This window comes from Strongylocentrotus purpuratus, unplaced genomic scaffold (genome assembly GCF_000002235.5).
Source record: "Strongylocentrotus purpuratus isolate Spur 01 unplaced genomic scaffold, Spur_5.0 spur5_scaffold_3, whole genome shotgun sequence".
Lineage (NCBI taxonomy): Eukaryota > Metazoa > Echinodermata > Echinoidea > Camarodonta > Strongylocentrotidae > Strongylocentrotus > Strongylocentrotus purpuratus.
In genome coordinates this window covers 20,406,780-20,695,137 of record NW_022145609.1, presented here as the reverse complement: position 1 = coordinate 20,695,137, position 288,358 = coordinate 20,406,780, and the positions used below count along the sequence as shown (strand labels likewise).

At 37.4% G+C, this 288,358-nt stretch overlaps 12 protein-coding genes across 23 annotated transcripts; 9 read left to right on the top strand and 3 right to left on the bottom strand.

Annotated features, from left to right (window-relative positions):
• Positions 1-2,940: 2,940 nt before the first annotated feature.
• Positions 2,941-8,019, top strand: LOC586684 (gamma-interferon-inducible lysosomal thiol reductase). Its single transcript, XM_786456.5, has 5 exons — positions 2,941-3,216; positions 4,480-4,668; positions 5,257-5,421; positions 5,839-5,991; positions 7,675-8,019. Exons 1-5 carry the CDS (start codon positions 3,091-3,093, stop codon positions 7,798-7,800), a joined length of 759 nt encoding a protein of 252 aa, XP_791549.3. The 5' UTR covers positions 2,941-3,090; the 3' UTR covers positions 7,801-8,019.
• A 3,451-nt stretch (positions 8,020-11,470) lies between these two features.
• Positions 11,471-31,937, top strand: LOC585876 (protein KRI1 homolog). Its single transcript, XM_030996344.1, has 16 exons — positions 11,471-11,649; positions 14,218-14,288; positions 15,049-15,154; positions 16,764-16,992; positions 18,026-18,125; positions 18,979-19,062; positions 20,685-20,791; positions 21,284-21,452; positions 22,682-22,777; positions 23,602-23,772; positions 24,582-24,660; positions 25,349-25,476; positions 26,427-26,577; positions 27,334-27,529; positions 28,368-28,466; positions 30,376-31,937. The coding sequence occupies exons 1-16, from the start codon at positions 11,544-11,546 to the stop codon at positions 30,965-30,967; spliced, it is 2,484 nt and encodes an 827-aa protein (XP_030852204.1). The 5' UTR covers positions 11,471-11,543; the 3' UTR covers positions 30,968-31,937.
• A 3,416-nt stretch (positions 31,938-35,353) lies between these two features.
• On the top strand, positions 35,354-65,564 carry LOC100889933 (choline transporter-like protein 1). Of its 5 annotated transcripts, none has more exons than XM_030995649.1 (20): positions 35,354-35,437; positions 36,677-36,800; positions 42,157-42,249; positions 42,800-42,942; positions 43,598-43,810; positions 45,131-45,297; positions 46,322-46,411; positions 47,238-47,377; positions 48,638-48,824; positions 49,282-49,450; positions 50,657-50,797; positions 51,493-51,608; positions 52,103-52,140; positions 53,092-53,220; positions 56,472-56,564; positions 57,230-57,325; positions 58,408-58,512; positions 59,389-59,436; positions 61,053-61,117; positions 61,674-65,564. In XM_030995649.1, the coding sequence occupies exons 2-20, from the start codon at positions 36,768-36,770 to the stop codon at positions 61,714-61,716; spliced, it is 2,109 nt and encodes a 702-aa protein (XP_030851509.1). In that variant the 5' UTR covers positions 35,354-35,437; positions 36,677-36,767; the 3' UTR covers positions 61,717-65,564. The 5 variants fall into 5 exon arrangements, with proteins under 5 accessions (XP_030851509.1, XP_030851506.1, XP_030851510.1 ...); XM_030995646.1 differs by lacking the exon at positions 56,472-56,564 and adding an exon at positions 55,652-55,744; XM_030995648.1 differs by lacking the exon at positions 56,472-56,564 and adding an exon at positions 55,652-55,744 and having other exon boundaries at positions 35,358-35,437; positions 36,694-36,800.
• LOC115928456 lies at positions 37,431-41,244 on the top strand. Its single transcript, XM_030995652.1, has 2 exons — positions 37,431-39,053; positions 41,010-41,244. The coding sequence occupies exon 1, from the start codon at positions 37,699-37,701 to the stop codon at positions 39,025-39,027; it is 1,329 nt and encodes a 442-aa protein (XP_030851512.1). The 5' UTR covers positions 37,431-37,698; the 3' UTR covers positions 39,028-39,053; positions 41,010-41,244.
• An 856-nt stretch (positions 65,565-66,420) lies between the features above and the next one.
• On the top strand, positions 66,421-78,373 carry LOC578885 (elongation of very long chain fatty acids protein 7). The gene is made up of 8 exons (XM_030996288.1): positions 66,421-66,564; positions 70,123-70,183; positions 70,520-70,707; positions 71,146-71,226; positions 72,238-72,294; positions 75,488-75,593; positions 76,640-76,776; positions 77,787-78,373. The coding sequence occupies exons 1-8, from the start codon at positions 66,562-66,564 to the stop codon at positions 78,135-78,137; spliced, it is 984 nt and encodes a 327-aa protein (XP_030852148.1). The 5' UTR covers positions 66,421-66,561; the 3' UTR covers positions 78,138-78,373.
• A 7,213-nt stretch (positions 78,374-85,586) lies between these two features.
• LOC578949 (NADH dehydrogenase [ubiquinone] 1 beta subcomplex subunit 7) lies at positions 85,587-90,906 on the bottom strand. The gene is made up of 3 exons (XM_779085.5): positions 90,728-90,906; positions 87,829-87,997; positions 85,587-86,649 (listed from the first exon to the last, which is right to left on the bottom strand). Exons 1-3 carry the CDS (start codon positions 90,837-90,839, stop codon positions 86,550-86,552), a joined length of 381 nt encoding a protein of 126 aa, XP_784178.1. The 5' UTR covers positions 90,840-90,906; the 3' UTR covers positions 85,587-86,549.
• Positions 90,907-96,232: 5,326 nt separating this feature from the next.
• Positions 96,233-146,459, bottom strand: LOC763515 (AP-3 complex subunit delta-1). Of its 5 annotated transcripts, none has more exons than XM_030995658.1 (31): positions 146,147-146,459; positions 137,926-138,021; positions 137,242-137,403; positions 132,091-132,198; positions 131,298-131,363; positions 129,737-129,800; positions 127,809-127,948; positions 127,340-127,413; positions 126,267-126,316; positions 125,380-125,429; positions 121,925-121,973; positions 121,220-121,365; positions 120,284-120,432; positions 119,442-119,568; positions 118,456-118,638; positions 117,802-117,957; positions 115,356-115,501; positions 113,962-114,054; positions 112,604-112,830; positions 106,355-106,500; positions 105,422-105,501; positions 104,795-104,957; positions 104,130-104,312; positions 101,740-101,853; positions 100,913-101,053; positions 100,030-100,077; positions 99,169-99,306; positions 98,878-99,015; positions 98,170-98,255; positions 97,328-97,535; positions 96,233-96,678 (listed from the first exon to the last, which is right to left on the bottom strand). In XM_030995658.1, exons 1-31 carry the CDS (start codon positions 146,246-146,248, stop codon positions 96,583-96,585), a joined length of 3,729 nt encoding a protein of 1,242 aa, XP_030851518.1. In that variant the 5' UTR covers positions 146,249-146,459; the 3' UTR covers positions 96,233-96,582. The 5 variants fall into 5 exon arrangements, with proteins under 5 accessions (XP_030851518.1, XP_030851516.1, XP_030851519.1 ...); XM_030995656.1 differs by having other exon boundaries at positions 106,355-106,515; positions 146,147-146,458; XM_030995659.1 differs by having other exon boundaries at positions 106,355-106,515; positions 125,380-125,408; positions 146,147-146,458.
• Positions 146,460-148,443: 1,984 nt separating this feature from the next.
• LOC579081 (uroporphyrinogen decarboxylase) lies at positions 148,444-159,018 on the top strand. Its single transcript, XM_779215.5, has 9 exons — positions 148,444-148,501; positions 150,566-150,671; positions 152,013-152,092; positions 152,780-152,878; positions 153,743-153,904; positions 154,686-154,847; positions 155,497-155,634; positions 156,433-156,533; positions 156,917-159,018. The coding sequence occupies exons 1-9, from the start codon at positions 148,481-148,483 to the stop codon at positions 157,152-157,154; spliced, it is 1,107 nt and encodes a 368-aa protein (XP_784308.3). The 5' UTR covers positions 148,444-148,480; the 3' UTR covers positions 157,155-159,018.
• A 740-nt stretch (positions 159,019-159,758) lies between these two features.
• Positions 159,759-224,579, bottom strand: LOC763527 (disabled homolog 1). Of its 4 annotated transcripts, XM_030996036.1 has the most exons (11): positions 224,519-224,579; positions 205,371-205,464; positions 200,135-200,265; positions 198,712-198,801; positions 197,585-197,716; positions 196,724-196,879; positions 192,219-192,377; positions 168,393-168,569; positions 167,058-167,694; positions 165,655-165,776; positions 159,759-163,594 (listed from the first exon to the last, which is right to left on the bottom strand). In XM_030996036.1, the coding sequence occupies exons 2-10, from the start codon at positions 205,390-205,392 to the stop codon at positions 165,682-165,684; spliced, it is 1,599 nt and encodes a 532-aa protein (XP_030851896.1). In that variant the 5' UTR covers positions 205,393-205,464; positions 224,519-224,579; the 3' UTR covers positions 159,759-163,594; positions 165,655-165,681. The 4 variants fall into 4 exon arrangements, with proteins under 4 accessions (XP_030851896.1, XP_030851894.1, XP_030851897.1 ...); XM_030996034.1 differs by having other exon boundaries at positions 165,655-167,694; XM_030996037.1 differs by lacking the exon at positions 165,655-165,776.
• A 2,824-nt stretch (positions 224,580-227,403) lies between these two features.
• On the top strand, positions 227,404-243,556 carry LOC581192 (major facilitator superfamily domain-containing protein 1). The gene is made up of 13 exons (XM_030996487.1): positions 227,404-227,615; positions 228,682-228,782; positions 230,491-230,600; positions 231,832-231,887; positions 232,829-232,972; positions 233,988-234,073; positions 235,438-235,593; positions 236,378-236,511; positions 237,358-237,472; positions 238,654-238,791; positions 241,290-241,429; positions 242,186-242,300; positions 243,124-243,556. Exons 1-13 carry the CDS (start codon positions 227,591-227,593, stop codon positions 243,286-243,288), a joined length of 1,485 nt encoding a protein of 494 aa, XP_030852347.1. The 5' UTR covers positions 227,404-227,590; the 3' UTR covers positions 243,289-243,556.
• Positions 243,557-255,726: 12,170 nt separating this feature from the next.
• Positions 255,727-262,067, top strand: LOC105444188. The gene is made up of 4 exons (XM_030995804.1): positions 255,727-256,154; positions 256,730-257,019; positions 258,551-260,292; positions 261,870-262,067. The coding sequence occupies exons 1-4, from the start codon at positions 256,063-256,065 to the stop codon at positions 262,065-262,067; spliced, it is 2,322 nt and encodes a 773-aa protein (XP_030851664.1). The 5' UTR covers positions 255,727-256,062.
• A 12,980-nt stretch (positions 262,068-275,047) lies between these two features.
• Positions 275,048-287,880, top strand: LOC115928909. The gene is made up of 3 exons (XM_030996981.1): positions 275,048-275,308; positions 286,797-286,964; positions 287,647-287,880. Exons 1-3 carry the CDS (start codon positions 275,135-275,137, stop codon positions 287,827-287,829), a joined length of 525 nt encoding a protein of 174 aa, XP_030852841.1. The 5' UTR covers positions 275,048-275,134; the 3' UTR covers positions 287,830-287,880.
• The last annotated feature ends 478 nt before the right edge of the window (positions 287,881-288,358 follow it).

The window sequence follows — 288,358 nt, the reverse complement described above, 5'->3', positions numbered from 1 at the left end:
TATTGGGCTTAGGGATTTTCTAGAATGCATAATTTCAGCATTCAACATTGCAAAATCTCGCTTGGCCGCTATACTCCCCGGCCCTCGCCCGATAACACAAAACTATGATCTGACGCTCCCGGGCGTGATTTATCCATTGTTGGTGTAATAGATCTTTCTTTTTTTCCCCGTTCATTTCTAATGACCTAATTGTGTGCTATTACAATCATGATTGTTTCATTTTCCCTTTAAAGCAGGCGCGTAGCCAAGGGTGGTAGGGGCAGTAAGAGGACATAGGACGAAAAAGGAGCAGACAAGGAAACATTTTTGAAAATTCTGACAAGTCGAGAACGGTACAACAAATCGTCTTCTTTCTCTAATAATAATGTCAAAGCTTCCGCGCTTCGCTTGGGAGGGGGGCCGATACTGAATTCAGACAAGGATTAAGAGTCGAGAATGGTACAACCAATCTTCTTCTTTTTCTAATAATTTAATGAAACGCCCAAGCTTCTGCGCTTCGCGCGAGAGGGGGGGGGAGGAGGAACTCAATTCAGATAAGGACAAAGAGTCAAAAACGGTACAACGAATCGTCTTCTTTCTCTAATAATTTATGAAAGGTCAAAGCTTCAGCGCTTCGCGCGGGCGATAGGAAACTGACTTCAGACAAGGATTAAGAGTTGAGAATGGAACAACGAACCTTCTTCTTTCTATAATAATTTAATGAAACATCAAAGCTTCCACGCGCTTCGCGCGGGAGGGGGGAAACTGCATTTAAACAAGGATTAAGAGTTGGGAACGGTACAACGGAACGTCTTCTTGCTCTAATAATTTCAAAGGGGGGGGGGGAACTGAATTCAGACAAGGAATAAGAGTCGAGAATGTTACCAAAGAAAATCGTCTTCTTTCTCTAATAATTAATGAAAGGTCAAAGCTTCCGCGCTTCGCTTGGGAGGGGGCCGATACTGAATTCAGACAAGGATTAAGAGTCGAGAATGGTACAACCAATCTTCTTCTTTTTCTAATAATTTAATGAAACGCCCAAGCTTTTGCGCTTCGCGCGAGAGGGGGGGGGGGGGAGGAACTCAATTCAGACAAGGACAAAGAGTCAAAAACGGTACAACGAATCGTCTTCTTTCTCTAATAATTTATGAAAGGTCAAAGCTTCAGCGCTTCGCGCGGGCGATAGGAAACTGACTTCAGACAAGGATTAAGAGTTGAGAATGGAACAACGAACCTTCTTCTTTCTATAATAATTTAATGAAACATCAAAGCTTCCACGCGCTTCGCGCGGGAGGGGGGAAACTGCATTTAAACAAGGATTAAGAGTTGGGAACGGTACAACGGAGGGTCTTCTTGCTCTAATAATTTCAAAGGGGGGGGGGGAACTGAATTCAGACAAGGAATAAGAGTCGAGAATGTTACCAAAGAAAATCGTCTTCTTTCTCTAATAATTAATGAAAAGTCAAAGCTTCCGCGCTTCGCGCGGGAGGGGGGGGGGGAGGGGGGGACTGAATTCAGACTATAGGAATCAGAGTCGAGAATGGTACAACGAATCTTCTTCTTTTTCTAATAATTTGATGAATCGTCAAAGCTTCCGCGCTTCGCTCGAGAGGGGGGGGGGGGGGACTTAATAATTCAGACAAGGACAAAGAGTCAAAAACGGTACGACGAATCGTCTTCTTTCTCTAATAATTTAATGAAACATCAAAGCTTCCACGCGCTTTGCGCGGGAGGGAGGAAACTGCATTTAAACAAGGATTAAGAGTTGGGAACGGTACAGCGGAACGTCTTCTTTCTCTAATATTTTCATTAAACTATGAAAGGTCAAAGTTTCCGCGCTTCGCGCGGGAGGGGGGGGGGGGGAACTGAGTTTAGACAAGGAATAAGAGTCGAGAATGGTACCCAAAAAAAAATCGTCTTCTTTCTCTAATAATTAATGAAAGTTCAAAGCTTCCGCGCTTCGCGCGGGAGGGGGGGGGGGGGGGAACTGAATTCAAACAAGGAGTAAGAGTCGAGAATGGTACAACGAATCCTCTTCTTTCTCTAATAATTGCATGAAACATCAGAGCTTCTGCGCTTCGCGCGTAATGGGGGGGGGGGGGGGGACAGCGAGCTGCCCGAATATGAATTTTCGATATATTTTCTCGTTTTTTTTTTGTAATAAATAACGCTTTCACAGAATACATATGCTCAAAATTTTGCTCGAATTGTGAAACCAGAAAATTACTTTTCGGGCAAGAGGCTATAGCCCCCCCCCCCCCCCCCCCCTCCCCTCTAGATGAACATGTCAAAAAAATTGTACCGGTATGTTGCTTCTAATATGACCTTGTCAGTATTGTTATGTTGAGTTGAAAAAACGGTATGCGCAATTTTCAAATTTCCGGCCCCCCCCCCCCCCATTCGAAAATCCTGGATCCGCGCCTGGTAACACGCATGGTATCCCTCCGTTCACGGGGTGGGGGGGGGGGGGGGGAGGGGCTCCCCGAGTAACTTTCAAATATTTCAAATTTTGAATTGGAGCTGCGACCATGAAAATATCAGAATATGCAGAATTCCCAAACGGGAATAGCAAATCAGTCGATTGTAGTCAATAAACATTGTTTTAAAGCTAATGTAATATCAGTCTTGAGAGGGAGCTACAACACAAAGAGTTTGTTGATGTTTTAGTTTTGATTGGCGTCTATCATTCATTTACAATTTCATCACTTTTAGACTCGATTTCAACCGCTCCTATTAGAGTCTATAATCGTTTTTGTTTATTTTTTTCCTGTTTGTTGCTGTTTTTTTTAGTATTCGGGACAAAATTGTGAACTATTGAGCCGTGAATCGTTGAAGGGCACAATAATGATAAGGTCTGGGTTGTACAGAAATTGCACTGTTTGCGAGGTGGGTTCTAGACGGATTTAGTGAGTGAGACTAGGTTGCACGGCCGGTCGGTCACATGATTGTGATTGTAATCATGTGATATATGTTTACAACCGCACCGGCGATCAACTAACTGTCAGCTGCCTCGCTCTCAGAAACATATTGCATTGATGAACGCCGACCTAAACAGTTCAACGCCTCTACTTCCACAAATTTTCTTAGTTTTTTGTGTAAAGACTTGTCAAAATGCCAGGCAGGATTTGTATCATCACTAGCATTGCAGTGTTATTGATAATACCTTCAGTGGTCCTTGGTTGCGGGTTTCACCCCAATCTCTGGTGCAGCTCACCAGAAATTTCAGAACAATGTGGGGTAAGTTCACACATAGGAGCATCACCGGCCTGGGCTGGGTGTGTAGTAAAACTGCTTTTGATTCTCAACACTTCAAACACCATTGTACAAAACTCAACTGATTTCACTCAACATCGGTTCTTTAGGGACAATTGATGACACCTAAATAGCAGTAAAATACTTTTTTTTTTTAACTTACTGATGTTAAATTAAAGAATAATTTAAAAATTCAAATTCTATGTTTTGCTGGAGTGGGGTAAGTTAATGAGTAGATCTAGGCTCTAGGTCTAGTCAAGCCAGGCTTCAGCTTCACGAAGTTAAAGAGAAGGTTGAGTTCTGGGAAGAGGTGAAAAATAATTTGTGAGCGTTATCATTCTTATTATGCAAGTGTGGAAGAAAATTAGATAAGACATGTTCCCTGAAAAGCATGGCTCTTCAAATGCCTTCATATTCTAAATAGACATGTAACATCGTAAAACTCCGGGGTTGGACTTTTATGCCACGTGTTCGTGTAGTCCCATATACATCTTTCTGTGTACGGTGTTTGTAACTTTACCAAGACTTGGCCAAATTTCTTATCATTTTGATGATTCCAGAACCTTGCAATACACACAAATTCTTATATGCTAGACGATCAACCTTTTCTGGTCGATTCCATACCGTTTCTTTCACAATGCAATCGCATGACCAGAACTCAACTTCATCTTTAAGTCTGACTCGAAATTCTCGAAATATCCACATATTGTTTCCTTTTACTTACTTACTTTACGTTTTATAAATTCATCTTTATGTATTGTCTTTGTCTGGTTATATTTCAATCTGCTGATCTCTTGTCTTGAGGAGAAATAAATTTAACTGAAAACTGAAACTATTTTGTGACTTGTGTGAATCTCATGTAACATCTAGATCTACTCATCTTGTCAAAATTTAGGCACGTGTTGGTGAAGTATTTTCTTGTCATCTAAGCCAGGCCAGTCTAGGGTCTTTTAGTTTTACATTACTTATTTTTACTAGTTTTAATTACCCTGATTTCTAAAGTTATGGTTATGGTAAAACTAATACTTTTTTTAAAGAAAGTTTAGTCAAGTTCGTGAAGTTGGAATATCATTTCACACTAAATTACAGCTGTGATGCATCTAGATTATTGAAATTTATCAATGTTTTTTCCACAAAACATGTACCCTTAAGCCTTTAAGGCTTAAGCAAAAGTTGGCAGTTTTACTACAATATTTCAACTGCTTATTTTCTGACTCTTACTCTTTAATGCATGTTCTAATTTTACAGGTTCAGAAGCAATGTTTGTTATGGCAGTCTGAACAGAAGGCCGCTGACGCTCCCCTCGTGCGTTACGAGCTTTATTTTGAGTCCCTTTGCCCTGGCTGCCGTCAACTCCTCACCACCGAGCTTTACCCAGCATGGCAGAAAGTTAAAAGCATCGTCAATGTCACTTTGGTACCCTATGGAAATGCCATAGTACGTTAACATTTTTAGTTTATTTTGATAGAGACTAAAGTGACTAATTTCATGTACCGTAGACAGATTTCAAAACAAATTATGTTGTATGTTTATTATTTTTGTTCAAATTATTATTTTTTTCCTGTTTTTTACATTAATTCTTCCCCAAATTCTTTGTTTGATGAGTGCGATATTTTCAATTCAACTGCCAACCATATACATGTAGGTACTAATCTATCAGGGGACAACTTAATTTGAATATTCATTGATAAGTATATGTTATCAAATATAACCCCAAGAATATACTGTGCCAACTTACGGAGTTGAAAGATATGTAATATTGCATGATAAATACTGTGCACCTTATAACATTAGGTCAAGTAAAATGCTGTAAAATGGGATTCTAGTTGCAATGACAAGACTATGCGCACGTATTGTAAACAGACTTTGATGGTGGGAGTGGCCAGCCATATACATGTATAATACGCATCTCAGTGCACAGATTAAAGTCCTTGCCATTTGACATTGCGTGGATTAATTTCAATTAGGTTGGCTACATTCTAGAACCCATTTTCATAAATTCTTTTACTTTCATTCTCGTCATAGGAGCTTGAAGTTGCAGGTAAATGGCAGTACACATGCCAGCACGGACCTCAGGAATGTGTCGGAAACCTCGTCGAGACCTGTGCTCTGTCGATTCTGCCCTTTGACAAGGCGTTCCCTTTCATCTACTGCCTGGAAACTAACAATCCTGCAACTGCCGGAAGCCAGGTTTGTCAATCCTCAACATGACTTGCTAATAGTTAAAAACAGACAAAAAACACAAATCAAAACAACTAAACTACAACAAAAGCGCCAAAGGGTGAGAAGTAAATTATGGATTGTGTTTATTGCCCTTTTTCTCCAAATGGACATAATAAACAGAGACAGAGAGAGACAGAGAGAAGAGTCAGTCATGAAAGAAAGTATATTTCTGAAGAAGAGGAAATGCAAAACATGTAGACTTTTAATAAATGGAAGAAACAATTATGAAAAAAAGAATTAGATTAAGATTCAAGACCTATCATAAGGCTTTTCTATATATTTAAGAAATTGATTAGTTAGCTAGCTTTGCTTTATATTTAAGAACTTGTGTGTTTTGGAAAGTCTTACAGCCACTAAGTTCATGTATGTCTCTTCACTTTCCAGTGTGCCAAAGAATTGGGCCTCCTCTCTGAATATCCATCCATTCAGAACTGCAGTGAAGGATCTATGGGAAACGCCCTAGAGCATTCCATGGCCCTTAAGACAGAGGCCTTGAATCCCCCACACGAGTATGTACCATGGGTTGTACTCAATGGAGTAAGTATTCCATAAGTAATGTCTTTCAATCATAGATGTACACCCCTAATACTTGCTAGAGCACCTTTTATTTCAACCTGGCACCCTGGAGTGCCACAAGACATCTCTACAGACCTGCCAACCAGTACGATTTGGTCGTATTTCGTACAAAGCAAAAAAGACTTTCCTCAATAAAATACGATTTAAAAAAAAGTATCCTACAAGCATCTCCCATCAGCAATTTGGGGGTGTTCATTGGTTCATCGAACACAACAGTCTTGACGAAATCATGCATATTCATATTCAGCAAATGATCCATTAAAAAATTCTTCCTGTATGTAGGAACTGTAAGAGGCAATGATCCGCGTAACAGTCCGTGTTTATTTTTAAGAATACAACTTTGGGGATTAAAGAATACAGTTTTTGAACTCCAGAGGTTGGCTGAGTGAGAAATTTAGTTGTATTAAAGCCCTACTGTACTACTTGTAGCTACTTGCTCCCTCTATATAGAAAACAATGCCTAATCGGTGAACATTGGTCCCCCATGATCCTCTTTTCTTATGTTAAGTAAAAGCTGAGTTGATGAGATAGCCACCTGTCAGTGACCACCCTGGATGGTCTAATCCCCGGCCCCACCCTCTCATCCGTGAACGGATGGATAATTTGCGTGTTACCAAAATGTCCGGTAAAGGGGTACTTTTCACCCACCAAAGTCTGGCTCGTAGTACACAAAAATCCGGCTTGTATTGACTTTACACACCGGACTTAGGGGGGTGTTTTCAAAAGGAGGGAACATGCATATGCGTACCCTAAATAACACTGAGTGGGGGGGGGGGCGGGGTCTAATCCCTCCTAGCCAAACTAGTACAGATGGGCTTTAAAAAGTTATTTTTGAATATCATGAATTCATGAAAACAACATTTTTTATGAGGAAGGAACATTTTTACAGATAATAAGGTGTCTTTCTTCCTCGCTCGCAACATTTAGAAACAGGATGATTTCAGGCAGCGAAGTGCCTGCATGAATATCTCCATATGTGGGCAACAGCATGCCCAATTATCCTTCTATTTGACAGGGAGAGAGGTGCCAGAAATCCAGAATATTGTTTGATTCGGGCATCAAGTGCCAAAACTTATATTAGATTTAAAAAAATTATTTCGAAATTGCATTATGATAAGAACTTGATAAATGAACTAGAAGCAAAAAACGAAATAAAATATGTACAAACAAACAAAACAAATCTAAAATGTTGTTATCCCATCACTCGTAAAGTCCTTAATTTTCTTATAGTATATGTGTTTTATACGTGTTATACTAGTATATACTCATGTATACCATGCTTAAAGCCAGAGTAATATCTAAGAAGCCTATAGGGATTGTAACATACTCAAATAAACACAAGTGATAGTTTTTATGTCAAATGTGTAGCATGCCTTTATTGTGCGTTTGAATTGCAAAGTGTTACAGTCTTTAGATACAGGATTCCAATACCGGTACATAAAAAAGACGTTGTATCATCATAAGCAGAATGTGCAACGCTATGCTTTACTAGACCAAATGATTACTGGACTATGTAGATAGTAGACAGCCTGGGTGTAGACGATATGGGAATAGGCCAATTTGGGTATTGTAGATGAACTGGTTTTAGACCAAATGGCAATAAACCATTCTAACCCACTGTAAATCTTCCACCCTTGCTACCAGGCTCACACCAATGCAATCCAAAACCAAGCAGAAACGGATTCACTTGGACTCATCTGCCAGGCATATACAGGCGTGAAACCAGCCGGTTGCACCCAGGAGGGCCGAATGAGAAGTCCTCGAGACTAGATCATGATCTTCCATAGCTCATTTCTGCACATCCTCAGGCTTCAGAGAGAATTTCAATGTCATTCATGGAAATCATGAAAATGGCTCCAATCCTGCATGAATTTTGTGTGTTAATTAGGCCGATAACTTGCTGTGACATCTGTGTCCTGTGGGCTTGTGCACCAATCAAGCTATTTTTGTTTAATATAGTTTCAGCCAGTGGCGGATCCAGCAGGCGGGGGGGGGGTAATGAGCAATAAACTTTAGTTTTATCGTGAGAAAATATTTTGCGGCGAATAAGCGGGGAGGGGGAGGGTGAGGGTGTAACATCCCCCCCCCCCCCCCCCCCCCCCTCCCCCCCCCCCCCCCCCCCCCCCCCCCCCCCCCCCCCCTTGAAGCAAAACAAAAATGAAAAGGTATATTGTGGTTACCATCTTCTTTTTTTGGCCTGGGGTGGGGGCCCCTCTTTTTTTTTTACCAGGGGGGGGGGGGGGGGGGGAGGGTTGAGTGACCATGATATGCATGCTGGGTTGCTTTGTGCACACAAGTTTCATGCAGGATTGATGCTACATGTATCCCCCAATTGAACTGCCAATATAGCTTTAATCTAGTCTGCGCTTGCAGACTCTCATTTGACTTGTTATCCAAATATACCGTGTCTTGTGTGGCGCTTCCCAATGGCTATATCTGTGGGTTGCAGTCTAGTCTTGCAGTTCAGACCATGTGTTATTTGCTATGAGTGACAAGGGTTTGAAGCTGTAGACTAGCTCAGGTCAGCAGCCGCCCCTTGGGAGTTGGGAAAGTATTCCACGGAAACCAAATTGTTTTTTCATAGGCAGAGAAATCAACATAGCCTCAAATCACAGTAGATTTGAAGAAGAACAACTCAACTCGTACTGTACGATGTGTACAAATAGTATCACAAATTATTCTAAGTTGTAATATTCATATCATATTTGAGAGATTACATAATATATTCTCGTATATTGAGGTCCAGATTTGTGTGTGAGTTTATGTTTCAAGTTAGAAATGCGGCATTAGAAAAATGCATTAGTTTACATCTTTAATTTTCTGGATGGGTTATGCAAAGTATGCAACCTAGAATAATCTTATGATGTTGTAGTTGAAAATTATATTCAGAACATGATGAACTAATTTTAAATAATTTCTGGTGATAATGTTATGGAAACTAAACACATGTCATTTAATTATAAATGAGCATAGCTCTGTAACACATGTATTCCTATAGCAAACTTTATGCAGACGATGATATAGGTTATGTAATTTTTTTGTGTGTATCAGAATGTTATATGGGCTTTCTATCTTCTTCATTTATATACATACGCACACATGTGTGCACTCACCCTCACATATGGCCGCAATTCCAGCCCACCCACACACATATATATGGATATGCATATTTACATAAACGGTATACATAAATCTAAAAAAGGGGATTACCTCCATAACAAAAGAACGAGTTGCATTTCGAAAATTCATCAATTGGCAATAGTGCATTACACAGTTATCTGTTTTATGTTTCCTTTAACATGGACATTGTAATTGATAATGTACTTGAATCTTTATAAATTCATTAATGACTTTGTTAATGTGATAAATGTTCATCAGCCATTCCACCATTGATATCTGTGTAGAGTATATGTATACCATTATTAATAAGCCAAAACATTGACTGTTTTGCGATATATATTATTTGTTCCACTGGTCATGTAGCATTATTACTGTATTCACCATGTATTGTGTGAACCTCTTCTATTAGTTTTATATCTTTATATATTTGATATCTCTATATATTTCATATTCATTGAAAACGAGTGCTTTATATAAATAGGCCATTTTCGTAATGTAACCTAACTTGTAATTAAGTACCTGGAATATGAATCATTTAATTCACCTAGCTGTTATGAACAATTGAATTTTTTCAATAGAATGCAAATTGCATACACTACATGTTGTTAGGTAAAGCAAGCCATAATGCATGTCTTACCTAGCAACAACTAATGTACATGCCCTTATGATTCTGACTATGGAAATACAATTGTTCATAACAGGTGAATCAAATAATTTGTAATTTTGTATTGAGCCGCTTCACAAAGGCATAAATTTGGTTACATTACGGAAATAGCCTATTACTTTTGATATGTCTTCATCACTAGCCCATCCTATTCTTGTTATGTTGATTTGTTCATACTTCTTATAAGCAAATTATAATATCTTATGTGAAGTTTTTGCTTGAAATAAAGTGGACACCATAATACCAAGTCACACCGAATTCTATGGAATGATCGATACATGCAGTCACGCATGACACAGAGTGAGAGTGTCTACTACATCTTGAAGCAATACTGTAGTGCATTGAAGAATGGTAGGTTAAATACTATTTTTTAGAAAGCATTGCAAGTACGCAAAATTATCATGATCTTCATGTTGAAATTGCAACTGATGTTTACATTTCACAATATTCAAAATGTTATAAGTTGACAAAATAAAGAAATAGCAATGAAAATGAACATCTTATGTCAAAATTGAATCATCACAAGTGTTTGATAAGAGTTGTATATGATGGGCATAGGTAAGGCAGTGAGAGGCAAAGGTAGAAAAGAAGGGGAAATCTGGAAAGACGGGAGAGAATGAGAGTGTTACGGTGTGGAGAATAGAAATGTATTACAAGAAGACAAACAAAAACAATATGAGATAAAGTTGGATTGAAAGAGAGGGGGGAAAAGGGTGGGGTACCATTCTCGGTACTGAATTGGTATTTATTTCATTTCCAACAGAAAAATAAACAAAGGCATTACAGATATTATTACAGAAAGTATGACAAAAATGTATGTACATATTAATTTTTTATCTTGATAAGTATACAAATACACTGTACACATAATAACATTATTACAAGAAATTCTTAATTTCTGAGGAAATGGGGGGGGGGGGGGGGTGGGGGTGGGGATCCAATGAAAATCAAGAGAAAAAAAAGTCTTCAGTAATTATAAAGATAAGAACTAAAGTTTTAGAAGGCACAAGAGCTTTAACCTTTCACCTAAGAATAAGATGCAAGGAAAAGAGAAATTCATTTGTGGAGAGAAGTTAAGGCTGAAAGAGATTGTCAATTACATAACTGTTGATAGAAAGAAAGATAGAGATAGAAAGGGGGCAATAACTATATCTACCTATATATATATATATATATATATATATATATATATATATATATATATATATATATCTTTATCTCTGTATGTCTGTCTATTGCTCTCTGCCCTACCTAATAACTTAATTATAGATTTAATTATTATATAGAAGAGCAAGAACAAATCCTATTAACATAGAATGCTCATTTTGAGCTGAGCGAAGACCCTTTACACAAGCGCTAAATTGATACAAAGCAGAATATATTCGGGGGTATATATATTATGTTGCTACCTAAAGTTAAAACAGTAAGATCCCTAATACCATTGAATCGCGACGTGTTTCTTAAGTCTTTAAAAATTGAATCATTTAGGATATATTTATCAAGTACCAAATGTACCAAATACAGGATCTAGGTCAGAAATAATTTCCTTTTTCGATTGGACGTTTCGGCGACACCCATTTGGTCGCTGAACTTTGGTAGTGTTTCACAAAACCGTCATAAGTACAATTTCGCCGACAACCATTAATGCACGCACATTGTCGATGGTGTATCGGCAAACTTAGGACTCTGTTTAGGACGGTGTCGTGAAACAGTACATTAAAAGCAAAGCATGGGTGACGAAACTGCTGAAGTTGGTGTGGAATTCGGCATTAATAAAAGTTATGCACAGAATTACAATACATGGAGGAGAAAAGAAGAACTGCAGAAATATAAATGTAAGTGTTGTGAGTAGATACTGACTCTTAGTAGACAATGAAGATATTTAAAAGCCTTGCAAATATGGAGTCATTCTTCATTTCAGTCCCACCCCTTGATTGTTTTGTATGGCTATTGAGACTTTGAGTATGGGTTCTGACATGACATTAGTTATGTACGTGAATAAAAAATATAATTCATTGAATCTCCTAGAAAATAGTACCATTCGAAAGAGCATGTAAAATAATACCAAGATTCTTCTTCGGGAGTACTCCTCAACGTTCCGTAAGGAACCAAGCGAGGAGGAATGAGGGGGTGCGCACTGTGCTTGTTTAGTTCTTATTGCTTGAGTCTTGGTTGCGGAAAAAGTTGGTTGCTTGGAGTTTGAAGGTGTCAATGTTCGTGGTCCTTTGGATGTCGGAGGGTAGTGAGTTCCAGTCCTTGATGGTACGTGGAATGTAGGAGTGTTTAAAACAATTGGTGCGGGTGGAGTATTGGATGAAGGAGTTTCCTGAGGTACGTCTGGTGGCTCGTGTAGCTGGACGCAGGTAGTCCGACACCGGCAGGGCCAAGTGCCCCCCCAAGGCTTTGTGCAATATACAGACCCTCGAAACTTTCCTTCGAATAGAAAGCAAGTCCCATCCTAACCCCACCATTAGTTTTGTCGCGCTGGTAGTTTGCCTGTAGTCATTGCATACCATTCTGGCTGCCCTTCTTTGGACCTTGCCAATTTCCTGTGTATGTTCTTTGGTATATGGGTCCCAGACACTAGAACTATATTCTACAAGATCATCACCCTAGGTCAACAAATGCAAATAAAATAGCGAAATAACGATACCAAAGGTAGTTTAATGTTTGAAAAAAACAACAATTTTTCATCCCCTCCCCCCCCCCCCCTTAACCAAACAAGTCAAAGGAGGGTTGTGTGGCAACTTGCGACTTTTTTAACCCGCATTGGCAAGCATCAAGATGCACAGCTGCGGCGGCGACGCCAGCGCAGCCCCGTGAAAAATTGCCACTAGATCTATGCGCGAAAGTGATGTGGATCGTGGAGTTTCGTAAGTAAGTAGGCCTAGACTCTAGACATCTAAGTAAGTTTCGGAGCTAAAAACCATTGATTTTTTCGGTAATCAAATCACCTAGATATTTCATATGCAGGTGAATAAAAAGATATTCTATCAAGAGATATAAACATTTCAAAAGCGATCCTCATTCTCGTACCAGCGCCCCTACTGTTAATGTGAAAGAGGATGTCTTATTGCCTTGTTGGCTTGTAAGACACATATGAGCAAGGATTTTCAAAACAAATGTGTTTTAAGTCGAATGTTGATGAAAGAATGCAAAATTTAGGTCTTCTGCCTACAACAGAAACCCAAATTATGTACTCTAATTTTTTTTTATCAATATTTGTTTTCAAAAGTTCAAATACACTTTTGGTGCAATTGACGGCTAGTCCACTCCAAAAATAACTTACTTTCGATAGAGGCAGAAAAATAAAAAACCAATCAAAAAAGGTTTGAGCAAAATCAGATAACTAATATTAAGAAAGTTATGAATTTTTAATGACGTGAAGAACTTTGAAAATCACAAATTGGCAACTAACTCACTGTCATTGCCTCACTATAAAGTTCAACTAATTGTTTTCTTTGTATTGATAATATAAATGTTCAATTTTCCCCCTGAAAATCTTATTTCCTCACACGGTCACATGTGTTTGGATTTTGATAAACTATTTATATAAAAATCAATGATTATGACACAAAGTAGGGCTGCGACGTGTAGTTGAATGCTCGAGTACCTGCATGGTTGACAACTACTCGGGTACGATTTCTCGTACCCGAATATTCGGCTGCAAAAAAAAAAAAAATCTGTCCAGGCTGACGCTTACCCGTGCCTGGGTGAGCGGCGGCTGCTGGCAGGGTGCCGTCGGTAAAAGTGTTTTACCAACTCAAGCACTGTCAAACTCACCACTCAGAAACTGGGACCAAATGTCTGGATTTCTGTTTGGACTTGGAGGAAAATGGATTATTCTGCCATCTTTGGTTTTTAAAACAGCATTGTTTACTGTTATTATTATTATTTAATCGGCGCCTTTAACTGCAACTCGAAGTAAAATTGCATGCGTTTTCGGCAACAGAACTGGGATACTGTTCCAGTGGTATGGTGGTGGCAAAAAAATAAAAAATAAAAAAATAAAAAATTAATTTTTTTTTTTAAAAATTCAAAAAAAAATTAAAAAAAACATGCCGTCCGAATATTTGAGTATTCGCTTGTAAGCCTGGGAGTGTACTCAGGTACCTCATTGCACTGTTGTGCACAGCCTTAATACAAAGTGATAACCAAATTGGCAATTGGCATTCCTACCTGTACCATTTTTTTTTGAGTTCTAACTATCACCCCTGGATCATTGAATATTGTAAAATCGCATATGCTTCCAATATGTTCATTTGAACCAAATTCATGACCCCATACCAAAACTTTGAATTTCCTTTAAGAGAGGGGATACTAATACAGCATGCAATAGGGTAATTTCTACTCTAGAAATGATTCATTACTGGAAATGAATGATGTCTGACTTGCTCTTTCAGTCATAGATAAATATGATGTTTACGATGAGGGAGATGACTCCAACTCTGAGACTGAGGATGAAGATGCAGAGGTAAGCTACATGTAGATAAGAATTGTACTATTGTAGTCCATGTATAATAAATGTTTAATTTTCAATTCAAATCTTTGTTTCTGTATACCTAATTTACTCTGGTTTTTGCTACTGTTTGATTCTTTAACATATTTCTTTATGAGTTCTCGGGAGTCTTTTCACAAAGGCTAAGATCGACTTTAAGTCAGACTTAACTATTGCAGGTCGTTCATGCCATTTTTGGCTCTCACCATTTACTGGCATTGGTCTCTCAAGGGACATACAAATCATGGTCACAAATCTACAGAATTTACTATTTTTGATAGCTCATTATTGAAGGAAAATATATTATCTAAAGATAATAATGGTGAGAGCATGCAACCAGTGGTATGAATGGCCTGCCATTGTTAAGTCCAACTTAAAGTCGATCTTAGTCTTTGTGAACCCCCCCCCCCCCCCCCCTGGGCTCAACATGAGACAATGACAGGAGAGAGATTGTGTTGTACGTTATAAATTTAATTCCACATACCCTACTATTTATTATATTTTGAAAAAGTCTCTGGGGGGGGGGGGGAATAACATGATGGATATACATGTATGTGAAGTAAGCAAGATTTTGCATACAGTACCGGTAGTTGTATGCTGTATTTAGCATTATGTTGTCTGCAATTATTCTTCCCCCTCCCTGATTTGTTCCCCTTTTTTAAAAACAAATTGAATGTCACAGCTGTAAAAAAAGAAATTGATTATATTTTATTTCTTAATTATTTTTTTATACCAGGGCCTCACCCCACAGATTGAGAAAGACTTCCTCAAGACTCTGTCCATCATCAAAAGTAGAGACCCCAAGATGTACACCAAAGATGCCAAGTTTTACGAGAGTGAAGGTAAGCTGACATAAACTGTTTTCACACTGGCAAAATTGTGCTTAACCCGGACTGTAGGTGGGGGTAAGTTGGGGCTCTGATCGGATCGGAAGATCGGAGCGACACCCTCGCACCTTTGATCGGTATCGGATCGGAAGAGCGACAAAAAAAATCGGCCGATTTTTTTTTTTTTTTTTTTTTTTTTTTTTTTTAAATGACGAAATTTTTCAAGTTTTTGGCTATCAAATGCTCAAAAAAAGTTCATGGCTGGGATTATTTTGTCATTTGGAGTTGTTGTAGACCATGTTTGTTGATATTTTGTGCCTTTCATGACTTTGAAATTAAAAATATTGGTCTAAGAGCAGAGGCAAAACATGCAGGCCGCCATCTTGAATTATAATGTAGGTAGACCTCTATGCATTATAATCCAAGATGGCGGTCCGCATGTTTTGCCTCTGCTCTTAGACCAATATTATTAATTTCAAAGTCATGAAAAGGCACTAAATATCAACAAACATGGTCTACAACAACTCCAAATGACAAAATAATCCCAGCCATGAACTTTTTTTGAGCATTTGATAGCCAAAAACTTGAAAATTTTCGTCATTAAAAAAAAACAAAAAAACCTACATTATAATCCAAGATGGCGGCCCGCATGTTTTGCCTCTGCTCTTAGACCAATATTATTAATTTCAAAGTCATGAAAAGGCACTATATATCAACAATCATTGTCTACAACAACTCCAAATGACAAAATAATCCCAGCCATGAACTTTTTTGAGCATTTGACAGCCAAAAACTTGAAAATTTTCGTCATAAAAAAAAAAAAAAAAAAAAAAAAAAAAAAAAAAAAATTGCCGATTTTTTTTCCGATCATTTTAATTGATCGGCGATCGGAAATTTTTCGCCGATCACCCCTGATCGGATCGGTATCGGCGGCCGATCCGATGATCGTTTACAGGGTTAGACTTTTAGCCCCACCTATAGTCCGGGATGAAGCCTATTCCACTTTCTGTTCAGACACTTATGTACCAAAGAGGGCTAACGCCGCAATTGGGGTGCCAAGTAAATAAAAAATAGACCGGTACTATGCAATGGAGCGAATTAATAAATATATACGCTATACAGGAAGTACGGGGCTAACAAATTGCATTGAGAACCGCAGCAATTTTCTTATTCCGGGATAGGCACTAAGTACAGGACTAGAAAAGAGTGTGAAAAGCAAAAACAGTTAGTTCGGGGTTAAGGATAGTACGGGGTTAAGCAAAACAAGTGTAAAAAGAGTAATAGAGTTGTCTGTTGTTTTTGGCTATTCATCTGTGCATGGAATACCATCTACCATTCTGGTAGGAAATAATTGGATTGCCACAGCTTGTGGTGGTGATAGAGGTCAAAATTCAAATGCAATGTATGAATGTATGGTATTAATAATCAAAATACTTGCTGTGGTTAGTGTAATTCTTTTTCATTTATCACTTTTTAAAAGACAGAATCATGAAATATTCAAGGTGAGAATAGTTTACTATTATTATTTACCTGTGCCTGGTAGTGCAGAGGTTGGTTGTATGACCTTGCTGTAGACTTTGGTTTACTAAGATTAACATTTCAGAATAATTTACCTCTAAAATAGATTCCAATTCAGAAGATGACCAGCCAGGTTCATCACGCAGACCTAAGGAATCATCAAGGAAAGAGAAGCCAATGTACCTGAAGGACTACGAGAGAAAGATCATCGTCGAGAAGGAAGGAAAGTTCACCGATGATGTAGAAGATGAGGATGAGATAGAGGACGATGCAGAGGAACGTGAGAGGGCCATGTCTCCTACTTACGCCGAGGAGCAACAACGTCTCAAAGATAGGTAGGTTATGGATCCTTCACGTCATCTTCTCCCAGCTTGGAGGTTGATTGCAAAAATTTTCCACAATCTCTGTTCTTTGCACTAGACCATTTCCGTAATGTAAACAAATTTAATGCATAAATCTTTGTTAAAGCTAATCTTGAGCTCTGGTACAGGAATCGTATTTTGAGAAAAACTTGCTATGATTTATTCTGGATTGTTTATCCTGCAGTAGATTTGGTTTTTAACAAGTGTAATAAAAACAAACACATCATCTTCAATAAAAACCCAAACTCCAATTTGCACATAGTGACTAGTGTTAAGCACATTGTGTCGGGCCTACTTACCCGGATTTCCTTATCTTTCTATGTTCAATACTCAGCCACTATAAATTTTCTACTAAAATTGTTTGGCGCATGTCATTCATTTGTAATCTTGAACATTCAGTGTAAGTTTTGTTGGAATCTGTGAGAATTTTTTTTAAATATTTGCCAGAACTCAAGTTTAATCTTTAAGTGCCATGTTACAAATTATTTCATTCACCTGTTACAAATAATTGCATTTCAATAGTCAAAATGTCATACATTAATTGTTGCTAGGTAGGACAAACATTATGATCGTCCTACCTACCGGAATGAATGCAATTCGCATTCTGACTACTGAAATAGAATTATTTGTATCAAAGGGAGTCACTCGTCAGTTTCCATGTGCAGAAGGCCATAATTTGCCGACACCAGACTTGGTGGATACAAATCAATAACGTGTGTACAGGTACTAGGTCTGCACATAGCAAACTTGTAGCCAATAAAAAAATACCCACTCGTCTCTCGGAGAGAGTCTTCGGGTGACTGGGTGAGGGAAAAGTGAGATAATGACTTTACCTTATGGGGGAATGGGTGAAAACCGCAGTACATTACATAAGGCCTGCTGGTCATAAAATTGAAGGCTAATCCTGGTGATTGACAGCACCTCTCATAGGGTAAATACCTGAACGGTGTTCAGTTCCCCATGAGAGCTAACTACTGAGTGTCTTTAATTTTCATTTCCATTTCAGCTTCTTCTCAGCTGTCCATGATGATGCTGACGATGATGATGACGATGAGGAGGATGATGGTGACATCCTAACCATGAAGAAAAAATCAAAGGCCGATGAGGTGTATTATCTTCTAGAATATCTTGAATATTGCAAATCAATAATCATCCCGATTCATCAAATAATATTTTGTTAATAACAAATGTCAGTTGAAAAGAAGGCTTTATGACATATGGCTCTTTTGACCCGCGGTTACTGAGCAGTTGAACAATATGGTTTAAATACATGGAACTTGCATGTACTATGTACGATTCCTCCAATATTGAATTTACCTCAGAGATACTTGATTGGTTGAACAACACTTGGTCCTGTGACAATTGCTCAGTTGTGATTTCCTACACTAACCGATTTCCAAACTATAACCCTGTACCCAACACTGTACCTAATCCTAATCCTAACCTAAACCTATCCTATAATCTAATTTCAACCCTAAGCTTAACCCTTCAGCTTTTAACGAAATAGAGCAAGGAGCAATTGTCACTGGAGCAATGTTGGAGCATCAATTTATCATTGAATATAAGCATTGTACACTGTGTGTACTTTTAATGCCCTGCATTTTCCAGTAAAATGGAATTGTCCTGGGCTATTGTATCTTCTCCTTTGTTGTGCAAGTTTGAACGATAAAGTGATGTTTAAAAAAAATATACGGTTTGGGCTAATATGTGGCATGAAATGGAAGTCTAAATAGCCTTTTAGCAATACCAACATTTCATTTATATTTTCTACTAATCCATCACAAATAAGAACATTACCTTATTTTATACTGAAAGGATAGCTCAAAAGACTTTGAAAACTATCTTGCAAGATCAATGCTTTTAACTATTTTAAATGATTACGGTAGTTGTAAGGATTTAATCGTTGTTACTGAATATACTGAGCTATCATCACCATCACCATTTTGTTTTGTTTGGTAGGAAGAGGAGGAGAAGAAGTACATTGAATGGTTGAAAGGAGCGAAGGATTCCTTGGGGCAAGATGGTACTGATGCTGCACAGCTGGTAAGGAATCAACACCACCACCACCAACAACAACAGCAGTAACAACAATAGCAACAGTAGCAACAGTAGCACCACCACCACCAACAACAACATTAACAGTAGCAACAACACTCACCACCACCGACAACAACATAAACAATAGCAACAACACTCACCACCACCACCACCGACAACATCAACAATAGCACCACCACCACCAATAACAACATAAAAATAGCAACAGCACATACCACCACCACCACCGACACCAGCAACAATAGCAACAACACTCAAACCACCACCACCACCGACAACAACAACATCACCAATAGCAACAACACTCACCACCACCACCGACAACAACAACATCAACAATACCACCACCACCACCAACCACAACATAAAAAATAGCAACAACACATACCACCACCACCTACAACGTCAACATCAACAATAGCACCACCACCACCCGCAACAATATTAACAATAGCAACAAGAACACTATCACCCGCACCGACAACAACAACATCAACAATAGCACCACCACCACCCGCAACAATATTAACAATAGCAACAAGAACACTATCACCCACACCGACAACAACATCAACAATAGCACCACCACCACCCGCAACAACATTTACAATAGCAACAAGAACACTACCACCTGCAACATCATCGACAACAACAACAGCAATGAAAATAACTTGTGTGTATATATATACCAGCCAAAGTGCTTACAGTTTTATTAACCCTGTCACTGGATGCAATCACAATTCTGCACTCTACAGCATACACAACCCATATGGGGAGCATTGCAGCGAGTCGCCCTTTTTTACGGGCGCACACACACACACTAATCCTATCATACTGGCCTTCACATCCTACCTTGGCACCTGGGTGGAGAGAAGCAATGTACCTAAAGTGCCTTGTTCAAGATCCTAAGTGCATTATGTATTATGATGGCTTTTCATAGTACAATTTGCTCATGTTTTATTAGGAATTCTTGTTCACATCATGAACTTACGGTATTACAAGGTTTTGGTAATATCTCAATTGGATTGGATTATGAAATTTAAAACTGGCATTACCATTGTGAAACCTAGTGTTAGAATAAGCAACATCGAAAAAATTGGGCTCTAAAACGCTAAGGATTTCGAGAAATCAAAATATCCAATTTATCAGTGCTCTCGATACATTTCAAATAGCGCCTACGGCCATGCAATGGTAGCTGCAACCATTAAAATCTCAGAATATGCAGTTCTGATATATAATTTCCAAACGGGAATAGAACATTGGTTGATTTCATTCAAGAAACATTGTTTTGAAGCTGAAGTAATATCAATCTTGAGAGGGAGCTATACAACATAAAGAGTTTATTATTCACAATTTCATCACTTTAGACTCGATTTCAACTGCGACAACGATCATTGAATTTTTTAGGATCGCATATATGCTTCCAATGACATAAATACAATAAAACAAAATTTTAAAAAAGGGTTATCACAATTTGACTCTTAAAAGAAGGGATAATACACATGCTACTTAATGTATTGTTATTCTAGTTTTAATTGAATATCATTTGTTCATGTCATTTTAAGATCAACTGTGTCAGCCAATGGTTTTATTGTTTGCCTTCATAGGACCCACTGAGGAAGTTTTGGACCAATCCTGCTCTCGACGATGGAGAGAAATTCCTGAGGGATTTTATTCTCAATAAAGGTTACATTGATAAACACACAACCGGCAGGTGAGTCTGTAGGCCTATGTGGATAAACAGACAAATCAAAACAAGCAACAACAAAAGCAAAGCAATGCATTGATAAAAAATTATGGAAATGAGTGCTTTTTAACACATTTCATTTGATTAAAATTGTGAAAATCAAACATTAGATCTGTATGAGATTACAAGAAACTGGGAATTGTCTATCTTAATAGGAGAGACTTTGACAACAAATTGCGTAATTATATAAACAGCATTCAGGGAGCTATGGAATGCTTGTGAACTATATGTGATATGACTATGTTGTAAATAGCATGTAGAACAGAAGTGAAATTCAACAAGGCAAAATGATGGTCAGTAAAACAAAAATACAGATATATATATATTCCTTATAGACAACTTGACTTTAGTGACAATTATCCAGCAAGACTTCCCCAACCATTTGTGTACTAATCTAATGGGGACTGACAAATCTTAAGTTTATGGCACATGCTCATTATTCGCTTCTTTTCTTCTTAGGGATGGCTTCCATATGGAAGATGATGAGGATGATGATGAGGATGATGATGAGGAGGATAAGATGGAAGGGGAAGAGGAAGATTTCTCAGAAGAAGAACGACAGTTGGAAGAACAGGAAGATTTTGAGAGGAAGTACAATTTTAGATACGAGGAGCCTGATTCAGACTTTGTAAGTATAGAACATCAAAGTAGAAGTGTCCGAAAATGCTTTTTGACATAGTCTTGTTATATGACTTAATAACACATATTTTATGAAGCAGGAGAGGAAACCCATTTAATAGGTTTGTTAAAGGAAATCTTTAAGCAAGTAGCCAAGTAGCATACCTGTCTTTTGACTTTCACTACCTGTAGATGGTTTGTTGAGCTATAATTATATTAGATGCTGCTTATAAGTATCAGCTTGCATGGTGATGTAGATATACAGTAGGCTTGCGGTTGCACCATGTGAGAGAGAGGGAGGATTGGAAAGATAACCAACAGTCTTTTTCAAGACTACACCAACAGTCCTTTTCAGGACTACACACCCTCAAGAAATATTACTGAGAGTCCTTTATAGGACTCCTCAATCCTCTCTCTCTCTCACATGGTGCAACCGCAAGCCTATTGTATATTATTTTGTATTTCAAGGAATTTTTAAGGAGTTCATTAGAGTAGCAAGTACTCTATGATTATGTTCTCTTTTGTTTGAGGGGGGGGGGGGGAGGGAATGTGATGATTGTTCTTCCGCGGAAAGTTTGTTTTTGATTTTGTTTGGGATTCCTCAAAGAACTGGAATCAAAACCAAAGCATCCCTCTCTTTACAAATAGGTAATGATGACTTGATGCCTAGTAATCTTTGGAACTGCAGGATACTGTTAATAAGATAGGAAAGACTTTGTCTGCAAATTGAGGGATTTTAGTCTATATGATTCTAGTTTGTTAAAGTACAATACACTTTATACCAAAATAGACCTTTTTCGTAATGTAATCCAATTTAATGCATAGATCTTTGATAAGTGCCATGTTACAAATTATTTCATTTACCTGTTATGAATAATTGCATTGTCAATAGTCAGAATGCAAATTGCATACATTAATTGTTGCTAGGTAGGAAAAACATTATGACTTGTCCTACCTCACAACATGGAAAATAAGCAATCGCATTCTGACTATTAAAATACAATTATTCGTAACCGGTTAATGAAATAATTTGTAGCAAGGCACTTGAAGATTTGATTAAATTACATAAATGGTCTATTGACATGGTGGTCCTTTTGATAAAGTACAGTACTTTGCTGTTTATCAAGCATGTACCATTTATGATGGCATCATATCTATGTAATAAAGATAAATCAACCTTTTATGATGTGATACTTCATTCTATTTCGGTGTCTTTGTTACTATTTGCTATAAAAACAGATCAAGCGTTATCCCAGGACGGTGGCCGAGTCAGTGAGGAGGAAAGACACCGGCAGAGCTGAGAAAAGACAGGACAAGAAATCAAGACAAGAACAGGTACATTGGGGTGCATCCGGAAGACTCACCCTTGATTATCACACCCTCCCCCTCCCCCTCCCAATCCCCATCCCTACCTTGGAGACCGCTTTCCAGTTCTCTCTCCCCCCCCCCCTTGTGATGTCTACCCCCCTCCCCCTCCCCCACCCTACCTGTGGACAAGTACCCCCTAAGATATTAACCCAGACTACGTATGTGGGAGTTACTTTAGGTTGTAGTGAGGGGGGGGGGGGTATTTTTCAGGAAGTAATTTTTCTAGGGTAGTTTCAGTTGGTGTTAGACCAAAGGGGTTCTAGTTCAGTTCTTGAATCCTGTTAACTGTGACCAACAGATTCAGGAGTTTGGGTACATTGGTTTAAAACTGAGAAGCTTAAAATGAAAACTTATGAAAAGGAAAGAAAAAAATAGTTTCAATACTTCTGTAATTTTGCTTCCCATTTTCATGTGACTTTACAGAACACGGCTTTTCTTGTCATTCTTGCAATGAGCTCTGACGATTGCATGACGAAGGCCGACAGTTTATTGTTGTTCAGACCTATTCATTGAGTTTCTATTACAGTCAGACCTGTCTATAGCAACCGCTCAAGGGAGACACAAAAACTGGTCTTTGTAGACAGGCTCCTTAAGTACATGTTTCAATGAGAAACCATTAAGGGAAACAAAAAATGTGATCTTTGTAGACCGGTTCCTTTAGTACATGTTTCAATAATAAGAAACCACCTTCTGGGAAACAAAAAATGTGGTCTTTGTAGACAGGTGGTCACTAAAGCAAGTTAGACTGTTTAATGAAACACCTTTGTGCGTTTGGGAATGTATTATAACAGGAAAAGCAGAAGAAAAAAGAGGATCTCAAACACCTTAAGAACTTGAAGAAACAGGAGATTATGGAGCGCATTGATAAACTGAAGGAAGTGACGGGCAACGACACCATCGGATTCGACCCCGATGACCTGGAAGGAGACTTTGACCCCACGGAACATGACCGTCTTATGCAGGTATGAGAAGCAATGTGAAGACGTTGTGGTGACAGTAGTGGTATTGGTAGTGCTAGAGGTAGTGGTAGAGGTAGTGGTGATTGTGGATGTGAACAGGTAGTGGTAATGTCAATGGTTGTGGTAGTGGTGGTGGTTGTTCTTGTTATAGATGTGGTGATGGTAGTGGTGGTGATGGTAGTGGTGGTGATGGTTGTGATAGTGGTACTTAATAAGAATATTGGTAGTATTATTGATAGTGGTGCTGGAGGTAATGGCAGTGGTGGTATTAGCAATGTTGATAGTGGTAGTAGTATTATTGATTGTGGAAGTGGTAGTAATATTGTTAGTGGTATTGGTGATACAGTTTAGTACAGTGTTTTTTTTTTAATTGGCAGTGATAGTGAAGGTAATAGTTGTGGTAGTGATGGTTATAGTTAGGTAATATAGGGTAATGATCTCCCTCTGCACCTCAGAATAGTTTACTAGATCGATGGTGCATTACAAATGCTGTAGTATTATTAATAGTTGTAGTGGTAAATCCAGTGAAATAACCACACCGGATGTTTCTCTTAAGGCAAGAGAGAGAGAGAGAAAAGTAGAGAAATAACACAACACAGACCCTTCCAGCCCCTGGTCTCTCTGCTCCTTCACATTTCATCAATCAAGTTGAACAAATTTACCTCCACCACCACCACCACCACCACCCTCCCCTATATAATTGTTGCTAATTAGGAGAACACTTTGTGATCAATTTAGCCCTAAGTATAAATCCTGTTCTGAAAAGGGATTCATGGAATCTTCTCTCTTTTTTTTTCTTAAATCAATTGTAGAAAGTTTTTAGCGGTGAATACGAAGGTCAGGATGAACATGTCAAACCTCAGTTTGCTAATGAGGAGGAATTTAAAGAAGGTAAGGAAACTGCCATATTTGATATTTTTTTCTGTAGTTTTCATTTTGTTTGTCTGTAGTGTCAGTCTTTTTGTTACGGATGTACCACACACTTTTGTTTCCATATACTATCAAACAGAAATATATCGGGCATGAAACTTTTGTGAATTGTTAAGAACGGCTATTTTCACTGCAGGCAACTTTTATAACTTGCAAAAATGTAGAGTTGTGTCGATTGCGATTCCACTTCTTTATTTCGCGGAAGGAATCTTTCGCAAATCTGAACCACTTGCAAAATTCACAAACCATTCATACATATTAAAGTTTCTGGTATTAATAGTGTATTTTCTCATCTCACTCTCTCTCTCTCTCTCTGTCTCTGTCTTTCTCCCTCTCTCTTACATTGTAGAAATCATAGTAAGATTATTGAAAATAGAAGATATAAGGTATAATTGAGTTGTGTTTTATTTTATTGTGAAGAAAGAAAGAAGTAAGGTCGGTCTCAATGAGGAGGATGTTAGAGACAGGAAAAGGTGAAGTAGGTAGTGTCCGCAGGCCTGTATTAGGGAAAAGGCTGACTTACATGTAGATCAATGATGGTAATGATAATGTAAAGTAATCCATCAGTTTATAGAGTAATGTAAATTCTCACAAAATCCTACCAATGTTATACTTTGTGCCATTTCCTTTTGAACCTTTCATCCAACAGAGGATTGGGACGAGTGGACAAGAACAAACCAGGGCGGTGGTGAAGCACACGAAGAGGACCAGGAGTATTACGATGAGGAGTACGATGAGGAGAATGGCGAGCCACATTGTGACGATCCAGATTTCAATGTAGGTGGTTGGTACGAGGTTCATATGTTACCCAGCATGCTGGGGGGGGGGGGGGGAGGTGTTTCACAAAGATCCTAAGTTGAACTTATCTATAAGTTGGACTTAATAATTGGAAAGCCGTTAGCACCTTTGAAAATATTTTGTAAAAGTTATTTTAAAAGGCATAAAATGTTGTTTCAAATCATTCATATTTTCAATTATGAGGGGAGATTTCATGTATTTGATGTGGAATTTATAAAAAAGCTAAAATACTTGAATATTTGCTTTTGAATATATTTTATTTTAAAGCTACAAATAGCTCTCTCTCCATAATTTTCGAGTCCAATGTAGAGTTAAGTTCGACTTGGAATCTTTGTGAAACACCCCCCTGGTGGGCTAGAATATCTTCAATCTGTGGTACGTAATATGAGAAGGGAAATTTGATTTGACATGTTTAATATTCATGATATATATATATATATATATATATATATATATATATACCAAATAGTGGAATAATTTATGTTGACCTGGGCCCTGTCTTACAAAGAGTTAAAGATAAAGGTGAGTTCTGGTAATGCGATTGCATTGTGAAAGAATAGGTGTGGAATGGATCAGAAAAAGTTGATCATGTAGCATGTAAGTATTAGTGTGTAATGTAAGGTTCTGGAGTCATCAATATCATAATAAATTTGGCCCAGTCTTGGTAAAGTAACAAGCACTGTACACAGAAAGATGTATATGGGACTACACAAATGGTGTCTGGCCTACTTACCTTGATTTCCTTATCTTTCTATGCTCATTCCTCAGCTAGTATACATTTTCTACCAAAATTGTTTGGCAAATAACATTTATTTGTAATCTTGAACATTCAATGTAAGTTTTGTTCGATTCTGTGAGAATTCATTTTCTTTTTTTACCAGAACTCAAGTTTATCTTTAATAGTTAATATTGGTTACTCACGTCAACAGATGGATGCAGACTGCATGGATCCCAGTCAGAGGCGAGAGCAGGCAAGATGGAATCTGGCCGACGAGATGCTCGGGGCGAGCCGCAAGAAACGCAAGAAGATGTCCATGTTCGCCAAGTCACTGGTCAAGAAGAAGCCTGTATTCAATCCAGGTGAGATTTACTTCCCTCTCTTACAGATGCTTGTTTTTAGATTGAGCATTAATTACCTTTTATTTCCATCCATACCAAGATATATCTTTAACTTTCAATTTCAATCTCGATTTAGTTATGTTTCCAACAAAACATTACAAATCAATTAATAACTTCATCTCTTTTGTTTACTATTTATCAACACATCGTAGATAGCATGAAGTATAAAATTACATACCCTGTTAAAAAAGAAAAAGAAGAAATGATTACCGATTCCTGTAATGAATTTGATGAAAATGACTGAATGCACATGTTTACAAGATATTAACGCATCTTAGAAAGCTTAAAGTATACTGAAATTACATACCGTGTTTAACTGTTGACAAACAAGGAGAGAAGAAATGTTTGCCAGAAATGCTTGAGATGAAAATGACTGAATGCACATGTAAATCAGACCCTTATCTTTTCCATGCATTATTTGAGAGCTTAAACTTAGAAGTTTGTCTATTTGGGTCTACCTGCTTTTTTTTCCTCGGTATATTAAAAGTATCTTCTTTGGGAAGTTTACACTACTGTATGCTCTCTTTCTTTCTCTCTCTTTCTCTTTTTCTCTTTTCTCTTTCTCTTTTTCTCTCTTTCTCTTTTTCTCTTTCTCTTTTTCTCTCTTTTTCTCTCCTCTTCTCTCTCTTTCTTTCTTTCTTCTCTCTCTCTTCCCTAAATACTCTTTCTCATTTTGTATCTCTATTCATCTGACCCATCCATCATTCGTTCACACAGAGGACAAATCATTTGAGGATTACATCGAGGAGTACTATCGCCTAGACTACGAAGACATGATCGGGGATCTGCCCTGCCGCTTCAAGTACCGCAACGTCCCCGCCAACAACTTTGGCCTGACGACAAACGAGATCCTCCACTCTCGAGAGAAGGAGTTGAACCAGTGGGCCTCATTGAAGAAGACTTGTCAATACAGGTCAGTTCAGTTCACACTTCTTTGGCCTGCGAGTTAGGCTGCAACGGCTATGTATTCCTCAATTTGGAAGTAACGGCCATCTTATTGGCAGCCAAGGACTTACTTGACCTGGGGGGTGTTTCACATAGATCCTAAGTTGAACTTAACAATTTTGGAAAGCCATTAGCATCCTTGAAAATATTTTGTAAAAGTTATTTTAAAAGGCATAACATGTTGATACAAATCATTCATATTTTCTATTATCATAGGAGATTTCATGGTCCTGATGTGGAATTTATGAAAGTCTAAAATACTTAAATTTTTGCTTTTGAATATATTTCAAAATAAGGCTACAAATGGCTCTCCATAATTTTTTTAAGTCCAACTTAGAGTTAAGTTCGACTTTGAATCTTTGTAAAACACCCCTCTGTACTTACAGTGGCACCTGTTCATAAAGAAAACTGTTTTAACAAACTCTCATTACAACAAGTTTCAATTTTGCAAGAGTCATTTTTTTTTTTGGGGGGGGTGGATGTTCTTACAGTGAAACATGTATATAAAGACTGCTCAGGGGAGTCAAGAAAAGTGGTCTTTATAGGCAGGTGTTCTTTATAGACAGGTTGCTTTAGTACAAGTTTCAATAGTACATATTTCTTTCAAGGAAACAAGTATAAGGTCTGTCAGATGTCAATGATCACAAGGTCATTGATTAATTGAACATGGGCAATGGCCTATTGAAGATGAGTTCAACCAGTTTTTATAACCTCTTTATATGATTATGTTTGGTATATAATCTTTATGCAGTTGTAGTTTCTGCAGTTTCCCTGAATAATTAATATTGTTTTTTTTCTCCTCTCAGATCTGAAGAGGAGGAAAAGCGAGACATTGCATTATTCCAGAAAATTGGTCAGAATGAGGGCAAAAAGAAGAGAATATTTCTCAGCTTGCAAGAGGAAAGGTAAATATATTTCATTTTAATTAGAATACATAAATTAATAACACAAAAAATACAAAGGAAAATTAAAGTTAAACTGCAATTGACGCTGTGATGTACTCACGTTTTCCACAGATCGACTCAAGCCTGAGTTATCATGGACATAGTATTCGGGGGGCCGTTACTCGAAACCATCATGAGCCTAAGTTCGTGGACATCCCATTGAAACACCTGCTAATTCTATAACACACGTTTCAATAGGATGTCCAAGAAGTTAAACTTATGACGGTTTCAAGTAACGGCCCCATGTATGATAAATTTTTTGGTTTTTATGCCTCCGTTACGAAGTAGCCGGAGGCATTATGTTTTCGGGTTGTCCGTCCGTCCGTCCGTCCGTCCGTACGTCTGTACGTACGTCCCGTTCTCGTGATCACGTTATCTGAAGAACGAATCAATGGATTCCTACCAAACTTTGGTCATATATGTATCTAGCAAAGTTGATGAACTGATTAGATTTTGGGGTCACGAGGTCAAAGGTCAAAGGTCACAGGGCTCATTATGTATGCAAAAACAGCTCGTGATCGCGTTATCTGAAGAACCGATGGATGGATTCCTGCCAAACTTTGGTCATGTATGTATCTTGTAGAGTCGATGAACTGATTAGATTTTGGGGTCACGAGGTCAAAGGTCAAAGGTCACAGGGCTCATTATGTATGCAAAACGGCTCGTGATCGCGTTATCTGAAGAACCGATAGATGGATTCCTGCCAAACTTTGGTCATGTATGTATCTTGCAGAGCCAATGAACTGATTAGATTTTGGGGTCACGAGGTCAAAGGTCAAAGGTCACAGGGCTCATTATGTATGCAAAAACAGCTTGTGATCGCGTTATCTCAAGAACCGATTGATGGATTCCTGCCAAACTTAGGTCATGTATGTTACTTGCAGAGCCGATGGACTTATTAGATTTTGGGTAACGAGGTCAAAGGTCAAAGGTCACAGCGCCCATTATGTATGCAAAAACAGCTTGTGATCGCGTTATCATTAGAACAGATTGATGGATTCCTGCCAAACTTAGATCATTTATGTATCTTGCAGAGCCAATGAACTGTGTAGATTCTTGGTTCATAAGGTCCAAGGTCATGGGCTCATTATGTATGCAAAAATAGCTTGTGAACGCATTCTCATTAGAACTGACAGATGGATTACTATTTAACTCTGGATATCTTGCAGAGCCAATGAGCTGAGTAGATATTAGGATCATGAGGTCAAAGTTCAAAGGGTCATATATGTATATGAGAAATTGTTTGTAATCACGATATTCTGAGAACCTGTTAATGGATTACAATTGAACTTGAATTTGAAAAATTTCTTCTGTTTTGGTTTGTAAAATTGCTCTATGACGGAGGCATCATTTTCGACTGCGCGCAGTCGAATTCCATCTAGTTGCATCTATTATGTTAATTAACGGTTTATCATTTTAATGTACAAAGATTAATCTTTCCCGATATTTGGACCTTTGTATTAGTGTATAGTCTGTTAGGGTTTCATTTTCAAACTGGGCTGTAAAATAGCCCCAAAAAACAGTTTTGGGCACAGCCTGGATCCTCCACTTCATGCTTACTCCTCCCATGTATATGTATTTCATTGCTTGACTCCAAATATTAATAAGTAAGAACTGAAATTGAATTTTAGGACTAGTTCATTGTCAAGATAACTGACCAAAGTGCTTACAGTATTATTACCCTGGACATTGTTTTCTCTATAGAGGGAGCAAGTAGCTTCTGCACTGTACAGTGCAGACTTGAGTGCCGTCCTTGGATTGAACCCATAACCTTTTCATTCCCAGTAGAGTGATGAAACCACTAATCTAAGACACCTGTCCGTGATTTTGACATTGTCTGTATTTACCACTCTTTTTGTTTTCCTTCCAGTGACACTGAGGAAACAGAAGATGCTGATAGCGCCCAAACAAGAACGAAGCCAGAATCCAGGCGGAAAGATGGCAAAGAGCGCAAGGGTGGTCACAAACCATCGGAAAGCAGAAGCAATTCATCCTCGAGGAAACAGTCTGCAGGAGCAGGAAAGACAAAGAAAGTGGCCAAAAGCGATGATGGAGAAAGCCTGTCCGATACTGCGAAGGGAAGCAGAGTTCAGGCAGCGGAGTCATCCAATGGAACGAACACTCCCAGCCTCCTTAGCATCAAGACAGCGGACAATCAAAGACTGGAGACGGAAGTAGGAAGTGGAGAACATTCTATGTCGCAAGAAGTCAAAGCTGAATCATCATCAAATGTGCTATCGTCGAGAGAGAAGAAGAAGCAGAGAAAAAAAGAGATGATTGCGAAACTGAAAGGATTGAAGGCTCGGAAGAACGTGAAGCGTCTTCAGGGGATGAGAGGGAGGGTGAAAGTCGGTGCAGGGACCGTCTCAGAAGCCCGGCTACGGGCGTACGGGATCAACCCCAAGAAGCATAGATATCACATGAATGAAGCTGCAAAGAAAAATAGATGTTTTAAAAAATAAATGCATGTATTTTAAATTATATGAGTATGAGAAGGACAAGATTTTAATTGGTAACTTATCAAATTATGACATCCTATATGTGCCTGATAATTTTTTTTTAAAGCCCCACTGTCCTACTTGTAGCTACTTGCTCCCTCTATATAGAAAACTTCCCCAATCGGTGCCTGTTGGTCCTCCATGATCCTCTTTTTCTTATGTTAGTTGAGAGCTGAGTTAATGAGATAGCCACCTGTCAGTGACCTCGCTGTGTGGTCTAATACCTTCTGGCCCAGTAGTATTGATGGTCTTTAAAGTTGGGTGTGTTGGAGAAGTGAGGGTTATAAATTGGTAAACGTGTAAACCATGCGACCACATGTGACCGAATTTACATGATCATGAGAGGAGAATATCTCAGGAAATAAACTGCTTCAGACATTGTGAATGGATGTTCTGTTGACGTGGGGCAGTTCTCTAAATACATAACTTTTAGAGATTCTCTAGAGAAAGTTTTATCCAATCCAATCCAGTCTAACACATGGGAGATCTCACCCTACTTACTTTTTGTTGAATAACTATTTACCCAATTCAATATTTAATCACATATAGGTTTGGTAATGTCTCATTTAAGATATTCATAATATTCTTATTGTTCTCCCAGATTTCTTTCGGATTTTCACCGACCTGATTCCCGTTTTTATAAAAAATTTGTTATCAATAACAAATTACAATCATTTCTATGAGCCTCTGAAATTAATTGGCTTATGAGCAGATTCGTGATAGAATTGTAGCAGTTTTTATTGATAACAAGTTTTATGAAACAGGCCCCTGATTTATCGGTTTTCCCACAAGTCAACCGCTTGCAATGATCGGACTGCTGTTTACTCTGCAAATATACACATCAGAAGGTTAAATGGACATTTCGGCAACCTGAATTCTGTGTGTAATTTGTAGTTATTAAATGAAATTTTTAATAAATAATTTTATCATCAAATTGGTAGTATTGTGATTTTGTCCGTGTTTTTGGTCACCGAAAAGAAGATTACACTTCAGAAACACCCATTCAAGCATGACATAGAAAACTATATAGAGCATCCAAGAAATAACGAAACCTAGAAACAAACTGATATTGTGAACAAACTATGAACTGTATGAATATATTTCCTTGTTTTTCATAAATTAGAATTAGTATACTTTCCAATGAAACGTTGATGACATAAATCCCTACATGCTACACTGAGCAACATTGTTTTGAAAATGGCACGTCAAAATCCATTTGTGCCAGATTCGGATGAGACAGTGAACATGGTTGAAAACTTCACTTTCACACGCAAACATGGCTGAAAATGACCCAAAGAAAACATAAACTTTAAAACTGAATGAGAAGATTCTTTTTCATGTTCTTTTAATAACGAGGACAAGATTATTGCCATCATCATGAAATAGAGGATAGTGGAGATGCGAGACTGTGAATGCAGAGAATATTTGGTAAATTTATTTTATTTGTTAAACGTGAAAGAGAAATATTATACACCTATTATATTAATCGTATGGATATGTGCAAATTATGTTGTTATTATAGGGGGCGCCATCACTTCGTGTTCTGAAAGCATGACAAACAAGTAAACAAATAAATATCAAAACCTCTAAATTTAAATTATAAACAAACAAAAAATAAAAAAAGTTCTCATGTTACGGAATTAAAAAAATGGGTGATAAGTAAGTACTTGATTAAAACTCAGTTTACAAAAATCATTGCTACACATGAGATAAATTAAATTAAATTCAATAAACACAGGTGTAATCCACTCATACAGAATGTCCGCATATGCCTCATCAATAACCAAAAGAGGGTGCATCACGTTTTTTCCTCCAGGAACTTGATCAGGTGTTTCCAAGATCTAGAGTTCTTTGTTATTTGTTGGAAGATGTTATAGACATACCTGTATGATGCTAATTTATCTTTTAAAGGTACATTGGCACAGTGCCCCCCCCCCTCCCTTCCCACTTTTTCTAGTAGCCCAAAAGTGCCCCCCCCCCTTTTTTTTTTCTTTACTTCAGATTAAGTCACCTTTTTCTTTCTAATTAGAGCCCCTTCCCCCTTTACTTAAATGTCCCTTTTCACCTCTGATGACTGCCCCTTTATACATATAAAAAGTTACCCCTTTTTACTTTGGATAAGTGCTCCTTTTTCTTTTCAATATCCCTTCCCCCTTTTTGTAAGTTCCCATTTTCACCACTGATAAGTTCATATTTTCTAGTCTGATAGGTGCCCCTTTACTTTGACAAGTGCCCTTTTCCTTCTTATAAATGCCCCTTTTCAGATGGGAGAAGTGCCCCTTTATACCTCTGATATGTGTCCCATTTACTATGACACCTGCCCCTTTTCATCTGTGGTTAGTGGCTTATTTAGGTATGAGAGATACTCCTCTTCATCTCTGATAAGTGCCCCTTTTACTTTAACAGGTTCCATTTTTTTAAGTGAGTGCCTTTCCCTTCTTATAACTTTTTATCTCTGATGAGTGCCCCTTTTAACAAATGCCCCATTTTCTATTTTAATAAGTTTCCCTTTTCCCTTCTCATATGTACCCAGTTTTAATTTCTGTTAAATGCCCATTCCCCTTTGTTATAACTGCCCCTTTTCACATCAGATAGTGCGTGAATCTGATAAGTGCCCCTTTTACATTGACAGGTGCCCATTTCCCTTCCTAATAATTGCATTTCCCCCTTGTAATAAGTGCCCCTTTCCACCTCTGATGAGTGCCTCGTTTTGGGTATGAGAGATATCCCTTTTCAACTCTAAAAAGTGCCGCTTTTAAACTCATTGCGCCCCTAAATACGAAAGACCATCTGATACAATCAAAATCACAAACATTTCTCAAAATTTTACTCGTGCATCCCAAATCTTTAGTAATATCTCTGCGGACCAAGAAATTAAGAACACAAGTTGATGATACTTTTCAGAGAGGATCATGTATAAGAAAGTTCCTGAAAAAAGGTGTTTAAGAGATTTCCACTTTTCTCTAAAATACCATTGATGGTCGTATAATATATCATAATGAGAGCCGGGAATTCCGGGACGAAATGATTTATGTTTAGAATGTATAAATCTGATTTTGGCATGTAAGTGGTTTAAAAGTAATCTCTGCTTCAGTGCTTCTATATCTGTGTATATCGCAGCCTGTCAATGCTAGAGGCCGCATGTTATTATGTCAAGCGGGTACTACAAATCTTCATACCGCTTTGCCTTTTTGGATCCGAACAAAAGTGTCTAGACAGTAGACATCCTTGTTGATTGAGTGAAAGCCATATATAGATCAAAGCGATGTCAGATATATAGGCCTGATACTTTGAAGACTTCTTCGTCTTCTTCTTCTTCTTTTTTCTTGATTCTTCTCCTCCTTAATTGTTGCTGTTCTTCTTCTTTGTTCTCCTCCTCCTTAATCTTAATTCTTCTTTCTCCTTCCTTTTTACTTATTTTATTTATTTTCTTCTTCTAGCTTTCTTGTTCTTAATTCTTCTTTCTTCTTGTTCGTAATTCTTCTTTCTTCTTGTTTTTAATTCTCCTTCTCCTTCTTACTCTTTTATTCTTCTTGTTGTTCTTTTTCTCCTCGGCTTCTTCGATCCTGTCCCCTTTTCTTCTTCTCCTTCTTCTTTTTCTTCTTAATTGGTCTTCTTCTTAACTATTCTCTCGATCTTCTTCAGTTTTTCTTCTTTTTGTAATTCCTAATTCTTCCTTCTCCTCTTCTTCTTCTTCTTCTTCTTCTTCTTCTTCTTCTTCTTCTTCTTCTTCTTCTTCTTCTTCTTCTTCTTCTTCTTCTTCTTCTTCTTCTTCTTCTTCTTCTTCTTCTTCTTCTTCTTCTTCTTCTTCTTCTTCTTCTTCTTCTTCTTCTTCTTCTTCTTCTTCTTCTTCTTCTTCTTCAGTTTTTCTTCTTCTTTTTGTAATTCCTAATTCTCGTGAGTTTATGAATCTTAATGCTTATATTCTCAATTGTTCTTCATTTAAATCTCTGAATCATTAATTCTCCTTTATGTTCTCCCTTTCTCCGTGCTGAAAAAAATTCTTCCATTCTTTATTATAACCTTATTCATGAAACTCTGTTATTCCTTTCGTTGAATGCTTTCCACATGATAAAGCCTACTGACCTCGATATGTTTGTTGTGATCACAAGGTCAATTATATGCCCATTTCACACAAAATATTCGTGCTAGCCGCTTTCCAGTTAAAATTATTTAATGGCTATTCGCTTATCTTGTATTTTCTCATTTATGTTCAATATTGGTTGACATAGTTGTACCACTTATATAAATTATATTTTTGTTGATAAAGCAAAATTTAAAAAAATGAAAATTTGACGGTAAATCATCAGAAATATACCTGCTAGATTATAAAATTAATATGCCTTATTCTGAAGAAAGCCTAATTAACAAACAGTTGCGAGAACGGACGCGCCCATCGATTGGAAGTAGACGGCTGTGTTGCAATACTTACAGGTAATTTTGACGAATTTGATATAATATTGATGTTTTGACGAACAAATTTATGATAAATTTCATCTCTGTTTAATGTTAATTTCATATTTGAAACTTGATAATTGCTATTCTCGTCGCTTTCGTAATGGAATATCCCGAGCTTTCGATCAAAATTAATATGAAGCTCCACCCAGTCCCGTGCATGCAATGTAATGTGATATGAGAGGGGTTGGAATGGGGGGGGGGGGGGGGGGGAGAACAATGATATGTGCTACTACTAATATTCATAATTATAATACAGACCCATTCATGCATTTCTGGTAAATTTGATTTGAAAGATGCTTGTACGTTTATACATGGTGCATGTAGTCTAGACAAATTAAGACAAGATGAGACAAGAAAGGAACAGATAATTCTAGAACAAGAATTTTCCTTGCATTTTTCCAGAATACACAAATTTCTGGAATGGGGTTTGCTTGGGTACACTTTAGGGAATGGTGGACATACCTTCTTTTGCCCTTCGATCCACACTCAAGGCAGTGTATATAATGGTAAATGGTTTAGCATAGAATTAGAAAAGTCATGCCTTCTTGAATGATTTCAGCAAGTTACAATAGACCTCTAGAATGTTTTCATGACACCAGGTAGTCTACATGTAAATCACCCTCATTTAGAGATAATCATATGAGTCATGTATTTAAAACATGGTAGGCCTACTGTTTCTCTGTTTCCACACTTTACAATTTGCTTAAATATATACTTTTTCCCCACTGAGAAAGGTTAGCATTCAAAGTCATCTGAGAGCGAATTCATTCAAAATTTACAGTTTTTTAAATCAAGGGACATAACGTGACTCAAAACGCTAGATTGTAAGATTGTGCTAAAAAAACAGGATCGTAGACAAGGGGGTGGTGGATCGAGGCAGTCACCCCTCCAAAACACAAAAGAAGAAGAAGAAGAAGAGAGGGAAAGGGAAAGGAAAAAAGTGAGAAAGAACGAGAAAGGGGAGAAAGAAGGAGAAAAAGGATAGGGAAGGAGAAAAGAATGAGAAAAGGGAGAAAGAAGGAGAAAAGGGAGAAAGAAAGAAGAAATCGATAGAGAAGGAGAAAAGGGAGAAAGAAGGAGGAAAGGGAGACAGAAAAAGAAAAGAAAGAAACAATTAGAAAAGAGACCTTCCATATCCACATACATGGCTATATTTCGTTTGCATCCTGTATTATTGTGTATTAATGATCACTTCATTTTCGATCTCACCCCCAGCACTCAACAGGTTTCTGGTGTGATATCCTACCTTTGCATTGTGACACATCCTGTCAGGTGTTGCCAATTTGTCAGTAGAGATTAAGCCATCATGGGATGTGCCTGCCTTGGATCACCTACAGATGTGAGTCACAGGAAATGGATCTTTTTTTTAAATAGAAAATTCTTACTCATTATTTGGTGTTGTACAAATATACCTTCTATATATTTGTCAGGCCTGATAATTACCCAAATAAATTCAGTTTCCCAATTTTTTTTTTTTTTTTTTGCTGACATCTCCATTGCAGACATACAATATTCATATACAGTAGGCTTGCGGGTGCACCATGTGAGAGAGGGAGAGAGAGGGTTGAGGAGCCCTTAAAAGGACTCTGACTCGGTAATCTTTCTTGGGGTGTGTAATCCTTAAAAGGACTGTTTGTTATCTTTCTTAGCTTATAGTTCTAAGGAGAACTATATAGCGCTTGGAGAGGATGAGTGGCTCGACGTTTCAAACAGGTTGACTATCCGTCGTCAGGAGACATATTCATGTATTTATGTATATTCATGTGAGAAATTTTTAGCACCTGATTACCATCATACCACCCCCCCCCCCCTCCCACTCCTCGGAACAGATTTATCCCGCAGGCTTCATTATGTTATCATTAAAAGTGGTTTGTGCCTGCAAAGTCGCAAACTATAGCTTTTATCCGACACTCTCTCTTACATTCCCACTAGCTTTATTGTGTTAATTAATTATAATGTTACTCTATTAATTATACTACGTAATACCAATTTCGGGATTACGTTAAATGAGACCCCGTTAGTGCGCATGCGCTAATCAGCAATTCGTTAGTCGCGTGTTATTTGAGCGAAAGGACCCCTTTCTGGCTCAAGAAATCAGATTTATTATCCACGCAATCCCCGAAATTCAAAGGTAAAAAACGTTATTAGTTTCACCCTTGACATTTACTGATAACTTTGAGACGCTTATTTTTATAAATCACGCCCTTCTGAAGTGATATTTTATCGATAGAATTGTAATGTCTCAAATGGATAGCAGCACTGCTGCGTTTCCTCCGTCCGCGCTTTCACCCCAGGCACCGCCTGGTAGCGCAGGAGCCACGGGCTCCGACGGAAAGAAAAAATTACCCAACTCCAGTGGCAAAGTCACGGCTGGCAAAGTCAGCAAGAGTGGGCCGGGGAAAGCTAAAAGTAAAACAAAGTCGGACTCGGAGCCAAAGGCAATGAGCGAGAAAAATCAGGAAGTGGAATCAACGGTTCCATTTTCTACTTTTAATAACAGACTTGATAAAATGGAAGGGCTTCTTGCGCGAGTGGTTGAGGCATTGCCCGCTACTAATGCTACGGCTGTCACCGGCAGCTCACACCCGTCTTCGTCTCGCGGCCCCACCGGGGCTACCGGCGGGGAAGACTATGTGCAACGGCCTCCGTTCGACCACTGGAATGACATACCGCCCACCGGGCTCATGGATTTTTACGGTCTACCCGCGGATGCAACCGAAGCGGGCGCCGTCTCGGAGGAAGAGAATTTTGACTCAGACATGCCTCAACCTGATAACTTTGTCATTCCCTCGATCGCTGCAAAATTCGCAATGGCGTCGGATATCGGAGATCCTATTGAGGAGGAGATAGCCCAATCTACTTCATATCTCATGACACACCAATTGGAGGGGAAAGTTCTTGATGAAGTTACTGCGAAATACCCAGCTCCAAGCAATTGTCAGATTATAGAGGCACCAAAGGTGAACCCTGTGATATGGGACAATCTACCTCCGATGACAAAAAGCCGTGACTTGAAGTTACAGCGAGTTCAGAAATCACTCACTCATGGCATCAATGCATTTGCCCGCTCCGTTTCTATGGGCGGTATAACTGATACACAGCAAGATGCTTTGGCGTTGATTTGTAACGCTAACTTCGAACTGAACTGCCTGCGAAAAGAGCTCATAAAACCTGACTTGAATGCAAGGTTTACGCATCTGTGCAAACCTACTCTGCCAGCTACTAGACTTTTGTTTGGTGATGATCTTGGAAAGCAGGTGAAGGATCTCAAAGATCAGCAACTGGCAGCGGCCGGTGTAATGAGGGACAAATTCAAAAACCGCTTTGCTTCGCATCCCTATCGGGGACGTGGCTACAATGCACCGGGGCACCGCTGGGGCTCACAGAGCCAATCCCGCGGGTATAGCAGGCCAATGTCAGGATCGCAGGGTGGCCCTTTTTTAGGGTACAGACAGAACAGGAGGGGCAGACAGCCTCCGTACACTCAGTCTCAGGCTCCGAACCAGCCTCAAATGCAAGCGCCAGGTGCCCAGAGGGGTCCCATGGGCCAGCAGAGGAGGAAGTAGAACTCCCAAGACCAAGTCACGACAAGGTATGTGATTCACACTTTGATCTCATTTTTAGCGAAAATGATATGACTAATGCTAGTACTAGTACTAGTAGTGTTCCCCCAGTGGGCGGTCGACTGAGGTATTTTAGGAAAAATTGGCAAGAGCTAACAACAGACCCTATTGTTATTAGGGCTGTCACGGGATACAAGATCGAGTTTGATGTAGAAAAAATTAAAGACTTGCCTGAATTAAAGGCTAAACGCTATAAACGGAGTGTCCAGGATGCTAAGCGCATTCAAGAAGAAATTACTAGCCTCCATCGTAAAAATGTTATTGAGCCCTGTGTACACGAAGAGGGTGAATTCATTTCTAATATTTTTACTACGCCTAAAAGAACTGGAGGTGTACGTCTAATCCTCGATCTTTCAGAATTGAATAAATGCATGATGTATAAGCATTTTAAGATGGATAATATCCACACTGTGCTGGATCTTGTATCCCCTGACAATTTTCTAGCCTCTGTCGACCTCAGAGATGCATATTATACAGTACCGATCCACCAAGAGGATAGGAAATACCTCAAATTCATTGTCAATGGTCAATGTTGGCAATTCAAAGCACTGCCCAATGGTCTCAGTACAGCACCAAGGCTATTCACAAAATTACTAAAGCCAGTTTTTTCTAAGCTCAGACAAGCTGGTCACATTGTGGTAGGATATTTGGATGACACAATCCTCATTGCAGAAAATGAGGAAAAGCTCAAAGCAGCTGTTAAGGCTACCACTGACATCCTTGCACAACTCGGGTTCATTATTCACCCTGAAAAATCGGTACTTACCCCCACCAAAGAGATAACGTTCCTTGGCTTTGTTCTGAATACAAATACTATGCAAATTAGGCTTCCAGAAAGCAAGGCGCTTGAAGTCGAACGCCTCTGTCAAGAGCTTATTGACACTAAGGAGCCCTCAATAAGGCATGTTGCCAGGGTTATTGGGAAGATCGTTTCAACTTTCCCAGCAGTCCAATATGGCCCTCTCTTCTATCGTACTTTAGAGAGAGACAAAATTGCAGCACTAAAAGCAAACAGAGGTCATTTCGATAGAAAAATGACACTTTCAAATGAAGCCAAGGGTGAGCTTCAATGGTGGGTCGAGCATGTAACGTCTTCATTTGCACCAATAAGAAGACCGAAACCAGACCTTGAGTTGCGCACGGACGCCAGTGGGGCTGGCTGGGGTGCTACTAACCTCCAATCATGCACAGGTACGTGGTAGATGGAATGAAAAAGAATTGCACAAAGCTAGGCATTATGGCATTAACTACCTTGAAACAGTTGCTGCGGGGTTTGGCGTTCAATCCTTCTGTGCTGATATGGAAAATGTGCATGTACTACTCCGTGTTGATAATGTAACCGCAGTATCATACATTAACAATATGGGGGGCTGCAAGTCCGCAGATTGCAATGAGGCAGCCAAACACATTTGGGAATGGTGCATGAGTAGGAACATATGGCTATCAGCTGCCCATTTACCAGGGAAACTAAACACAGAGGCAGACCACATGTCTAGACACTTTAACCACAAGACAGAGTGGATGCTAAATACAGATGCATTCAAAGAAATTGCTCAGCAATTTGGTTCCCCAGAAATAGACCTATTTGCATCAAGATTAAACAAGCAAGTTGACAGATACATCTCATGGCTGCCTGACCCTGGAGCTGAAACAGTTGATGCTTTCACAATCGACTGGAAACCATTAAGTTTCTATGCTTTCCCTCCCTTCTGCCTCATCGCGAAATGCTTACAAAAGATTAAATGCGATGATGCAACAGGCCTACTAGTAATTCCAAACTGGCCTACCCAACCATGGTTCCCTCTTTTGAAGAGTATGATTATTGGGGAGCCAATGTTCATAGCTAGAAGGCCAAACTTACTAGCACAGCCTATTACAAATGAGCCACACCCGCTTAATAATCAGCTTGATTTGCTTTGTTGCAGGTGCTGCGCCAGCCACTAGAAAGTAAAGGTTTGAGTGCAAGAGCTATCAATGTAATAGCAGCATCGTGGCGAGCATCAACGACAAAAAACTATGCCGTTTACATAAGGAAATGGAAGACATACTGCCATAAAAAAGGCTTGAACTATCTCCAGGCGAGATCCAATGATGTAATTGATTTTTTGTCAGAACTCTTTGAAAGTGAAAGAGCTAGTTATAGTGTTATAAATTCTGCACGCAGACAAAACCGGGGAATGTGAACTTCAACTTGAAAATGAAGGCATATCCACCAGACAGGAGGTTATGTGTACTTAACTACTTGCGGCAATACTTGCACAGAACGGAGAGCGTCAGGGGACAGGAACGCTATCTGTTCATCAGCTTCAAGAAACCGCACAAACGCGTTACTACGCAGACCATTGCCAGATGGGTGAAGGAAACGTTGACCTCAGCAGGGATCGACACAGACATCTACAAAGCTCATTCTACTAGAGCTGCATCAACTTCAGCAGCAAACAGTTCAAATCTGCCTATCAAGCATATACTAGCCCAGGCGGGCTGGTCTTCTGAACGGACGTTTCGAAACTATTACATGAAACCAGTAGAGAACAGGAACGTCAATTTCACAGGTGCAATCATGGCGTCCTAAAGGATGTCCTAGAATTGGCATCGCCTTTTTAAGGTCAGCTGGTTTACCTTCTTAGCAGCATGCTTTAGCTTGCTATTCTATCAATAATGTATACTTTTGTGTTGAGCACTGGATCGGATGGCCTACTGAGCTTCGAAATCTCATTTAACGTAATCCCGAAATTGGTATTACGTAGTATAATTGAAAGATTAAACGAGAACTCGTTTGAGATTTAATCTCAATTATATAAGTAATATAAAATGAGGGTTTACGTCCCTCCCTTACCCTCCCTAGTGCTGGGTATTGTTATTAATTACAGTTCTCGTTATCTTTCTGCTTGGTTCAGTAGGCACATCCTCGGCTATCTACGAATATTGCTGATTAGCGCATGCGCACTAACGGGGTCTCATTTAACGTAAACCCTCATTTTATATTACTTATATAATTGAGATTAAATCTCAAACGAGTTCTCGTTTAATCTTTCAATTCACATGATATCAAATTTATTTATTGTCTTGTAGGAGCCCGATTCGGGCCGTCTGAACTCTAAGAAGGATCGGCACTGCACAGACTGCCTCTGTACGATCATTTTCATCTTATTCTGGATTGGCATGGTGAGTATTATTCAGCTACAACGTACAAGTATGAATCTAACGAAATAAAAAGGAAGATAGGTAGATAGAGAGAAAAATAGATAGAGAGATAGAAAGATTAACAGACAGACAGGCAGACAAACAGACAGACAGACAGACAGTCAGTCAGTCAGTCAGTCAGACAGACAGACAGTCAGTCAGTCAGTCAGTCAGACAGTCAGACAGTCAGTCAGTCAGTCAGTCAGACAGACAGTCAGTCAGACAGACAGTCAGACAGACAGACAGTCAGTCAGTCAGTCAGTCAGTCAGACAGACAGTCAGTCAGTCAGTCAGTCAGTCAGACAGACAGACAGTCAGTCAGTCAGTCAGTCAGACAGACAGATAGATAGATAGATAGAGATAGAGGTCTATATAGATAGAGAGATAGATCTATAGATAAACATAGATAGGTAGGTATTAAATATTATCCGCACCACTTCTGTAAAAAAAAGTCAATACTCCTGACGCCACTGTGAAAATAGATTCAAATGAATGATGTTCCTTGTAATGATTGCATTTCCTCTGCGTACAGTTTCTGATTGCAGGCTATGCTGTGGTTTTCGGTAACGTGCTGAGGGTTGTTTTCGGCTATGACAGCTATGGCAACATCTGTGGGCAGAAGAACGATCCGTTAGAGAATGTGACTCTGTCTGGAATGGATATGACAGGCAGACCGTAAGTCCTTCCCTTTCACGTTCCTCCTCCTCTCCCTCCACTCCTTCCCCTCCCTCTCCCCTCCCTTCCCTTCCTCCTTCAGTTCCCTCCCAATCTCACAATATATATCTTATTTTTTTCATAGTTGGTTGTAAAGCCAGAATTTTTTTACTAATTCTAAATTACTGCTGTTTTGTAAGCAAGAATTCAACGTGAATTCATGACACAAAGCTTCGGATCACTTGGGTTACTTCTGTTGTAAGAGAAAGTTTCTGGTATGAAGCGTATGTTTATTTACTTGCACAGGTATCCAAGACAAATCATGAAGCCTTTTTAAATTACTCTTTTAGAAACAGATGAGTGGCAGTTGATTCATGTGATGATTTAATAGGGCTAAGATGTGATATGAAAAAATGGAAAGGATGAATCGCCATCGTAGAGGTGTCGTGGTCATCGGACAGTAGATCACAAGGTACACGGTTCGAGTCCCACCACTGCACCAATGTGATGTAAATGGGTACCTGTCAGGAATTAATAACTTGAAATGCTAGAGCGCCGTAATGGTCGCCTTGCTAAAGCCAGGGTAATAATCGGCGCAGCGCCAGGAGTGTCACAACGTGATGGACATGTGCGTTATATAAGAAGCCACCATTATTAATATTATCCTTTATCACAGATATGTCTTCTTCATGGACGTGCGCTATCCCACGGACTCACTGGAGGTCTGCGTGAGCCAGTGTCCCGATAAGATGCTCAATTCTTCGGCAGACTACAAGAGTTTTGCGGAGGAGACCGATTCCAAGATCTGCAACTATCCCGTGGAGGTTGCTGACTATGGCACTGCTGCAACTGGCGTCAATGGACCGTGCCCAGAGATTGTCTACGCTAGGTTTGTGCCTCTCACTTCATTAACATTAGGCCTTTAAAAAAAAGGTGTTGTATTGCCCTTCAGGTGGCAAAACATGGGTCGGTCGGTCAGAAATCTTTTTTTTCTTTCTTAAACTCCCTCTTTGGGCTGATATTTCTCAGTTTTGATTGCTTTAATATTTTTTTCTCTAAAAAACGGTTAAAAAAATAGCTTTTTTAAAAAACCGACCGTAGATTTCAAGATTTTGGGGTCAGTCGCAAAGGGCAATACAACATTTTTTTTTTTTTTTAGGCCTTAGGAGATGCATGTGGTTCATAGATTGTTGTGATCTATGTAATTGCATTATATCTAGTGGGCATTGGAGATGTGCACCATTATCTAAACCAATGCATGCCTATCTTTACAGTAGGCATGTAAAGGTTAAAGGTGAAGTTGGCTTCTGGTCATGTCATCACAATTCAATCCAATTTGTTTGGACCCTATTTGTTTGGATTTTATTCAATAACATTTGAATTCAATTGATTTGAATTTGATTGAATTGAATTGTAATCACATAGTTAAAGGGACTGTCTAGAAGTGATTGGGAAAGATTGATTATGTGGTGTATAAGAAAATTAGTGTACACTGTGAGATTCTTTTAATCATCAAAGTGACATGTGCTTTACCTGGTCATGCTGGAGGTCACGTGCACTGCACACAAATAGTTATATGGAACTACACACGCATGTGGCATATGAATGTTTGGTCCCCACTTTTACAGCTACTTTCTCATCATATTTAGAACATGGGAGCGTTTGGAGAGCTGTTATTTTCAGGGGAACCTTTTCTACAATCTGTTTCAAACTGACATGAAAAAGAATGAGAAAGCTCAGAAATTTTTTGTCACCTTTCCCATGCAAATCTCCACCTTCTCCTCATGCAAACTTTGTTCCCATGGCACAAAAGGGATTAAAGCCCCTCTAAAGTGTTGGGAACCCCAAATTCCCCAAAAATCTGTTGGCAAAATTTTACTTAAATTGTATCGTAATGTGAAAGAGGATATAATTTAAAACACACTTCTGCAAAGATTTTTCCTCAAAAATGTGTTTGATGACAAATATCGATAAAAGAACTCAAAATTGGGGTTTTCTGTTGTTCAGAAAAGCTAAATTTTGTATTCTTTCATCAATAATCGACTAAAAACACATTTTTCTTGAAAAACCTTGCAGAAATGTGTCTTAAATGATATCCTCTTTCAGATTATGATACAATTCAAGTGAAATTTTGTAATCAAATTTGTTGGGCTCCCAACACTTCAGAGAAGCTTTAATGCCTATTATTTGTGATTCTTTCTTAATACAGTGAGCCCATCATCAATCGGTGCGTCCCTCAGGATCTGTTTGTGATTGCCAAGGAGTACATAGAGAACATCATCTCCTTCCTGAACGCCTCGGAGCTCCTCTCTAAGGCCCTAGTCGACCTCTACATGGCCCGGTGGATCATACTAGGTCTCTGTGGCCTATCACTCGGTGAGTAGAGTAAGACTTTAGTGATCACCTGTCTACAAATTACCATTTTTTTTAACTCAACACCCCCCCCCCCCCTGGAGCAAAACAAAAAGGTAAAATTGTAGTTACCATCTTTTAAAAAAATACTTTTTTTTTTACAGGGGTTGACAGGGGTGGGGGGCCCATGCCCCCATGCCCCCAGCCGGATCTGCCACTGGCAGTCAAACTCATCCTAATCTTAATACACTTTCAGTGCCCGTTGATTTTCATGGATTCCACTAGTGATGATGATAATAATAATTAGATCAATTTATATAGCGCAGCCACTATATAAATATACTCTCTTGCGCTGTGATGAAAACAAAACTCATAACAGTGTTACTTTACAGGCACATAATAAATACCATCTAAAAGCTCCTGAATCGAGTGCATCTTTGCCAAATCGTTGAAGCTAGCAACAGATAAGGCTTTTCCTATGTCTAGTGGTAGGTTATTCCAAAGCTTTTGAGCGGCGCAACTGAAAGCTCAATCTTCAATAGTTAATTTTGTTTTTGGTAGCTTTTAAAGCAGCTTGTTCTGTGTGAACTGTATGTGGCCAGATGAACTATCCTAGGTCTACATGTGCACATCACTGGGTTGGTGGTATATATGCATAATTGGAGGACTTTCCCATGATGCACCATACGTATACAATGACCTCAATGATTAATACTAACTACCCTGTTAATGAATTCATGTAAAAATACATTTCATAGAAATCATCAGGTTTGTCGTTTTGTGCAAGTGTTACATATTCCTCTGAATGCTGAATGCGTGCTGAGGCAAAAATGTCATAAATGTTACGGTACCCTATTAAAGAATTTTCTTCTTTAAAGATATATCACACTTTGTTTTCTCTCTCTCAGTCATCTTGCTATCCATAAAACTGTGGATTGACTTTGTAAATGTATTGTAGCCAAAAATGAATTTGATAGCACTGCTGTTATAACTGAATTGAAAGGAAAATGACAATAGATATCTTCTTTTTCTTGTTTTTCATTGTCAGTCCTGTCCTTTATCATGGTGGTGTTGATTCATCTGGTAGCTCAGGTCATCGTCTGGGTCATCTACTTTGTGTCCGTCATCGGCTCCATCGGTAAGCTATTCTCAGATATACCATTGAAGGCTTGTTCAGATATGGCTGGGAAAATTGCCGCCAGAAAGCCGCCAGAAAGCCGCCATTTTAATTTTTGTTGAGAATTGAATAAATGACAACTGCACGCAAAAAAGGACCTGCCATTCACTGGGTTCTGTGTTATATGATACAGAAATGGGAAGCGTAGTACACTTTAAGTCATCATTAAAAAAAAGACTCCAAATTTATGTTATGCTTTATAAATATAATGTCCAAGTAATCCCGGTAAAAGAAATGCATATTAATTTATATATATATATATCAATTGCAAAACAATCTTCAACATAGTTCTCATCCCAACGTTACATGGACATCGTCATATTTTGTGCCCCAACCACATGGAATGACCCATATTAAAGTTACCGGACTGTGGATCACAAGGTACAGGGGTAAAATCCCTACCACGGTACTAACATCCTTTAGCAAGACATTAATCTACATTTGCCACACTCGACCCAGGTGAAGTAAATGGGCACTGGTATGAATTAGTTCCTTGAAGCTTCAGCACCTTCATGAGGGCAGCTGTGCCGAGGAGGGGTAATAATCTCTAGCTATTTAGGAGCGCATGGAGACGTTGATAAATATGTGATATGTCCTATACAAGATCTGGGGCCTGTAACACAAAGCTTAACAATTGATCAAATGATTAATTTTTTCTACTGATTGCATCGATCACTATGTGCAATCAATCAAAAAATCAATTGTACTTTCAATTGCTTAGCTTTGGGTTACGGGGCCCTGAAACTTAATATTATTATTTTCAAACAATTTTCTTGATGTGACACAGCTGGTACAGCTGTACTGTGGTGGACCTGGGTGATGAAGAAGAAAGCTCTGGATGCCATAGAGCCAGCCATGCAGCTAGAAGCAGACCAGCGGAACGTGACGGCTTTCCTTGGTTTCTCTATCGCTGCTACCGTCTTCACTGTAAGTCACATGACATGTTCTAATACTGATTAAAGGAAAATCCAACCATGATAAGAAACTTCTCCAAAGGAAAGCAGGAAAATCAGAGAAGCACACTGGTGAAGTTGTGAATGAAATCTGGATGAAAAAAAGAAAGTTATGAATTTTTAAAAGTTGTAATCACTATACGTATGGGCACTTCATATTGGCTGAAGCAGTAATGTCAATGTGATGTAGTGCCTGACTACTTCTGTTCAAGATATTAAAAGACTAAAATTTAGATTTGTCAAAAACTCATTGCTCGGGAGGGTCTATTCTTTTTAGAGGACCTAATATAATATGCTATCTATAATATATTTTGAGTAGTGGCTCAAGGGAGAAGGGACTTAAAGAAAAACAGAAATGTATGATATTTTTGTACATGGTTAAGCATATTTTGGCCAATTCATATTGATAAGTGTTTCTAACTCTGTTTTTTCCACTTTTAATACTTCTTTTTCTGCCTGCTTTTTCATTTCATGTGCTCTTTTCTGTCCTCATTTTATCGTTCTGTTTTTTGAATATGTATTAGTCATAGAGAGATTATGTCAGAAGTATAATGAAAAATCGTGTTAATCGTTTGATCGTGTTGATTATACCAATATATTGTGCAACTCACTCCTTGTATATTAATTATTTGGTGCATTTCATTTAGCTAAGCCTACATGGGTAACTTGTTCATTCAATTGAATTTAAAAATATATTTCTGTGGTTTATTCATTTTCATCATTCAATTTTTCTTTGTATCAAAGTGATTACTTACTCTGGTATCCTCTTCTTTTGACTTTGTTCAAAATTCTGCAGTTCGGCCAGTTGGCTGCAACTGAATTTTCCCATAAAAGATCACTACTACGATCACATTTCCCTTAGAAGAGAGAATCCCAAATATATATCAGAATGCACTATGTTGCTCTTGTATCTTATTAATGCTCAATGTCACTTGTGGACAAACTACAATACAGAACTGTGTAAACAGGGGTGCAATTTTGAAAAATTCCATAATAAAGGGAGCACATATTGGGCTGTATATTTGCTTGGTGTGTTTTACTCATTGTAGGTATTGTTGTGCACTGTTACCTTATGTGTTTTCACCCCTACAACATTGTCTCTGCTATTCATTTGCTCGTAATGTTTGCAGTGGCACTTTCATTAGTAGTCGCTTTACCGCCTCATATGTGAACAGCCTTTAAAAAAAACCCCATGCATCTTGTTTCCATGCATCTGCTTTTCCATTCACATCAGGTCATCTTGTTCCTCATCATCCTGGTCATGCGGAAACGTGTAGCTTTCACCGTCGAGCTGTTTGGGCAGGCGGGCAAGGCCATCCGAGCCATGCCCCTTCTGCTCATCCAACCTTTCTGGACGTTCATCATCCTCATCGTGTTCTTTGTCTACATCACCATCGTCTTCATCGCCATCTCTGCAACAGGTGACATCATCCAACTTGTATTTTTGAAACAAACACATGTGTACATTGCTTTGAAATGTTTTTAGTTTCTAAAGACATGCCCATAACTACAAAGTTGTGTAAATTGTCGTTCTTCTGAAAAATTTAAGATTTTCCCAAAATTTACACTAAAATCAAATATGTTTAGAGTTTTTGTATCAGTTATTAGGTAAAAAGTGAAAAACGGACCATTATAAAATCATTCATTTCAGAAGAAAAAAAAATCATTTAAAATAGGTGTGGTACATGTTTACGACCTTGATTGCATGATTAGGTACAGTGTCCATTTAAATGGAGGAAAAATTAAGTTATGATGAGAAATGTTAAGTAGGGAGGGGGCCGGTGCAGTTTGTGATAACCTCTCTTCGTAAATCTAGGCCTGTTGTTGTTAAAAGCAGTTATCAGCATCACTTCACGACTGTCTCAACATCTTCAACAGGCTACCCCATTGTGACCGAACCTCATGGATACATCTCCTACAACCCCCCACAGCCTGTACGCTACATGTGGTGGTACCACGCCATCGGGTTCATCTGGGGAGCTGAGTTCATCCTGGCCTGTCATCAGTTTGTCATTGCTGCATGCGTGGTAGACTGGTATTTCACTAGGTAAGGGAATGAGGAAGGGCGGAAGGGAGGGGATTAGGAGAAGAAGGGAGGGGGATGAGTAGGAGGAGGAGGGTACAATGATTTAGGATGCTTTAGAACTGCAGAGTTTATCCCAGTCTGTCATCAGTTTGACATTGCTGCATGCGTGGTAGACTGGTGTTTCACTAGGTAAGGCAGGCCTGATAATTTCCAGATTTTTTTTTTTTTATACCAATTATTTTTCTTCCCGATTTTACCTCTATTTTCCCAATTTTCCCCAAATTTTCTTACCCAAAAGGGGGGGGGGATTCTGTTAGATGCCATTTTTTCCCCCTGAATCCTTTTTTTTTTTTTTTTTTTACTCAAGGGGTGGGGGGGGGGGGTTGAGGAAAAAAAGAGAGAGGAGGGGTGAGGAGAGGCTTGAAGGGAGGTGGAGGAGTGGGGTGGTTAGAAGGATGGGGAGGTAACAGTGATTTGGGATGCTTTAGGACTGCAGAGTTTATTCCAGCCTGTCATCAGGTTGTCATTGCTGCTTGTTTTGTAGATTGGTATTTAACCAGGTGAGAGAAGGTATAGGGGAGGTGATCTGATGATACTCTGGCAATAGGGATCGCGAATTGGACTCTGTATTAGGTTAGGGTTTGATTGGGCACAGTGTTTGTTCCTTGGTTGAATTTGACCTTAGAGCTTTTGTTGACTGAGCAAGGTATGCACACCTGAAGGGGAAGGTTGGAGGAAGAGGATGGGATGGGTATGAGGAGATGGAGGGTGTCATACTTATGGCTTTACCTAGACCCCAAGTTCATTGTTGCCTTCCATCAGGTTGTCTTAGAGAGAGGATGGGTATGGAGGGAGGTGGGGATGAGGAGAGGAGGGGGAGGAAGGAAGGAAGAGGAGAGGAGAAGGGGTGGCAAAGTGTCAAATGGGAGAAGGGGATTGGACGGCATTAAGGAGAAGGATGAGGAGAGGGAACGTGCCAAAGGTTTCATCTGGACAGCTGAGTTCATTCTGGCTTGCCATCGGTTTGTCATTGCTGCATATGTTGTAGATTGGTATTTCTCTAGGTATAAGATATGAGGACAGAGAGGGAGGGAGGGAATGAGTAGTAGGAGAAGAGGGGAGGGGTAAGAGAAGGGAGGAGGTACCATGCCATATCATTCATTCCAGTAAATACCTTTAAACTCTGTATGACTCTCTCTTCTGTGTGTGTGTGTGTGTCATTTGCAGGGACAAGGATAACTTCAGCTCTCCCATCCTGCGCTCCACAGGTCGACTGCTCAGGTATCACATCGGCTCCATGGTGTTTGGATCTTTCATCATTGTCCTTGTCAAGGTACCCAGGGCTATCCTCATGTACACCCAGTACAAGTGAGTCCCTAAGTAAAGCAACTGTAACATTATTGCATCATAGACTACATTTATGTATTTTTCAAATAAAACAAACAGATTAATACACAGAATGGATAGAGCCACTGTGTTCTTGCAAGCTAAAATAGAGGTGTTGTGGTTGAGTGGATACGTCACCGGACTGTCGATCCCAAGGTCCGCGGTTTGAGTCCCGCAGCGGCACTGATGTCCTTTGGCAAGACGTTAATCTACATTTGCCACTCTCAACTCAAGTGAGGTAAATGGGTACCTGGTAGGATTATTCCTTGAAATGCACTGTGCGCTGATAACGGCTGCTGGAGCTAAAGCTAGGGTGATAATTTCCAAAGCTCTTTGGAAGCACAGAGAGATGTAATTACTATTATTATTATTATTAAAATGTTTGCTCTGATTTAAAAAAAAAATGGAAATACCTTTTAAGAACTTAGAGAAAATCAAATTTTACGATCTTAAAGAGCTCTCTTGAGCAAGATAGCATCCTCTACATATACTGTTTTTTTTTCTCCAATCATAGGATTTTCTTCTGAGAATTAAGAGCAGCAAGTTATTCAGTTCACCTGACGAAGCAAGAAAATTTGTTTCAATAGACAAATGATGTTTATACACCCATATCCTTTTTATATGGCTCCAGTGAGAAATAGTGTTGTCAAAATCTAAGACATATCCTCTTTTCTCAGATTGAAAGACAGTCAGAACCCTGTTGCTCAGTGTGTACTCAAGTGCCTCATATGCTGTCTCTGGTGCCTGGAGAAGTTCCTCAAGTTCTTGAATGAACATGCCTACATCGTGATTGGTGAGTGGTCAAGTAACAACAACGAAGCTACTTTTTTCGATGAATGAAATGAAGAAAGGTTATGGAAAACACGATCTCCATCATGTACCTGTTTTTGTTCCAAACAGTCACAAAAACTATTACTCAAGAAGAAAATGGAAAGGAATTGTATTGAATTAAGCACTGACTTTAATCATTCAATCTGTTGGACATGTTTTTAGAGCAAGTGCTATGTATATACCCAGCTGTACTGGATACTGTCACTATACAAGAGCCATTCATCAGTAAGGATTAGAGAAGTTGAATTTTACCCGTGTGGGTATATGTATCCATTGAACATCTACTCATCTAGTAGATTTCAACAATTAGATAGCACTCTATGCACTCATGAAATTTCTGTTTATAGTAGAAAAGTGCTAGTGTTTAGATATTTTATTTGTTGAATACCTGTACTTATATGCATTAAGGAATAGTGCATTTCATGTTTTTGTGTTACTGTTGTTGTTTTTATACAGCTATTGAAGGTGACGGTTTCTGCAGTTCTGCTGCAAAGGTAAGAATGCTTTTGACACACAAGTTTCATCTAGCAATCCTGCAAATATTTGATAAGAAAAAATTAATGAAATGAGTAAATTTTGCATGAAACTTGCTTGGTTATGTTCAATCATTATTGGCTTAAATATGGGTGAATTTGACCATCCAAAATTAAACTGAGGTTTCTTTTTTTTTCTCTCTCTCTCTCTCTCTCTCTCTCTCTCTCTCTCTCTCTTTCTACTCTCATGATTTTCCCTTTAATAATGATGATAGGAATATGACAGAAGCTGTAAATGCTATCTTTCCTCTCTGGCTAGTAGGCGGATATTTCTCCCTTGTATTTTTTTATATTTTCTAATTATGTAAAAACTGATGAATTTTTACTTGAGAGGATATACCAAGGAATGGTCTTGACTACTTGACTGAACATTTCGAAAGCCTTGACAGTCCAATTTTGCATATAATTTTGTGAAAAAAATACAATGTATGTCTCAGGTTGTTAAGGATTGGTAACAGGAATGGAGACAGGTCCTCAACTTTTGAAATTTGCTAATGACTTGCTGGTGGCAATTAGGGATTAAAAACTCAATAAAAATTAATGGAGGATGGCAGACCCTTTCCATCTTCAGTTAGATACATTGAAACCTGTCTATAAAGACCACCCAAGGGAGACAAAAAAAGTGGTCTTTACAGATAGATGGTCTTTATGTATGGGTTCTTTTAGTGTATGTTTCAATGAGAACCATTTTCAAGGGAAACAATAATTGTGGTCTTTGTAGACAGGTGGTCTTTGAAGACAGGTGCCTATGGTACATGTTTCAATGAGAAACATTTTTCAAGGGAAACAAAAAATGTGGTCTTTGTAGACAGGTGGTCACTAAAGCAGGTATGACTGTACAATGAAAGTGTCAATAGAGTATTGATGATTTTCATTTAGCGATGTATGAGCTTTACATTTTGTTTGTCGCAGGCCTTCACAGTGCTGCTGTCCAATGCCTTGCGTGTGGCGGCCATCAACTGTGTGGGTGACTTTGTGCTGTTCTTGGGTAAGCTGATGGTCGTAGCCATCACAGCAGCCATCGGTGTCGCTATCATGGGGGTGAGTACACTGGAGAGTGCTTGCAGGGTGTTGGGTGTTGACAATGGTGTGTTATTTAATATGGGGAGGGGTATGCATAAGGGTGCTTGCAGGGTGTTAACAGTAATGTGATATTTGGCATGGGGAGGAGTGTATAGGTATGCATAAGGGTGCTTGTATGGTGTTAGTAGTTGTGTGTTTATAGGTATGCATACGGATGCTTGTGTAGTGTTAATTAGTAGTTGTGTGTTTATAGGGATGCCTGTAAGGGGGGGGGGGGAGGGGGTTGAGTTTTTGCAGCTGTGCGATATTGAGCATGGGAAGGAGTACACTGAAAAGTGCCTGAAGGATCTTGGGTATTCCCCATATTGTGTTGTTTGATATAGGAAGGATGTGCATCATGGTGCTTGGAGGGTGTTTAACAGCTATGTGATTTTTGGCATGGGGAGGAGTGTGTATGGGAAAGCTTGTAGGGGCTGAGTGCTTGCAGCCGTGTGATATTTAGCATAGGAACACTGGAGAGTGCTTACAGGGTATCGGGCTTCTACAATAGTATTTTTTTCAATATGGGGAGATCGAGGTAGGCATAAGGGTTTTGTTTGGTGAAGTAGTACACTGAAGAGTCTATATGTCTAGAGGGAGAGAGAGGGGGGGGGGTAGAGATAGAGAGAGGAAAAACAACTTCTGGAATTGAATGTACCCAAAACAAGAAAAACAATTAGTGAATTGTAAGTGAAAGTGGTGTGATTTAGATTATTTTTCAAGAGACGTGAGCATGAATCCATTTCATTTAATATATTGTGATTTTATTTTATGTGAAATATGTTTTATGCTTTTGACTCATGTTGGAATTATTTTAAGACAGATTTCTTTTACACAAGTTCAAAATTGTTAAGTTTTCATGATTCATGATTTCTTTAGAATTTCATATAAGTTTGATTTATATGAAATTATAAATGTACATATTGTTTACAGTTATTCTCCCTTATGTCTAAATTTGAAAAAAATACAGATTATATTTTGTTTTATCATGATGCAATGTTTCATGGGAACTGGATACAAACTTGATCATTTGCAGAAATTTGACACTTTTTTTTTTTCATTTCACTCATCTGAATTTAAAGTAAAAGCATTTAGTTTGCTAAAGTTGAGATCCCCTTTGAAGTTTGAGATATGCCCAGAAATTGTAATGTACCAAAAAGGTACTGAGAAGCTTCCATGTCAGATGGATGTCATGATGAAGTTTTGAAAATATATTGTAGTGTAGAAAAAACAAAAATATGATGAGTGAAATATAAAAACTTTATCAGTTTAAAATGAAGAGCATTTCAGTAAAAAATGACCAAATGGTAAAATTAACAGAACTGTTGGAATGTTATGACATGTATATAAAATGTCTTTCCCATGATCCATTGCAAGACAACGCATCATATTTTTGAATACTTTCATGTGATATGTTGATTACCAACTTTCTACATGTACAATTTATCTGATTTCACCTTTCGATATATTGCATGCATTAGATTTGTTTTAGTTTGTGTATTAATGTTTTATAACTGATTTGCTTTTGCATGAAAATTGTGCTTGTTGCATGCTGTTTTCATATCGATCATTTTTGATGTAAGTTTTTCCATTTGCATGTTGCATGAAGCTTGTTTTTAATTTTGAAATTGATTATAGTTTATAAGAGAAGCATCTTGAAAACTGTACCTGAACTATAATGATGACTGAAATCATACATATATGAAATCCCTTGAAATCTTCAAAATAAGTCGTGAACGGCTGCGCTAGCTGTACAAAAATTAAAGCTTTTGTGTGTTGCAGAGCTACATGAAATGTTCAAATTTATCATTTCAAAAGCAATTTCAGTGTAAAAGTTTACATTTTGAATTTTATTAAGCACATCGCATGAAATACAAGTACATTTCTGCAGGATGAAATAAATGTTTTGAATCAACCATTCGACCCTGCCTTCATAATCTCAAAATCTGAGGTTTGAATCTTTTACATCTTATGAAAAACATCTAATTGTCAGCTAGGTTAATCTTCATTTTTGAAATTTGTCATGAATATGATCATGCACTGCTAAACAGAAAAAAAGAGGAAAAAAATGAACAAATGTTGTGAAATCCTTATTTCTGATTACCATATTATTTAATAAAAACTCTAAACATAAACTTTAGGAATCTTAATTGTTCCAACATGATTGACCCAGAGTCCTATAGACCAGAAGTGACCGGGAAATATCAAGCTTTTGGCTTGTTAACTGTGTTAGACTAGAAATAATCATCTTTTAGAGCTAATTAGACTATCTCTCTATTTGTTTAGCAGTGCTTGGTCCCAAGTGTTTAAATATGTGTCTTGTCTTTCTGTCTATATCTGTTATCTCTCAAAAATGCACTCTTCATCTGCATTGCACGCTGCATCTTCACTCCTTGGGGGTTGTGAGCAGACCATGCAACAGCTCATGTTCTATGCAGTACCTGTGGTAGTTGCCTGCATCTTTGCCTACATCATTGCTGGCACTATGTTGAGTGTGTATGAGGTAAAAAGTGAAGCTATTGCGCACCCTCCCTCTGTCTCTCAACTGCTTCTAAACAGATGAACAAACAAAAAATCAGCCAAACAGACCAAACGCTTTAAACACGCTGTTCGTGTAGTCCAACAATAAAGACTAGTTTTTGCAATAGATTTCCATTTTCAATTTTTATTGTATGCTGGCAGGGTTTCAGAGGTGATATATTGCCTGATTATATGATCAAAAATAGAAGAGAATATAGAAAGAGAAAGACAGGAATTGAAGGTAAAACAAAAAAGAATGATGGAACATTTTGTAGTTTCTGTGAAGGTAATTAGATGTTTTATAGTTGTTTGTTTGTTTATTTGTTTGTCTGTTTAGCTGTGGTTAGAGACAGAAGGTAGTAGAGTGTGTAGCGCTGTCGCACAAAAATGATTTTATGCAGCTTGGAAAAAGGTTACCTCGTTCTCCAGAGCTTGCCCCAGATCAAGACGTCACAAACACACATCTGTGACATTGTCCAAGCTCGTCTATCGAGGGCCTTACTCCAAGTTGCATAAAGTCAAGCAAACCGTCTGACCGTAAATGCCCCAAACTTTTCCCAAAACAAACTTCCTGCATGCTGGAGTCACTGGCCATGGCATTGTGCCTGCATATGCACAAGATGACCTTAAAGGGAGAACATTCATATCATTGATATTTGATCGACAAAATTTCTTCTACTCCCCTTCCTTTCCCCCCACATATATCATAGACGAACGAGACTCTCCTCTTCTATGCCATTGCGGCATTGATAGTTGGAATTTTTACATACTTTATAGCGAGCAGCTTTTTTCTGGTGTACGAGGTAAGTCTGTATAAGTCTTTGCAATCGACATGGAAGGCTGAAGAATACATGAGTGCTGGAAGTTGTTTTTTAAAGCTACAATCAGAAAATATTTACTGGAACAATATAGGAATCAATTATATACATGTAACTTAGCGCTCCCTTTTATGATAGTAACATAAGAAATGCAATGTTTATAGGAACATATTTTTTTTCTTACAATAAAGAATGATATCAGTATATATAACATTAAAATGAATAAACATACTTTGTTGCATTGCCAAAATTACAAAAACTATTTTTGAGATGCTGTTTTCCATTGGCACTCAAGATTTTGGTAGATTTGTGTAAATCAGCCTTTTTAAAAATATCATTTTAAAGATGTAATAGAGATTGTAAACATTCTCTCCAAGGAAACATGAAAATTGTCTTAATATATACCAATTTACACCTGAAATTTATCAGTTTTAATATGTTATAAGATTAGTAGTTTTTATGTTGAATTTAATTAATAGTATTTGTATTGAATTGAATTCAATCTAATTCAATGGAAAGAGGAGAGAGAGGGAATAAATAATACCAAGGGGATTAGAGGAAAGAGAATGTGAGGGAGAAAAAAAGCAAAGACCAAGGAAATGAAAATGGTAGTGCATGTGGTAAAATATACATTTGTTGTTCGTCTATAGATGGCAGTAGACACCCTTCTGCTCTGTTTCTGTGAGGATGCCCGCGTCAATGACGGCTCTCCTGAGAAGCCTTACTTCATGGATAGGGATCTCATGGTGAGTATATAATAATGGATTCTTTTGAAATTATGATAGAAGATACTGTGTTCTTGCTTTATACTAGCGAATATCACATTATATGTCTCAATAACTTTGGATATGGGGCCTATAATGCACAACAAGTAGCAATAGACCATTTTTAGTAATTTAATCAAATTTAGTGCATAAATTGGCTTTGTTAAGTGCTCTGTTACAAATTATTTCATTCACAAATTATTTTATTCACATGTTTACAAATATTTGTATTTCAATAGTCAAAATGAGAATTGCATACATTAAAGATAAACTTTAGTACTGGTAATGCGATTGCATTGTGAAAAAAAAGATGTGGAGGATCAGAAACAGTTGATCGTATAGCATGTAAGTATTGGTGTGCACTGCAAGGTTCTGAGTCATCAAAATCATAATAAATTTGACCGAGTCTTGGTAAAGTAACAAGCACTCACATAGAAAGCTATATATGGGACAACACACATGGTGTCGGGGCTAGTACTACCTTGATTTCCTTGTCTTTCTATGCTCATTACTCAGCCAGTATACATTTTCTTCCAAAATTGTTTGGCACATGCCATTTATTTGTAATCTTGAACATTCAGTGTAAGTTTCGTTTGATTCTGTGAGAATTTTTTTTTTTTTTTTTTTACCAGTACTGGAGTTTATCTTTAATTGTTGCTCGGAAGGACAACCACTATGGCTTGTGCTACCTAACAACATGGAATGTATGCAATTCCCATTCTTACTATTGAAAAACAATTATTTGTAACATGTTTATATGTAATCATTTTTCACGAGAAACATTTATGCATTAAATTTGATTACATTACGAAAATGATTTTGCACTTTCCATCTCCTACGTACCCATTCACCCCTACTCCTCATCCCCGCCCCCTTTATTTTGTAAATCCTGACCACGCCACTATTCTATCCTATTACAAATCTAATTTTCAAATATAAGATCATGATCTTAATGGCATGATGAGGGGTAAAGCTTACCTTGTCTGCTGAAATTTGTAAGCTTCTTCAGATACTTGTACTTCTTTTTTATAATGCCAATTTTGTTTTCCTCTTGTGTAATGCAGGAATTTGTGAGTAACAGCACTGATGCTATCGATGGCTTAGAGAACAAGAAACGAACAAGGGTGCCAACTGAAGAACCAGTCGAGACCAACACTAAACCACCACCGGTAAGTTTAAACCGGTTCAAACTGGTTTAAACAAGAAGAAAAAAAATCAAGCACCAATTTTGTCTTCAAAATCCATCAAACCATTGCTGTGATACTTATTCCTCTAATATTATAATCACCCATTTATTTCTGAAAACAAAGCACTATTTTTTCCTATTTCTTAAATGGCAGTCTTATCACCTTAAGATTGTAATGCACAGTGTTGGTACAGGGGGTCAAAATTGATTTCCTTCATTTTCTTAGTATTGGATACACCTATAAAAACTATTTATTCATGTGAATATATATCTCTGATGAAATCATTTTTGAACTACCTGAGTGTATTGTCCTATTTAATACAAGCACTGTATATAACTTTTCATTTTGAATACACACTAAAAAAAAATGCACTGCTTTTCATGTACATGTATATATGTACTTTTATTGTTTTGAACCGTGATATGGTTCTCATAATGAATGATCAAAAGAAACTCAGTGAATGATGTGAAAATGAGAAATTGATATCATGGGGACCTGGCAGGATGACGATTGACATTTTGTTTATAATTGCCATATAAATGCCCTCACGTTGACCAGAGAGTGGAGATGGTGCACATTGTGCGTAAATGAATCTAATGAACGTGGTAAAAATATCTGTAAAGTACGCCAAAATTGTATTTCATATTAAGCGCTACATGTATATAAATCCAGATTATTATCACTTTTATTATTATTATTTTTATTGACATGATTTGTATTTATTCATTGAGTCACAAAATGGTTTTTATTTATTGGATATCATAAGGAGGTTCACACTTGGCTAAAAAAAATCACTGTAGTTTAGAAATTAGTACACTTAGGTTCACTTACAATTCATCTCATAATTCTCCATCCTAGTCTGTTCCTTCTGATGCAGAGGACCAACCTGACTCTGCTAAACCTGCTGTAAGTTTCTCTCTCTCTCTCTCTCTCTCTCTCTCTCTCTCTCTCTTCCTTGTTCTTTTGCTTCTCATATGCTCTATCTTTCCCTCCGTCTCCCCCTCTCTCTCTCTCTCTTTACTTCCTTCTTGCTTTCCTTCTTGGTTTCTCTTCCTTTCTCTCTCTCTCTCTCTTTCTCTCTTTCTCTCTCTTCCTTTCTCTTTGTCTCTTCCTTTCTTTCTATCTCTCTCTTTTTCTCTTTCTTTGTTTCTTTCTCTCTCTTCCTTTCTCTTTGTATTTTCCTTTCTCTCTCTTCCTTTCTGTCTCTCTTTTTCTCTTTCTTTGTCTCTTTCTCTTCCTTTCTCTCTTTCTCTCTCTTCCTTTCTCTTTGTCTCTTCCTATCTCTTCCTTTCATTCTCTCTCTTTTTCTCTTTCTTTCTATCCTTCTCCCTTTCTCTTTCTTTCTCTCTGTCTCTTTCTCTTCCTTTCTCTTTTGCTTCCCACACACTCTATCTCTTCCTCTGTTTCTTTCTATTTATTTCCTTTTTGCTTTCTCTTTCTTTCTATTACCCTCTGTCTTTCTTCTTGTTGTCTCTCCCACTCTTTCCTTCTATCACTCTCTTCCTATATGAACACATATTTCTTATTTTCTTTGTGTCTGCCTTTTTTATGCTCTTCTATATATATATCTCACTTAATACTCTTTGTTTGCTCACCCTCTTTCCTCTCCTTCTTCTACCACTCTCTTCCTTTATTTCTTTTTATAAAAATATTCTTATCTGTGTCTGTCTCTCTTTCACTCTCTGCTTTAGCATGTACAGTGTATCTTTATCTCTCTCATATCACTCTTTACCCCCCCCCCCCTTTTTTTCCCCCAACCCTCTCTCTCCTTCCGACTCTCTCTCTATTTCTACCTCTTCTCTTTTCTATTTCTCCGATTCTCTCTTTCCCTTTCTCTTCAGTGCATGGATAATGCAACATCCTCTATGAAACTTGCATGTCCAAGTCATTTATTTTGATGATTAATATATTAGAAAAAATTATATAATATGTCACACAGTTTTGTGGAAGAACTAATTCTAACAACTTCTAGACATGATGATGAGTGGTAGCAACCTGTCACAACATCCAACTTTCTTGAAGTTACATCATTATCATCATCATTACCATATAACCCATTGCATTTAGAAGGTCATTTATAAAGTTGTGTTTAAATCATATGTTCCCTTTATTAGCTCATGGTAACTTTGTCAAAGAGCTAATTCTCTTCACAGTATTGATAAAGAATATGAAAATTAAACAAAATATTCATGCATGCATAATGTATATATGAAAGAAAATCATGATCATGTATTCCATTTGAAAACAGTTTTGTTTCTCCAAATTAATAGCACAGTTCGGTTTATATTTACTTGTATAACACAACATTCCCTTTTCTCAATATTTACTGACCTATCACACTTCATTTTAGTATTTAATATAGATTTATTTTTATCCAGGGTCTTCATTCTTACTGGTATTCATTTCTGCCATTCATTTTCAAATAATTATCTGTCTTAACCCACACATTCTTCATTTTGTTTGCTTTCATTTGAACTTACATTGGTATACTAACTCATCCTTTCATGCATGCACTACTCCAGACTGAACTACTTTCTTCAGAGGAGCCTGCACAGCCCACACAGGCAGAAAATGTAGAAATCGAGGTGTAAGTCTTACATGTCAGTGCACAGTTCTAATATGCGTGGCTTTAATTACCTGTGACTTTGCGTCTAATTGTGTTATACAATGTCTGTAATATATGTCAAAAACAGGAAACACAGTGCTTTGAAATTCACTTTCTAAAAAAGCACTGTGTAGAACTGTAGACATTACAAAATCAATATCTTCCTGTCTACTGGCCCGATCATAAGATTTCTTTTTTATACTCTAGAAGAGAGAGAAATTTATTTGTACAATTCTTACATGTTTATATTTTGTATACAGCTCTCACAAGGCTAATTATTGGAAGTAGTAAACAGTTAATGTGCATGAGCATGTGATTTTTTTTTTATATCACGCTTGAAATTTGGAGAAATAACAAACAAAAAATCTAGTTTATTACATATATATAACTCATGAGCTCAGGGGTAAAATGACAAGAAAATTATTGAGGCATGTTGTTGATGATTGTATGATTATAATATTTACATGTATATGGAAAATGCGCTATATAAACACATTATAATAATTATCATTACTATTACTTTGTCCTTTAATTGCAGTCCTGAAGCAGATAAGGAAGGAGCCTCCCCTGTGAGCGTATAATACCAGCCATTTCTACTGGACGCAAACCGCCCTCTATCAGCTCGACTGAAGCAGGGGGAGCTTTTATGCCTCTGTTAGGAAGTAGCCGGAGGCATTATTTTCTTTTAGTTTTCTTCGCCCAAGCCTCCTTGCACAACCAAATCAATGGATTTGCATCAATTTATCTTAATTATTCAAACCATTTGGTCACCATTTGGTCACAAATCACAAGAAATTGTGACAAGTCCAAGGTATTTTTTCGCTTAGCTTAGGTTACTGATCACTTCCAGGATTTTAGTTTATCTGGTGATCTTATTGAATTAAGCAGTTGACTCCTGAATTCTCTCACACCCATAGGCTTTTATACAGGAGCCACTAGGTTCCAGTAGGCAATGGGTTCCTAGCTGTACTACAACTTTGATCGGAGTCAGATCAATTATGAAGATGAAGATGATCATTTAATGTCAATTTAGTTTGTTACCCCGTAATATTTGGTAACGTATGTCACACAAAACAAGTTATGAACATCATGGATATTAATTTCCTGGCATTGTATGCATTTTTCTGTGAAATATATATTTTTCAATCAAATCTATGACCATGAGCCATGATTAGTATGGTATACCACACCCAATAAGGCTTTCAAATGACAATAAACCTGATGGAAATAGTTGAAATCACTCTGTTGTTGAGATATTTGAGTATGAGTATATCAATTCACAGGGTATATTTTAGAAGTGTCTTGCCCTCCCCCTATTTCAATTACCCCAATAGTGTGGATTTATATGTTAATTAATCTAGATTCTGAAGTGTGAAATTTACATCATGTATGTGTAATTCTCTGCGTAGTGAGGCTTTATATTTTTATGTGCGGTAGATGACACATTAAGAGGCTATATAAACTGTAGTTAACAAGGGTATTATAACCATGTTATATTTACATTTAGATTGATTTCAATGTATTTAAGTCGTGTAGTGCGGTTTCCCGAATTAGATCCAGTATTCAGGATAGAAAAGATTGTAGTTGTGTGAATGTGTTAAATGCACCAATGTTTACTTTACTAGTTCTTATGTTTTTTAAGTATTTCTTGGGTTTGGGTTTAAATTTTAATCATTTTGATTATACCAAGGATACAACATCAAATGAAATTTGAAATCTTTGCATCTGATAAACTAACTATACTAGCCTAGGTATCTTTTCTGTTTTCTTTTTGTTTGTAGTGCAATTTATATAAAAGAAAGGGGGAACAAATCTGCCATTTTTTTAAAGAGAATGTAAACTTATTGCACCACCTATTATTCCATGTTTTTAACTGCCTATACTGCAAATTGACATAAAGATTTACATATTCAGAAAATATTCATTTTTACATTCATATAGTGTGTGTTTGGAGCGAAAAGGGCATTTACTCCACTTAAAATAATAATAGTTAGTACTGTGGCGTAAAACAGACGATATATGATACATGTATATGTAATGATCAGAGAGGCTTTTTTCTAAATTTTTCCTATTTTATTATTGTCATTATTATTATTTATTTGGGAATTTCATACAAGTCATACATGCAACGTACATAAAGTAAAAATGTAATTATAATTTTGAGCTCCTCACCGACATGCGTTCAATTTTTCCAGTTATAGTAATCCGGAGCATGACATAATAACTTTTTCTTAAGGTCCCCTTATAGTTTTCATCCTTCTCGTGTTTCTTGTTGATAGAGGCTTATCAATTGCTGAACTTTTCTCACACAAGCTCATAGATGTGTAGTTTGCAATCTTACGATGAAGTCTATAGCAAATATTTCGTATATTATGTTCTCCGCCATTATATTTTGTTGCTACGTTTGTTGATATGTGTGTATTTTTGTACTTACCGCGTATACAATCCAGATGTTTGCTTCATTTTGTGTGTGATTATTTTTTTAATTTTGTGAATACTTATGGTTTAATATAACCAAGATAAAATTACCTTTCATTTGTTTTTCTTTTGTGAATACTTCTAGTTAAATTAAACCAAAATAATGCTACCTTTCAGTTGATACTACGCATAAATGTGTACAGAGGGGTTGGAGCTCAATTTCACCTGTTGTCTGGAGTGAATTTGTATACATGTGATCTCTGGAAGCATACAATTTCGAATTTAAGTATAGATGAATAGCCCTTTTGGACCTTTCTATAGTGGTCGGCTTACCGGTAGTAGGTTTTGTGGGGTATTTCATCCTCAAAGAAGGGCTCTGTTAAACAAAGTGTAGCAGTCGATAATCGTGATAATAGCTACAAGTTTACATTGCGCTTATATCCATCCCAGGGGATGCTCAAGGCACCAGAGAGTACCATATTTACCCTGGATTTTTAGTACAGCTGCCCTAAGGCAGTCGGTGCTGAATTCCTACTGGGTACCCATTTTCTATCCCTGGGTGAAGAGTGGCAAATGTAAATTAATGTCTTGCCAAAGAAATGGACTGATTAAACACATGATCAATTGATTATACTGAGTGCGATCAATTGCACATATCTGCTATTTCTAAAAGCAGAAAGAAATACATATACTTTATAAGTCTTGCCTGTGATGGGGGAATCATTGATTACTCCCCCCCCCCCCCCCCCCCCCCCCCCCTCCTCGCCCTTTGCTTTCCATCTTGTATCTCCAAACATTTATTTTTTGTCATAGACAATACAGAAGTGACAATTTTTGATGGACATAATAGAGTCAGATAGAATGATCTTATTTTGAGTCATAATAACCACAATTTGTGTTGAATTTGTTATATGTCTTTTTGTAATGTAATCTAGTTATATATATATTTGTATGTTTGGTACAATATGTTTGACTTGCATTTTGCAATAATTATTAATAGAATAGTTGAATTAGCTTAGAAAGAATGTATACTTATAGCTTTATTAAAACTTTAAAAGTGATAATATATTCCTATAAACTGTATCCTATTATTTGTATAACCATAATACTGAGCCTGCTAGATGTGGGAAATCATTATGAGAATGTAATATATAATCCTAGTACTTACACATGTATAACAAAAGTAGTAATGATCTCATTTAAATTGCATACTATTTAGCCATTATAATCATACAACTGGGTAGAAAAGTATATATTATAATGAGAACAGTGAGACATTGGTTTATGGTATAAGGCTATTTTTATGAGGATAGAGTTTTTCTGACAACTTCATTTAGGTGGTAGAAAATTGTATATTGTATTTAAGGAAAACAGTCAAATGTTGATCTACAATATCTATACAAGGTTGCCTTTTTATTAGGGTGGAATAGTAGTAGTTGCTTTGTTCTCTTTAGCCTGTACTTTGATAGAAGTGATGATTATAAAAAAATTAGGCATAATAATGATGAATAACATTGCAAGTTAACAACATCGATAGTACATTCATAAGATTTTTCTTCTCATGAAACTTATTCATTCTCAATGATTGCCTTTCCAATTTTTTGTTCATATTCTCTGTGCATTTTGGTGAATTTAACTCTGGTGCTTTGTTTTTACACATTAATCTCAATTTTATTGTTTTTGAAGTGTGTTTTCAATTCAGGAAGATGAAAAAATTATCATCGGGATATGCTTGTGCTTTCAATAGCAAATTTTTGCAATTTCCATTCTTCCTTATTTGAAATTGTTTGATAAAAGGGAATTTTCGATCAAACTTGTTTAATCACTTCCTTTTCATGTATTACATTATCTGTCGGTTAATGTTTTTTATACATCGACATGGTTTCCTACTTCTTTTGTATATACTTGCATGCATTTTTTGTGATACATACATGTATATGACTGGAATTAATTGTAAGTAAATGTGTAAATCAGGATACTCACTGGAATAAAGGAGAAAAATAAACTTGCTGATGCAGGTGTGATCAATTTTATTGTATGTGAAAGTATGACTGAGAAACAATATCATCAGGTAGGGGGGGGGGGGGGGTAATGGGATGAGAGGGAAATAAAGGATGAGAGAGGAGCGATATACTAAAGGGGATTGATTGAAAGAGCTATATAGGGTGAGAGATGTGGATGATTGACTGGAGGAAAGAGAGAGAGAATCGAGGATGGTGGGAGAGAGAATTAAGACAGTGTGGAGTGGAGGACCGTATGAGAGTGAGAGAGAGAGAGAATGATGATCGATGGAAGGAAGAAAGAGACAATTTAAAAATGGAGATATTAACATACTGAGGGAGAGAGAGAGATCAAGACATCAAAAAATGAGGACCTAAATAGAGAAGTTGGGATGCAAGGGAGACAACGGGAGATTGGAACTTAAAATAGTCATTTGGAAGTGCTATAGGTTGTCGAGGTTGATGATCTATTGAAATAATTTGTCACATTTCGGATTGCAATTATGCATACATAATTGTCAACAACTTTATGGTATATATCGTACTTAAAAGTGCTCAATTAGGCCGGGTAACAATTTTACAAAACTATGATCGAGTACATTGTGAAATACCCGAATTGGGTGTGAATTCGAGGGAAAAACCATGCGAAATCCCGATTTAGGGTGTATTTTGGCTTCAGAAGCAATCCTCGTTTAGGGGGTTGTCTGGAAAACCTGCATTTCGACTGAGACCCCATGGTTACAGGCGCGCGACAACTAGGCCATATATGTACTTGAAAAATGGGCCATGCTCACAGAACTGCACCACATAAAGCACATGTCTACCAGGCCTAAAGCTCGCTAGCGGAGCATGACGACGACCCAGCTGTACATATACGTTGTAGCATAGCATGGCACTCCCTGGATGGATCATGGAGAGCACATTGATTGGACCGCCCTTTTTAGTTTTATAAAAATAATTTCTCACAGTGACAGACGGTACTAGGTACATCTATCCAAATTAAATTACATGGTACGTATTGTGGCATCTTAATTTCGATCTTGAGAGGAATTTGTAACCCAAGTTAATGTGCTGGCAAAGCACGAAGTAAATATATTTTGTTGTAATGTGAGCGCCGACTCGACTGGGAGTGAGGCCGAGAGTGCTGTACTAGCATGCCGACGCCACGGGCTAGGCATGCGCTATGCGTGTCCGGCGGCTCGATAGCGTCAATCTCAAGCTGCGCTTCCGTAGTCAAGCGGAGCTGATAAGTGATAGAGATTGGAAGTGTACAACCTTCTATTTTTTCAAAGTCAAAACACAAAACATTTTGCGTCAACCCAATCCAGGCCAGCCAGGGGTGGTATTCTGAAAATTGTTGTAAGTTTTTTAATTTTCTTATAATCTTTCGGACAGAACAAAGTGAGGCGCTAGTTCAGAAGTCTACCGGTATCCAAAAAATATGACCCGTAACTCCGGTGTTGTTGTTGCGATTAATGGCGTTTCCATCGTCATTCGATGATTTCCGCCAGGCATTGTGAGAGGGCGTAGTTACTGGTCCTCTCTTAATACTTTTACTGTTGGATCGACAATAGCCTAGTGGCGTTGTGTTGTGCAATTAACAATGTCAGTAAATTGTTAGTAGAGTAGAGTCTCCGGTTTGCGGCATCGCCCGGTTTGCGGCCAGGGGTATTTGTTTTAAAAATAAAATGAATATGACTCGATAATAATCATTGAAACCTACCGTGGATTCCACAGTAAGTTCTGCTTTGCCGAAAATGTCCGTAGCAGGTGCTCCTGTCGGTACGGAGTATCCGTCAGCGATGTCGGAAATCTACGGCACCAGTCGCCGATGAAAATTCCAGCAGGTGCTAACTTTTAAGTTAAGAGATCGAGGCATGACTAGATCAATATTGTAGCTCTATTTGTCCGATATTTGTCCGATTGGAGGTGAAATTTGATGTTTTTGTGGAAGTATGATGGCTGTGGTCTGTCTCCTATCGCAGATATTTTGATTGTGCCACCGCATGGCCAGTTGCATGGGGTGGCCGCAAACCGGCACGTAATTACGTGTTTTTTCTGGTTTGCGGCGGGGGGTGTTAATACACACATAACATGCGGGATCGTGTATGATGGTATGTGTGCTGATGTGTGTACCCGCTATGACCCGATAGTTTCTAGTAGTACTTACCCCCGGATGGGATGATCCATTCGAGAAAAAGGTGAAATTGTTTAAAACTTGACAAATTTACCGTAGCAACAGATAAACATGAGAATTTGGGTTACCCGTAGTAATTTGGTACATGCTTTCATCGTGACGTAGCGCATAAAGCTTTGTGACGTACGCGTGCCGCAAACCGGTAATGCGTGCCCGCAAACCGGGGAACTCGAAGCATTTCGAAACGTGGTCAATGCTGACCACGCTGTGGGTCAGTTAGGTTATTTGTGACTTCTATTTAATAAGTAAGTATATGGACTCTTTATTGAGGGTATTGAAGTATTCTGTGAGTATTCCAATAAAAATAGAATCGGCAGTTCCCGCCGATCGGCCGCAGACCAGAGCCACTACTCTAGTTATTTTCTGTAGACTATTGTTATTCGGCTTGTTTTTTTCAAGAATTCATTAGGAAAGAAAGGATGAAGTGGTTGAATATTAGTTGCGATCAGTTCATTACATTAGGACGTTATTTTAAAACCTCTCTCCGTATAATGAAGCAATTTGTACAATTTATACAATGAAGCAATTTATACCGAGGATAGTACCACTGTCACCAATAGATAACATAGCAAAACGTAGACAGAAATAACCGTCTGATTGGGTCATTTCTTTAATAAAATTGACATTTGTTGACATTCCCCAATACAGACGGCAACCCAGAGATCTCGTACCGTGGGGGTAATTTAGAGCCACAGCGGAACAAAGTTTCGTTCCCGACATTTCTCCCCCGATTTTCTTTATTTAGATTTAATTTTCTGATTTCTAAATCAGATGTAAATTAGGTCGGTATATATACCTCCTAATTAGTTTTCAAAATTTGCTAACCTATTATAGAATGTGAAATTTACGGACTTACTTATTATGAGTTATCCAATTTTATCTCAGAACCGCGAAGCAGTACGTTCATGCATTCGAACTATTACCCGGCGGCCGATATATTTCCGGTTCAACCTACCAAAACATAGACCGAATTTTCTGTCTCTTTCGTTTGTTAGCCTCTTATTGGGGTAGGGTCGGCCGGCTCTCTCTTTAGAGACGGAAACCGTCTATATATACACATTCCCTTGATAACGCCACGGCCATTTCAGGTCGTAGCGTTTTGCCCCCAAAATCCCCCAAAATGTCATTTTACCTCGTGTATATCCAAATGTAAATTAGGCCTAGGCTATAATACATCGGTTCCACTTACTAACTTGATTGAAATAATCCGTTTAATGGTCCCTTTTAAGGAAATTATGGGTCAAAATCGACGTCCATGTTGAAAATCTTGCAAGCCGTGTTAAACTCTCGCTGGCGGGAGTCATCTAAATCAATCTCATCCCTTCTAGTCTACGCCGAAGGCAAAAATGATTATGAAGGAAAAACTGTGATAACGCCATTACGAACGTGTAGATGGCGCACGGGGGCTCTTTTTTTTTGGAAGAGCCCCCGTGGACAAAAAATTAATTTGAGCCCTGTACAGTCCCGATAGGCCATACTTCAGTCTCTATAATCTGAGGTCTAGTGGAGCGAGACGTAGTCTCAGTGGAACAACCGACGATTAGAGAGACTGAAGTTTTCGGTCTAAGCAAAACGCAACTAATACTCGATAAATACCGGTGTGGATATACCTTACTAAAACATACCCAAAATGAAGTAAATATTCATCAAATGTCCAAATAAAGGTCATGATTTAAAAGTCCATATGTTTGCTACCTGTTTCGTGTCAATTTTCGTATCTTTTTCAGAGTATTTTTCCTACATGTATTTCCTTATTTTTGCGAACGTATCTGTCCGCGTGTACGAAGATGATCCTCGTTTATGCTGACGATCCTGATTAATGCCACGCCTATATAAATGCTATGGCCTATTCGATGTTTGGCAGATTGTACATAGACAGGATGTGCAGAAGGTTGTTCCACATTCCGATTACCGGTAATGTAAACGGCATAAGGCAGCTATGGTGAAGCGTAAGAAGTTGTCCAAGGGGGAAAAGTTTGTTGACATGGAATTGAACACTGATCGGTTGAAGATTAGTAGTAAGGAGGTACACAACTTCATTGGCTACACTTCTGGGAATCTCTTTTGAAAAGGTGGAGTTAAGCTGTATTAAGTTTAACTAGCATATATACTTCGTGAAAGTAATCACACCAGTCCCTAAATTCTAAGAATGCAGAACAAATTTCCAGAGTCTAGTAGACAAAGGAGATGTCTCGCGGCACCCTGGTTGAAAAACGGAGGTGTACACACTCGCAGTACATGCAATGGTGCATGGCTGGCCTCTCTGGTGTAATTCAAGTCTTACGCAAAGTACTCCTGCAGGTTAATGCGTTGTTGGAGGACTTATATGTTTATATTTTTGTTTGTTTTTGTTTTTACACATCTTTCTGCAGATGGCTCAAATTATTATGGAATACATTCAAAGATGGGATCAATTAGTTGAAGAATATAAAGGTGAGTGGTATTTAAAAAAATTAATATATATATATATTTTAATTGTTTAGGACTAGTTGGAGAAGGTCTATTCTCTCTTCACCTACCCTATGTTAAAATATCTTAAATCAGTCAAATATTGTTTTCATGAATATTGTATTTATTAGTTTTGTAAATTCCAAAGCATCAAGTACAAATTATTTAAAAGGCAAAATAGACTTTTTTATATTTTGATCAGGTTGTACTGAGGAATTATTAGATTCTTATTTGCAATGCATGATAGTTGGACTAAGTTGGTGAATTTAAGTATTGTATGCATTTTGAACATTTTAATAGTTAATATTTGAATCTGTTCAGATCCACGGGCCGATGGCTGGTTATTGATGGACAGCGCCTGGCCCGGTTCCTTCATGGTCCTGGCCTATCTCGTCATCGTATGGGTAGGACCCAAGCTGATGGAGAAACGACAACCCTTCCAACTCCGAGAGGTCCTTATTGTTTACAACTTTGCAATGGTGCTACTATCTCTGTACATGGTGGTTCAGGTATGTTTGCATTTGATTTGATTTGATTTGTTTTAATCAGATCACATTTGTTAAAGAAATTAAGTGTCCACAAAGACTAAGATCGAATTTAATTTGGACTTAAAGTAGCTGTGCGAAGATTTTAAAGACTAACTTTATTTTCATTATTGCAAAGGTGAAACTTTGATTGGAAAATTTTATCGAAATGCAATGCTCGGTAACATTCAAAGTAATGATTATTTTCAATTACAAAACGCTTAAATACAGCCCCAGCATAGCACCTGAAGAGCTCTTCGAACACTGCTGAGATGTGTGACATTTACAATGCATTGACTTAGTAACTGAGAACTGCCTTTTCCAGGGACACTGGATCACTTTGAAACGGTGATATCTAGTTTTCAAGACCATTGTGCCTTACCCTTTCCAACAATTGACTATCTTACTTGTATTATCATGCAGTTTGGTCGTGGTGGCTGGCTGAACGGCTACACATTAGGCTGTCAACTCGTGGATTACAGCAACAGTCCAAAGGCAATGATAGTAAGTACACTAATTCTATGTAGAAAACAAGGGGACTGGTTCCCGGAACTCTTAACATCTCATACAAAGTGACGTTCCAGAATCAAAAGTCCCTCACTTTGCTGAAAAATTAGGAGTATTTAATAACAATTTTTATAAAGTATATCAATACGGCTGCTATCAAACTCAGGTTGCATGCAAATATTATTGGGGGGGGGGGGGGTGTCATCAGAATATTGTATTGTGGATCCTCTGTACCATAGAATGACTCTTTATGGAGCATCTTGGCATTATCAGTTAAAATTAAATTTAGCTAACTCTTTATAGTGGTATGTATTTTATGAATTGGTATTTTTCTTGTAAGTTGTGATCAAAATTGCCCAGACTCCTTTTTTTCTTCTTCAATGGCTTCGTCACCGGACTGTCTCCTCCCTCTCCTTTCCCCAACCCTTCCTGTCTCCCTTTCCTTTCACTTTTCCATCTCTTTTGCCTCTCTCTCCCCCTTCCCCCCTCTCCCCTCTCCCCCTCCCCCCCTCTCCCCTCTCCCCCCTCTCCCCCCTCTCCCCCTCTCCCCCTCTCCCCCTCTCCCCCTCTCCCCCTCTCCCCCTCTCCCCCATCATCCTCTTTCTCTTCTCCCAGTCTTTTCATATCATTTCCTCCATCTTCCCCTATTCCTCTTTCCTCTACTCCTGGTCTTTTCTCCTCTTTACTCCCCTCTCTTTCTCTTGACCCCTCTTTTTCCTCTCTTCCTCCATCTCTCTCTCTCTCTCTCTCTCTCTCTCTCTCTCTCTCTCTCTCATTGTGATTATTAATTTAATCTAGTTGGCTGTAACTGTAAAAGGCCTCTTGATCCTATTTGTTCTTATAATTTAGTCTTGTCTGCAAACTATTGTTTTCAACACAACTATTTGTTTGGTGCAGCTAAGATAGTAGCATGTCTTCAGTGCATGTGTCTGTAAAATGACAAACTACCCCTGAAGATAAAGATAGTGATAATCAACTTGAAATACTCTTCTTTGTTTCTATCTTTAGATGTTGAAAGTCTGTTGGTGGTTTTACTTCTCCAAATTCATTGAGATGTGGGACACGGTAAGTCAATATTGATATTAGGAATGTCCATGTTTGATTGAATGGAAACTTTGAACTCTAGATACTTGACCATGGTCATTTGTCATTCACATACTTGACATATACTGGTATACTTCTGTTGTACAAGCAGAGTTTGAAATAGCAGTGTCATAGTCATGCATTAAGGTTTCTCCTTTGATTTTGCATGTACTAGTTATAGATTAATGCTCGCACACACTGTATACATGTACATGTAGAACAGATGTTATAATATCTATTCATGAAGGTCAACAGAAAGTGAAAAGACAGAAGGTGTGTGTGTGGGTGTGTGTGTGAGAGAGAGAGAGGGGGGGGGGGATAGATGGAAGGACTGACGAACATACAGCTAATCACATTCATACACATATGTGTGATGAATTTCATTAAGAGCATACCTCAATTGGTTTCATACGCACAGTTTGATGATTCAAGTTTTTACCAATTTGTTTTCTTTTTCTGCATACCTGTACTTGTTCCAGAGACATATCTCATGTGAAGGTGTATTTCTTCGTTATACACTCTTTAATAAGGGATACTTTTTGCTAGTCTTTTAAAATTGAAGTAAACGAAGAGCTGCTTGCAAAGGAAATTGTAAATAGTGAGAAGCCTGGTTTGCTTTTTATTAATCACTTTGACACTTGCTAACTCTTTTATCTCCTCCATCAGATTTTTCTAATTTTTTTAATTTTCTGCCTTTATGAAAACAAACTTATTTTGCAGGGTGGGTTTCTTATTGACAATATGACATGGTGCATGTATAATGTGGCCACAATGCATTTCACTGATTCCAGTCAAGGTCATAAGGTCAAGGTCATAAGGTCTAGGTAATAAGGGGATACTTTTTGCTAGTCTTTTAAAATTGAAGTAAACAAAGAGCTGCTTGCAAAGGAAATTGTAAATAGTGAGAAGCCTGGTTTGCTTTTTATTAATCACTTTGACCCTTGCTAACTCTTTTATCTCCTCCATCAGATTTTTCTACAATTTTTAATTCTCTGCCTTTATGAAAACAAAATTATTTTGCAGGGTGGGTTTCCTATTGACAAAAAGACATGGTGCATGTATAATGTGACCACAATGCATTTCACTGATTCCAGTCAAGGTCATAAGGTCAAGGTCATAAGGTCTAGGAAATGTGTTTGTCTCTGTGCATCCAGTCGGTCAGAGATCAAACCTATCATCCATTTTTGTCTTGAACGCATAGCTGGAGCTAGACATGTCATCTCTCCCCATTTGTATTTCGAAACTCCCAAAAGGGATCATTTTCACCCCCCTTTGTACAGTACAAGAAATAGCTTATTGCTTGTGATGGAAACATTGTAGACGTTCCCAATTTGTTTGATTGTTTCATGAAAACCAACTTGACTTTCTCTTGAGGGAATTAGATGGGGCATGTACAGGTGTACATGTATAATGCTATTACAGTCAAACCTGTCTGCAGCGACCGCCCAAGGGAAACACAAAAAGTGGTCTTTGTAGACAGGTGGTCTTTGTAGACAGGTTCCTTTAGTACATGTTTCAATGAGAAACCATTTTCAAGGGAAACAATAAATGTGCTTGTTGTAGACAGGTGGTTACTAAAGCAGGTTTGACTGTACAATGCATGATGTCTAACAATGCAATGCTTTATTGATTTCCTATGCATTCAGTGGGTCAAAGACGATCAATAATGCGTTGTGTCTCACCTTCGTAGCTGGAGTGATACTTGCCCCCCCCCCCCCCCCCCCACACTCTCCAAGACACAATGCACTAGTACTGCAATCACACTTTGCATGATTGGTGTTGATCTGGGCCCTGTTTCATAAAACATGTTATCGATAACAAATTACAAAAACTGTTATAAGCTACTGAAACTGTGGCATCTCATTGGCTAAGAGCAAATTTGTCTTGGAAATTTAGCATGTGTTATTGATAACAATTGGTATGAAACAGGGCCCAGTTCTGTCGGCAAACATGAGTTGTTGTTTTGTCATTCAAGGTCAAGCGTTCGTGCATGAAAAAAATTATAGAAACTTACATATGGAAGGTTGCACATTACACACAAGTTTGCTGTAGTATGTAATTTTAAAATGTGGTAGAAAAGACAATCACCATTATGCCCTCGCCCTTATTGATTTATTATTTCTTTCATTTTCTTTATATCTTATTCTTTGGGATGCTATGCTGTTATTCTTCATTTAAAAAATTGAAACTTACATGTACCTACGGAAGATTGCACATTACATACAAGTCTGCTGTAGTATGTGTAATTTTAAAATGTGGAAGATAAAGAACACCAATTACCATTATGTCCTTGCCCATATTAATTTACTCTTTCTGTCATTGTATTATTTTATACTTAAGAGATTGGCAATAAAAAAAGCATAAGTTACTATGAATCCAAGGATTTCATGAATTTTAGTTTAGAATTGGTTTAGCAGTATGAAGTGGGTATAAAGTAAGGAAACTTTTTGTATTACATGATGTAAGCTTGATAGCAGAATAGTCCGCTATAGTCATTATGCATACTAGCATAACGTTGGGAGGATAGTTTAAAGACCATTTCCATATTTTGTAATCCAATTTATGGAATATATTTCTTTGCTATTAGGTGCCTTGTTACAAGTTATTTCATTCACCAGGTAGAATAATCATATTTCAATAGTTGGAATGCAAATTGCATTGCATATTGCATGTTGTCTGTTAGGACAAGCCATACTATTTGTCCTGCCTAGCAACAACTAATAGATGCAATTCATATGCCGCCTATTGAAATACAATCAAGACTAAAAACCAGGTCTGGCTTGTTTGATTAAGAAACTACGATCAGTAGTACGATGAAGGTTATGGAGAAAAAAGCTTAACTATAATCATGCATGATTACCCGTAGACATTTTATACTTCTTGATTAGAGAGTTATTTTAAAAAAAAATCATATTTGCTGTGTAAAAAAAAAAAAAAAAAAAATTGTTTTTTTCAATATTTTTTTATTCTGATTGCAATTTTTTTTCTGGTAGAGGGAATGGGCAGGATACTCGATCCCCATTCAATACTGAGACAATCATTGCTTTAAATAACTGTTTTTGTTTTATTAGTACCGGTGCCTGTTTACTGTGAGTTCAATAAATTTGTTAAATGTTTCATCTAAAGTCTATTAATGTGATGTACATGTATATATTTTGTTTTCCTTTCATTCCAGTTCTTCTTTATACTTCGGAAGAAGAAGTCCCAGATCTCGTTTCTGCATGTCTTTCATCACTCCATCATGCCTTTCACCTGGTGGGTCGGAGTCCGATTCAGTGGAGGTAAGATCTGGGCCCTGTTTCGTAAAGACTAAGATTGGCTTTAAATTGGACAGGCCGTTGATGCCACTGACTGCTCTCATCATTGGTCTCTCAATTATGATCTTTAAATAATATTGTTTCCTTTAATAATGGACTATCAAAAAAGCTAAAAATTCAGTAGATTTGTGACCACAATTTACACATCCCTTTAAAAACCAATGCCAGGAATGGTTAGAGCAACTAGTGGCATGAACGGCTTGCCATAGTTAAGTCAAGCTTATAGTCAATCTTAGTCTTTGTGAACCTGTTTCATGAAACTTGATATCAATAACAAGATACAAGCTACTGTTATGAGCTACTGAAATCATGGCATTTGATTGGCTGAGAGCAAATTTATAGAAATTTAGCAGTTGTTATAGATGACAAGTTTTATGAAACGAGCCCCTGGACCCTGTTTCTTAAAAGGGGTTATAATAATGATTTGCTAAATAGTTTTAGAGGGCTTACCAAAACTGTACATGAACTTTAACAATATTGGTCCCTCCAAAGAATGCAATCACATATATGTACAATATTTTTGTAATGTCAGATTTGATACATACAATGTACATGTACATCTTTGTGAAGTGCCTTGTGAAGGATTATTTTCATTCACCTTGTACTCTTAATTTTATTTTTATAGTCAGACTATCAAACGCAATAAATTTGTTTTGTTTCTAGATAAATGGAGAGATGTGCAACTGATGTAACAATGTTTATTTTACTGATATGTCAAAAAATGTACTTTGTTTGAATCTATTGTTTTAATATTGCTCAAGAATGATTGAATTTTTAAAAAAATCAATGAAAAGAAGACAAAAAAGAATGCAATTTGCATACATTATGTGTTGTCAGGCAAGCACAATGTTTGTCTGACCTAGCAACAACTAATTTATGCAATTTGCATACTAACTATTGAGGTACAAGAATTACTAACAGGTGAATATAATAGCTTATTGCATTGTATATTAAGATTTTAAAAACATTTTGATAATGGTCTCTCGATTTTCCATTTAATTCCTCTCTAGGCGGACTTGGAACGTTCCACGCTTTCTTGAACAGTTTCATCCACTTCTTGATGTACACCTACTACGGCCTTGCAGCGTTTGGCCCTAAGATGCAGAAGTACCTCTGGTGGAAGAAATACATGACCAAGATGCAGCTGGTAAGAGGAAGGAGATATTCTTAACCCGTAGCAGTTAGGAGTTTTCTCATTTTCTAAGTTAATCAGTTGTCCTTCCTCAAATTGGCAACTATTAATCTTATCTCCCCCCTCCTCCCTCCGATTAAAAAAAATAATTAAATACAATATTTTTTAGATGAACAAATGTCAAAGAAAGTTACAGAGTTTTACCTAAAAATTGCCAATTTGTACATGAAAGTAATGGTTTTATATTTAACACTGCGTTGCCGATTTAGTTACAATTAAATTGCTTTTATTTGAAAATTGCACAGCTTACTGCATTGGAAGTAGACTTAAATTTTCTGTGACCTTTGCTCTTTCTGCTTGTGTATAATGTGTAGTTCCTAGCAATCTGGATCCAAAGATAATGCCAAAACATCACTTACAGGAGACACTGGGCTATACACTTGTACCATGCATTCATATAAAGTTTAGAACTAACAGATGGTGAATACACATTGATATACTTAGCCTTACGGGCTTGGTGATTCATCAACTGTGATATTGATATCACCAAGCCTTACTTGGCATGCGTCCACCTGTGTGGAGAGCCATATAAACTAAAACACAAATGTTACGTAATCACCTATTCCCACGTTATGAACCTAAGTACCGGAGGAGTTCGCTTAAAAAAATCTTCTTTTTAGTCATGCAACACAATTTGAAATTGGTGAACAAACCATCTCGAGTGGAATAAAATTTGTCCAGTTCATGTTTTTATGAACTCAAAGCGCACAGCAAACAGTGTACCCATACCGGTATCTATATGTATTAACGTTAAAATTAGCCACTATGAAAACCCTTTTAAGACTGGTATTGGGCTGTGGTATTAATAAACCTTGCACTGTAAGTGGTTAAAATCATCTTGAATCCTTTGGTATGTGTATTCCACGATACACACGATCTGGCACCGGAAGATTATTTATGTGACTTAATATACATGTAACAATTTTAATAATTCAATTGCTTTTTTTAATATCCTTGCACCACAGATCCAATTTACAGTGGTGTTAATACACTTAAGCCAGCTACTGTTCATTGACTGCGCGTACCCCAGCATCTTTGTGTGGATCGTAGGGAGCTACGGATTCGCCTTCCTCGTCCTCTTCCTCAACTTCTACATGCAAGCCTACATCCGCAAGGGCCAAATGGCAGCATCCCAACCCCCAAGGGCAAGGTCTCCCAGAATGGTGAATCCAAGGTCGCGTCCAACGGTGCGACCAACGGTGCGTCCAATGGCGATGCCAGAAACGGCACCAAGACGGATTCCAACAGCAACGGCTATCATAAATTGGATTGATGTTTGCTTTGAGTTAGTTTTAGGGGTGCAGGACATTAGTTGACTTGTAGGCCAAGAGATCAGGAGACTGATGGATATGGGCCCAGTCTTATAAAGATTTGTGATTGATTCTTATCAACTAGGTGTCGTGGCGTGCGCCTGTAATCCAGCTAGCAATTGAAGGTACAAACTGATTCAGCAAAGGACGCAGGTTCGAAATTGAGTCACGTCTTTCGTATGGTGATGTTTAAAGGTTGGTCCCCAGACGGAAATAATCATATCTGATTGATACACGTCTGTTAAAACCCAATACACCCACACACACCCTAATCAATTGCAAGTTTGCATTCTCCTATCTCGTTTGTAGTTACATAGTTGCGTTTGATATCAACTCTTTAAAAGACAGGGGGCCTTGGTCTCGTGAGCTCATAGGACTTCAGTCAAGTATATCTATTAAGCCCATCTGAGGAAAGCATGAAAATCATGCCAATGTCTTTCTAGACAGGTTCCACAGCACAAAATTTCTCTTAGAGAGAAGCAGTAAATTTGAACACTGTAGACAGTTGGCCTTTATAGGGATATGGTCATGAAGTCTCTTCAACCATTTAAAAAGGTGTTTGGTTTTTGTTGGGGGTGGGGTACTCTTGATCTTCTAGACCCCCTGTAACACAAAGCTTAGCAATCAATCATACGATTGATTTTTTGCTATTGATTGCGTTGATCACTATGAGTGTAATATCTATCGCAAAAATCAATTGTACCATCAATTGTACCGTCAATTGCTAAGCTTTTTGTTACGGGGCTATGGACGTTTGATCTTGAGAACTTATGGTCAACTGGGGAATTATCATTGTTTTGGGGTTTTTTTTAATAACCTTTTTAAATGACTGCACATATATCTTACCTTTTGACTAGTTATTTATGTATCCTCACTTGAACCATGTCTTGAAAATACTTCACTTGAACTTGAAGCCTTTTTAAATTTTTATTGATGTGTCACAGTGTGTGAGGTTGAGATGAAAATTCATTTTTATATTTGTAGTGATAATCTTTTTCTTCAAGATTGTTGAACAATTAGTTTATGGCGGGATATATTTTTTTCATGATGCTGCACTCTTTTTGTACAGTGAATAACATTTTCTTAGTGTTAAATTTCACACAGCATACACAATGTATTAAAGAGAAGGTTGAGTTCTGGGGAGAGGTGGAAAATAGTTTGTGAGCGTTATCATTGTTATTATGCAAGTGTGGAAGAACGTCAGAGAAAAAATATTTCCTCAAAGAACATGGCTCTTCAAATGCCTTTATATTCTAAATATGAAAATTAACAGCTCAAAAATGTGGCCCGATTTCCAGCCACATGTTTGTGTACTCCCTTATACATCTTTATGTGTACAGCGCTTGGTACTTTACCAAGACTTGGCCTAATTTTCTAATCATTTTGACGACTCCAGAATCTTGCAGTACACAATGATACTTATATGCTAGATGATCAACCTTTCCTGACCGATTCCACACCATTTCTTTCACAATGCAATCGCATAACCAGAACTCAACTTTATCTTTACGTGTTCAGTCCAGAGTATTGTCACTTGTTATATGAGAACACACCCATCACTGCAAAAAAGTGATAATATATATTTTTTCAACTTTTCAGTGAATTCCCATTCAGATGTGTATTGTATTGCTATATTCATAGTTTATTTTGTGCAAACACAAAATCAAATCCTGTATTCCTAACTCCTTATCAACAGAAAAATTACTGATGGTACTCGCCACTTTTCATCTTTTATTTAGATTTTTGAAAAAATTCATCTCATATGATATAGAATATAGACAACAGTGATATCGATGATAAATTAATGAAATAGTCAATTATTTATGAACTGATATATTGTTTAAGATTTGAATCTCGTCATGAATACATCTCGGTCAATGCGTAACAGCTCCAGAATTTAAGAAACATGAACAAGAAATTACGCAATTATTAATCATCTATTGATGTTAATTTTTATGAAAATCTATTTTGATACTGATCTAGATTTTGTAAATTATAATGCATCTCAGTCAAAGAGATGCAAATGTTTGAATATAAATTATTAAAAATGTATGGTTTGGATAGAATTATTTTCATAGATGCAGTTCTTTTGTTCTAATAGAGCTAATAGAAATACATGTACCAGTATAGGTAATTAAAAAAATATATAGATTTGCAAGATGCAGCAATTGGGAGCAAAACAAAAGTATTATAATGAATATAATTCATTTCATGGATGCTCTAGCATTTTAAAAAACAAATTCATGAAGGAACTTAAGATTCTTCCAAGGTACCATAGAATTTTTTTTTTTTTTTTAAATTGAGAAGCATTGATGCAAATTGATTTTATTGAATCAATATTGTATGAATCCTACCTCGTGTGTATATCTTATGAAAAGAGTTGACCTTTTCACATAATTCATTTTAGGTATAAAATTGGAATGGCAAGTATTAGGTCAGATTGTGAATGTGACATGACGCTAAATTTTATACGGTAGAGTTATAGTAGATATTGGGAATTGCTTTTACATGTGCAATGCATGTTTGATATATCGTGAGAAGAGCAAGGAAGAGAGATATACTAACAGCTTTCCATCTTGCCATTTTCTGATTGAATAGCAAAAATATAACAAAAGCCATTAGCGGAGAAAATAAATAGAAACGGGTGGAACAAAGCACAACATCATCGTCACAATCATCATCATTTATTAAACTCATCATTTTCACTCTTGTGAGGGGTTACTGACTTTCGTTTTGCACCATGATGACCTCCTTTTCTTGTCTCGAGCATCCTCCTCATTTAGACCATCCTTACTGCTTTCTTTCTTCGCCATATCTTTCCATGAAATCTTCCATCTTCCTTTCCCTCTTATGCCACCCACTTCCAGATCCCACGCTCTTTTCACTGGTTCATCATCTTCCCTTCTCAACACATGACCTATCCATCTCAATCCACTTCTCTTTACCACTTCCACCATTTTTTTGAAGACCTATCTTTTCCAATTTGGGAGGTGAAATCACAACCTCTGGTTGGCTTGCGAGAAATAGCGGGAAGCTTGGTAGTTTATTCTGCAACTTTCACTCACTATTGATTACGAGACAAAAAGCATTGGTATATCTCTCTTCAATGCTATTCGTTGATTTTGTAGTACTAGCCATTTCTTTATTATGACAAACATCACAGTCTGTTCTAGATTGTGTACATTTATCCTTTCTGTATATTTATTGGAAAACAGGCTATTCTTTAATTTAGGCCTTAACAAAAAAATGTTGTGTTGCCCTTGAGATGCCAGAACCTTTTTTTTTCTTCCCTCAAAACAGTGACCATCGCCCAAAAAACTAAAAACCGGGAACATCGCCCAAATTTTGCAGGTTTCTAGCTAGTGCAGTGCATGGTATACACATGTACACGAGGCTGGGGTCTACCTGTTTACCCTAGCAGGATTTTGAAACTAGGGCAGAAGACGAGTGAGAATTTGGGAATAATTTGATGATTTTATGCATTTATATCCCATATAAACAAACAAAATACATATTTTGTATCCATTAAACATTTTTTCTCTCAAATTTTTTTAAAACTAAAAAGCAGACCGTATTTTTAAAGATTTTTGGGTCGAAGAGCAATACAATATCTTTTTTTTCATGCCTAACTTTAAACTTTTATTTCTGATTTTTTTTTTGCTGCGATGGGGGATAATCTACCTCTTCCTGTTCATGTACATCTGTTCTGTTTGAGCATCTGCTTGCATAATGTCATCATGAAAGTCTTTATGGTTGGATTAGCATGTGTGTGCATTTAGAGTGGTGACTGGCTCGGAGGCTCCAAGTGAAGCGAACGATGTGCATTGTAATTGAACAAGCCACTTCGTATACAACACTTGTACAAATGACCCCCAAATATCCACAGATATTTTACGCAAAGGAGACGGCCCACTTTGTCCATCTTGGAATAATCACTGCGAAAGTGATGGAGGCCGGTATCTCATGAATACCTTTTGTTTTCTCCTCTTGAAAAGAATACTTCCACCTGAGTATCATTAAATGTAAGGACAGTGCATAAATGAATTATGATTATGTGCTGAACATGTGTCCAGTAGTCGGCTTGTTGGGTTTTACAGTTTTGTATAAATGACCTTTATCTGCCCATCCGCAGCTGGTATCGCCAAGGTGGCTTGTTACGTGGGAGAGTAAATGCAGTATTCATAGAGCCCAGTCGATTAATTTAAAACTATTCTGTGTTACAAAGGGATATTGAAATGTATTTATTTTACGAAATTAAGCATTTTGATCGGTTGATGTATCTGGAGAAAAAAAAAGTTATTATATAATGTATATCTAGTAAATTAACTTTGAGTATATTATATAGGTAGTGAACACAATGCCTTCTAATGCCCTAGTGTCCTTTGAAAAGACCTTAATCTACATTTGCCTCCCTCCACTCGGTAGAGCTTGAACTTGAGATAGGTGTGGGTATTGATAGGAAGGAATCCTTGAATGCCTTGAGTACCAAAATTGGTAGCCTAACTAGATGCGGGAGTATTATTGGAGCACCTTGAGTAGTGGACGTGGGCCGGCACTATTAAAATATCCAGTATTACCATATTATTACATGTATTGGAATATCTCATTTTTTATAACATTTATAACATTTTCTGAGAGGAAGGAAAATGGGCCTTTAGTGTATGTAGGATTGGGATTGCCATTTGTAACTGTTGGTATAGAACTTGAAACAAATTGGATTGTTGAAACCTGCGTGACCGAAGTTCAAATTCTGCATGATTTGAATAGCTCTAGTTGTTTATTGTGTTCTTTTGATCTACACGGAACAATATTGGAAAAAGATTGAGGTCTTATATTTTAAAAAATGTTGATGATGTCTATGACTCTCTATGTATTCCTGGATGCCTTTCGATACTATAATATTTGGTATTGTGTAATCCTGATTCAACGGTGTAATTTCTGTTGGTTCGTTACCAGATGAGTGGAGTTTCAATTTTGTGAATCCAAAGGGAACTCCACTTTACTCTGCAAAATTAATTCACATATTTTCCCTGAATGTGATTCAAAGATTATATTACTTACAGTGTAGGTGCTAAAATATGATGTATTTTTATGATTCTTTCATAATTGATTTGTAAATTGTCCATATTCAAATTGTGATGTTAAAAATTTGTATATTTGATATACTCTTTAGCATTTTTTGCTGCAAGCAATTTTATAGAGATACATATAGACCTTCCCAACTTGTATAAGTTTTAATATATTTCTTTTTGATTCCTTGGATTTTACAAAGTCAGACTTACACCTGCATGTATCATGTATTTTAGTTTCATTTTATTTTATTTATTATTATTATTGTTTTGACTCGGATGTGTTCAAAAGAACAAATCAGTCTTTTTTTACTCAATTTGAAAAATGATTGTGACGTCCTTTTAAAGCACTAATAGTGCCTTAAAAGGACGTCACATTGTAGCAGTCCACTACATGTATGTCGACGTGCAAATTCAAAAGTCACTAATGTAAGCTTGCTGCCTTTTTAGTTTTTAAGGCTGATTCTGAAACCAATTTTGTTTTTCTTGAGATTCAAAGTACTTGCACATTTAGTAGATATGTCATAATGGTGCAATATACATTGCAATGTGTACTTCTCACTAGAATATAAATACATGTATGATGGTCGACTCCTGCATGTGCATGGCATGTTATACAAAACATGTACATGTATGCCATGCATGAATTGAGCAAAAATAGATGTTAAGTATCGTATTTTGAATGTGATTATAAGATATTGAAATTGAATATACAAATGAATCATAGTGCCGCTATTTTTATATGGAAGTAAAAAAATGCTACAACCCATATCGACATTAGAAAATCTGCTGCGCATGTATGTTTTTTGAATGTTGGAATGGAATGTTTCCATAATGTGCAACAAATTCTTTATCAGCGTACATGTAAATCATGCAGATATTTAAAAAGAAAATCACATTCGTTTTCTGAACTGTTTTTTATGCAACTTGTTTAGGGCGTGCAGTGATTTTGATAAAATAGGAATCCTTTTTTTTCCTGTAACTCTCCTATTCTGATTACAGTACGAGATGAGAAAATGACACTTTCAAATTTCAACAGCATCCAGGGCATAGTTTCACAAAACCATTGTAAGTACAAGTTCACGGACGTCCCATTGAAACACGTGTTAAAATGAATACACGCATATCAGTGGGTCGTCTGCGAACTTGTACTAATGATGGGTTTTGTGAAAGGCTACCCTGCTTTTTGATGAGGTAGCAAAGGTTACCATATGGCTAAGGGTATGCCACAATTTATCCAAGTGTGTGAAAGAAAGAAATTGTACATGTTTTTATAAGGAAATCTCTTCCTAGGATTTTAGAGAAGGGGGGGGGGGGGGAGGAATCCTGGAAAAAAAAATTTACACAATTTTTTTCTCCCACTGAAAACTTTCACCGATAGATTGGGGATGATACATGATTGCTTGTAATTGTTATCAGTTAAATTGAACAGCCCTTTGCAGCTATGTTAGCCAAAATATGTTTATCTGTTAAACCTTGAATACATCATGATCGTGTCTTTGATATTCATCCATGTTGCCTTGTGCCTTTTTATGTAGACTTGTGGCAAACACCGCCAGATACTATCATTTGCACCTCTTATGCATGGTGATTTAGTACATGTATCAATCACTTGAATAAATTATAAAAAATCATTGCCTCATACACCATTTTCTTCTGGTTTCAGTTTGTTTGTCTTGAGAGAATTGAAAAGGGAAACATGCTGTATTGCATTCAGGCAAAGAAAATGGTATTGCAAGAAAAAGAAAAAAATGCCCTTAAGTGAATTCATCATGCAGAAGTAGAAAATGTCCTGTAAAAAAAATGTTGGGACTGGTAAGCATTTAACATGAGCTCATTTAATTCCCATTTTACTGTTATACCAAATTATTAGTGTTGGAACTTTCGGTGTAAGTGTGATCACGTGATGTCAATAAGAATTTCTTTCGGTCTTTACCTGAGCTTGATAGTACTGGTAAAGATAACTTGTATGTTTATGTCTTTCTTAGATGTTCTCTGTACGTTTCCATGGCAAGTATTTCACAAATCGAGGCTTTCTGTAAATTCCATGAGGTAGCCTTACTGAAAAGGCTGTTGATATATTCTTCCATCAAAAGAATTCACCCCGATTGGGGATGATAGATGATTATAATTGTTATCAGTTAAAAAGGACAGCCTTTTTTTTACAGCTTAGTTAGCTTTTCATCATTAAACAGTGTAAACGGCAGAATGAACTGCCTAGCTTCCATCTGAATGCCTCATAAGCAGGTTCTTTTGATGAAAGAATATATCAACAGCCTCTTCAGTACAGCTACAACATTGTGTTACCAAAAGCCTCAATTTGTGAATATGTATTTATATGAAATACAGCTTATCCTATAATAAAGAAACATTAATACCATTGCGATTATCCTGTAATCTTCAAAGATTTTATTCATTCCAAACTTCAGAGCATTCATCCACTGTAAACTAAGAGCATAATGTGTCTTAGAATATGACTCTGACAAGTTTACTAATTTTAAGCTTCTTGGAGTAACCAGGGCAGGGGTTCTGGAGGGAAACGTGCATACATTTAAACAACTGGTAAATGGGTCAATTGCTTGCAGGAATTATAAAGGACCACTACTGAAGAATGATTAATTTTCCAAGGTATCACTCTCAGCATTCCATTGTCAATATGACAAATGTACAATCTATGCAAGCAAGCTCATTAACAAAATCTGTGAACAGAATTGAAAACTAATCCAATGTTAAAAGTGGGAAGCTCTCAAGTTATGACTGTTAAGCAGGAAAGTTACTGAAATGCCTCCCTAAAAAGATACAACACACAGATCAATAGTTAAAAGATCAGTTGAATCACCATACCATATCAATAATCATCTCTTTATCCCGATCTTGCAATAACAAACAATTGCTTATCATTATCAATTCTTTGTTCTACTCAAATGGTCAATTTCATTTATGAGTCTTGCACACTGTGCATGGGCCCTTGGAGGTAACATATGAGAAAACAGGATATAAACACATGTCACTGTTTACTCATTACTCTGCTTTCTAATAACAGAATGGGTCCATACAGTGAGAAAACAATAACACTGTAAAACCCAAAACTCTCTCCAACACGAAACTTTCACAAATTACCAATATTACAAACATCCTTTGTTGCAATGTAATGTAGTTATTTATCAACAAACTTGCACAATTTGTGAAAGTTTTGGGTAGGCGTTGTGAGAATTCCAGGTTTCACATCAAATTTTTACAAAGCTACACACTGTGACACACCACATGTGAATAGTATGAAGTTTCAAATAGAGACTCTGTTGTATAAATTGCATTTCAAACACATTTCCAGTAGCCTAGGTAGGCTTTTTCAATCTTCTAATGCCTCTCTCTCCGCTACCAGCCTCTTCCTCTTGCCCCTCTCGAGCAGCCTCCTTTCCCTCTCGTATTCCTTCATCCTGATGACAAAGCTGTGAAGGAAGGATCAAAGAGAAAAGGAACAGACAAAATAAAAGAAACTTCATTTTATTTACTTCATTGAGTATCTTCACTGGTTTGCATTACATTCAGAAGAATGCAAAATGTTGTGACCCCCCCCCCCTTTTTTTTTGGGGGGGGGGTTGGGTAAGGTGAGGAATTATGTAATTGTAATCTTGGTGTGCAAGAAAATATTTAAATATTTATATTCTTACTGACTCAGCCCCCTCAAAATTTGTAGCTCATCACCCCACTGACATCATTAAATGTAATCATCAAAATGGTAATTCGCCCCGCTTGTCCCTTTATACACACTAAAGAGGCTTATATAAGTACAACCCCTTCCTCTTCAAACTTCAACCCCCGAATACTTCCTTGTGATGCGAGTGCATTATACAAATAAAAATCATCTTGTAATAATTACTGGATTTATCTAGCACGTAATAGGAAATACTGTCTCTCGGCACTTTGCAGATATTATTACCCTGGTCATCAGATTCAGATGTACACCATCTCCACTCCCCTAAGGAGTATTCTTACCATATGGTCATTACTAACACAAAGGTTTTTATCATCGCACCAGGTCCCCATTTCTCTCCTGGGTATGGAGTAGCAAATAATGCCTTGCCAAAGGACACTGGTGCCAGGCTTCTTTTCAGCAAAAAAGAATATGTTTAGAGATATGTTTAACACTGCCTTGCCACAATTGTATACTAATACAACTGTAGCTCATTTACAGATAATTCAGCTGTCTAGGTGCCCTTGACCCAGACCTGCCAACCTCTGGAGTTCAAAAACTGTATTCTTTAATCCCAAAAGTTGTATTTTACTGACAAAAATTGTATTTTTAAAAAACACACGGATCAATGCCTCTTACAGTTCCTACATACATGTACAGGAAGAATTTTGTTTAATGGATCATTGATAGAATATGCATGATTTCGCTATAACTCACTGGTGTGTCTGATGATCGGGAACCAATGAACAACCCAAAATTGCAGATTTTTTCATTTTTCATTTTTTTGTGTGGAAAATTGAATTTTATGGAGGAAAATCTCACTGTCGTATTTACTTCTAAAACTTGTACGAAATATGATTAAAATCATACTGGTTGGCAGCTCTGTTGACCCATATTTTTGCTTGTTAAGAGCTGTGCATCACATAAAACTCACTCTTCATATTCGCAATGATCATATTCATGTTTGGCGTGTCGGCAGTTGAGGAGATTGGGGAAGTTGTCCCGGCGGCATTTCAAGAAAGCTATGTAGAAGTGAGCGCAGAAATCCCGCTTGTCCATGGGTACTCTGGCCATGTTCATCTCCTCCTGGCTAGCGACCATTTCTGGAAGAAGACAATGCACACACAGATTGTAAAATAAATTCACAACGTAATGAATACATGCTCTGGTGGTTCCAAATATTGGTTGCCAATATTCATGTTTAGGTCATATCATTTATAAGCCTACAAATTAAATCTTAAATGTAAACAAATTGTTTCGATTTTTCACAGATTTTGATGCAGTCCATGATTGTGTCTGTGCATGTAATAAGTTGATTTACATGTTTTCCCGTCTAAGCAATTTAAAGATAAACTTGAGTTCTTGTAAAAAAAAGAGGGTGAATTCTCAAAGAATCAAACAAAACTTCCACCGAATGTTCAAGATTACAAATAAATGTCATTTGCCAAACAATTTTGGTAGAAAATGTATACTGGCTGAGTAATGAGCATAGAAAGTTAAGGAAATCACGGTAAGTACTCACGGCACCATTTGTGTACCGTACAGTCCCATATATATCTTTCTGTATACAGTGCTTGTTACTTTACCACGGCTGGGCCAAATTTATCATGATTTTGATGAACCTTGCAGTACACACCAATAATTACTTACATGCTACATGATCAACTTTTTCTGATCCATTCCACACCTTTTCTTTCACAATGCAATCACATCAACTTTATCTTTAATTTTGAAGATCTTTATTTTCTTTTTTTGTACAAATGGGGCTGTAGTACCATACACAAATCGTGGGTGGTTTACTTTCATTTGAAAAATCTGTTTATCACATTTTCAAGCAGAGCCAAGTTACTCCTTTTGCAGAAAATTTAAACATAGAAAAACTGGTAAAGTATACAAAAAAAACCCTTCTTGAATACCGGTAGACTGTCTGACTGTCTCCCAAATAGGCTACCGCAAATCTGGACAAAAAGCTTTGGAGACAGCCTCCAACCAAGCACATTATTAATTCTGCTAGAGGGGAAGTCCATGCTGATATTAAGTTGGTTTTTAAAAAAGCAGAAAAATGAGAGAAATAAATGAGTGAAAATTACATTACAGTAAGTATCAAATTGGCAACTCGTAAACAGCTTTTTTCATGTACACCACATGTATTTCTGCAAACTCTTGTTGTGAGAGGTCATCATTTTTGTAATGTAAATCACGTGTTCGCTCAGACATCAGGGGGCCGTTTCTCGAAACCAACTCCATGACAGTCATATATCTTTGTCGGCGACCTACGGAGATGTCATGAAGTGGATAAACCGTTTCACGAAGCCATGACAGACATGATATCGATATATCGCGATACTAGCAGCTCAAGAACATAGTCTTTGTCACGATCCATTTGATTTATCACGAATAACCCAAAACAAGTTTTGGGGCTAGAATTGTTCAAAAAGAAACATAGACTATACATATAAATTCTCCTAAAATAAATAACAAATAGTGTTATTATCAAATGTAGATCATCAAACGATTTGCATATTTCTGTAAAGATTCTTAGATTGAAGAAAAACCGGTGAGTGTTTTTTTCTCGACAATCCAATCAAAAGGTAGTTGAAGGATACCGTAATGTGATAGTTTATCAATACATACTTTTTTTGTTTATTGTGACAAGGAATTTTAGGCAAAATACCTTTTCTCAGCCAGTTTTTATTCTAGAGTCTCATAAATACTCGTTATATAATTGATTTGATATTAAAAATATAATTTGGAAGAAGTTATTAGAGAGGGAATGATAATGCAAACAGGCCCCAAAGGTATATGGTATCTAAGAAAAGACTATGGATCGACTATGGACAACGGTGTGTAACATTCTTATCCCTTTTATGTATATGTTATAGTTTAATGATTTGTGATTTAATGTTTATATTCAGCTTTTTAAAATTTCTGTATAATTTGTATTATCACTTCTTTACATTTGCATTTCGTATGCCCGAGAATTAATTACCGAACTCGTCTATATTTTTCTCAAAATGATAGCGTAACTAATCATACATTTCGCGGCCCATGGAATGGCAACAAACTGACTTTACAGCAATTAAAAAGATATGACGGGTTCGGAGCAGTGACAACTCGCTTGTCGCGGTAGTTGTCGCTCATCTTGGCAAAGACGGCTTCGTGAAACACTTTGCTGACAAGTTGCGTGACAGTGGCGAGATGTCGTTGATCTTGTAGTTATGACGGTTTTGAGAAACGGCCCCCAGGAACACATGGAAGGAGAGCAAATGACGAAATGTACATCACTAAGGTATCAAATTTTAACATTTTCGTTAAATTTTGACCAATTTCAAAGTTATGTACGAGTAGAAAGAAGAGTTTACAAGTTTTATCAGGTGCATGGCCATGGGTGATTACAATTACAAACAAATTTGATTGGGGTCTAGCCTACACGATTTATTTTTTATAGGCCTAAAAGTTAGATCTAACAGTTAGATCTAAATCTTCCGACATGGAATTTTGTTTGGATGTTTTTTTTTTATACAATGAATCACTCTTCATGGCTCATGCAGGGGTATGATTGCCGAATGCCAATTAAAGCTAGATGACATCAATATCATATTTCATTTCATCACCGAGCACTTAAAGCTAATTAAATACAGATTCATTATTAAACAAAGAGTCAAAGAGTCAAAATGCGGAGAGGGTCTCCAGCTTCAGCTCACAACGTGAACGTTGCGCGCTGCCGCTCCGCTGGCGTGGCGCTGGCCCGATCCCTGTAACAACTCCACGGAGTTAGCCATCTCAAACCCCAAGTCAAACCACATTTAAAAGCTCAATTTAAGATGCATTACCCCTCTCTGGCCTTCCGTCTGGGAATCCATATTCCGGATCAAATGTAGGGAGATTGTTTAGATCAGGTGCTGTGTCAGGATTTGTAACATAAGCCGTCCACATTTGCCCCATTTTCGGTCTCTTTTTCGACTTCGACCACTCCAAGAAAGATGACCGAAAATTGCAACTCTTTACAAGGGCGCCCTCAATGATCCTAGGAAAAATTTCCACTGAACTCGTGCAGTGTATAGCTAGCTCAATGACTAGTGGCTAGCCCGGGGTGGCTAGAAATAAAAATATATTCTAATAAATTGTAATTGTAGAGATCATTCAGTAAAACTATCCAACATTGTAAATGAAAAATAGTAGCTCTGATGTAAAATGAATAAACGGAATTGTGGGATGGCCTAGTCTATCTGTGATGGATGTTTACATTTAACAAAGTAACTTGAATATTTAGGCAGGAAAAGAAAAGAAAAACTATTTGGGTACCGGTACATTTCATATCGAATTTCCCATAGCATTGTGGAAAGGGTTTTCCAACCATGATAGCTAGTGGTCTAAGTTGTCCTGTGAAGTAACAGTGCAACTATGCAGAGAAAGTGCATGATTATTTGTGAAAATGTTGAAAGAGTGCAACAAATGAGAGTTGATTTTGTTTATAAAGTTTTCATTTGGTAATTATCTATATTTAATTATGGGGGGGGGTCTATTTCATAATAACCATCTCGTTTTTGGGATGTTTAAAAAAAAAAGTGAAACACTTTAAAGTTACTTCCTAGGTTTTCATGAGATTTGTTATCTTTATCACATAAACTCAGTCTTGAAGTGTCAAAAAGTAGAACTTACCATATTTTCATGAAAAAAGAAACATTGAACGACTTAATTGCAACTTTGAATTTTGCATCTTGAATTGTTTTTGAAATAACATATAGAAATGAAATTATTTCAGAAGTATGAAAACTGTCTGATTTTCTTAAAACCTCCCAGGTCTGTAAAGGAATGAATATTGGTGCATATTTATTCATTTATTATAAATTTGATGCATTTTTTAAAATTGATTATGACATTGTTTTTTTAATCTGAATCACATTACCTTTTTTAAAGCCCGTCTGTACTAGTTTGGCTAGAGGGGATCAATCCCTGCAAGGTCACTGACAGGTGGTTATCTCATCAAATCAGCTCTCAATTAACATAAGAAAAAGAGGATCATGGGGGACAAACAGGTACCGATTAGGCATTGTTTGCTATATAGAGGGCGCAAGTAGTGCAGTGGGGCTTTAATAATTTGTATGGTAATTTTCTTTTCATTTTTATCGCTCTGATCTCACAAAAGGATAATAACACAAGACATCACTGAAAACACTTAAAGCTTCATTTTAATGTATATGCAGTCTGATACTTTATTTTTTCACATTTATAATCTCTTTCTCCTCCATCTGTCCATCTAAATCACATTTATTCATTCACATCCATTCACAGCATGTTGCTCAATACACATAACTAGACCTACACAGAAAATATCAATATATATATAGTTTTTTTCATAGTAATTTATCTCTTTTGGACAATACATTCCTATTTTTTGATGTACAAATGCTATAATTGTTCAGATCAACATATACTATCAAAGTCTACAAATATAACCATTTAAGATTCACCTGACCACAAGTACTTTATGACTATTACATAGTTGAATACCAAAAGGGCATTGTGTGTCTATAGCCTTTATTTATGCACAATGAACACCCTCCTTGCGTTCACCTAAAAATAACATTCGTTCATTCACAATTACTTCTTAATGTTGCCCTCTTCTTTATAAACATGACGGTTGATCAACGTCAACAATAAGAACAACAGTTTCACATGTATAAGCACATGTATAGATATAGATATGTATTCAAAGGCAGGGTACTCTACTGACGCTACTTAAAATTTATGTATACCATCATCTGCTGCTCACAATATCTTGATGTGTTGACAGTCGTGGCCCACAATGCATCACCAACTGATGACGCTTGGGTACAGGAACCAGAAACCGCTCTATGTACGCCTTAACCAAAAGATGGCGCAATCAAAAATATAATTCAGTAGTGGTAGCGATGTCAGTAAAATACCCTGCCTTTAAGGATAGATTCATTTCTAAGATCTCAAATGTATAATGAAATCCCACACTTGAGCCATCCAATTTGGGTTTCAATACACAATACAAAATGAAATACGCATTTGTCGACTTGCTCAGAGCCGTTCATCAATGTGCTTTGCATCTTGGCTACACAAATGTAACAGTCGTCTGATACCGGTAGTCAGAAATACACGATCTACAACAAAACAAAATTCCCTGTGGCATACACAATGAAGTTATACATATTCTGATGCATAAACTGACAGATGCTATAAAAGGGGTAGGGTCTTAATGCAAACAATGCTACCGGGGGATACATTTCTACCACATACAAGGGAATGTATCTAATAAAAGTGTGACGTGATAAAACAACTTGGCCTAAGTCAACTTCATTTGATTCCTAACTCTGTAAATAGGGAGGGCACAAAGAAGTACTGCATTTATAATAAATTGAGCTTAGTATACAAAAACTTTCCTCCTCTATATGTACTATGGTATTTTTGTAGTCACATGAAATGTACAACTATATTTTTAGGGTGTGACTACAATATAAAGCTAAAAGCATAACCTAACAAACGGATATGTTTGCCACGACATTCATACAAAAGGATAAAATCTAAAATAACTGACAGGTTTTTTTTTTTCCACAGGATGAACAAGTACATCGATGAGAAGTATAACACATACACATGTATCTCCTTGTTATAGTTAGTTCTATATCATATCGTGTCACGAGATGGAATGTGGTGAAATTGGTCAGAGAGTGAAGTAGCAGGCTCTTTTGAAATATATAACAAAAAATAATACTAATATACCGGTAGATGGTGTTTTCTACCTCAATCAATCAAATCATCTGTCTCCTACATTTCTTTGCACATTCTCAACAGCACACTACATTTTATCAAGTTAGTGGCTAACAATTAAGGTCAAAGTAACGCGGTGTAATAAGGAAGACTCATGCTAAGGGGGAAAGGAATTGATCTCTCCTGTGTAACTACATGTATGACAAATTATAATTAAAGAACTTTCAGGAGCCAAGCTTGGGATTTCAAATTCTAGGGTTCAAATTCTTGTTTTATTGTGAAATCTGGCTTGAAATATCCTTCCAAAATGAAAAGAAAATCTTAAAACTGTAACTTGCGTTTCAGAGAGATGAAATGGGAATCATCACTTCTAGTACATACTTGTAAAAGGTAAACAGTACTAGGTCATATTTGCTGCCAATAGCATGAAGGGGTACATAGAGATTGATACGAAATCTTGCTTAATTAAGCCTCAAATCTGAAGACTTTTTCATGGAGGGACAGCTAAATGAATTGTATTACATCTGTTCAGAGACAGATAATAACAATGTGTTAAATATACGAGTGCATGCCCCGGCTCGAAACAATGTGTCTTTTATTAATTGTCAATATTAATTGTCAATGTATAACTACAACAAATTTGCATGGTACATTTAAAATCATCACCACATGTTTCCAGTAAATTTCTTCAAACAAATAAAGCAGCTTTTTGGCAATGTCAAAATAATTGCTAAAAATAATAGTTTTTTTGACATTAAAAAAAAATGATAAAGGCAGGCAGCGTCCAATACTGTTAAAATTTATCTGAAGTGTGATCTATATGAAATGATACAAATGAAATACAAGTTCTGTTACCATCTCTGAAACAAAACTCTAAAATATGATGAGCATAAGCATGAAATGACCGTAATCTTGGCACAAACGTCACCATTTTAAATCAATTCTACAATGTGCAATGAAAATGCTCTGTATTGCACGATTTAGCAGTTTAAACATCACACCAAATAATACCATATGTTAAGACATGATAAAATAATGCAGTAAATCTTAATTAATACATAATCATCCGTAGATGAGTAATTTTAAAGCTGAACACATCGTCATATGTGTACCAACACGTGTCAGATCACTACATCTATCTCTGACAAAAATTAAAATGCATTCAATAGTTAAAAAGAAAAGAAAACAGACCAGCACTTTCACATACAATGCTATCAACATTAAACCAAACCAGAAAACCCTTGCCTATATATGGGATACATATAGTTGTCCACGGTCAAACTATAGGAGTTTGTATTTTGATAGCGTCCTTCCCTTTTCTATATGCACAAAATAATTAATTTTATAAAAAAAATATTCCCCCAAAATTAAAGAGTTAATGAATTTACTCAGTGTTTACATGCATGTACCTACCACTGATGATGTTTTTTTGTTTTTTTTAATAATAATAATAATAATAGCTCACATTTATAATGCGCCTAATACTTTGTTTCTAGGTGCGGAACATATTATTACCCCGGTCATCGGATTCAGACTTACCCGCAACACAATGTTTGCACATTTTCCACTCCCTGGGGAGCATTCCAGCCAGTCGCCATTTTACAAGCGCCATTGCTAATCGAACCACATTAGCTTTCGCATTCTACCGGGTACCCATTTTAACACCTGGGTGGAGAGTGGCAAATGTAGATCAATGTCTTGCCAAAGGACATCAAGAAAATGAAAATGGTTTTAAATTATCACCTGAGCGCTATCTTTAGTAAACCATTTTTGGGGGGACAAAATGTAGACTATATTCTATGTCATTTGTACAGATCATGAACAATTTCCAATTAGAAAGAACAAATTCAGGTTACACTTTAGGTATGCTTTTTTAAACTAAGCAACCAACAAAATGTTATCTGGCAGTCACAATGAAAAGCTTATACAAGATGTAATATTCTACTACCGGTAGTCAATAACATTATGGGATATTAGGAGAAAAAATTCATTCATTCATTTATTAATTTCTCCTCTTAAAGGGATCGTTTAACAATGTTAAATCTGAGATACACGGCACTACGTGTTATCAGTGTCTGTGATATGTTGTAATATTGAAGCCCTAAAAAAAATTGCGCTTCAAAATAATCAAGAAGTGCCTCAAAAAAGTAAAAATCTTTGAGTGACCGGTTTTACCGTACTCGTTTTCCCCAATAGACTGTAGTGTTATGAAAACCGTCAGGCGAACGGTTTTCAAAATTTGTAATTCCAATCATATATATCTTGATAATCAGACAGGCGATCGGCTTGTAAAAGTCATGGGTTTCCTGACTGACCTAAAGGTTTATAATCATCATTGCATCATGAGCTAATTCCAGAATTTTGTTTCAGAATCTGAGACAAAGTTACCGGATCCCTTTAAAGGGTGGAACACACTAACAGCTATTAAAAGCTGATTTTGAAGGGGTCCACATGTAAACAGAGGGTTACCTCAGATATTACAGTTGAATGTAAACCACAAATTCTTTGTGAAACACAAAGATCTTATACAAGCAGCAGCAAAGTTTGACCAATGGACAAGCTTCAATTTGAACATGTGACCAGCAAATAGCATTCAGCAATAGCTATGAAAATGCCCATATACTTGAATACTGGCAGATGGATCCCTCATCGATCTGCTTGTTAGCAGTAAGTACATGAACAATACATCCTCAAAATGATTCACAGCGATACATTTACTGCTCTTTCTAAAAAGCATTAAACAATTCAAATATAGATTCTACTATCGTACATTCAGGGCGGGTGACATACATTTTCAATTCTTAGTGTATTGAATTTTCAACAAAACAAGGTTCATAATAAATGCTGCTATCCTGGCTCAGTACTGGAAATATAGTGATAGTATCATCGCTAAAAAGTGAGACTTGTTAGTGTATATATTAGATTTCTCGGCAATGCTGTCTCTCTCCTACGATTCCAAGACGGTCGCCTTGATTTCATCTAGATAGTTGGACAGTAAACTGGAATCGTTGGATTTGCCGTCGACTGAAACACCTCCACCATCCTGCAGGAAAAAAATGAATGGTTTACCAAATTGGCAATGAATCAGGAGTTCTAACCCTGGGAAAACAATGGAAGTATCTTTGTGTCTGTGTTAAGGGTACTATCAAACCATCAAAGAAATAATTATTTCTTTATCTGAGGTCGAAAGAGGGATGTCCATGATGAAAATAAAGGAAAATCTGTTATGAATGCACTCAATGCTGGTCGAAATGCTACAAAACGCTCACTATTCCCCCCCCCCCCCCCCCCCCCCCAAGGGAAATGGTCTTCAATTTCCATGTGCAGTAGGTCATAATTCGCCAACACCAGACTTGAAAATACCATTAATGGGTGTACAAGTCTCGCACACAGCCAACCTGTAGTGAGTAGTCCCATCAAGAAATACCCCCTAGTCTCTCAGAAGGCCTGTCTTCATCAGACCGAAGTTGCAAAATAACCCGATACTTTACCAAGCCCGATCTCTAATTAGCCAGCTACAGTAATTTGCGTCTTCAGCAGCCTGCAGTGGCAGCAATAAGTGGGCTATTTGGATGAGAAAATATCCCAAGAAATTTTGGTCTTGTTTCCAAAATAGCCCGCTATTTGGGAAATGACAGCCCATGAAAGCCCTCTACTATGCCAATGAAAGGTAATTCATCCTTCCGGCTTACCATTGTCTTGAGTAGCACACAGACTTGATGTCCCTTCATGGAGCAGCTGAAGAGTGATGCAGTCCGCTCCACCCTCTCCACCACCGCCATGTGGGAGTGGAAGCACACCCGGGCCAGGGTGATGGCAAAGTCGACGCCCCCTGGGGGTGTGGTAAAGGAGTTCTTGGCCGAGAGCTCACCATTGGCTAGTAGCTCTGAGTAATGCTCTCTGTATTACAGATGGAATCAGGTTGAAGGGGTCAAAATTCAGGCATCGTTTAACAATGTTAAATCTGAGATGCATGGCCTAACGTGTGATCAGTGTCTGTGATATGGTGTAATATTTAAAGCCCTAAAAAAATGTGCTTTAAAATGATCATGAAGTGCCTCAAAAAAGTAAAAAATCTTTGAGTGACCGGTTTTACCAAACTCATTTCCCCCAATAAACTGTAGTGTTATAAAAGCCGTTAGGAAAACAATTTCTGAAATTTCTAATTCCAATCATAGATATCCTGATAATCAGACAGGCGATCGGCTTGTAACATGTATGATCTAAAGGTTCATAATTATGATTGCAGCATGAGCTAAATCCTGAATTTTTTTTAGAATCTGAGGCAAAGTTACCTAATCCCTTAAACAAATGTATAAGTTTGCTGCAATTTGCCTCTGAGTTTATATCTACTGATAAGACCTTCCAATGAAATCTCCCTCTTTTCAGGCATATCCAGAAAAATTCGAATTGGTAAGAGAGGGCTGGGAAGGCCCTAACCTAGTACAGTGTTGGTTAAAGGTGAAAACTGGAATCAGAACAATTTAAACATGAACTACATTTATTTACTGAAAGTATCGATTAGTTATTTTACCTGCTGCATGGTGTGGCCAGCATGTAAGAAGAAACTGGAAGATTAACCTTGAAATCTATCTTCTCACTTGTTGAACCTTTATCATCCTGCAATTTACAAAAAAACAAAAAAAAGGAGAGGATCAACAAAAAATCATATGCAGGTTAGGGGAAATAATAAAAGTTGAAGACCATTCCAACATCAATGTTTCAATCAAAGAGAACGCGAGATCAATGAAAAGTTGAAAAAATCAGTAAATTTATAAAATTTGAAAACTATGAAAATTAAATACATTTGGCAACTCTATCATTCCTTCAACAGGCTACTCCCTACATTGCATTCATTTTTTACACCAAATAAACGGCACATCTCTAAATCATGGAAAGGAATATTTGGCTTATACAAAAGATTGCTATGTCACAATAAATTATGCCTCGATCAAGCGCATTGCCATTGTAGAGAGTGTGCAACTGTAGTGATGTATCACTTTGAATTGAATTTATTTTCTTCTGCAACATACAAATTAAAATACATTTCAGCAATATATCATATACAAAATATAACAAGTTTTTTTTAATGTGTATACAATATAATAATAACAAATGTGGACATTGAATCAATTTTTTTTTTTTTACTGATAACACAATGTCAATAATTGTTCATTAAGAAAGTTGCAGAAGTATCACAAGCACCAAAATTATTTGTGAAAAATGAAACATAATTGTTTACCTTGACCATGTAAGTGAGTGTGCCTTTGAGTTTCTGTGGCATGGTGATAGCATGGATGGTGAACGCAAACTGGCCCTCGTTGGAAGCCTCTGGGGGAAGCTGGAACGGTACTTTCACACCATCATGCTGCGATCCCGCCTGTGAGGTCAAAGGTCAAAGGTCATTACAAAAATTATTCTCTGAAATCTATTCAAATATGTAACAGACTAATGCTTTACAATTGAGAAGTCAAAACTTGATGTCTTGAAAGATCTAAAAACAGTACAGCTTTCGCCTCCATATAAAACTCACGTCTCGTATTAGTTTGGTGTTGAGGGAATCAAGGACTTGGAACTCCAGAGCTTTGAGGTGTGAAGATGTAAGATTGGTGAAGATGACAGAGATGACCACTTGGGAGTTCTGCTTGGGGTCCACCCTCGTCTCATATGTCTGTCAACAACAATAAAAGTTCGTAAGTTTATTTGGTTTCCAAAACAAAAAAGGTACACAAGTTTACAAATGACTAAAAGAGCATTTTATTTATAGTAATGATCAAATGGTTGTTGACTTACAAGCTTTCACTTTGCTTTCTTAGCAGTCGGGTAAAATAACCAACCAACCAACTGAGTCTAAAAACATCAAGAGTTCTTGCTAGAGTTTGGTTTATTTTACTGCTGCCAAAGTTAATGAACTGAGATTGCAGTCCACAGTGAGAAAAGTGTGGGTGGGCCAAACATATTTTGTTTCATCAGGGAGATTTAAAGTGTACAAATCACAAAAATTTGTTGTGCTTCAGATATTTCTTCCATGAAGAGATATTGCATGTTCAAATACACTCTCAATAAGCGAAGAGCGACTCCATAGTAAACTAGCCATTCGTATTCACACATGCTTGCAGTAGAATAGGTTGAGCTGGAACCCCAATTGGATTCTGTGCACGCCCTATATACATTATTCTTTTTTTATTCTTAACTGTGAACCTGTAGAATACCAGGTTAATTTCTTTTACAGGTGATTTTATACATTCTAGCTGTACACAAGACGTTGTAATGTGATTGGTATACATTCATGTACACTGTATCATTAACTCAACACATATCTGAAATGGGGATGGGCTACAAGCTCTACCACTATGATACAACGTCTTGTCTTATCTCTCTTTTTTTCACTTACCAGCTTTAGGGACTCGTTCTCGGCAAGAAGCCTATAACTTGACATGGCCTGAAATAAAACAAGGGAAAAATGATTGTATTATCAAGTGATGTTCCTGCATGAACTTGTGCAATAGTAAAATATTTTTTATATTAACAGGCAAATAAGTTGCCCAATCAATATTCACACAGCAGCAGTTTTTGCAGAATGTGAAATTGAAATGGGAAAAACTTTAACGAGGACATTGCACAAGTGTATACAGATCATATTTAATCTTGTTTTATGAAGGGTTATGAGCTGACCAGAACAATTGGTATATTTCATGGTATGTGCAAGAGTAATCACATGACCATGCCATACAGTTGTGAAAGTTACCAATTTGGGAACTTCTTCAAAAATGGGATTGTAGTCTGATCATATCCATATCTTGTGAGAAGAGCTACATGTACACGTATAGGAAGGTACATGTACAACCAGTTTTTCTATTCCCTTATTACCTGCTACTATCCACATGGTCTAAAAATCATTTCGTCTTCTAATCATTTAGTCTAATGACCATTTAGGCTAATAGTCATTTGGTCTAATTTCCATATGGTCTAATCTCCAATTAGACTACTATCCATTTGGTCTCTTGTTCATTAGTCTAGTAACCAGTTAGTATAATTCCCACTTTGTCTAATACCCATTTTGTATACCATCCACAAGGCCTAATAATCACTTGATGATTAATATCATTTATGATTAGATTATTTGAGCATATGGCTAGTAGTCAAAATGAGCAATAGACCAAATGGATACCGTAGTACACTTATTGGAGATTAGACCAAATGGAAATTAGACCAAATGATAGGTAAACAGGCTGGGTTGTAGACCAAACGGCAATAAACCTGTTTACAGTACTTACAGGAATGACTGGATCTGGTGTTTGTTCTTCTGAGATGTCTTCTATCTCTCCTACTGCTTCATAGTTCTCCTTGCTCGCTGATTTCTTCTTCTTCTTGTCCTTTTTCACCTTCTTGTCCTTGCGATGTTTCTTGGACGACTTCTGTTAATACGGATGGTTAGTGAGAATAGGCATTTTTGTAACGTTACCAAATTTGTACATACATGTAGGTGCCTTGATACAAATTATTTGATTCACCCGATACAAATAATTGTATTTCAATAGTCAGAATGCAAATTTCATGTTACGTGTTGCTAGGTAGGACAAGCCAGAATGTTTGTCCTATCTAGCAAACACTTACATATGCACCATTCTGACTATTGAGGTACAACTATATGTTTCAGGTGAATGATAAAATTTGTATCAAGGTGCTTCACAAAGGCATATGCATAAATTTGGTGACATTAAGAAAATATGGAAAACAAAAAAAATTGTGAACAGTAACCAACTCCATCTATTAAGAAGATCTGATAATTATATCCCTTTTCAATTATTTAAATCCCTCATGTTCGAAGCTCTTAGAAAAACTATAAACTAAATTGTAATTCACTTTCTGAACAGCACATAATTGATAGAAACTTTCTTTTCAATGCAAATAAAAATAACTGAAGGTGGATGGAGAAAAAAATATTTCAACAATTCATAATCAAAATCAACAACCAGGAAAAAACAATATAAGCATACACAATCAAATAAAAGTATTGAAAAATTTAAAACATGCAAAAATATCAATAACTTCTACTGAAAGAAGGCTTTTGAGAAGGGTCAAACATGGATGAGAAACAAACCTCTTCTACATTGCCGTTGGTGGTAGGGGCGGGGTTAGGGGTTTGGGCAACAGGTGCGGGTTTGCCTTGGGGTGTGGGCGTGTCTTGGGATAACCAGAAGTTTAAATCATCCACCTGGTATACAAGAAAGAGAGACATAGAAAGACAAAGATCTCACAGAGTCATGCAATACTACAGGGTATACCAAAATAAAATGCACAGGGTAGAAGTGAGCATGCAAAAATATACAAGGTGTAAAAGAAAAGAGGTACATACTACTGTATAAGCTGATATTTTTACAGATATTTACGCGAATGACAGATTAAGAGACATTTTCGCGAGTTGCTGCTTTCGTGAATAGCAGACAGCATAATTAATGGGTGGGCATGATGTATTCACAAACTTTCTTGATCTCCGCCAACACATACACACACAGACTCAGTACACATAAGTAAACAAGCAAGTTTGTTCGATACGAGGATTACATGTATGTGCGTGCGTGCATGTGTCATGCAATCTGGGCAATCTACGCGCAGGGAGAGAAGGAATGCGATGGGCGGGAGGCGACAGCATTATGAACATTTAACTAGGCGAATGGGGCTGGCGATCAAGATTCAAGAGGGCACAAGCACATAATTTTATGCTGATATTTTTGCGCTCCAGAATGATGAGGTGGCAATATTTTGGGGTGTTGATAAAATAGCAGCTTATACAGTGTTTGAATGTAAAGATTCATTTCTGAGAAATATTCTCATTGAATTGTACATGCAGCACTATACGGTGCATCATAAAAAGTGGTAAATACTATTTGATTTCATGTGTTTCTTTCTGTAAAAAGCATAAACATTTCTTGTGTACATGCTACTATTACAATAACATATTTTCAGAAATTGGTAAGGAAATTGCTAAGGAAATTCATTCAATAGAAAACATTAAAAGCAATTGTACATGCTCTATGCAGAACCTAATTTCTGTTCTTCACAGATGCAATATGAACAACCACCTTAAATCAGTCTGTCATTAAATATCAATGAATGACAGAATTCACAATAAATGCCACACATATCCAAATATTAAGGAGAAAGTGATTGGTCGAGAATGTGACTAAAAGATGAATTAGTATCCGAAGGAATTTCACATTTACAAGATTTTGGTGGTCTAATGAGCAACCAGTCAAATATCAAACATGCTGTACATCAGATCCTTATGTAGGTCATGCATGCATTTCTGGACAAGATGGAACACCTTACCTGACACTATGCCCTGTTTATACCTTAAATACCAACACTGTTACAGAGCACTATTTACATCAAACACCTGTTTACACTTAAAGGGATAGTTGAGTTCTGTTGCAGAGGGCGCTACACAAAATAATTTGTTTGTGAGATAATGAAAAACTGAGTGTCAAATTTGAAAGAATATAATATTTAAATGACAAAAATCATCTTTGTTTGATCAAAATCGGTTCAGAGACGGCTGAAATATAACGATTTCTAATACTTGTGTACCACCACAAATATTAGATATTTTGAAAAATTTGAAAAAACCGTTGAAAACCGTTGAAAAAAAAGAAATAACGCCTTTTACGTCGTATTTCAGCCAATGCCAATGTTGGCTTTTTGGTTGGCATTTTTGTGTTGCTTATGTTATCCACAATCAGCCGGCTCATGTATTGTTATTTTTAATAAAATAATTCATTAACGGTCACCATGTTTTTTTGAAAGTGGAGTTGAATTGGTATGATCGTATTGGCTAAATTTCACACATTTTGGGGTCTAAACTTACCTTCATAGCAATTTTAGGTTCTAAAAGGGCACTATAAATGTCATAAATAAGAATAAGAGCAATAACCATGCACTTTGAAGGCATTTGCGGTCTGAAAACAGAAATCAACTATCCCTTTAATTTGACACCAAGCTCTGTTTACACCAAACACTATGACATCTTTTAAACTTCACATCCAGCAAAGTTTGCACCTAATACAACACAACTTTGTAACATCATGCACAGTTTCCATCCAATACACCAAATAATATTTACATACAATGAAATCAGCTTGACATCAAGAACAGACTTTCAAAACCGTTAGTGTGGAGGCGTGATAGCTTAGTGGTAGACCTGGGACCCGTTTCACAAAGCCTTTTTTCAATGACAAATATCAGTGACAAATCTGCTGATAGCCAATCAGAAGCAAGGATTTCAGTGGCTTATAACAACAACTGTCATTTGTCACTGATGATGACAAGCTTTGTGAAACACACGCCCGGAGGTCCCGGGTTCGAACCCAAGCTAGTGTATAAGGCATCAATTCTCATTACCAAGTCACCTGGTTGCTTTAATTACAAACATACACATGCTTTCTCAGCAGTCAGTTAAAACAAACAAACAAACAATCAAACAAACAAACTTACCGCTGGAGCAGGTGCAGGAGCAGCAGGAGCCGTCACAGGCTCCACCTCCTTGGGCGCAGCAGGGGCTGGTTCAGGAGCCTCTTCTGCGTTCCCATTGATTGCAGGCTCCTTGGTTTCTCCTTCCATCAGATCCAGGCCTGCCGAAGCTCCACTTTCTTCTACTTTAGCGGACTTGGTTTTCTTCTGCAACAGCAAGATTTGATTATTCAAATGCTAGCAATTATCAAAGAGGTATAAAAACAGACTTACCGTATTTGCCGGCGATAAGGCCGCAGCGCCGTATAGGCTGCACCCCCGGTTTTGACAACAAAAAAAAAGATTTAAAAAAAAAAAAACTTCTGTCGAAGACGGGATTTGATCTCTTGCGTACAAAGTTCATGTGACTAAAATCACCGCCTTAGACCCCTCGGCCATCCCGCACAGATACTATCATCTGTAGTTTTCTCTGATCTATACACTATTGTGTATTGCGCCATAGCTCTTGTGTATATTGAAATGGATTCTAAATGGCGACTTCGCAGCAGCTCCGTTAAACGGGCCCTTCTTTTACTTTTGCAATGCACTGGCACGAACTTAGATCAAGATCTACCGGCTGTTGCTGATGTTGTTTTTGGAAGTTTATACATCTATACTTTTTTTGTTATCAATCAGAAGTCTGAAAGTACCTTCTTCTTGTCCTTGGAAGTTTTCTTAGTTTCCTTTTCCTTTGACCTCTTCTTCTTTGGTTTATCTTGGAGTTTGCTGACCTCTGCCTCCTCCTGTGTGGTGGTCAGCTCAGGGGCGTTCCGATGCTTCCTCACTGGTAGATGGTCCCTCTCATCCAGTGGCCTGTCAAACGGTCAAGCAATGCAAATGGAATGGTTATTTTACTGTGGCAGTTTGGAAAGTTTGGAATATTTTCACAAGGTAAATGTTAGGATATGAAAATTTCTCTGTTAATTATAATAAATTTCAAACATCAACATCAAAATCAAAATAAATGTAATCTTCGCATTATCCTGCTAGCGTAAACAAGTAGACCCAATCCTTGTGTACGTGTATATACCATGCACTGCACCTGCTAGAAACCAGCGAGATTTGGGCGACGTTCCTGCTCTAGCCTTTTTTTGGCAATGGTCGCTGTTTTGAGGGGGGCAAAAATCTGACCAACCGACCCAGGTTCTGGCACCTAAAGGGCAATACAACATCTTTTTTATTAGGTCTAATCATAATTACAACCATCACCATCAACATCATCATCGCAACCATCATCATCACCACCACCACTTGTCATAATAATATTTCAAACCTACCTCTCTAAATCAATGTCCAATGCTCTATGTGGGTCATCCATAGCTCTATCGTCTTCTTCATGATCGGATAGCACAGCACCCTGTCAAAAGACAATAAAAACAAAAACATGTAGAAGTTTTGAATTTCACAACCACACTTTTTATGTGTATAATTACCATTGTATTATTTCTTTGTCTCTCTTTTTGTTGTTGTGTGTGTTAGTTTTTGCATTTAGTGTAGGATCATCTACTTATGTAACTTTTAGATGATCCAACCACTTCATAATTTCCTTTTAATAGTTTCCATTTTATTGTCTTATCACTATATGTGAGAAATATTTTTTTAGTTTTCTTTGACTTTACATGTTTTTATGAAATTGATTAATGAATTCACTGCAATGTACTGTACATGTACATTCTATCTTCAAAGCTGTCAGTTTATGACCAAGATACATTACATGGATGTAAGAGAAGAGGGGCAGAGCAAGAAAGGGAGGGATAGATTGAGCTGTGAATGGACCTGTGTACCATAGATTATACCAGTGAATGGAAAGGTAGTGATAGGTAGTGATAGAAGCACAAGTTGAGAAAAGTTAAGTTACCAAGAATAAGACTATTCCATTCAAAACCTTCATGTATATAAAATTATATTTTGAAGTCCATGAAGATTGCCTGAAGCTAAAGAAACTTAGCATCATGTAATATAAATTCTGAACATAACTAATTGGTCAGTTCATATTTGGCCAAGCAAATAAATTTAAAAAAAAATCAAATATGTCATTAAAAGTGTTTCATTTAATTAAAAAAATTGTTCTTACAATCAATATTTTTAGCTACTGAAATCATGGCATTTGATTGGCTGGGAGCAACTTTGTCAGAGAATTCTAGCATTTGTTATTGCTAACAAGTTTTACGAAACAAGGCCTAGATATCATTTCAAATTATAAACAGTACCTCTGGCATCTCTTCTCCAACAATGTCGACTTGGTGAGTGACGGGAATGTCATCGCTGGAGACGGATGTATGGCGCCCTCTCTTGCCCCGTTTGTGCTTCCTGTGTTTCTTCTTGCTACTGGGCTTAGATTGCTCCATGTACTGGTCTGTGACATTAACCCCTAAATACAGAGATGGGGGATGGAGGGTTGGTAGGAGGGAGAGAGGGTGAGAGGGAGAGAGGGGAGAAAGGGAGAGGGAGAGAGAGAGAGAGAGAAAGAGAGAGAGAGAGAGAACGAGAGAGAGAAAGAATGGGAGAGAAAGAGGGAGAGAGAGGGAGAGAAAAAGAGAGAGAGAGAGGGGGAAGTAAAAGGAGAACGAGAAAGAGAGAGAGAGAGAGAGAGAGCGAGAAAGACACAGACAGAGAGAAGGGGATATTTGGAGATAAGTAAAAATGAGAAAGTGACAGAAAGAAAAACAAAAAGAGATACAGGGAGAGAGAAACAGAGACAGACACAGAGAACGGGAGAGAGAGAGAGATATATAAAGAAAAACAAAGAGAGCAAAATGGAGAGAAGGAGAAAGAGAGACAGATAAAGGAAAGAATGGGATAGAAAGTGTCAGGAAAGGGAAAGGAAAATAGACAACGGAATCAAAGAAGGAAATTGAGAGATGTGGGGAGAGAAAAAAGAAAAGAGAGACGTATTGGTAATGGCACATCTTATAAATAATAATTACCAGGAAATAATATAAAGTTTTTGACCATCTTATGCAGCTACAGGGTGTATAGAAGAAAATGGACAAAGTGCTATAAAAAAAGAGAAGAAATATATTGCTTGTGGCAGGCAAGATAACAAAATGCATTGTATCCTGATCTATATTTTGACATGATGAACAAATTTCTAAATTCTACAAATTGGAGTTTATTTGAAGACACCATAAAGCAGCAAAGATAAATTGAGTAAAAGCATGTAGATATCTTTAAAATATTTGACACAGATTACATTTTACTGGAAAGCTAATACATTGTACATACATACAAACATACAGTATTTTTTTTTAAAGGCAATGAGCAAATCGATTATCGAAGCACACAAATTTCCACAAATTCAACTTTGGATTTGGCAAAAACAAACCCACACAAACTGGACCAAAACATGAAAACAAATTGCATACAAGACGTGCAGGTTCGAAAATGTTTATACAGTATATCTATACTTCATTTTTAGTACTGGAACGCACATTTGCAATCCTCTGTCACCAACATGCACACATCTCGTCTGAAATGCAATTAGGGGCTAATTTGACCAACGTGAACATGGACAAGTTTTACTAGGCATTATCAAATCCTGCTACATAATTTATGTACATGATCATATCTGGGGCCTGTCCTATAAAGAATTGCGATTGAGTTTGCAGTCTCCTATCTATGTACATAGTTGTAAATGATATCAATAGCAACTCTTTATAAGAAAGACCCCTAACCTTTATATAATTATAAGTGCAGGAATATTCTGTTTACAAAGAGAGCAGTCTTTGTGATTATTCATAGCACAAAGAAGCATGATGGAGCTTGATGAAATCTTTCAGAATGCTGGTCAGTGGTCACAAATTCACGACATCTCTTCAATATGCAATAACCCAGAAGGCATGAGTGCATAATCATGAATACAGGTACATTATTGTATGTTCCATGGCATAACCAATGTTTTATATTACTAAGCAGTCAAAAAAAATGCATCGTTGAAAATGATTGTTTGCTTCCTATTTCTTAAAACTGCAATTAATTATTTGCTAGAATGAAGAAGCCAGAATAACCAAGAACCCAAGAAAAAAAGAAGAAAAAAATATGCTGGAAAAGGGGTTGCTAAAGACATTCTAAAGGATTCTATTTACTATGCATTGAAATGTAGCAAGGCCGTTGATAAAACTATTAATGAATGCAGCCTGATGACAGCAATAAATCATTTCCAATAATTCAATCCCATTCTTTTATTCATTTTTAAACATTTTCTTCCATCTTGTATGGAACAAAACTCTGAACAGTGGCACCATTTACATCTGCAGATATATTTCAGAATGTAATGCATGAGTTGTAGGTCTGCAAGAAAATAGAACTTTCATAGAGTCAGAGAAAATATAAATGTGATTTGTAATGTAATGTTTTTTTTTTTTGTATCAAATATTAATTATAGCAAATCTCCAGACACAACGTTGCTGGAGTAACCTTTACTAACTAAACTACAAGATAGATATGAAACTGTAGGCAGAAATAGCTATACCAGAAAAATGATGGCAATAGAAAGATTTATGACTCTTTAAAAGAAATACATGTAGATAGTGCCATGCAGGACTCTAAATTCATTTATCCTCATGCCCCTTTGCACTAATCCCCTAAAAAAAAAAAATCAATTTGTTTTTTCTTCAGAAGGAATTAAGCGGAATACATACAAGAGGGCAAGCCAGGAACAGACGGTTTATAGTCTCTACTAGCTCCACCTAAGAGGTGGCAAGTCTGTTCAAAGCCATCTTCCATATCTTGAAAGCATTATCCAGATATTAAACAAGGAAGGAATGAGATTAGGATGGATGGAGTCAGTAAGGTGTCTTTAATACAACAAATGTGGATTCTAAATCTTTGTCTCTGCTGGAGGGCTATGACAAACAATCTCCTGAATCTCATGTCAGAACCGTGACTGCTGCAAAACTGCACATTTCAGTGACCTTTGTAAGTGGTCAAGGGCCCTAGCTGATAGCAGTTTGATACCTGAAGAGGCAATCCCTGATTAAATAAAACTGGAATTGAAAAAAAATAATCATCTACTTCAGTTGAGGTCACATACACACTAAGTTTCAGTTTTATAACTGCTTCTAACATCAGACTAATTTCAGCCAAGTCCATCAGCCTTCTGATGCTAAGGAGTACAAAATTGCTGAAACACATACAGGTAAGAACTTACAGATATATACATTTACTACTCTTTAAAAAAAAAAGCATTTTTACAATGTCAAATCAGCACAGGTAACAGTTGTTCAAATGATCTAACCAACAAACATTGATACATGTACAACTCAACGAGGGAAAAAACTTCAAATGAAACAATGTAGAATCAGCATTACACGTACGTTGAAGGGGCTAGATCTTTCAAGCAACAAAAGCAGCGTAGCAGCACAACACACATACAATCAAATACTTCAAAAAAAGAGGAAGGAAAAGCAGGTTAAAATTCAAAAATAAAATGTTCACTGCATACATGGAGATTTAGCACAATGCTTCAACAGGGTAGAGTCATATTCAACTAGGGATTTAAAGGGACAAGGTGCTAGGGTAGAACAGAAAAGCTGTGGAGGAACAGGGCCCTAAATTAAACCTGCAAGTGATATAATTGCAACTATATACATAAGAGATAGGGGGACTGCAGACTTGCGATTGATTAGAGAACTTGTGATTGATTTGGATCAATCGCAAATCTTTTAGGACAGGGCCCAGGTCTGCAGAATGATAGAGTTACAGAAATGCAACATTTTTTTTTATCTCAAATCCATAGAAAGTGCCCCAAATCCTTTGCAGATCGAGCAGGACATGCTTAATGTTCATGTTGAGTTTGTTGTACTGAAAAATTTATATTAAGAATTTGATAATCTTGTAGTCTAATTATGAACATTTGACTACGGTTACAATCTGGCAATATCTTTGGTTTTAGGATGAAAGGCACACATGCGTACAACTATGTTCAATCTTCATATTGGGCTAACAGTCCCTGTTTCAGAAAACATTGCAAAATCCAATTTGCAAAGATTGAGATAAGCATAATATCTGTATAGCGCTTAGAGATGGTATTTGGTATTTAGCGTTCTGTAAATCCAGATTATTATTATCATTATATTCTGAAGACATTGCATTTGATTGACTATGATCAACTTTGTTAATGGCAGTTGTCATTGAAAGCAAGTTTTTAATATTTTTAAAGGCTAATGTCAATTGAAAAAAAAAGGGGAATACAGTGGCAAAGACATCAAATATAGTGACAGAGGATATGTGTATAACATTGAGGCATTTTGGGGCAAGAAGAAAATGGAAATATTATATTTTAGTCTTACATTAACCCAGCTATACCGCATATATGCACATGAAGGTCCAAAACTCTTTTTGTAGGATCCCAATAAATGCATAGTACACGGTTTTAGAGGCGCAGATGTTGGGATAAACAGGAAAAAGGGATGATTTGGGAGAGCGCATTGGAATTATTGAATTTCAAAAAACCAAAATCAAGTCTGATAGTTACTTTGTTGATGAGTATGCATCATTAGAACTAAATCAATTTGGTTTTATTAAAAGGCTAAAAAAAAAAAAAAACATTTAGAACAAAATTCTACGAAGCTTTGCAAGGTCACTCTCCGGAAATGATATTAATGACTTGATGTGAGCAGTGACATCCAAACAATTATTTTTAAATAAAAGTCTTTCATAAAGTCTTTTGGGCCAAGGTTTATGGGCGGCTATTTATGTGGCACCCTTTATTTCGAAAGACAGGCATTTATGAAAGGAAGAGAGGGAGGAGGAGAAGAAGAAGTAGCAGGGAGAGCTTTGGCAAGAGCAGCATGCTATTATGAACCATACTTAGTCACCTGGAATATCGTCGTATGCTGGGGGCTTAGGCCGGCCCTTTTTCACGCCTACACATCGTGTAAGTGTGTTAGTGGAATCGAGTAAAGTTTGAAAGAAAGGGGACCGTGATTATGCGAGAAAATGAAAGAGGGGGGGATCTGACGCCCGTAGCAACGTCCACTGCACAGTCTTAAGGGTTAGTGCCAAACTGGCTTTGCTTTTTGCCTGTTCGGTTAATATGTTATGTTGCTTTGCAAAGACAGAGACAAAATGAAATGCTAGGCAGTGTGTGTTTTCAAGGCATTTCATTCTCAAGCCTCTTTTCTATTTCTAAAAGCGTTCATTGCATAATTAGTGTGAAGCAAAACAGCTTAACTGAAATTTACGGTAAATCCTTTGCAGGACACACTTTCCAGGGTCTTTGAAAATAATATAAAAATCAAAGTTTCAAACTGTCAAACTTTAACAAATAATTGGTGACCTTCCTCCTAATTAATCTTGGTGCTCCATCGCTATTAAAGAGCAGACTCACAAAAAAAAAATCAAAATATATATACGCCATATTCCATTCCATAGGGTAACAATGAAGGAGTGCAAAGGACATTACTACGGAACTGAATAAAAACAGAGTTGGTGGGACAGGAAGATTAAAAGCAAGATACTGGGTAGATTACATATGAAATAAATACAAAGAGAGGACAATATTGAACACGATACACAAGATGGCAAAATACATTTGATAATAAGTCCAATGGAAGGTTGCGATTGTGCAAGTATGGTTGAATATGGATAAAGTGAGAATAGTCCATCCAGTTTTAAATAGAAAGTAGAAGGTACCAATCATACAATACCACGAGTCATGTGCAACCATTGAAAATGTAAAACAATATCCGTATATTTTGCCCTCATTACTTGATGAGTGATGTCATCCCTACAGTTCTGGATCCACATGTTATTTTTTTTTTTAAATACCTATTTCATTAGGTAATAATTAGGTTTTCACGCCATAAGCAACAAATAAAGCGATATAATAATAATAATAATAGGCATTTCTATAGCGCCATCTATCTAGATAATTCTATTCCGAGGCATATTATTACCCTGGCTCTAGCCTAGCAGCCGTTTATACAGCGCTCCAGCATTTCAAGGAATTAATTCCTGCCAGGTACCCATTTACATCACCTGGGTTGAGTGTGGCAAATGTAGATCAATGTCTTGCCAAAGGACATAAGTGCCGCGGCGGGACTCGAACCGCAGACCTTGCGATCGACAGTCCGGCGACGTATCCACTCGACCACGACACCTCTATAACGTTGCGTCTGTTTGGAGCCAGAAGGGCGTTAACCCTGCGGAAATGATATGCATCACTGCCCATCTGGCTCTAAACAGATAATTGATCTTTATCCAACTACGTTACGTTTAAAAATGGTATTATTCTTTCACCCGCTAGAGGTAGTTTGACTTTTGTTTCCATCGCATTTCAAGCAGGTTAATTCCAAGAATCTTAGTATTCAACAAGATTCTGGAATCATCAAAATGATATCAAATTTGGCCCTAGTCTTGGTAAAGTAACAAGCACTGTACGCAGAAAAAACACCTCTTCCCAGAACTCAACCTTCGTTTTAATACTACCAGAGAAGGAAAGAAAAGAAGCTTCATACCTGGGACGTGTAGAGGCACGGTGAGGTCGATCTGAGCCACCGGGATACTGTTAGTACCGTCGTTCTCTGCGGCGAGGTCCTTGAGCTTTTTCTTCTTGGAGCTGCTGCTGCGATCATCCTTGAGGTAATGGGGGTTGCTGGCCTGCTCCACCCGCCTCGCTTCCCGCCTCTTCTCAAGCTCCTCCTCATCCAGGACCTCGTACACCACCTCCTTCTGGTGCTTGACCCTGGCGTGGAAAGGGGACAAGATGAGGTATGGTCATTGTTACAATCATAATCTCTGTCATCGTCGTCGTCGTCGTCGTCGTCGTCGTCTTCATCATCATCATCATCATCATCATCATCAGTATCATCATTACCTTCATCATGATAATTATTACGATACAACTCTGGGTGTCAAGTTGGTACCTGTGAACGAGCATGATGATGATCACCACTACAATCTTGATGTGACATTGTCACGAAAATCATCACCTTAAAGTGACCTGGATTTAGCTCATGCTGCAATCATGATTATAAACCTTAAGTCAGTCAGGAATCCCATGACTTTTACAAGCCGATCGCCTGTTTGATTATCAAGATATCTATGATTGGAAATCGAAATTTCATTTTTTGTTTTCCTAACGATTTTCATAACACTGCAGTCTATTAGGGAAAATGAGTATGGTAAAACCGGTCACTCAAAGATTTTTACTTTTTTGAGGGCTTAAAGATACTATGTCCCTTTTGCAGCCAAACTCAAATTCTGTAGAACTTTGCAGGAATCATGAATATGTCATGTATGTCCTATCTGTGAAATTTAAACGTTAACAGTGTCCTAATATTCAAATTATGCAAGGAAATCCGTTTACTTGCTAGACTTCACTGTCAGACACTATTGAGTGACTGACTGGCTTTTTTTCTTCTTTGGTAATAACATACATAAAATGAGCTGTAAAGGATTTGTCTACATCAATAACCCACTTCTTGTAATGGCCAAAATTAAACTGATTGAATCTTTGCGCAGCATAAAACGTACGAACATGCGGTACAATGGTCTAAAAATCAAGACTGTTACTTATTGGCTCTATAGCTCCTAAGTCGATTTGACAACCAATAGTCGTTATTTTCCCACTTTTTAAGCCCTCTTTTTTAAGGGGAGTTCTAAATTAGAATTATCTTTCAAATGCCATTGGAATTTAACCTTTTCATTTTTTTGCCTGCAAATGGGACATTGTACCTTTAAATATTAGACCATATCACAGACACTGATAACATGTAGGGCCATGCATCTCAGATTTAACATTGTTAAACGATACCTTTATTAACAAGATCATCCTTATCACCATACATTGGCTGTGTGCAAATCCCATTCTTACCTGTGCGCATCATGGATGAACATGGTGTCTATGGTGACCTCCTCATCAGAGCTGTCGGATGGAGGCGCGTTGATCCACTTGTCCAGGTCCAGTCTTTAACAGAATAGTAGATAGAAACATGCATCCAAATAATCAAATTTGAGGTAGTGACCACCTGTCTACAAAGGCGGTAGCTTTAGACAGGTTTGACTGTATCTGTATTCCCAAGAACATTGTCCATATTTTCAACAGCACAGACCTGCCAACCTCTGGAGTTCAAAAACTGTATTCTTTAGTCCCAAAAGTTGTATTTTACTGACAAAAGTTGTATTCTTGAAAATAAACACGGATTGTTAAGCGGATCAATGCCTCTTACAGTTTCTACCTACAGGAAGAATTTTTTTTATTGATCACTGGTTGAATATGCATGATTTTGTCATGACTGGTGTGTTCGATGAACCAATGATCATCCCCAAATTGCCGATGTGAGATACTTGTAGGATACTTTACAGGACAGAATGGACATTTTGCCATTGAAAATGGCGGACGCACACACAAAATATTAATTTTTAAAAAAAAAATTAAAAAAAAAAATTGTTTTGAAAATCGTATTTTATTAAGGAAAATCGTACTGTCGTATTTGCTTCTAAAAATCGTACTAAATACAACTAAATCGTACTGGTTGGCAGGTCTGACAGCACAAACATAGTTATTTGGTCTGCATCTTCAACCACAGAAAAATGCTAATTTTTAATTTTTACATGAATGTAGAGTCCTTCTGCACTCTTTCCTCTGTCGCTGCACAGATATGGAGTTTCCCGAATACATTTGACACACTCAAGAAATGCTTATCCTCGCCTCCCTCGATAGGAAGGTTCCTATACAACAGGTTAGCCATAAAAACATAAATCCATGGGGAGGGGCGATGGCTCAGTGATAGAGAAGTGGTCTCTTGACCGGATTGTCCTGGGTTCAAAACCAAGTCGATACACTTGTGCCCTTTGGTAAGGCATTAATTCTCATGACCCAGTCCCTCGGACCTTAAAGCCGTCAGTCCCCTGGTTGCTTACTTACAAGCAACCAGATGCTTTCTGAACAGTCAGGCAAAACAAACAAACAAACAAAAATCTCTTCCTTGTACATATCTGAAGTAATCAATATGGTAGATTTTATAGTAGTAGTAGTGGTGGTTATTTTACCAGACTGCTAAGAAAACATAAATGCTTGTTAGTAAGCAACCAGAGAACCGACGGCTTTAGGTCCTCCCCGAGAATGAGGATTAATGCCTTACTAAAGGGCAATAGCGCATAGCCTCGGTTTTGAACCCGGTTCATCGGATTACAAGACCACTGCTCTACCAACTGAGCTATCGCACCTCCTCATTCATATTTAGAGACCAACAAGGTCAAACTCACCCTTCTGGTACGGGGACCTTCTTCTGCGCTTTGGGCGCCACAGGGTTAAGTTCCCCTACAAAGAGATCAGCAAGCTCTGTGGCCACACACTCATCTTTCTCCAGGAGCTTGTTGACGTATTTCAACAGCTGCAGGATGCAGCATGCCTGGACAGGAGATAAGGGATCAAATAGCATGATAAGGATGAAACTAGATGGAACTTCGACTGCGCGCAGTCGAAATGATGCCTCCGTCATAGAGCAATTTTACAAACCAAAACAGAAGAAATTGTTCAAATTCAAGTTCAATTGTAATCCATTAACAGGTTCTCAGAATATCGTGATTACAAGCAATTTCTCATATACATATATGACCCTTTGATCTTTGACCACATGACCCTAACATCTACTCAGTTCATTGGCTCTGCAAGATGTCCCGAGTTAAATAGTAATCCATCTGTCAGTTCTAATGAGAATGCGTTCACAAGCTATTTTTGCATACATAATGAGCCCATGACCTTTGACCTTTGACCTCATGACCCAAGAATCTACTCGGTTCATTGGCTCTGCAAGATAAATACATGATCTAAGTTTGGGAGGAATCCATCAATCTGTTCTAATGATAATGCGATCACAAGCTATTTTTTGCATGCATAATGAGCCGCATGACCTTTGACCTTGACCTCATGACCCCAAAATTTAATCAGTTCATCGGCTCTGCAAGTAACATACATGACCTAAGTTTGGCAGGAATCCATCAATCGGTTCTTGAGATAACGCGATCATGAGCTGTTTCAGCATACATAATGAGCCCTGTGACCTTTGACCTTTGACCTCGTGACCCCAAAATATAATCAGTTCATTGTCTCTGCAAGATACATACATGACCTAAGTTTGGCAGGAATCCATCAATCGGTTCTTCAGATAACGCGATCACGAGCTGTTTTTGCATACATAATGAGCCCTGTGACCTTTGACCTTGTGACCCCAAAATCTAATCAGTTCATCGTCTCTGCAAGATACATACATGACCAAAGTTTGGCAGGAATCCATCAATCGGTTCTTCAGATAACGCGATCACGAGAACGGGACGTACGGACGGACGTACGGACGGACGGACAGACAACCCGAAAACATAATGCCTCCGGATACTTCGTAACGGAGGCATAAAAAGAACATGATATTGAAAGTGGATTAAACCACAAATGAAGTGCATGGAAATACTGCTTAATAGATACTGTACTTCCAAAGACCAAGGAGGTGTTTCCCAAAGACTAAGATTGACTTTAAGTTGGACTTAACTCATAGCCTGCCATAAGGCTGCATGCACGCTATCGCTATAGTGCTTTGTACATGCGAGAGATCCAACGCTTGAGTGCCATGTGCGTGCAATGCAGCATTCGTAATAGCAGTTATTGTTCATGCTCATTGGACCGTGCTGTGTGTTTTGCCCTCGCCATTCATAGAACCATCGCGTTAATCAGATTATCTCCAAAACAACCTGGCACGGGGGGATTTGGGGCTTGGCACAATAGGGATTAGCCCTGTGGCATGATAAGAGCTATGGCAGGCCGTTCATGCCACTGTTTGCTCTCACCATTTACTGGCATTGGTATTTCAAGGGGCGTACAAATCGTGGTCACAAATCTACAGAATTTACATTATTTGATGATGCATTATTAAAGGAAAAAGTATTTTCTAAAGATCATAACGGTGAGAGCAACCAGTGGCACAAATGGCCTTCCATAGTAAAGTCCAATTTAACGTCAATCTTACTCTTTGTGAAACACTCCCATGGAAGGGTTTAACACCAAGGCCAGACCTTGCATCCTGCCCTGAATGAGTCTTGTACATTAACTTGAGAAGAGGCAGCAGCAGCTTGTAAAAATACAGGGGCATAATAATTATTATCCGTTTTTGTGTAGCGCTTGACAAATTATGTTACAACATCCCTATGCGCTTCCAAAGAGATTTAGAAATTATAACCCTGGCTTTAGCTCCAGCAGCCTAATTAGCGAGCAGTGCGTTTCAAGGAATAATCCCACCAGGTACCCATTTACCTCACCTGGGTGGAGTGTGGCAAACGTAGATTAAGGTCTTGCCAAAGGAAATTAGTGTTGTGGCAGGGATTTGAACCCCCGTACCTTGCGGTGCACAGTTCAGAGATTTATCCACTTGATGGACCACAACACCTCTACGATGTTCACCAACAAAAAGTCACCAAACTGCAGATCACAAGGTACAGGGTTCAAGTCCCGCCACAGCACTAATGTCCTTTGGCAAGACATTAATCTACATTTGCCACTCTCAACCCAGGTGTAAAAGGGTACCTGATATGCTTGAGCGCTAGTTACTTTGGCAGCTTGGCTATAATCAGGGTAATATGTGTAAAGGGTCATGAGCGTCAGAGCCTGGCGGATACCGGCGCTATATAAATATCCATATTATTATTATTAATGCTGTCTTACCCTTTCTTGGACCTCCAGGTCTGCACTCTCTGCAAAAGATGGAAGCTTCTCGATGAGGAGCTGGGTTACTCTGACCACGTCCTCCTTGCTATCGTCCTCTTCCATCTTCACCAGGATGTTGCTGTAGAGCTTCAGGATGTTCTGCACATAGATGCCCTGTGAAGAAGGAGAGCAAGTCGGCATTTCAATATTGCTGGTCAGTAACACCTGGCTGGAATACTCCCCAGGGAGTGGAGATTGTGCACACAATGTGTACGGGCAAGCATTCAATCCAATAACCGAGGTAATAGTGTATCTGTGCAGCACTTAGAGACATCGTAGATGTATTAAGTTCTATATAAAAGCGGAAAATTATTATTATTATTGCTGAAGAAGCAATGTAACTAGGAGTGAGTGAGGCGCGATGGCTCAGTGGTAGAGAAGATATTAGTAACAAGCTTAGGTTCATAGAAGTCCACTTCCATAAATTGAGTCGGAGACCTAAATCTCATGATTTTCATAAACACAGTACATTCTGATGTTTATGAATCTACAAACGGTGACAATCCTAAGGATAGACTCACTTGTATATGGCCTGGTAGGACCGTCACCCTGTGCTTGAGCATATTGATGATTCTAAATCTACGAACAGAGAAAATTGTAAGGATAACTCACTTGTATATGGCCCGGTAGGACCGTGACCCTATGCTTGAGCATATTCTCCAGGGTGACTTGCGGCTGGGCCAGGTATTCGGGGAACTCCCCTACTATCCATGCTGCGGCGTAGAGCACCTCGCATATGCCGTTCCTCTGCGCCGCAGTGCCGATGAGCAGGTGGGTGTTCTCCAGTAAGGTGGCCTGTCGTGAACGAATGTAATCATTATTGCGTGGATGTCGACCAGGGTTCCGGCAAGAACTAAAATGTTCCCATCACACACTCTACTTTCTGATTTCAATCTCTCTATTTATTCAGTGTTTCATACCATATTATGAGAAAGGAGTTCAGGGGGGTGTTTCACAAAGACCAAGATTGACTTTAAGTTGGATTTTAACGTTGGTTGGCCGTTCATGCCAGTGTTTGCTGTCACCATTTATTGGCGATGGTCTCTCAAGGGACGTACAAATCATTGTCACACATCTGTAGAATTTAGGATTTTTTAAAACTTCATTATTGAAGGAAAAAATATCATCTAAAGATCATAATTGAGAGACCAATGGTGAGAGCAACCAGTGGCATGAATGGCTTGTCATATTTAAGTCTAACTTAAATTTGATTTTAGTCTTTGTGAAACACTCCCCAGTTCTATTCAATATAGCCTCATATACCTGCTGGTAATCAAGGCTAGCTTCCTATCATTTGTGTAGGTCAATCAGACCTTGTTATCTCTTCTGCATGCATTGTTTCACCTTCTGTTCCTTTTTTGCATTTTACTCTGATAAAGAAAAGCTTCAAACGTTTGTAAATGTCTGTATTTAAAGCTATTCTTCAATTGTAGTCCAATCCCATAATCATGTTAATGTTTTTACTCAACAACATTATTTGTCATCTACCAAAACCTAGATAACTCAAATTTTACCACTTTGAAACACATATTAAATAATAATTGTTTTTTAAATTAAAGATTATCACAAATGGGTTAAAAAATTAACAGCCATCTTACCATCTGTCTGGCAGCGAAGGGTCTGATAGCTTTGACCCTGATAGCTACATCCAGCATCTGAGACGCAATCAGGTGACCGTGTTTGGTGCCCTCTATCTTCGTCAACTCTACTAAGATGCTCACGTACCTAAACAAGAATCAAGAAAGAAAAATGATTACACTGCCTACCCACAGGAGAATACAGAATAATAAACTGAAGACAACATTTTGGACAATATGTATATAAACATAACCAGTAATACATGTATGTAACTTCTATCCTTGTCAACTTTACCAAGATACTCACATACCTAAACACGAATTATAAGATAAAAAATGTTTACACTGCCTACTTACAAGAGAATATAATGTAATAGATTGAAGAGAATATATGGACAATATTCATATAAACATGTAATATGATTTGATACTCCAGTATTCAAAATGTACCATTTGTGTGGTGTTCTTAAAGCTACATAAAAGTGGTCATTATTATGTGATAGAAAAGAAATTAAATTAGACATTTTCATTTAGGCTACAGTGACAGCAATAGTACAGTATAGAAATATGACTAAAACAAACAGATATAAATTGACCCCCAACCCCCCCCCCCCCTCCCCCACCATCAACAATCTATGATTGCATGATTATATTTTGAAATGTACCACAGAATAGGAGAAGATGAAAAGGGGTTCTTATTTATGGTGTTAAATAGACAGGGAACAGTTCCTAAGCCCAAATATATTACCTTATTATATGATTACAGAATGATAAGAAACACAAAGTGAGATAAGAAAAGGTGTACCATGAAATGAAAGAGAAGTATGTACAATGAAAAATAACTTATCCAAAATGTATCTTACCACTCAAAGTTGATGATGTACTGGTAGTTATTCTGGCTACAGATCTCGAGTATCTTAGCTAGAAGCTCATCCCTGTACACCGATCCCTCTGCCTTGTCCACGTGAACCATCAGCTTCTTCACAATCTCCATCAGATTCTTCTTTGATACCTAGGGTCAAGATTTAAAGACACATAGAAGTGGGCTCTCATGAGGAATGTGACACTGTTCGGGTGTTTACCCAATAACAGGTGTTATCAATTAGCAGGATTAGCCTTCAGTTTTATGACCAACAGGCTTTATGTAATGCTCTGCCTTTTCCCCCATAAGATAAAGTCATTATCTGACATTTGCATCACCCAAAGAAGACTCTCCTAGAGACAAGATTGTATTTCTTGATTGGCCTAAGAGTTTGCTGTGTGCAGACTTTTACACCTATAAATGGTATTTCCACCAAGTCAGGTGTCAGTGAATTTATGACCTTCTGCACGAGGAAACTGATGACCATCTCCCTTTAAATCAAGTTTTACATTACCCAGAGTGAGAATGTACACTAGATATAGGCTGTGCACTTCAAAGTTTTAAAATGGGGTAACACGGTCGATAAAGGCGTATCCCTGAACACCGATCCCTCTGCCTTGTTTATGTGAATCATCAGATTCTTCGCTATGTCCACGACTCCCATCAGATTCTTCTTCGACACCTTTTAACAGCAGTTTGAACCCCCAACCCCTCCCACACCACCACCACCACACAAACACACACTCAATCAAGAACATTTCAAGTTGTTTCCATCATGTCAGAGAGGGGCTTTTAGCTTTGAACTAATTTCTTTTACTCACAGGCAACAGACCTACTTATTTATATTTTTTATTATTCTTGCACGCAGAAGGTCCCACCCCACTTTACTTTTAAACACTTAATTTTTCCAATGAAGAGGTTTTCACCCTGTTCCTACCATGCCGTAGAGTAGATCAAGTGCTCTTAGTCTGATGGACTCATCCCTATCATCCAGGCAGTCTAAGATGAGATCCTTGTGGCTTTGGACCGACTTGGGGTGGGTCTTCAAAATCTTGCTCATGGCCAACAGACCAAGGTACTTCACTGCAAAACATAACAAAAACAATATCATCATTCTGTAAGACATGTCATTATTATCCAGGCAGTCTAAGAAACAATCTTTTCGGCTTTGGACCGACTTGGGGTGTGTCTTCAAGATCTTGCTCATGGCCAACAGACCAAGGTACTTCACTGCAAAACAAAATGCAAACAATATCATCATTCTGTAAGACATGTACATGTAGGTGTACAATACTTCAAAAAATGTCACTGAGTCACTGCCTCTGTATCTAATTGAAGTCAAACCAACAAAAGATGATTACCATATATATCAAGGTATGCATGGTGTTCATAAAGAGCAGGACTTTTCTACCAAATTGTCTATGGTGTGCATTTTACCAAATCAAAGACCGATAAGCATACCATATTTAGTACAATGACTTGTCTTTACTTTTTACAAATACAGAATTATTTGATCAAAGATTCTCAAATGAATTAATACTTCATAATCCTATTATTTCATAGAGAAATTAAATAAACTAGTGAGATAGACATCAAAATTAATTACTCGTAGTACTAAAGGATGAAGAAAATGAATACTCACAATTCTGATCTGAATCTTCAATGAGAATCCTCAGTTTCTGCACACATAGCTAGATAAAGAACATATATACATAAAAACATACCACGATATTAAATAGAACAGCCATTGATAAAGAAATAACATTACAAAGTCATAGTATGAACTGAATACGTACCAGTCTCATAGTTAGGCAGGATAAAAAGAATTTTAGACATGTATTTTTGAAAAATTTGTTGTTGTTTTTTACTTTACATTCAAGCTTTAGTAATACAACTCCAATAAATTTAGATTTCATGTAAAAACAACTTGTTGTTAAAATCATAATTTCTTTCAGCATCGTCCAGAATTTCCTTCACAGGGTTAATAACATTATTTTTCTATATTTTTAATAATTATGCCTATGTATTGTTTAAAAAATATATTTAAGTACTGTGTGAATGAAGTTTTCTAATAAATAAAAGCACATGCCTAAGAAATTTTCTTAATCTGGATTTACAAGACAATTAGTTAACTAGTTACATAAAATATCATAGTCTAAATGATACCAAACTTAATGCAGCTCTAATGGAAGGACAGTATAGAGATACATTTACTACAACATAGAAATAAGATGTTAAGAAAAATTAGAGCATTTTTTGTACATGTATATACTGCACAATTACAACATGAGCTAATTCAAAGTTATAGAGAGAGTATGTGCACATTTTTCATTTGTTTCACTTAATAATACAAGTTTTGAATCATTAGTTTGGGTAAATCATATTTGTTTCACTCAAAAAGATTGCATCATTAATTAGGTGTAAATACAGAATATTTTTTTCACTCAATAATAAAAGTTATGCATCATTAGTTGGGTGCAGTATAATTATTCTTTTCGTTTAGCAATAAAGTGTGCATTAATAGTTTTGTGTCACGTAAACACCAGATTAATTGCAGTTATTTACAATCTGCAAACATACAAAAACAATTACAATATTTATGAGACCTGTCACTGATAGGAGAATAATGACGATAAAACTGAGCATTTGATGGCACGACCTCAGTCACCGCTGACCCACTTTTCATTACACCATGTAACTCTCTACCTAACACAGTGTGACAGACTCCATGGTTAGATGAGTTTCCATATGGTGCACAATTATGGTTGTCTAAACTGTAATCAATGCCAATGAGTGCGCTACCATTGAAACACTACATTACTGATGACCTTCATGAACACTCATAGCTAGTTGAGAGACATAGTTGCATCACTGGAAGTTGCTTCTGATTGGCCATTCATTCATGGAGCTCCAAAAATGTTCCCCTCCCATAGAGATTGTATGCGGGAGGGAACTACAATTCGGAGCTCCATGATTTTAACATATGACCCACTAGGGTACACATGTCACAACTATTGCTATGCTATATGCTATCGTCTATTCGTAACCCTCTACGTGGAGCATAACAAATTACATTTGATAAAACCTACACAGTTGTCCCACTTCGGTCCTTGAAATCAAACTATATCATTTGCAATGTCCTTTTACAGGGAATAATATATTTTTCACAAATGAAATGCCTATAAGTGCCTTGAGCATTTAATTAAAATGGATAATGGCGCTATATGAATCTCATGTATTATTATTATTATTATAATAACTTGGTGTACTGCCTCAGAAAGTTGTAAGTCATACAGAATAAGGAATAATTTCAGGCCTTCTACAGGTTACATATATTTCATTATTGCCAATCATCAAGAAAACAGCCCTTCCATCAGGGTCTCAAACAAAATTCTGAACGGTACAAACGTTCTGAAATTCAAACTGTAAACTCTGGACTGTCATACATGTAAATGTACATGCATGTTGATTGTTCACAAAAAGTAAAAGCTCTTTGTTTTTTCTTATTTCCCTTTCTCAAAGTGGAATAAATGCAAGAGAGGGCATGCATACATCGTGAAATCATCCATAACTTATCTGTCGAACAAACAACAATGTTTGAAATTGGTGAACGCACCCCATGCTCTGAGAGGGACAATGACGAAAGGAACATCAGAAATGATGAGGGCTTAAGAGTTTCTTCCATGCATGCAATGCAAGCTCCCACATGCCCCGATGATACCCCTTCAATTAATTCCACCTCTAATTGTACCATCACCATGTGAATGAAGTCAAGTACTCTTTTGCCTTGTGCAAAAGTGATATATCTTAAAGTACTAATAATCTTGGGACCTTCCTGTATATATGACATGCCATATATGTATTGGTTAAGTTTGAATCTTTGCCATGTGACTAAAATTAGTTCTTTTTGACTTGTTTGGAGTACCTACCAGTAGTCTTGGAATAATTTATATAATGTCTTTACCTAAACTCCACTGGCACCCATTTACTAACAGTAAAAGTTCCAATTCCATATAAGCCTACTGTACGCCCTGTATTTTCACCAACTTGTCATCCGCTCTATACTAAAACCTATACCTAAGGAGCCACAAAGAAGACCCTCCCTCTCCTCCCCACCACCTAAACAAAAAATATTTGATATCATATATCCATTTACAGATATATGAATACACACTTGTAGATAATAAATTATACATACAATATGAAAGGCTATGCAATACATAATAACATATTATATTTCATAGGGGAGAGGAAGTAAGAAGAATATTAGGGCAGTTAGCTTTTTAATACAAAGCTTTGTGCAAGTAATTATTTGCTCTTTTTTTAAAATATAATTATGCCGTTAGTAGCACTTCAAAAAATTTAGGGTATTACTTGTAATAATAAAGGACATCAATGTTGGGGAAATTGGAGAGGTAGAAGAGAGTTTCAGCTACAGAGATGTATTGTAAATGTAGCATGCACTAATGTGTGTGCTATAAATGAATAGAGTCATCTTATAAAAGAGCATGAATATTTCTAACTTTTATTTTAAAGTAAAAATTGGATTCTACATGCCCCATTGATGAGAGAGAAATGAGAGTAGGAGAGAACTTTGTTATCATTTTTTTTTCTTCTTCAAAATAGATTTGAAAAGCTTATCGCAAATGATTCCAGTGAAAAATGATAACTTCCTTCATTTTCTAGTTTCAATGTTGTAAAACGTATTCTTAATTGCGCCAGCATGCCAGTAGTACTTTATGCATGCAATACATGACCTTTCTTTCTTAGTTTGGTTTGTTTTTGTTTCAATTTTAATCACTGGCTATCAGCTGTTCACTTGAGCGGTGTGTCACATCTTTTATTTTAAACTTTTCTGCTACTGAAATTGCAATGGCAAAAAAATTGCATACATATCATATTATGATATCTAATATGTTGCACAACTTGCATATCTAGCACTTTTCAAGAATATAGATGAAGTCTGTAAACAAAGTTCTCCCTCTCTCTCTTAACTAATGATAAGTGTTCAAGCATGAGTTGTAGCATTGTTTCACACACCAAGAACTAATTCTTACAGCACCCCATTCTCAATAACAAGGAATGTTGCCAATTTACCTGAATCGACGCAGAGTGATCTGGCATTCCTGAAGACAACGAAATCAAAACTGCAGGTTATCAGAAGATAGTTTTAAAAAATGAAAATAGGATAAAACCAAGGAGGAAAGGATGGAAGAAAAGATGAGGGGTAAGGAGAAGGGAGAGAGAGAGAGAAAAAGGTGGAAGAACAAAATTGCAAACCTTCAATCACTTCCCATAGGCCTGATGTAAACAAAATAATAACCCTGTATAAAAGAATATATTTCATTAGTATAATTAAACTGAAGTGAAAATAATGAAATGGAAATGAAATAAAAATTCAAACAGAATGAAAAACATTACATGACAAACATGAGTGACAGTATTGGCCTAAAGTGACAAAAGAGAAAATATAAATTTCTCTTCTTTTTCCTAATAACTAGTAGGAATTTCATATTACCGGTACTTATTCTCCAAAACGGTGCTCATTCATTTGTAGATCAGTGAAAATATCTCTTTAGCTCTATCCCAACATTTGTTACACCACCTTTCCTTTTTATTTATTTAAGATACACAGTTTATGAATTTAACAAATATAGATGACATAACAGAATGTGTCAATTAAAATAGATCACTTCCAGGAACTTCCACAATTAACAAGACTAGCATAATATTTGCTTCTATTTACATATTTAATATTTAGTAATTCAATTCTTTCTTTCATAAAAAAGTTATAAATTCAGGCGTTCCAGACAAAAAAAGATAGCTGTTTTGCTGTTGCCAGGTATTTTATGGTGAATCGCATAACAGGATATTAAAGTTGATTTGATCGATCAATGAACTTAATCAAGGAAATGGTGTGGGGGGGGGGCAGATTCTTAAAAATGAGATTGAAATTTTAATTTCATGAGCTTAGCTGTTCTTACCAGATATAACTGTGTTGATGCACTCATACAGCAGGGACATAGCTGAAGTACTGCAGTGTGGGAAAATAGAGAGATATGAGAGAGATTAATGTCTGTGTTTGAGATCAAATAAACGCATGCAAATTATTAGCTGAAAAGTAAAGGCATACGTGACCCAAAACATGAAACAGAATCAACCATGAATAGTACAAAAGTGGACCCAAAATATGATATTTCAAAGCAAATATGAAAGAAAGGTATTACAATTACGAGCCCAAATTTCCTAGTAATTATTACACTATTCGTATATTTAGACTGCTTGAAGTTATCACAAAATGTAGATCAAAATCCAGCACAATTTTTGACCTACATGTACAATATATATCAAGTAATGAACCTTTGCAGTAGGGGTTCATGTTTGATCAGAAGTATTGTCAATCAAGCTCTTTCTATTTACAGTTTCAAATAAATGTCCGCAGTAATTGTAAGTCTTACATGTATTTTCTAAGCAAATCATGAGTTTATCACAATCGACACTACAATTAGCTTCTAATTCGATACTAAATACAAGGGTAAACTATCAAGGGATGACCAAAATAGTGTAAAAGTTCAATAGGTAGTGAATGGTTTCAGGGATTGGTGCGTTCAGATCACAACAGTTTTCTCCCTGCACACAGGATTTCTGCTAAGGATGTTATGTACTGATCTAGAACCGGTTTCATAAAACTTGTCATCAATAACAAATACTGAAATTCTATGACAGATATGCTTTCAGCCAATCAAATGCCACGATTTTAGTAGCTTATGACAGTTATTGGAACTTGTTATTGATAACACGTTTTATAAAAACATGCGGGCCCAGATCCCAGGGCCCATCTTACAAAGAGCTGCGATTGATCCAAATCAATCGCAAGTCCTCCAAATCAATCGCAAGTTTGCAGTCTCCTATCTCTTATGTACATACTTGCGATTGATATGAATCGCAAATATCTTGGGATTGATATCAACTCTTTGTAATAAGTGGCCCTGGTCATAACAATGATTAGGGTCTGCTCTAATACTTGTGTGTATTATAAGAATGCTTGAGTACCTACCTGTGGATGAGGTTGGTGAGGGGCTCTAATAACTTCTTTCCGAGTCTAGGCTCTAATGGTGTGAGGGCACCAAACTGCCAAAGAAGAATAAAACAAAGCATGTACATAAAATCAATTAGTAAATCAACAACCATCGCAAATCCACAGAAAGTTTCTGGGTGAATTTTAAAAAAAATCATAATTTTCATATTCATGTCACTAAGTCCATATTTACTAAAAAACATGATTTGTTTAAGACCTTGAAACTGTTCAACATACTTGGCACACACTTTAAAGAAAAAGGGATGAAAAAATGGTGATGAGTTAGTTGCGACGAAACCCAGACAACATTCAGAGATGACTTCATTACATAACTATGAAAATATTGGCTTTTACAAATATGTTGCGATTGCTCAATGACTTCTAAGCCACTGCCATCAAACGGGACAGCTGAGAGATGTTTCAACACATACATAATTCCATTTCCTACCAGTTTAATGATCTTGATGAGCATCCAGTTGTTGGTAGAGGATGTCATTAGCTTGAAGAATAGTGGTGCGAGTGATAAGTAGTTCCTTGGGTTCTTCCTGGCCAGCTCACAGATTACGTTCACCGCTGCAGACTGGACACCTGCAATGAGGCCAGGAAAAGAATTGGATGAAGATTGACTACTTTGTTGCATCAAAATGTTATGTAAATCTTCTAGACCAAAGAATTGAAATGGATTTTTTTATTTTTCATTTTGTGGAGTAAAAACAGACGATGCCAAGTATTAAGTCAGCCCCCCCCCTCAAAAAATCCACCATTCTCTCCATGGTAACATTAATACCTGATGATACAAAGCGGACTCATGAAAAGAATACCCATCGTAGAAGTGTCGTGGTCGAGTGGTTTCGGCACTTGACTTGCAATTCAAAGGTCGTGGTTCGATCCCCGATACGGCACTAATGTCCTTTGGCAAGGCATTAATCTCAATTTGCCACACTCGACCCATGTGAGATAAATGGGTACCTGGCAGGAATTCTATTCCTTAAAACGCTAGAGCGCTGTAATGGCAGCTAGGCTAAAGCCGGAGTAATAATTAATGCTCCATGGAATAGCATTTCTAGATAGACGGCGCTATAGAAATGCCTATACTTATTATTATGAGCAAGTTTCTGCGTTTCCTATGTCGACAGAGTAAAGGCTTGTTCAGATATGGTGCAGTGTTTTGTAACATGTGAATGAATTTGAACTGCGTGCAACAGAGCACTTGCTTTGTGTTATAAGATACGGAAATGTGAAGCGTATTAGACCCCGTTCTCATTCACTTCGTTGGAGCGGTCTAACTAAGACCCGTTCCTCAGGAGCGGTTCTTAGGTGAGTGAGAATGGTCAAAGTGGTCCAGCAAGTGGACTTCTGGACCGCTCCAGAAGACAACCTCCGGAGATGGTCTTGAGGAACGGGTCTTATTAAGAGCAGTTTGGACCGCTCTAACGTGCAATGTGAATGGAAGCGTACTTTGAGCGGAAGTGAGCTAGTGACGTTCCGTGCGAAACATGTAGTACGGTACATATGGTTTGTATTCCGCGCGCGAAAAAATTGACCTGCTGACCTGAGCTGCCATAGCAACAAGACCACTTTGACTCGTGGAGCGGTTTGAGCCATAAAAAAACTGCTCGGAGTGTGAACGCTCGCAAACCGTTCCTCAAGACCTGTTCCTCTGGAGCGGTCTAACTAAGACCACTTTCAAAGTGAGTGAGAACGGGGTCTTACACTTTATGTCATCATAAATATTTTAAAAAAACATTGCATATCTGTAGGACCCTTTAGTGTCCAATGCTTAGGTTAGAAACCCGACTATTCTGAGCATATCACCAGGATAAATCCCCTTTGGAAGAAAGTTAAGGGGACATGCCCTACATTGTGCAGTTGCCTTTCTATATAGGAAGCAACAAGTTAAGGTCTGAATTCAGTGATTTCTAATTCACGTTAAACAGGAAGGAAACAAGTGGCTACTATATACAGTTACATGTATATGTTATAGGCAGCTGCTATACTGGACTTGCTATAAAAAGTAGTCACTCTAACATTCATTTGGTTTGGTTTTGTTTCACCTGACTGCTAAGAAAGCATGTGTAATAATAATAATAATAATAATATTGGATTCTTATATAGCGCACGTATCGACCTTGCAAAGGTCCTCAAGGCGCTCCAACATTACCCGGCTATGCTAGTCTGTAAGTAAGCAACCAGAAGACCAAGGGCTTTGAGTCTTCTCCGAGGGACTTGGTAATGAGGATTAATGCCTCACCAAAGGACACAATGGCATCGACTTGGTTTTGAACCCGGAACTTCCCGGTTACGAGACCACTGCTCTACCACTGAGCCATCGCATCTCCACAATTATTGATTCAGTGAGTCCTTATGTTACATTACCTGGATCTGGATCCTCAAGCTTTTCTTTCAGCCTTGGGAAGGCCGGTCTCAGTGCATCAGGGAACTGCAAAAGGCAAATGAAAAATAAACACATGTTTATAACTCAATTTAAATCCATCAGCAACAATGTTTACCTGTACAGAATATCACAATGATATTGATATTGTTGACAGCAATTTCCCACAAACAAAAAAACAAGAAGGACTTGTCACTAATGCACTTGAAGGATGTTATACCGTAATTAACGTTGTATAAACCGCCCTTGTGTATTAACCGCACCCCTCTTTTTCGCCCTAAAATATTTATTTTTTTAAATAAATAAAAAAATAAAAAAATTCTTTTTTTGGCCGACTTAAAAAACAGTAGAGGACCTAGGATAGAACCTTGTGGTACGCTGTGTAATAGAAGAAAAATTGGAGGAATTATTATAAACTACATATTGAAATCTATCAGAAAGATTACCTTCAAACCAAGATGACAGACAAATTTGAGTGTTGTTCTAGTTTCCAAGTGGTGAGTCAACACACCGATTACTGAGCTGAGCATAGCGCCAGGTGGAGGAGAATAAATCAATAAACCGCACCCCGACTTTTTTTGGCAGCAAAAAGGTGCGGTTAATACACCGTAAATTACAGTAGTTTAAACTCAATGGTCAGTATTCTTGATATTAAACAGTTAACATTAAGTTTTATCTTAATAGTCATTGAGCTAGTCATTATATTATGTGCCATCTCTCTCTTTTTTCTTCTAAATCATCATTTGCTAACAAGAAATGCATAATTGTTAACGCAACAAAAATAACAATGCAGATAGCCACCCAATTTAGATGAAATGGAATGTATATGTACAGTACAAGTAAAATATTTAGCTGAAGTAGGGCTGTGCACAACAGTGTAATGAGGTACCCGAGTACACTCCCAGGCTCACAGGCGAATACTCGAATATTCGGACGCCATGTTTTTTTATAATTTTTTTGAATTTTTTGAATTTTTTTGAATTTTTTTGATTTTTTTTTAATTTTTTAATTTTTTAATTTTTGGATTTTTTTTTCTTTTTTTGCCACTACCATACCACTCGGCAGTTTCTCAGGTCCCTCGCTGAAAACGCATACTTTACTTTGAGTTGCAGTTGAAGGCGCCTATTTAATAAGAATAATAACAGTAAACAATGCTGTTTTAAAAACCAAAGATGGCAGAATAATCCATTTTCCTCCAAGTCCAAACAGAAATCTGGACATTTGGTCCCAGTTTCTGAAAGGTGAGTTTGACAGTGCTTGAGTTGGGAAACATTTTTACCCACGGTACCATGCCAGCGGACGCCGCTCTCCCTGGCACGGGTAAGCGTGGGCCGGGACATTTTTTTTTTTTTAAATTTTTTTTTTATTGCGGCCGAATATTCGGGTACAAGAAATCGTACCCGAGTAGTTGTCAACCGTGCGGGTACTCGAGCATTCGACTACCCGTCGCAGCCTTAAGCTGAAGACATACAATTAAGGCAAAACTTTCTCAATAATATCACCAGGTAAGTCGGGTAGTAAATCAAGTATTATAAATCCACCAACCTTGAGGAAAATCTTGTACATGAGGAGCACTGCCTTCTTCCTGATATAAGGCCTTGTAGATGCCATCTTCAGTCAAAGAATACAAGGACACAAGCACATTTAGAAGAATGACAAATATTTTTGCAATAAATGAAAGGAATAAGGTATTATATTTCCATACATTTTACTAATGTAAAGCGCTTTAAGCATGTTATGTAAAGACGCTATATAAATATCAATATGTATGTATATATGTTATTTTTTTCTTCAGAAGAACTTGTTTAACTCATTTGATGCACTCCAAGCTACATTACTTTTGAAGACAAAATTAAATTGGTTCCTTTACTTCCAACACATTTGTTAGTCCAAAAGTGTCAATGGAAATAAACATGACCAGTTCAAATATAACATTTTAAAACAATTTGAAACATGGCTTTTACAGTAAAACTTAATACTGTACATGTTCCACTTAGATTTGTTTTGTATCACCTTGTACTCCAAATATCATAAAAGCATTTTTAATTCATCTTAAGTTCAATTATAAATAAATATATATCAGAATACTAATACTTTGCAGAACAAGTACTAACTAGTAACACTACAATGCACATGAGTATATATGAACAAATTTGAATATATAGGAATATATAAATCTACACGTATGAATATATTGCAAATGTCTAGGACATTACTATTAACAAAACATTAAAAAACAAATAGCACAAATTGTATACCATATATAGCTCCTTGACAAGAAAGACAGTGGGAGGTCAGCGGTAATTCATGTAGGATTCAAGGGGTCAAATCAACTCACCAGACTCATGAGGTCATTGGCCAGATCTCTGGCAATATCAGGGGAGGTGAAACATGCAAGCCCTGCCATGGCGACGCCCGCTTCATACTGGCTGACACTGTTAATGTCCTACAAGGGGTACGTTGGAGAGGAGCCAGGAGGGTGGTAGATAGGGGTGAAAGGGGTATCAGAGGAGTACAGAGGGGTACCAGAAGGGGTATATGGGGATGCAGGAGTGGTGTAGAAGGGTGGGGTAATAGAGAGATAGAGGGGTTGATATGAGAGGGGTGCATGGGGGTAGAAAGGTGGTAGTCAGAGACAGGTTGATTATGGATTGCATGCATGAGTTGGGAGAGAGGAACCATGGGGTGCAAGGTGATGCAGGGAAGATGCAGGTGGGAGGAGTACGACAGACATGATGAATGGAGGGGGGAGGGGCATTAGTTTCAGGATAGATGATGTTATATAATAATGGGGGCAGACGTAAGATGGATTGTGGCATTTTACGACAGGAAATATGAAAAATTTGGTAGGTAGAGTTGGCAGAGCGGTGGATCGTGAGGGGGTACATTGAGGAGCAAAGTTGATTCAAGGAATTAAGGGTGATATGAAAGTTGGTGGAGAGGTCGAATGGGATGCATGTAGACAGGTAAATTGGGAAGAGGGATGTTATTGTTAAGACATGTAGGGGAAATTTGGGATATGCAGATTGATTAGAATTATGGAATGATAAAGGAAAATTGTGAGGAACGCAACAATCATTTTGAGATTAGTTTTCGGAGAGACGGTGAGTTTATTGAAAGCAAAAATTGAAAGAATAAGGGTCAACAGAGAATTTGCACAACAAAACAGTACTTGAAGTAATAGCATTGGGGATTACAAAAGAATGGACAAGAAGACCATGAAACAGAATGAAAATATACAAAAATTAATCCATCAAAATTATCAAAAGTATAAACAGGAAATGTGAGGAACAATGAGAAAACATGAGATCAATGAGAGGGGGGGGGGGGTGCATGGAAGCAAGGATGGTTTTGGATTCATGGAGTTTTGGGAGGATGAGTGGGAATTTGGAATCGGAATAAGAAAAATTGGGAAGAGAAAGGTAAACAAAAGACAATATCAACACTGTTCACTGGTTACTCAAATGTGGTCATTTCAGTAGGTCTTAAAACCAGTTGAAAGATAACCGCAAAGGCCTGTCCTCATCAGCTTGAGTTTGCCAATAACCCGCTATTTTCAGACGCTGGATATTATCCCGAGGCTCAAAATTGCGCCTTCACCAGACCGATATGCTCATCACAAACTAGCTATTGGCCCGCTATTTCCCAAATAATGGGATATTTTGGATACAAGACCAAGATTTCTCTGGATATTTTCTCAACCAAATATCTCGCTAATTGGAACTGCGGACTGATGAAAACGCAAATTAACTGGCTAATTTGCGATCGGGATACTTGAAATAGCGGGTTATTTGGTAAACTCGAGCTGATGAAGACAGGCCTCAAGAGAGTTCATACTTTCAGTCTCTTCCAACTGGTTTTAAGATTTGACAAATGTACTTCATACAGGTAGAAGGGTAAGAGAGTAGTTTATACACACAGTTTACCACCACCTTTACCATCAAGAACATCCCACAAAGGCACTATCGGGATAACTGGTTCACAATGTCCAACTACGCTCTCAGCTTCTTTTGTACGTGATCTGCTACCATGACACTCACAGAAAATCATCTAATGCTTTGTTGATTAATAGGTCTTTAGTGTACAAAACATGTACATGTTCACCAGTATGTAATAGCTAGGGCTTGAGCCTACAGTGTATACGCAAATGACTCCTTTAAATTAAGACTGACTTGTTAATTTGAACAATTATGCCATTATGGGATAACGGATAATCCCTTTGTTTTCACATTATTATGAATAAATAAAGGTAATAGGCGTGAAGCCATAAAAAATGCAGCAATTGAATAGTCTGTTCATAATCATCATATGATAGACTGGTTGATGAAACTGAAAGTGCGTCACCGTGTCTGTGTCTGTCCACTTTATTAATATCAAGTTATGTATTGCAACATTTTTGAAGAGAATTAGCAGTGGAGTTGTCTTTTTTAATGACACTTTATATGAAAAGGATTGTTCTTAACAAAGAAATTTTGCCTCTTGATCACAAGGTATATGTGATTTCTTTTCAACTCAAAAGTTTATCACATGCCAGGTACAGAATTGTAATGCATTAGATTCACTTTCACGGTCATGTTGGCAGAACTCATACAAATGCCACAAATGTATACTGATAAAAAAAAAAACACTGGTTGGGCTAGATAACAGTCACTGGTCCACTAGCTGACAGAGGCAAGGGCTGACATGGATGGCACAGACCAGACTTACCAGTGCCATGATATCATTGGCCAGGTCATGGGCAAGGTCAGAGGTCAAGATACATGCCAAGCCTGTGATAGCGATGCCCGTCTCATACTGGTTGTGGCTATTCAGATCCTGTTTTTGTTTTCATTGTTACAATACAAGTCATCATACATGTACAAGTATTTACAAAAACAAAAGGTGTTTCGTTCCTACCGGGCACTCTCCACTTGATACGTTCAGAAACTTAGGTAAATACTTGCCCCCCCCAAAAAAAAAAAAAAAAAAAAAAAAAATAATAATAATAATAAAATAAATAAATGAATACATAAACAAAATTAAAATAATTATAATAATAATACAAATAAAAGTAATTTTAATAATCGTATCTAAAAAAATTTAAAAAATGTACCAGAGGTAGGGTTATTGTCACAAGTTACACAATTCTATATTTGTAGGCCTGCATAATATTTTGCACCAACAGAAATCACAGTTTTATGTCAAATTTTTTAAAAAGTCTTTCAATCCAAACCAATTGCTCTAAATAGTCAAAATAGTGATGTTAGAACATAGAAATTCCAAAGACTTTATCAAATACAAAGTGAAAAATCTGTACACAAACAGGCCCCAAAAATATACAGAAAGAAAAATGGAAAAATGTTTGTAAACACACACACTTGTGCAATGTAAGAGCACTATCATATAAAAATTGCAGTTCACTTTCATTTGTAAAAATAGAACTTAATTCAAAGGTAGTAGGATGATGAGTGAGATCAAAACCTATGTGTGTGTGTTTGCATTTCCTGAGAGGCAGAGATCGACTCACGTGGACAAATCATACACGCGATCTTCATGCATGTACAATAGCAGATTTAAGTACAGGTACAACTGTACATGTACATGTACATTGTACATTGTACAAGGTGCAGATGTACAGGTATGCGCAATTACCAGCATTTCTATTTATTAAAGTAACAAATACTTCTTACTAGTTTATAGTTTCCCTCTTGCTACACAGTTTATGGTTTCGCTTTACGCATGTACTAGTAAAATAGTGCACAAAGGGTCTATCGCCCTCTCAGAGCCGCAAATTGTATTGAGTACATATAATGTAAATACTGATGGACAATTTGAGAGGTTGAAAATATGTGGGGTCTGCCAAATTTACTTCTAAAGATTGAATCTTGGCGCAGCACTAAACATACGACCGTTCAGCACAAGGGTCTGAAAATCAGACTTTTACTAAAATGATTGCAACCACTAAATTTAATTCGACAACTAATGCTCATTATTTTCCCACTAAAAGACATTTTCAAGCCCTTTTGTTTTGAGGGAAGTTCTAAATTAATATTATATTTCAAATGCCGTTAGAATTCAACCTTTTCATTTTTTGGGGCCTGCAAATGGGACATAAGTACCTTTAAAGTTTGCAATTTTTGGTTTATTTACATGTAATATACATTTTTTTTTCCCAAAAAAACTATGAAGGAGTGGAAAGAAGAATAATTGCTGCCAATTTGAGGAGGAAAACTTCATAAAATAAGCAAACTCTAAACTACAGTACTATGGGTTAACAGCATCAAATGATTTAAAAGTTTCTGAAAATTAAAGATAAACTTTAGTACTGGTAATGCGATTGTATTGTGAAAGAAAAGGTGTGGAAAGGATCAGAATCAGTTGATCATGTAGCATGTAACTATTAGTGTGCACTGCAAGGTTCTGGAGTTATCAAAATCGTAATAAATTTGACCGAGTCTTGGTAAAGTAACACAGAAAGCTATATATGGGACAACACACATGGTGTCGGGGCTAGTACTACCTTGCTTTCCTTGTCTTTCTATGCTCATTACTCAGCCAGGATACATTTTCTTCCAAAATTGTTTGGCACATGTCATTTATTTGTAATCTTGAACATTAAGTGTAAGTTTCATTTGATTCTGTGAGAATTAATTTTTTTTTTTTTTACCAGAACTCAAGTTTATCTTTAACTGATTGTCAAAGGGAACAGAGTGGTTCATACATGTACATTAAGCCTATGGGAATGAGAGAATTCAGGATATTAAATGCAATTATGGAAATGAAAACTCATTTTCTTCAGTACTACATGCTGAGAAATTATCAGTCCGATGTTTTCATATGCTGCTTAGGTAGTCAGTCTTTAATACATGTACATGTTCTAACTTGTTTTACATTGTACATTTAATCATTTGAATAAACAAAGATCTATTTACATACTCTTGTTTACTTTTAAAAGCAAAGTTCTTAGAAGTTTAATCTTTAAAAGTTTGAGCAAATATCATATTTCCATTACCAAATCCATGAATTTACCTAGATTTACAGGTACATGTAGGTACAAAAATACTACTTTGATGAATAAAAGCTCCTTATAAGAGCCTCTGATTACAGAGCAGCTCTATCATTTAATAGATTGAATCTATTAAGACAGAGGGTCACTGTAATATGAAGCATTACATGAAACGTTGAATAAAACCTTGAATGAAACGTCATCGTAACTTTCTGAGCATGTTCGTAGTAAGCATGAGGACTTTTGTTCCTTCAGCTCTATCATTTAATAGATTGAATTTATGAGACAGAGGGTCACTAAAATATGAAGCATTACATGAAATGTTGAATAAAACCTTGAATGAAACGTCATCATACCTTTCTGATCATGTTCGTAGTAAGCATGAGGACTTTTGTTCCTTCAGCTCTATCATCTTTTAGATTGAATTTATGAGACAGAGGGTCACTAAAATATGAAGCATTACATGAAACGTTGAATAAAACCTTGAATGAAACATCATCATACCTTTCTGATCATGTTCGTGGTAAGCATGAGGACATCCGTTCCTTCGTGGAAGCTCTGGGCAGCGGCCATGTACCCGATACGTTTGAAGGTGAACTTGGGTGAGCTCATCACTTCGATGATGTTGAAGGCTGCCCAGCTGATGTCGTAACCAAGCATGTTTAGCTATGAAACCAAAATGAAGATGATGAAATGAATGAATATATGTATGTTTAATTGTACATGTATCACATTCACAAAGATTTTCAAATTAACCTACAGCATTTACAAAAAAGCCTTGTCTGTTTCCTATTGAAACGTATAAACATTACAATGACGCAATGCCTACTGTAATCTGAACATGATTTATCTGAGATACAATAGGGTAAATTGCCCTGGAGTTGGTTTTAAGACAGTCATTGCAATCGTGTTATGTAACAAACCAGGCGCGGAGCCTGGGGGGTGGGAGGGGCTGTGGTCGCCCCCCAAAAAAACGATGACCAAAAAAAGAGAGAGAGAGAGAGAGAGAGAAGAGAAAAAAGTAAGGGACATTGAAAGAAAAAGGAGCAGACAAAGAAACATTTTGGAAAATTCAGACAAGGATTAAGAGTCGAGCCAACAAATCGTCTTGTATCTCTAATAATTTATTGAAATATCAAAGCATTCGCGCTTTGCAACAGGAATTCAATGGATGGATGGGTTACTCACATAAATCAGCTTCGCTACTGCATTGGCCTTGACTGCTGAGTTCTCCTGCCTCAACTCCTGCTTGATCTCCTCCATACATGATGAGATGTATTTAGCCTGGGGATAAGTAAGAAACAACAGTACATGTTCAGCTGAGGTTAATGGAAACATACAATGTGCAATTTGTTTTCCTGAATATCATAGCCTCTATTATCTTAAAGATATAGACCGGTAGTGGTAAAAATTGTGGTTCAAGGGTTTCGGGTGCAAAATATCCATTCAATATTGTTTAAATATTGCCTTCAGAGGTTTAGATGGCAATACTTCAACCTAAATTTGCAAAAAAGCAGAAATATATGCCCAAATGTTAAATGTTGAAGTGCATTCGTGATATCTATCCAGGCCAGATCCATACGATAATTTATCACTTACGTGTAGTAGGGGGTTTTAATAGTCAAAACATATTCTTTCATGTGATTGGTAATAAGAGCTTCCATTTCATTTTTTGAGAGAGAGTCATTTCCAAAACTGGTCTATACCTTTAAAGGTGGTACTTCATACTTTGACAGAGGTTAAACTATCAATCTGTGTTTCAATCTAAACTCTCACTTGATCTCGCGCCCATACATGAGATGCATTTAGCCTAGAGGTAAAAGAAGAAACAGTGCATGCACAGCATAATGAAAGCATACATGTATATGTACATGTACATGCATATAAATAATACAGGGGTGATAGTGAGCACTAAACAAAAACAAAATAAATAATACTCAATGTTTCCTCTCGAGTTAAAAAAAAAAAAAAAAAGGGATTCAGGAAAAAACTAGATGGAATTCGACTGCGCGCAGTCGAAAATGATGCCTCCGTCATAGAGCAATTTTACAAACCGAAACGGAAGAAATTTTTCAAATTCAAGTTCAATTGTAATCCATTAACATGTTCTCAGAATATCGTGATTACAAGCAATTTCTCATATACATATATGACCCTTTGATCTTTGACCTCATGACCCTAAAATCTACTCAGTTCATTGGCTCTGCAAGATTTCCTGAGTTAAATAGTAATCCATCTGTCAGTTCTAATGAGAATGCGTCCACAAGCTATTTTTGAATACATAATGAGCCCATGACCTTTGATCTTATGAACCATTCATTGGCTCTGCAAGATACATAAATGATCTAAGTTTGGCAGGAATCCATCAATCTGTTCTAATGATAATACGATCACAAGCTATTTTTGTATACATAATGAGCCGCATGACCTTGACCTTTACCTCATGACCCCAAAATCTAATCAGTTCATCAGCTCTGCAAGTAACATACATGACCTAATTTTGGCAGGAATCCATCAATCGGTTCTTGAGATAAGGCGATCACGAGCTGTTTTTGCATACACAATGTGCGCTGTGACCTTTGACCTCGTGACCCCAAAATCTAATCAGTTGATTGGCTTTGCAAGATACATACATGACCAAAGTTTGGCAGGAATCCATCAATCGGTTCTTCAGATAACGCGATCACAAGCTGTTTTTGCATACATAATGAGCCCTGTGACCTTTGACCTTTGACCTCGTGACCCCAAAATCTAATCAGTTCATCAGCTCTGCAAGATACACACATGACCAAAGTTTGGCAGGAATCCATCAATCGGTTGTTCAGATAACGCGATCACAAGCTGTTTTTGCATACATAATGAGCCCTGTGACCTTTGACCTTTGACCTCGTGACCCAAAATGTAATCAGATTGTTTTCCTATAGTGATACACACTATCACTAAGTTTGAAGTTTAAATCTCCAGTGGTTCTTGAGATATCATGATAACAATCTCAATGTATGGAATTTCATAAGTTGACCTCTGTGACCCTTGACCTTTGACATACGTGCTCCAAAATCTAATCAGATCGTCTTCCTATGGTGATACATACTATCCTTAAGTTTGAAGTTTAAATCTCAAATGGTTCTTGAGATATCGCGCTAACAAACTCAATACAAGGAATTTCATAAGTTGACCTCTGTGACCTGTGACCTTTGACCTACGTACTCCAAAATCTAATCAGATCATCTTCCTATGGTGATAAATACTATTCCCGAGTCTGAAGTTTAAATCTTAAATGGTTCTTGAGATATTGTGATAACGGTCAAACGGGACGGACGTACGGACGGACGGACGGACGGACGTACGGACGGACGGACGTACGGACGGACAACCCGAAAACATGATGCCTCCGGCACCACCTTCGGTGGCGGAGGCATAAAAATGGCATCTACATGTAACAACATTCCCCACCTTTTGAATAAGGAAATTTTGAAAAAATTGGGAGAAAATTGGGAGAAAATAGAGAAAAATAGGGAAAATAAGGGAAAAATCAGGAAAATCGGGGTAAAATTGGGAAGAAAAAAAAATCAGAAAAAAAAAATCAGGAAAAAAAAAAAATCTGATTATTTTTTTTTATTTTTTTATAAATCGGGAAACAGATTTAAATCAGGTAATTAAATGTTTTCCTTACGCACTTCACAGACCGTTAGGTATCTCAGATGCACTACAGTTGTGGTTGTAGGGCAATCAAACCATTTTAATAAATTCATGTATGAAGTAAGGCTGGTGTTAGTGTTTAATAAACACTAACACCAGCCTAAACACTGAAATGGAAATCAGCTGGTGTTAAGGCTTTGACCTCTGAATATCGTCAACTTCCGGTAGCTAGTGTTATCGATTTTGATAAATTGTCGTCTGCTGAACCGACCTTTGTGGCTGGTGTTAATATTTTACGTACAAATGTCCTATTCACTAACACTAGCCCCTAGGGATTAAGCAAATGTTGATTTCCAGTTCGGTGTTAGTGTTGTACCCGCACACAGTCAACGCACGAACGACGCCAATTTATTGTCTGACGATCAAATAAAAATATGTGAAACAGGTAACTCACATATTCTTTTGTGTAAAATTAGTTATTTTATAAGACCAGAAAAATAGGTGTAAATTCATTCTGTACTTTTCATGATATCTTTAGTTTTTATGTCGTGAAATCAAGTATGTGGTGACGTCAGCTATCGATTTTGATATCGGTATCGGGCTCTTAATTTCATCAGCAAATTTTCCGCTCGATTTAAGAGCACTTGACTGCTCTAAACACTAACACTAACACTAACACCAAACTTGAAATCACTCACTGTGTGTGGGGACCATGAATGTGTGGAGCAAGCCTCAGAACTCAACTCTTTGAAGACCTTATCCGATGAAAACACAACTTTGTACCAATGGAAAGTTGAACGAAAGTAGTACATGTACATGTATATCGATTAATACAGTCAAACCTGTCTATATCAACCGCCTGAGGGGAAACTCAAAAAGTGGTCTTTGTAGACAGGTGGTCAATAGAGCAGGTTTGACTGTATTAGGGAATACAAATATTTTCCCTATCAGTATTGCACAAAAGAAAATAAAAACCTAATTTTTCATACCCCTCTGAATTACGGGTCAACAAGGGACAAATTTGCAGCGGTGACGACATAATATGTGGAGCTGATCAGCTTGCCTCTATTGCTGAGGCAATGAGCCATGCATACTCCACATAAGATGTCATCAAGTCAATACCGTAATTAAAAGTGTATAAACCGCACCTTTTTGCCGCCGAAAAAAATTCAAAGTCGGGGGTGCGGTTTATACACGGTACACAAAAAAAAAAAAAAAAAAAAAACTTTTTTTTTTTAAAGTTTCGATTTATGGCGCTATGCCTGGCAATGTCTCCCAGCTCAGTAATCGGTATGTAGACTCACCACTTGGAAACTAAAACAACACTCAAATTTGTCTGTCATCTTGGTTTGAAATCAATCTTTCTGATAGATCTCAATATGTAGTTTATAATAATAATTCCTCCAATTTTTCTTCTATTACATGGTGTACCACAAGGTCCTATCCTAGGTCCTCTACTGTTTTTTTAATTTACATTAATAATCTTACACATTCAGCTGCACCTCGCAGTTAAATGAAGGCCTTCCCGCGTGGGTTTTTTAACACGGACCCGGCAAAAAAAGTCGGCAAAAAAAAAAAAAAAAAAAAAAATTTTAAGGGCAAAAAAGAGGGGTGCGGTTAATACACAAGGGCGGTTTATACAACGTTAATTACGGTAGCTAGTTTTTAGGTCTACAACTTCTGATTTTCAAGGCTTTAAATTTTGAGTTTTCATAGAGCTGTTTCCCCTCTGACAGACACTAAAATAGCATACATAATGTACATGTACAATTGATTTTATTATAATCTGTACTTTGTAAAGCTTGATGTAATTCATATATTTCATTTTCACTTCCGACAGTGTCTTTAAACTTTGAAATGCTTAACTCTTTCCAGGGCACTTAAGAGCTTTCCGGAGCTCGTAAAATGTACAAGTGTCTCTCTTCTCTCTCATTCATTTTCACTACCGGTAAATCTCATTCAATTTGCCAAATCCATATTTTGGTGTATGATTGCAATTTTTCTAGATTTCATCTCGAGGTGGGAAAACTAAAACTGGTGTAAGCAGGGCTGTCCACTTTGGGAAACTGCTTGGAGGTAGATTTTTTCATGAACCGGGAGATTCTACATCGCTGGCGGGAGAGCGGGAGGAAGGCGTGGTGGCGGGAGTCTCCCGCTACAAGCTTCTGGGGTGGCGGGAGAATGAGCGTGGTGGCGTGAGACTACCGCCAAACGCGGGAGGGTTGACAGCCCTGGTAAAAGTAATAAAAAGGTGACCTACAGTATACAGTATGTTCTGTATATATTATCAACGACACAATGTACATGTACATAGAATGCCTAGCATCTCATCAAATTAAAAACAAGTTATAAAATACATAAACTAGCCTTAAAATATGACTACCGGTATCATATTTCATACTTCTAATGTACTTTAATAATAATAGCCCTTAGAGCTATTTCAAACACTACAGTAGATCTATTTTAGAAAGGCCAAGTCTATAGATCTAAATTCTATTGACAGTTTACTCGGCACTTGACAAAACAGCACTGTGAGCTACATGTAGTCCAGGTACGATTAATACACCATGGAATATGGAATGGCCGTCTGCACTCTACAGTCTATAATGTATACCCTGATAATGTGTGTCTGAACTAGAGGTTATGTGTCTAAACTAGAGGTTATGTGTCTAAACTAGAGGTTATGTTCAACAGTTGGTTTGAAACAGGAGTTTGAAGAACTTTACATTACAAGCAATATATCTTAAATCTTCTAAGACTTATGCTGGACAATATTATAAATGAAAAATATCCATGATGGTTAGTCCAATGTGATGAATACTTTCCATTAAATCTAAAGGCAAAAGAGACACCCACCTACCCAGCCCTCCCACTCATATCATACACGGATAATGCTCATGAAACATCATCCTCCTCATCATCGTGATATTATGAGGAGAGGTTGATCCTGTAATCCTTGGTCACTTCTGCAGGGTTCTATAGTCTACGATCGATGGGGAATCAATGCCTTAATTTTGCACATACATGTATGATGTATACATGCGCAGGGCACTCCAGCAAAGCATAGAGAGTCAATGCTAATGCGTATTGACCTCTAGCACTGCATACGTGCTGTGAGGCAGGTATTATTAGACCCATACACAAATATACACACCACACAATATTGCATAGACTGTATACAATCATGCCGATGCGGCTGTAAGCAAAGTTTAACAGTAGACTTACAATTTGAATTTTTAAATTATTCTTTTTAACATCAGTAAGTTGAAAAAATGTATGTACTGTAGCAGAGCTGCCAACATTTGATTTGGGTAATCAGGGAGATTTCTGAGAGAGCAGCATCGAACGACTTCATTGTTGGCGGGAACCAAGAATGGCCTTTTAGTGCCCCTGGTGGGGGGGGGGGGCAGGGGGCAGGCCCCCAAAAGCTCTTGGTTTTAAGCCTCTTTGAAACCCTTTTAGAACACATTTTTTCAATGATTTCTCAAAATGGAAGGCTTTGATATGGCACATTTTATTTGCATACAATTGATAACATATGAACTTCACATCATATTTCAGACTATGAACTCCTGTTACCTCTATTGTGAAATGGGGGATGTACTTGTGGAAGGCAAGGACTGGGGTGTGCTTGAGGGTTTTCCTTGAAGTGACTGGTAGGTTGCTTGCTTGAGTTTGCTAAGGAGGTCCTTGCTATACTCCCTTTGGTAGCATGGGACATCTGTGTTGGCAATTTTCTCTGTTAGGAGTGCTTGAAGTGTTTTCAAATTCATTGATCCCCTGAAATCAGTTTTGTTCTTCCTAACAATGCTAAAAACTCTTTCACATGAAGCATTGGAATGTGGTATCACAAGCAAAGATTTCATCACTTTGCTCAGAAGTGTGTATTTCTTTGAGCCATTGCCATCCTCCATCTTTGAAATTGCAGACCATTTCTTGTCTATTCTCAAGTTTTTGTTCAGGATCTCTGGTTCCCCTGAAAAGTCTTCAACCTGGTATTGTGCAAATTCCAGCTCAAGCTTGTCCAGGTCTCCATTCTCTGATTTCGACTTCGACATTGTCCTGGATGATATTTTAATACTCAAACAGAGAGCAAAATACAGCCTTGTTTTGGACAAAGTTGACTTACGCCTTCGGAAGATGCAAGTTATATCGATGCGTTCCCAACGGCAAAGGAGATCAGAAAAAAAAAGTCGGCTTCAAAATCCACTCTGCAGTAACACTGCCATGTTGGTATCAAATGATAATCCACTTAAAAATCACATCGCAAAAGTCCCCAAATCAATCCAAAAACTGATGTTGAAATGTGCAGTTTTTTGGGCCGATCGCAGCAGACAAAGTCTGCTTGTTGTATCAGTGCAACTTCTGGCTGCTCTGACGCGACCGATCGGAAACCGGCACCAACGTACCGGGACGCTACGGGGGCCGGCGAGGAAGCCGCCCGGCAGAGCAAGCAGGCGAATTGCTATCACACAAACACCACTCACATTATCACATGTTCCCAATGGTTTGTTAGATTAGCCCGCCAGTCGTTCGGCGTAACTCTCATTTATTACGCTGTTAAATAAAGTACGATATCACGGTAAATTTATATTCGACGACTGGATAACAGGAAAATTCATATTACAGAATTGCCGTGTGTTTGTATACGTACGTACGAACTCAACATGCTAGTCTTGTGAAACAGTCGTTTATGAAAATAATACAACTTAAAATCTGGAAATCCGGGAGATTTTTGCATGGGGTCGGGAAAACGGGATATTGGGTCAAAATCCGGGAGTCTCCCGCAGGATCCGGGAGACTTGGCAGCTCTGCTGTAGGTGTCATCAATTTTCACTAAAGTACCGAGTTTTAGTGAAATCAGTTGAGTTTTGTACAGTGGTGTTTGAAATGTTAAGAATCAAAAGCACAGCTTTTACTACACAGCCAGGATAGTGATGCTCCTGGCGCAGGGTAGAGATGGTTTTCACATTTGATTAAATTATTCAGACCACCAGTGTTGATCCAATCTTGCTTTGAAGGTATCGATGGAGTTCGACTTCCAGTCAATTGAATTATTGTACATTTTTAAGAGAGACTGTTCCAGTCAGAGACAATTACATCATAGATCTACATGTACATCATTGGATCAGTGGACATGGTGGATTTGTAAACAGGCTACAGGCATCACGCGCATTGATTCCGCATCCAGCAGGTGAGCAGCCTGGTGCTGGCCCAGGCAGGCTTGGCCGTAGACCGAAATTTCTGTCCCTTTCGTTCGTTAGCCTCTGATTTGGGTAGGGTCAGCTCCTCTCTTTAAAAAAAAGAGAGAAGACCCTACCCAAATCAGACTCAGAGGCTAACGAATGAAAGAGACAGAAATTTCAGAGAGAGGAGCTGACCCTACCCAAATCAGCCCAGAGGCTAACGAATGAAAGAGACAGAAATTTTGGTCTAAGGCAGACCGGGCAGCGCCAGCCAGGCGTAAATCTGTAAATCCTTGTACTGTAACATGTAAACTCTTTCTGTTTCTGTTTCTGTTGCATCAGTATAGATCTCGATCTAGATCTACTCAGGGTTATAACTGTACTTCACTCTTGATTGTGCCTTGGATAGTTAGATTTATTTCATATGCATTAACAGTTAAACACACTACTCATTAACATATCCTGAGCTTACATGTGAACATAAACATCTATTCTTGAATCTTGCAACATGTAGATCTAGTTGTTATATTGCTAAAAATGCATCCACTTTGAGTCAGACAGATTCACAGAATCTATTTTCTTACTTCATTATCCTTGTTGCTGCGAATACCACGGACCAAATCCTGCAGATTCTTCTCAAACACCCTCTCCAAGCTCCCCTTCACCTTCTTCAGTGTCACAGACATGTTGGTGCTTCTACTGGCCCGTGTTAATCATCAAAATATAGAAACAAATACGGCGATTACAGGGTTTCGTTCACCATATTCCAGTGTCGTCTTTTCAGCTAGCTCATCGCCATTGACGTGACCTGGCATATGTGCATGATTTACATTATCATCAATGCATGCAGTGTTACAGTACAGTACAGTAGTGTGCATGTGTGTATCGCAATTTTCCCATACAAAGCAGCTGAGTATAGTAGCAGCGGTCGATCGGCGACTGCTAGCGATCGCTACCAGAGCCACCTGTCACGTGACTGAGCAGACGGGACACGTCACACCCCTCTCGCTCTTTTGGTTATCATTATTCCAGAAAGAAAAAAATATGATGCACTCTCCTCAATACTGTCGAAAGAGTATGTATCTTTTCAATGTCAAGTCTACCGTGCCTTAATGTCAAACGTTCATCGAACGGTGGATCACCAAATTCTATAGATTGGAGGATTTCATTGAAACATCATGGAGTCATTGCTGAGCTAGTACATCATTAGGCAACCGCGCTTTATAATTCGATTGATGTTCATGATTAATTAACCGCTAACAACCAATTAAGCTTTCTTTACATAATGGCCGGATTAGAAACTCAATCATTCTTTATAGGCCTACGTAAAATGCATTCAGAGCGCAGTGGGGAAGTTTCTTTTAATCCAACATTTATTACTTTAGTTATTCCTGGAGCTTGGAAGGTGTTCATAAAATAACCTCCTCTAGCTCCTCCTCCTCCTCCTCCTCCTCCTCTTCCTCAACCTTTCCCCCTTCTTCTTCTTCAATTCTTCTTCTTCTTCTTCTTCTTCTTCTTCTTCTTCTTCTTCTTCTTCTTCTTCTCTTCTTCTTCTTCAAAGAGAGATATTAAAACAATAAGGGGACTAGCCTTTGACCCCCTCTTTGAAAAAGTAAGGAAGGGAAACGATCCCTATCTTTTTTTTTTTTTTTTTTTTTAGGTTACCATACTTACCTCTTTTTTTAATAATTTCAAAGATTTAAAGACATTATTTAAGGCCTATAGTATGGCTTTTGAATAGTGTGTAGTGTTTTTGTTACTCCTTTTTTCGGGGGGGGGGGGCTATGCCAACTTTAAACAATAAATAAGGTCCCTGTACCCAGGAAAGGTAACTTGGAATGAAATCTTTTTGATAAGATCATATTACAAATCAGGCGCGGATCCAGGATTTCTTAGGGGAGGGGCCCAACTTTTTTTTTTTTGCTCCCAAAAATTTGAAAATCGCGCCGGCCGAAAAGTCGCTCCGTGGGGGGGGGGGGGGGGGGGGGGGGAGGGGGGGGGGGGTAGGGAGCATTTTTTTTTTTTTTTTTGTCCAACCCCCCAAAAAGGTAAAAATCACGTGATTTTACATGATGTTTTTTTAAAGGGGGGGGGGGGGGCCGGGCCCCTCCCCCTGGATCCGCCACTGTTACAAATTATAAACATGTACATGGCTTAATTTTTGTTATGATTTCCCAGCCTATATCTAGGTCTACATTATTTTTAGAACAATGAAACAAATATTTGTTTGATCACGATTTGCATATAAGGTATAGGAGGGGTTATTGATCCCATTGTAATTTATAAAAAAATGTTTTCATTCATTGGTAACGTAAAAAGATGAAGTAAATGAAACCCAACCTTCCCTATCAAGAATATATAAAAGTGGGGTTAGAAGGGGGGGGGTGGTGCCTTAAAAGAATATTAAAATTGCAAGAACGAAAAATTATATACAATATAAAAATGCATATGATGGCAAGTTTGCCTGATTGCTAACTTGCCTTGCAGAATGAAATGAAGAAAAAAAAAAAAAAAATATATATATATATATATATATATATATATATATATATATATATATATAATAAAAAATAGAGACAAAAAATAAGGTAAAAGCGTAAACAAGAACAACAGCAACAACAAAAATATGGTTCACACTCCCTTTGCAGTAACTGGTAACACCCTTCCTGCCCTCCCCCCCCCCCTTCCTTTCTGTATGAATCCAATCCAATCAATTTGTTGAAATAGAGGTCATAAGTAATTACGAATGAACAATAAAAAGATATTCCAAATGAGTAGTTGAACATTCATCAATAGTTATACAAATGATAAATATAGAATCACAAAATGAGAAAACCGACCGCTGCATCAAACAAGGTGGGCGTGGCAGTTTCTCTGTTCGCTCAAAATTTAACCGGACTCGAGGTTGTAAAATCAAAATGGCAGCTTCCATGGATCATGTGAGTAGACTCTATGAAAACTTGTAGGATTGTGATGTAAAGTGAGCGTTATTCTAGTTATCAAGGTTATTCATATACTCTATAGTTTGATGAATAGGTTGGAATAAGATAATTACGATGCCAAAATTTCACATTTGGTTTGATTTACCTGTGACAGTCGACAGCTAAAATTGGCAAACATTATGCAAGAGTTGACTACAGTCCCGTACGTGTGTATTTGTGTTGGAAACAAAATGATGTAATCAACTAGTCTATAATCTACATAAAATTGTTGCACTTGTCTTGTTCTTTATATATCATTCATTTTAAACATAGCCATCCGTCAGAAGTAGTTTTTTTTTATTTCATACTGTCTTGGTCTGCTGAATTAAGTTTTTGTCAACAAAAATTTGAATGTGACAAAGTCGAGCGCTCGTGATTGTGTGAATTATAATTATATTAATCATGGGGAAAATATTGTAAACATTATTTAATATACTTTTAAAAGTAAAAGAAATTAATTTTACATGTAGCAATATTTATTTCCAATTTCTCAAATTTCATTTTGGTTACATAGATAGGCACATTCATGGGGCACTAGAGGGCGCTTTGCGCGCGTACGAAAATCCGAATGGCCTTGCTGCGGTGGGTCGGCAATAATCAGCCCAAAACTTGGATATGGGAGGGTGGAAGGATATATCTTTTTTATAATGTTATCTGGTCTTACCCTTAACCATCCTATGTTTAATCTATGTAGAAATAACATGCGAGTACAATAAGAGAAACATCGGGCCCATTACTGATGCAACTTTTAAAATATTAGCCTAGAAATGACCACCAAACGGAAAAAATTGACATTTTTTCCCGACAAATCTTCATAAAATCTGATTTATAAACAAGTCACATCTAGGTACACTAATACAAATACGATTTTCTGAAAATTCAGGTATTATTTTTTAAGTTTCTTTTAAGTATATTTCTGCGCATCGCAGCGCCAATGTTCTTCACTGCTTCAAAATCACCCTTGAAATTATTTTTTTGCAACGAATTTGTTACGGGTCCGTGAGTGTTCCCCGTTCCTTGCGTGTTGAAAGTTTGGTAATACATAGTTTACATTGACTCGCGCACGAAAAAATGGTCGAAAACAAAATGTCAAATGAAGAAATAAACAAGCTTTTGTATAGTTATAAGAGTTCTACCGAGGTTTCTTTGTCGATTTAATTTATTATATAGTCTCAATTAGAATTCAGAATTATCTCACTGAAAAGTTAAGAAACCGACGATGTTCTCGATCGTAGTTATTTTCATTTTGCCAGCAGCCGATCTAGCGTTCAAGCGTTGTTTGGGCAAAAAGCTAGGCCGCTGCCTTCCCATCGCAAACCTTTCCGAGTCCCGCTAAAATGGCGCGCTGCAGAGCTTTGAAGCTGCGTTGGTATCGCTGCAAACTCTCAGCCGGCTAGCTCCCCACGACGGACCATTCGCGGTATGGCGAGAGTGTGTGTGTGAGGTATGATTTTGGATTCGAGAACGCACGTAACGCAACCGTGCGCGTCATTTTCAGCTGTCGAATGTGTACGACCAATTTTACATGTACGATTTTTAGTACAGATACTTGGTCAGTTTTCTTCTTAAATCTTTGGTTTTACAACATTTAAAAATATAATTTCTTCAAATTTGCTCCTGACTCGGTTCAGACCAATTGTGTGATGTGTTTTCAAGTCAATTTTTTTAATATATTTTTTTGCATGAATTTGCCTAACATAGACTCTAGATCTAGATCTAATCAAGATTAAGGGAGGGAGAGAAGTGGAGTAAGAAGAATTGGGACTTGAGAAACAAAAGGATATATGTTAAAGAAGGATAATTGATAAAGAAAAGGAAGAAAGATAAATCAAAGTAACTGCACTCAAAATAAATTGGTATGAAATTCAGCAGCCGTAATGCCATAGCTAGCCAATTTAGTAGGATAGTATGAAAGTTTTGCTGCTTTAACCCCTCCCCCTAAATTTAAAAAAAAAATGAAATAAATGAATAAAAGTAAAGTTATAAGAGATGAATATATTCTATGTCTGTTTTCTCCTGCAGCAATTTCCTGCTTTGAAGAATGATCTGATTCTTCGAGCAGCGAGAGGGGAGAAGACGGAGAGAGTTCCTGTTTGGTTGATGAGGCAAGCAGGAAGATATCTCCCAGGTAAAGAAAGGTCACTAAAGAAAGATAAACGCCCCACTGCACTACTTATAGCTGCTTGAGCCCTCTATATAGCAAACCATGCCTAATCGGTGACCATTGGTCCCCCATAATCCTCTTTTTCTTATGTTAAGTCAGGGCTGATTTGATGAGATAACCACCTGTCAGTGACCTTGTTGTATGGTGGTCTAATCCCTCTTGTAAACTAGTACAAATGGGCTTTAAAGTAATACCACCTAAGCATGCAGAGTTGAATGTTCACCAGTTTAAGAAATGTCAAATATCAACGTTTTCTGGAACCTGTTCATCATTATTATGAATCTAAATGAACATACCAAACATTATCAAATTGATTTATCGTTTTCATTTCATGGCTGAAATTATTTAGTTTAATTAGGGGTTGACACTTGCCCTTTTGTGAATTAGTGGACTAGTTTGAGCTAAGTGGAACTGCAGCTACTTTCAAAATTAGAGACCTAAAATATTACTTTTATTTAGTTACAAAGTGACTATTTAAGAAAAATAGAGTCCGTTTGAATATTTATATAGTTTTAGGAAAACATAAATCGAAAGAAACGAAATGGAAGCCATAACGGATTATTGCAGGAGTTTCAGTGAAACAAACCAAAGAATAGTATAACATTGCAGAAATCATGTATATATTTTCATACAGCCCAAATTTTCAAATGGAAATAGCTGGTTAGTGTAAATTAAGTATTCCATCCTATTCCAAGTGGGTGAATTCTATTTTATTTTAGGGTTCCAAGACTCATGTTCGGGCAAAAATTGCTCTGTGTCCATTAATCTACACTTACAGAATTCCTAACTTCAAACATGGATCTATAACACTATACGTAATCCTAACCCTTAAAGATAAACTTGAGTTCTGGTAAAAAAAAATAAAAATGAATTCTCACAGAATCTAACAAAACTTTCACTGAATGTTCAAGATTACAAATAAATGTCATGTGCCAAACAATTTTGGAAGAAAATGTATACTGGCTGAGTAATGAGCATAGAAAGATAAGGAAATCAGGGTAGTACTAGCCCCGACACCATGTGTGTTGTCCCATATACATCTTTCTGTGTAAGTGATTGTAACTTTACCAAGACTCTGCCAAATTTATGATGATTTTGATGACTCCCGAACCTTGCATTACACACCATTACTTACATGCTATATGATCAACTTTTCTGATCCATTCCACACCTTTTCTTTCACAATGCAATCACATTACCAGAACTCAAGTTTATCTATAACCTACTAGCTTAAAAGCCTATTTAAACGCTTACCCAAGAAGAAACAAAACCTGAAGCAAATTCTGTCTTGTTTTCCTTGTGCAGAATTCCGTGAAATGAGAGCTGAACACAACTTTTTCAAAGTCTGCCAGACACCTGCCTTGGCATGTGAGGTCACATTGCAGGTAGATCATCTTCATTATTTTTCTTACAGAGGATTGTATAAAAATCCTACTTATTTTTTGTTATTATGTCCCGAACCTTAAATATGAGAGTTAAGTCAAATAATTTACTCCCCCATATTCCCGCTACAGCTTTTATACTTGTATTTATGAATGCTGATTGAGTCAATATTACTTTACATCTCCAAGTTATGAATTCAGAGCTGCAAGTAGAAATAATGCTTACTCCATTTCTCTGGATTTCTTTTGATAAATTGTGATGTCGCAAAACTAATATTCAGATGAGAAATAGAAAATGTAATTTTGATTTTAAAGTAAAAGCAGTCTTTGGTATTAAATTTGCATTCTTTGAAAGAGAAGTTTCATTTTTAAGATAAATGTTTCCTTACTATGGATAAAATGTAGCAGTGCAAAAATAGTATTCTGATGGGAAATGTAAAAATCTAATTTTAATTTTAAAGAAAAAGCAGTCTTTGGTAATGTGCATTCTCTAAAAAAAGAAGTTCCATTTCTAACAAATATGTTTGCCGTAGTTTACCTATGTTATAGCACTGTTAATAAACAATTCTGTATACTAGTATACCAAGGATTCTAATTCGATAAATTCATTCTCTTAGTTTGATAAAAATAATCTTTTGTCTGTAACTACAGAGTCTCTGTTTATATCTAATAACTCCATTTTGATCCCAGCCGATCCGTCGCTTTGATCTTGACGCTGCCATCATCTTCTGTGATATTCTGGTCATCCCTCAAGCACTTGGATTGACTGTTGAGATGATTCCTGGCACGGTAAGCTTCAGTGTGTCATCAAGTACTAAAAGTAATGAGATGGCAGCTACCCATATGTGAGGTGGCAGCTGCCTGACTATTGGTACATCTCATCATCATCAGCATTTAGAGTCCATTTGTCCCACTTTGTGGGGCTGCTTTGCAAGCTTTTCTGTCTGTGGGATTCATATGGTGATCAGAATGATACCAGATGTTTTGGCATCTTCTTCTATGGTATCCCATGTATTTTAAAACTTTTAGGGGGCGTTGTCCCCCCCCCCCCCCCCCCCATCTCATAGGCCTATGCATGGTTAAGGTAATAAGCTTGTCAGTGCTTAACTCAAGTCAGAACGCATTAGTTCAAGCCTCCACAGAAATTATTTGCCTTCAGACATGTACTGTTTTAAAGGGAATATAGTAAGAAGCCATTATTTCCTTGGTTTGTGTATTGATGTAAAGTGCTGTGAGATATACTGTTCTACTGAGTGAAATCATGAAACAAAGCCTGTTATTATTTTAAGAATATACTTCAATATTTTTACCTCCAATTCCACTTGTTATATTTCTTCGGTAAAAGATAATGTACTGTACAATCTTGCATCCTTTCATGCATATATTTTATCATGATTTTCATTTGCAGTTTCTTGTTTCATTACTTTGAGATATTTCTGTAGATGGACAAATTCACGGGAGACTACAGAAATTATCAGCTATTTAAAACCTTTGCACATATTGACCAGTTCATTTCTCAGTGAATAAGTTCTGTTTAAAAGAAAACGTATTTTTCTTACGTTCGATAAAACTATTTTTGGGGTAAAATTAACATACAGATCACAAATTTAATCATTTCTCCCATTTCTTCTCATCTAACTTTTCACCTGTCAGGGTCCTTCATTCCCCGAACCTTTGACCTCGCCCGATGACCTCTCTCGGCTCAATGCCGAGGTCGATATCAACCAGGCCCTGAGCTATGTCTTTGAGGCCCTCACACTCACTCGTAAAGAACTGGATGGGAAAGTCCCTCTTATTGGATTCTCAGGAGCACCCGTAAGTCACCTTCTGTGGTATTCAATCCTGCATTATTACAGTGAAACTTGCTTTAAAGCCCAGCTGCACTACTTAAAAAGATTATTATTATTATACAGCCAACAATGCATAAGCGGTACTCGTTGATCCCCCATGATGCCCTTTTTCTTATGTTTACTGAGAGCTGAGTTGATGAGATAACCACCTGCCAGTGCCCTTGCAGTGAGGTCTAATCCCTCCCTGCCAAACTAGTACAGAGGGGCTTTAAGGACCACCTGTATAGAAAGACCACCTGTCTATAAAGACCATATTTTTTTCCCTTGAAAAAAAAATCCCATTTAAACCTGTATTTAATCCCTCCCTGCCAAACTAGTACAGAGGGGCTTTAAGGACCACCTGTATAGAAAGACCACCTGTCTATAAAGACCATATTTTTTTCCCTTGAAAAAAAAAAATCCCATTTAAACCTGTATGAAAGCAACCTGTCTAGAAAGACCACCTGCCTATAAAGACCATTTTCCTTGTCTCCCTTGAGCATCACCAATGTTCTTTGAACTTAATCTACATGTGCCACTCTCCACTCAGGTGTTAAATGGGTACTGGAATGAAGGAATTCCTTGAAAGCTTTTACCAACAAATTTGATAGCCTAGCAAGAGTCAGGGTATTATTGAAGCACCTTGAGCACCTTGCAGGGTGCATATGTGAGCTGTAAGAATGTCCAATATTATTATTGTGAACAACGAAGTGAGCAATTCTTTTCTTTTCTTCCTATTTCTATTTCCATTTTGTTTTCTATTTCAGTGGACACTCATGGTTTACTGCATAGAAGGAGGCGGATCCAAAACCTTCTCGAAGGCTAAAAAATGGTTGTACACCCAGCCAGAGGCCAGCCATAAACTCTTGAAGATTCTTACTAGGACCATTGTGGACTATCTTGTTGGCCAGGTCCTTGCCGGAGCACAGGTAAGTCCAAGCGTTTCATCTTTAGCTCCTTACTGCACCACCTACTGAACCCTTCGTCAACAGGAACCAGGGCACTGTTTCATAAAACTTGTTATCAATGACAAGATAAAATAACTGTTGAAAGCCACTGAAAGCATGGCATCTGATTGGCTGAGATCAAATTTGCCATAGAACATTAGCATTTGTTATTAACTTTCAAGTGCCAAGCTTAAGTTTTCATAATTCGATTCATAGTTTAATTACCTGTAGGCATTAAAATATCTTTTAAGGGGAGAAAACTTTACGATACATGCAGGGTTTCTATATTAGGAAGATGAACTAGCCAATACTTGCCAAAACACACGGTAGACCATTCAAAATTGGGGATGGGAATTGTAGTAACCGAGTGTTTATACCTTGGGAGTAACTTAAATATGGAACATGGCAATAACGATTCCAGTCTGTGTTTTCTTGGTGTTAGTCATCTTTGTTCTCAACTGCTTTCTCATTCCACCGTAGCTGGCGCTAGACAACTACAAACAATTGTTCAAATACCACAGGAATTGCTGGTCATGGCATGAAAAGACTTAACAATTTACAATATTTTAGATAGGGTGTCACCATAAGTATTCAATTTCAATTTTTTTTTTCTTTCTTTTCTTTCTGACAGCTTCTGCAGGTGTTTGACTCCCATGCCGGTGCCCTGGGGTATGACAAGTTCTGTCAGTTCTGTCTACCGTACCTTCAACAGATAGCTAAAGAAGTCAAGGAAAAGCTCAGGGCCAAGTCAGTAGAGCCTGTACCCATGGTAAGACTAAGAGACAATAAACTGAGACTGAATTTAGATATGATATTAAAAATGAAATAGTGAAATCATTGATATGGATTGATATGGATTGTGTTGATTTGCCTCAAAAATGATAGGAACAGCCCCAGTTTTAAAGGGAAGATGGTTACTGGTTTCAATGTGCAGTAGGTCATAATTCGCCGGTCGACACCAGACTTGGTGGAAATACCATGAATGAGTGTAAAAGTCTCAAACATAGCAAACCTGTAGTCCCATCAAGGAATACACGCTAGTCTCTCAGAAAATCTTCAGGTGAGGGAAATGTAAAATAATGTCTTTTCCATATGGGGCGATCGGTGAAAAAGGCAAAGCATTACATAAGGCCTGTTGGTCATAAAACTGAAGGCGAATCCTGGTGATTGACAACATCTATTATTGGGTTAGCACCCAAATGTTTTCGAATTCCCCATGAGAGCCCACTACTATTCGTATTTAAACACAACAATTCATGCACTTATAAATAGTGATATGTCAGTTGTTTATAATGTGTAATTGAAAGTTGTGGGCAAGGGCAGTATGGCATAAAATGAAAATGAAAGTAAATAAAAGAAATTGAAATCATAATGTAATGTATCAATTCTGTATCTGCCAATTATTTTCTTTAATAAGTAAATTAGATCTCTTTTAATTTTGTATTTTTTAGTTGGTTTATTTTCTTGATTCACACATATTTTTTACAGGATGCCGCTGTGTTATTTGTAAGATGAACGATTGAGAGGTTTTTTTAAAATCATCTTTCCTTTCGATTTGATTTTTCAGATTGTATTTGCTAAAGGAGCCAACTATGCCATCAGCGAGCTATCACAGAGTGACTATGATGTCATGAGTTTAGATTGGGACGTACAGCCACAGATAGCAAGGTATTCCACAACCCAACATTATACAAATACAGTCAAACCTGTCTATATCGACTGCTATAAACCAATGTTTTAAAACAGACAAGGGACCTAACTGAGCAAGCAAGCTAAAAGTCTCATTTTTTATTACATTTTCTTCTTTTTTTTGGGGGGGGGGGGGGGAAGGAGGATTAGTGAGATCTACTCTGCATTCGTGGCAGCTAGTCAATACTCTTTGTGAGTTTGTGTTCAAATTCTCTGAAAAGAGATGTTCACACTTGAACTGTCCGACTCTTTATTATCTTTAGTGATAGGAGATGTTCACACTTTCACTATCTCTCTATCTTTTGTGTGAGAGGGAATATTCACACTTTAACTGTCTCTTTATCTCTGTTTCCTGTCTCTAGAGCTCAAGCCGGACCCAACTTTCCACTTCAGGGTAACCTCGATCCTTGTGCCATCTACAGTTCAAAAGAAGACATCAGTTCGTACGTGGCCCAGATGCTGGAACGTTTCGGGACACAGAGTTACATCGCCAACCTCGGACACGGCATCTATCCGGACTTTGACCCAGAACACGTCAGAGCCTTCATAGATTCAGTACATCAACATTCAGAGAGAATGAACAAGACTGAAAAGGCATAATAAAATAAAGATTTTGTTTTATCAACTCAGTGTACAATCAACACTATCTGGACAAGTGTCTTTTAGTAAAGAAATACCGGTAGATCGGTTTAGGATTGTACTGTATTCACATAATTGGATTTTTTTTCTTCCAAGAACCCCTAGCGTAAATGCTCAGGTATTGTACATTGGTAGCAGTTCTGTAGTACAAACTTCAGTGAAAATTGCTCAATGATCAATTTATTATCCCTTAAATACTGAATTCATAACTTCAATCTTGGACCAAACACTAAACCAAACCCTAACCCTAAATTGAGAACTAAAACCCACTTGCTATCCTAACGCTAAATACATATCTACATCAACAGTCAGTGGCAAGTGCAAATTTTCGTCCTAGCAAATGTTAGGTCATTACAGTACATGTATCTAGTCCGAATTTCTTTCTTAAAATATTTTGTGTATTGATTAGATCAATTGTGTGATAATGATGATGATGATGGTGGTGGTGGTGATCGACAATGACAATTATGATGTCTTGATGACATACAAGTAATGCCTCTATTTTACAATGTCGATTATGCTGACGTCGGTCATAATGATGATGGTGAAATGATGTGTAATAAACTTAGTATCATGGACGGGCAACTTTGATTCTATTCTGCTCTTGCCATTCCGCATTTCCTTCTGGTAGATGAATTTAACCGGGTATGTCTACGTGAAGGGTATGTCCCCCATTTCATAGAGGTGTCTTGGTCTAGTGGCTACATCACCGGACCGTGGATCACATGGTTTGCCGTTCCGAGTCCCGCTGCAGTTCTGATGTCCTTTGGCAAGACATTAATCTACATTTGCCACCCTCCACCCAGATGTGGTAAATGGGTACCCCGTAGGAAGAAATTCATTCAATGCTTTAGCACCTTATAACAGCTACAGCCGGGGAAATGATACGATACTTCTTTTAAAGCGCAGTAGAGTATATCCATACAGTAGCTGCGATATTGTACAGTGTGCAGTGGTAACTCATTATAAAGAGATGAACAATAATTTTTATGGTCCCATTGTCCTCATTTTGATGAGTTTCTATTGTACAGTATATGGATAATTCTGATAATGTGCCAGTGTATAAGCTTGATAATAGTAAAGGCTGAAGGAATGAGAATTTCCTGTTTACTTTGGGAATTACTGAAGTTGTATAAAGAAAATGCAGTTTTAAGATTTTTCTCTTATTTTCCATTTCTTAGTAGAGGTCACATGATTTGTAATGAATACAATGCTTGCATGATTTTTTTTCTTCAATAAGTTGATTTCTTTTTATTAAAGAAAGGTTTCATTTTGGGAGTTTAGGTTTATAGTTCAGTTTATCATTAGCAATACGGGAAATTTGAATTTGTACAATAACAATATAGTTTAAATGCATTCAACTACATTTATACCAGGAACACTGCAGATATCATGAATTGTTCTATATGAGCAAGTTAAACTGATATTACTGTACATGTACATGTACATGTATAAATACTACATTTTGGTAAATGTATCGAGGTAAGTTTTTTTCAGCACTGTAAAGACTAGGTCACATATGATGTGGTGAACCGTTCCCAAAAATCAAACAAACTAAAACAAGGTTATTTTTTATGTGTTTTTTTTATATTCGCTATAATAGCTCGGTCTTTTAGAATACAGAAATGTGAAGTTTTACACTCCAGGTTATCATAAAAAAACGCCATGGTTTTGACGCATCATATCTGAACCAGCCTCTATAGATACAATGAGTGATTTCAAGTTGGGTGTTTTTGGCCGGTGTTAGTGTTTAATAAACATGAACACCAGCCTTAAACACCGAAATGGAAATCAGCTGGTGTTAAGGCTTTGAATATCGTCAAATTCCGGTTGTTGATTTTTTGCAAAATTGTCGTCTGATGAACCGACCTTTGTGGGCTGGTGTTAATATTTCATGTACAAATGCCTTATTCACTAACACTAGCCCCTAGGGATTAAGCAAATGTTGATTACCAGTTCGGTGTTAGTGTTAAGCTATCAATATTGATATTGGTATCGGGCTCTTAATGTCATCAGCAAATTTTAGCTCGATTTAAAAGCTCTTGACTGCTCTAAACACCAACACCCAACTTGAAATCACTTAATGTACATGTATGTCTGTACTACTATTCATCATATATGTTATTGTCCTGTGCTTCCCATTGTAAATTTATTATGTACTCGCTGTTGTGTAGACATTTACGTACAGGTATATGAAATAACAGGAGATATATGTTATTTAAGGAAGACAAGAGAAAGGATGCAATAAAGTTACTGCACCAGCAAATCAAATAACTTTCAGACAAGATTTTGTGAGTATTTGTCAGTTTTGAGCATGGGTATATCTTCCTTTAGGTTCCATATCTTTGGTTTTATATTTTTCTTTATTTTTTTCTATTTTCTTCATACTCTTTATCCTCTAGCCCATAGAAAGCAAGGTGAAGGTTACTGAAGGTTTTTGAGGTTTGATTTTACACATTCTACCAATATGCTAATTATTTTTAGGTGATTGGTACACTTAAGACAATTTCATCTAAAAATAGACACAAAATTATACACAAATAAGGCACATAACACACATCAATATTTGATGATAAGTAAATATATTTATGTAGTCTTTGTATAAATCAAGAGATTATCTCATTACACAATGATTAAAAAAGAGCTCTACTTACTAGTAATAAAAAAAGACATAAGTAATGAAATGATTTGCTCAATAATACTTTGGCAAGAATCAACAAATCACACGGGCAAAGCATCACATGTATATTGAAATACTGCATCGTTGAATCTAGAAATAGTGTTTTAGAAATCCCCAAAAGAATAGAAATTTTATCGAAATTTTCTGATTACCCAACTGAATCAGATTTCTTTTGATTGAATGCTCATATGGTTCAAAGATAACCATGATCAAAACTTCTGTAAAAAAAAAAATCATTCATATCTTGAATAGATTCACCTGATTATTTATTCCTATCAATTGATGCTATAAAAATATCCAGTTTAACTTTAAAATGAGCTGAAAGAATCTATTTTGATCAAATTTTTGCGGTGATTTCAATTTTACTTGATGTTTTGCCTCTCATCGTTTGGAAGACATCATTTTCTATTGAAAAGAAAATCTGATATAAAGAAACATGATATAAAGAAACAATAACAAAATATTAATCATAAGCTTTGAAAATCGCAAAGATAAATTTGCCGATGTCGTCGTAGAGATAGAAGAAAAACATCCCAGATGAAAACTTCACTAGTAGAAATTGAGAAAAAAATAATCGCCGTCACCATCTATGAAATACATTTGAATAGAAAAATAACAAAATGATAATTGAATTAAATAAGAAAAATGGTGGAAAAACAGAGTAATGTGATTCGGAACTAGTATCTTCAGGAAACATATAATATAAAGTATCAATGTTTTGGGGTTTTTTCAAAATATTTTTGAAGCCATGTTCTCCTCATACCAAATAAGTGCATTGCCTCGAACAAAAAAGTTTGAAAAAGTACAGCCCTCTATCTGAGAATACCTTTCCTCATTAATAGTCTGATGAAGTTATATAGCCAAAGAGAAAAGATGTAACATGATACAAATTGAAATGTCTCTTGAATCAAAGTGTAAAGAGTCACTGATCTGCAAAAACACTTGTGATGATAAGATTTCATTCCCCTCGCCCAATATCCTATGACAAACTAAAGCGATATATCATATACAACAGTATTAAAGTTTAATTTAATTCTGTTTTAGTCATCAATACCCATATCTGCATACCTGGTACCTGTCCAAACAAAGTATAAGCTTGCATATAAAAATGTTTCAAGCAAAGCTTTCACCATCCTAGCATAAATCCATCCTAGTATTGGAAACGTTTTTTAAAATTCAATTCAGGAAAAAAAAAAATTGTTGCACTCTCTTCCATGCACACTCAAGTACTTGTCAACAAAGGAGTATAATATTTTGAATATATCTGTAAGAAAATTTCAATCACAGTTGAAAGGAAGAGTTAAGAGATATATGTTTTGATGAAGGTTGTTTGCCTTGTAGAAAATTAGGTCTCTGCTCTGGAATTACATGAATACATGTAGTGAACATCACTTGTACACAATTATACAACACAAAGACAATCATAATCATATAAACAATTTTGTAAACACTAACTATAAGGCTACACTATCTACATGTGTATGATCAAAAGATAAGGAATGTTTATATATGTACATTGTACAATCAAAAGAAAGAATCATTTAAAAAAAAAGACTTAATTGGAAGACAAAATGAAAATGTGAAAGTTGTATAATAACATTATTAAAAAAAAAAATACAGGCATTGAATGAAAAGGAAGAAAGTTACTTTGTTTGCTGTAAGTTCTGGCAAGCATATTACCACATTATTCTCATCAGTAGTTATACTTCTCATGAGTTGTCCATCACGATTAAACATATTCATACAATTTCATATAAACATCTGTAGAAAAAAAGACAGTAACGATTACAATAGCACCTGCAGTAGCTATTCCACAATATTTATCTTCAAAGAGTACCAAAACTTTGTTGAGAGTACCGAAATTACCATCCCACTGGCTCCCAATAGACTACATGTACTTCATGATCTTGATACGATCAGTAGCATTGATACAGCACTCAAATTGAAGAGGCAGGCTCCCCGAAAGTATTAGACTTCATATTACAAGTCCGTGTGACACATTCCCTTTCACGTTATACTCTGTTTGCAAACAAAAGTTTATTCATGGTACTGAAATAAAGGATATATTTGAATTATTTACTTTCTTGCATTCATGCACTATACAAAAAAAGTTGAAAAAATGAAAGAAACAAACTTTGCCGATCGATATTATAAGAATTCAATCTCAAAAAAAGTGCACAGCTGAAAGAATGATACACCAGGCACAGACCGACAACTTACGGAAGCATTACCTAAAAACTACATGTAGTAAATACTGTGAAACTCAGTGTGTAGTCCTCACAACAAGAACTCCAAGCATATCGATTCCCATATGTTTGTATAAAAGTGTTGCAATTGGAAGAAAATATTGCATCAAAATACTGCAAAGTGGTATCGTCAATACACAATAATTTGTTGAGTAAAATTCGCCCCAAAAGTATCAAGAGCAATGGCAAAATAAAGGCCATACATTGCAAAATGAGTTGATATGTTTCTAGAGTTTACATCACAGAACTATTCTTCAATGTACTACTACATTTCACATGATAATAGATGTTGAGTTTTTGTGACATATATTGTTTTCCAGACAGGCAAGACATTGTAATATTTATTGGCAAAAAACAATGAAAGTTATCAGATAACAAAATAGTTGTAGCATTAGTTATTACAAATAAATCTGTATATGTAGATTGCTAATATAGCAATGGTGCCATGCACATTTTTTTTAAAGGAAAAAAAGAAGTGCTTGATGGATGGACTCAAAGATTGACACAAGTAATTTATATTCTTGCATAATAAAGAGAGATAGGTTATCTTAAATACTGAATATTTGTCTTCATTCTAAAGACAATTAACTAAAAAATGAGGAAATTTTCAATACATGTAGCTGAAATACTGTTAATCTGATATTGCTTGTATGGTTTGCTTGTACCCACAAACAACCAGTGTTTGTGAAAACAAATTATGTACATGTATGTACATGTATCTTGCATAACAGTGGTATGTACGTGTATTATAAAACTTGGAAGATTAACGTGAAGCTGAAAGGGAATAGCCTAGCTTTCATTTTGGTCGAGCAAAATTTCATGTCGGGAAATGCCCTAATTGTAAGGGAAACTCAAACAAAAATAGTTGGGCAATCCGCCATGCAGAATTTGTTTCCCCGAGCGTTCCCCAAAACACAATGCTTTATGGGGTAATGTGGATAATATGTTTGAATATGATATGTGTTTCATCCTATTCATGTCAAATTAGGCTCCAAAACAATACTTTCGCTGTTGCATTCATGGTTCATACTATATGTACCCCCCCCCCCAAAAAAAAAAATATATATATATATATATATATATCAAAGTCTGTATGCATTATAACAAATTAACTATATAATTGTTACATCATAATGACCATAAAGTCCTTACAGTCATACAGGAATATCATTGATTGAATACGTTTCACATCACAAGCACAATACATGTATATATCTACTGTACAATTTATTTCCAAAGACATATACCAGCTTTATTAAGCCGATGATCGAGCATGTGTCATGTAAAAAATTTCATCATCGTTGATGTCAGGAATGTTTTCATACTGGTGTCAAAAATTATCTGAAGGAAGACGAAGAGACTGCGACAAGAAGCTTGCTGGCTATTGGCTGACCGGTTGATGGTGAGTGAGCGAGGACTGTGATTGGCTGGTTGATGGTGAACGAGCACTGTGATTGGCTAGTTCAGAATCATAGCTGTGGGAGAACATCAGAATGAGGAAAAGAGAGAGAGAGAGAGAGAGAGAAAAAAAATCGTAAGTGATAGCTCATCACTGTGCTATTACTGTATCATGTAAATAAATAAATGGTTGCTGGTACCGGTACATCACTTTACTGGTACTTCCGCAATAAAAGAACAGAGACATTTAAACAAAGACAACAAAGAAAGAAAAGGAGAACATAATATTTAAAAAAGCCCAGGACTTGACATGTTTAATGGTCAATGAAAATAAATATCTACCTAAGTCATATCAGAAATCCACATTATCAAATTCTTTTTTACTTTCTATATACCTGTATTTATAAAGCAACAGTTCATTTCTCTACATATCATTTGTATTGCCACTTCGGACTACCTATTATCAAATTATGTGATGTGAACAAGTCATGTGTGTTGTTGAATTTTGTCAGAAACTTTTTTATTATTTTATGGAACCATTGCAAACAAAAACTCTGCATTCAATCACAATTTATAAAAAAATTCTACCAAATATTTAAAAAAAATATACATGTTATCATCTGTCTAACTTGTTTAAAAACATTACAGACAACATTTATTAATATTTCTGTTTAATTTCTCTTATAATATAATTGAAGGTGTAACTTGCCACGTTCATTCTCACTGAAAATTGACAAGAAAATGTGACACAAATATTTATTGAACATTTTTTCCAATGTTGATTATCTATTGCTTTGAAATATGTTTGAAATATAACAATAGTAATTTTTCGCAGATGTTTGGTGTTAAATCTTGATTTATTCTCTAAAAAGTGTACTATATCTCTTGTAATTTAGATGGATTAAATTTGATTGTATCAATTAATTTAGAAAGAAGCAATCTCAGAAGCAAAGAAAACTTTTCTTAAAAATATTAATTGGAATATGTGTTGAGTGTATTCCTCTTAGGGATATACAAACTTTCTCTCTTAATCTTATGACTGCATCCATTTTGAAATCTGCACGGAAGACAAAATCAACAAACTCAAGAAAATCATAATAAATCAAACAAAATAAAAATGAAAAGAATAAATAACTCACATCTCCCTGTCTTTGGAAAATGCAGTTATGCGAGGGGAACTGAGGAATTGCAAGTCATGCATAAAATAGCAAAACAAATGCTTTATTAAATATAGTTTATGAACAAAATTAATGAGATCATGCACATGATTATTAAAAAGGAGTTTTGATAAATCGTGGGCTTAATCAAGGGTAGCATGCAATGGTTCTGAGGAAACACAATACAAATTTGAAAACAGAAAAATGCAAAACATGGTTCAAAATAGCAGTTCAGAAAACAAGAGAGAAAGTTTGTACATTAAGAGAAGGAAATTGGCAATGATGAAGACTCCAAATTGTATATTGTGACGATTTCTTTTGGCCTCTTATACCTGTATGAATGTGATGTTTTGATTTACCTATTCCGATAAAAAAATAACTTGTGACACAAAAGGTTATCTATGTGTAACATGACAAATATGTGTCTTAAACTCTTAGCGATGAAATGAATGTCGCCTTTAATATGATATTGTGATTTCATGAGAAGGTTTGGTTTTATATCAGAAAAAAATTAATGACATATGTCTTGATTTGTCGGATTAAATACAGAATAGATATTCATACTTTGGATATACAATAAATATATGAAAGTGGTCTTCAAAGAAATGCACATACATACATGTAAAAATGTAAATGACATGGAGATATATCTATACTTGCCGATGTGGAAATGCTGAGTTACTTTAAAAGAAATCTGTAGATTATATAAATATTGTGAATAAATGTTATTATTTATATGATTGATTGCTTTTCAGAATATCATTTTGTTGTGTTTCACACTTTCACTATCGCGTGAAGAATGGAAGCAATGTTGTACTGGCTGAAAGTGTCAAGCATACATGTATATGACTAAGTAAAAGAGTATCCCTATAATATCAATTTATGATAGAAATTAACATGTGTGACGAGGAAGAATAATATGCTTGATTTTATAAGTATGATTGAGGCTTTGAAGAGAAAAATAGACTGCTTAATCTTACCTGACAGTTGAAGAATAGAGTTGACAATTAATTGGTACTGAAGTCAAAGGTATCAAATTGATTTCCAAATAGGTTGCTGCTTCCACTGTTGCCATTGGTAACCGGAGCACCACCGAAGGGATCTGAATTGACGACAACATCAGACGGCAAGTCATTATTCATGTTCGTGATTGTATGAGATGTCCACACTTTTTCAGAGTTTTGCGAGAGACTCTTGGTGTCGGTGGTGGTGGAAACGGAAGATGAGAAGTCCGCGAATGAATTGAGCACGAATGTTTTCTTGACAGATGGAGAATGGCGCGAGAATGGATCGTCTGCAAATGGATCATCGTGGACTGGGAGTTGCGGAAGCGTGAGAGGCGAGAGCGAGTGATGTGAACGTGACTTCCCGACCATGAGGGAGTCGTGAATGACCGGCGCCGACGTGGAGAATACAGTCGTCGACGATGACATGAAGCGGGATGAGGACGTAAACGTGTCGTGACTTGAATTTTGATTACTTGTGAAAGATGGATGCATAGATTGTGTGGAGGAAGGGGAGAGGGTTTCGACAGAGCTATAGAGAGAGTCTTGTGAGGTGGAACATGGCCTCTTGGGCTGAGAAGCTGACAATGTGAAATGAGATGGTATAATGTCGATAGCTCTAGTGGTGGAGTTATCATGACACAAAGATGGAGCAATGGGACTAGGCGAGGGTGAAGCCGTATTAGATTCATTATCAAATGTGTCAGTGGATACATTGTTACTATCAAAGACACTAGATAAGCTGTTCATACTGTTAGAATGCGATGGAGCAGAGTTACTGGTAATACCTGACGAGCTATCCTCGCCCTGAGTCTCATCAAGGGTACTTAAAGCGCTACAGGTGGACACTATGGAAGGGGACGAGACTCGGTTGGGGTCGGGAGAAGGGGCGGAGAAGAAGCGAGCATCGCACGATTTGATGCTCGCCGTCTCTGAGTGGGGGCTGTGGGGTGGTGACGACTGGGAGGATCTTGTCCTGTTTCTTGGAGGAACTGGAAGGGGATTGGAGTTGGACAGTCTAAGCTGCCCTGGTCTTGAGCGAGGAGGTGGGGGCGGGGGAGGACTGTTACTATCAAAGTTGATTTCGGGGAGTGGAAAGCTAGCATGGATGTCATTAATATTCATATAATTAGGCAAGGGAGGAGGTGAGTTAGTAGGTGAGGGCAAGGTTAAGTCATGGTCTTTGTTTGGCTCAGGTTTGGGGGCAAAAGGGGCATTAATTGGCACCTCAGGTTTATCCTGTTTCTTGATGTCAATGGCATCGGGAGGGAGAGGAGGGGGCGGCCCCTGGGGGGAGGGCATATCAAAATTCCCCTTCTCTTGGGAGTGGGGCTTTATCAATTTAAGACTAGATGGGGGTAGAACAGCTGGACACGTACTGCTTTGAGGACTCGTTGGGATGGCTGGTGGTGGTCTCTTGGGTCCTCCTGTCAGCTTAATCTCAGGTGCAGGCTGTGCTTCACCAGGCTTCCCTATCTTGTAGTTGGCGAACATATCTTTGGTGCTTTTCGGGGCATCTGCCTTGGAAGAAGAACCCAGGGCTCCGAGGCCTGAGAAGGGATCCGACCCGGCAGGCTGGGTGTTGTTCAGGAGGGCAGCTGCTGCTGTTGCTTCTGGCTTCAGCACAATGTCACCAAACATGTCATTTCCGCCGAAGGGATCTGCAGGCTGCTGCGCCGCAGGGGGAGCCCCAAATCGTGCAGGGGCACCATAAGCTCCAGGAGCACCTCCAAAGGCTGCTGGTGCACCTCCATAGGCTGCCGGTGCACCGCCAAATGCTGCTGGCATGCCACCCATTCCACCGAAGTTGGCCTGAAAGGGTGCAGGGGCGGTCTGCATACCCCCGAAGGGATTAGGTGCCGTCTGACCCATGGACATACCTGCAAAGGCATGGACTGCCTGTTGAGCTGGTGGAGCTGTGAATGTGTCTTTGAACTCTGCAAAGAGGTCATTTGATGGGGTACTAGTGGCTGCAGGAGGGGGTGCAGCGCCGTTTACTGCAGGTGAATGAGTTGCCTGTTTAAAAAAAAATAGAAGTAGAACAAAGAAAGGAGCATTAGAGATGAGATTACTAAATTCTTCCATAACGCTCTGAACGTTTACATTTTTTTTTTTTTTGGGGGGGGGGGGGGGGGGTAAATTATCGCTACCATCATTACCAATACTATAACTATCACAATACTCTACCGCCAGCACCAACATCACTGCCACTACGTCCAACTATCACCAACATTAACATGAACATCACCAACACCACTACCACCTTTACCACCACATCCACTACCATCAGCAGCAGCACCACCATCAACATAAGACTCATTACCACCACCACCACCACCACCACCACCACCACCACCACCACCACCACCACCACCACCACCACCACCCCACCACCACCACCACCACCACCACCACCACCACCACCACCACCACCACCACCACCACCACCACCACCACCACCACCACCACCACCACCACCACCACCACCACCACCACCACCACCACCACCACCACCACCACCACCACCACCACCACCACCACCACCACCACCACCACACCCACCACCACCACCACCACCACCACCACCACCACCACCATCACCACCACCCCCACCACCACCACCACCACTACCATCACCACCACCACCACCACCACCCCCCCCCCCCCCCCCCCACCACCACCACCATCATTGCTACAGTCAATCAATCCCATACCTGGACTTTGAAAGGATCTGAGGCTCCAAATGCAGCTGCTGCTGGAGGAGCTGCTGCTGGAGGACCCGCTAGAACGAAGGGGTCGGGGGAGCCGGGCGTGGCAAACAGATCGGGCTGGGCCTGTGCACTGGTAGGAGTCTGAGGATGAAGGTCAAACTCCTCCATGTTGTCAATGCCCTGCATAGCAGAAGAGAGAGAGAGAAAAGGAAATTCTTGTCATGAATATGATAATCGTTAGCATTGCCACTCACCAAGATGCTCACAGAATATTTGTTATCATGACAGCACGAGCCTTCATCTAATTATATAGGCACTGATTGTATGGAAGCAATAAATTGTAGAGGTACCATACATAAACAAAATTGTATTTAGAAGCTGTCATTACTCGATGGGAAATTACAATTTGAAGAAGCACACCACTATGTGTTATACACGCAAGTGGTACTGTACACTGTAGCACACTGAATTAAATTGCTCACATCCTTCAAACATATAGAATTTGACTTCATTTGTAAGAAATGGTATTTCAAATCCATTTTGGGAGAGAAAGAGGAGGAAACAATATCACAAAATAAAAGCAGTAAACATTCAGACATTCAATTGACAGTCTTCAGACATCTTTACAAAGAAAATCTGAATGACTATATACACACTCAAACCCTATCTATAGAAAAGTTCTCAATTACATGGTAATTTTCTGAAAGTAATGTATACCGGTAAGTACAAGTTTTTACCACTAGTGTTACACAAATGCAATTGCTCCCTTTAATGACCAAAAGGTTATACTTCTGCTGTGATTACTCAACTCTTACCAATGCGTCAAGAAGTAGTATCTCGGTTACATCTCCTTCAGCAAAAAGATCAAACCCAGTGCTTTAAAGCCACAAAACATTCCTACTCAATGACTGCTGTATTGTCCCACACTCAACTTGCAAACATTCAGACATGCACCATGGTTTGCAGTGTTCCGATGTTTGTGGATCGTTTAAGCATTTGAGTACTGAATGGGAGCATACTCAGGTTTGAGATCAATGCTACCTTAAATGATTTGGTATCTAATGAGTTAACAGAGGAAGCAGCCCAACAATAATCGGGTGGCATCCCACTGTTCCTATCCAGGTATACGCCCAGATCCAGTCTCGCCAATGGTAACGATTCAAGTTAAAACAAAAATTATCAACTTACGTCTCAAGGTCAAAACAGAATACTCGTCCAATTAAAGGACAAGTATGAACAAAGCAACTTGATCAAGCAAGAAATTGTCACTTTGGGGTGGAATAAATCATTTTGATATGAAAATAAGATTTATTGCACAAATTCAGTTGTCAAATATCAATGCTATTCAACCTTGAGAACGAAAAGGATTTTCAAAAACTGAAAAATCACTTATCATCTCAGTAACATACATGTTTTTCAAACTGAACATAAGCAATAAAGTGTAAACCCCAAACATACAGGAAATGTAGTACCGGTAATTGGTCACCATTTAAGGAGAGATTCTGACTTTTCAGTCCTATAATTTATTGTGGGCCGACACCAGAGGTATAGCAAACATCTTATGATTCAAAATTCAAAATAAGTGATATTTCTAAACAATATTTTGATGACACAATCCCTTTAAACATCACAGGAAATAGAATGTCCCAGTTGTTACCCTTTTCAACAACAATTTACAACCCAGGACAGATTTTAATGTATCAAATGCAGACAAGATGGAAAACCTCTTTTAATAAATGTGATTCATCTGTGACCTTCTCCACTCCACTTAATCATCATGAGGACCTTTCTAAAAAGTGATCCTGCTTGCGTCAATCCTCAATAAAAGAAGAAAAAATGTTCGAAGGGGGGTATTTCCTCAAGAAAAAGTATAGAGACAAGGTCTTTGAAAGGCAATTGTTTCTCACATGAAAGAAGCTAAGAAGTGATGCTCCTTACCTCAAAACTCTATTGAAATTTGAAAAGCCAAATTATTTCCTAAAGAAAAACTGTGTTCAGACAATGCCTATGAATAGCAATTCTTTCTCACATGAAACAAGGTAAAAAATGTGATGCCCCTTACGTCGAACCATCATCGAAAAGTCAAATTGTTTCCTCAAGAAAAATGCCTTTGAGAAGCAATTCTTTCTCGTATGAAATGTAAATTCTATCCTATAAGTTTATGTTATTAAAAAAAAGTAGTTGGCCCTCCCCCCAAATGTTCCCCAATTCCTACTCCCCCCTCTCCTCCTCTAAATGTTTATGCAACGCTACGTCAGTGGACTACACTGCTTTTCATCCATTTCAAAAGTTTAGGTGTTACTAGGAAGTAGTTGGCCGGCATCACTTCCTGCAATTCAGTGACCAGATCACCACCTCGACAAACCCTGTATCAACTACATGTACATCCACATAGAGATGACTAAGGTTGTAGGACCACATCTAATTGTGACGATCCTTGGCAAGAGACATTACGAATGGGTTATGAGACATTACTGGAATATGGAATGGGTTAAAAACAAAAGAACAATGAAATCAGAAATGCTTTCTGAATGAATTCCTACAAGAAAATTATATTTATGCATCTGTCTCTTCCTTCTTGAAACTTTGTTTCCATTCAGGATCTCCATTAGTTACGTCTCATAACTGAAGATTCGTCACAATCATTATCAATGATCTTCATCATTTTCACAATACACATTAATTTATTAAATCTCATTGGTGTTAGTTCAGATTTGAAGAAGAAAAAATCTGACATCTATAATCACATATTTTGTAGTAAAATAGGAATGAGAAACAAAATTAAAACATGAAGAGTTCATCTAATTAAAGAAGGAGAAGTGGAGTCAGCGTAGGGTATGATCATGTTTAATAATTAGATGATTTATGCTATCGCATTTTCCCTAAACATGATTTTCTTTTAAAATAATTTATCTTTCAGTTAGTTGCAGGGAGATCTCTCTTTTCTAAACAAACAGATGATCAAATGATATTAGTGTTTATTTCCCTTATTCTGTAATCTGTAGCTAGAAAAAAGTTTTAAAAGTTGAAAAAGTTGAAAGAACTAGCAAGAAAGGTTGTTGTTGTTTTTTTTTAATTACTGAGCCTTTTTTTCTAGTGACTGATAAAGCCCTTTAAAGGGCTTTAAAAAGCTTAGGAAAGGGACAGAAAAAATAGTTGTGTTTCCAATCTAGAATGACATCACAGCAGTGTAAAATGTAGTTTGAAGGAAATTGGATTGGCCGAGCTCTTCCTAGTTTCATCTGGACAATCCGGATGGTTATTAATTCAGCCTGGCTTTGCGTCAAACCAATGTAAGGAAAAACTTTTTACATAATCAAACACAGGTTGAATATTTTTTAAAGAGTCTCTCCAATTGGATATTTTTGTAATGTAACCAAATTGAAGGCATACGTCTTTCTTTTTGTAAAGTGCCTCGATACAAATTATTTCATTCACCGGTTACAAATAATACTCAGAATGCAAATTGCATACAGTATTTGTTGTTGCTATGTAGGACAAACATTATGGCTTGCCCTACCTACAACACCTAATATATGCAGTCTGCATTCCGACTATTGGAATATGATTATTTATGTGATTAAAATACTTTGTAAAGTTTGTATTGAGGCACTTCACAAAGATGTATGCTTTCAATTAAATTACATTATGAAGTGGTCTATTGATGATTGAGAGAAGATATATGAAATTTCAGGGGCACCAGCTTGATTCCACATTTTGCATTTGAACATTCCTTATATTTTATTCACACTTGTCAACTTTACACAGATATCAAAGTAATGACAAAATGACAGTATAAACAATATGATCTGGAATTTAGATGAAGCTCTTGACAAAGAAATCAGCAATGATAAGATGATGAGATTTCTTTCTCATTTCTATATTTCTGAAAAACAACAGTCAATAAACTGCATCATACAGTCAAGAGTGGTTCTAGAGTGGTTTTTCTTTCTTTCTTTTTTCTTTATTTTTAATTTATTTTTATTATTAATTTTTTTTTTTTTTTTTTTTTTTTTTTTTGGGGGGGGGGGTGGGCTTAAGCAACCCCCCTGAATATCTTCAAGCCCCATCCACAGTTTTTGAAAGGCATATGTAGAAAATAAATGAAAGGACCCCAAGCCCACCCCCCCCCCCCCACCCCCTGGAAAAAAACTATTCCAAGAAAAAAAAAATTGTCCAAGAATTATTCGTCTGTGTGCTACACAAATTATGCATGTGAACATGGTATAAATTGTAGAAATTAACTACTTGCAACAACAATTTAAAGAAATAAAAAGAAAGAAAAAAAAGTAAAAAGTACTTCTTTGGGTCAAAATCCCCAGGGTTTTTTTTACACTCTTGAAACTAGCAGAAAAGTGTGACTCCCTTCTGTAATTCAATACTGACTGACAATTACCCAAATGACCTGGACTTGTTAAAGATGAGAAAACCTTTGAAAGTGACTAATGCTATACTATGTCAAGACTCCGGTGATTTGAAACCAAATGATATCAGGGCCTGGGGACTGGGGAGAAGTCGTAGAACAATCTAATGAGCTTGAACTTGGCACCGGCAGTTCATTTTCACACATATACAGTCTAGACGAGCAATAGTTACATCATTAAAGGCAGTGTGCTGACCGCAAGTTAAAGGTACAGCTGAATTGTTCTTAGGATATAAATATAAAATCAGTTCAAATGTTAAGTTTAAAGAACAAAAAGACAACAAAGAACAAAAAAGTTTCTCTGAAATTAACATTTGTAGACAATTTTGAACAATATCTTGAAATAAGAATTATGGCTGGTTGTTTATACATTAATGTCCTTTTTTAAGGCATAAATCCTTATTTTTAATTACCACGTCCCTTGAATAGGACTTTAAACATACAATGTAAGTCCACTGGGTCCTAATCTAATGGCATATACTTTATTTCTTCAAGTAGTCCAGAAAATGACCATCAACATAAACAGATAAACAAGAGGAGAATTAATCATCTAATGTACTGTAAGATATTCAAAGTACATTTTGCTTGAAACTTTCCAATGTTTTTAAGTCTTTAAATTAAAAAAAAAACTTGTTTAAAGGTAAAGACCAGTATTGGAAATGCCCCAATTTCAAAAAATGAAATGGAAGCTCTTATTACCAATCATGTGAAAGAATATGTTTTGAATATTACATGACGATAACAAATTTGACGGGAAACCGCCTACTAATTGATATATTTGGTAAATTAGTATATCTATATACTGTTGAGGGATACAAATGCACGTGTCGTGCATGTGTGTGTAGTCCCATATACATCTTTCTGTGTACAGTGCTTCTAACTTTATGAAGACTTGGCCAAATTTCTTATAATTTTGATGATTCCAGAACCTTGCAGTACATCTATGCTAGATGTTCAACCTTTTCTGATCGTTTCTTTCACTATGCAATTACATGACCATTACTGGTCTTTAGCTTTAAGACCTACCCACTGGCCAACAACACATAAAGCAAGTACCAGTCAAACCTGTCTATAGCGACCGCCCAAGGGAAACACAAAAAGTGGCCTTTGTAGACAGGTGGTCCTTGTAGACAGGTTCCTTTAATAGTACATGATTCAATGAGAAACCATTTTCAAGGGAAACAACAAATGTGGCCTTTGTAGACAGGTGGTCACTAAAGCAGGTTTGACTGTACTTCTTTCATACTATGTAGCTCACTTGAAAATGGTTCCTTTAATGGAGCCCATCTGACTCTGAGGTAATATCTGGGGAACTCTGACAGAGAATATGTCTTTCAAAGATTCGGTTCAAATTTCCTGCCACTGTGATCTTATCGTTACAAAAAGGAAGAAAAATAAGAGTCTGCTCTGTCACATCGATATCAATTTACTTCACTTTTGTTTGTTCGAAAGGAAAAACAGGAATTGTTTGTAGGGAGAAAAGAGTGTTTTTAGAAGATTTTGTCAGGAAATGCATGATTCAAACATTATGCTAACTCATGAACCTGGGAAGGACCATGTCCTGGCTTGGAAGTATTTCAGAAAACAGTTGAAAAGTAGTAATTAGCAAGCTTTTAGTAATCACATGGATAAAGAGATTGATTAACTGTGGTCTCGATTAAATCATCAAATTATCATTTAGTCTGTCCTGATCAGTGCAACTCAAGGTGCCTTCAAAGTCTGTGTGCAATACACATAAACATCGGTCTATATTTCTTTCTAATATTAAAACAAATCATATGCTGTATGCACAAAACTAGTAACAATGTCAGAATCTATGAATGGTACAGCATGATGTTGTTGTCATAATCTTTACTTGTTCATATAATAGAATACAAAATATGACATTGATTACATACATCAGAACTTTGAAAATCTTGAATTTTGTCTAGAATGTTGAAACAGAATGCTCACTGAGAGAAAATAAATGTCATTCTTTGAGCTAAAGCCAGGATGCTGAAGCATTTCAAACATTTGCAGACACGCAAAAATCTTCACAAGATCAGGGTAACTTAGCGTTAATCTGCTTCATGAGGTTTTAAGATTAGTTAGCATTAAACTACAGGAAAAGGATTGATCAGGGATGCTAGGTTATTGACTTGTCACATTTAGGAGTACTAACATACTTAGCGAGGCGCGATGGCTCGGTGGTAGAGCAGAGTGGTCTCCTAACCGGAAGGTCCCGGGTTCAAAACCAATTTGATGCATGAGTGCCATTTGGGAAGGCATTAATTCTCATTACCAAGTCCCTCTGAGAGGACTAAAAGCTGTAGGTCCACTGGTTGCTTACTTGCAAGCATACACATGTTTTTTCTTAGCAGTCGGGTAAAAGAAACAAATCAACCAACCTTCAGTATTTGCAAGGCTGATTCACATGCACAAAAAGTGAGATTTTGAAGACAATTCAAATGCCACATTTTGCTTTAAACACACAAAACTGGAATATGGTAATATACGTGTACTTTCACCAGCATCTATGAACGGCAGCCAGATCCTTGCATTTTATAGACTTAGAATAAAACATGGGAATATGCGGTGCCTAATGCAGAGTGGGGCATAAGAAGAAGTTTCCTTATCTCCATTAATTAATTTGCACACAAAGCACACATCAAATCATCTTGATTATCAACGTATTAATAATATAATTAATGTAAATTATTAAAGCATCATAATTGCCTTTTCTATGAGATCCTGCTGACACTGACAGCTAGTGGGAAGAGGGGGCTTACAGGGACTTGGGGTAGAGATCTAGAGCAGAGAACTGGATTAAAATGTTGGCTCAGTATTAATCAAAGGAGGCAGCTCTGACGGTAAGTGATGTCTGCTCAATCTTTTCTGTCTTAACTCAGGGGCACAGAGATATGCCAAGGTATGCAGAAGATATTTTATTTAATCTATTTTAAAGGTAACCTTTTAGAGTGTTTTATGAAATGCACAATGGCAGTGTCGTGAAAGTTTCTTTCTTAACTCTACCAAACACCCCTCCAACCCCCAGAACCCCATTCTAAAACAACAGCACTGCACTACAGAAAAATGTCTTCCCTTAATAACATTCCTCTTGCCTAAAACCACGCCAACTACAGTAAAACTATAGAAGTGGGCCCAAACGAACGCCTTTTTCCCAACAATTGCAACATTACGACACAGTAATTGTCTTCTCACTAATAATCATCCCCTTTAGCCATAAAATGACATCCTCCTTGCAGTAAGGTATTGCTGTATGGAAATAGGCCTAATAGGCTTGTCAGACTACAGGAAGTTTATACAAAACTTGTATAAAGAAACGCTGTATAAAGCGTACAGACTGGAAACAAAATCGTATATCGAAACGTTATGTAAAGAAACAAATTTTGAAGCGGTCAATTGACATGACAGCTGACCAATCATCGGTGCCTGTTCAAGATAAGCCCCTCCCAGTTAAACAATATTTGTATGATATGAAGTTCAGACTAAAGCGGGATTCTGATTCTTTATCAAGTTTTAGTTCAAAACGACGCTCAAAGTGGCGTTTGGTTATGCGATTTTTCATCATATGATGTTCAGACTACAGAAAAAAATAATTATTTATCGTATAGATCTATGGCCTATACAAATAGTGGTAGCCTAATATTCAAATGCAGAGTTATAAACATCTTAGGGCTTTTCCTGATTATATTAACATGAAAGAATGTTGTCTCTCCGACGATCACCCCTCACAATCGCAACTTTACGAAAGTTACCGGTATTGTCTTCAACCCTATTGAACACCCCCTTCAGCCCCTGCTTCGCGACCCGGTATGACCTTCCCATCCTTCTACTCCTACACTCCTCTTCCTCCAGCCTGTCACCGTCAATTACCCTCAATTAGCGCTGTCGACATTAATATGGACACTTTCTGATCCGGTAAGGGTACGGGAGGGGGCAAGGAGCAGGTGCGTTAGGGGGGGATCTACGCCCCTCTAAAGGGGATATCCCTAATCCCTTGTAGGGTAGGATGCTGCATTGTCTAGCTTGGAGGTGTTTGAAATAAAGCATTAACATCATTAAGATTTTTTTAATTTGAATGACGATATTCAACATCATGAGCATGTTACATGTAAAACAAAGTCTCTTGATTCACATTTATTTGGGCAACTCCATAAATTAGTGACCCACTTTGTGACGTTTTTGGTGTTCCTGTTACATTAGGAACCCACACATATTTGTGGCTCTGAGAAAAGACTTAAATAGTGGAGTATGATTGTTAAGTGATTCTAGGTATTAAGCTTGGAAATCACTTTACGATCTCACTCCACTATTTAAGTCGTTACTCAGAGCCACAAATACGTGTAGATCCTTACATAACAGGGACACCAAAAATGTCACAGAGTGGGTCCCTAATTCATGGAATTACCCATTTAGAAATGACTGCCCCAACGCAAACTTTGGCAACATTTATCAAGGCATAATGCATTTAAAGGAATAAATTCCAGAAATTCCAGCATTTACTATCACAAAGATCCGAAGTTGAACTTATCTCTAAGTTGGACTTAACAATTATGGAAAGCAGTTAGCATCTATGAAAATATTTTGTAAAAGTTATTCTTAAAGGCATAAAATGTTGATTCAAATCATTCATATTTTCTATTGTCAAGGAGATTTCATGTTCTTGATGTGGAGTTTATGGAAAAGTCTATAAAACTTGAATTTCTGCTTTTGAATATATTTCATATTAAGGTTACAAATGGCTCTCCATAACTTTTAAGTCCAACTTAGAGTTAAGTTCTACTAGGATCTTTGTGCAATACTATACCAGGGTAATCCCACCTAAATGTTTTCTACTGTAATATATTTCCATTTCATATAGAGCAAATAATCACAGTATCGTTATTGTACAATACTTCATTCAAGAGGCTATTGATACAACACGCACATTGTACTATTACTACTACTCCTTAAATTATGGTGTTCATTTGTCAAATTTAACTTCAATCAAAACTCATCTTCACATTAATTTATATCAATGCAAATTTTTTTCCTACAAGTGCATTTATCAAAATCATACATAAGAAAAGCTGATATGAACATCACCATACATAAGTCTACCTATCATTCTCATAAATTAGACCTACTAATATGTCAACTAATACAAATAGGGCCAACTTCTGAGTTTAGCACTGGGAAATATACATTTACCATATGGACTGGCCTTGTCCCCACGACCAAGTTGTCATCTAAGATTAGTATCAACAGACAAGGATCTAGGACTACCTGATTTTTAACATATATGCCCCATAAAAAATAAATCCTCTTCCAGGCTAAAAATGGCTCAAAAGGCCTGTTCTCATCAGCTCGAGTTTGCCAAATAAGCAGCTATCTCAACTATCTCGATCGCAAATTAACCAGTTAATTTGCATTTTCATCAGCCCGCAGTTGCAAGTAGCGGGATATTTGGTCGAGAAAATATCCAGAGAAGTCTTGGTCTTGTTTCCAAAATATCCCACTATTTGAGAAATAGTAATATTATGAGTGTATCGGTCTGGTGAAGACACAATTTTGAGCTTCTGGATAACATCCCGAGTCTGAAAATAGCAGGTTATTTGGCAAACTCGAGCTGATGAGGACGGGCCTTATATGACTACCTGATTTTTAACATATGCCCCATAAAAAATGATACCTCTTCCAGGCTAAAAATGGCCAAAGGAAGCTTGTCCGAAAGAGGCTACCCCAACGGAGTCCTGGCTAGATGTTATCTCCTTCTTTATATAGAAGGATGACAAATGCATCGTATAGTAGAAAGAAAAGGTGATTTATCCCCCTCGTATTTCGATCATTTACTGCCTGTGCATCAAGATTGTGGAATGGTCTTCCCAAAATCCTTCGCTCTTGTCACCAGTTATCCACTTTCAGAACTCAACTAAAGACATACCTATTTTAGGTTACTTACAATTAGTCACTGCCTTTTTTGTCTTTTCCAGTTAGAATCATGAACCAACATTTTTGGTAGTTTTTCAGTCTTAACAGTGCCTTTGATTAGGCAACTACATGTAGATATTGGTGCTTTATAAATACCTAGATTGGATCGGATTGGATTGGATGGATATGTAGCATAATGGGAGGGGGGGGGGGGCTAAATGTAAGATTTACATTCAAACAAATAGGCTTTCTAGTCATATTCTCTAGTAAATGAATAGTGAATTCATCAAATATTTCATTATCTTTACAAGAACATTGGTACTATTAATTGAAAAGTGGTCATAGAAAGATTAAAGATTTAAAAATTTCTATCAGGGCCTAAGTAAGCTTGAGTGAGTTGTTGAATCTCAATCAATTCGCTAAAAACCTGAAGGGGAAGACTTTTAGATGTAAAATGGCAACTGGCCAGAATGCTCCCCAGGGAGTGGAGAATGTGAATACATTGTGTGCGGATAAGCCTGAATCCGATGACCGGGGTAATAATATGTACTGCGCCTAGAAACAAAGTATTAGGCGCATTATAAATGTAAGCTATTAGTATTATTATGTAAGCTTTAAAATTTACATACATGTCTATCTCAGGAAATGTCAATCGGTTCAAATCAATTTTCCACATTTCTTTAAAAGTTCCAAAGCTTGGTAAGGGTAGGAATAATTTAGTTGTTAACTGACTGCATGTACCCTTGTCAAGAATATACTGCAGAGTGCAGACAGTATACAGATACTTCTGGGATGTTCGTGTCCTTTGCGGTTTTTTGTTTGGATGTGTCACATTTTATTCACCTTGTAAAACTAGATCATTTTGGCAAACAACATGAAAATCACCATGATTTGTTGTTCAGCACTTGTTCAAGGACACACGACATGGATCATATTTCTAACCACAAACTTTTTAAAACTATTAAAGATGCACTCCTACTAAACAGGGTTCCTTTTTGGGTGACTTGCACAAATAATTCAAAAACATTCACCTTAAAATATTCCTTTGGTGCAGGACAAACTTCCCAACTGCAAAAATATGGACACTGATTTCATCAAATGAATAAAGTTATGATTTTAATTTTAATTGTGCATTTCACTTTAAAAACAGTGTATTAAAGCAACAACCTTTTAGAAAATTAAATTTGCCAACCCAAATTATACCAGATCCCTCTAATCAGCTTTGTCCGCCAATAGACCATTTTCAACCACAAACATTAATTGTTGCTAGGTAGGACCAACATCAGGGTTTGTCCTACATAACAACACAAAATGTAAGCTATTCTGGCTATTGAAATACAATTATTGGAAACAGGTGAATAGAATTATTTGTAACGAGGCACTAAACAAAGATTTGTACATTAAATTTGATTATATTACAAAAATTGCCTATTAATGCTGACCATGAAGTAACATGTAATGCGGTACATTGCTAATCCACAAAAGAATGTGTATTCCAATTATTTCTAAGGCCTTCGTAGATTAAAGCCAGTAATCATTTTAATTGCAAGAGCATTTAATCCCTACATGTAGGTCACAATAAGTACACTCTAAAAAGTTTGAACTAACCAAAATATCAACAGCAATAAAACAACACCCAATTACCTATTTTTGTGGATTCAAGTAAAAAAAAAAATTGATTTGATCGATATCCATCAAACTTACACCAACAAATGATTTGTTTTTTTGAAATCTTTTCATTTTTTTTAGATAGAGTAGGAAATAATGCAAAGATAACAAACAGAGATCTAAAAAACAGGTCAATAAGAAGCATACCGTAATTACGTTGTATAAACCGCCCTCGTGTATAAACTGCACCCCCGACTTTGAATTTTTTTCGGTACGGTACGGTTTCTACACCGTTAATTACGGTATTTCAAAATGTTCAATTTAGGTACAGTTTTGCCTTCTTCTAACATGCATGGAATTTGGCAAAATAAAAATATCAACCAAAAATGCCAAAAATGAATACAGAAGCCTCAGACAGGAAACTAAAATTATTCCACTGTCCTTTAATTCCTAGTTATTGTGATTAAAGGCTCAGGTTTTCTGGCAAAGATTTATCTTTCTGTAATTAAACTAAAGACTGGTGTATCATATTTCAGGCCACTGCCAAGGTTCGCTCCAGTGTCTGCTAGCGCCCTGAACTGTGTATGTCACCACGTCTGCCCATAACATGATACAACATCCAATTATCCAATCACTCTGTATCCTTGTTTACCAGGGAGATTTGAGCAACTGTCTTCAACCATGGTGTCTTTAAAAAAACAAATTTTTTTTTCCTTTCATAATTTTGTTTTCTTTCCATTTTACTACAGTCAGTGTGTTAACTAGCCTTAATCAAATTAGTGACAAAAATCTTTTCAAACTGTTTAAGTTAAGGCTGCGACGGGTAGTCGAATGCTCGAGTACCCAAACGGTTGACAACTACTCGGGTACAACTTCTCGTACCCGAATATTTGGCCGGAAAAAAAAAAAAAAAAAAAAAAAAACTGTCCAGGCCCATGCTTACCCGTGCCAGGGAGAGCGGTGGCCGCTGGCATGGTACCATCGGTAAAAATGTTTCCCAACTCAAGCACTGTCAAACTCACCACCCAGAAACTGGGACCAAATGTCCGGATTTATGTTCGGACTCGGAGGACAATGGATTATTCTGCCATCTTTGGTTTTTAAAACAGCATTGTTTACTGTTATTATTATTATTAAATCGGCACCTTCAACTGCAACTCGAAGTAAAATTGCATGCGTTTTCGGCGATACTGGGATACTGCTCCAGTGGTATGGTGGTGGCAAAAAAAGAAAAAAAAGAAAAAAATCTAAATATTCACAAAAAATCAACAAAAAATATTAAAAAAACATGGCGTCCGAATATTTGAGTATTCGCTTGTAAGCCTGGAAGTGTACTTGGGTACCTCATTACACTCTTGTGCACAGCCTTAGTTTAAGTTAATTCCCATTTTCATATTCTTTACCGTAGATGAAACAGAACAAATTTTCATCATTGAATGTCTAAATGTTAGAGCTGCTCTTAACCCATTGCCTATGGTAACCTACTGGTTCATGTAATAAGCCAATAGGAATGAGAAAATGGAGTAGTCAAGGGATTAATAATAAATTGATAGCAATGTTTTTCTAATACATGCACAACACATACATTACACATTATTTTGTTTCTGAGTTGAAATTGTGTAGGGTGCATAACTTCACAAGAGTTTGTTTTCTTTCAAACCATTTTGTCACTATTCTACAATATCTGTTTGGGGGGGGGTGGAGTGGCTCACTTAAGAACCAGATTTTGAACAGTTCATGAAATAAAAATGTCCCCCATAAAAAAAAAGAAAAAAAAAGACAAGACCAGGAAATTACATTTCAATGTGAAACTATCTTGTAATTTAGTAACAATGAGCTGCAGTCAAGTTCCTTGGCTTACAATCAAAATGGAATTCTATAAATATATCAATCCAAATATTTGGCGTAGTGTCAGTTAAAATGTCTACATGTATTGCAACTTGAAATACAACACGTAGGATATGAAAAGGTCTCTGAAAATGTATCAGTAGTTCTGACCATGTCACGTCAAGCTCAGGGTGCATGTACATGTACAATATATGCATAACATATATGTTCCAAATGCTTATTACTAGCTTGAAATAAAGCAACAATAAAAAAAAAAATTAAAAAAAATAAAAAAAAATTATACTTGATTGGGCTAAATGAGGGATAATAGTTTTGACATTAATTCAAGTTGGCCTGCAAACACAAGTATATAATCTTTTGGTATATTATGTGGATTATGATTATCAGTGTATTACATAGTTTGTATCATATGTCTGTTTTGTTATGGCGATCCCACCACAAGCCTCATGCTTTTTAGGGAATTTATCTCCTTCCTACATAACATTGTAATATATATATTTCATCATATGTTCATTCTCTTTTTGTGAAGGAAATACATTTGTGTTGAATTTAATTGAATTGAGTAGTATTATTTATTTAATCACCTGTCCTTTGGCAAGACATCGATCTACATTTGCCACACTCAACCCAGGTGATGTATTATGGGTACCTGGCAGAAATTAATTCTTTGAAATGCTAGAGCGCAGTAATGGCAGCACAGCTAAAGTCAGGGTAATAATCTCCGAGTTTGGAAGTGCTTAGTGATTGTAATAAGTGCTATATAAAACCTGAGTATTATTATTAGTAGTAGTAGTAAAAAGTTATTAAAAAACAGACCAAAGAGACAGCTTGTCAATTTTTCAGCAAATTGCTGCTTTTTCAGCTAAACCCAGAAGGGGTGTTGCCTCCTATAATGTTAGAAAGCCTAAACGCATATCCAGCTCTCCGTAGACGATATACAAGAACACTTAAAGATTAATGTCTGAGGCCTTCTCAAGACAGGGACATCCTTGGGTATTTCTTGAAAGAAAATTTGCCAATCTGCTCTAATCTGCTTGTGTAGGCATTCGAGGGAAGTCTCGGTGTTCTACAGGTACAGGTTATAGGTAAATCACCATGGCAACGCTCAGGAACTGGTGCAGTCGTATATCCCCTTACAATCTCGATGGGATCCAACAGAGAGCTTACGAGGGTACACCTGCAAGGTGTGATAACTTTACTCTCCCCTATCAAAGAATTCTTTGAGGGAAATTTTTTTTTTAGGACTGACTATTAAAAAAAAGGGTGGGAACCTCAAAAAACTAGATCCATGATCCCTGAATTTTTGTGGATTATAATGTTTAGGTCATGAGGCTTTGAGGTGATCCCCCAATACAGGCCAGTCTGGCGATTGATGGCTGCACTAGAGATTAATTGAGGCCTACATAATGTACCTAATAAGGGCGTACAATCCGTACATAATATACCTATCTATTTATTTATTCATTTTAGGTGGGTCACAGAGAGGCATGTGTATCATTTGATTACAAAAACCCTCTTGCAGACAAATAAATATTTCTTTTTAAAATATGCTTTTTAAATTGTTAATTACCTATCTGGGATTATATAAAAGGTTGTTTATTCTTTAATAATAGCCCATGGGAAACATTCTAAAGTTAACATTTAAAAAAAAAAAAAGTGATTATCAGATTTCTATTATAGTTGACAAATACCACGATACTCTTTGCCCTCATACTGATGCAGAACAATTCTAAATTTCTAATTCCAGAATTGGTTTCTAAACTTTCTATCAAGGTTTGTTTTTAATTTTTTTTTTTTTTGGGGGGGGGGGATTCCCTGTCCGGTTTTTATGCAATAATATAATTCAATAAAAAAAATTAAAAAATTCTTCTACATGTACATCTAAAGTTTAAATCAATGACCATAATCATTATTTTTAAGCATGAATGTCTATCTGTCCAGGTTCTATGAAATAATATATTTCAAGAAAAGGTATGATTTTTTTTCTTCTGCATCCAAAGTTAAAAACAATGATCATATTCATTGTTCTTAAACATAAATGTAATTCCAGTCATTTCTGTGCATGATCTTTGATCAAACTTGTTTTAACATGGACACAACAATGTGTGTAGACTAACATCTGATTAGAAAGGGCCACCTTCAAAATATAGAGTGTATGATCATGATTGTCAATAGACCTACTTATACTGATCTAAATGAGCCAATGGAGGCAGGCGTGTTGTAAAAGAAATGAAGCCTCCAGGCCCCATTAACAAAAATACACGGGGGCTCAGGGCAAATTAGCCCTCAAAAGTCATAAAAGAGCCCCGAAAATTTGCATAGAGTTCAATGCAAAACAAATTAAATAGTGTTCTTTTCCTGCAAGTAAGCTTGAAAAATAACCCCCAAAATTGTTAACATTTTTTTTCCCAGCCAGGCCCCAAATCCTGCATTTCCTTTAACTTTACCTTACAGTGTAGGTGGTGCACCCTCAAAAGGTGTTCAACCCACGCCCACATGTTGCTGGAGAACCCCTCCCTGAGCCTGCCCCAGTTCCACAACTCAATCAACTTGTCCTGGGATAGCTTGGGCTCCCTCACCATGCGGGGGCGGAACCGCATTCTATGCCCGCCGCACCTGTCCGCCTTCAGACACCCGCGGCTCTCGCTTCTGGCCACGGCCTCCAGGACCGGGGGAGGACGTCGCGTCTTCATGGACTGAGAGCGGGGCAGGTAGTTTCTTTGCAGTCTGGTCGTCATTGTCACAACTTTCACAAGTCTCTCCTCATTCCCGTCTAATAATAAACAATGGTTCTAAAGTGATGTCATGGAATATACATTTCCTACTTTTCTGGTCCCATATGCAAATGATAAAGCCAGGATACTGTAAAAAGTATACAGTGAATAAGGAACAAATCACTGCAAAATTTTCTCAAAATCAAAAAGGTTACCACTGGAATCCAACACTATGAATGTATTTCCCGAAAGACCAAGGAAATAGTATTCCTCGCTCCTTTGTCTCCAATGTCAATTGCGCATCCTTCCTCCTTTATTCCAAAAGCAAAGGCTTAAAGGTCCACATCAGAACAACAGCAATAAAATCATCCACATGCACCACATTGTTGTAATTATCCAATATTTGAAATTCTACGACAGCTGTTGTTCGCATTCCGGAAACGTCAATGTCTTCCTATTATATCGTGAGGTCACAAATACAGGATGTGATTGAAAAACTACTGGAAGATCGCTACGATCAATAAGCGACAAAATCAGTAGCGCAATGACGCAACGAATAGTCACCAAAGTATCTATCAGTAGAACATCAGCAAGTTTTCACATGGTGCGAGCATCATCTTTGCATTGATTACGACACCCAAGTTGTGACCCTCATCAACAGAGTGACTCATTAATATGAGAATAGCCCCGCAATTGAGCAAGCTTTCACTCGAACAGCGACAGCGACAGCTGTTCCTCGTCATCAAAACATCAGCGATGGGTAGAGATCGAAGAGCTTTTAACGATTTGGCTGATCTATCATCCGTCATAGATCATTCCACATCCAGAGTAGATTAAACTGTCCACAGAGTGGCACTTGTCGCAAGATGCCTTCCTTTGTTTTAATTTAAAGACTTATAATGCTTCAGGAGAGTATCGTGGTACCTTGGAAGGTGTGTTGTTACTCCATGTAAGTCCGTAGATGTGCACTTCTCGAAAGACAATACTTGATGTCTTCTTTGTTTCAAAGACATCACAAAGAAGGTAGCATCCTAGAATCCTGAAATGTCCATTGTTTCTGTCATTAAACCTCCTGCAGACCCCAAACTATTGCATGATGGATTTCTTTCTTAGGTCCTGTGGGGACAATGTCACATTGTCTTTGAGTAATAAAAAATGTCACATGTGTGCACATAATGGAACTGAAACCAAAGTCATTTATAAATACAAACTGTTTTTCAACTCAATGTCATATCAATATCCATTCGATACATCAATCCTGGAAACCAACTTCATTAAGTGCAAAATTGGCATCTCCTGTTTAAGGTCTGATTTACGACTCCATAATTAGCACCAGTCTCAATAACTTCACAATATATATATATTTCCTTCACATCAATCCATCAGAAAGATCTGATTATCAATCAGATTGGAGACAGGCAAAACTAAAAGTAAAAAGCGATTAACACAAGACCGATATCATCCTGAAAGTGAAAATACTGTTTCCTCCTCTTCCTGAATTCACTCAAGGCACACACGTGCGACTCCAAATATGGGGCTCTCCGAGCGATCTCAATTTCCTTGCACGCAGATGGAAACAGAACAATGAATGCAATGGCACGGTAGACACCCACACGCACCCACACACAACGGGAGCGCAAAATGAGAGTTGGGAACTAATCTGCCGATCATTGATTCTAACTGTTCCTAACCGCTCTAACTTTCCTCGTACAGTACACAGGTTTAGCTCAACAATGAATGCTCAGCCCATACCTCAACAGCCACACACACACACACACACACACGCACCCACACATTAGAGGAGCGCAAATCAGGGGTCAGGAACTACTTTCCCCGATCGTTGATTCTAACTCTTCCCCACTGTTCCTGACATGAGGAAGGGGCAATGCCATGACATCCTGTGCTTGGTTTGGTTACTCATGTTGTATCCAAGCCTCAAAGCTGATGAAAGGATGATGATTCAACAAGGCAGTACAGTGGCCTGCATCCTCAAACAAGTTGGGAAGATAAGGGGAGTTTTTTTCCTTCACCATTGCCATTGTATTTTGATACATTTAAGGATTTGAGCATTTGGAGCTGGCTATTGAAGAAAAAAAAACCTTTCAAACAATTTTTTTTTTTAATTCTCAAAATTCTCAAATTTCGTTAAAAATCAAATAAAAGGCAAATATATTTTTAACACAAAAGATTACACTGTATACAATAAGTGTTACTTCATCGCTTGCATATTATTTTTGCAGCTTTGTCTTATATTAATATTTCTCAGAATTACTTCCATTGAGTGGCACGAACTCTTTCAAATCTATTTTTTAAATAAATTAATACAGGGGTGCTGGGTACATGTAGTTACAGAATTATGTAAATGGGAGGGGCGTAATTCTAAAAAAAAAAAGTTTAGGCAAATAAAGAAAAGAATGATTTTGCATAAAAAGGTCAAATTTTCAGGTGCCTTTTGGGTCATAACCCTAAAATGGGTACCTTTCTTTTTCTTTTGTGGACTCCAGTTACGCAATATCAAAGGTGGGGGGGGGGCTGGGATGGGCAGGTGGTGCCTCGACTCAAATCTGTCACTGGATAAACTCTCTTTTGGTCTACTTTATCGTAACAATGATCCAGTCGGAGGCAATATTGGGAGGATTCCTAAAGCATTGACAGCCATGTACATGTACTAATTAGGACAAACTTTATTACAACAGGTGACATCGTTCACGTGATCTTCTGTCTTAACTTTTAGTCACGATTGGTCCAGGCACTTCCGCTGCCACCTGCACAATCATGGCTATGGTGTTCTTGAAGGGGCCCCAAGTACTTTGAAGAACCTGGACAGGCCAAGGATAGACTCAGAATACAATAGACTGACAACAGCAGTTAACGGGGAACCCCACAACCTGATGCTGCCAAGAATCCAAAATTCCAGTACATTTCCTTAAATCCCCACTGCACTACTTATTATAGCTACTATATAGCAAGCAATGCCTAATCGATGACCATTGGTCCCCCATGATCCTCTTTTTCTTATGTTAACTGAGAGCTGATTTGATGAGATAACCACCTGTCAGTGACCTTGCAGGGTAGTCTAATCCCTCCTGTAAACTAGTACAGATGGGCTTTAAGTGAAACTCAGTTTAAGGCATCTACGAGATCACACTTTCAATCTACATTTATTAAAGAACTTTTCAAGTCTTTCTGACCAATACCTTTCTTATGGGATAGCAAACCACCATCTGGCCAATTCAAGAAGAAATTAAAAATAAAGTCTAAACCAGCAACTGACATTTCAGAAAAAGAATGATTTTTAATGAACCAGTAATTTCCTATAACCCTGTTGACTTCTAAATTGTCATTCTCCTTTCTCATTGTCACTTCTCATTCCCAGAGGCTTAATACAGTAGTCAACCGGTTCCTGAAGGCAATTCATTTCTCTAACAATCTTTAAGATGACCTCCACTGTGCAATTTTAATACAATTCATGTTGCCCCCCTGTGATGGTTGGGGGGGGGGGGGGAGGGGCGAGGGGTTGATCAGAGCACTGTATCTGCTTGAACAAAATGAATCTGACATACCAGTACTACATGTAGTTCCATAAGCTGTTAATAATATCCTGTAATAATGAAATGTACCACAGCTTTTAATACTCAAACTTAGAACTAAATATGAGATAAAAATCTTGATTTCATTTCAGTTTTTCTTTGAAAGAAAGGGCATATAATAGAAGCATTTTCAGGATATACGTTATGAAATTCACGGCTAAAACTGAATGCCTTCATACAATAGCAAGAAACTTTGGTCACTCAACAAGGCTTTCCATCATTCATTTTGTCATAAATCTCAACTACCTCTATTGAGAGGAGATGGTTACTCAGGTAGGTGACAATTGAATTCATGGAGCCTGCTTGGCTCTAATTGATGTAATCTGTAAGAGGCACCGTGACACTTTCCTGTATAACACCTCTAATGTCCGATGGGAACAAATTGGCAACGCAGGAGAGAGTCACTTGCTCAGCAAATTGGCAAGACTAGAAGATAGGAATTACTCGGAACTTACTCATTCTTATTGTCATGGAATCATTCAAATGATAACATATTGTCTAAATGTCTATGATTGTTTTCCCTTTTGTACTACATGTATGTGCAAATTAATCTTTCAAAATGCGTTGATATGTAACAATTAATCTTTTAAAACAATAGAAGAACTAACTGCAAAAAATATGTTATTCTTTTAAAGAATGAAAAACAAAGCTATTTATGACAATGTGCTTTGCATTGTACATTTTAGAAAAAAAGTTAATTAGATTGGAAATGGATCACATCTGTATCACTTTTAGGACAATGGGATCATTAAATAAAGGAAAGTGTTATGAAATCAAATGAATTCATGACAATATAAGTGTAATCGTTCATTTAGAATTTCAATGTCAATGATCACGCTGAAAATTTATGAGGATAATTCCATTCAGCCTACTCTATTTTCACTGTTCTTGAAAACATGACATAATGTGAATAAATGATTTCTTTCACAGAAGCTGTTTGCCACATAAACTTCTTTTGCCTCAGTATTTGGACTAAGGTACATCTAATTTATTAACACATGTAAGAATCATATAAATCTCAGTCCTGAGAAAAGAAGAAAGACCTGAGCACTCCTGATATGGTAGCCTCAATAACAATATTCAATTAAAATTTCATAAAATGTATCGTATAGAAAGCAAAGATATTGAGATTACTGTTCTATTCAGGGAACTACTGTACTATACTCTTATATAGCATGGAAGAGTATCTGTATCTGTTATCACAATTAGGTCTGACATGTTTCCTTATCAGTGTGTCTTCCTTCATTTCAAGAGATATTCATTCAAATAGTATGATATTTACACTTATGGCAAACACTTTGCGTAAGAACTAATTCACTGATAAATTCATGCTCACGATTAACACTGACATTTCAGACTTACGATGAACTCTGAAATGTTATGCTTCCTGGTACAATGAACTCAGAAATTTCATGCTAACAATGAACTCAGAAATTACATGCTTACTATTAAACTCCAAAATCTTAAAGTGTTTGTGTTCCAACTACAAGTTTTGGTTACAGATTGTTGCTAACTGTCTAGATTCAAGTCTCCTTTTCAGGAATTAAACATCTTCACTACCTTGTCTTAAAAGGGAATACCTTTAATGGGTGATGATGACGATAGTGTTAGAATGAGGGAAGTCACCTCTAAGCTGGGTGGCTTGGCAAGACATCAATGTTCTCAACCCCAGCCCGTCCCCCGGGAAGCGCTGAGGTAGGATGACCAATTTCCGTCTCATTGCACATTCCCTATCCTCGCTCATCTATTGCAATCTCGTTCGTTCGTTCGTTCGTTAGGAGCTCTCACTCTCTCTGACTCTCTTTCTTTTTCTGAGTGTGAGGGGGTGATGATGGGGTTGTGTGTGGTCTCTTTGTCTTTTTCTTTCTCTCCCCTTCTATCTTTCTCTCCCTCTCTACCCCTCTCTCTCTCTCTCTCTCTTTGTCCCTCTCTCTCTCTCTCTTTGCCCCTCCTCTTCTCCCTCTCTGTCACCTCCTCTTTTCTCTATGTCTACTCCCCATTCTCTTTTTTTCCCCTTCTTCCTCTTGTTCTTTTATTTCTTATCTATTTCAAACTCTTTCTTTATACTACATGTACTGGACAGTGCACTTTTTTTCCATATTTCTCTGTCTTACTTTTCCTTTCAGTTCCTCTATTTATAGTTTGTTTTCTTTTGGGTTTTCTATACGTCTGTTTCACTCTTGTTCTCTATTTTAAAAAAAAAGTTATTTCCTCCTTCTAATCTTCCACTTAATCAATCATACAACTGCACACATGTACCTACTACAATGTACTCATGGTTTTCCTTTCCTATTACGTGTACTTTATTCATATCATTAATTCAGATGTTTGTATGATACGATATCCCATTAGCAGACATACATATTAAGTTTGTCTATCCAATATTCTTGCAATAGGATTAACAAAGCCCTCATGCGAGATGTCTAAAAACTCAAATGTAACCTTCCTGTTTACCTAGTATGCGCATGACCCGCCCCCCCCCCCCCCCCTCTCTTTAGACCTAAAATTCTACGAAAGAAAATGAGAACTTCAAAACCAAACTTAAATCTTACACCTAAGATTAAAGAACATCCTGCCAAATTTTTGCAAGCATACGGTAGAATTTCCTGTTATTCTCCATTTTCCTTTTCTCCTTCACAGTAGTCTCATACAAACTTCCCCCTTTTACCCCCTCACCTTGCTGCTTTCTCTGAAAAGGTTGGAGTTATCTGCCAAGATTCAGGGATAGATATAGTAACAGTTTCTTGATGCACATTAAATGTCTGTATGCATTTAGGTATTCATCCTTCAGTAGTACTAGGGTCTGTCCTCTGTACTTAAGTTAACCCTAGCTAAAATGATGTTGAATTGCATTCATGAAGTCACTTTCTTTTTTGTAGTTATTATTGAGCTACTATATATCAATGTATATTTTATAACCTTATTTCATGTTTTTTTGTATTTTACTGCTAATATGACAATATTAGTCTTCAGAATTTTGCTATGTTCTTTTGTTTTTACAATAAAACCAAAATTGAGTTGAATTGAATTGAAAAGCCCCATAGAAAGATGAATCCCATAAAATTCATTTAATTTAAAGTGAATAATGAAGAAGATATGAAAAGAAAGATCAATAAACAGATAGGTGCAAAGAAAGAATTGTTACTAGAAGAGACATATATTTAACCTCAGTAGCCTAAATCTGCACATCTGCTGATACACATACATATAGGCATGTATTGCCAAACTATTGAGAGTATACACAAACCAATAAACCATGCCTGTAAGACCCCCCCCCCCCACCCCTCAACTCTTCCCCTATATCCTCCATCTCATACTCAGTTTAGTCCACGCAGCAGGTTGTTTCAAATGACATCTGAACTGTAGATGGAGCTGTTCAACTATGGAACAGCTGACACATGAATGAAAATGCATGAACTTAGTGTCATTCATTTGTATGCTTTCTGACTGTCTATGATGTTGTTTTTTTAAGTCCACGTCTCCTGAGCACCTGTTAGCATCGAGCCTTACCTTCAGACGGTAACGAAAATCCAAACATATTTTCTCATGTGATCTATTACCAAATGTAGATTCATGTCTATTTAATAGAGCTTATTATATGTGTCTACATATAATATGACATGTATCTACATCAAAATGAAAGTTTTTAAAATAAAAATGAAATTCAATACATTGGGTTTGAATAAATATATAAATGAGGAAATTGCATCCAAGTTTCCTTGCGTTCTCTTACCATTTGAATATTCTTGACTTCTTGTTCGAGATCTAGAAGTCCGGAAGACGGGAACGCTGCCTCGTTGTTGAGGTTGGCTGCCAGGTCCGTCAGCTTGGGCTTGTTGACCTGGGCGTACATAGGGTCATCCGTCTCACCCCCTTCTGCTGGGGGAGGATTCTAAGGGTCAAAGATCAGAGGTCAACATGGAGGTAATGTTTCTGGGGAAAAAATATTCCACTGTTGCATATTTTGAAGAGAGAATATAATTTACAATGACGGATTTCTTAGGAAAATGAATTGCTCATAACTCCACTTTAATATGCTCACAACATATTCCTAAAATATATTTAGATATTATTTTTTAAAGTTTGCTTAATTTACATACAATCAAAATGCTACCATAGATCATACTGACATCTCTTATCAGAATGCCTCGGTAAAACTTTGTGTTTTTTATCAGAGTGCATCAGGAGAGTTCATTTGAAGAGTAATTATCTTATAAAAAACTTCCTGTTGCATACGACTTCCACTACAGTTCCTGTACATGTTATTGTTGTCAAAGTCATACTATTATCTTCAATTATCTAATTCAGTGCCCTCTGTTTACTACAAGCTTCCTGTTGCATACAACTTCCACTACTGTTCCTGTACAGTACATGCTATTACTGTCAAATTCATACTATTTTATTCAGTTATCATGATGCCCTCTGTTTACTACAAACTTCCTGTTGCATGTACGTATACAACTTCCATGACAGTTTCTGTACATGCTATTGTTGTCCAATTCATACTCCATTATATTAAATTGAAAGGCTAATTAAGACCAAGACTATAGGATAAGGTAGCTGAATGGAATTAACCCTGCTCCTATCTTTCCCATTCATATAACTGTTCACTGTTACACATTAACACATCAACACAAAAGCATAACATTTGTTGACATGCATGTAAAACATCCAGACTAGACTCCCAGACCCTCTGTCTTCTACACAGGGACTACTTTTCCTGTACATGCTATTGTTGCCTCATTCATACTATTACATTAAATTGAAAGGCTGATTAAGAACAAGACCAGATTAAGTAGCTGAAAGGAATTAACCCTGCTCCCATCTTTCCCATTCATATATAACTGTTCACTGTTACACATTAACACATCAACACACCATTGTTGTTTACACAATCATGCTACTGATCCTGTAACCACTAAAGCGTTGGTCACATCCCACCGTGCGTGTTTTTAGTCCGTACGGTTTTTGGGGAGGCCACGGCCGCCACGTTTTTCTGAAAACGTAGGGAGGGAGTGGCAGAGGCAGGGAGGGAGTACCGGCAACGCGCGTCACACGCACTGTGTAAGTACGTGGCCCGCACGCCACGCCTGGCCGTGAACGGTTGCGTGCATCGTACGTTGCGCACGTGGTAAGTGCGTTGTACGTGCTTACAACGTGCTTACAACGTACGGTCTCCGTGCGGTTGCCACGTTATCGTACGGAGGCCGTACTTACAAGTGCTGCTCACGTACGGTGTCCTTACTCACTCGCATGTTGTAAGTGCGTGAACGTGCGATGAACTCGGTGTTTATATAGGACGACATTCCGATGTTCTCCAGAAGTCCCAGCTGTTGCTGCCTCAAGATGCCGCCCATTCCACCGAAGAGACTATATACTGCATAAGTCAGTGCGAACAACGTGCGTTGTAAGTGCTTACTCGGTACGGTCCACGTGAGTTATGCGTGCTCATTGGATAGCTGAACTGGGGAAGTGGCGAGTAAGCACGGACCACGCACTTATCACGTGCGCCTTTAAAAGACGCACGGAGTCAGTGCGTTGTGCGCTCGTTGGCAGTACCGGGCACGCACGTCACACGCACTGGGGTGAATCAGTAGCCCGAACGCAGCCCGAACGCAGCGAAAGTTCCTCATGCACTAAAAGTGCTACGGTGTGTCTGCGTGCTCCCAAATCCGTACGGAGGCGGTACTCATCACGTACGGATACCCAAATTTCGCCCACGTTTTTGCACGTAGACAGCACGCACTTGCAAGTACGGCGGGATGTGACCACCGCATAAGTGAGCTGGAACAAATGCATGTTGTCTACATACTAAGTGTAATGCATCCAGACAAGATTTAGTAGTTGAACTGGAACAATCCTGGACCCTCTGTCTACTACATAGGGAATTCACATCACTACGTTGCACCCTTGCATTTTGCAAAACTATCGGAGAGTAACCTTTATAATTAGAAGTGGTCATGCATAATAATTGCTTCTTTTTATTAATGAGTAGCTCTTTTCCTTATTAAAGTACAAAGCCTGAAGAAAAATGCTTGAAATCATTTCTACAGATCTTTGTGATAGGCTGCATAGCCCTTTGAAAATTTAAGCTAATCTTGAGCTCTGTTTGCTAAGATTTATTCTGGATGATTTATTCTGGATTATTTATCCTGTAGTAGATTGGTTGTTTAAACCTGTGAAATAAAGACAAACGCAGAAAAATTTACTTGGCATCATCTTCGAAAATAACCACAACTCCAATTTGCACATAGTGACCTGCGTTAAGCACATGGTGTTGGGCTGATACTTATTCGGATTTCCTTATCTTTCTATGCCCATTACTAAGCAACTACTGGTATACATTTTGTACCAATATTGTTCAGCATGTCATTTATTTGACGTCTTAAACATTCAGTGTACCTTTCATTGGATTCTGTGAGAATTCACTTTCTATATTTACCAGAACTCAAGTTTATCTTTAACTATAGACAAATAAATGGAATTTCCTTAATGAATATTTTGTACCCTTTATTTTCTGCTTTGCTTCTACCTAATGGTGCTTCACTGTATAAGTACTGTAACATGAAGTTCTTAAAACTCCAGGAATGCTCGATATCACTTGCTGAAATCACAACAACCTGATTTTAATCTCTCGAAAAATCGGCAAGCTTTCCAAACCCAAAGCCAAAGTCCAAAGATAACCACCCCTTATCGGACCCAACTACGACTTACAAGTACCTCCTTGTTTACAATCTTTTTGTTTACTTTGGCCTTCTCAGCTTTACCTACACACATATATTATCTAATCCCTGAACAGCAGTTCCTTTCTTCCATCAAGCGAATGCTCCCATAAAATTTGTACTTGGGGCATGAACTTGCAGGCATTGCATGAATGCCACATATACAGTTATTTCGAGTTTTGAGGTCAAGTCTTGAGCTGATTGATGAAGATGCGATTTGTAACTTTGGGATTATTTCCCAAATCAGAAATCGCGGGCTATTTGGCAATCTCGAGATGAAGAGGACAGGCCTTCTGTGAGGTTTCTAATTAATCACTTCTTGTTGTGCAACGGGCTGTGGTCGTGTTTAGGGTCATGCAGCCTGCTGCTAGGCTTAAGTTATCAAAGTCCATTAATTACAACGAACGGTTACAGGTGATCGAGTGAAAGAAAATTAGGGGGGTAAAAACGCAACTAACCCTAAAGACAACAAAATTCATATATCACGCAACTAAATGTACAATGCATATATACATTATCTGATTAATAAATGTCTGTAAAAACCTAATTACACACACGCATAAAAAAAAGAGCTATGGAGAGCAATAAAGTTTTAAAGTTTTGAATTGTAAAGCTCCTGAACTGCTGGGTAAAGTTTTCTCATCCATTGAATAAGATCAAAAGTAATCCAGGTGCTAAGTATAAGGACTTGATTCTTATCTCAATCAAGATGACTTAATTTTCAAAGGGTTTTATTTTAAGTTATCTTGAGCCATAAAATATTCAGGCAGTTATATAGTATTATCACATCTTTGTGTTCTCCCATTGTTGAATTGTGCATGAATTCTAAAACATCGTTTAATATAAAATATTATGAACAGTTCCAAGCTAAATCTGATCAGAATATTGTGCATACAAGACACTTTTACAAAATTTGTGAGTGATCCAAATTTCAAAAAGTTCCATCCTGCGAAAAGGTTTGTCCTCAACGATTAGCTAGTGTTTCATGTCACAAAAGTTGCTGGGTTTACGACTGTAACAAATTAATTTGAATGTAACCTATCTTTGTTACACTTTTAAATCCACAATTAAACATCCCTGCTTTAAAAAGAAGGTTGAGTTCTGGGAAGAGGTCAAAAATAAGTTGTGAGCGTTATCATTGTATAATGCAAGTGTGGATGAACATCAGATAATAAATGTTCCCTGAAAAGCATGGCTCTTCAAATGCCTTAATATCCTAAATATGGCATGTACAAACAGCACAATAATCGGGACGGATTTTGAGCCACATGCTCGTGTAGTCCCATAGACATCTTTCTGTGTACAGTGCTTGTAACTTAACATAGACTGGGCCAGATTTCGTATCCTTTTGATGATTCCAGCACCTTGCAGTACACACCAATACTTATATGTGCTAGATGATCAACCTTTTTCTGATTGATTCCACACCGTTTCTTTTGCAATGCATGACCAGAACTCAACTTTATCTTTAATATGTATAGACAAATATATGATAGTTTTAAAGATGAATTCAAACCTTGAATGAGGCGATCTGTTTAGGCTCGGAGTCATCTTCTGGCGTTGGTGACGATGATGTGACTTGATCGGCCTTCTTCTGTTGTGCAATCTGCTGCTTCTTCAGCTCCAGTACCACTTCAAAGAGATCTTTCAGGGTCAGCACTAGCGCATCAGCCTATAGGGTTAAGGGTGAAAAGTCAAAGGTCAAAGGTGAAAAATCAAAGGTCAATATCCAATGGACTTATGGTCTACATGTGTATAAATTTTTTTGAGGGAAATTTTTGCCTTTTTCAAATGAGGAATTTCAAACAAATGATTGGCTTGATAAATTTCATCTTACAGAAATGCAGTCTAGGCTTGGGTCCTACATCCTAAAGATTTTCAATTGATCCAAATAAATGACATTTTACCCCGAGATTGATACACTCATAACTCTACACAGTTGGCTTACGGTTGCAGCATGTGAGACAGGGGGGGGGGGAGGATTGGGGAGTCCTGAAAAGGACTGTCTGTAATCTTTCTTTCTTGAGTGTGTATGTAGTCCTGAAAAGGACTGTTGGTAATCTTTCTTGAGCTTATAGTTCTAAGGAGAACTATAGCGCCAGTTGGAGAGGATGGGTGGGAGAAGGGGCTTGACGTTTCAAACAGGTTGACTATCCGTCGTCAGGAGTGTACATAAGAGATAGAACATGGTTGACTGGATGACTTTAATACGATAAAATAAAATCAATTAAAATCAGTGAAAATCTATCACAACATTGTATAAGACAGGTCCCACCTTTCCAAACATTTCTAAACATGACAAGAAAGAAGGATTCCAATCTTCTTGTTGATGATGATGAATACATTGTACAGTAACTCAACAATGATGGGACTATACCTGTTTTTCTGTTTTGATTCCGTAGAATTTGTGATTGCCTTGCTCGCCGTAGACGTAGCCGAACGCCCTGGGATCTGTGGAGTCTCTAGAGATGAAGGATATTTTGTGGACCTCATGTTGGTGTAGCACTTCCTGGAAAGATAAGGGTCATTCCATGAGGTTGGGGCAAATGTAGATTCATGTCTTGCTAAAGGACGTTAGTGCCGTGGCAGGGAATTGAACCCTGTACCTTGTGATCCACAGTTTGGTGACTTATCGGTCATTCCATGGGGTTAGGGCACAAAATATGACGATGTCCATGTAACATTGGTACGAGATCTTCTATTATACATACATGTAAAGATGAAATCATCTGTTGAATATTTATATGCAATGAATATATATATAGTAGTGCCCTGCCAGAATCATCTTGTATCAGTTGTTTCTCTTTAAAATATCTGCTTAAATTATTTTTTTTAACCAGCATTACATGGACATCACATTTGTATAAAATTCCATAAACTTTGGGTCTAAAATATCAATTTACCATGAAGCTAGAGTTCTACTAAACATAGTTGGCTATGCTTTTTAAGCTAAATAAAATTTGAGCAAAGGGTGTTATGGTTAAAAGGAGACATAGTTTTTCATTTCTGGATTATCACAAAAGGTGTTCCAACCCCATATCCATTGGGCCATAGAATATGAAAAACACAAGACAGTGTGTAATTACACGAAAAACAACTTTGATCTTTGTTTTTAGATATTTCCTTTCATTTCTCCTGCTGTGCCTTTCATGTGGCTTTCAATAGTTCTACTGGAGATATTATATCATCAGAAATTCTTTGTAAAATTTGTTTAAAGGAGAGAATTAGAGCATGACATATCTGTCAAAAAATTACTTAATTGCTTTCATTAACAGCTCTATATTTTATGAGTCAGATTACTCATAATTATATTTAATTACATTCAAATATCAAATAAAACTAATGGGAATGTTTTAAGGAAAAGGTAGAGTTCATCAATAGTTTTTAAAAATGATAGTATGTGTTCATTTTATAGTCCATCACATTAATAGCTGAGGCATTAATTTTCAAGCAATACAATGAAAGTCATCAATTGTAGAACAAAAACAGCTAACACTCTCTTACCCTTGTTTTCTCATCCAGAATTCTGATACCTTCGATTGAGACATTGACCATGATTCGTGCTTTGTGTTCACCTGAAGTTTTGACAAGGTACTAGATGGAGAGAAAAGGAAAAGAACAAGATTTCTTTTAAATCAAGCATTAAATTACATGTATAGCACTAGATATACAATGATGAATATCACAGGGGTGATAGTGAGCACTAAAAAAAAAAATATAGGTTTTTGTTTTCCCCTCAACCACGCCCCACTTGAGTAAAAAAACAAAAAGAGGATTCGCGGGGAAAAAATGGCATCTAACAACATTCCCCCATTTCGAGTAAGAAAATTGGGGAAAAAATAGGGCCAAATAGGGAAGAATAGAGAGAATAAGAGGGAAATTGGGAAAATCGGGATGAAATAAGGAAGAAAAAAAAATTGGTTTAAAAAAATTTTGGGAAAAAATTGGGAAAAATCACACAAAAAACGGGAAACCGAGTTCAATCGGGTTTTTATCAGGTTCTGATATCAATAGTCCATTGACTTTATGTATGTACATGGAATTAAATCACATGGACTGCATCCATTCTCTATTCAACAAATACACAATTAATCTGTGCTTCATGGAATGATTTTCTCATTTTGAAATCACATGCATTCATTGAAAAACCCAACAATACATTGTTTGAATATGGGTAACAAATAGCCTCTACTCTATACTGATGTACATGATATATAGGTACTTAGTTATGATATGAGAGAGGAACAAAATATTGCCCAAATAGCAGATTTTCATGTAATCAGCAAACGCACAAGTTACATCATATGCACAGTTACATGGACAGCTTAACATAAGTACACTGATCTTCGTAAGATATTAAAGAACTGAATCTCCTTCTTCTTCACGTTAGTTCAGGGTAAGATGTCAAGCCCTCCTGACTTTCAACAGACAGTATTCACCTCAAAACCAAAAAAAATCAATCTTTTCGATAATTTATCTTCTAAAAATTGTCATATTGAGCGTGTACATGAATACATGTTTCATCGAGGAGCTTAATGAGCTTACCAAGGTGAACAAACTTTGTGTCATATCCCCCCCCCCCCCCCCCACTTTTGCTTCAAAACCCTTCTTAGAACTTACCTATTTCGTTTGTAATTTTGACATTACATTTAATCTATGTATTATAACTAAATATGTTACTCTAATTGATTCGTCATAAGTATTTACTATCTGTATTAACTTTGTTCGCAATGAATTCTCTTAGCTACATGTCTTTAGTTTAAGGCTTTTATATTTCGTTCTTAATTTGTAACTATTTAAATATACTTGTACTTGCTTGTTTTTTACTTTGTAAAGCGCTTAGAGAAACTTTGGTTTATTATGCGTTCAATAAATCTATCTTTATTATTATTATTATTATAATATATTCAGATGAGATGATGCTTACCTTTAATTTGATGATGGCATCCATGCACATCTTGTCACCCCTAGCCTCCCCTACCGGTTCTATTCCAATCATCTTGGCTTTGAAGTCTATCCCTGGCAGCATAAACCGGTCCTCCCGAGACTCACCAAAATCTGAAAAATGAACAAAGAGGGAAAACATTTCAAGATTATCAAAGAGTTGATATCAACAATATCAATATTGAATGGGCATATTTTAATTGGATTCTACAGATCTCATGAAAATATCTGGAAAAGTGGTCTAAAGCACAAGTCCAAGAACATTTTAAGAAAGGGGGGGGGGGGAAGAGAATATTCTTGATATGAAAATTGTTGATGCATTTTTTTTGTTCATGTATTTTTATTTCTTATCCTTGGCTTCCTGATGATGATGACGACGAAAATAATGATACAGCATAATGATACAGCATTAATATCTACAAAACACCATATTTCTGTCAGAATATATATGTAAAGACGCAGACACAGCATCATCATTCGGTGTGCACTCAAAAGGTGGATGTTGAAGACAAAGGACTTAAAAAAACAACCCTTACAGGGAAAAAGTTAATATTTATTTTCTGGGGCTACTTTTCAACCTTGCCCGCATGAAAATAACATTCTAAAATTTGTTTTGCATTGAACTCTTTGCAAATTTTCGGGGGCTCTTTTCTGATTTTCGGGGGCTCTTTTGGGCATTTCGGGGGCTATTTCGCCTTGAGCCCCTGTGCATTTTTTTTCAATGGACCTTCACAGGCTGAAAGCAAGGCTACAGATAAATGTAGTAATGTACATGCATGCTCTTCTAATTAACATTGATGATGATTGAGTTGAGGCCCCTCTTGTATTACAGGAAGGATATAGAGAACACATTTACCAGACCAAGACTGTTGAATAGATCTCAATTAACATAACAGGTTAGACACATTACAGAGGATGACCAGGCATGTAATGAAGCTTGGATGATCATGATGCTTAGACAATATGCTACCTTGGAAAATATTGGAACTATTTCCCAGGGAACTTGATGCATACAGTATCAGAGGAGGCGAGCTGGCTCAGTCCATAACCTGTGTTAATGTGCCCCTTGATCCTCTGTTTTAAAGATGCAGGCTACATGTATGTTACTGTGGATAACACCTTGTCCCTTGGATAGGATGCTAAATGGAGGCCCTATGTAGAGCTCTAGTTGAATCCCAGATATAATACAAACTTTAATGATTTTGGTAATGTACTATTGGAAAAGTATTTTCAACAGGACTTGCCCTCATCGAGTTACGTTGCAACATTTTCAGAGTTATTGATGACAGAAAAGTTTGCAAAACTTATGTTTAGGGTACTGTACATGTATGATTTCACATTTTCTTTAGGAGAAATACGAATTTCTGATTATTTTTTTTGCACAGAGCAAAAAATTGCCAATTTGTGTCTGATTACCGTAATTGCAACTTCAACTTAAAGTTCATACGCGTAACTTTCTTATTTTTAATCGATATTTTGCTCAAACTTTCACGGACCCATTCCTCTCATATTTCTACTTCTATTAAAACCAACTTTGTGATTACTATCAGTGTGGACTTCCCCTTTAAAGGTACTATGTCCCTTTTGCAGCCAACCTCAAATACTGTAAAACTTTGCAGGAATTATGAATAATTATGTCATGTATGTCCTATCTGTGAAATTTAAATGTTAGCAGTGTCCTCATATTCAAATTATGCAAGGAAAATCGTTTACTTGCTAGACTTCACTGTCAGACACTATTGAGTGACTGACTGGCTTTTTTTCTTCTTTGGTAATAACATACACCCTGTACATGAAAAGAGTTGTCAAGGGTACATGAGTATTTGTCTACATCAATAACCCACTTCTTGTGATGGCCAAGATTAAACTGATTGAACCTTTGCGCAGCATAAAATGTATGACCATTCGGTACAATTGTCTGAAAATCAAGACTATTACTTTTGGGCTCTATAGCCCTAAAGTCAATTTGACAACTAACAGTCGTTATTTTCCCACTTGAAGACATTTTCAAGCCCCACCTTTTTTAGGGAAGTTCTAAATTAGTATTATCTTTCAAATGCAGTTGGAATTTTACTTTTTCATTTTGTTGGCCTGCAAATGGGACATAGTCCCTTTAAATCATGAAATTAAACAAAAATAATTTTCTTTTTAGTAGTAGGGTTTAAGCCCGTAAGGAACTGCATGACCCATTAGGTTTCTGCTTGTGAAATGTCTCACAGTAAATGAGTCAAATTCTCTGAACAATGCAAGGTTTATTTTGAAGATGCAGTAAATCTTGGCAGTGAACACTACAGTTTGTAAACATGTTGATGGCCTGCCAAGAAGAGAAAGGCAGAGAGAGAGAGGGAGAGAGAGAGAGAAAAAAAAAGTCAGGAATAATGTTCCACCCTCTATCTATGGAGCGTTTACACAAAAAGCATCTTCCAGAATCTTCTGAAAATGGACCAACGGCATCTTGGTTTCTTGTCGTGCATTTGTCGTTCATTATGTCAAATGAGTTCATTTTCAAATAATAGTAAATTAGTAATTACAAAAAGTCCTCATACCGACAAGTAGTCATCTCATTGACCAACAAAAAAACAAAAAAAATGCTTGGGTGCAAAAAAACACTCTCGAACAGAAATGGTCCTCACTTTTCGTGCTGATAGTGAACATTTATTTTTCCCTCTAAATGTTGGTCATTAATCTTAGATATTGACAAACATTTTTTGTCACATTCAAAGCCAAAATGATAAACAAATTATGGACCCTCAAAACCTTGTCAAAATAGTGAATAGTACCTCTCAACCATGAAGCTACAAACAATAGATTACAAAATACAAATTCTTGTTTCAAGCTGCTTGGTGTAAAAACCACAATTATCATCAGAATTTCCCTCCTAATCATTATTTCTTAATAAACAAAATCATTCTTGAACGACAAAACAAATTAGGAACTCTTTGTTTCAAGCTGTTTGGTGTGAAAACAACACTCATCATCAGATGATCAGAATTTCCCCATTTCCCAGATTGCTAATAAAAACTGAAGCTGTTGTCTGACCTTTGACTTGACCTCTCTCAAAATTTAGAAAAATTCCTGGGAGGTCAGGGACTTGGAAAATACCCCGATCTAAAAGGCTTTTCTCCTGTACACAACCAGGGTAATATTTACTGTATGCTTAAATGTGCACCTGTATCATATATGATTATAAAACATACATGTACTGTAGGGCTATTTATAAGCAACCCCCTCCCTCCCTCCCCCTCCTCTTCTCCTTTCTCTCTGATCTGTTCTCCCTCTCTTCTCTCTTCCATCTTTCTGTTTCCTTTAGTTTGCTTTGCTACTCTAATCTGTCTCTCATTTTCTCTGATGCTTTCTTTCTCTATCATGCTCTCTCTCTCTCTCTCTCTCTCTCTCTCTCTCTTTCCCTCTCTATTCTATCTTTCCATTTCCCTCTCTGTTCTATGTTTCTCTCCCTCTCTGTACTATCTTTCTCTTTCCCTCTCTATCTCCCACCCCCTCCCCCTCCCCCTCCCTCTCTCTCTCTCTCTCTCTCTCTCTCTCTCTCTCTCTCAACCCACTACTCCAAACTATTTTTTAAAGGGGTTCAGAATAACATTTTAGTCCCCTTTTCTAAATGTTCAGAGGTTGATGAGTACATAATGACTTTACATATGCTTCTTCCTCTATCTTGCTCTCTCTCTTCTATCTTTCTGTTTCCCTCTTTACTCCCCCCCCCCCCTTCCCTCTCTCTCTCTCAACCCAATACTTCATACTAACTTTTTAAGTGGTTCAGCATAACATTCTAGTCTCCTGTTCTGAATGTTTGGAGGTTGAAGTATACATAATCACTTCAATTGGCAAACATATCGTCCTTGTTTTCACGAAGTGACGGTAGTGAGGAAAATCGTAACGCAAAGTGAATGCAATTTTTGTTCACTACCGTCACTTCGTGAAAACAGCGACGATATGATGTGTTCTTCCTCTATCGTGCTCTCTCTTCTATCTTTCTCTTTCCTTCTGTATCTCCCTCCCCTCCCCCTCTCTCAACCCACTACTCTACTAACTTTTTAAGGGGTTCAGAATAGCATTTACAGTAAGTCTCCTGTTCTAAATGTTCGGAGGTTGATGGGTACATAATCACTTTATTTGGCAAACAAAAAACTTTGTGACATGAAAGTTTTCAAGATGTAAACATTTGCCATTTTTGGGGTTTTATTTAGCCTGGTAGCATTTAGCCCAGAATTACATTTTCAAAAAATGCAAACACAATAACACATACATGTAGTAAATAAGTGAAGTTTTCAGGTTTTATACCATGTATATATCCCCGATGCAAAAAAAAAGCTAAATGTTTCACTCTTCACATAACAAAGAAAGTGTTTCAAAGAAATGTTAAATGTTTTGACATTTAGATTTACAGAATAAAACGTTTCCAACTCGTACACCACCAGGAAATTGTATTATAATCAAACCTCTGTAAAAGAGCACTTCTGAGGTAGCTTTAAGGATCTTCCTACAGACACGCCAGCTTCCTGAATCATCGGCGAGTACATCCTAAATTAGATCATTCTTTTGATGGAAATCATAAAGTTGTACAACTACAACATACGTTTTACAAGGAAATCATGAATGCTCAACATCAATTTAACAGGTGCAATGATTTTCTACTATTCCTTCTCGAATTTGAAGGTCCAAGATATCATACCTTTTATTTAAGGTTAAAGATAAAGACAAGTTATGGTCATGCGATCGCATCGTGAAAGAAACGTTGTGGAATCGATCAGAAAAGGTTGATCATCTAGCATAGAAGTATAGGTGTGTACTGCAAGGTTCTGGAATCATCAAAATGATAAGAAATTTGGCCCAGTCTTGGTAAAGTTACAAGCACTGTACACAGAAAGATGTATATGGGACTACGAACATGTGCGCGACACGTGTGTTTATCTATCACGTCCCAATAGATAAACTAATTTACCACATATAATTAGTAGGGGGTTTCCAGGCAATTTTGTTGTCATCATGTATTAGTCAAAACATATTCTTTCACATGATTGGTAATAAGAGCTTCCATTTCATTTTTTGAGAGGGGGGCGTTTCCAGAACTGGTCTTTACCTGTTAAGCTTCCTTGAATACTTAAAGGTTACCAAAAATAAAAAATTGGTAAGGGTATAAATAATTTAGTTGCTGACTGTATGTTGGTGAATTTTCATGAACGGATTATAAAGTTTTGTCTTACCTAATTTTGTCTTCTTCATCATGTTGTTGTGTTGTTCCTCAATAACCCAATGCAGCTACAAACATGTACATGTAATGATCCCTCCTCCTGATCTCTGCAAAAAAAAAGAAGAAAATACCACAATTGTTATCATTATAATTGTTATAATTGTCATTTTCCTACACACAGCTGAAGTTTAAAAGCATTTGCCTAACATCAATTTCACTTGCCCAACATGACATTATTCCTCATCTTTGTAAAGTCATGAACAAAGGAAATTACATTTTTTCAAGGATTGTCTACATGTATGGTGACTCTTGGATCTTTATTTTGACACTATTCAACTGGGAGTAGAGTTTACTTTCTCATTGACATACACATGTACTCAGCTCAAATGAAGCCTGAAATTGACTCTGTATAATTGACAAATGACCTTAAATACGAACATTTTCAGAAATTAAAAAAAAATCAGATCTAGGCCACAGATCAGAAAATCAAAAATGCATCAAAAAGATCTGTTGTTTTTTCAACCCTATTTAAACTGCATCAAAACAGAACAGTGCCTCTGTACACATTATTGTTGTTGAAGTTTCCCCAAGTCACTCACTAATGGTAATTACACACCACGCTCGTCTATAGCTTCTCTTGAAAACATTAATTGAGACTTTAAATTTAATTGATCAATCTAATTAAAATGCCTACTTCCCTCCTGGTATTAGTATGGAATTAAGTACATCCTGTATGGATAATTGCCTACAATTAACATCTCTATCTATTCACATACAAGCTCATCAACAGTTACTCACTGTTTGGTTTCAATTTAATTTCTGGTGCTCGTTATTAAATTTGAAAATATTTTCAAAATTTACTCTCTTTTTGTTGGTAGGGCAAACCTCCAGGCTAACTGGGGTTTTCCCCTGTTTTTTGGATGACACCTCAATCGGGAAAAATGAGCCAGGAATGAGAAAAGTTCTATTTGTTTAAAGTGATGCTTGGATTTCCATAATTTCATTAATCAAATTCGTTTTCACTGGCTGTTTGCCGTAGCAACAAACAGAATTGACAAAAGATTTAAGTCTGTTTCATTGAAGATCAGCCATAGAAGAAAGACTTCATGTACATGTATGGCTGATTGTCAACGAAACAGAGTTTAGTCTTTTGTCAAATCTGTTTGTTGCTACGGCAGGCAGCCAGTGAAAACTAACTTTTTAAATCAAATTATGGAAATGCAAGCATCACTTTAAGCTACGGTCACAAAAGTTCGTACGAACGATGCGTTCGTACGAATCTCTGTTTTTCCATTGTCTTCCCGAATTTCCATTGTCTGAAAATCGTTCGTAGGCGTTCGTAGCAGTTCGTAATGGCATCTGTGACCGAGGCTTTAAACAATCAGAACTTTCTTATTCCTTGCTCATTTTTCCTGATTGAGGCATCATATTAAGGGCAAAAACTGAACTTTCTAGAAATATGATTTTCTCTTTGAAATTCAGATACCGTCCGCCAAATGACTTTTTGGTTCCCTCTCTTCAAATTTATTGTAATCCCTCATGCGTGAATTGCATCAACTAAAAGAGGAGGATCTAAGCTTTACAAATATGTGTCATTTATTAATTATAATTGTGATTAAGTTCAAATAAATTCAAATAAACCTAAAATTTACAATACATATGAAATATCACAATACGTATGAAATATTACAATAGGTATACGTCAATGTGAACAGAGTAAGGTAATCATCAAAGGCAATTTTGAATAATTGTGCCTTAGGACAAGTTTTGAATTGGTTGACAGCTTTGAAAAAAAGTAAATAACTTGTTCACACTTGTTGTTCTATATTTTTTATTCTTGTTTACATCTTGTTATTCAATTTGGAATGTACCGGTACATGTACAGTCAAGTGTCATGTATAATGCCAAATGTACATGTACGTGTAGGCCTTAAATGTACATTGGACTATTTAAGGAGTCTTTGAAAACAGCATCTGTCTACCAGTATAAGTGAAAACCTTCCATAATGATCCACATGCATGCAGGAGCTCAACTTACATCAAAGGTGATTTTCTCAAGGTTGTCAATTTGCAAATAATATACAGTTAATAACTAAATAATTCATACCCCTCATAAGTTTGATGTCTTTAGCGTCTTTGTGTTACTCAAGAATGAAAGATGGAAGGGTTTAATAAGTTCCTTTGTTGAATACTTTTAGATGTAAGCTTTAATATGTCACATTCTCAAGAAACATGAATGGGGACCAATCGTTTTTCTCCACATAATAAACAAAATCAAAACTTGTTATGGATAATTTAGTTGTTAACTTTAAGTCTGATTATAAGCAGTAATTGTTCCTATTTAAAACTGATGATCAATCAATTATATACAAAATGACTCAAATATTTGTTCAGTTTATGATATCTATAATTAATCGGCAGAGTGGACTTAAAACATGCAAAGTACTGCTACAGATTTGCTAGATATATGCTAATCTGATAAACGAATCTGAGTTTTGACCTGGACAAATTGCAATTGTTTACCATCGTTGCGTAGTTGTGAGGAGTACATCCTACATAATTTACAACAAAACAATCTCACAAATCGTCTCAAATGCAAAGTACAAAGTACATACATATGATTGCATGTACCTACAATATTGTTGTTGGCAGTAAGTTTTCATAGTTTTATTACAATGACAGTTATAGAGCGCTTTGATTCACACATGAATTTATACTGCATTATAATGATAATTTTCAGCCAAAGCCAAGACACATAGACCCCGTTCTCACTCACTTCGTTGGAGCGCTCTGGAGCGCTCTAACTAAGACCCGCTCCTCAGGAGCGGTTCTTAGGTGAGTGAGAACGCTCAAAGTGGTCCAGGAAGCGGACTTCTGGACCGCTCCAGAAGTCCACCTTCCGAGGTGGTCTTGAGGAGCGGGTCTTATTAAGAGCGCTCCAGAGCGCTCTAACGTGCAATGTGAACGGAAAGCGAACTTTGAACGGAAGTGAGCTAGTGACCTTCGGTGCGAAACATATAGTACGGTACATACGGTTTGGATTCCGCGCGCGAAAAAATTGACCCGCCTACCTGAGCTGCCATAGCAACAAGACCACTTTGACTCGTGGAGCGGTTTGAGCCATAAAAACTGCTCGGAGTGTGAACGCTCGTAAACCGTTCCTCAAGACCCGTTCCTCTGGAGCGGTCTGGAGCGGTCTAACTAAGACCACTTTCAGAGTGAGTGAGAACGGGGTCATAAATTTACCAATTAGCAAAATAATGGATGAAAGCACAAGGCTTGCAAAACAGAAGGCACTTGAACATATCATATGAAAATGATTTTTAAAAAGGGGATGCAAATCCAAAATTAAATTAAATACCCTACCCTACACAGACACAGCCCCCTACCCCCCCCCCCTCCCTCTCTTTCAGCAACACTTACACAATCAGACATAATGAATAAAACGACTTAGTGTTGTAATCTGGGAGTGCATTAAATACATGTATATGAAGAAACATCATCATGATCATTATGTACTTAATGACAAAATTTGTTTCAGTTTGAATTTGAAAACATCGAGTGAGGTTGTGACTTTAATTGAATTATCAATTTGATTGAAAGTTTTAGGACCATCATCCCGTATTGGTTTAACGTCTAAAGAATTGTGATGTTTTATGGGTCAAAGTTGCAAGGAATATGTTTGTTTGTTTGTTTGTTTGGGAATGAAAATCAGAAACAATTGGAATATATTATGAAATGTGAGTGGAATAATTAAAAAACATTTTAAAATGTGTCATTTCAGTTCACATAGTTTGAACCGAGCCCTATTCATTCATGCGATAAAATCTCAAGATTCTTTGATATGGACGGTATCAGTATCATCATATGGGACAGATGGCTTTGACTTGCCCATAAGAGTACAATTCAATGATTATTTCTTTTAATTCAGTGATTCCTATTTCATAAACACAAACCAAGGTTAACTCTACCACAATGAGCTATCGTCTTTCCATGTAAATGTTACTAGCATGGGTTCAAAGCAAAATGAGCTATTATTTACGCTCTTTGTAACAGTAAGTTCGAGCAAACAGACAATTATCCAAGGTAAACATTGCCAGGGCCATTTTTATGAAGTTTATCACCATCATAAAGCAATTTCTGGAGACACCTCCTACTGGGTAAAGAACATTAAATCTTGACAATGGACATTTTCAATATGGATTTACTGAGTACTCAAACTTTTCATACAGATAAAACATACAGTTGACAACTAAATCACTCATACCCCTTGTAAATTTGGTGTTTGCTGTGACCTACTCATCAGTGTGTTTGCTGTGTATGTGCGCATGTGTGTGTGAGAGAGAGAGTATTTGTATGTTCTATATTCTGTAGCTTAGTATTTTCATTCATTGTATCATCATAAGTAATATTCTTTTTTTAATACTGTAAATGTATATACATGTATTTGTTGACTATAGGGCCCGCTCACAAGCTTAGCTTCTAAAGGGGTCCTAAAACCATTCAGTTTATGATGTAATCAAGTTAGAATATGTTGATTGATGTACTATTACCAGTCTCTTTTTTATGTAAAAGATTACATCATGCTTGTGGTTTTGAATAAAATGAACTGAACTGAACTGATTTTCATAACTCAAGAATAAAAGGTGGACTGGCTGAATTATGACCTTTGTTGAACACTTTTAAGTGTAAGCTTTGATATGTCACATGCTCATAAACATAACTTGGCACAAATCAGTTTTTCACATACTTTAACTTGGCGAGGCTATAAATAATATATTTGTTAACTATACATGCCACCCTTCCAAACTAAAATTAGGAATTCCTCAGGCCAAAATTATGAATTTAAATACTGTACCTGGTATCTTTCTTCTTCTTTTTTACAATCATGTTTCCATGAAAATGAATCAACTTTAGATCTCTAGGTTGAAGGCCAAAATATACCAGTAGGAATCTGTCAACTATGATACAATATTTGTATGTTTAACCCTCAAAGATGGAACTGCAATGTGCATACAGGCATTTATAATGTAACAAAACTTTGATGGTTTCAAAAAGGAATTACTGAATGGAACAATCCTTGCGCCTACGGTAGTTGTACTACACAGATATACAGACCGCCTAAAAACTCTAAATGACAAATCACACCAAAAGTGTAAAAAAAAAAAGTACCAGTGTGCATTACTGCATTTTACCAAGTTTGAAACTACAATAGGCCGATTGATTTCGCCCAGAAACATAGTGAATGTTTACCTTTGGAAGATATTTAAAACCATAAACCGTGGTAGTAAAGCTACAAACTTTACTTGAGAAACTACATGTACATCCTTGCACATTTATAATTTCAAAACCTTACCACAAAACCATACCACAGAACCATACCACAAAACCATTCCGCAAAAATTAGAAACCATACCACATTTGTTCTTCAGCTGCCCCAAGGTTTTGGTATCTTGGGAACAATTTTTCACTCTACATGTATATTTTCAACCAAGGACATTTGTTATTTAACAATTCTACCCTTGTGTAAATATCTCACTTGGTGCTTATAACCCAGAATAAATTCATACAAACATTTAACTTTATTGTAATATTTGGAAAGCAAGTTATATTAAGATGCAAGTACCAAAACACTTAACCCAAATTAAACATTGTGTTCACTATACAGTCAAACCAAAGACCACATTTGTGGTTTCCTGTGAAAATGGTTTCTCATTGAGACATGTACTAAAGGAACCTGTCTACAAAGACCACTTTTTGTGATTCCCTTGGGCGGTTGCTATAGACGGGTTTGACTGTATAACCATGTAAAAATCGACCGAAGAGGGAATTGCCATAAGGAAAAGCAAAAATAGATAAACACAGAGTGGCAAAAAATAAACAATGTTATACAAATGGTCCATAGACTAAAATACATGGTCCTCCAAACGAGAAAAATGTAGCCACGACCAACCTATACAGTGTCTGTTTTGTTATTTTGTTCTTCTTCTGTTCGTGTTACTTTGTTTTATTTTGTTAAGCTTTGGTTTAGTCTTGTTTTCTGTGTCTTTTCTTTTTTCTTTTTTTATACACTGTATGTCAACAATTTATGTATTACTACGTTCAGTATGTTCACAAAAAAGTATGTTCATCATCAATTTTGTATATAATTTGTATATGTTATGTTATGACGGTATGACCAATAAACTAACTTAATACAAAAAAATAATTTCAGAACATTGTCACACAAAATAGGTTAATATTCCACCATTTCTGAGCCATTTTTTTAAATATCAAAAGATCACTTTTGAAAGAAAATATATCTTGTAATGTGACTGTTTAATAGATTAACTGGTTTTATCAAAAACAGTAATTGTACAGACGAAGCTCTTATCAACCAACTCTAAAATAAACATACAGTGTACAACTTACTCTTAGAAAAAAAAGGACCAGGGACATCCATCCATCCAAGAAAACAAAAAATATTTCCAAATAACGAGTCCAAATTTAGATGTACTGTAAATGTGCAGACATTAACAAAAATGCAATTCTGGCATAAATGGTGAGCCCTGCTTTGGATGAACTATTTGAGCACAAAATACATGCAAGACAAAAATGATGACTAAAGCAATGACCTATTCAAACACAGATGACGCACAAACGATCGCATTATCCATGTTTTGGACGTCAATAGATAAACTGTTTTCACCTCCAGAGCACATTACACAACAATTACTGCCTCATGTTGTCAACTCCCACTCTCCGAGTTGGGTTCTCTGGATTGATTCACAGTCAAAATAACATTCGAGAAGGAGGCAGAGAGAGAAATCAAACACGCTCTCAGATGAACTTTGGTGACATCGCAAATCAATTTCCACAGAAACGGTTTGAGATCCTCCTTTCTGTGCTTTCCCCCCATAGGCAAAATAATTAATCAGTAAACCAATGACATAATTTAAAACTTTCTTGTAAGTTGTAAACTAGACACTTGCTGAAGGGTGTCACTGATGTCAACAACTACAAAATATAATTACTTCTGAACCTATGACACACCAGGCAGCAAGGGGGTTACGGGGGAAATCCCCTCCCCATTTTAAAACCTCTGCTCTGCATATCAAACCTCCCTGCATAATGTAATCATGTTATTGAAGGCTTGATGTTTCACTCTGCTCCACTTAAACCCCAACCCCCCCCCCCCATTTCCCCTTGCCCTCAGGTTGCCAGCTGCATCCCCAACCCCCCCCCAAAAAAAAAAAAAAAAATAATAATAATAATAAATAAATAAATAAAAAATAAATAAATAAATAAAATAAAATAATTTAAAAAAAATTAAAAAAATAAATAAATAAATAAATAAATAAATAAAATAAAATAATTTAAAAAAAATTAAAAAAATAAATAAATAAATAAATAAATAAATAAATAAAAAAAATTAAAAAAATAATAATAATAATAATAATAAATAAATAAACAAAAAAATATTTTTAAAAAAGATATATATATATCTTCATCCTGGTGACCCCACTGTACATACACGCATGCAAGTAAGCTTTTTAAAATAACTGTACATGCACATGTACGCCTGAACATTTTGGGGTAAGTGGTTCCCAGTGTTTTAGCAGACTACCCCAAAATCCCCTTTTCATACCAATTTCTCCCTCCTGTGGAGGATCAATGAACTTTTCCCTCGGAAGGCAGGCTCTATGGTGTAACCATCTCCTTACACAAGTATACTGTAGCCTTAAAGTACAGGCTTTTGTTGCACCTCAAAATTACATTATTGGTATACATGTGTGTAACGCCCCTTCCCCCCCCCCCCCCTAAAAAAAAATAAACTCATATTGAGATCTGTTAAAAAGAGTACATTCAAACCAAGATGACAGACAAATGTGAGTGTTGTTGTAGTTTCCGAGTGGTGAGTCAACACACAGATTACTGAGCTGGGAGATATTGCCAGGCATAGCGCCGGGCATATATCGAAACTTTAAAAAAAAAAAAATTTTAATTGTACCTGTGTATAAGACGCACCCCCGACTTTCAATTTTTTTCGGCGGCAAAAAAGTGCGCCTTATACATGTACATGGAGATTTACGGTATCCATTTCTGTTTCAACTTCAAGGAAAAGGGAATATGATGAATGACATGAACTGAAGAACAATTATATTACTTTAATAGACTTGGTGGAATTTTTTATCTCATGCAAATAAAAGGTTAACTAGGCTATCTGGGGGCTGACCAAGCTGCCTGCAAGGGATGTGGCACAAGTTCCCAAAATTTCTGACAAGCAAAAAATGCCCCCCAAAAGACCAGGTTTTAACATTTTCAGGTGCTTTTTGGTGTAAAAAATGAAAGGGGCAGACGGAGGGGATGCATTCCAGGTTATGGTTATGGTGATTCCAGGTTCAGAAGATTTTGCAACTTGGGTTTCAAAATGGGTGGCTCAGCAGGTTGTGCTATGTGCACCACCCCCCCCCCCCCCCCCCCTCAACCATCTCCAAAAAACAAATACAATTTTTTCAAAAAATAAAAATCTACTAGTCAGGATGGCTCCTGAGTGATAGACTACCTGTCTTGCCATCTGGGGTCACCTAACTAGAGTAGAGCATGGCATCCCCTGACACACAAGTCACATGCACATACATGTAGCTGATTATGCCTGTCCTCATCAGCTCGAGATTGCTAAATATCACACTATTTGAACTATCCCAATTCAATTCATCAGCTCGAAGTTGCAATTAGCGGGATATTTGGTCGAGATAATCCTCCCAAGTTTTCTTGGGCCTGTTTGCAAAACATCCCGCTATTTGTCTGGTGCGTCTTCACCAGCCCGAAGACTTGCACTATGCGCGAACGCGGAGCAACATGTCTCAAGCTAATTTCTCGAGCTCGAGTTTCAAGTTTTGAGGTCAAGTCTCGAGATGATGAAGACACGATTTGTAACTTTTGGATTATTTCCCAAGTCAGAAATAGCGGGCTATTTTGCAATCTGGAGCTGATGAGGACAGGCCCATTGAAGACAGGCCTATATTGAAGACATTCTAACTAGCTGCAAAAACAGATGTCTTTACTCACATTCCAGAGTTTTGTTGGTAGTTGTACCTGCTAGGGAACTACACCGTTTTTTTGTAGTGTAAATGCTCGCACTCAAACTAATGAACGATTCTGGTTTTTGATTATGTAATACTCTTTGCTTCGTGCTAACACATGCAGAGCAGAACAAGTGGCGAACGCACAAAAGTTACCCCCCAAAACCAACAGAATTTATAAGCAAACATTAATAATTTAATGGGTTTCCTACATGTAGCAGTGTTAATGGTAGTTTAAAAAAAACAATGTTTTTTCAAATTGTATTTTCTGCAATGTAAATGGGCTGGTTATGGTCTCTATAAAACATGCAGACCCATGGAGCATTTAAATAATGTACCTCCTCCCCCCCCCCCCCATGACTTTTTTTGTGTAGCTTCATGTAATATGTGGATCAAACACATACCAGTATATCTTTCTGACTAGTGAATGCACATTTTATGTCTCTATAGGAGGTCATTTGGATTACAGACTCCAGGCAATTTCTAAATTCCATATACTAGTCCATTCTACTTATATACAAAAACAGCCCAAAAGTAATTCACATTTCAAGTGGCCATATGTTCATGCATGCTGTACATTACGCTATGCACCTGTAGACCTACTGTACTCTTCTGAGCTTCTGCAGGATTACTTTTTAGACCGTTTTATCTTCGTTTTAAAATGCCACACAATGGCCTTCCAACGTAACGTAGGCATTACACATTGACAGAAGTTTATGTCATGTACATTATATGATGTATTGGTCCTCAATTATTTAATTGAATTCTACATTGTAACAAACAAATTTAAAATAAAAAATAAATAATTAAAGTCATCAAAGAACAAATGCTTCAAGTGGCTTGAAGAATGATTTTACTAGTGAATAGGCTTCTCAAACTTTTGGAAAAGGGGTGGGTCAGTCATCACCCCCTTAAGTGTCATCCCCCACCCCCACCCACATACACACTGACACACATACATGTACACTCCCTTTCTTCCACCTGTGAAGCTGCAAACATCTTAACCTTAACGAGCACAAATCTCTCTATAACAAAAAATATATTTTATCCCACTTACATGTATCCTATTTTGGTTTAATTAGAATAAGAATTCCTGAAGACAAGGCTAGAAAGTCTATAAATACTATAATACAATATAGTGAGTTATCCAAGGCTGCGTTCATGCTTAAATTTTGAAGGCAGAATGAGCGATCTGAAACGCTCATCGTGATCGCAGTTCCACGATGTAGTGTTCATGCTTACTTCTCTGGCTCCCCCAGGCAATTCTCAGTGTGTGGCCTTAATTGGTCTTCCAGCTGGATTCGCAAACCTTCACTGTGCATGCTACGTAGACCCACTAGAGGTCAGTGCGTTGACCCCATTTAAACGCGTTTACAAATTGTAAACGCATCTTTTTGTGAGTTTACGATCGGCGATCGTGATCGCCGTTTTTTCGGTGATTCTACAAAAGTGAGCTAAGACGCAACCGTGTTTTAAACTAAACGCGTAACAGATGCCTGATTCTGGCCGTCAAAATCAAGCATGAACGCGCCCCAAGAGAAAAACAAATTCTTTTCTTCAAACTATGGATTATTAATTACTTCAGAACCTCCTTTGCAAAGAGCCAGAAGGATTTTAACCTGTTAACTACCAAATTCATTCTTTGCCTTAGGCTTAAAGGTATTACAAAGTTTTGGTATGGGGTCATGAATTTGGTTCAAATTAAAATATTGGAAGCATATGCGTTCCTACAATATTCATTGATCGTTGTCGCAGTTGAAATCGAGTCTAAAGTTATGAAATTATAAATAATAAACTCTTTATGTTGTATAGCTCCCTCTCAAGGTCAAGATATTAATTTAGCTATGAAACAATGTTTCTTGACTAAAATCGACCGATTAGCTATTTCCGTTTGGAAATTATATATCGCAACTACATATTCTGAGATTTTCATGGTCGCAGCTACCATTGTACGGCCATAAGCGCTATTTGAAATTTATCAAAATTTACCGGGAGCACCGGTAAATTTTTATATTCAATTTTTCTCGAAAACAGAAGTGTTTTAGGGGCTAATTTGTTAAGTGCTTATAAAACATCCACAGGGGCATCCAAATATATCAAAATTGTAAAGATTCACTATCCACCCAATTTTCAAAATTTCCCAAAACTTTGTATTACCTTTAAGAGTGGTGAAGTGTGACGTCATCAAAAATCTGTTTTTAGAATTTCTCATATTTTTCTTTATTTTCCGAAAGAGCATACAAAATAATGTCCAAATATTGAAAATCAATTGAATATGTTAAGTATTGGCTGAGATCTATATGACCATCTGAATAAATAGATGTCCCATAAGAACTCAGTGTTATTTGCTCTGGCTCCTAACCATTACGAGCCAGAGCAAATTGCACTTAGTTCCTATAGGAAAGATATTTATTAAGATGGTCATATCTCAGCCAATACTTAACATATTCAATTGGTTTTTGACATTTGGACATTATTTTTTATGCTCTTTGGGAAAATGAAGAAAAAATTGTGAAATTCTCAAAATAAATTTTTATGATGTCACATCTTCAGTACTCTATACATGGGCCACCCAGTTCCAGTAAGCAGTGGGTAAATTCCAAGTAAAAATAATAAAGAATGCATTAACATCTTTCTGGCTTTCACCGACTGTTGTCTTTTATATTTCAATGGTTCATACAATGAATGAATGAATGAATGAATGAAAAATCAATATTCATCCATTGACTGAACAAGCCAAGGAAATAAAAATCGAAGATACAGAGTTCACAGAAGGTCATTTGGATGTTGGTATACCACAAATTTACACATCATGTAGCTTCAAGGTACTGTAGTTCCATCATGTGTTCATCATACGTTTATTGTAAGATCAGGGTTCAACATTTATTTAATCAACAAATTCAATGATGCAAACAAAGTTCCTGCATGGAAACTCAGTTTGTCAAAGGAAACTCAGTTTGTCAATGCAGACAAGAACTGTGGAAAATTCCAGCCCTTTTCAATTCTTGATTTGTATTATATTTGTAAATTGCATTCTTGTATGTATTTTAATTTGTATACGGAAAATAAAACCAAACAAACATTCCGGTACATGTATTGTATTGTCGGTATAGCCACAATCAGGGTGCAACTATTCTACATACAGTGTTACGCATCTCTCCTGGAAACACAAAGTCATCTAATCAAATGTCTTTTGGCCTGAAATGTTGGAACATATGAGTTCTTCATCAGGCAGCAACTTTTGTTTGAATTTATTTTGTGTTGGCTGTGTGAGAATGGTAAAAGAGGGCCCAAAATACCACTTTTTGGCTGTTACGCATTTGCACTTAGAAAATGTGTCTTTTTTCATTAGATGTTACCACGGAATTACACAAGATATGCCATATATTATCATGCCAGCTTGTAGTCCATTTTATCTCCACTCAGTATTTTTTTACGGCTTGAGAATTGACCCAAGAATTGCGATACAGTGGTTATTTCTGTGAAGAGAGACCAGCGTAACGCTTTTTTGAAAAACAGCTTTGTGTATAATTTTGCCTTTATAATTCATATATTTTAGCATTATATCAATTGGTTATTGGTTATATTTTCTGAGTAACATGTTGTCCTATCATCAAAAACAAAAAATCAAACAAAGATACAAGCGTTACAAAAATATATGCCCACATTCCGATCTTAAATTTTGTCCGGAATTTCCTGTAGTGTCCGTAACGGTGTAATTCCTGCTCTGTGGAAATGTTTTCAAAGTTCTTATATACTTTGCTTTGTGTAACTACCTCCGGGGACTAGCTGTGGTATAATAATATTCAGCTATGCATTACAGTTTTTTTTTTGCAATTTAATGAATGGCATTTGTAGTGTCCGTAACACATGTAGTGTCCGTAACACAACTTACACAATTGTGTGATGGTCTAAAAATACAGCTTCATAACTAAATACTACTAATTTGTAATTCAAATTTGATTTGTAATAGTTGCTCTTCTCAATGAATAACAAAAATTCTCTTTTCCTACAAGGTTTTCTCCTGGATATGATATTTCGCAAACAAATAAGCTATTTTCCATGAATTTAATTTAAAAGATTAAAAAAAATTGACTTATGAGTAATTTAATATCAATATTTTATTTCAATAATATTAGTTAGATGTGATAAAGTATCAAATTAAATGCATCATTGTGTTTTAGTTTCAATATCGAGGGTAGAAAAGAGTAGGAGCCAGTGTTACGGACACTACAGATCTGTGTTACGGACACTACAGAAGGAGTAATATCAAGGCCTGCAAGCCAAACTGTACCTCTTTTTCTGGATAACAGTGTTCTAAAATAAATGTTAACATTGTAAAAGCTGTCTATGACATCAAATATGTATGATACATGAGAAAATACAACATTTTAATCATTCAATTGCCTACCTACAAAATGTATAAGTCACTACATGTAAATTGTATTTTATGTTCACACACACATAAGCACTTGGGCACACATAAGTACGTGTATGACTAGTGTCTCCTGAGGACTATGGAAAAATACCTTCTTTGGAGGACACCCCCCTTTGAGGGGATTTATGAAATATCTCATCGTCTACGTTTTTGCTCACAATTTCCCTCGATAAATTAAGCTTCTGATGGAGAGAGAGGAAAAAAAATAGACTGAGGTCACTTTAGACCTGTCTACCGACATTTGTGTATATTATATCTGAGGATTTTATGAATACTGGTTTAATTGCCACCACCAACAACAATCACCGAACATCTGAGGATTATTGAATAAACGTATCAGAAATTATTATTGATTACACCATAATTTTGCATAAAATTATATTAATTATTACTTCTTTTAAAAAAAATGTTTTGTTCCTGTTTTCGGCGTACATGTGTCTAAGGTTTTACAAGTATACCACTTAGTTGGTCGAAATACTCTTCATAAAGTACAGACTGTGGTCTTTTTATGACCCCAAATTTTCCAACGCTATTTTAACGAGTTCCTAAAAATGGGTTCTACATGTGCATATACTGAATATATCCAGTAGCACATACATGTACGATACGAGGACAATGCATGCAGTGCAATCTTAACCGTATCAGACATCTGAGCAGGGCAATTTTTAAATGTTACTGCCCTCAAGATTTGATGGATAAGCCAACAAAACTACTAGCGAAAAAAATATTATTGACCGCTCAGAAAAGTCAATGGGATTTTATGTGTAATTTGCCGGTCAATACGGTTATACAGTAAACCAATGAACAAATATTATTGCCCGATCTGAAAAGTCCATGGGATTTTGTGTGTTATTTGCCGTCAATACGGTTATTCAGTTAACCAATGAACAAATATTATTGCCCGATCTGAAAAGTCAATGGCAAAATGCGTGTTAAACTAGTGAGCAATAATTACTGTGTTTACACAGTAATCCGCCTCGAAGGTTGAAGCCGGGTTGAAGCCGCGAGGGGGTTGAACCTTTGGGTTGAACCCTCTAAGGGTGCGTTTAATCGACACTTTTTCACCCTAGAATCACGGTTTCTAAAGACGTTTAGTTTAAAACGCAATGCGTTCAAGCGATTTTTTCGTCGGTCGTAAAAATAAACGTGTTTGAAAACACAAACATGAAACGCTGAAAAAGATGCGTTTTGTATCATGATTCTGCAGAATCACGGTCGCTAAAATTCGATTGAACGGACGGAGTTCTCAATCATGATTGTATGACGGAGCCTGTTCCGGTTTGGGCAAAAACCGCGCGCCTGCTCTTCATGCAATTTGCGTTTACTATATCATGCTCTTTACCATGGCCTGTTCCGTTATGTTATACCTTGTTTTCCTCTTTTTCTCTTTCTGTCTTTCCTTATGTTATTTTTTGTTTCTTCCTTCTATTCTTATGTTATTCTTTGCTTTTTTCCTTCTATCACCTTCTCTTATGTTATTCTTTATTTTTATAATTCTATCACTTTCTCTTTCTGTCTTTCCTTATGTTATTCTTTGTTTCTTCCTTCTATTCTTATGTTAATCTTTGTTCTTTTCCTTTTATCACCTTCTCTTATGTTATTCTTTGTTTTTATATTCTATCACTTTCTCTTTTGTTATTCTTTGTTTCTTCCTTCTATTCTTATGTTGATCTTTGTTTTTTACCTTCACTCACAGTTTCTTATGTTATTCTTTGTTTTAATCATTCTATCACTTTCTCTTTCTGTCTTTCCTTATGTTATTCTATGTTTCTTCCTTCTATCACCTTCTCTTATGTTATTCTTTGTTTTTTACCTTCACTCACAGTCTCTTATGTTATTCTTTGTTTTAATCATTCTATCACTTTCTCTTTCTGTCTTTCCTTATGTTATTCTTTGTTTCTTCCTTCTATCACCTTCTCTTATGTTATTCTTTGTTTTTATAATTCTATCACTTTCTCTTTTGTTATTCTTTGTTTCTTCCTTCTATTCTTATGTTAATCTTTGTTTTTTTCCTTCTATCAGCTTTTTTTATGTAATTCTTTGTTTTAAGCATTCTATCACTTTCTCTTTCTGTCTTTCCTTATGTTATTCTTTGTTTCTTCCTTCTATTCTTATGTTCATCTTTGTTCTTTTCCTTCTATCAGCTTTTCTTATGTAATTCTTTGTTTTTATAATTCTATCACTTTCTCTTTTGTTATTCTTTGTTTCTTCCTTCTATTTTTATGTTGATCTTTGTTTTTTACCTTCACTCACAGTCTCTTATGTTATTCTTTGTTTTAATCATTCTATCACTTTCTCTTTCTGTCTTTCCTTATGTTATTCTTTGTTTTTTAATTCTATCACTTTCTCTTTTGTTATTCTTTGTTTCTTCCTTCTATTCTTATGTTAAGCTTTGTTTGGTTCCTTCTATCAGCTTTTTTAATGTAATTCTTTGTTTTAAGCGTTCTATCACTTTCTCTTTCTGTCTTTCCTTATGTTATTCTTTGTTCCTTCCTTCTATCACCTTCTTTTATGTTCTTCTTTGTTTTTATAATTCTATCACTTTCTCTTATGTTATTCTTTGTTTCAATCATTCTATCACTTTCTCTTTCTGTCTTTCCTTATGTTATTCTTTGTTCCTTCCTTCTATCACCTTCTCTTATGTTCTTCTTTGTTTTTATAATTCTATCACTTTCTCTTATGTTATTCTTTGTTTCAATCATTCTATCACTTTCTCTTTCTGTCTTTCCTTATGTTATTTTTTTGTTTCTTCCTTCCATCACGTTCTCATTCTTTGTTTTATTATTGCGATCTATGCTCAAAACAGCAGTCGACAGTCGGCCGTAAACAATTCCAAAAAGCGCGCGCCGAAGTTGACCTATACTTCCTGGGTCAAACTGCGAGTGTGATCCGCAGTGGCTGGGCTCGAAATGAGCTAGAATCAGCGTTGATGAAAAATCGCTTGAACGCTAACCGCAGTGACCTTGTTTTTTGTAACGGCGTTTTGATTTGTGATTCATGTTTGTGATTCTAGCTTCGAAAATTCGATTGAACGCCCTCTAAAGCGCGCAAATGTGATCGTGTTTACACAGCAGGAAAAAAAAGGCGACTTCAACCCTCGAGGCGGATCACTAGGCGGTGTCACACAGAGGCCAAAAATCCGGATTTTAGTTATCCGGATTTTAGTTATTTTCTTAAATGGCTGTATGTCATTAATTATCCCTTCAAAAACCCCTTCAAAAATCCCTTCAAAAATCATCCAACAAAGATAATTCTCCCTTGAAAGGATTTTTGAAGGGATATTTGAAGGGATTTATCTGTCTGACACCAATGTTGAAATAATCCCTTTAAATAAGCATTGTGACATCACACGTTTAAATGGGCGCATTTAAACGTGTGATGTAACAATGCTTATTTACCTAAACGGTGCATGCGCAATGGCCCATCAAAAATCCGGATTTTAGTTATCCGGTTTATTCGTGGCCTGTTCGTCACCGGCGTAAATGAAAAAACTAGATTTCTAAAATCTGGTTTATTCAAGATGGGTCAAGATTTTTCTGTGTGACGACACCGTCTACTGTGTAAACACGGTAAATATGGAGCCAGTTGTAATTTACATCGCGCATCAGCTACTGTAATTTACACACCAGCTACTGTAATTTACATCGCGCATCGCGTATAAGAAAATGCGCACTTTGCGCGAACTCTATTGTGACGTAACAATCACGCCCTAGGCACACTGTTTGTAGTGTATCGAAAATTTGTCAAACTCTGGATGCACAGTGCTGGTTTGACGATAAATGGATTACTTATATATTGCATCAAAGAATAGCATGTACAAAATGTAGTGTCCGTAACATCCTATAGGGTTTTGTACATAAGTTATTTTGGACAACTTATGATATGAAACGAGCCTTCCTAGCAATTTGATTTTTTTTTTATTTGTTTACAGATGGGACTAAAGTTTGTTATTTGTCTCATATATCAATGTTTGGTTGGCTTTTTAAAAACTTTAAGGATTTTTCAAAAAATGTCATTTATCAGATTTGACCTTTGATGTGTATACTGCGTCTAATTTATGGACTGAAGTGAGTATGAATGGTTTTATTTTTCACAAATGGCCAAGAAATTCCCGAAAGAAGTGCAAAATATTTGAGTGTTAAGATAAATAATGCTTGAAAATTCCATTTCGGTAGCAATGTGTAGTGTCCGTAACACCCTATAGGATTTTGTACATAAGTTATTTTGGACAACTTATGATATAAAACGAGCCTTCCTAGCAATTTGATTTGTTTTTATATGTATACAGATGGGACTAAAGTTTGTAATTTGTCTCATTTATCAATGTTTGGTTCGCTTTTTAAAAAGTTTCAGGTTTTGAAAAAATGTCATTTATTAGATTTGACCTTGTGTTACCTCTGATGTGTATACTGCGTCTAATTTATGGACTGAAGTGAGTGGGAATGGTTTTATTTTTCACAAATGGCCAAGAAATTCCCCAAAGAAATGCAAAATATTTGAGTGTTAAGATAAATAATGCTTGAAAATTCCATTTCTGTAGCTTTGTGTAGTGTCCGTAACACCTACCACCCCCTGTGATGTTGATGCTCATAAAATGATAACCAAGATAGTTTCCTCAACGATATTGCAGGGTATTAACCCCAGGGTATGGATGAACAATTTGGGGTTGATGAAACTGCTCTATTGCATACTTTATTTTTGGACCCAAGTGCAAATGGTTTTGCACCCTGATTGTGGCTATACCGTGATATATAAAGCAAAATGGAATAAAGGACACAATCAGATCCCCCTCCTCCCCCCCCCCCCCCTTAATTCCAATCTTTTAGAGCTCATCTTTTGTTTTAATTGTAAGTTAATTCTGGTTGGCATTAACTCTGGATGGTTTATGATATAGTACAGTCAGCAGGTAGGACATTTAAACCAGCAAACCAAGTAATACTTGCATGAAATTGTATTTACGAGAATGGAAATACATCTCACATATTTGTACATTTTGAAGGGAAATCCAACGGCCAACCTTAATTGCTAGCAAACTACTGTAGAGGAAATAAGCAGAACAATCAGAGATGCAGACTATCATCCTCACCTACATCATCAGCAGGAGCATCATCAAAAATTCACCACCACCATCATCATCATCATCATCATCATCATTCATCAGCACCAGCAGTAAAATCATTATTCATAATCATTATCAATCATCATTAAATCGATCCTCATCCGTATCACCATCATTATTTACATTAGCATCATCATCATCTTCATCAAATTCATAGTCATCGTCATTACAACATCATCACCCTATTACCAAAAATATCATCACCATCATCGTGGCTTCCATGCTCTAGATCGTGTGTTCATTGCGAGAGTCGTCTACACGATCGACGAAGCGAAGCGGCCGCGCCGCGCCGAGCAACGAATTCGCAAGCCAGGCTCGATTACACACAAAAACAGGTGCAGAGAGACAAGACCCTCCTCCTCCATTCATTCCAACACAGCGTCAAGACAGCAGATCTAAATACAAAGTACAAACTACAGAAAAACACCTACAAAAAGAGGATTCCAAACTTTCTCTCTCACATCAGGAACACCTAGTCACAAAGATATTATCTATAATTTTTGTTCATGATTAAAACTTTAGAAATTGAGAATTACTTACAATTTCTGATAAGTTTGACCTCCGGTGGGCGTAAATCTCCAGGCCAGATATAACGTGCCACAAGTTTCATGTATAATCATAAACATTATCTAACACACACCGAAAGCTGGCGCTCGACCTGATACTAGTTCTGCGTTAATGTTACAACAAGACAAAAATCATTTTACGATTTTTATTATTGACGGTGTTTCACAATGGTTTGTATTTTAGAAAGTAAATCAACATATAAATTTAAATTTATATTATCATTACAATTATCATGAGAAGCGAAATTGAAAGTACCCCCCCCCCAATTTTTTTTCTCCAAGATCCGTTGAATTTGTTTAGACCCCTCCCCAGGACGTCGATCAATTACATGTATGTGCCCCCCCCCCCCCCCCAACATGAAACTCTGGCTACGGCCCTGCCTATAGCAATAACTATCATTTTTGCAATTCGCATCCTGACTATTGAAATACAATTGTTGATAACAGATGAATCGAGGCACTTCACAAAGAAATATGAACTAAATTTGGATACATTACGAAAATGGCCTAATGTGTAGTTATTTGTTGGGGAGTTTGGGAGTATTTGACGAGGAGTATAAGTTGAGCTCACATCATTCTGCCCATCATTCAACACAGGCTATACAAGCGAACGATTTTTTTTTTCTCAATTATTTGTGACAGTCAAGTTTGTTACGATTTGGCGAAAGTACCTGTATTTTTTTCTAAATGAATTTTCCAGTTCAGGCAAAATTTAAACTGAGCGTGCACAAGGAGATACAAACGTCCAATTTATTTTCTTTGCTAACGAACAAAATAATGGGCCTATGAATGTCTTTGAAGAAAAGAGTTGACTGGGTTTGTGAAACTCATTTTCAACATGGCGCTATATAAAATGATAATTTTCCATCAAAGTGATATTGAGAATTTCGCGGAAAATGTTCATTAGTTTTTGCCAAAAATCATATACCTTGCGATAACCACGACACTTTTAGTCAGTGGTGGATCCAGGGGGCGGGGCTCTCCCCTGGCAAAAATACACAGGTGAAAACACCTGGGGGAAAAGGGGGAAAAGGAAGAAATGAGTGCTCCTTACCCCCCCTTCCCCTCCCGCTTACTCACATACTGGCTGATTCGCCGCTAGATATTTTCTCACAAATTGAGGCCCCTCCCTTGCCGCCAAGCTGGATCCGCCCCCGGCATTTAGTAGTTATCAAACAAGAAAGGTCAATACCCTTTTTTGTAGTTATGTCAAGAGGAGTGAGGTACATTGAAGTATGATTTTATGCAAAAGATATTTCTTTGGCAACATTTTGCGACAATTTTGGTTAAAAAATCCCGAATGGACCAAAGATTATTGATAAAATGTTTGCATGACACAATGAACATTTCAAAGCAAAAATATAGAGGTCTATAACAAGTGGACAAAAGTAGACAAAGGTGTCATGTCCGTTACACACAACCTGTCGAATCTGTTGTGCTCAATCCCATAGATCTGACAAGGAAATGTGGAATCTAAAAATTTAACAACATGTATGAAAGTTTTGTAATTTTTAAAGTATGTGAAATATTGATTTATCCCGATTTATGTTTCTTGAAAGTGCGAATTATGAAAGCTTACAACTAAAAGTACTTAACAAATGCCCTATTTAAAAAAAACATCAAATTTACAAGGCCTGGGGTATAAATAAATTAGTTGTTAAACTGTGTGTTTTATAGAGTGAGAATATACAACCTTCTGTTGCAACTAAATTAAACTATCTGAAACCTATGACATTCAAACTGTTTAGAGGAGGGCTACCACCAGTGGCGTAATGAGCAAAAAGTTTTGGCGGGGGGTGGGGGGGGGGGGAGAAAAAAAAGTAAAATTTACAAAAAAGTGAGAGAAAAACCCCCCAGAAAATCATGTCATATCAGCAACATTTGTAAATCACTGGTATCAAATTAGAAATAAAAACCACGTTTGAATGTTATTGGGAGGGGCAACCCCCCCCCCCATTAGTAGCCTTCGCCAGTGACTATATATCACAAAATTAGACCCTAATTCTCGGAAGTGCTCGTGGAGCGCCAATACCCGAATATAGGATCCTTTCCCACGTTGTTTCATATCCATTACGATAAAAGAGTCCCTTTTCTCAGTCCAACAGTCCAATCCAATCCAGGAATTTATAAAGCGCCGATCTAGTCGCCTAATCAACAGTCCAATGAAAAACAAATTGATGTCCCTTATACTAGCCAATGTGTTGGAATTCACTTACTAAAATATGTTTCAAGACTATTGATTTTACTTAAAAGTATCTTAAATGAACAACAACTCCAACAAAAAGTATAAATAGTATGTCCGTTACGCCTGGAAATAACTGTATTGGACAAGCAGGCGATATCAATGTCAAAGGAGGTGGGATGGGAGGGAACATAATTTTTGTTTATGCTAAGAAAATTTAACCATCGTGACTGGCTATATTATACAAAGGTATGAACACAGTGCATATAGGCACTAAACGTAACAAAATAATGGCTTGACGTAAGTAATCGTATCATGACATATTTATGGGTGTCCTTATTAAAAAAAGGGGAAAAAGCCTGGAAAAGGATCTTTCCAGTCTTATAGCGCTAGCCTATACTTTCTTTCTTTCTCTCTAAATTTGGCTCTTTCTTCCTTCCTTCCCTTTTTTCTCCCTTTATTTCTTCTGTCCTTTTCCTCGTTCTCTTTCTATTTTCAATTTTAAGTCGTGAAATTATCATCGATATCTTCTTTTTTTTCGGGGGGGGGGGGGGGGGGATAGCAACCTTACCAATACGCCAGACAGTGTTGCTTTCTTATTGTTTTTCAACACCGACCTCAGGTGACTGCTCACGTGACTTTTATTTTGATCACATGCTCCCGTCGGCAGATCAGAGTTTTCGTGTACTGTAGTTTTTACGTTCGCGATCGCGATCGCGAGTTGAACTGAGTGAGAGTGAATCTGTGATCCCACTGCCGGAATTGGAATTGGAAGGTAGAACTGTTTGTGTAGCTGTCAGACAGAAAGGGCCGTTTCGAAGCAGATATTTTACTGACTGAGGATAAGTTAGAATTTTGTCAGAAATGGCGATCCTGCACGCATCTGAACGTAAGTTGACTCATTTATCATGTTCATTTTTGATGCAGAGTTTGTTCCACTGATAAATTAAATGTTGTGAATGTTTTGTTATGTCTTAATAAGACTCTTATGACTGTTTGATTTCAACTTTGACAGTATTCGGTAAAACTTAAACTTAAAATAAACATTATTTACATTTTAGAATTCGAGTTATAATTGTGGAATTTTGAACATTATTAAACATGATGAACTATAGATCTAGACCTAGATCTATGCACAATTAATTGGAAGCTTGAACTTTAAGTTTGAAGATGATCGAAGTTGAACTTCGGTTACTTGCTGTAGAGTCTAGGCCTAATCCTGTGCATTCTTTGTAGTCAACTTGTACTTGATTATGTACAGTACATATTCTTCAATATTTGCATGGGTATATCTGTAGGCCTATGTGGATACTCCTAGTGGAGTGGATACGTCACATTTACAGGACTGGATCACAAGGTCCGGGATTCGAGTCCCGCCGCGGCACTAATGTCCTTTGGCAAGACATCAATCTACATTTGCCACACTCGACCCAGGTGATGTAAATGGGTACCTGGCAGGAATGAATTCCTTGAAATGCTAGAGCGCTGTATTTTGTAATGGCAGCCATGCTAAAGCTGGGGTAATATTTGTAGAGCGCATTGGAGTGTCAAGTCTGACAGACATGAGCGCCATATAAGAACCCATTATTATTAACTGAGCATTGTGGCGTGTGCCTGTAATCCAGCTAACAATGGAAGTTACAAACTGATTCAGCCGAGGACTCAAAGGTTCGAAACTGAGTCACGTCTTTCGAAAATAATTAAAACAATTTTCGGGTATTATTACTTGTTTTTGGCTTCTCTTGAAATTTACGTGCACAGCGTTCATTTTTTAACAATGGAATTATTAACACCTGCAAAAAAGATATTGCTACTGTCCTGAAGTCTCAGTTACAGCAAGATGGTGATGTTTGAAGGTCGGTCCCCAGACGTAAATAATCATATCTGATTGATACACGTCTGTAAAAAGCCAATACACACACACAAATATTGTGTTTCCTTTCTTTTCTCTCCAGCCTACTACAGGTTTGTGGTCCTCTTTTTCAACTGCATGCTGACCTTTGGGACGTACTTCTGTTTTGACATGCCCAGTGTGTTGCAGGGGGTCTTCCAAGGGGTAAGCACTATGTAAAGCTATATAATGAGTGATAGAAGAATGGGTAAGCCAGGGCTTAAATTAGTCCAAGACTATGGCCGTGGATGCCCTTTTGATTGGCCTCAATGCCCCTCTCATTGGCCTTGGAGATTTTTTGTACCCTTTCCAATTCTTCCTATTTGTGCTGTAATATAGGAATGTGCCCTACAGAAAAGTGCCCTACAGAAAAGTGGCCTTGCCCTAAAAATATTGAAATTTAAGGCCTGGCAAGCATTTTGCTGAAGAAGATAAGAAAAAGGAGAACAGAGAGACAGAGAAAGAGATTACAACATAAATCACTTTTGTGAAGCATTTGTAACCAGGGACCCATTTCACAAATCCTTTTTTCAATGACAATTGACAAAAATCAGTGAAAAATCTGCTGATAGCCATTCAGAAGCAAGGAATTAACTAGCTTATAACAAAAACTGTAACTTGTCACTGTTGACAAGTTTTGTGAAATGGGGCCCAGATCTAATGATAGGTGATATAACCCTAGCCTTACTTTACCAAAAAAACTGCAGGGAATATCTTTACGGAACTTTACGGATTTACTCAATATAGGTCTTGTCTGAACACTTTATGCTTACCGTACTATAAAACACAGGTTTGTTCAAAGTACAGTCAAAATTGTCTATAGCGACCGCCCAAGAGAAACACAAAAAGTGTTCTTTGTAGACAGGTTCCTTTAGTACATGTTTCAATGAGAAACCTTTACAAAAGAAACAAAAAATGTGGTCTTTAAAGACAGGTGGTCACTTAAGCAGGTTTGACTGTAATATATTAATTTTGAACTTTCATATCCCTAGAAATAATGGGAAAAAATATGTTTGTATTATTACTCGGTTTTGGCTTCCCTTCTTGAGATTTACGTGCACAGCATTCATTTTTTGACACCTGCAAAATGATATTGCTACTGTTCTGTGGTCAGTGATGAAGTCTCGATTACAGCAAGAACAAGATCGATACTAGCAAATATTAATTCAGTTTCAAGTTCCAAGACCAAGGGATTTTTTTTATGGGATCTTCATAGAGAGGAAGCCATTATGTACTCTTTTTAAGTGTTTCGTTCAAGTGCCATCTAATTATAGTTTACTTTTTTTCCTTCATGTATGCTCTCAGAGCCTGGAGCATTTTTGCAAAATGAATACGGCACTTAATAGTCAGCAAACTAATTTCTACTGTTTCTACATCTTTGATTACTAAATGAGCTTGTACTTCAAAAAAACTTTGTTCAATTTAGATCTGGTGTGAACACTGTATGCTTACTATAAAACACAGGTGTTGTTCAAATATGAGTAATTTCTACTGTTTCTACATCCTTGATTACTAATTGAGCTTGTACATAGGCGTGTTATATGAGTGGAGGCCTGGAGAGTGGGATTTTTTTTTAAAGTACAGAATCTCCCATTGAGTTTCTACATGTGTTATGTCTCAATCAAAGTGGCAGATCACCTACTTCGTCTCTGTGACGAATTCCATGCCTACTTATTATTATTATTATTATTATTATACAAGAACATTGTTATAACAATCTCTTATTCTAACAAGGTGATTTAGCTGGCCCTGCTTTCTATTGTATCAAGTTGTTTTGTAGCCATGCAAAGTTTCGTTATAAGACGGTAATTGGAGCCAAGGAGTTTGCTTTGAAGATGTTCCACTTAATGTCTTCTTGGTTTCTCTTTCGCAGAACATTACATGTGTGAATGCGTCTCAACACTCAAACGAATCAGACTGTGAGGAGGGGTTGGGGATGTCCTACGTACAATACAACCTCCTCTATGCCATCTACGCTTGGACGTAAGTTGCCAGTGGTATGTTTGTCAGGGCCGGGGCATCTGGTGGTGGTTATTTTACCTGACAGCTAAGGAGGCAATAAATGCTTGGTAGTAAGCAACCAGAAGACCGACGGCTTTAGGTCCTCTCCGAGGGACCTGGTAATGAGGATTAATGCCTTACCAAAGGGCACTAGCGCAACGACTAGGTTTCGAACCCGGGTCACCGGATTACGAGACCACTGCTCTACCGACTGAGCTATCGCGCCTCGCGCATCTAGTCCACTGCTCGGACTGTTTACGTGTCCTGCGCCCAATCGGCTGAGAAAATAACACACCCTCAACGCTAAACCGGAAACGGTCCTTGTCTGTATTTTTGGGGGTCGCGCGATCTGTTTGGGATGCATAAGGGAGGAGGACATAGATGATTGAAGAATGAACAAAACAAATAAAAACAAGGAAAGAATCTGGACCAAGGAGGGGGGGGGGGGGGGGGGGGGGGAGGGGGGAATCCTGATATCCTCAGGGAGGGGTACATTCTAGTCATTCCTTTCTCATTTTGTTCCTATCTCATATTTTGTGTGGGTATTTTGGAATATTTTAATTCAGATTCATACTCATTAATTTATTTCATCTTGCAAACCAGAACATAAATGTTTTTTAAATGCAGTTTTGTAGTGAGGTGGTGTCATCATTTGATTTGAATTTTAGTTGTTCCTTTTATTTTTAAGCTGAATAAGATAATAATATAATATAGATCATGTAGGAGTGCTAAATACAAAACGTACCATAGCGCTTACAAAAGTACAGAAGTGAAAAAAAACATTAAAAACTAGTTTTTACAAAAACTTTTATTCTGTGTTAAATTTTGTATAATAATTTTGTCTACCGTATTGTAGAGTTTCAAAGACGTTGAAGCTGTATAACTTGCCATCTACATGTATATATACAGGCATATAATAATATAAATGAATGCAGTTATAATCTCACTGTATTTGTCACCCCCCACCCTCTCTCTCTCTCTCTCTATCTCCCTTTCTCTCTCTCTCTCTCTCTCTCTCTCTCTCTATCTCCCTTTCTACCTCTATCTCCCTTTCTCTCTCTCTCTCTCTCTCTCTCTCCCTTTCTCTTTGTCCTATTCTCACATTTCATATCACCAAGTACTATGTTTCTATTTGAATGTATTTGTGTGCTCTCACTTTCTGTATTTACGTTACACCTTTCTTTTCATTTCCTCTCATTTGTTTTGGTACCAGGAATGCTGTGGTTGTGATTGGTGCCGGATTCCTGATTGATAAACTTGGAAATCCTGGTGAGTGTTTCTCCTGAAAAAAACAGCCCATATCCAAAGACAAAGTGACCTACTTTTCACCCATGTGCTCTGTAATTGCCAACCAAAATATTGTATCACAGGATTAATTTACACATATGTGGTACAACATTTCCACCTACGGCACATAACCTAGGGTTTAAAGGGATACTTTAGTTTTGGTATAGAGGGCGCTACACAAAATAATTTTTTGGTGAGATAATAAAAAAAACTGAGTGTCAAATTTGAAAGAGCATACAATATAAATGACAAAATCATCTTTGTTTGATCAAAATCGGTTCAGAGACGGCTGAAATATCCATGAATATAACCATTATAATAAGAATAAGAGCAATAACCATGCACTTTAAAGGCATTTGCAGTCTTGAACAAGAACTCAACTGTCCCTTTAATTTTATTAAAGGGTTTAACCAACATATCCAGTAGTATGTTCAGAAAACTAGTAAAATCTGGTTTCTATTGATTTTCAGAATATCTCTCTTTGAGTTTTGGTGACTAGATTATTTATGATCTCACCTTGTTTTTTTTTTTTTTGGGAGGGTGGGGGGGGGGGGGGGGAATAGCTCAAAGACCAATTATGAAAAGTTAATGCGTACATCAACCTTATTTCTCTTGTAACATAAAAAAGTTAACTCTATTGTGACAAAGGATTAAGCATTATAGACAATACTTTAACAACTTTTTTGATAAATTTTTTCCCTCTCCTTCTCTCTCCCTCTCTTTCACCCTCTCCCACCCTCTCTCTCTCTCTCTCTATCTCTCTCTCACCCTCTCCCTCCACCTTTCTCTCCCTCCACCTCTCTCTCCCTCTCCCTCTACCCTCCCGCCATCTCTTTCTCTCTCTCTCTCTCCTCTTATTCTCTCTCCCTCTCCATCTCTTTCCATCTCTCTCTCTCTTCCTATCTCTCTCATTCTCTCATTAGTCGGTCTGTTCATATTCTCTAGTCTGTGCCTGTCGGGGTCCTGTATCTTTGCCCTGGGTGCCAGCCTCAAGGGAACGCCGGCCATGTTTCCCGTGATGCTCTTTGGGCGTCTCCTCTTTGGGTCTGGCAATGGGTCTCTTACGAGTGAGTACCCTGGGGCCTGGGGGGGGGGGGGGGGGTTCACAAAGATCCTAATTTGAACTCATCTCTAAGTTGGACTTGAATATTATGGAGAGCCATTTGTAGCCTTATAATGAAATATATTCAAAAGCAAAAATTCAAGTATTTTAGACTTTTCATAAATTCTACATCAAGAATATGAAATCTCCTTGGTAATAGAAAATATGAATCATTTGAATCAACATTTTATGCCTTTTAGAATAAGTTTTACAAAATATTTTCAAGGATGTTAATGGATTTCCATAATTGCTAAGTCCAACTTAGAGATAAATTCAACTTGGGATCTTTGTGAAACACCCCCTGGACTATCCTAGATGATGTCAAGTTTGGTTTTGAAAAAAAATGATCTGGCAGTCTTTATATAATTACACTATCAGGGAATATAGATACATGTACCATGGTTTCAATTGGGAGAATGCAGTAATATGGCTCATCGTTCATTTCCATTTAGTTAAAGTCTATTTAAAGTGTTGGGAGCCCCAAGTTTGCCAAAAATTTGATGGCAAACTTTCGTTTAAATTGTATTATAATATGAAAGAGGATGTCATTAAAAACACACTTCTGCAAAAAAAAAAAAAAAAAAAATTGAAGACAAATAATGATGAAAGAAGACATAATTTAGGTTTAAAAAAAAAACACCTAAATTCTGTATTCTTTCATCAATTTTGACTTCAAGCACATATATAAGGAGGCTTTTGTGGCTGCAGCCCAAAACTGTTTGTATTTTGTTTGTGGTTTAATGATTTTATCTAATTCCTTTTCAGGACTTCTCAATCAACACAAAAGAATAAAAATGGTCCTTTTAGGAATATCCACACATGGTTGTACCACAAATCTACTCTCAAACTATAATTTGTATAATGTAGAGTTATCTTTGAAAGTAGTGTACTTATAATCATACAATATAGAACTAAGTCATGTATAACTGTGCAAAATGCTAAACACACTCATAATTTATTGTGTGTTTTTTCATTCACAGTTGTCCAGAATAGAATTACCGCCTTCTGGTTCAAGAACAAAGAATTAGCTTTTGCTTTTGGTATAACGCTGACATTCTCAAGACTGGTAAGAATAATTATTACTTATTCAACAATTTAAAACAATTAATTCATTTACATCATGTAAATATTTTAGCATTAAATAGCATAGGATTAAATATGTGTACTTGGAAAATGCTGAGTGACTTTTCTGACAATTATTTGTTCGAGATTTGAATTTAAAGTAATTATCCCTGAATGAATTTGGGGTAAAACCATCCCATTTCACTTGTAAGTTTTGTAGTGATTTGGCACTAAAAGCTTTTCATAACCTCGTATCCATTATATCCTTTGTCATGCCAAAGCCTTGAAAGTTTAATCATGTGAGACTGTGAATTGAAATTGCTCCTATTTACAGGAAAACAAATAATCTTTTGAAATCCTTTCAAAAACAAATATTTCGGTAACTGTTGAAATGCTATGTGCATCAAAATGATCTGGCAATTAGTTCAATTCCTTTCAACCTTTATTAATGAAATTTCCTAAAGTTGCCTAATTAGTATACCTAATTATGTTTACATTGTATTCTTCTTTATCACTCCATGGGGAAGGTATGTAATATTTTTAATGGATCATATAAGTCATGAGTGTAAATAAAAACAAATTAATTTTATTTCATTTGAAAGAAACTTGAAGCAGCATCTTATATCTAAACCTATAACTGTTTTCAAACTTATGATTTTGTAATGATTATTTCCAATTGTATTACGTGCTATGAACGATGTCCCTGTCATGTATGTGTCTTTGTTAGCTTTGTTTGTATAAGTAAATATCTTAACTACTGTTCCGGGAACTATGCCTCCACAAGGCCATTCGGCTTTTTTTTTGTTCCCTATTTTCATTTTCTTATATTAATTTGTTTAAATTTGTATTTATTGGTATATAATGATCGACCAGCAGCACAAAGCTGAAAGGATCAATTTACAAAAAATAGAGTGATGTAAATTATTATATACATCTACAATAGTATAACAAAGCATACATGTAATAAGTAAATCAGTAACATAATGACAATACCAAGTAATTATTTTGCGTTCGTTCATATAATACATGTATGTGAAATATATTGCAAATGCTTATTATTGTATATATCTTTGTATAGTATAACAAAGCATAGTAAGTGAATCAGTAACCTAATGACAATACCAAGTAATTATTTTGCGTTCGTTCATATAATGCATGAAATATATTGCAAATGCTTATTATTGTATATATCTTTGTATTGGTTCTTTTGAAAATGGAAACGAATAAAACAAATCAAATTGAATTGAATTGAATGGAATTGAATTAGATGGAATGGAATGGAATTTAATTGAATTGAATTGAAATTAATTGGATTAATTGAATTGAATCTAAATGAATTGAATCAAATTTATAAACTCCACCATCCAGGGTAGCGTGCTGAATTTCTTCTTCACCAAGGAGTTTGAGGACGCCATGGGGTTGATGTGGACCCTCTGGGGTGGGGCGATCCTGTGCCTGACGGGCTTCCTCGCTGCCATAGTAACAAGTATAATGGATACCTCAGGAGTTAAGCAACTTGGAATGGTACATAAAAATAGTAATGATAAGATGATGTATTTATATATCGCATTTTCCATATACAGTCAAACCTGCTTAAGTGACCACTTGTCTACAAAGACCACATTTTTTGTTTCCCTTGAAAATGGTTACTCATTGAAACATGCACCAAAGGAACCTGTTCACAAAGACCACATTTCTGTAAAGACCACTTTACTTGTCTCCCTTGGGTGGTCTTTATAGACAGGTTTCACTGTATATGTATGTGTGTGTTGCATGTTGTCCATGGAGATTTGATTCTAGGACCATTACTTTTACCCTTTGAAAAGTTTCCCTTGGACAAGAACTTATTCTACCTTGCATGACTGTTAAATAGGACAACTATATGTGGACAACTTCTCTTTAAAACAAAATTACAAACAAAATCATTTATATTCAAATGGAATTATCACCCATGGGGTCACGCATTAAACATTGTGGCTCTAAAGGTCAGATTGCCTCCATTTAAATCTCTTGTACAATGTGAAGACCGTTTATTAAAATCTCTTGTAATTCGCCAGGAAATGAAAAAAATATCTCTGAATAGATGTGTGGGAAAAACAGGCGTTGCACGATGATGATGAATGTAATATCCACTTTTGTCTCGCATTTATTTCATGATAGGAAGACGAGGTGAAAGAAAACTCAAGAAAGTGAGACTTGTAATTGGCCAGGAAATGAAAAAAATATCTCTGAAGTGTGGGAAAAACAGGCGTTGCACGATGATGATGAATGTAATATCCAATTTTGTCTCGCATTTATTTCATGATAGGAAGACGAGGTGAAAGAAAACTCTAAGAAAGTGAGACCGAGAGATATTTTAGAATTCACTCTACCGTATTGGCTGTTGGCTCTTTCCATCATGTTCTTCTACAACGGTGTATTCCCATTTGTAGCTGATGCAAGGTAATCTTTGAAATTTTGTCAATACTTTAGTTTAAATGATGCTGCAGTCAGAAATGCCTTTTAATCTAAGTTCAATCTAAACAAACATTTTTAAATATCTAATAGCTTCACATTTTCAATTTTTTGTTTTTCATCGTTGACAATATATGTATTTAATTCACTAATATATTTACTTGTTTGCTGATGGTAATATGCTGATGATTTTCGTTTCCTTTTGTGCTTTATTTGTATTCTTTATGTGCTGTGTATTGTGCAAGACATTGGTTTTTCAATGCTATTTCCCAGGCACAATTTTACTATACATTATATCTTTGTATTTTTATTAAATCAATAAATTAAATTGGAATTGAGAAGATGGGGCTGAGTTGTTATGTCAGAAAATATACACTGCATGTTAAAACATCTCTGAAAATTTTTCTTGAAACAATAAAGGGTAACTATATAATATACTTTGTGAAAGTTTTGTTTCCCAATAGAACTTGTTTCATGGCAAATTTATCAAGAAAATAAAGGGTTAACTTGATGACTGCTAAAAACTCTTATTTTGCATAGGTTTCATACAGCGACCGTCCACTTCCTGTGAGCAATTGGTTTAAACTCTAAATATGGCACCACAATATTTTTATATTTTCAGGACAAAATGTTAAACCGACTACATGTTTTCTTGTTTATATACATGTGATTGTTGTCGTCCCGAACAAATGTAGTTTAATAATAACTAAAAAATACTGATTTTTTTCCCCCACCTTTATACCTTGCAAAGCACTGTGAAACCAATTTGTGTGGGAGCACTATATAAACGAACATACTATTATTATTTGCTCTCTCTTCTTGTCTCCTTCACAGTGATTTCATACAGCAGAAGTACGGTTATTCATCTAAATCTCCTGTCCCTGCCTACCTAGCCGGTGCCGTCTATGACGCGTCTCTCGTCCTCTCTCCTTTTCTGGGTGTCCTCATAGTAAGTGTGATTGAACAGCTTTTACATGGAATAATATACCTTGTTACAGTGTATATACCTCACTTAAGAAATCCAGCCATCTGAATGGTCAAAGTTGGAGTCGTGGTTTTAGCCATTCCCGTAGAGAAACAAATAATGCCCTAACCGATCAATAGTCCAAGAGTGGGATCCCTCAAAGTTCTGGTTACCGGGAAAATAATAAAATTTTGCTGCGATACCCATTGGTTTACGTGTTAAAATGTTCTTTGAGCAAGCGGACACCATACAGTGCTTTTTGTCTGCGATTCACAACTGATCGAAAATTTCAGTCCTTTTTCCGGCAAAGATAAACAGACAGTGTCTCAGATTTTCTGTGATGTTTTAATCAATCTTTACTCAATAAAAGGATAAGGTAAGAATTCTTGTTAGATTTTTGTTTCAATTCGGCATATAAAAGACATATCGACTGCTTTAATATTCGAGGTCTGGCTCCATCCAGGCGCGCCTCAGGGTAATGGCAGGATCTGCGCGAGTTCCAGAGAGCATATAAAACCAGCCAGGCCTCTCAAAGCAGTCGATATCTCTATAATGTTGAGCTTAAAGGCATCGTTTATCAATGTTAAATCTGAGATGCATGGCCCTACGTGTTATCAGTGTCTGTGATATTGTGTAATATTGAAGCCCTAAAAAAAAATGCGCTTCAAAATGATCATGAAGTGCCTCAAAAAGTAAAATCTTTGAGTGACCGGTTTTACCATACTCATTTCCCCTAAAAAACTGTAGTGTTATGAAAACCGTTGGGAAAACGCAAAAATTGATTTTGAGTTCCAATCTTAAATATCTTGATGATAAGACAGGCTTTTAAAAGTCATGGGATTCCTGACTGACCTAAAGGTTTATAATTATCATTGTAGCATGAGCTAAATCCAGGATTTTGTTTCAGAATCTGAGGCAAAGTTACCCAATCCCTTTCAAGTATAACAACAATATTTGCCCCTCTGCATCGATCGTCTTGTTATGAAGTTTCTTCATTTTTTCTCCATATTGTTGTATGCGTAGCGGGGCGGACATTTAAAGAATTTTTTGAATAACAGATATTTGATGATTGTTGTGATATCACAGTTGTCTTTATTTGAAATCCTATATTTTCTTTTTGAGAATAGTAAAAGGTATTATGTATTGTTTATTCTTTTTGTTTCTAGGATCAGTTTGGAATGAGAGGGATACTTGCTCTAACATGTGCCATAGCGACCCTGCCTGTCTTTGGTCTCTTGGCCTTCACCACAGTGTTTCCTCTGGTCTCTACCCTATGGTTGGGGGTCACGTACTCATTCGCTGCGGTAAGAATCCTTCCATTTCACATGCCACACAAATAATCTCCCTGTGCCACATTGCATTTATTATGGGATAGATTTATATTTTATTCAACTGTTTCCAGTGCAATATTATACAAATGTTTACTGCTTTGAGGGGCACAGTAAATACTATGGGCCAAGGTGAGCTTGGAATTGTGCTATGCCCGGAGATGACAGTCGAAGTGCATAGCATCTTCCTTGACTTCCAGAAAGCTTTCGACCGAGTACCTCATCGCCACTTGCAGACCAAGCTCGAGCATTATGGCATAAGAGGAGACACATTACATTGGACTATGTCGCTACTTTCCAACAGGCAGCAAGCAGTTGTCAAGGGCTCCCGGTCATCTTGGGTGCCTGTTACCTCTGGGGTACCTCAAGGTTCAGTGATCGGACCAGCCCTCTTTTTGCTGTACATCAACGACATCACTGCAAATATCCAGTCCAAGATGCGCCTTTTTGCTGACGATAGTGTGATCTACAGAGAAATTCACACTAAGAATGACACCTCCATCCTTCAGCAAGACCTTCAAACCTTGTCTGACTGGTCAGCGAAATGGTTCATGGCTTTCAATGTCAAGAAGTGCGCTTCCCTTACCATCACGAGGAAAAGAACACCAATACAGCATGACTACCGGATTTCCAACGAGATAATACCCAGGATAGACAAGTTCAAGTATCTCGGGGTAACTGTAACCAAGGACCTTCGCTGGAATACACACTGCCAACTCCTACTGAACAAGGCCAACAAAACCCTTGGGTTGCTGCGTAGAACCCTGTCACCATGCACCAAGGATGTGAAGTCAAGAGCATACACAGCCCTGGTTCGACCGCAGCTAGAGTATGGCGCTGAAGCCTGGAACCCCCACACTTCTGGTGCTGCCGAAGGTCTGGAAAGGGTACAGAAAACAGCTGCTCGTTTTGTCTTCCGCGACTACCGAAGATCCACGTCAGCTACAGGGCTTGTGTCCCAGTTGGGATGGGATAAACTGCACACACGCCGTCTTCTAGCACAAAGCACCATGCTCTTTAAAATACACCACCAGCTAGTCAACATTTGTCTTCCTCACCTCATAACCAAAGCTACATACATCAGCAGAAGAGACCACACACTCAAGCTCTCTGTTTCTGAGGCAACAATAGACTCCTACAAATACTCATTTTACCCCCGCACCATTCGCATCTGGAATCAACTACCATTCACTGCAGTTACTGCCCCAACAGTTGCTGCTTTCCAGATGACCGCCCTCCCTGTCATCAGAGGGTTGGAACCTCCTGTAGGTTCCAGAATGCTGTAAACCATATAGCAGCATGATTTTTTGTTGTCTGCACCTTCACCTGCTGTCACAACACATCCCATCCCAGTATAGCTTGGAAAAGCTGCTTCAGGGATTACCTCATCAAGTATCAAGCACAGTTGCGAGATCACCGAGGGCCATGGTTTTTAATGTGACGCAAAAAGAAGCAGTCAACCTTTGTTTTATATACCGCATCCTTCGTTAGCTCAAAAATTGATTCTCATCGATCGCTCTTTCGAAATTTCGTTCGGTGTACATGTACTGGTATGATATGGTGCCTGCCACGCGCCCGCGTATCTAAATTGCCATAATACTATGCCCGGTCAATATTTTTCACTATACTGCCCGGCAGTTCGTAGTGAATTTCATGCCCGCAAATTTGACCAATCAGAGGCCTAGAATCTAGACATACATGTACGGTATATAATAATCCATACCGGTGTTATAAGGATTGTCATGGACCTAATCGAGACCGGATATTTGAAAAGCGATAGTGTTGCACCAAGCAATTCTTCCGTCAATTGGCGCCTATTTTTTTGTTGAAAAATGGCATGCGTTGCAAACGAGCAACTGTGGACAGATGCGAAAAAAGCAAGCAAAGTGTTAAATCAAAATAACCCTTCTTTAATATACAAAACAACTTGCCGGAGTCACCTTGGATAGCCTAGCAAAATTTAATGGCACAGAAAGATGCTTCCTGAATGCAAAAGGCATAATTGTTGGTGATATCACTGAAGTAAATTTTGTAATTAAGATTACCAAATTATAGTTTTGATATTACTTATCCTAATGAAGGTCATAGTGGTATTTTACCAGCTCCTTTTCCAAATGAGACGTTCTACCCTTTTCCATAAAATGATAATTTTCTATAAGTATGCGTTTTGCCAATACATTAAGCTACCTTTCTTAGTATTTGCATATTATTTGGCACCAAGTACAAAATGAAAGCTGTTCAAAAAGCTATGCACAAAGCAAATACCGGTACTATACCTACCTGGCTACCTGGCTGCCGCCGTCAGTTGCTGGCGATTGGCGACCACATCTGCACATAAATATAAACCCAATTTCAAACCTAACCATAGGCATAACTTTATACTTTTTACGAAATGAAGCCCAGAGCAATTGCCCAGTAAATGTCAGGTCATCTAGGTTTGACCTTATCTGGTATTTTGTTCATCCCAATCTCAGGCAAGTCTATGGCCCTCCATACCTCTGGTGGTTTCTCAGTCTACCGTCGGCACGGCGATGGGCATCACAACATCCATCCAAATGGTTGGCATCGGTATATCCAACGTCGTCATCGGTGCGATCCTCGGCGACGCAAATAAGTAAGTTCTCCATTTGAAAAGAAGTGGGCAATTCCAGCATAACGGACACGACATTCAGATTTTTTGTTGTTGGTGGTTATTAAGACAGTTTTAAACAAAATGAAGAGTCCTGAAGCATATTTCAGTCAGTGATTCAGACACATTTCAAATATCATCCACATATTGAATTAGTTGAAGAGAAAATGGACTCTCTGCTTTGCTACTGTAACGGACAGGACACAAAATGAACCAGAAACTTATATTCACTTTAATTCAGTTTGTGATTTTGGGGGGTTTCAATTAAATCTTTTTTTTTTTTAGGTATTAACAGTATAATCATACTCTTAACATACTCTAAACACAATGTAAAACAATTGGATTATACATTTCCTTGTAATAGCTAAAAATGTAGCAAAACGGATATGACAGATCAAGATTAATGGATGTAACACTTATGTCCGCTTTTTATAAACCCCTATAACTTTGCTTTAACACTTTCAATAGGCCTGTCCTCATCAGCTGGAGTTTGCGAAATAACGCGCTATTTTCAGACTCGTGCCTAAATGTAGTCCAATCCTGCTGATATACCTGCTCAAAGTGAAGAGGAGGCGCAATAGCTCAGTTGGATGCGCTAGTGACCTTTGGTAAGGCATTAATCCTTATTACCAGGTTCCTCGGAGAGGACCTAAAACCGTCATTGCATTGCAAATTCTGTTGTGAAAGATGGCTGTTTAAATGCCTTTTCTTACCACGTTCCCCTCTATTTATGTATTTCAGACAAACCACTGAAGAGACGTTGCATAAATGGACCCTTACAATGATCTACCTTTTTGCCAATATTGGTGCCTGTGTCGTCACAACTATACTTCTAAATATTGCAGATTCAAGGAGGGTAAGTTGAGCCTTATCTAATGTTTGATTTGTTGTGTGGAAAACAAACCCCTTAAGGCCAAACTTCTTCTATATCGGTAATTTATTGTTTCTAATGCCAAGTGAACAATACAGATAAGAGCATGAAACATACACTGCATAAAGGGATCCGGTAACTTTGTCCCAGATTCTGAAACAAAATCCTGGATTAAGCTCATTCTGCAATGATAATTATAAACCTTTAGGTCAGTCAGGAACCCCATGACTTTTACAAGTAGATCGCCTGTCATATTATCAAGATATTTTGTTTTCCTAACACTACAGTCTACTGGGGAAAACGAGTATGGTAGAACCGGTCACTCAAAGATCTTTACTTTTTTGAGGCACTTCTTGATCATTTTGAAGCGCAATTTTTTTAGGGCTTCGATATTACACCATATCAGAGACACTGATAACAGGTAGGACCGTGCACCTCAGATTAAACATTGTTAAACGATGCCTTTAGCTATAAAGTGAGAAGCTATGTAGCTTCTTTCCACTTTTTACCTTTTAAGGGTACTGAAGTGTGTTTCTCTTCACATTTTTGTAGCACGCATCTACCCCGTGAATGAGCCTTAAAAATATTTTTACAAGCATTGCTTCTTTTTGGTTTCCCCATATTTCACGTTATGTTAATTACAAACAAATTGTTGATTATGTAATATTTTATTGTACTTTAGTCTTCAATTTATTCATTTAATTGCATTTCGTTTTTGAATGTATTGTTTGTACAATTACTTGCGCAAATTTATTTGTGAAATATGGAAATAAATTCAAATCAAATCAAATCAATCTTTGTCTCCTAGGGGCGTGTCCTGAATCAGAGCAAAAATCAGCGTCTAGCCGTGGCTCATCAAAGACTGCAGGAGGAGATAGATGATGGGAACGAACCGATCACAGACTACGTGGATTCCTTTGAGCCTGACCCACTTCTGATTCCTCCTAGAGGCACCATTAATAGGAAGATATGAAGCTACGTTAGAGGTGGATGATGGGTTATGTTGGGGTCAAGTCTTGGTGTGCGTTCATAGGCTTTTTTGTAAAGAAAGAATCTGGAACTGAAATACTCACTGAAAATGCCGTTTGGAAACACTCTTTCACTTCTGAACGCAGGCTTAAGCCTTTATGTTTAGTTCCAAATTCTGTTGTTGTTTTAAGTTGGCTGGATCATGGCCTTTTGTGCTAAATATCAAACAAAAATCTTTTGAGGGTCTTAATGTTTGTCTACAATTAAAATATTTCAAAATCTATCCGATATTATATATTTCAATTATATGAAATAGCTTATGTTTATTTTATATTTTATATACTTCAATATTATAAAATAGCATCTAGAGTCTAAACTATTTTGGTTTGTAGACTAACGTTCCAGCCCTCAATAGAAGATAACCATGCACTGGGATGTCTTTGAAAGAATGTTTGTGACTGCAATTCCACATTTTCACAAGATGGCAGAATGCCTTAGTTTTTGCAAAATAGTCTTTCATAACACATCGTTTTTAAAATCATGTTTAAAACCTCATGGATGCAAGCTTGTTATAAACTAGATGTGTTCAAAAACCCTGATTCTGGTATGAAAAATGTGAACAAACAAACAACAACAACAACTTATGCAATCTTGGATTGGCTGTGGCCAGAGCTTCAATCAGTGCAGAATTCATTGTTCCATCTAAACACTGAATAGCCATCATGATGACACCATTTGCCTACATGTGAAGAGGAGCAGACTATGCAGCATCTCCTAGCCTGCCCACATCTACCAGGCCCCTGCACGCAAGTGTGACAATATCTTGTGTTTATGAGACTTACAAGTTATAACACTGTACTGCCTATTCAGATAGAGGGCGCTGGACGACTAAATAAAGATAGACGCTTTAAGTCAGACATCTTTGTGGGTCAGGTCATTGATTGGCTGTAGAACTTCTGTGCGATGTGGTAAATAAGATCTGGAAGCACTGACCCCCTGCACGATGCAATGCATCCAACACTGGATTAGGACAATCTTAGCAAGAGGGTCATTCCATGTCAAATCACCCAAAAAATCTGAAAATCTTAACCCGACCATTTTTGATTTTGATGAAACTTAGTATATTTGTTGAGTGTGATCTCACAGCACCAAATCCAAAATTTTAGGTCAATCGGGTGAGGGGTTTGGGAGATACGGCCCACCAAATTTTGAGATTTTTTCAAAAATGGGGGTGGCGGGCCTACCTTTGAACCCTTGTATCTCGGGACCTAATGGGTCATTCTTCACAAAATTTGTATTGTTTTAAAGGGTATTCAATAAGGATTCCAAATCTGCCGCCATTTTGAAGATTCGTACATGTTGGGGTACTTTGACCTCTTGACCTCAGATTTGACCTTGAAATTGACCTTGTGGATCACGTAACTTTGACAACATTTTTCATGAAATGTAATCTCTGACATGTTCACTAAAACATATTAAAGTTTCAGAGATATAATATTTTTTGTTTTGGAGTAATAAGGATTGAAAGTATCCATGCTCACAGATATTCACAATAAACCCTATTATAATGTATACAATACATGCAATATGCACAGTACAACATACATCTTCCACATGTTTTTTTGTTTTAGTCACATCCATCCTAAATGTCAGCAGTACTTGAATAGAAATAAAATGACAAGTTCATATAGGCCTAAAGGGTTAACAGGATGTATGGCTTTAGACCTCTGAGTCGGTTCTAGGATAATTACCCCCTGGAAAATTCACCCCCTGAAAACTACCCTCTAAGGACAATTACCCCAGAGGTCAATTACCCCCCCCCCCCCCCCCTATTCGTTAAAGTGGAAGTCCAAACTGATAATAAGGTGGTTATAATCAAAGCAGATTTATTTTTTGGGGTATATTATTCTTGAGGGGTAATTTTCCCGGGGGGGGGGGGGGGGGGGGGGGGGTAATTGTCCTAGGGGGAAATTGTCCGGGTGTTGATTGTCCTTGGGGGGGGGGGGGGACAGATTGTCCTAGGAGGTAATTTTCTGAGGGGTAATAATCCTCTGGGTGTGATAGTCCTTGGGGGTAATTGTCCTCAGGGGGGGGGGGGGAATTTCCTGAGGGTTAATTTTCCAGGGGGGTAATTATCCTAGAACCGACTCAGAGGCCTAAAGCCATACATCCTGTTAACCCTTTAGGCCTATATGAACTTGTGATTTTATTTCTATTCAAGTACTACTGACATTTAGGATGGATATGCCTAAAACAAAAAAGCATGTGGAAGATGTACATGTTGTACTGTGCATATTGCATGTATTGTATACATTATAATAGGGTTTATTGTGAATATCTGTGAGCATGAATACTTTCAATCCTTATTGCTCCTAAACAAAAAATATTATATCTCTGAAACTTTTACATGTTTTAGTGTACATGTCAGAGATTACATTTCATGAAAAATGTTGTCAAAATTACGTGATCCACAAGGTCAATTTCAAGGTCAAATCTGAGGTCAAGAGGTCAAAGTACCCCAACATGTACGAATCTTCAAAATGGCAGCAGAATTGGAATCCTTATTGAATACCCTTTCCAACAATACAAATTTTGTGAAGATTGACCCATTAGGTCCCGAGATACAAGGGTTCAAAGGTAGGCCCGCCACCCCCATTTTTGAAAAAATCTCAAAATTTGGTGGGCCGTATCTCCCAAACCCCTCACCCGATTGACCTAAAATTTTGGATTTGGTGCTGTGAGATCACACTCAACAAGTACACTAAGTTTCATCAAAATCAAAAATGGTCGGGTTAAAACCATTGGGTGATTTGACATGGAATGACCCAAGAGTGAACATTGTGGCCTAGTGACTCGAGAAGAAGACTGAATAGCCAGGTTTGATGAATAAAGTGCTATAAAAAATCCAAACTGAACATGCCTTCCTTGTTTTATACATCAGAGCCCTGTCTTCTAAAGATTTTGCAATTGATTTAAATGCAAGATGATTATAGTAACTTTGCGATTCATCCGGGGACCCGTGATTGGGACGCATTGACCACAAGTCTTTTAGTCAGTCCAAAAGTTACGATTTGTTGTGTGAGGAGATGTAACTCTCTTTTGTAAGTCCGGGGCCAGGTAAAATGCTTTATAGTCAAACTGCTGTAGTACCCCCCCCCCCCCAGTATAGAAAGACCACCTGCCTATAAAGACCACATTTTTCGTCATCTCCCTTGAAGAGTAAATTACATTGAAGAAGAAATTAAAGGAACCTGTACATAAAGACCACCTGCCTATACAGATGGCTTTTCTGGTCTTGTCCCTTGGGTGGTCTGTATATACGGGTTTCACTATTTGTATGTTATTCACGTATAATGGAAGAATCCATTCAATGCATGTTTGTCACTTTCCCAATTATCTGTACAAATTTTGTTCTGTAATTGCCCATTTAAAAAAATAAAAATGAAATGATAGCTGAATGCTCATTCCAATTCTCACTAATTATTCTACCTATTGCCAAATTCTGATTTAAACTCTAACAATTACAAGAAAGCGAGTGGTACTATAAAAATCAAGTATTATTCTTAATATAATTATTGTGACATTATATGTACATATATGTAACAACTAACAACTGTTAATGAATTGTACTCTGATTCAATTTTATACAGAGTAGGGGGTACAGAGTAGCAATACAGTATTAATTTTTATTTTATTTTCTTGTGTAGTCACAATGAAATATATATTTTCTTTCTTGTGCAGTAACTATTCTATATCAAACTTTATTTGACATGTATATCAAGCTCTTGCCTATTTGAAGAAGAAAAAACATGAATTTAAAAGTAAATTTGTTTGTCAGATGAGCGCAGAAAATTGTGCCTATTGCCTTTTTGAATGACATGGAAATGGAACAATATGCATTCCACTTTTGGGTATGAAGTTTTAGGACAATTTATATTATTGACTTACTCTATATGATATTATATGTTAATATAATATAATATGAGATTGTGTGATACTCTCGCAACACCAGTACTGAAGTAAAATCATTAACCTTAATATCTTTCTAAATTAGCTTTTCAAGGCATTATGAAATGGATTTGTTTAGACTCGCATGCAAGGCCACTATCTCAACCATAAATGGTACTAGCTCTCAGAATCCGGCAATATTTTGTTAAATCTTGAATGGATCGAGAATGTTTTTGGTCCAGACCCTTGCCAACTGTCACCATCTCAAAGACAACATTTAAATATCATGGCCCTGTTTCATAAAACTTGTTATCAATATCAAATGCTAAATTTCTATGACAAATTTGCTCTTGGCCAATCAAATGCCTTGCTTTCAGTAGCTTATAACAGTTATCAGAACTTGTTATTGATAATGAGTTTTATGAAACAGTGCCCTGGAGCTCTTGCAGCTCAGTATACAGACATTCGAACCTGTCTTAGTGGCCACTTCTCCTTTAAAGCTAACCTGTGTGTACTGGTCACCTACATGTATATCGCTTCCCACTTGGAGAAAACACATAATGAAGGGACCTTGTCACCTGGCTGGCAGAAGGGCGTTTACTCGAACTTCAGGTAAAAAATGAAGCGTTAAGCAGAAGGGCGTTAGCACTAAATCGCCTCTAACTTTTATAAAACTGACTTATTTCTGAAAAAAAAAATTGTGGCCGTGTTCTACTATAACATTTCTATTACTCTTTTAAGTTTGAAATCAATTTTCATGACGGGAAGAAGTTTAGATATAAAACAAATCTTTAAATGTGTATAATTCGAACAGTAGTTTTTGAGTCGCTCGCGCGCTAACGCCCTTCTGCCAGCCGGTCGATGAACTGTCTAGAAAGGGAACTTGTCTACAGTGGTCACTTTTTGCGTTTCCCCATTGGTGACCTTCTAGACAGGTTCTTCATCACAGGGAAGCAGAGGAGGTATCCACAATAGACAGGTGACCTTTCTTTCCAGGTGGCCACTAAGACAGTTTTTAATTGTATGTGAGGTTTTCTTTTTTAGTTCATAAACAAAAAATTATTTTGAATTGATCATATGCTTGGCAGACAGGTCTGATTTGTAGATATATATAAGAATTTAATTGTTCATCCCATCCATGATAATATGTGTCAGTTATCCATTCTTAGCTCCACTTCGACTCTTATTGTGTCTATCGAAATATAACTGTATTATCATTATATATGTTTATGTATAAGTGTATTATCAATGCAAATGTTTTATGTTATCTATGGTTCATTACTTGTAAAAAGGGCTGAAGTAATCTTCCACTATCGTATTAGTTTATCCTATGGTTCACAGTCACATTCAAAATTGACAAACAGCCTACAACATTATGAATAAAACGACGATATACTTAACTATTTGTTCATAATTGCATATTTCTAGCAACAACAAATATAAAATATGCCTGAACCATTTGTATCATGCAATTTGTTACATCTTGGTCTGTCTACTGTGATAAGCTCACATGGGTTTGTTACAATCAAAGATACCATTGTAGAGGTGTTGTGGTCTAGTGGATAAGCAACCAGACTCCAGATCACAAGGTACATGTACGGGGTTCAAATCCCAGCCCGGCTCTAACGTCCTTTGGCAAGACATTATCTTCATTTGCCACTCTCCACCCAGGTGTTAAATGGGTACCCCTGTAGGATGCGAAAGTTAATGTAGTTTGCTCAGCATTGTGAGCGTCTGTAAAATGACTCCTTGCTGGAATGCTCCCCAGGGAGTGGATAATGTGCACACATTGTGTGCAGGCAAGCCTGAATCCGATGCCCAGGGTAATAATATATCTTTAAAGCACTTAGAGACATTGTTGATTTATTAAGCGCTATATAAAAATATAAAAGCGGAATAATATTATTTATGTTTTGAGCTTCCCCACAAGTACATGTAGGTCTTGAACACAATGTTGTGTGGATCTTTTCTATATATGAACGGTATGGTGATTATTTTTTTCTCTAGCTAGCACTGAAATATGCAATGAAACAATCACATACAAAATGCACTTACGTTTTTTTCTAGAATCGTTAGAACTGTGTATGCCTGTATATATTCTTTAGATTGGTGACTGTCAACAGCATCATTCACTATACAATATCTTTTGGTATATTGTATTTATTTTATGTTTCGGAATGTAGGCCCATGATGGCATTATTTTAGGTAATTTCTTTGTACTATGTGAAGATCCATTTCAGCTTAACTGCATGATATCCCACCATGCATCAGTATGAGGGTTGGGGTCAGGGTTTGGGGTCAGAGTTAGGGTTGGGGTTAGGATCGGGGTCAGAGTTAGGGTTGGGGTCAGGGTCGGGTCAGAGTTAGGGTTGGGGTTAGGATCGGGGTCAGAGTTAGGGTTGGGGTTAGGGTTACTTGTGTGGTTGGGTATTCTACTGTTATTCTGTAGTGTCCATCAAAGCTCTTTCCCTAGCCCCCAGTCCCCTTTGCTTTGGGGGTTAATTGTCATATGTTGATGTGTATAACTACAGAGTGTGTATTAAAGCAGTCTTAAATTGGACTGAATAAGGGAAGATTATGGGTTTGAGCAATGGAATGACACTTGTATTGTTCAGCAAGATATTTTATTTACAATTGCTTCTCTTAATCCAGGTATATAATGAATATCTAGGGCAAGTAGGATAGATCTTGTATTGTAGTTTGGTAACACACTTGTCCTATGCTAAATTGGTCCTTTATGCCAACTTACACATGGTAGTTATTTCCATAGGTGGTGTCAGACAGAGGCCAATTATCTAGATAATTGCTGTCTGTCATAAATTATTCCTCAGAAAATCCTACAAAGAACCAAGAAAATTGTCCCTTATCAAGATCCATCTTGAATTATCTAGATGGCTATTATCTAGGTAATTCAAGATGGATCGGGAAAATTGTATCTGACACCACCTCATATATTGCATAATGATAACGTGTCATAATATGTTGGCCCTATATGTATCCAAGTTTGAATTTTACAATGTTAAATGTTTCTGATCAATTACAGATTAAAGGCAATGGCTGAATTGTAATATTGGTGAATAATTGTATTATGAAGGAACTGCCTTTTAACAACTGCATTTAATAAAAGTTTGCATATAAATTGAACAGTCCTGTAACTTGTCATTTAAATTGGCTTTTCAAATCAGTGCTTGGTTTTCGGACGTTCGGCAGAAGCCTGCCTGGCTCTAAAGTTGATAGTCATAGTTTTTCTTGAGCTCAAAATGAGCTAAAAAATCTTGACGTTTATGAATTAATAATAAATTGAGCCAATTCAGTCCCCCCCCCCCTTCCCGCCCAAAGCGCGGAAACTTGTTGTTTAATGATTAGAGAAAGAAGACGATATATTGTACTGTACGTTTTGACTCTTAATCCTTGTCTTGAATTCAGTTTTCTCCCTCCCGCGTTTCATTAAATTATTAGAGAAAGAAGATGATTCGTTGCACCGACTATTTATCATTGTCTGAATTTTCAAAAATGTTTCTTTGTCCGATAATAAGTCACAGTTCGTAGGGAAAAAAATTGCCGACCGACCGACATATATCTCACTGACTTCAAACTTCCGCATTAATATATATATCACGAGGATCGAGCAAGAATACTGACACAGCGCGGACCCGACACAGCAACATAATTATCTATGCGTATCTTTCTTCCCCCCCCCCCCCAACGTGGTGACTCCTACCCAACCTACCCTCTCCTACCCTCTCTCTTTTACTCCCACCCTCTTCTCTCAGACTCTTACCCCCCTCTCTCTCCTCTATTTCATCTCCCGTATCTTTTGTTTCCTTTTTCTCTTCTTTTTTTCCTTTTCTTTACTCTTTTTTTCTTTTTCTTTCTTATCTTCTCTTTCCTTTCTTTTTTTTTCTTTTCCTTGTCTTATTTTCTTTCTTCCCCCTTACCCTCTCATTTCCCCCCTCCCCCTTTTCTCATTTTCCCGATAGCAGCAATTTTACCAACAATATCGTGACAGATGGGGGGGGGGGGGGGCGTCGCTTTAGCGATGCCCCTGGTTGTTATCCCGTTATTCTTTTAAAAGAAATGCAATTCCTCATGCTCTCTCTTCTATCGGTGTTTAATTCTCTTTCATTTTTTCCTTTCTATTTAGATCTCTTTTGTTTGTTCTTCTTGCACTTCTTTTTTTTTTGGGGGGGGGGGGGGGCTACACGCCTGGCAAGAGGGACCCCATATTATGCACACTGCATAATTGCCCCCGCCCCTTTCCGTAAAAAACACCTTTTTATAATATCATCCCCCTTTCTTTCTTTTCCCTTCTCATTATTCTTTTTTTCCCTCTTTTCTCTCCTCAGTCTTCCCCTTTCCTCCTTTTCTCTCCTCTCTCTTCCCCTTTCTTCCTTTCCCCCTCCTTTTCTCCTCTCCCCTTTTCTCTCCTCCCTCATTTCTTCTTTCTCTCTTTCCTTTTCTTTCTTTTCCCCTCCTTTTTTCTTTCCCCCTCCTTTTTCTCCTCTCCCCTTTTCTCTCCTCCCTCATTTCTTCTTTCTCTCTTCCCTTTTCTTTCTTTTCCCCCTCCTTTTTCTTTCCCCCTCCTTTTTCTCCTTTTCTCCCTTTTTCTTATTTTTACCGGGGGGGGGGGGGGGACACGTGCCCCCTGTGCCCCCTCCCTGAATCCGCCACTGTAAACTGTGTACGACCGCGCGAACGTAGAAGATATCTTGAAATTGACAATGACAACACACGCAGCCGGGGATTCCCCTTTATTCGCTGCCACCCACATTCGCCATTTTTCCTGCTAGAAATGTGTAGCTGCCACGCCACCTTGCTTCCGGGTTCGATTCAGTGATTAATCTTACTAACTTTGTCTAGTAAAATTCATCTTTCTTCATTTGCAGTAGATTCAGATTTAAATCTGTCGACGACATATGCTGTCTTTGTTAACCTGATCAGACTGAAATGAAGGTTAGTCTAGATTTAGTCCCTTGAAATTTTGGGGTAGCTAGCTAGGGTAGGGCCTAGGCTTGTGTCAACGATTGATGATGATCATGATGCACACCAGCAAGTTGATTCTAGTGGTTACTGCTAAATTGCCAATGCGTAGTGGGCCCGTAGTGGGCCGCGGGAATAGAGTTGTATGGGTATCCAGACAATTAAAAAACATAAAGGCACCACTTTTGCCTTTGGATTTAACAAAATGTATGCAATAAATAATACCAACCCTCCTAAATATTTATTGTTTATAGACTAATATTTTATAACATAGAGTCTAGACCTAGTCTAAGTCTTAAAATATTCTATGAAATGTTGCGTTTAAAGTTTAACTTCTTTACATTACCATTTGAATCGATCAACTGTCCAGATACACAACCTTAACCTCCAGGTAGGGAGGCCAATGCCCAAATCTAACTTTTTAATTACTAATTTGTTTATACTAAAACTAAGATTAAAAGAAAGCATTTACTTTCACTAAGAAAATCCACCCATCTGCCGACTCCATAGGTTCCATCAAATAGGAGATATCCAGCTGGTTTGTAGCCATTTCCTTCTACGCCTTTCCGTACGTAAGAGCCTTGAAACAATTATATTTCATGTCGCAAAGTTACGTTCATAATTAGACAGGCCCGAGGGACAAAGTTCATGATGAAGTTTAAAACTTCGCGCGAAAGTGCAATCACTCAACAGCGGCTAGCCTTGAATCGGTCGCACACGTACACACCTTCTTCTTCTTAGTTGATCCCTCCACCGACACAGGCAAGCCCCGATGCAGGCTGAAGTCCAGCCATCAATGTGCGAACGATTACATCTTCTACTACTACGAGCCGAAGACGATGGTTCAAAAAAGGAAAGAAATATATATAATTCATTGATATTTACCTTAGATGTGTATTCCAATAATTTGATTTCCTCATGAGTATTCCTTATTATCAACGATCGAGAAGTTACGAGGTCCAATTAAAATCCATCTTGCAGCGAACACAATCATAGCGCACATCCATGCATGCAACGTACGTGTACTAATATTTCTCTCACTCTCTCTCTCTCTCTCTCTCCCTTTCGCTATACGTAACATACACACTCACTAACCATGTATCATACAACACACACCTTCAAATCATGGCTTTCATTTCAATTCTCAATTGGAGTATAGACTGCTCACGTAGACTTTTTTTTTTACTGAAATATCTTTTTTAACACTTCTCATACATTACTGCACGACACTCGTATCTAGTGCTGTGAGAATAAGGTACTAGGGTCTATAAATAAGACTACGCTTTGCGCACGATCTGACCGGAGCTCAGATTATGTCGCAATACCCTTTATTTTTGGCGCGAACAATGACGTCACTGTTCACTGTTTTCCTTCTCATTTTGAGATGGATGTAGCTATAGGGCTCAAACCAACGCAAGATTGACAGAAACATCGTACTCTATCTAATTTCGAATGTTCAGTTTGTAAAAATCTGTATTTAAAAAGATATAATCTTTTTTCTTTATATTTTCTAGTTGTTAGAAGTGGCAATTGTGAACATCTGAAATGTTGATCTCTATCAAAAGTTCTTTACTCAAAACGGATCCCATATTTTTAGGGTCTACCTTCTGCCAATGAGAAGGTTTTTAGTGAGCAAACCTCTACGCCCTCTAGGATTTTCTTAGTCGGTGGTGCGAGTGCGTCAAGGTCGTCTGCAACCACAATTATTGGATTAAAAAACGTCAAAATCTGCAAGATTGTCAACAAATGGTGAAAGACTGTTACAGATCCGTGATTATAGGTATGTTGTGAAATGTATAATTGTATTTTCTTTTCATATTTTCTTCAATTTTTATTTTTACATCATTTTTTTCCCTTTGCTAATTTTTTGAAGTGGGCGACGAGCGCACAAATCGTAGGTGTAGAAGCCTTACGCCCGGGCATTGGCCTCCCTACTCCAGGTATTTACACCGGTGTATAGTTGTGCTTTTATTTGGTTACAGTCATTTTGTTTCTTGACATCAATTTGCCGTGGATGACTAGCTCATTTCCTTCAACATTATAACAGGGGCTATAGGACAATTACCTCCCCCCCAGTAAAACTACCCCACCCCCAAGGACTATAACCCCCTCCCCCCTCCTTCCCGGAAATTAGCCCGAAGGACTGCACCACCTCCATAGGACAATACTAGTCCCCAGAAAATTACCCATTAGTCTACCCCTATGGAACGTGAGAGAGTATAAAAAAAAGTATAAGGCATGATCCCTATTATCTTGTTAGGTAAGAACTTATCAAATCCAACTATGAGAAGGAAGATACACAAACTTGAAGTGGAAGCCTGACTGCTGAGAACACAGCATTCTTCCGGAATCTCTGGTAAAGGTAAAGGCCAAGGCTTGTTTAAGATTTAATTAAGATATATAAAAGGGATGGTCGAAAACAAGAAATGCATGACCGAGCACCAGGCTTTTAAAAAAGTATTGTCAAAATCCTCTTGTACCAAGTTTGGGCTGAGCCAATGAATGTGGTTCAAAAGCCATTATGTGTGAGTTATCTCATTCAAAAAACATATGCTCACTTCTTTACATTGACTATTAGGCAGTTGAAAAGAAAAGGTATTAATATCAAGTCAAACTAAAAAAAATTGCTTATTACAAGCAAAAAAGATGTATGATATTCTCTTCTTTATGATGGTTACAATCTTGACTTGTAATCTTTCTTATCTAGTGATACAAAAGGGACAAAGTTTGTCTGGGATGTAATAAATGATTTTGACAACACTTTTTAAAGACCCTGGTGTCCAGTCACCCAAGGCAGAAATATTGTAAATAGGGTATTTTTTCTGACAGAAAACAACTTAGGCCTACTCCTCATCATGAAATAGATTTCAAAGTCAAATTGGTTTATGATGTTCTAATAGTTGGGTACCGGTACACTTTATTTCATACGCACTATATATACCGGTAGTATATTACAAGTCTTTTTTTCTTCAAATACAGTCAAACTATACATCAATGTAAAACTTTTGATACAGTGTGAAAGATGATTTGAATATAATATTGCTTTATTAAGTTATGGCTTGGCAAAGATGCTTATCTCCTGTGGGTCTTTTGCTGCATTTCTTGGAAAATAATTAACTATGATCTGCTCGGTGACCTTAAACTTTATCATCAGGCTATTAGAAATGCATGTAGACCACTACTTGAAACAAAATACAGCTATTAATATGAGGAAAGCAGTAACAAAGGTATTGCAATAGGAAGTTTCTTGTAGTAAACTTCCTAGTAGAGGCTATATCACTTTTAAATTTAACCTTGCCAGAGAGGATACACGCAAAAAAGGAGCATCCATCAACACACCTTGTTACAGAGTATGGCGTGCTTGGCAAGCCATCGCCATCCATGTCTTGTATGTCAATGGGGTCACTTTCCTTTAATATCCAGACTGCTGGATTTATCTTATTCGCCCTCTCCAAGGATCTCTGATACAGTGCTGTGCACGTTAACGCTCATTTCGCGTCGAGGAAGATTGACGATTACAAAGAATCACAAAATAATCTTCTCTGCCCAAATACAGCATTTCTTGGATATGAACCCTGCGAGGCACAGCTTCTTGGCTGCTAGCCAGCCATTCCTCCCAAGAGCGGGGTTCGGGAGGCAGGGGCAAAAAACTTAATGGCGTTAAAAGCCTTCCAAACCTTTAGCTGTTATAAATATAGTGAAATTGAAACTCTCAAGGAGCTTTATTCCATCTGTTTTATTTACATAATGTAGATATTTCTGAATATTGTTTTCAGGTATTGTTGCCAATGTCATATCACCATTTTCCAGAGGACTTCATTTCTGTCAAGTGAGGAGGACATCGTACACCATGGATGGATTCTGCCTTCTCCATCTGCTGCTGATCCTCTTAATGAGATCTGGTGACGTTGAAACCAATCCAGGTCCTAACACTGCAGTAAGGTATGCATATGCACCAGTAGCACCTTCAGGAGTTAACAATGAAGTTGAGTCCTGGGCCCCGTTTCATAAACCTTATAAGCTACTGAAATTGTGGAATTTGGTTGAGAGCAATTTTTCATAGAAATTTAGCGTTTGTGATTGATAACAAGCTTTAGGAAACAGGGACCTAGTTACACGATTGCATTGCGAAAGAAACAATGTGGAAGCGATTCGAAAGGTTGATCATGTAGCACATAAGTGAGGTTTTGGAGTTGTCGAAATGATAATTTTGCCCAGTCTTGCTAAAAGTCACATGTACTGGACACAGATTGTATTTAATGCCAAACTCTGCTTTTTTGGAATAATTATCCTTGTCAGATCAGTACCGCCCTAACCTGCAACTTGGGGCAATATGTTTCAAATATTAATATTACAGGCATTATATTCTGATATCCCAAGGCTATTATATTGCATGCTCGAGCACCTACATGTATGTAACACAAATTGTTGAGAGTCACTCGATAACTTCTCAGCTAATAGGATGTTCTCTAGCTAATATTCCATTGTACCCAATTGATTTATAATTCATTTTACAGTACTGTCAGTGACATGGAATTCCTGAGGCTGGCCAAGGATATCCTTCCATCTTACTATGAGGCTGTAGGGATATCTCTAGGTTTCTCCTATTCTGAGCTACAGAGCATCCTGATACTGAAGTGGAATAACTATCCAAATGCCTTTTTGCACATATTCATGAGATGGAATGTCATGCAGCAACCTCCACACTCAAACAAACGGCAGCTTTTGGCAGACAAACTTCGAGAGATTGACTTGGGTGGCCTATCAGACAGATTACTCAATGAGCCTCTAATTCCAAACATCGCAGGTAAACATCGTAGAAAACCATGCATAAAAGTGAAGTCCTTTTTTAACATAGATAAAGCGTGTGCTGTGTGTTCTATAAATTTGCTACAATTCACAGAAGTGTCAAATTTTATCAGGCCCCCGTGTATGTTTCTATAATTTACTAATTTAACTTTGTTAATCCTAGATATTTTCTAGACATCGATATAGTACAAGTACTTTGGGTGACAGCAGAATTTAATGTGTGTCAGCTTTTTTTATGTGCACATGTTCTACAAACAAATTATATTCTTTTGCATCATTCCATTATGATAACTGTAATTATGCATCCCCCAAAGGAAGGTGGTGCAGGAGAAAATATGTTTTGGGGTTGTTTGACCATCCGTCCGGCTTTTTTGCTATAGCGATATCTCAAGAACCACTTGAGGTATGAACTTCAAACTTGTTGGTACCAAATGTAGTATGTATCACCATAGGAAGATAATCTTGATTAGATATGGGATTAAGTTGTTTATAGAGGTAAATTGTTGAAATGACAGATTTTAGCCTCATGATATGTCAAGAACCACTTGAGCTGTGAACTTCAAACTTGGTGTTATCATGCATCACCAAAGGTTGGAGATGAAGTTATTAGATTTTGGGATAAGTGAGTAAAAGGCCAAAGGCTATGAGGGTCGATCCTATTAAATTAGTTTTTTTTTTTTGGGGGGGGGGGGTTAGCCCCATGTGTCTCAAGAACGGTTTGAGCCATGAATTCAAATTTGATGTTGGTATAAATCCCCATATTGAGACAAACTGATTATATCTCAAGTTAAGAAGGTCAAAATGAAACGCTCATCACCATAACAATAACTACTTTGAGCTATTTTAGTTGAAATTTTTATTTTAAAAATACATATGGTATTCAATTCAATTCAAAATGGTTTATTTCAAATAAAACTTTCATCGCGGCGTTAAGCCGAATTACAAAAGTTTACAAACAAAATTAATAACACATAATGTAATATATAACATAGCTGCACCATTGGGAGACAATTCATCAGATGTTGGATTGTCAGGTCAAAGGTCAAAGGTTGTAAAGATCACTCAACATGTATTTATATATATACATATACATGTGTATATATATATATATATATAGGATTTTTGTTCTCATTATGATATTTAAAGATTGATCCATGCCCTGATCTTAACTGAATTTAGGCAGAGGCATACTAGAGATGCAGTCATATTTGTCTTGATTTTTTTCTTCAAAATAAGATGTGTGATGCTGGGGGAAACTCTGCATTGCTGAAATGTCTTAGGAAAAATTATTCAGGTGATATTCATCTACAAATACATGTATATACACAAATTACTCACAGATTTTAAATGCCCTTAAAATTGAATGAAGTCATATAAATTCAGACAAACATGTATGACTTTGTGTCTTTAAGTACCAGTTGCATCTAGTCGTAGTCGTACTATTAGCCTAAGGCCTTTACAATCCTTTCAGATGTATCAAATATTTGTATGTGTTATCATGTGAATATGGATTATCTATGTATTTTTAGGAGGGCCATCGAGACTGACAGAATCACAGACCAAACCTCCTTCAGCTGAATCTCAGACCAAACCACTTTCTACTGAACTGGTTGAGCAGTGTGCAAATGATTTCAAGTTCAAGTACAGGTCAACTGTTTGTAAGATCAGAGCTGATCCTCTCAATCCAGCTTCCATTGTGCAGTTTAAAGACATGTATACTAATCTCTTCTTACAAGAAGAGCATGGGACAGAGAAGCGAATGCTAGATTACAATGATATCCTTGATCTCAAAGTCAATGGAGAGTTCCCCAAGCGGATCATGGTTCAGGGGGAGGCAGGAGTTGGAAAAACTACATTTTGTGCTAAGATTGCCTGGGACTGGATTGAAGGGAGGTATTTCAGTCACTTTGTGTGGGTCTTGATTGTTCCTCTACGTGAATTTAAGAAGCACACTATTGGCGAGATTGCAAAGTCTTATCTGGCCAAAAACAATCCAGCAACGGTTTCTCAGATGACTGATTATATCCAGTCAAATCCTGACAAGGTATTCATCGCATTTGATGGGCTAGACGAAGTCAGTGGCCTAATCATGAAGACAAAATCTTGCGAATCAGAGCCAAGTGTCACCTCCTCTGGGGCATGCGGAAGCTCATCTGAGACTGTTGATATTGGACTTGTAGATATTCTTTGTTCAGATCAACTTGCCTCTTGCCCAGTCTTGGTGACCACTCGCCCATGGAGAGCAGTAGAGATTAGATCAGATGGTGATCTAATGAAGCTCTACACATTCATTCATGTTGAGGGTTTCAACAGAGAGAATTTGTCAGTTTACATTCACAAATACTTTCCAAAGAATGATGATAAAGCAAATCAGCTTATCCAATTCTTCAGTGATAATGATGTCATATCTGAAAACATGGCCCACTATCCTATATATGTAGCGATGTTGTGTCTTATGTGGAAAGAACGTGACGAACAAAAACTAAAGGAAATGAAATCACTGAAAACTTTTTCTCAGATATTCAAAGCAATGATTGCCTTTCTAAAAGAACATTATGCTCAGAAAGAGGTGAAGAAAGTAGGCAGCCGCTCACTTATTGCCTATTTGAAAAAAATTGATGAGCTCCTTGGACCGATTGCCAAACAAGCCTTAAATGGTCTGCTAGAAAATACCTTGACTTTCGGTGAAGATGATTTCCAAACGTGCCAAGAAATAGAATCCAAGGACACTGCCTGCCGGGTCGGGATTTTGTCTCAGGAGGACAGAATTAATGCTGACATGGATACACATGAGAGGAATTCTCATGTGCAATTGCGAGTCTTCTTCCCTCACAAACTGTTTCAGGAGTACATGGCTGGAGTCCATCTTGCTTCCCTGTATGAATCAGATTGTAATGAATTCAACAGGCTGATTGAGCAAGTAGTGCTGCCAAGGAAGGAGGAGTTTAGGTATCTCCTGTACTTGACTGTGTCACACAACAAAAGTATTGCAACCCATGTAATGGACTCTATGCTTCAGGGACTTAGAATGAATTTTGGGTACATAGATGAAAAGTTACCTTTCATGCCTCAGGGACCACATATGAACAGATGGGCTGCACAGATACAGTTGGGTTTCATTGTTGATGTAGCCTTTGAGAGTCAGGACGCAGATGTAGCAACCTTGGTGAAGGACAGGGTTCTATCAGAGGAGATTAGGCCGAGTATACACGTACATGAAGACATGACAGCACACACTGTAGCAGGTTATGCATTCATTGGACCACATGTGGTAAGTTTGATCATAGCTAGTGCAATAAACAAAATCAGTTCATCCATTTTTGTACAAGTTCTTCTTTTTACTTTGTTTGCATTTTTCTTACAGTACAACAGTGGAATCATGTGATGGTAAAGAATGTGGATACAAAATGCAAAAGTAGTCTGGATAGAGAAAGGGATCTAATTAGGAATAACAAACACTGCGTGCAAAAAAAAAAGTGATTTGGGAGCAGAAGAATTAAGAAACAGAATTCAGAACGAGCAAATGTACAAAGCATTGGCGAGGACCTCAATACAACCTATGTACTGGCACGTGCATGTAATATTGTCAGTGTATCTACCCTGTAGATGAGATAGAATTAGGGGAAAGGGGACTTCACCAATAGTTTGCACATTTTTTTCCCTTCCTAAAAAATATCTCTTGCCTATTTAAAATCCAAATTCATGGTTTATAAATGTTTAACAATGTACAAAGGAATCTATCTGATAGTTGCAACTAGGGCAATCGCATCTCTTAACATACATGTGATAGGCAATGTAGCTCTATAACTTGAGATTGATTTGAGGACTATGGTTACTGTAGATCAGTTCATCTTCACTCTCCCTTGGTGAGACTGAATATATACTTGCTCAAGGGGTATCAAAATGTTACTTCTTTCTTGTAAATGATTAAGGTATGAGTCACCAGATGGTGTGAACATGCAAGAAAAACAAATGGAAGTATTCTCTTTTGCAGTCTGTTCCTAGACCTATACTCTCCTTTTAGTTTGTTTACGGATTCTCTGTTTAGTAATTGGTAAACTATGATGAGTTTTTTCTACTGTTGCAAAAATAAGAATTGGGTATGAAATGTTGTGGCAATAGTTCTTCGGCCTGTGACCTCATAATATCATAGACAAGGTCCAAAGAGTTCAAAATTGTGCAGCTAGAATTGTCTCACGTAAACGTAAACGAGATCACATTACTCCCGTGTTATATGATTTACATTGGTTACCTGTAAGAGATAGAATCAGCTTTAAACTCTTAACAATTGCATATAAATGTAAACACAATGATACTCCCATGTATTTGCAAAATATTATTTCAAGTCATCTACCAACTCGCAACCTCCGTTCATCTTCAAAACATACATTCACACCTTTAGTCACATCCACCAAAACATATGGGCACCGTGCTTTCCAGTATGCCATACCAAAACTATGGAACAATCTTCCAGAGTCTCTAAAATGTTGTCCTTCACTACATCAGTTTAAATCCGACTTAAAAACATATCTGTTTCGATCATGCCAGTCTTAAATTTAAATTTATGTAGTAAACATGTGAATTTTGTAATTGATTTGATAATTGTAATTGCTAAACGGTGAAAGCTCAATATTCTTCATGTCTTTTCTCTCTTCTCTCTCTCTCTCGTATCTAAGCGCATAGAGACAATTTTGTAATATGCGCTATATAAGAATTGAACATTATTATTTATTATTATTAGTACATCTAGGGCAACCGCTCATTTAGCTTATACATTTATATCCCTAACATCCAAGTGAACGTCTATATTCTATATCACATCAGTAACCACTTTGTCATTTTATCCAGGTTAAACTCGAGATTGAGAGAGATTGTGGACCTACTACGTCACTTGATCTGGCAGAGATGATATGCTTTTTGCCATCCTTGAAGATTGTTTATCTTAAAGGTGCATTCCATCATTGTTTTTTTGCAACACTTGCAAGGAAAGGAAAAGAATCAACGGTGAGTAGTTCATCTACAATTGTGATGTACATGGATGTGTGAGTGTATAATTTCTTTTCATTCCATTACCATCTCTTACCTTTTCTAATCTACATATTACTTTTCTTTAATTCCTTTAAATGTCTCATATATGCTGTTTTTTTTGACAGAAGGATATATCAATGGTCTTTTTACTAAGGCAGCAGCAGTGTTAACAAAAGACCTTGAAGTGACTCGGTAACATTGTTGAAGGTTGATGAAAAAATTGCTTAATTTTTGATTTTTGTATAAAATGTTACTTACTATATTCCTTCTTCTGTACTAACCCTCTGCCATACAAATAATCCTGAAACAATTCTCAAACCACGAAGATATCTATGGTTTTCTTTGAAGGCGTCAATGTCCGACACCCTCTAACAGCGATTAACAGTAAATTCTCCCAACCATTTTTGAATTTCCCCAACTGTTTTTCCATGAAAAAAAGACATAAAACAGGCTATAAAAATCCTGTATATATATATAAGAAAACAGAAATGTCTTGAATGGAATGTAGAGCCATTTTATTGCTTTGTGACGATTTACATTCACCTAAAATGTAATGAAATTGTAATAATATAGTTGGGAGAATTAAGGAATCGATCAGATCAGTTTTTCACAATTTGTACCATGAATAATGGTCCGTTTTCACTCAGATTTTCAGATTATCTTTAATTGTACATCTAGCATTGAAGTCACTACCTTAGCACCACTATTTCTCATCTGAACAATGTTACCAAGTCCCTTTAAGTGTATACTAACCATGGAAACCTAGAAGGTTGGTGGGGAGCACCAACAGTTGTATGCTTATACAACTTGAATGCTCTAAAAGAAACTCACATGTAGGAAGATCACAACATACTTAAAGGGGAAGTCCACCCTGATACTTTGTTGGTTTTAATAAAAGCAGAAAAATAAGAGAAACAAATAAGTGAAAGTATGAGCAATATCTGATTAAAGATCCCAGAAGTCGGAGGCGATATAGTAACGCTGCTGTCCGTCCGTGCTTCCTTCCGTCCGTTCGTAACAAATTTGGTTTCCAATCGATAACTTCAGTAATGTTTGACGGATTTTAATGAAATTTGATATGATGGTACATGATATCAAAATACAGGCTAATTTCGATTACGGAGTATTTAGGTCAAAGGTCAAAGGTCATAGCTCATTAAATATGCGAAAAAATACAAATCTGGTTTCCGATCGATAACTTTAGTAATGTTTGACGGATTTTCATGAAATTTGATATGAAGGTACATGGTATCAAGACACAGCCTAAGTTTGATTTCGGAGTATGTAGGTCAAAGGTCATAGCTCATTAAATGTGCGAATCTGGTTTCTGTTCGATAACTTTAGTAAGGTTTGACAGATTTTAATCAAATTTGATATGAAGGTACATGGTATCAAAACACAGCCTCAGTTCAATTTCCGGGTATGTAGGTCAAAGGTCATAGCTCATTAAATATGCCAATCTGGTTTCCAATCGATAACTTAAGTAATGTTTGACGGATTTTAATGAAATTTGATATGTAGGTTCATGGTATCAAAACACAGCCTAAGTTTATTTTTGGAGTATGTAGGTCAGAGGTGAGAGGTCATAGCTCATTAAATGTGCAAAAAACCTAGTTATATATGTGAAAATGTGGTTTATAACTTCCTTGCCTAGTAATATAAGGATGTAGTAACGCTGCCGTCTGTCCTTCCGTCCATCTTTTAGTATCAAATCTGGTTTCCGTTCGATAACTTTGGTAATGTTTGACAGGTTTTATTGAATTTTGATATGAAGGTACATTGTATCAAAACACAGCCAAACTTCGATTTCGGAATATGTAGGTCAAAGGTCAAAGCTCATTAAATATGCGAAAATACCTAATTATATATGCAAAAATGTGGTTTTCATTCAATAACCTAAGTAACGTTGTTAAGTTTGTAAGTCAAAGGTCGAAGGACACAGCTCATTAAATATGCAAAAATTGCTAAATATATGCCATTTGTACCCGGCAAGGGGATGGTAGGCTTTGCGTTGACTTCTTTTAAAGATACTATGTCCCTTTTGCAGCCAACATCAAATTCTGTAGAACTTTGCAGGAATTATGAATATGTCATGTATGTCCTATCTGTGAAATTTAAACGTTAGCAGTGTCCTAATATTCAAATTATGCAAGGAAACCCCGTTTACTTGCTAGACTTTACTGTCAGACACTATTGAGTGACTGACTGGCTTTTTTCTTCTTTGGTTATAACATACATGAAATGAGCTGTAAATGGTACATGAGCATTTGTCTACATCAATAACCCACTTCTTGTAATGGCCAAATTTAAACTGATTAAATCTTTGCGCAGCATAAAACGTACGACCCTTCGGTACAATGGTCTGAAAATCAGATATTACTTACTGGCTCTATAGCTCTTAAGTCGATTTGACAACTAATAGTCATTATTTTCCCACTTAAAGATATTTTCAAGCCCCCCCCCCCCCTTTTTTTAGGGAAGTTCTAAATTAGTATAATCTTTCAAATGCCGTTGGAATTTAACCTTTTCCTTTTTTGGCCTGCGAATGGGACATATCTGTTTTTGCTCAAACTTTCACTGACCTGTTTTTATTATTTTTCTGCTTCTATTAACCCTACAGTATGTAGCCTTTCTTTGCCTCTTTTCACCCTGCCCCTCACTCACCCCTCTCCCCTCTCTCATTCCCCTCTCTCATTCCCCCTCTCTATGTCTCTCTCCTTCTTTCTCAATTTCATGCTACCCACCCGCCCCCTTGACATGCCCCTTTTGGGGGGCTGTGCCGCCATCTTGAAAAACCGTGGAGTATGGTTTTGATCGATATTAAAACAATGAGTTAGTTTACATATTCAACCAGGACTTAATTTTGTTGGATCTCATATTGGAGGTACATGTATTTCAATCTGTATGAATGTCAAAAATAAATGATTGTATTCAACTGGATAGCAGTGTGTGGGATAGGGCTTGATATTAAAGGTGAAAAGTATACAATTCAGCAGTGTGTACTAGATTCTACTAAATCACACCAAATAATTATATTGTACGTCCAAATACAATAGTAAGAACAGTATTCCCATATGCGTATGAGATTTACATTTTTATGCCTCCGTTACGAAGTATCCGGAGGCATTATGTTTTCAGGTTGTCCGTCCGTACATTACGTCCCGTTCTCATGATCGCGTTATCTCAAGAACCGATCAATGGATTCCTGCCAAACTTAAGTCATGTATGTATCTTGCAGAGCTAATGAATTGATTAAATTTTTGGGTCACGAGGTCAAAGGTCACAGTGCTCATTCACGGTATGCAAAAAATAGCTTGTGATCACTTATGTCAAGAACCGACGGACGGATTACCATCAAACTCAAGACATATATATATCTCGCAAAGCCAATGAACTGATTAGATTTTAGGGTCATGAGGTCAAAGATAAGAAGGTCATACATGTATATGAAAAATAGCTTGTAATTACGATATTCTGAGAACCTGTTATAAATGGATTACAAATTGGTTCAGTTTTGGTTTGTGAAATCGTTCTATGGCGGAGGCATCATTTTCGACTGCACGCAGTCGAAGTTTCATCTAGTTTAAAATCAATAATCAATATCCAACCTTTTCCAAGTTTGACTGATAGGAGAAAATATGTCATAAAATATTTTAACAGCCAATTTACCAAACTGAACCACAGCAACAAACCTCTTGACTTAGGGGACTTGTGCACATGAAATCCAGAGTTCTGAATACCTTTCATACATTAATAGCAAATGCATATTCATGGGTATTATTGATTTCGGTAAGTAAGACGTTAAGACATCCAACCAGAATTGATTTATTGAAAAGTAATGTATATCTCCTGCCTGAAAGTTACAACTAAAAGCAATTTCTTCCCCATAATGTTTCATTTGGCATTGAAAAAAGGTTTTCCAAATACCCTTGTTTTGTTTATCCAAAACTCTCTTTACCCATGCAACTTTGAGTGCACTACAAAAGCTCTTAAGATGGGTCATTTGCAACCCCCCATCTTCATATGTATCAAACATAATATGTCTTTTGATCCTATCTGTTTTTCCACTCCATAAAAAATTAAAGCACATCTTTTGCAATGTAACAAAAAAAATATCTGGTAGCTCTGGCAAATTACTAAATAAATAAACAAATTTAGGTATACCTAATGATTTAAGTGTTTGAGCTTCTTTTATCTTAGCCTCAAAAAGCCTCATAAAGAACAGGGCTCGAATTACCCACCGGCAATCGGCAATTTGCCGCCATGCCCCTCTCACTGGCCGGAATGCCCTTTTCAAAATCAAACCGTTTACGGCCACAATATTTTAATCCACAAAAGTTTTGCCGACATTATAGTCATCGTAAGCCAACCCGACTTGTAATGTTCAAAAAGGTTTTGTTGCCCATACGGAGCTCTAAAAACAATGATAGTCGGCAAGGTTTTGTTGCCCCTCCGGAGCTCTAAAAACAATGATAGTCGGCAAGGTTTTGTTGCCCCTCCGGAGCTCTAAAAACAATGATAGTCGGCAAGGTTTTGTTGCCCCTCCGGAGCTCTAAAAACAATAATTACCGGAAGGTTTTGTTGCCCCTCCGGAGCTCTAAAAACAATGATAGTCGGCAAGGTTTTGTTGCCCCTCCGAAGCTCTAAAAACAATAATAGTCGGCAAGGTTTTGTTGCCCCTCCGGAGCTCTAAAAACAATATTTATCGGCAAGGTTTTGTTGCCCCTCCGGAGCTCTAAAAACAATAATTACCGGAAGGTTTTGTTGCCCCTCCGGAGCTCTAAAAACAATGATAGTCGGCAAGGTTTTGTTGCCCCTCCGAGGCTCTAAAAACATTAATTATCGGAAGGTTTTGTTGCCCCTCCGGAGCTCTAAAAACAATAATTATCGGAAGGTTTTGTTGCCCCTCCGGAGCTCGAAAAACAATTATAGTCGGCAAGGTTTTGTTGCCCCTCCGAGGCTCTAAAAACAATAATTATCGGAAGGTTTTGTTGCCCCTCCGGAGCTCTAAAAACAATAATTACCGGAAGGTTTTGTTGCCCCTCCACAGCTCTAAAAACAATGATAGTCGGCAAGGTTTTGTTGCCCCTCCGAGGCTCTAAAAACAATAATTATCGGAAGGTTTTGTTGCCCCTCCGGAGCTCTAAAAACAATGATAAGTCGGCAAGGTTTTGTTGCCCCTCCGAGGCTCTAAAAACAATAATTATCGGAAGGTTTTGTTGCCCCTCCGGAGCTCTAAAAACAATAATTACCGGAAGGTTTTGTAGCCCGTCCGGAGCTCTAAAAACAATGATAGTCGGCAAGGTTTTGTTGCCCCTCCGATGCTCTAAAAGCAATAATTATCGGAAGGTTTTGTTGCCCCTCCGGAGCTATAAAAACAATAATTACCGGAAGGTTTTGTTGCCCCTCCGGAGCTCTAAAAACAATGATAGTCGGCAAGGTTTTGTTGCCCCTCCGAAGCTCTAAAAACAATAATAGTCGGCAAGGTTTTGTTGCCCCTCCGGAGCTCTAAAAACAATATTTATCGGCAAGGTTCTGTTGCCCCTCCGGAGCTCTAAAAACAATAATTACCGGAAGGTTTTGTTGCCCCTCCGGAGCTCTAAAAACAATGATAGTCGGCAAGGTTTTGTTGCCCCTCCGAGGCTCTAAAAACATTAATTATCGGAAGGTTTTGTTGCCCCTCCGGAGCCCTAAAAACAATAATTATCGGAAGGTTTTGTTGCCCCTCCGGAGCTCGAAAAACAATTATAGTCGGCAAGGTTTTGTTGCCCCTCCGAGGCTCTAAAAACAATAATTATCGGAAGGTTTTGTTGCCCCTCCGGAGCTCTAAAAACAATAATTACCGGAAGGTTTTGTTGCCCCTCCACAGCTCTAAAAACAATGATAGTCGGCAAGGTTTTGTTGCCCCTCCGAGGCTCTAAAAACAATAATTATCGGAAGGTTTTGTTGCCCCTCCGGAGCTCTAAAAACAATGATAAGTCGGCAAGGTTTTGTTGCCCCTCCGAGGCTCTAAAAACAATAATTATCGGAAGGTTTTGTTGCCCCTCCGGAGCTCTAAAAACAATAATTACCGGAAGGTTTTGTAGCCCGTCCGGAGCTCTAAAAACAATGATAGTCGGCAAGGTTTTGTTGCCCCTCCGATGCTCTAAAAGCAATAATTATCGGAAGGTTTTGTTGCCCCTCCGGAGCTATAAAAACAATAATTACCGGAAGGTTTTGTTGCCCCTCCGGAGCTCTAAAAACAATGATAGTCGGCAAGGTTTTGTTGCCCCTCCGAAGCTCTAAAAACAATAATAGTCGGCAAGGTTTTGTTGCCCCTCCGGAGCTCTAAAAACAATATTTATCGGCAAGGTTTTGTTGCCCCTCCGGAGCTCTAAAAACAATAATTACCGGAAGGTTTTGTTGCCCCTCCGGAGCTCTAAAAACAATGATAGTCGGCAAGGTTTTGTTGCCCCTCCGAGGCTCTAAAAACATTAATTATCGGAAGGTTTTGTTGCCCCTCCGGAGCCCTAAAAACAATAATTATCGGAAGGTTTTGTTGCCCCTCCGGAGCTCGAAAAACAATTATAGTCGGCAAGGTTTTGTTGCCCCTCCGAGGCTCTAAAAACAATAATTATCGGAAGGTTTTGTTGCCCCTCCGGAGCTCTAAAAACAATAATTACCGGAAGGTTTTGTTGCCCCTCCACAGCTCTAAAAACAATGATAGTCGGCAAGGTTTTGTTGCCCCTCCGAGGCTCTAAAAACAATAATTATCGGAAGGTTTTGTTGCCCCTCCGGAGCTCTAAAAACAATGATAAGTCGGCAAGGTTTTGTTGCCCCTCCGAGGCTCTAAAAACAATAATTATCGGAAGGTTTTGTTGCCCCTACGGAGCTCTAAAAACAATAATAATCGGCAAGGTTTTGTTGCCCCTCCGGAGCTCTAAAAACAATATTAGTCGGCAAGGTTTTGTTGCCCCTACGGAGCTCTAAAAACAATAATTATCAGCAAGGCTTTGTTGCCCCTACGGAGATCTAAAACAATGATAATCGGCAAGACTTTGTTGCCCCTACGGAGATCTAAAATAATAATTATTGGCGAGACTTAATTTCCACTATGGAACTCCTAAATTAATTGGCGGGACTTTAATTGCCGATACGGAGATATGAAAGAATGTCTTCATCCAAATGACTGAAACGTTTGGCACAAAAACCGTAATGACTCAGGCTTAGTTTTTCAATCCATTCTTTTTATTTGAACCAATCAATATCGGGAAGTTTTGTTTACCCATCGTTGGTTCAACATCTTTACTTCGCGTTGTGACCTTTTTTGGTGCGTTTTCACAGTTTTTAATCAGTGAAAAACTTGGATTTTTCTCGGGAGGGGGGTCTGGAATTAAATCAGAAAAGGATAAAGAGTCGAGATAATGGTACAAAGAATGGTCTTCTTTCCCATACGTTTTAATTAAAACGTCATAGCTTCCACCCATCGCGCGGGAGGGGTGTGAATTGAGTTCAGAAAAGGATAATACCGGTAGTCGAGATCTAGACGAATCGTCTTCTTTCCCTAATAATTTATTAAAAACGTCTAAGCTTCCGCGCTTCCCTTGGAATTCAGAAAAGGATAAAGAGTCAAGAACGGTACAACGAATCATCTTCTTTCTCTAATAATTTAATGAAACGTCAAAGGGGGAAACTCCCCCCCCCCCCCTCCAGCTCCCCCCCCCCCCATTTTTTTTGAAAAGCATTTTAAAGAGAAATAGAAAGAAAGAGAGCAAGAAAGAAAAAATAGTTAACTACCAGTTTCTCAACAAAATAAGGTATAAAAAAATTGCTCATCTGATCGTAATTAAACGCCTAAAACCAGGCGCGGATCCAGGATTTCTTAGGGGAGGGGGCCCAACTTTTTTTTTTTTTGCTCCCGAAAATTTGAAAATCGCGCCGGCCGAAAAGTCGCTCAGTGGGGGGGGGGGGGGGGGGGGCGGGAGGTACAGAGCACATTTTTTTTTTTTTTTTTTTTTTTTTTTTTGCTCCCGAAAATTTGAAAAACGCGCCGGCCAAAACTTCGCTCAGGGGGGGGGGGGGGGGGGGGGGGGGGGGGGGGGGGGTGGGGGTAGTGAGCACATTTTTTTTTTTGATCCTCAAAAAAATTTCAATTTGCAAACCCCCCCGCCCCCCTTTGAGCACCAGGGAGGGGGGGGCCCAACCCCCAAAAAAGGTAAAAATCACGTGATTTTACATGATTTTTTCTCAAGGGGGGGGCCCCCCCCCTGGATCCGCCACTGCCTAAAACCCCTGAGCTTCCGTGGGCTCTGCCCCCGGGACCCAACCAAGGGCCCTTTGGCAGGCCTCTTGATCCTCATCTGACTGCAATTTAGTGCCTAAAACCCTTGATCTTCTGGGGGATCCGCCCGCTGGACCTCACGCCAATCAGTGTCCTGCCAGTGTCACAAATAAAGTATAAAACCATGTTCATCTGACCATAATCAAATGCTTAAACCCTGAGCTTTCGGGGGCTCTGCCCCCTGGACCCCACTGGATGCTAATCTGACGGTAAAGTAATGCTTTAAACCCATGGGCTACTGGGGGCTCCGCCCGCTGGACCTCACGCCAATCAGTATCCTGCCAGTGTCACAAATGCCTGAAACCCCTGAAATTCAGGGGTTTCCGCACCCTCGACTCAACTAGGGGCCCTGAGGCGGGCCCCTGAATGCTTATCTGACCATAATTTGCCTTCAACGGCACGTAGCCGGGGGGGGGGGGGGGGGGGGGCAGTGGGGGCGCCCCCCGAAAAAAAAGCCAAAAAAAGAGAGGAGAGAAAAGGAAGAGGACGTATGAAGAAAAAGGAGCAGACAAAAAACATTTTTGAAATTCAGACAAGGATTAAGAGTCGAGAACGATACAATTAATCGTCTTCTTTCTCTAACGATTTAATGAAACATAAAAGCTTCCACGCTTTGCGCGGGAAGGGGAAAACTGTATTCATGCAGGCGAGGATTATTTTCGAGAACGGTACAACGAATCGTCTTGTTTCTCTAATAATTAAATTAAATGTCAAAGCTTCCGCGCTTCGATCGCGCAGGAGGTGGGGTAACTGAATTTAGACAAGGATTAAGAGTCGAGAACGATACAACGAATTGTCTTCTTTCTCTAATGATTTAATAAAACGTAAAAGCTTTCGCGCTTTGCAAGTGCGGATGGGGGGGGGGGGAACTGAATTCAGACGAGGATTAAGAGTCGAGAACGGGACAACGAATCGTCTTCTTTCTCTAATGATTTAATGAAACGTAAAAGCTTCCGAGCTTTGCGGGGGAGGGGGGGGGGATGAATTTAGACGAGGATTAAGAGTAAAAAACGGGACAACGAATCGTATTCTTTCTCTAATGATTAAATGAAACGTAAAAGCTTCCGAGCTTTGCGGGGGAGGGGGGGGGTTGAATTTAGACGAGGATTAAGAGTAAAAAACGGTACAACGAATCCTCTTCTTTCTCTAATGATTTAATGAAACGTAAAAGCTTCCGCGCTTTGCGCGGAGGGAGGGGAACTGTATTCAGACGAGCAGGCACGTACGCAGGGGGGGGGGGGTTTGGGGCGTTAAACCCCCCTTCGGTTTTTTTTATGTCTGTATTTTGGAGCAAACCCCCCCCCTTTTTTTTTTAAATGAAACACACACACTCAAAAAAATATGCCAATGGCTAATCTAAAAAAGGTGACCTCACCCCTCCCCCCCACCCCAAAGGGAACAAAATGTCAAATTTTCAAATTTCAAGACCAAAAAACAAAAAAAAGTGTCCTCTTACCCCCCCCCCCCCCCCCCGCTTATTCAGCGGCTGGCTGAGTCGTTGCGATTTTTTTTTTGGGACAAAAACAAAAAGTGGGCCCCCCCCCCCCCCAAGGGAGAAATCCTGGATCCGCCCCTGGGTGCACATATCCCCCCCCCCCCCACCTTGAAAACAACGGCGTGAGGTGATTTTACGCGCACTTTCCACGTTGGCCTTAGTGCCCCTTAGGATAGATTTGTGCCCCTTTCAGTGGATTTGTGCCCTCTCAAAAAAGTGGCCTTGACCCAAATTTGATGTAATTCGAGGCCTGAAAGAATGAAATGATTACATAACATACCTGTAAAATTTCCCAATCTCACAATTTTACTCATATTAACATTGATTTTCAAACCAGAAATATTTGAGTACACCGATAAAATATAAAGGGTATCATCTGCGTATTGACTTATCCTCATTTCATTGCCTTTAAATTTAATACCCTCTATCTGAGTACTCTCTCTAAACATGATACCTAGAATTTCAGCTCCGATTAAAAACAAGTAGGGAGAAAGAGGACATCCTTGTCTACCCCCCCCCCCCTTTGTAAAGTAAAAACTGATGATGAGTATCCATTGTTTATGACACAACTTTCAATATCGTTATACATCATTTTAATCATGGATTTGAAAATACATCCAAATCCAAATTTGGTGAAACATATATCTAAAAAATTCCATTCTATCGAATCAAAAGTTTTCTCAAAATCAATCGAGAAAACTATACCCCATATTGAATATTTTTTGCCAAAATCAATTGAGTCTATAAACAACCGAATATTGTCACCTATATATCTACCTTAAGAAATCCAGTCTGGTCCTCATGAATAATAAAAGGGAAAACCTGTTGAAGTCTGGTTACTAAAATCTTCGCTAAAATCTTCTAATCTGTATTTAAAAGTGATATTGGACGCCAGTTCTTCAGATGGCGGATATCTTTATTTTTTGGGGGTAACAAAGTTATTATCCCTGTTTCATTGAAGGACACAGTTCTCCAGTTTCATAGCGAATATTAAAAAACTTCACAAAGCAATGTTTTTATATCTTCCCAAAATATCTTATAAACATTAACAGGTAAGCCATCAGAGCCTGTTGTTTTATCACAAGACATTGATATCATTGCATCGTAACACTCTTTTTCTAATACAGATCCTTCACAAAGCATAGCTAAATCATTATTGATACAAGGTATATTCAGATTTGTCAATGTGCTCTCGATAATAACATAATCAATATACAAGTATACAAGTTTTCATAAAATTGTTTTTCTTCAGTCAATATATCAGATGGCTCCGTTATAGTAACATCACCTTTTACCAACTGTTGTACATGTTTCTTATCAAAATTCCTCTTTTCTAAGTTCAGAAAATAACGTGAATTCTTTTCTCCCTCTGATATCCAAGTTGCTCTTGTACGGACCATTATTCCGGGAACATGTTCTTCATGTATCTTTTGTAACTCTGCCTCTTTACAAATCAAATTTTCTTTCAACATGTCATCATCTTGATTTTCTACCAAAACTTCTTGGAGCTTCTCAATATCTTTTAACAAAACATCTACTCTAAGTTTCCTTTCCTTTTTGTGAAGAGGACAATGAAATACATTTTTCTTCTAATTTTTAACTTCAGATATTCCCATAATTTATTCACTTCCATATTTATATTTCCTTAATAACAGAGCGTATAATTTTGTGTATCTCACTCCTATTAGGCAGTGACAATAATAAAGAAGTATTTAGCTTCCAGAATCCTGGACCCCTTCTGGGGACTGATTGTTCAATTGATAAACTAATTGCATAATGGTCACTTCTGTAACCATAATGTATATCTGTATGAATAATAGAATTCTTAAAAGTATTTGAAATCAGAAAATAATCTATTCTACTTTGGGAAGTATTTGAACGCCAAGTGTATCGAGTTTACATTGATTCATAAAACGCCAGATATCTACTAAATCAAAATCCTCTTTCAAGGTTTCTATACGTGTGAAACAATTGGGATGATACTGATGGTTGTTGCGACAGCGGTCCACGTGAGGATCTTGGACAGTGATCATTTCACCTCCAAGAATATATGGTTCTTCACCAAACTGATTTAAAGTGCATGCAAACCTTCAAAAAGTTTACTTCCATCTTTATTCGGACCGTATATATTCGCAATAGTAAACTTCATAATTTCATAGGAAACAATTAATACCAAAATGTGACCGTCTTCATCTGTATGCACAGAATAAACTGTGATACCACAGCTAGGGTTAAACAAAATACATGCTCTCGCGCTGTTAGACTTTCCATGACAAAAGTAAATCTTATATCCCAACTCATTAGACCACATCTGTTGAGATACTCTTGTACTATGGGTTTCCTGAATAAAAAATATTTCAAATGACAAATCTCTCATCCAATTAAAAAAACATCTTCAGGTAAAATTATGAACTATATTGACAAACAATGCAGGTCCAGACTCTCGACCTTCATTATATCCGGCGTCCCACACAAGCCTCATCACATCACCTTGCAGAAGCACTGTGTTCTATGCCAAACCTGACTGACCTGACACTGCATGGAATAGAGCTAAAGGAGGAGTTCTACTCCACATTGAAAGCAAAAGCATCATCCATACAGGTATGTGTGTCTTAATGGAGAAGTTCATTGATAGAAAGAAAGAGCAGAATTTTCATTTCACGCCAAATAAATTTCATTCAATTGAATTCAAAACTATGCATGTGGAGATTCAGTTAAATTTTAAGTGTGTAGGAGATTAATATTGTCTTAATCAATAGTTAATATCCAACCTTTTAAAAGTTTGGCTGATAGGAAAAAATATTTCATTAATTATTTTAAGAGAAAATTTTGATAAAGGCTTGAATTTACAAAACTGAACCATATCAGCAAACCTCCTGACTTAGGATTCTTGTGCACATGATATCAAGAGTAAAGAATACCTTTAATACATTAATAGCAAATGCATATTTCTGGGTATTATTAATTTTCAGTGTTATTAGGATGAGAACTTATCAAAGCAAACCGTTTGGAAGCCCTATAAAGAATACATATAGTATTATTTTAAAAACCACTTTTACTAATTACCCTCTCCAAACAAATTTGTATGTGTTCTTTTTTTTATTAGACAAATCTGAATTTGAAAATAAAACCTATTCAATTTTGTTGTGAATGTTATTATAAATAACAATGTAATAAATAGAATTTCTGTTAAAAGTAAGAAGATGATGAGAAAATATTTAATGAAGTATATGCATGTATAGTGGAACTGCTTAACTATATTCACAAACAATGCAGGTCCAGACTCTCAACCTTGAACTTCTCCAGTGTCCCACACCAGCCTCATCACATCACCTTGCAGAAGCACTGTGCTCTATGCCAAACCTGACTGACCTGACACTGTATGGAATAGAGCCAAAGGAGGAGTTCTACTCCACATTGAAAGCAAAAGCATCATCCATACAGGTATGTGTGTCCTAATGGAGAAGTTCATTGATAGAAAGAAAGAGCAGAATTTTCTTTTCATGCCAAATAAAATGAATTGAACTGAATTCAAAGCTATGCATGTGGTGATTCAGTTGAATTTTAAGTGTTTAGGAGAATAATATTGTCTTAATCAATAATTAATGTCCAACCTTTTAAAGTTTAGCTGATAGGAAAATTTTTTCACTAAGTATTTTAAGAGCCAATTTTGATGAAGGCTTGAATTAACAAAACTGAACCATATCAGCAAACCTCTTTACTTAGGAATCTTGTGCACATGAAATCCAGAGTTCTGAATACCTTTAATACATTAATAGCAAATGCATATCTCTGGGTGTTATCAATATCAGTGATTTTAGGAGGAGGACTTATCAATGCGAACCCGTTGGAAGCCCTATAAAGAATACATATAGTATTATTTTAAAAACCACTTTTACTAATTACCCTCTCCAAACAAATTTGTATGTGTTCTTTTTTTTATTAGACAAATTTGAATTTGAAAATAAAACCTATTCAATTTTGTTGTGAATGTTATTATAAATAACAATGTAATAAATAGAATTTCTGTTAAAAGTAAGAAGATGATGAGAAAATATTTAATGAAGTATATGCATGTATAGTGAAACTGCTAAACTATATTCACAAATAATGCAGTTACGGACTGTCGAGCTTAAGGTTATCCAGTGTCCCACACCAGCCTCATCACATCACCTTGCAGAAGCACTGTGTTCTATGCCAAACCTGACTGACCTGACACTGTATGGAATAAAGTCAAAGGAGGAGTTCTACTCTACATTGAAAGCAAAGGCATCATCCATACAGGTATGTGTGTCGTAATGTAAATTTTTTGGAGAGGGTCATTGATAGAAAGAGCAGAATTTTCTTTTCATGCCAAATAACTTGATTGTTATCCCCTAGCCGACGAAGTTGGAGGGGATATACAGGGTGAGTCAGAAAGAATGTCCCACTTTTTAAAAGTTGTATTGTTTGAAGTATGAATTAATTTAATTAGGGATTTAATGATATGTCTTGATAGAGTTAACCTCCCAGTACATTTAGGTACCATTTTCATTTGAATCCTTTCACGCATGACTGAACATCAGACAATCTTTACAAGACTGCCAGATTTCACTTGCGCAAACTTACTAAATCTGATTAGATTTTAGGGCCATGAGATCCAAGGTCAAAGGTCACAGGGCTTATGTATTCAAAAATAGCTCCTGATCGCGTTATCTCAAGAATCCATTGATGGATTCCCGCCAAAATTGGGTTATGTATTTATCTTGCAAAGCCAATGAACTGATTAGATTTTGGGGTCACGAGGTCAAATGTCAAAGGTAACATGGCTCATTATGTATGCAAAATTAGCTCATTTCTGTTTTGGTTTGCAAAATTGCTCCATGGCGCAGGCATCATTTTCGACTGCACGTGGTCAAAGGTCCATCTAGTTTAAATCAATAATCAATATCCAGCCTTTTCCAAGTTTGACTGATAGGAGAAAATATGTCATAAAGTATTTTAAGAGCCAATTTTGATAAAGGCTGGAATCTAACAAACTGGACCATAGCAACAAACCTCCTGAATTAGGGGACTTGTGCACATGGAACCCAGGGTTCTGAATACCTTTAATACATTAATAGCAAATGTATATGTATGGGTATTAGTAGGAGACCAGCCTGTAGGTCCCGTGACCAATCTCTGAGAACAAAGGTTTGAAAGTGTTTTTGTGTTCCCTGATGAATACCGAACAATTTTGACTTGGGCTGCCCCCTTGAAAATCCCGGGCATTTTCGTGAGGGGTCAACAAAGGTCACACAGGGATAAAAATTCAAATAGTTCCAATCGTGTCAATATGCATATCAAATTACTCGTCTGGTCATGAGGATTCCAAAAATGTATAGTTTGCTATACCTTCGACCTTAAATGAGGGTGCTATGGTCAAAAACGTTGAAAGGTCAACACACTTTTGACAGGTGGTCAAATTCACCAACACAGTGAACCTTATTAAATCACATATCAAATTACTCATCTGGTCATAAGGATTCCAAAAATGTATTGCTTAGTCAATGAATCATGACTGTATGCATCGGGCGCTAGGGTACGTCGACGCCCCCGCAAAAACAAAAAAACAAAGATAGTGCAATAAATTTGCAATAATTCATTGCATTTTGCCCCGACCCCCAACATAACAAATCTTCTATGTGGGCATGCCTTGAACCATAATGCATGGCCCTACAGAGCAATCATTCTTGACACTGCACAGTAATCAATGTTTAAATTCTATAAATTTAGTATCAAAGATGCTCTAGGCTATTAAGTCAGGACAAATCTTGGAAATATATTATGCTCAAACATATTGCTAACAGGAAAGAAGGCAGCTTCCAACCACCCAATCCCTTTTAGAGTTGAATTATAAAAGTAATGCTCTCCTGTTCTCTGTTGTTGTTCTCTGATCCTCTAATAGTATGAGAAAGTATAAAGATTTTTCTAGTAGGTAGTTTTTTTGTTGGTTTCTTTTAATCTGATGTCGATACCATATTTCAATTACTACTGCTTATAGAAAGTGATAGTGGATACTACTACCAGTACTACTACAGTAAAACTACCACTATTATTAATATTACAGGTTTTCATGGATCCATTTATTTTGAAATGTTGAAAATCTCTTGTGCGAAATTTCTCTTATTCTAGCTTTTTTTTTAATTCTCGAAACTCCTTTAGTTAATGGGATGTTACTGTAGCTCTTGGGTGTATATTCCCCCCAAAATAGATTATATGCCAGAATGAAATAGATCCACTTACTTGTAACTGATACAAGGTTTACAAGCAATGTTGCTTTTATATGTTACAGGGTTGCTTTCCTCAGATCAGGAAGGGAAACTTCAGGATCAATGGAGTTGCTCAAAATGACTTAAACTCATTTCTCAACACCATCCCATGTTTGCAAAGGTTAGTACAGTAGGCCTATAAGTGATTAGAAAATAAAAATTCAGATAACAGCATATACCGGTAGTCTTTTCAAGAGTAGTGCGATACAGGAACAATAAAAAAGCCTCTAATATAATACTAAGAAATGATAAAGACCCCAGCAGGGGAGCATGTGATAAAGTGGTACTGCATGTGTACCTTAAACAATTTAAGATTCTTGCTTGACAAAATTAAATATTCAGTAACGCTAACAGCTTTATTGAACTAATTCCGTACTGTACGTAAGTGCTTTCAACCTTAAATTTGTAGATTTTTTCCATTTTTTTTAAGTGTCTGTACTTTATTTTTGATTGTGTGTTCTTGATATGTTTGTTACACTGTAGTCTCTTCTATTTTGTTCTTTTTCTTCATTCACTGATCAAAATGTTTCTTGAGACAGGTACTTTCAGTATTAAATACCAATGGTAGTTGATGTTTTATTTCTCATCTTTCATTGAGATAATAAGAAACGAATCTGTTTCCTTTACAGATTGGCCAACCGGTACTAACCAAGGTCATGGTACTTGTAAGGCTCAGCCGACTTAGGCAGCTCAAAAGACTCAGGCAGCTCAAATGACTCGGACAACTCAGCTGACTTGGGTAGCTCAAATGACCCAGCCAACTTAGCTGACTTGGGTAGCTCAAATGACCCAGACAACTCAGCTGACTTGGGTAGCTCAAATGACCCAGCCAACTTAGCTGACTTGGGTAGCTCAAATGACTCGGACAACTCGGCTGACTTGGGCAGCTCAAATGACTTGAATGTCTTGGCCAACTCTGGCAACTCAGAAGGTAGCAGCAGTTGGATCAGGCCTTGCAAGAGGCAACCTCATTGTACTGAGTCGAGCGTTCCACAGGATGATCCTGAAATTCCAGAGAAGAAAACAAAGTATGAAGTCTAGTTGCTATGGTATCGGTAGAGTAAGACAGTCTCTTACTGGTAACACTTCATCTTGACTTTTTGTATGTATGATACAGGGCATCCTGCACTAACTTTCTTTTTTGGGGGGAAAGAGGTTTAGATTTAACTTTCTACACTCTGTATGCATGAGCCCTGAGTAAAAGCTTCCAAATTCTGGGGGTCCGGACCTAGATTTAGGTGTCCACCTGCTGGTTTCAAGCCCTGGACCGATAGCAAGAATCTGGGGTAAAAGGGGGTAATTTTCAGCGATGTTTGTAAATGTTTAAATCTTTGTAAAAAGGCGGTTTTCTTCTTTTTCATATTGATGAGTACAGTCCACTATCTGGTGTTAGTGTATACATTTTACAAGAAACTAAGAAAGACATCATAATATTGTCACAATGTTCGAAAACCTGTGAAAGGAGTACAGTATGTAGAAAGAGATACATTTTGTAAATGTGTACTTATTAAGCCCAAACAGAGTTGCATCGAGATCCCATTGTGTACTTGTTTTATGCAGAGAGGGTCATGTTGTGTGGAAAACGTTTTTGAAAAAGATCTGAACAGGGGTTAATTTTTTACTCGGCTATGATCATGCATTATGCCTGTGTATTATGCCTGTGTATCCCCTCCCTGGTTTAAGTATGTAATATTTCAAATTATCCTATCGAAACATCACTATATTTGTCAATGCCATTGCACATGTTCAATAAAATATAATTAAGTAGAATCTAAATTAACTTTTGAATTTGTTACCAGAAATGACCCAGATGTTAAGAGTCAAATTGCTCTAGTTATCATGTCAACAAACTTCATATAATTCAATAGGTTAGTTGAAAACTTACTTTGTCTGGTAAGGGTATAGGCCTGAGTTATCGGTGTAACATTTTGTCTGATGTGGATTATTGTTTGTATATTTAGAGCTACATCCAGTTCTAGATTTTAAAATCTGTTTGAGAAAATATTCTCCAGGATTTTCTTTACATCATTCCAGTGTATTTTGTTATGTAAATATTCTGCTATCATGTTAAGATACATATCTCTTTTGTAAATCTAACGTGCCTGAGATATCAGTGTTATGTTTAATTGGACATTAATAATTGTACATGTTTAACTACATCCACCAGTACTATAAAATACATCTATATTTTGAGGAAATATTTTCCAGGATTTTCTTTACATCATTCCAGTGTATATATATGTAAACATGCTGCTTTAATCTTAAGATACATGTCTCTAGCTCTTTTGTCAATCTAACATGCCTGAGATATCAGTGGTATATTTAATTTGACATGGATTATTGTTTGTACATGTTTAACTACATTCAACAGTACGATGTAATAAATCCATTTGAGGAAAATTATTACCAGGTTTTCTTTACATCATTCCAGTGTATATGTAAATATGCTACTATAATTGTACGATACATGTTTATTCTAATTGTATTCAGTAGGCCCCTATTGGATTTCAATAATGTTTACGATACATATTCTAGGCTTTTCTTCGCATCATTATGATTATGATTATGCAATGGTATGATACATGTGTGTGTTTTCCATACTTGCCTTGTAAATAAGTTTTATATTTTAGTAAGTTTGCATCCTTGAGTGACTTACCGGTATAACATACAAACGTAGGTACCGGTAGTACTCTTATGAGCATTCTGTTACCTTGCCTTTTGATCACCATCCTCTCCTGATTAAGTGATGTCATTTTTATAATCCACTCTGATTTTCATAATAGACGATGCGAATCACTCAGATCTGTGAGTTTATTCTGAATTGTGTCATGCAAAAGGATGTACTAGACAGCTAGGTCTTTCTATGTATATCGGATGATCATGAATTAGTGAAATAAAGTGTGCAGTGCCTTAGATATTTCAACACTATGATATAAAGGAGACAAAAGAATGTGCTAATTGTAGTTTGATGATAGTGTAAATTTGTTAGCGAGGATCCTTTTAGCTGAAATGGTGTCATGTGACACTCAATATTTTGTGATATTTGCACTACTGTGCAAGCATGATGTTTGTTCTACCTATCAACAATTAAAGTAGGGTATGCAATTTGAATTCTGACTATTGAAATACATTTATTCGTAACATGAAATAATTCGTATGGAGGCGCTTCAGAAAGGCATATGCATAAATTGTGTAACATGACAGAAATGGCACATTGATGCATGCATGTCAAAGGCAGTCATGATTCTAAATTGAATATAAAGGAATATTTAAATAAAACTTCTGAATCTCTAATCTCTGTCTGATTTGAAATCTAGGAGAGACATGGGAAGACGAAGGGAGAGAGAGAGAGAGAGAGAGGAGGGAAAGAGAATATTATAGAGACCGAGAAGATAGATAGGAAGAGAACGAGGGAGAGTGAAAGATAGTGAAAGAGAAAGGAAGAGAGAGAGAGAGAGAGAGAAAGCAAGAGGAGGATATATAAGAGAGACGATTATAGAGACAGAGAAGATGGATAGGAAGAGAACGAGGGAGAGTGAAAGATAGTGAAAGAGAAAGGAAGAGAGAGAGAGAGAGAGAAAGCAAGAGGAGGATATATAAGAGAGATGATTATAGAGACGGAGAAGATGGATAGGAAGAGAACGAGGGAGAGTGAAAGATAGTGAAAGAGAAAGGAAGAGAGAGAGAGAGAGAGAAAGCGAGAGGAGGATATATAAGAGAGATGATTATAGAGACAGAGAAGATGGATAGGAAGAGAACGAGGGAGAGTGAAAGATAGTGAAAGAGAAAGGAAGAGAGAGAAAGCGAGAGGATATATAAGAGAGATGATTATAGAGACGGAGAAGATGGATAGGAAGAGAACGACAGAAAGGGGGGGGGGGGGGGTTAGAGTGAAAGAGAAAGAGAGAAAGCGAGAGGAGGATATATAAGAGAGACAATTATAGAGACAGAGAAGATGGATAGGAAGAGAACGAGGGAGAGTGAAAGATAGTGAAAGAGAAAGGAAGAGAGAGAAAGAGAGACAGAGAGAGAGAAAGCGAGAGGAGGATATATAAGAGAGACGATTATAGAGACAGAGAAGATGGATAGGAAGAGAACGACAGAAAGGGGGGGGGGGGGGTTAGAGTGAAAGAGAAAGGAAGAGAGAGAGAGAGAGAAAGCAAGAGGAGGATATATAAGAGAGATGATTATAGAGACAGAGAAGGTGGATAGGAAGAGAACGACAGAAGGGGGGGGGGGGGTTAGAGTGAAAGAGAAAGGAAGAGAGAGAGAGAAAACAAAAAAGGAGACATATGCAGTCAATAGCATTATCTAATGAATGAGCGTTATACTTCTTCTTTCATCTTTAACCAAGAGCAATATTTTCTATAATTAAAAATTAAAAGCTCACCCTCTGATCTACGCTCGCTGGCATGGGTGTCGATTTGTATCCGTGGTTGGGGGGGATTATAGGTGCCAAAATATTTTCGGCAATGGATCAAAGCAACCAAGAGGTAGAAGCGTGTGGCAGGTTGCACCCCCTTCCAAGTTATTAACTTTTTTCAAGTCGCCCTCAATAAAGATAACATTTCAGAGAATTTAAGAGTGGTAATAAAATTAATAACACGCTAAATGTTAGTCCTGACTCTGTAGGCCTACCAGACTGATATCATCTATTTTTAAACGAAATTTAGACATTACCAAAAAAAAATCCAATGGTGAGGGATATCAACTTGTGAAAGTATTATGTTACCAGTGGGCAAATACATTAATAAGCAACCAGGAAAGGTTCATGTAGACAGAAACTCTTTATTTCCTGTTGATCGAAACATACATTTTATGAATAGGCTTATTGATGTCTCCAAACAACATTCATCGTGAAAAACCCATTCCAATATTCTGTGTAAGGAGATCTCAAAAAAACAAAGTTACACATGGGGAAAATCTGGGTTAACCTATATGGGTACCAGATGGGATTAAGCTGGGCATACCCATTCGGGCCCAGTTTGGGGAGTTTGGTATGAGTGCCATCTGTCTTATATGGGTCCCATATGCTTTTGGGTACAGATGCCTTAGGGCCAGGGGCGGCGATTCCTTTTTATGACCGGGTGGGGGGGGGGGGGAGAAATGCGAGGAACGAGGGAGGAGGGACGTAATGAGCAAAACAGTTTTGTTTGAAGGGGGGTGGGGAAGAAAAATCCGCATCATCACCACTCTTACATGTTACATGCAGGCCCCACGGAACGTTTTTTCAAAGTGGGAGGAGGGGCTAAAGTATTTGCGTTTAGATAGAGCAAGGCAAGTGGGGCTTAAATTGGCGCGGGGTCCAGGGGCAAAGCCCCGACGGGGCTCAAGGGGCGCAGCCCCATGAAGCTCAGAGTTTTGGGCATTTAATAAGGGTCAGATGAGATTATTTTGATACCTTATTTGTGACACCTTCATGCAGGTCACTAAGCAGAGTGGGGTCCAGGGGACGAACCCCCAGAAGCTCAGCGATTTTAGGCATTAAATTACGATCAGATGAGCATGCAGGGGCCGCCTTAGGGCCCTTGGTGTGGTCTAGGGGGCGGAGCCCCCGGAACCTCAGGGCTTTAGGCTTTTGAATATGGTCATATGAGCATCCAGTGGCCTGCTTAGGGCCCTGATGGGGTCTAGAGGGCGGAACCCCGGAAGCTCGGGTGTTTTAGGCATTTAATTATGGTCAGCTAAGCAACCAGGGGGCCCGCCTTAGGGCCCTTGTTGGGGTACAGGGGACAGAGCCCCCGGAAGCTCAGGGAAAATCATGCCATTTCAGCAACATTTGTAAATTAGTCACTGGTATCGAATTAGAAATAAACCACGTTTGAATTTTATCGGGGGGGGGGGGGACTGCCCCAAGCCCGAATGAGTGAGCATAGCCAACGAGAGGGGTGAAGGTGACGAAAGTGACTATACCCCTTACAGGTTTTGAAGTTTTGTTTTATTACAAAATTATATTCCTTTACAAAACTATAATATGAAAACAAACAATATACTTTTTTCACACTTCACTTTTCTGCAATATTTACTTGTACATTTTGAAGGATATTATGCGGGGGAGCAAAGCTCCCGAGCCAGAAGATTTTTGCATTTTTATTTGTCTTAACGCTGCACTCTTGGGCCCTCCACAGTTTAATAGTGTGTTGCAGTCTTTGGTCAGTACTTGCTGTACATTATTTTTTTGCACTTTTTCAAATTTTCCGGGGGGGGGGGACGATTCCCCCGTCCCCCCGGGATCGCCGTCCCTGCTTAGGGCCCTAGATGGTTTTCCATATGGGGCCTATGTTTCAGAGAATATGAGACCCATGTGGGTCCCAAATGGGCTTGCTACCTGTTTTATTATCCTCTCTGTCTGAGTGAAAGATAGTGAAAGAGAAAGGAAGAGAGAGAGAGAGAGAGAGAAAGCAAGAGGAGGATATATAAGAGAGATGATTATAGAGACAGAGAAGATGGATAGGAAGAGAACGAGGGAGAGTGAAAGATAGTGAAAGAGAAAGGAAGAGAGAGAAAGCGAGAGGAGGATATATAAGAGAGATGATTATAGAGACGGAGAAGATGGATAGGAAGAGAACGACAGAAAGGGGGGGGGGGGGTTAGAGTGAAAGAGAAAGAGAGAAAGCGAGAGGAGGATATATAAGAGAGACAATTATAGAGACAGAGAAGATGGATAGGAAGAGAACGAGGGAGAGTGAAAGATAGTGAAAGAGAAAGGAAGAGAGAGAAAGAGAGACAGAGAGAGAGAAAGCGAGAGGAGGATATATAAGAGAGACGATTATAGAGACAGAGAAGATGGATAGGAAGAGAACGACAGAAAGGGGGGGGGGGTAGAGTGAAAGAGAAAGGAAGAGAGAGAGAGAGAGAAAGCAAGAGGAGGATATATAAGAGAGATGATTATAGAGACAGAGAAGGTGGATAGGAAGAGAACGACAGAAAGGGGGGGGGGGTTAGAGTGAAAGAGAAAGGAAGAGAGAGAGAGAAAACAAAAAAGGAGACATATGCAGTCAATAGCATTATCTAATGAATGAGCGTTATACTTCTTCTTTCATCTTTAACCAAGAGCAATATTTTCCATAATTAAAAATTAAAAGCTCACCCTCTGATCTACGCTCGCTGGCATGGGTGTCGATTTGTATCCGTGGTTGGGGGGGATTATAGGTGCCAAAATATTTTCGGCAATGGATCAAAGCAACCAAGAGGTAGAAGCGTGTGGCAGGTTGCACCCCCTTCCAAGTTATTAACTTTTTTCAAGTCGCCCTCAATAAAGATAACATTTCAGAGAATTTAAGAGTGGTAATAAAATTAATAACACGCTAAATGTTAGTCCTGACTCTGTAGGCCTACCAGACTGATATCATCTATTTTTAAACGAAATTTAGACATTACCAAAAAAAAATCCAATGGTGAGGGATATCAACTTGTGAAAGTATTATGTTACCAGTGGGCAAATACATTAATAAGCAACCAGGAAAGGTTCATGTAGACAGAAACTCTTTATTTCCTGTTGATCGAAACATACATTTTATGAATAGGCTTATTGATGTCTCCAAACAACATTCATCGTGAAAAAACCCATTCCAATATTCTGTGTAAGGAGATCTCAAAAAAACAAAGTTACACATGGGGAAAATCTGGGTTAACCTATATGGGTACCAGATGGGATTAAGCTGGGCATACCCATTCGGGCCCAGTTTGGTATGAGTGCCATCTGTCTTATATGGGTCCCATATGCTTTTTGGGTACAGATGCCTTAGGGCCAGGGGCGGCGATTCCTTTTTATGACCGGGTGGGGGGGGGGGGGAGAAATGCGAGGAACGAGGGAGGAGGGACGTAATGAGCAAAGCAGTTTTGTTTGGAGGGGGGGGGGGGGTGGGGAAGAAAAATCTGCATCATCACCACTCTTACATGTTACATGCAGGCCCCACGGAACGTTTTTTCAAAGTGGGAGGAGGGGCTAAAGTATTTGCGTTTAGATAGAGCAAGGCAAGTGGGGCTTAAATTGGCGCGGGGTCCAGGGGCAAAGCCCCGACGGGGCTCAAGGGGCGCAGCCCCATGAAGCTCAGAGTTTTTGGGCATTTAATAAGGGTCAGATGAGATTATTTTGATACCTTATTTGTGACACCTTCATGCAGGTCACTAAGCAGAGTGGGGTCCAGGGGACGAACCCCCAGAAGCTCAGCGGTTTTAGGCATTAAATTACGATCAGATGAGCATGCAGGGGCCGCCTAAGGGCCCTTGGTGTGGTCTAGGGGGCGGAGCCCCCGGAACCTCAGGGCTTTAGGCTTTTGAATATGGTCATATGAGCATCCAGTGGCCTGCTTCCATCTTTATTCTGACCGTATATATTCGCAATAGTAAACTTCATATTTTCATGGAAACAATTGATACCAAAATGCGACCGTCTTCATCTCTATGCACGGAATGAACTGTGATACCACAGCTAGGTTTAAACAAAATACATACTCTCGCGCTGTTAGACTTTCCATGACAAAAGTAAATCTTATAACCCCACTTATTAGACCACATCTGTTGAGATTTTCTTGTACTATGGGTTTCCTGAAGAAAAGATATTTCAAATGACAAATCTCTCATCCAATTAAAAAAACATCTTCAGGTAAAATTATTAACTATATTGACAAACAATGCAGGTCCAGACTCTCAAGCTTCATAATATCCAATGTACCACACCAGCCTCATCACATCACCTTGCAGAAACACTTAGTTCTATGCCAAACCTGACTGACCTGACACTGCATGGAATAGAGCCAAAGGAGGAGTTCTACTCCACATTGAAAGCAAAAGCATCATCCATACAGGTATGTGTGTCCTAATGGAGAAGTTCATTGATAGAAAGAAAGAGCAGAATTTTCATTTCACGCCAAATAAATTGAATTCAATTGAATTCAAAACTATGCATGTAGAGATTTAGTTAAATTTTAAGTGTGTAGGAGATTAATATTGTCTTAATCAATAATTAATATCCAACCTTTTAAAAGTTTGGCTGATAGGAAAAAATGTTTCATTAAGTATTTTAAGAGCAAATTTTGATAAAGGCTTGAATTTACAAAACTGAACCATATCAGCAAACCTCCTGACTTAGGATTCTTGTGCACATGATATCAAGAGTAAAGAATACCTTTAATACATTAATAGCAAATGCATATTTCTGGGTATTATTAATTTTCAGTGTTATTAGGATGAGAACTTATCAATGCGAACCGTTTGGAAGCCCTATAAAGAATACATATAGAATTATTTTAAAAATCACCCTTACTAATCATCCTCTCCAGAGAAACGTGTGTGTGTTCTTTATTTGTAATAGGCCAATTTGAATTTGAAAACAAAGTGTATTCAATCAGTTTTGTAGTGTATTTTATTGTGAATATAACTATGTAAAACATAGAATTTCTGTTAAAAGTAAGAAGACGATGATAAAATATTAAATTTAATATATGCATGTATAGGTAAACTGCTTGACTCTATTCACAAACAATACAGGTCCAGACTCTCAATCTTCATCGTCTCCAGTGTCCCACATCAGCCTCATCACATCACCTAGGAGAAGCACTGTGCTGTATGCCAAACCTGACTGACCTGACCATGAATGGATGGAACTTTGATGAGGAGTTCTACTCTACATTGAAAGCAAAGGCATCATCCATACAGGTATGTGTGTCCTAATGTAAATGTCATGGAGGGTCATTGATCAACAAGACAGCAGTAATAGTTAAATGGTGCACACGTATATATATATATATATATATGTTTTTCCCCCAAACACATTTTTTAAAAGGCCATTCACTTGGTAAATTAGAATAGTCATGAAACATGAAAAGAAAGCAAACTACACCTAAGCTGATTCAGTTGAAATTTAAGTGTGTATAAGACTATAAGATTTACATTGTTTTGATCAATCAATATCCAACCTTTTCCTAGTTTGATTGATATGAAAAATGTGTCGTGTATTTTTTTTTACAACCAATTTTAATAAAGGCTTGAATTGTCCAAAGCTGTTCCATATCCACAAACTTGCTGACTTAAGGTTCTTGTGCACATGAAATCAATGATCTAATGGATCTCAATGAGGAGTTCTGCTCAACATTGAAAGCAAAGGCATCATCCATGCAGGTATGTGTGTCCTGATGTAAATTTCACGGATAGGGTCATTGATAGAAAGAAAGAGCAGAATTTTCTTTTCATGCCAAATAAA

Bases quoted from the DNA above. Each gene is read 5' to 3' on its own strand.
- LOC586684 (XM_786456.5), top strand. From the start codon at position 3,091: ATGCCAGGCAGGATTTGTATCATCACTAGCATTGCAGTGTTATTGATA. The intron at 4,669-5,256 runs GTACGTTAACAT...TTCTCGTCATAG, and splicing joins TACCCTATGGAAATGCCATA to GAGCTTGAAGTTGCAGGTAA. The intron at 5,422-5,838 runs GTTTGTCAATCC...TTCACTTTCCAG, and splicing joins CTGCAACTGCCGGAAGCCAG to TGTGCCAAAGAATTGGGCCT.
- LOC585876 (XM_030996344.1), top strand. From the start codon at position 11,544: ATGGGTGACGAAACTGCTGAAGTTGGTGTGGAATTCGGCATTAATAAA. The intron at 11,650-14,217 runs GTAAGTGTTGTG...TTGCTCTTTCAG, and splicing joins AGAACTGCAGAAATATAAAT to TCATAGATAAATATGATGTT. The intron at 27,530-28,367 runs GTCAGTTCAGTT...TTCTCCTCTCAG, and splicing joins AAGAAGACTTGTCAATACAG to ATCTGAAGAGGAGGAAAAGC.
- LOC100889933 (XM_030995649.1), top strand. From the start codon at position 36,768: ATGGGATGTGCCTGCCTTGGATCACCTACAGAT. The intron at 56,565-57,229 runs GTAAGTCTGTAT...GTTCGTCTATAG, and splicing joins GCTTTTTTCTGGTGTACGAG to ATGGCAGTAGACACCCTTCT. The intron at 59,437-61,052 runs GTAAGTTTCTCT...GCACTACTCCAG, and splicing joins CTGACTCTGCTAAACCTGCT to ACTGAACTACTTTCTTCAGA.
- LOC115928456 (XM_030995652.1), top strand. From the start codon at position 37,699: ATGTCTCAAATGGATAGCAGCACTGCTGCGTTTCCTCCGTCCGCGCTT.
- LOC578885 (XM_030996288.1), top strand. The intron at 70,184-70,519 runs GTGAGTGGTATT...GAATCTGTTCAG, and splicing joins ATTAGTTGAAGAATATAAAG to ATCCACGGGCCGATGGCTGG. The intron at 72,295-75,487 runs GTAAGTCAATAT...CTTTCATTCCAG, and splicing joins TCATTGAGATGTGGGACACG to TTCTTCTTTATACTTCGGAA.
- LOC578949 (XM_779085.5), bottom strand. From the start codon at position 90,839: ATGGGGCAAATGTGGACGGCTTATGTTACAAATCCTGACACAGCACCT. The intron at 87,998-90,727 runs GTAATGCATCTT...GTCTTCTTCCAG, and splicing joins AGACGGAAGGCCAGAGAGGG to AAATGGTCGCTAGCCAGGAG. The intron at 86,650-87,828 runs GTGAGTTTTATG...CTTCCTTCACAG, and splicing joins GATCATTGCGAATATGAAGA to CTTTGTCATCAGGATGAAGG.
- LOC763515 (XM_030995656.1), bottom strand. From the start codon at position 146,248: ATGTCTGTGACACTGAAGAAGGTGAAGGGGAGCTTGGAGAGGGTGTTT. The intron at 121,366-121,924 runs GTGAGTATTCAT...TATGTTTTGCAG, and splicing joins TGAAGATTCAGATCAGAATT to TGAAGTACCTTGGTCTGTTG. The intron at 114,055-115,355 runs GTGAGTTTGACC...ATTCTGTTAAAG, and splicing joins AAGGTCCCCGTACCAGAAGG to ACTGGACCTGGACAAGTGGA.
- LOC579081 (XM_779215.5), top strand. From the start codon at position 148,481: ATGGCAGCTTCCATGGATCAT. The intron at 152,093-152,779 runs GTAGATCATCTT...TTTTGATCCCAG, and splicing joins CATGTGAGGTCACATTGCAG to CCGATCCGTCGCTTTGATCT. The intron at 153,905-154,685 runs GTAAGTCACCTT...TTTCTATTTCAG, and splicing joins TTGGATTCTCAGGAGCACCC to TGGACACTCATGGTTTACTG.
- LOC763527 (XM_030996034.1), bottom strand. From the start codon at position 205,392: ATGATGAAGAAGACAAAATTAG. The intron at 197,717-198,711 runs GTAAGAGAGTGT...TTATCTTTCCAG, and splicing joins TTCTGGATGAGAAAACAAGG to GAAGTGCTACACCAACATGA. The intron at 196,880-197,584 runs GTATAGTCCCAT...TTAACCCTATAG, and splicing joins GAATCAAAACAGAAAAACAG to GCTGATGCGCTAGTGCTGAC.
- LOC581192 (XM_030996487.1), top strand. From the start codon at position 227,591: ATGGCGATCCTGCACGCATCTGAAC. The intron at 237,473-238,653 runs GTAAGTGTGATT...TTTTGTTTCTAG, and splicing joins CTTTTCTGGGTGTCCTCATA to GATCAGTTTGGAATGAGAGG. The intron at 238,792-241,289 runs GTAAGAATCCTT...TCCCAATCTCAG, and splicing joins TCACGTACTCATTCGCTGCG to GCAAGTCTATGGCCCTCCAT.
- LOC105444188 (XM_030995804.1), top strand. From the start codon at position 256,063: ATGGATGGATTCTGCCTTCTCCATCTGCTGCTGATCCTCTTAATGAGA. The intron at 256,155-256,729 runs GTATGCATATGC...TTCATTTTACAG, and splicing joins GGTCCTAACACTGCAGTAAG to TACTGTCAGTGACATGGAAT. The intron at 260,293-261,869 runs GTAAGTTTGATC...CATTTTATCCAG, and splicing joins CATTCATTGGACCACATGTG to GTTAAACTCGAGATTGAGAG.
- LOC115928909 (XM_030996981.1), top strand. From the start codon at position 275,135: ATGCAGGTCCAGACTCTCAACCTTGAACTTCTCCAGTGTCCCACACCA. The intron at 275,309-286,796 runs GTATGTGTGTCC...CAAACAATGCAG, and splicing joins CAAAAGCATCATCCATACAG to GTCCAGACTCTCAAGCTTCA. The intron at 286,965-287,646 runs GTATGTGTGTCC...CAAACAATACAG, and splicing joins CAAAAGCATCATCCATACAG to GTCCAGACTCTCAATCTTCA.